Genomic DNA, 258161 nt, shown 5'->3' on the forward strand with positions numbered 1-258161 from the left:
AAGGTTAAGAAGGTACAAATCTGTACTTATAAAAACAGAATAACATAAGTAGCCTATACATATGTATACAATTATACATATGTATATGCACATGTACTGGTGTGACAACTAGAGACTGAGGGGCACATTTACTTACCCGGTCCATTTGCGATCCAGCGGCGGGTTCTCCGACGCTGATTCGTGTCTTCCGGCGATTCACTAAGGTAGTTCCGCCGATGTCCACCAGGTGTCGCTGCTGCGCTGAAGTCTGTCGGAGTTCACTGAAGTTCACCAAGCTAGGCTGGGTTCAGTTAAGTGCGTGTCAAGCGACACATTTTTTTTTAAAAATACGGCGGTTTCTCCGAATCCGACAGGTTTTCTGAAGCGTGCATGTCGGCACCGATGTACCACAATCCGATCGCGTGCGCCAAAATCCCGGGGCAATTCAGGGAAAATCGGCACAAAATGGTAAAATTCGGGTAACCCGACGTAAAAATCTGATTCAGCCCCTTAGTAAATAACCCCCCCTGAATGTCTGGTAAATCAAGGAGAATCTGCAAAAATAATGTAGTGATCACGTATATATAAATAAAAATGGAATAAACTATAAAACCTGAAAAAAACATAAAATAACATAAGTATGAAGTAAAACCAAATGAAATAACATAATAACATCAAATCACAAAGGTGATTTAATGCATAGATTAGAATACACTCTAAGCTCCCATATAATTCACTTATAGTGACCACGTATAGAGTCATAAAGGGTGACTGGGAAATGTGAATATTACTGTAAGTGGACAATTGTATTGGATGGAGGATTGGAACTCAAGGTAGAAACCTGATGGCAAAGGGTAATGATTGGGGTCATAATAAAGTTTCAACCATATCTTTCAAATCTGAGGTTGAGAGTGTGTCCAGTTTATAGATCCAGTACGACTCCCGTTGACGCAGTTTCTGGAGTCTATTGTTGATGGTAGATGGAGTAATCCAGATGCCACTGAAATCCTTGTCGTGTTTAAGGGCGAAATGGCTCGAAACACTGGGACACATTGGGGCAGATTTACTTACCCGGCCCATTCGCGATCCAGCGGCGCGTTCTCTGAACAGGATTCGGGTCCGGATGGGATTTATGAAGGTAGTTCCTCCGCCGTCCACCAGGTGGCGCTGCTGCGCTGAGAAACATCGGAACGCGCCGGAATACACCCCGCTGGACCAGGTGAAGGTAAGCGCTTCCCAAGCGACACATTTTCGGTTATTAAATGCGGCGGTTTTTCCGAATACGTCGGGTTTTCGTTTGGCCACGCCCCCGGATTTCCGTCGCGTGCATGCCAGCGCCGATGCGCCACAATCCGATCGCGTGCGCCAAAATCCAGGGGCAAATCAGGTACAATCGGCGCAAATCGGAAATATTCGGGTAACACGTCGGGAAAACACGAATCGGGCCCTTAGTAAATGACCCCCATTTACTTACCTGTCTGCAGGAGTTCACTGAAAGTGCATAGTCTGTGTATAATGCACTGTGCCCCATTCAATTTGACAGTTAAGTCCGGCGCTCAGTCCGAATCAGTTGGATCGTCCGACGGCACGTCCCCCAATTTGTGTTGCATGGAAGCCAGCACAGCTGCGCCAAAAAAAAAACAGATCACATGCAACATAATCCCTGTTAAAGGTGAAAAGTCTGACGAAAGTGATTAGCGCGACCCCTAGTAAATTAGCCCCACTATGTATGAGGAAGCCGTTGGTGGTATTGGATCTGTGGTTGTTTATTGGAATGTATAGTTCTTGGTGGTCCTACCTATATATGGTAGATTACATGGGCACTAGAGTAGATAATATAGGCAGAATAGCAGTTGAGAAAAGAGTGGATCTTAAAGGTTTCACCAGTGATGACTGAGCAGAAAGTTTTTCTCTTATGCTGGATGTTCAAGCAGCAAAGGCATCTTGAGGACCCACATTTGTAGACTCCTTTTAGAGTCAGAAAGGTGGTTGATTGGGTCTTTTTGTCCGATTTAAGTTTGCTAGATGCAAGAATATTATGGAGGGTCCCAGCTCTTCTAAGAGTGACCGTTGGTCGATTGATGGAACGTTTGAGATGTGGATCACTTAATAGAATGGGCATATGTTTAGTGAGAATGTGTTTAATGTTTTGATGACTGGTGTTGTATGTGGCTCACTAGCCAAGGTATACCACTCAACGAAGGTGGACCCGACCCCTCTTCTGGGGAAGTTTCCAGGAAGGCCTGCGTGTGACCTGTTTCCAGGATTCCTGGAACCCCAGACTTGAATGTTATTTTCTCCCCCTCCTGAACCTCTTCGTCAGTCCTCACGAATCCCCCTGATGACTCACCGTGAACGGTGATGAAACGCGTAGGGTAGGGAGGGACGGGGAGCACACTTTTATCGGCTATACCTTTTAGGGCATAATAGTACACCGGTCTAGGGACGACTTGGGTACTGTCCTTGTCAGGACGGGAGCAACTGGGGCCATAGGGACAACCGACTATATAGGGAGAGAAACTATTCCCCCTTTAGGTCTTTCTAGGATATCCATCCTGCAACCCAAGGCTCCACCTGGTAATAGTGCTCGTTTCTTTTATGTTTATTTACTGCATTAAGTGTTTTTAAAGTGATTAAGTAAAAGTTAAATTTTAAATGACCAAGTCCGTTGCTTATATATACATGATACTGTGGTCAGGACAGAACTAGTGCTTTGTGCCAGAGGGATTTGGCTCTTCTTGTGTTGTATGTGGTGATGAAATTAAGTGGAGGGGTTTGGAGGGTAGATGGAGACAGGGGGGAGGTCACAATCTATTTGGAGGGTAGATGGAGACACGAGGTGAGGGCACAATCTATATGGAGGGTAGATGGAGACACAAGGTGAGGACACAATCTATATGGACGGTAGATGGAGACACGAGGTGAGGACACAATCTATATGGAGGGGTAGATGGAGACACGAGGTGAGGACACAATCTATATGGAGGGTAGATGGAGACACGAGAGGAGGTCACAATCTATATGAAGGGTAGATGGAGACACGAGGTGAGGACACAATCTATATGAAGGGTAGATGGAGACACGAGGTGAGGGCACAATCTATATGGAGGGTAGATGGAGATGTGAGGTGAGGTCACAATCTATATGGAGGGTAGATGGAGACACGAGGTGAGGACACAATCTATATGGAGGGTAGATGGAGACACGAGGTGAGGACACAATCTATATGGAGGGTAGATGGAGACACGAGAGGAGGTCACAATCTATATGGAGGGTAGATGGAGACACGAGGTGAGGACACAATCTATATGGAGGGTAGATGGAGACACGAGGTGAGGACACAATCTATATGGAGGGTAGATGGAGACAATGGGTGAGGACAATCTATATGGGGTTAGATGAAGATGCAAGGTGAAGTAACAATCTATATGTAGGGTAGATGGAGACACAAGGTGAGGTCACACTCTATATGGGGGGTAGATGGAGACACGAGGTGAAGTAACAATCTATATGGAGGGTAGATGGAGACACGAGGTGAGGACACAATCTATATGGAGGGTAGATGGAGACACGAGGTGAGGTCCCTATCTATATGGAGGGTAGATGGAGACACAAGGTGAGGACACAATCTATATGGAGGGTAGATGGAGACACGAGGTGAGGACACAATCTATATGGAGGGTAGATGGAGACACGAGGTGAGGACACAATCTATACGGAGGGTGGATGGAGACACGAGGTGAGGACACAATCTATATGTAGGGTAGATGGAGACACGAGGTGAGGACACAATCTATATGGAGGGTAGATGGAGACACGAGGTGAGGTCACAATCTATATGGAGGATAGATGGAGACACGAGGTGAGGTCACAATCTATATGGAGGGTAGATGGAGACATGAGGTGAGGTCACAATCTATATGGAGGGTAGATGGAGACACGAGGTGAGGACACAATCTATATGGAGGGTAGATGGAGACACAAGGTGAGGTCACAATCTATATGGGGGGTAGATGGAGACACAAATTGAGGTCACAATCTATATGGAGGGTAGATGTAGACACGAGGTGAGGTCACAATCTATATGGAGGGTAGATGGAGACACAAGGTGAGGTCACAATCTATATGGAGGGTAGATGGAGACATGAGGTGCGGTCACACTCTATATGGAGGGTAGATGTAGACACGAGGTGAGGGCACAATCTATATGGGGGTAGATGGAGACACGAGGTGAGGACACAATCTATATGGAGGGTAGATGGAGACACAAGGTGAGGTCACAATCTATATGGGGGGTAGATGGAGACACAAATTGAGGTCACAATCTATATGGAGGGTAGATGTAGACACGAGGTGAGGTCACAATCTATATGGAGGGTAGATGGAGACACAAGGTGAGGTCACAATCTATATGGAGGGTAGATGGAGACACGAGGTGAGGGCACAATCTATATGGAGGGTAGATGGAGACACGAGGTGAGGACACAATCTATATGGAGGGTAGATGGAGATGTGAGGTGAGGTCACAATCTATATGGAGGGTAGATGGAGACACGAGGTGAGGACACAATCTATATGGAGGGTAGATGGAGACACGAGGTGAGGACACAATCTATATGGAGGGTAGATGGAGACACGAGAGGAGGTCACAATCTATATGGAGGGTAGATGGAGACACGAGGTGAGGACACAATCTATATGGAGGGTAGATGGAGACACGAGGTGAGGACACAATCTATATGGAGGGTAGATGGAGACAATGGGTGAGGACAATCTATATGGGGTTAGATGAAGATGCAAGGTGAAGTAACAATCTATATGTAGGGTAGATGGAGACACAAGGTGAGGTCACACTCTATATGGGGGGTAGATGGAGACACGAGGTGAAGTAACAATCTATATGGAGGGTAGATGGAGACACGAGGTGAGGACACAATCTATATGGAGGGTAGATGGAGACACGAGGTGAGGACACAATCTATATGGAGGGTAGATGGAGACACGAGGTGAGGTCCCTATCTATATGGAGGGTAGATGGAGACACAATGTGAGGTCCCTATCTATATGGGGGAGTAGATGGAGACACGAGGTGAGGACACAATCTATATGGAGGGTAGATGGAGACATGAGGTGAGGACACAATCTATATGGAGGATAGATGGAGACACGAGGTGAAGTCACAATCTATATGGAGGGTAGATAGAGACACGAGGTGAGGACGCAATCTATATGGAGGATAGATGGAGACACGAGGTGAGGTCACAATCCATATGGAGGGTAGATGGAGATACGAGGTGAGGACACAATGTATATGGAGGGTAGATGGAGACACGAGGTCAGGACACAATCTATATGGAGGGTAGATGGAGACACGAGGTCAGGACACAATCTATATGGAGGGTAGATGGAGACACGAGGTGAGGACACAATCTATATGTAGGGTAGATGGAGACACGAGGTGAGGACACAATCTATATGGAGGGTAGATGGAGACACGAGGTGAGGACACAATCTATATGGAGGGTAGATGGAGACACGAGGTGAGGTCACAATCCATATGGAGGGTAGATGGAGACACAAGGTGAGGACACAATCTATATGGAGGGTAGATGGAGACACGAGGTGAGGACACAATCTATATGGAGGGTAGATGGAGACACGAGGTGAGGACACAATCTATACGGAGGGTGGATGGAGACACGAGGTGAGGACACAATCTATATGTAGGGTAGATGGAGACACGAGGTGAGGACACAATCTATATGGAGGGTAGATGGAGACACGAGGTGAGGTCACAATCTATATGGAGGATAGATGGAGACACGAGGTGAGGTCACAATCTATATGGAGGGTAGATGGAGACATGAGGTGAGGTCACAATCTATATGGAGGGTAGATGGAGACACGAGGTGAGGACACAATCTATATGGAGGGTAGATGGAGACACAAGGTGAGGTCACAATCTATATGGGGGGTAGATGGAGACACAAATTGAGGTCACAATCTATATGGAGGGTAGATGTAGACACGAGGTGAGGTCACAATCTATATGGAGGGTAGATGGAGACACAAGGTGAGGTCACAATCTATATGGAGGGTAGATGGAGACATGAGGTGCGGTCACACTCTATATGGAGGGTAGATGTAGACACGAGGTGAGGGCACAATCTATATGGGGGTAGATGGAGACACGAGGTGAGGACACAATCTATATGGAGGGTAGATGGAGACACAAGGTGAGGTCACAATCTATATGGGGGGTAGATGGAGACACAAATTGAGGTCACAATCTATATGGAGGGTAGATGTAGACACGAGGTGAGGTCACAATCTATATGGAGGGTAGATGGAGACACAAGGTGAGGTCACAATCTATATGGAGGGTAGATGGAGACATGAGGTGCGGTCACACTCTATATGGAGGGTAGATGTAGACACGAGGTGAGGGCACAATCTATATGGAGGGTAGATGTAGACACGAGGTGAGGTCACAATCTATATGGAGGGTAGATGGAGACACAAGGTGAGGTCACAATCTATATGGGGGTAGATGGAGACACAAAGTGAGGTCACAATGTATATAGGGGCTAGATGGAAACATGAGGTGAAGTAGCAGAACAGCAGAACATTGTGTGATGTAGGTGATCCTGAACAGGTGGGGTTTCATGTTACATTTGAAGGTTTGGAAGTTTGGGGACAGTCTGACACATTTTGGTAGAGAGTTCCACAGTACGGGAACTCGCGATCCAGCGGCGCGTTCTCTGCGGTGGATTCAGGTTCGGCCGGGATTCATTAAGGTAGTTCCTCCGACGTCCACCAGGTGGCGCTCCTGCGCTGAAGAGGATCGGAACGCACTCAAGTTCACCGGCCTATTCCCAGTGAAGGTAAGTGCAAGCTCCGCGACACTTTTTTTGTTTTAAATGCGGCGGTTTTTCCGAATCCGTCGGGTTTTTGTTCTGCCGTGCCCCCCGATTTCCGTCGCATGCATGCCAGCGCTGATGCACCACAATCCGATCGCGTGCGCCAAAATCCCTGGGCAATTCAGAGGAAATCGCTGCAAATCGGAAATATTCGGGTAACACGTCGGGAAAACGCGAATCGGCCCTTAGTAAATGACCCCCATTGTCCCCATCACCAGACTTTGGGCCGGTATCCTCCCTCGAGGACTTTTCATCCTCCGAGGAGGGAGACTCGGCGCCCCCCACAGAACCTACCACCACTGACTCCGGATCCTTACCCTCAGGATCCTTAGAAAGAACAATCAAAGGGGAGTTGGTTTGGCCTTTCTTTGAAGCGGCTGAAGCTTTTACAGGTTTGCATTTTTACTTTTTGGCACCCTTCTTACAATTTCATCTAGCCACCTCTTATTGTCCTCATACATACTCTCATAAAGTGAAGAACCAGAGATGATGGCCTCTTCCTCTTTCTCCAGTCTCCTGACCTCTTCATCCAAGTCCTGTACCCCCAGGGCCTCAGCTGCAGCAGCACTTGTCTCCGGAACAGGGCTATGGCTCACCCAAACTGCAGTTGGCAGTTGGCTGCCCCTGGTAAAAGATTAGGATTCTGTCCCTCCCCAAGAAAGCTGAGGAGGGAATTTCCTCCTGAACACCTCAACTTAACCATGAATGTCCAGGCTCCTGACCAGATGGCAAACTCATTCAAGTTCTTTTTAGGAACTGCCACTACTTCACCATACCTGTTGACCTCATTCAGGCGGGACACCACTTGCACAGCGAAATCCCGCCAGTCGGGCTCATTGCGCCTTTGCTCATAATTCAACCAAAAGAGCTCAAGGCCCTCTGGCCGAACAAAGCTGATGTCAAAAATGGGGGTGACATAGGGATGTATCAAGGCAAAAATGTCAACTTCATTGAGGTTCATCATCAGAAGGAGCTCTTCTACCTTTGCCCTTGGAGGACACACATCACTGCCCCTCCAGTGAGCACTAATCACATTCCTACGAGCCCCCACTGGCCCGACTGTGGGGAGAGACCACACAGTCTCTTCCTCCCGGAAGGCTGACAGGCCAAGCCTGTCTATCCAAAAGGATAAATCAACCTCCTGGCCATCTACATTCAATGTTCTCTCTCCCCTTCTGAGGGCTTCCAGGAGCCGCCGTTGCAACATGCTGTCCCAAAAGTCTGGTGATGGGGAAGCGACACTTGCATAACTATGTGTCTGAGATGCCGCCACAGATGGACCAGTTCCTACTGACCCTACAGACCCATTACTTACAATAACAATAGTACTACCACCACCATTCACACAAGAAGCTACCTCAGCCTCCACACAAAGATTGGCTGAACCAGCTGCAGTCTTTACCACAGGGGATAGGACCATCTCCCCAGGACAGGCGGGAGGGGCACATACACCAGTCTTGCCTCCTCTCTGGCCGAGATCTTCTTAGCCTTGATCTTCATTTTCATCTCCAGTCCCAGATCATCACCAAACGACAAGTTCTGCATGTGAACCGGAGACTCAAGGAGGTGTATCTATCCCATCGGCCTCCCACCCTGGCCGCTATTGTCGTCTTCCCTCTCTGATGGTAAAGCCACCTGCTCTGCAGGGGGCCCGCTGTATGGAGTCTGCTGATGTTGTTGCAGATGGTCACAGCTGATGTTCCAGTGCAGTCTCTTCAATCATCTCCTCATCCATCTGTGACTGGAGCCCCTTCAGTCTCTTGGTTTTCTCCACCTCCATGGATCGGAACCCGTCATCATTCTCCATCTTCTCTCTAGGGGGTCGCTGTGGTGCAGGATGATGGTCTTCCTTCCAGAGAGTTGATGTCCATCTTGAGCCTTTTCACCAGCTCTGCAAGCTCCCCTTTGCTGGGCTTGGTAGCTGTAGCCATCTTTGCCCGGGTCTCTCACAGCGCCTCCTGGAGCCACCACAAGGTCTTACTCGCCTTCTCATACTCACAAAGGCTATTAACAGTATGGGTGCTGTAGCTGACATCAGGCTACCGGGCCATACACACCCACCAGTCCTGGTCACCCCTGTGAGTACTAAGCTGTGAGGCTGCCCCAGAAGGAGCACTGCTGGATCCTGCCACCTCACCTCCACATGGGGCCTTTCAGCGTCCACGGCTTTCTTGATGCGGGCTGCGTGGAGCTGCACTGCTGCAACTCTGCTCCGATCTCCACACCCGATCTACTGTGGAGGGGGATCTCTAGATATGAGGGGTCTCCGCTCCTGGGGATCCTCCTCTGGGTTAAGGTTCTGGAGATGTTTGGGCCATGTGATGCCTCTTTCTCCTTAGTTATTACCTATGGACAGGAGCTGCCACATTTCTAAACTCAGGGTGAAAATCTGTTCCTGCAGCTCCTCCTGGTGGCCACAGGAAGTATTGCAGCCAGGAAAACCATCATTCATTAAAGGGGTTTTCCCATGAAATAAAATTCTCAAATCTCAATCCCCTAGTGATGTTACACAATAAAGATTTGTAACTCCTTACATTACATTGTTATGTGGATGTCTGGGCACATGGCGGAAACCCCACATGCGGATGGAACCTGCTGTCTGTGCACATGGCGGACGCCCACATGTGGATGGAACCTGCTGTCAGGGCACATGGCGGGCACCCCACATGCGGATGGAACCTGCTGTCTGTGCACATGGCGGACACCCACATGTGGATGGAACCTGCTGTCAGGGCACATGGCGGGCACCCCACATGCGGATGGAACCTGCTGTCTGGGCACATGGCGGGCGCCAAATGTGGATGTAACCTGATGTCTGGGCACATGGTCTCCTCTTTCCCCAGCAAACCTGTCGGTCTAGCCCAATGACACTTAGTGACAGACATAGAAACCTGTATGGGTGGTCACTAAGGGGTTAATTCACCAGCACAAATAGAATGCTTCAAAGTTTGGAAACCCTGCAGGATTCTCTGTATTCTTGTAATGTATATAGATGAGGTCAAAACAATTTAAAATCAGAAAACAAGGTCTAGATCAGGGGTTAGGAACCTTTTTGGCTGATAGAGCCATGAACACCACATATTTTAAAATGTTATTCCATAAGAGCCGTACCAGTGTCAGTGGTGCTCCTGCAATCTACATCTCGGATCACAGGCACACCCGTGCCCCTCTCCACTTTCCGGCTCCTCTCCCGGCTGGCCAGCGCGCCTGCGCCGGCACTCACAGATTTAAAGGGCCAGTGCACCGCTGATTGGTGCTGCCCACTTCCCGGGTTCCTATAAAGACCACAAGACCACCAGGACCTGTTCCTGATTCTACTCCTTAGCTGCCAGCAATGACCTCTTGCTCTGTCCCCAACCTCTCATCATTGCTGCCTGTCTTGACCGTCTACCTGTTCCTGACCACAAGGCTGCCTAGTGATCCTGTACCTCGACCTTGGCTGCCACTGTGGACAAGTTGCGCCTGTGGAACGACCTGGTAGTACCACGCTGTAGCAAGACCATCCTGCTTTATGGCGGACTCTGGTGAAGACTAAGTACCACTTAGACTCCGGTCCCAGGTGTCTGCTTACACCATTGTCCACGGTGGTCCAGGGGGTTCACTACTCCAAATCCTGACACCCACCAGATGCCTCCCAGTAGATAGGTAGCCCCAGCACATGCCCTCAAGTAAATAGGTAGCCACAGCACATGCCCCAGTATATAGGTAGACACAGCACATGAACCCAGTGTATAGGTAGCCCCAGCACATACCCACAGTAGACATGCCTCCCAGTAGATAGGTAGCCACAGCGCATACTCCCATGCTTAAACAATAGTGGTCATGGCACCTGGGTCGTACAAAAGACTTAGGCAGCGGTAACAGCGCAGCCTGTGTCCAGTGATCAGACTAAGAGACACATAGGGGCAGATTTACTTACCCGGTCCATTCGCGATCCAGCGGCGCGTTCTCTGCGCTGGATTCGGGTCCGGCCGGGATTCATTAAGGTAGTTCCTCCGCCGTCCACCAGGTGGCGCTGCGCTGAAAAGCATCTGAACGTGCTGGAGTTCACCGAGCCGGGCTGAGTGAAGGTAAGTGCAAGCTCCGCGACAGATTTTTTGTTTTAAATGCGGCGTTTTTTCCGAATCCGTCGGGTTTTCGTTCGGCCACGCCCCCCGATTTCCATCGCGTGCATGCCAGCGGCGATGCGCCACAATATGTTCGCAAGCGCCAAAATCCCGGGACAATTCAAGGGAAATCGGAGCAAATCGGAAATATTCGGGTAACACGTCAGGAAAACGCGAATCGGGCCCTTAGTAAATGACCCCCATAGTAGCCATCACTATTTATTAAAGATCTGTCTGAGAGCCAGATGCAGCCAACAAAAGAGCTATATCTGGCTCCCGAGCCATAGGTTCCCTACCCCTGGTCTAGATAGAAGGAGCACAGAGTAATGTAGAAGGTGGAGGACAGTTCTAGAAGGAGGAATACAAAGGAATGTAGAGGGAAGAGGACAGGTCTAGAAGAAAGGGCATTGTAAAAGGAGAAAGGCAGGTGTAGAAGAAGGAGCACAGAGTATTGTAAAATGAGGGAGACAGGTGTAGAAAAAGTAGCACAGAGCATTGTAGAAGGAGGAGAACAGGTCTAGAAGAAGGTGCCCAGCGTAATATCGAAGGAGGAGCACAGACTAGAAGGAGAAAGATGAGAGGTCTAGAAGAAGGAACACAGAGTATTGTAGAAAAAGGGGAATAGGTCTATACGGTGGGACACAGAGCAATGTAGAACGAGTAGGGCAAATCTAGAAGAAGGAGCTCAGAGTATTGTAGAAGTAGAATGACCAGTCTAGAAGAAGGAGCACTGGAGTATTGTAGGAGGAGGAGAACATGTCTAGAAGGAGGAGCACAGAATAATATCGAAGGAAGAAGACAGGTGTTGAAGAAGGAGCACAGAGTATTGTAGAAGAAGGGGAATAGGTCTATAAGAAGGAGCACAGAGTAATGTAGAAGAAGGGGAATAGGTCTATAAGAAGGAGCACAGAGTAATGTAGAAAGAGGAAAACATGTCTAGAAGGAAGAGCACAGAGTAATGTAGAAGGAGGAGGACAGGTCTAGAAGAAGGAGCACAAAGTAATGTAAAAGGAGTAGGGTGGGTCTAAAAGCAGGAACACAGTAATGGAGAAAGAGGAGGAGGACAGGTCGAGAAAAAGGAGCACAGAGAATTATAGAAGAAGGGGGAAAGGTCTAGGCCAGGGGTCCCCAAACTTTATCATAAATTTTTTATTGGAGTTTTACAAAAACATAAATATACATTGAGTAGGGAACAGTACACCCAAGCATGGAATACTGCCCCAATCATTAGCGCCGGTTTACATAAGATGCAGATGGAATCACATTGTGAAATAATACATAACATCATATAAGTAACAAATAATGGACAAGTAAACAGGGATCAGGCTGTCTATGTGCTGTGTGGTAATATATAGGCTTGCGGATTGAGGCGTTTGACATTTTCCCTTTAATAACCTTAAATCTAATCTGAAGGGAGGTGGAGGAAGTGTGATCAATGTTCGGAGGTCTCAAAACCCTACCACAATCCGTGCTATGGTCCCCCTTGCTACCCCTGATAATCATCCCATTTCGCCCAAATTTTAGAAAAATTGGGCCTGGTTACCTAATCTATTACTAACGAGTCGTTCCATTTCCTGATTTAGTTGGACTTCCTTGATGATAGCTGGTAAAATGGGGATTTCCGTTGATTTCCGTCTCCTAGCAATGCTTAATCTTGCTACCGTTAGTATGTGAAATGCTACGAGGGGGTCCCCAAACGTTTTACATAGGGGGCCGTTCACTGTCCCTCTCGGACCGTTGGAGGGCAGGACTGAAGTTTAAAAATAAAAAAAATATAAGAAATTTCTTGAAAACACAGCACTAGCGGTACATGTGACTGCATCCGTAATACACTGGGCCCCCCACCATTAATTATTTCCTATGCTGCCCGTCACCATTAATTATTTCCTATTCTGCCCCTAATAATTAATTATTTCCTATGCTGCCCCTCATAATTATTTCATATACTGCCCCTTATAATTAATTATTTCCTATACTTCCCCCCACCATTAATTATTTCCTATGCTGCCCCTCATAATTAATTATTTCATATACTGCCCCTCATAGTGAATTATTTCCTGTGCTGCCCCTCATAATTAATTATTTCCTATACTGCCCCTCATCATTATTTCATATACTGCCCCTTATAATTAATTATTTCCTATACTTCCCCCCACCATTAATTATTTCCTATGCTGCCCCTCATAATTAATTATTTCATATACTGCCCCTCATCATTATTTCATATACTGCCCCTTATAATTAATGATTTCCTATACTTCCCCCCACCATTAATTATTTCCTATGCTGCCCCTCATAATTAATTATTTCCTATGCTGCCCCTCATAATTAATTATTTCATATACTGCCCCTCATAACTAATTATTTCCTATGCTGCCCCTCATAACTAATTATTTCCTATGCTGCCCCTCATAACTAATTATTTCCTATACTGCCCCTCATAATTAATTATTTCCTATTCTGCCCCTCATAACTAATTATTTCCTATGCTGCCCCTCATAACTAATTATTTCCTATTCTGCCCCTAATAACTAATTATTTCCTATGCTGCCCCTCATAATTATTTCATATACTGCCCCTTATAATTAATTATTTCATATACTGCCCCTCATAATTTATTATTTCTTATGCTGCCCCTCATAATTTATTATTTCTTATGCTGCTCCTCATAATTAATTATTTCCTATGCTGCCCCTCATAATTTATTATTTCTTATGCTGCCCCTAATAATTAATTACGGTATTTCTTATGCTTCCCCTCATAACTAATTATATCCTATACTGCCCCTCATAATTAATTATTTCCTATGCTGCTCCTCATAATTATTCGCTAAGCTGCCCCTCCATTATTATTTTCTATAATGGCCCCATAATTCATTATTTCATATATTAGGACCACCACAATCTTTCTACTGCTGTTTTTTTTTAAAAAAATTAAAAACCCTGTACTCACCCCTGGCTCCCGCGTCTTCTTTCTTCTGGCTGCTGCTGGACAGGAAGGGGTGTGCGGCCGCGTGATGACATAATCACGCGGCCGCGCATCCAAGTTCAAGAAGTGATGTGCAATGGGGTTGTCTTCCGGGCACATTGCTCCACCTGCAATAATAGTGTTCGAGCGGCCGTTTCCGGCCGCATCGAGCACTATTCAGTGACGGGCAGGAGCTTCCTGTCCGGACGGACGGAGGCCCCTGCCCGACTGCCGAAGGCCGCGGACTAATCATTGACTCTATTGGAGCGCCAGCCCGGAGGCACCCGCTGGCAGCAAGTGCTGGATGGGAAGGGGGCCAGTTAGAAACGGTCCGCTGGGGGATCCCTGGGGACCCCTGGTCTAGGCGATTGAGCACTTAGTTATGTAGAAGGAGGAGGACTGGTCTAGAAGGTGGAGCACACAGTAATGTAGAAGTAGGTGGAGGACAGGTCTAGAAGAAGGATCACTGAGTAATGTAAAAGGAGGAGAAGAATAAGTTCATTAGTAATTTAGGAGCATGAGGACAGGTCTAGAAGGAGGAGCACGGAGAAATGTAGAAGGGAGAGGACAGGTCTAGAAGGAGGAGCACAGTCTAATGAAGATGGAGAAAGATGTCAGGTCTAGAAGAAGAAGCATAGATTAAAGTAGAAGGAGGAGGACAGTTCTAGAAGAAAGAGGACATAGTAATGTAGAAGGAGGAGTAGGACAGGTCTAGAAGGGGAGAACAAAATAATTTAGGAGGACAGGTCTCAAAGGAGCACAGGATTGTGTAGAAGGAAGAGGACAGATGTAGAAGAAGGTGCACAGAGGAGAACAGGAGGACAGAGTATTGTAGAAGAAGGGGTATGTAGGTCTAGAAGAAGGAGCACAGAGTAATGTCAAAGAGGAGAAGGACAAATCTAGAAGACGGAGGACAGAGTATTGTAGAAGAACGGGGTTAGGTCTAGAAGAAAGATCACAGAACAATAAAGAAGGAGGAGCAGGACAGGTCTAGAACAAGCAGCACAGAGTATTGTAGAAGAAGGAAGAGGACAGGTCTAGAAGAAGGACACAAAATAATTTAGAAGGAGGAGGACAGGTCTCGAAGGAAGAGCACAGAGGATAGATCACAATAGTCTCAATATACACTTCTCTCAGGCAACAGGGCACCAAGATCGGGCAGGGAACAAAGGAAGAGAAAGGCTATATATCAGGGCAGCGAATGACCAGCGGCAATTAAAATTTCACAAAGCTGGCACATGCGCACTAGGGGGCGGAAACGCATGCGCCAGACACAGGAGCTTTTGCTGGAGCGTAGAGGGGTTAGTAACCCTACAGCTGCCGCAGTGAGGGACCTGGAGATACATTGGTGCATCTGTAACCCTAGACATGGGTCACAGGAGCACCAGTGACAGTACCCCACCCTTTGGCCTTCCACTGTTCTTGGGCTGAAGAAACCTTTGAAGAACACTGCGATCCAGAATGTTATCTTCAGGTTCCCAAGATGTCTCCTCTGGCCTGAACCCCTTCCAGTCGATAAGAAAGAATCTCTTCTCTGGACTTTATATCCAGGATCTCCTTTACTTTAAAGACATTGGTGGAATCAGTGTTAGGAGAAGAAGGAGGTACTTGGCGGGAATACCGATTTAGGATGACAGGTTTTACAAGGGAGATGTGGAAAGGTTCTGGATGGGAATGGTGGAGGAAGGCGAAGCTTGAATGCCACAGGGTTAATGTGCTTCAGCACCTCGAATACACTCTGGGGGTGTATTACTGTGTGAGATTACATGGGGGGGAGGGGTGTATTACATGTGTGATATTACATGTTGATATTGTCTCCAGTCCCGTATAGTATGATGTAGCCTCTGTGCCATCTCTTTGCCCCCCCTGATGATCCCATTGTGTTAGTAACAGTTTTTTGTTTCCATCACATTCCTATGGCCGATGTTTGATCTGGGCCATAAATCTCGGGCAGTGAAGAGCGTGTTATCCAAGTCAGTCCCTCGGTGGCGTCTGCTTAGCGTTACACGCCGTATATTTCTGAGCGTTGCTAATGAGGATTACCGCGGCCAAATAATCCCAGTGTCATCTCTTGAGGTGCCATTAAATCCTGTGGAGCATAAATCATTGGTGACATGGAGGACGCAGAACTCGGCCAATACATAAATCCCAGGTACTGGTCACATGACCACATGACTGCATATGGCATTTGAAATTTCAGAAGTGGTCGCCACAACACAAGGATGACCCCCAAATCTACAGGAATATAGAGCCTCAGGGAAGACCGGGGACCAATAGAGTGGCTCTACCAGTATTTGGATCCGAGATAGTAACGGGATAGGCCCATCCCGATAGAGCTGTCATATCCCAGAGATAGAGCGCTTTGCACCGCCATATCCTACAGATACAGCATTCCGCTCTGTGCCAGCATATCCTATAGATAGAGCGCTCCATTCCGCCATATCCCAGCTGCTTGCTACATCCATCCCGGAAACAGCGCTCCGTGACGCCCTCCACATACAGGATAGAGCGCTCTGCTTTACTCTGTCCGCCATATCCTGGATAGAGAACTCTGCGTCACCCGCCACGTCACGAATAGAGCACTCCACGCCGCCCACCACATTCCAGATATAACGCTTCATGCCACATCCCAGATAGAGCTCTCCACCTAGCACATCCCGGACAGAGCGCTCCTTGCCGCCCGCCGTATCCAGGATAGAGCGCCCTGCTCCACTCCCTCCGCCATATCCCCGATAGAGCACTTCATGCTACCCACCACATCCCAAATGCAGCGCTCCACTCCGTCCGCAATATCTCTGATAGAACGCTTCATGCCACCCACCGTATCTTGGGAAGAGCACTCCACAATGCCCTCTACATTCCAGATAGAGCACTCTGATCCGCCCGCCACATCCCAAATAGAGCGGTCCGCGCCACCCACCACATGCTGGATAAAGCACTCCATGCCACCCTCCACATCCCGGATGCTCAACTCCACCTGCCACATCCTAGATAGAGTGGTCCACAACACCCAGCCCCCACCCCACAACATCCCGGATAGAACGCTCCTTGCCGCCCACCACATCCAGGATACAGCATCTGCCATATCCCTAATACAGCGCTTCATGCCACCCGATACATCCCGGATGCAGTGCGCCATGGATATGTCCCGGATATTCCCTCCAGGTCCCGCACTGGCTGGGGTTGTCCCGGCTCTGTGTCCCGCCTAGTATACTTTCTTCCGGTACTACAGACAGGGGCGTAACTAGGATAGGCTGGGCCCCATAGCAGATTTCTGCATGGGGCCCCCCTTCCATATATATATATATATATACACATGGCGGGCACACATCTGGCGCACTGGAGAGGAGAAGAGGTGGTCGCGGCTCACCCCTCCCCTCTCCATAGAGAATAGAGCAGCATGACCGTTCTTACGGCCATAGATAGAGCACGCTCTATCTCTTTTGCTCGAAACAGTGAGTACTCGTTGTGGTCACTGTACCGAGCCCCGGCGTATAGAAGCCTATGGGGGAAGTATATCCGGCAGCAAATTTGCAGCCAGATATACGTCCCCCATACGTTCTTGTGAATGTTCCCTTATACAGACATGTTTATACAATTACACAGAGTATATACAAACTCATTCAGTATATACCCACATACAGTATACACATTATATACTTATACAATATACACACACACACATATATATATATATATATATATATATATATATATATATATATATATATACACACACACATACAGTATACACTGACCATATATACACATACATGCAGGATAAAAACACCATATACACACATGCTGCATATACATACAGAATATACACACATACATATATATATATTTAAATGTGCACAAATATAAGCTTATATAAATACAGTATCTGCTTCTATGCATTTATACACAGTATATACATATATATACATAAATATACCGTAGATGCATATATACACATATACATAGTATTAAAACATATACACAGTATATACATAAATACACACAGAATATGCATATATAAACAGTATATACATATATACACAGTATATATACAGTACATACATATATACACACAGATAAATACATCTGTATATACTTACCTTTCAAGAAGTTTGGGGGCTGTATTGGCGTCAGGTGGGTGTTCAGGTGTCATTCAGACGGCAGGGGGGGGGCGAGAGCGGGGGGGGGGTGGCAAAACGAGGGGGGGGCGAGAGCGGGGGGCGGAGTGTAAGCAGTGCTTCCCTGCAGGGAGATGAACGGGCGGGTCAGAGAGGTAGCGGGCGGGTCATTGAGATGAGCGGGAGGGTTATTAAGATGAGCGGGCGTTCCAGGGAGATGAGAGGCAGGAGATCCAGGAAAGAGTTGGGTAGACCAGGAAAGATGTGGGCGGTGGCCGGGATACAGTGGGAGGGGCCCGGGGGCACGATACGGCAGGCACCCGGCAGTGCAGCCCCCCCTGCCGTGGCAAAGCACTAGTCTGCAGGGAGTGGGACCGTGCATCCCCGGGCCCCTGAACCTCACGGGCCCCGTAGCCACCGCTACGGCTGCTAGGGTGGTAGTTACGCCACTGTCTACAGACATCGGGCAGGGAATCCTTTGTGTAGATGTTTCGTGTTAGCGGCAGAGCAGGAGCCACGTCATCAGGGAGAAATCACCACCTGTCCATATATGGTCACTACACCTCCCAGGGCTTCCCCAGACACAAGATCTCTATTTATTACAATTAAATAATTTTTTGCCTAGCCCAGGATTTAAATCCACAACCTCACCACTCCATCTGCAGTAGAGATAGAGAGCCTCTACCCTCTAGGCTATGGGCTCAGTGACTGTCTATGGGAGGATTTTGTGTAACACCTTGCAAATGTCTGGGGGCGGGGCTCAGCCTATTCACATATGCATTTCCATTAAAAAACACATGCGATCAGTAACGGTCACCAGTGATTGGCCAGGAGAAGCTTTAGTGCTTCATGACAGTGTAATATATGTGATGTACAGGTTGTCCTAGTAATTTTGATATAAAATACTATACTGAAGAGTATAATTTAGGGCTCACGTTGTTTTTGTTCCATGCATTATATTTCTTGCAGATGGCTAACGGACCCACTGTTTCCTATGGGTCTGTTCAAATGTCCATTCTTTTCACGGATGTGCAGGCAGTGAGAAAAAAATTGCAGCATGCGTCAGCGTGTCTCACATGAGGACCGCGTACATCCATAGAAGTCAACGGATCAGCAAAAAAGTGACGTCACATGCAGCACATCTGTATGCAGAGGGTTATTTCTTGGCAATCAACTGGGTGGGGCAAGAAGTAGAGGCGGAGCCCTCTATGCCAGCAGCGTGTCCTGGCCCCCAGGTTTGTTATATTACTGGAGCACAGACCAGCACCACCCCTAGGAGGCGGAGTCCTCTCTGCCCTGCTCTCCAGGTATGTTCTATTACTGGAGCACAGCCTGGCACCTCTCCTAGGAGGTGGAGTCCTCTCTGCCCTGCTCCTCCAAGTATGTTCTATTACTGGAACACAGCCTGGCACCTCCCCTAGGAGGTGGAGCCCTCTCTGCCCTGCTCCTCCAGGTATGTTCTATTACTGGAGCACAGCCTGGCACCTCCCCTAGGAGGTGGAACCCTCTCTGCCCTGCTCTTCCAGGTATGTTCTATTACAGGAGCACAGCCTAGCTCCTCCCCTAGGAGGCGGAGTCCTCTCTGTCCTGCTCCCCAGGTATGTTCTATTACTGGAACACAGCCTGGCACCTCCCCTAGGAGGCGGAGTCCTCTCTGCCCTGCTCCTCCAGGTATGTTCTATTACTGGAGCCCAGCCTGGCACCTCCCCTAGGAGGTGGAGCCCTCTCTGCCCTGCTCCTCCAAGTATGTTCTATTACTGGAACACAGCCTGGCACCTCCCCTAGGAGGCGGAGTCCTCTCTGCCCTGCTCCTCCAGGTATGTTCTATTACTGGAGCACAGCCTGGCACCTCCCCTAGGAGGTGGAGCCCTCTCTGCCCTGCTCCTCCAAGTATGTTCTATTACAGGAGCACAGCCTGGCACCTCCCCTAGGAGGCGGAGTCCTCTCTGCCCTGCTCACCAGGTATGTTCTATTACTGGAACACAGCCTGGCACCTCCCCTAGGAGGCGGAGTCCTCTCTGCCCTGCTCCCCAGGTATGTTCTATTACTGGAGCACAGACCAGCACCACCCCTAGGAGGTGGAGCCCTCTCTGCCCTGCTCCTCCAGGTATGTTCTATTACAGGAGCACAGCCTGGCACCTCCCCTAGGAGGCGGAGTCCTCTCTGCCCTGCTCCCCAGGTATGTTCTATTACTGGAGCACAGACCAGCACCACCCCTAGGAGGTGGAGCCCTCTCTGCCCTGCTCCTCCAGGTATGTTCTATTACAGGAGCACAGCCTGGCACCACCCCTAGGAGGCGGAGTCCTCTCTGCCCTGCTCCCCAGGTATTTTCTATTACAGGAGCACAGCCTAGCACCTCCACTAGGAGGTGGAGCCCTCTCTGCCCTGCTCCTCCAGGTATGTTCTATTACAGGAGCACAGCCTAGCTCCTCCCCTAGGAGGCGGAGTCCTCTCTGTCCTGCTCCCCAGGTATGTTCTGTTACTGGAGCACAGCCTGGCACCTCCCCTAGGAGGTGGAGCCCTCTCTGCCCTGCTCCTCCAGGTATGTTCTATTACAGGAGCACAGCCTAGCTCCTCCCCTAGGAGGTGGAGCCCTCTCTGCCCTGCCCCCCAGGTATGTTCTATTACAGGAGCTCTGGACAGGCACACATTCCAGCGCACCAGTGTTTCTCCACGTGGCTGGAGGTAAAATGAGTGTGATGCCCTCTGCATTGCCCCTACACAGCAGGCCTAGGAGGATCAGCCCCATCTGCTACCACATGAGTCTCCGAGCAGCAGCAGCAGGAGGAGGAGATGCAGCAGAGCCGAGAGTGTGCAGCTGCTGCAGTTTGATGTCAAGTATTTCTGTGACTGCTGTCTGTATAGGCAGGCAGCAGCTAAAGTGTTAAATGCTTCGCTTCCCATTGACCACCTGCCCCATCACCAAACACCTCAATGCCCGGATTATTTCGCCAGATGTGATTTAAGGACCTCGCCCTTTTTTGTTTTTTCATTTTCATTTTTCACTTCCCACAATCAAAAATGTATAACTTTTTTTTTTTTTTTAGACGTAAAGAGCTGTGTGACGGCTTGTTTTCTGTGTAACAAATTGCACTTCATAGAGATGGCATTGAATATTCCCTGCCGTGTACTGGGAAGCGGGAAAAAAATTCCAAATGCAGTGAAATTGGTGAAAAAACGCATTTACAGCATTTTCTTGTGGGCTTGGATTTTACAGCTTTCACTGTGCGCCCCAAATGACATTTCTACTTTATTCTTTGGGTCGGTGCGATTACTGGGATACCAAATTTGTATAGGTTTTATAATGTTTTCATACATTTACAAAAATTCTCGTGCAGAATTTTTATTTTTTTTGTTTGGCCATCTTCTGGCGCTTAAAACCTTTTTATACTTCGGAGCACGGAGCTGTGGGTGGTATATTTTTTGCGACTTTTGATGACGTTTTCAATGCTACCATTTTTAGGACTGTACAACCTTTTGATCACTATTTATAAAATTTTTTTATATTTTTAAAAATGGCAAAAAAGTGGCATTTTCGACTTTGGGCGCTATTTTCGGTTACGGGGTTAAACACAGTGAAAAAATGTTATTATATTTTGATAGATCGGGCATTTTCTAATGTGTTTGTGATTTTTACAATTTATTTATATTTATTTAAATTCTAGGAAAACGGGGGTGATTTGAATATTTAGGTTTTTTTATTATAATTATTTTTTTAACTTTTTTTTATTTTTACTTTTACTATTTTTCAGACTTCCTAGGGTACCCTAGGGGGGTGACCCTCTTTCTCTTCCGGAAATGTACGGTTAGAGCGCTCCACGCCAAGCACCACCTCCCGGATACAGCACTCAGCGCCACTGGCCACATCCTGGATAGAGTGCTCTGTTCCGCCTGCCACATCCCGGATAGAGTGCTCTGCGCCATCCTCCACATTCTGGATAGAGTGCTCCGCGCCACCCTCCACATCCTGGATAGAGTGCTCCGCGGCAACCGGCATATCCCAGATAGAGTGCTCCGTGCCACCCTCCACATCCCGGATAGAGTGCTCCATGCCACCCTCCACATCCCAGATAGAGTGCTCCGGACCACGCGCCACATCCCAGATAGAGTGCTCCATGCCACCCTCCACATCCCAGATAGAGTGCTCCGTGCCACCCTCCACATCCCGGATAGAGTGCTCCATGCCACCCTCCACATCCCGGATAGAGTGCTCCGGACCACGCGCCACATCCCAGATAGAGTGCTCCATGCCGCCCTCCACATCCCAGATAAAAGTGCTCCACGCCGCCTGCCACATCCCATATAGAGTGCTCCACGCCGCCCAACACATCCCAGATAGAGCACTCAGTGCATTTCCTGACAAGGAAAACATAAAAATCTCCCTGGGAAGAAATAGCGGCGCTCCATCTGGCTGCGTCTCTGGTGCCTTGTGACGATTCATTGGAGGAGCGCGGGTTGAATGATAATCAGAGAATCAGTTATTACGGCAGGAGCCGGCGAGAGGGGGGGTGACTTTTGTGTCACGCGTCTCTTCTGGGGGCAGATTTGCATTTTAATGGAGGCGCTCGTAGACTGTAGTGGCGCCACAAGTGGCATCATTACCGGAGGCTGCGGATTACTGCCGATGGGGGGGGCAGATAAGATCACATGCAGCTCCTCATCTCGGGGAGGATTAGTCGCCTGCCGCCCGCTGATAATTTGTAAACCAGAGATGTTGTACTTGAGCGCAGGAGATGGAATTTACAGGATTCGCTGTCGTCCCCGCGAGTCAATTACTCCGTCCTTTCAAGCTTTCAATTTCTTTTATAAATAAAATAAATAGGATATTGAGCCGCCTGCCGTCGCGCCACCCCCGCCCGCCGCGCTCCACGCTCCCGCCAAGAATGACACATTCTCAGCCAAAAGATAAGCTCACTGATTCGCCTCGTAAACAAAATCTAAACTGCGAGTCCATGGAAGCGAGGCCAGATCTGTGCTTTCCCCCACCACCGCGCTCCCAGGGCTCCAACCCGATGGAGGGAGGAGACATCTGCAGGAGAGATGTGTCTAGATAAAATGCCCCCAGATATTAAGAATTGGGGCAACCTTACTGCCACTGAGAAGGCCACCCCAGGCCCTACTGCAAGGACGCTCCATGTAGACCTCTGAGAGGGCACGTCTATGGCCTGGGCTGTATGTGGGCGTCCCCTTTCGGCAGCTCAGTGGCTGACGTCAGGGATCCCTGGGGTGCCACACGTTGTCAGGCCTTGGTGCCAGCCTCATAAATACTGAGACAATGCAAGCTCGGATCGCAGAGGGGAGGGGGGGCAGTTAATTACTTCTCATTACTTGGCTCCGAGCTCCTGTCTGTGATCCTCTGTGCCAGGTACAATAACACAGTGGAGGGGTGACCTTCCAGCGCTGCTCCATCCTCAGAGCGCCCGCATCCTCCACCATCCTGGACGTAGCGCAGTCATCTGCTCCTCCAACAATGAAGAGACAGCCATAATTTATGAGCCGACACCTCACAAAAGAAAAGCTGTCTCCCAGGCATAGAAGGCTGCGCAGTCACCTGCTCCATATCACCGTAGCTCATACGTACCCTGTGCTGCTACATGTCTGACCCCATATACATGAAATATACACATTATTCTAGGGAAACCCCCAAAACAAGGACAACATCCGGGGGCACCCATTAGAGTGGGTGCAGAGGGTGACCCAGACATTGAGTGGGTGGATTTGTGTGCAAAGACAGGTTATCAGACCAACTTCATTTATGGATGTGAAATTGCATTTAATATACAATGACCTCCTTGTACATTGACCTCTAAACTTGAAAAGGGTCAATACTCTACACTTCAGCCTCTAACCCTCACAAAGGGGCACAAACCATGATCTGGCGGCATCCTCTGCACTTTGGGCAGTAACTGTGAAAAAATTACATTCACTACAAATCCACAAGTAACTGACGTGTGCGTGTCCGCAACACCCCCCCCCCTCCGAGGCCCGATACTCACCTCTCCCCACTTCCAGGCCTGATACTCACCTCTACTCGCTCCCAGGCGCAATACTCGCCTCTCCCCACTCCCAGGCCCAATACTCACCTTTCCACACTCCCAGGCCCAATACTCACCTCTCCCCACTTCTAGGCCCGATACTCGCCTCTCCCCACTCCCAGGCCCGATACTTACCTCTCCCTGCTCCCTAAGGCAACATCTGCTGACGGTTATTTGATTAATGTGTAGCGGCTAAATTTCCTACCCTAGGCCTAGACTTGTAACCATGACAGGGGGTGTCCTCTACACCTAGACCTGTAACTATGACAAGGGGGCGTCCTCTACACCTTGACTGTTACCTTGACAAGGGGGAGTCTTCTACACCTTGACTGTTACCTTGACAAGGGGGAGTCTTCTACACCTAGACCTCTAAACATTTAGTGTATTAAACACAGTGTACAGTACATGGGCGTTCCATTATGTGTTTATGAATGTATGTATGTATGTCTTATATAAATACATACCCATCACTTGTTGGAGGAGCTGCTCATCTGTAGGAGTTATGGTTGGTGTATTTCCTGGTGGTAGGAGGAGCTGCTCATCTGTACATGTTATGTGGTTGGTGTTGCAACATCCCTGCCAATGTATAGGCAAGTTGGTAGTTAGGAATAGTGCCCTCTCCATGTCAGGATCTATCTGGTGAGCCTCCGTAACTCACCCAGACCACTCTCCATATCCACTCCAGTAACCAGAACACAATGTTAATTGTGTTTGGCAGTTGCCTGCTGGAGGTTCAGTAAAGAACTGTAAGTTGATTTGCACAATGTTGCCTCTGTCTGATCCCTGTATATGGCTGCTTACCACCACGGGCTTCCCCATTCATTACCAAGAGACTCATCCTACAGAGACTCAGGGGTTGCCCAAGGGAGAAACTGGTACATCCGCCTCTCCCTCCATATTTCTTACACATATCACCTGCTGGAGACCTGCCAGGCTGTGGGACAGCCCTCCGGTCCCCATACCAAACACCGGGACAACAACATGCCCAAGGCCGCAACCGCCAGTCACTCCAGTATTCTGGGCCCTGGCTACCTCCAGGCCCACAAGAAAAGGTTAAGCCCCAGTGGGGGATGTTGCAGTGTATTTCCTGGTGGTAGGAGGAGCTGCTCATCTGTAGGTGTTAGGACTGGTATATTTCCTGGTGGTAGGTGGAGCTGCTCATCTGTAAATGTTATTGGTGGTGTGTTTCCTGGTGGTAGGACGAGCTGCTCATCTGTAGGTGTTAGGACTGGTATATTTCCTGGTGGTAGGAGGAGCTGCTCATCTGTAAATGTTATTGGTGGTGTGTTTCCTGGTGGTAGGAGGAGCTGCTCATCTGTAAATGTTATTGGTGGTGTATTTCCTGGTGGTAGGAGGAGCTGCTCATCTGTAGTTGTTATTGGTGGTGTGTTTCCTGGTGGTAGGAGGAGCTGCTCATCTGTACATGTTATTGGTGGTGTGTTTCCTGGTGGTAGGAGGAGCTGCTCATCTGTAGGTGTTATGGCTGGTGTGTTTCCTGGTAGTAGGAGGAGCTGCTCATCTGTAAATGTTATTGGTGGTGTATTTCCTGGTGGTAGGAGCAGCTGCTCATCTGTAAATGTTATTGGTGGTGTGTTTCCTGGTGGTAGGAGGAGCTGCTCATCTGTACATGTTATTGGTGGTGTGTTTACTGGTGGTAGGAGGAGCTGCTCATCTGTAGGTGTTATGGCTGGTGTGTTTCCTGGTGGTAGGAGGAGCTGCTCATCTGTAGTTGTTATGGCTGGTGTGTTTCCTGGTGGTAGAAGGAGCTGCTCATCTGTAGGTGTTATGGCTTGTGTGTTTCCTGGTGGTAGGTGGAGCTGCTCATCTGTAAATGTTATTGGTGGTGTATTTCCTGGTGGTAAGAGGAGCTTCTCATCTGTAGGTGTTATGGTTGGTGTATTTCCTGGTGGTAGGAGGAGCTGCTCATCTATAGGTGTTATGGCTGGTGTGTTTCCTGGTGGTAGGTGGAGCTGCTCATCTGTAGGTGTTATTGGTGGTGTATTTCCTGGTGGTAGGAGGAGCTGCTCATCTGTAGGTGTTAGGACTGGTATATTTCCTGGTGGTAGGAGGAGCTGCTCATCTGTAAATGTTATTGGTGGTGTGTTTCCTGGTGGTAGGAGGAGCTGCTCATCTGTACATGTTATTGGTGGTGTGTTTCCTGGTGGTAGGAGGATCTGCTCATCTGTAGTTGTTATTGGTGGTGTGTTTCCTGGTGGTAGGAGGAGCTGCTCATCTGTACATGTTATTGGTGGTGTGTTTCCTGGTGGTAGGAGGAGCTGCTCATCTGTACGTGTTATGGCTAGTGTGTTTCCTGGTAGTAGGAGGAGCTGCTCATCTGTAAATGTTATTGGTGGTGTATTTCCTGGTGGTAGGAGGAGCTGCTCATCTGTAGGTGTTATGGCTGGTGTGTTTCCTGGTGATAGGAGCAGCTGCTCATCTGTAGGTGTTAGGGCTGGTGTGTTTCCTGGTGGTAGGAGGATCTGCTCATCTGTAGGTGTTATGGCTGGTGTGTTTCCTGGTGGTAGGAGGAGCTGCTCATCTGTTAATGTTATTGGTGGTGTGTTTCTTGGTGGTAGGAGGAGCTGCTCATCTGTAGGTGTTATGGTTGGTGTATTTCCTGGTGGTAGGAGGAGCTGCTCATCTGTAGTTGTTATGGCTGGTGTGTTTCCTGGTGGTAGAAGGAGCTGCTCATCTGTAGGTGTTATGGCTTGTGTGTTTCCTGGTGGTAGGTGGAGCTGCTCATCTGTAAATGTTATTGGTGGTGTATTTCCTGGTGGTAAGAGGAGCTTCTCATCTGTAGGTGTTATGGTTGGTGTGTTTCCTGGTGGTAGGTGGAGCTGCTCATCTGTAGGTGTTATGGCTGGTGTGTTTCCTGGTGGTAGGAGGAGCTTCTCATCTGTAGGTGTTATTGGTGGTGTATTTCCTGGTGGTAGGAGGAGCTGCTCATCTGTAGGTGTTATGGCTGGTGTGTTTCCTGGTGGTAGGTGGAGCTGCTCATCTGTAGGTGTTATGGCTGGTGTGTTTCCTGGTGGTAGGAGGAGCTTCTCATCTGTAGGTGTTATTGGTGGTGTATTTCCTGGTGGTAGGAGGAGCTGCTCATCTGTAGTTGTTATGGCTGGTGTGTTTCCTGGTGGTAGAAGGAGCTGCTCATCTGTAGGTGTTATGGCTGGTGTGTTTCCGGGTGGTAGGTGGAGCTGCTCATCTGTAAATGTTATTGGTGGTGTATTTCCTGGTGGTAAGAGGAGCTGCTCATCTGTAGGTGTTATGGCTGGTGTGTTTCCTGGTGGTAGGTGGAGCTGCTCATCTGTAGGTGTTATGGCTGGTGTGTTTCCTGGTGGTAGGAGGAGCTGCTCATCTGTAGGTGTTATTGGTGGTGTATTTCCTGGTGGTAGGAGCAGCTGCTCATCTGTAAATGTTATTGGTGGTGTATTTCCTGGTGGTAGGAGGAGCTGCTCATCTGTACTTGTTGTGGTTGGTTTATTTCTTGGTGGTAGGAGGAGCTACTCATCTGTACATGTTAGCAGCTACTTGCCCTTAAACCAACCCTTTTCGTCATGTCCTCTACTCACATCAGCACAATGGGTGCATATCTTCTAAAACGATCAAGAAAAAGGCAGGTTTTATCTAAACAGGTTGATTTGGATGTACCTGCATTTCTGTCAGTATGTGTTTTAATTGAATAAAGAAGCAACAATGTACGTTTGTCAGGATCAGGGACATTGGACTCACTGGACCACCGTCAGGCTATGAGGTAAGCTGACACCTGGGAGAGGAATCTAAGTGGCACCCGGTTTTCACCAGAGTTCACCACAGAGCGGGTTGGACTTACTGCGGCGTGATACCACCAGAGGCGCGACTTGCTAGCAATGGTGGCCAAGGCGAGGTGCAGAGTCGTGGTCGGGGACAGGCAGGAGGTCAAGACAGGCAGCACAGGATCAAATTCAAAAGCAGTGCGGGAGGTCAGGGCTGGGGGTGGAAAAGAGTAAAATGATAGTTATAGTCTACCTATATCCACCCACATATACCGTATTTTCCTTGGAAATCCAAAGTGCGCCTTATAGTCCGGTGCGCCCTATATGAGGGCAGCGGACCCTACTTACATAGGTCCCCGCTACCGGAGACAGCAGATCTCCAGCGGGAACTGCAGACCACGGTCTACAGTTCCCGCTGGAGATCTGCTGTCTCCGGTAGCGGGGACCTATGTAAGTATTCTATTCTTCACCTCCCCCTCACCTTCCCCGCTCACCTTCCCCGCGTTCCGCGTGTCTTCTCGGCGTCGCGTCCCGTCCCGTCTCCGCTCCGCCCCCGAACCTCCGCCACGCCCCCGACCCTGCGCCTTATAGTCTGATGCGCCTTATATATGGAATTATTACATATATAAGGCGCATCGGACTGTTGCGCCTTATATTCCGGTGCGCCTAATGGCCCGGAAAATACGGTACATATTATATACAGCCCCCAGTTATAGTCTACCTATATCCATCCACATAATAAATCTGTTACCTCGGCGCAGAAGCGACACCTGCTGGATATCGGATATCAGGTCTGAATCCCGGTAGACCTGAATCCTTGTCGGACAACGTGCCGCTGGATTTTGACTGGACCAGGTAAGTAAATCTGCCCCAATATGTATATGTGGCTTGATATAGGTGGACTATAACTGGGGGCTGTATATAATATGTATATGTGGGTTTATGTAGGTAGATTTTAACTGGGAGGCTGTATATTATATGTATATGTAGGTAGACTATAACTGGTGGCTGTATATAATATGTATATGTGGGTGGCTATAGGTAGACTATAACTGGGGGCTGTATATAATATACTGTATATGGATGCTTGTATGTTTTTATAATGTAACTGGGGATATATATAAGATAATTGTCAGGATCAGTGGACCCTCTGGACCACCTTGGGAGATGGAACTAGCCGACACCAGAGATGCATTATATGGAGTATTGTATATAATACAAAGTGGGACGGCCCATAAATAAACAATAAACAGCAATTAAATTTTCACCTCAGGCAGCAAAAAGGGGTCCTGGGTGTTGGGATCCCTGGGTGATCGTATGTGGGGCTTCCTTTGATCAAACGTATATAGGGATCACTTGGAGACAAGGGATGTCAATAGATAAACTTGGTTTGTGCAATCAACTTCTAGTGAAGCTAGATTTTTCCTCTGCGTACCATCCGCAGTTCAACGGACAAGTAGAGAGAGTTAATCAGACCCTGGGCTGTTATCTCCGTCATTTTGTCTCTGCCCGTCAGGAGGACTGGTCCACTCTGTTGCTGTGGGTGAGTTTTCCTACAACTCCTTGGACTCAGAATCTGCTGGCTTCGCTCCATTCTTCCTCGCCTATAGACAGCACCCGTGCCCTCCTCTTCCTCTTCCTGTGTCTTTGGACGTTCCTGCCATGGAAGAGTTGGTCCAGGATCTGAAGTCTAACTGGGAGCAGACTCGACTCTCCTTACTCCAGGCGTCTTTGATAGCCCGTAGGCGTATAGCCGTGGGGCTAGGGACTGCAGGCAGTCAGGGGTCAAGGAGAGGTGAATGGTAGTGCATCCCCTTTAAGGGTTAATTGTTTGGCGGGCTGTGGGCTACGTGACTGTGGGCTGGGCGATTATTAGCCACACCTGGGGGTTGGGTTTAGGTTTTAAAAGAGGGCTGGTGATCCCACTCACCCTCTTCCAGGAAATCTTCCCCTCCCACCCACCCTTTGTATGGTTTTTAAGTGCTAAATGTCACAGCTGGCGGTTTTCTAGAAGGGGGTGAGGACCTACATGCCCTCTAACGAGGCTGGCATTTCAGGTGCCCCGGTTATATGTTCTTGATATGTTCTTGATATTAAAGAGTTAACAAAGTTGCTACTCTAAGAGTAGAGTTTAAAGAGTTAAATTATTTTAATAAAGCTGTGGCCGACTCCCTGATGTCATACCATAAGTTTAAATATAATACTTGTGTCTGAGTTTTTATTTAAAGGGGATGTAGGGGTGGGTAAGGTTAGGGTACACGGTTATGCATGCAGTCGCTCGAACCAAGCCCCAGGCCCACAAAAGACGCAGGCCTACTCCCACATTTGCACCAGGTAACGAAGTGTGGCTGTCCTCCAGGTATTTCCTGACCCTTCCTGTGTCCCCTGCCGGATCTTTGTGTCTCTTGCCTCAGAGAAAGCTGTGTTCCGTATGCCTAGTGCTAGTGTTGAGAATTCCCGCTGTGCCCCGGTTCCGTTCCTGACTACGCTCCTTTGCTGGCTGCTGTGACCTCCTGCTCTGCCTTTGACGTTATTCCTGTGCTGTCTGTCACGACCTCCCACCTGTCCCCAACCACAATTCTGCCCCATGACTCTGTACCTCACCTTGGCGTCCACCACGGACAAAGTCGCGCCTGTGGAGCGACCTGGTGGTACCACGCCGCAACAAGTCCAACCCGCATTGCGTCTAGTGAAAACCAGGTGCCACTTAGACTCCGCTAACAGGTGTCGGCTTACAGCATCACCCGCGGTGGTACAGTGGCTCCATTACCCCTGATCCTGACAATAGGATTAAGAATTCTTCTATTCAATAGACCCTCTTGTAGACTCAGAGTCTTCCTCTGGAGCCACAGTTGGAATAGTTCACCATCAGCACCACTGGATTCAGAAGCTAGACCACTAGATAGTTCATTACTTCTACAATCGCTCGGAGACCAGAGGTCTTTTTCCACTATCAGTGCAAGCTATACTTGCTGTGGAGCTGAGGTCACTTCAGATGGAAGGAGTAGACTCTCTGAGAATCTTTCCGGACAAACCGGGCATAAAAGGTCGGTATCCTGATGTCTTCCCACTGTATATCAGTGGAGGGTCCAGGTCAGGAAGACTGGATAAGGCATACGCATTGTCGTTGGCTTTGCAGGACCAGTACTTGATGGTGAAGTTGAAATTGGACGGACAGGAGGCCCTCTGCTGCTGGAGTGCCCAAGCCGGGCAGTATTCAAGTGCGCCAAGGGATTGTTATCAGTAAAGACTGTGAAGAAGGAAGCTGTCAGATAACCTTTAAACTTCTTAGTCACCACCCAGGCTAGTACCAGGAACTCCAATTTGAATGAGCTGTAGTTTTGGTCATTCTCTTCAGGTTCCTGTAAGGAATGGCTGGCATAGGCTATGACTCACTCTGTCACATTTTGAAGATGGGATAACACAGCTCCTAGGCCTTATTTGCTGGCATTGGTGTAGAGGACGAAAGGCGGATTGTAATCTGGATATCCTAACACCGGCGGTTCTGTTAGCTTTTGCTTGTCACGGGTGTCCCCGCGACCTATGTCTCGGGTCACGGGTACAACCGTGCCTCGCTCCAGTACCTGGCACCTCCGCGGCCCCCATCATTCCCCCCGTACGGTCTTACCTCTCCACTCTCCTGATCAGGATTCAGCATAGGGGGAGCACGGCAGTGCTTGAAGATTTAAAGGGCCAGCACATCGCTTATTGGTGCTGGCCATTTCCTGCATTCCTTGCCGGATCTTTGTGCTTCATGCCTCTGAGAAAGCTCCCCTGCGATATTCCTGCAATCCTGTGGGTTACCGAGTTCCTGTAGACTATAGGATTAAGAATTCTTCTATTCAATAGACGCTCTTGTAGACTCAGAGTCTTCCTCTGGAGCCACAGTTGGAATAGTTCACCATCAGCACCACTGGATTCAGGAGCTAGACCACTGGAAAGATAGTCCCGTTCCTGTGTTCTCATTCCCATCTGCCTGGACCTCCCGTAGCTGAACCTTGCATCTCTGCCGTCTGCCCTGACTCTAGACCTGAAAACGAGACTGTCTCCTACTAAGGGACCTCAACCTCGGCTGCCACCGCGGGCTAGACACACCTGTGAAACAACCTGGTGGTACCCCGCCACAGCAATACCATCCTGCTTTGTGGGGGGCTCTGGTTAAGACCATGTGCCAATTACATTCCGGTCCCAGGTGTTGGCTAGTACCACCTCCCACGGTGGTCCAGAGGATCCACTGATATGATATTACCACAAGGTGTATACATAACACTCCCACTTTATGCCCACTGTACAACCCGGGATTAACAAAAGTCCCCCGCACAAGGTTGACCAGGCTCCCCGAGTTTAGCAGGGCTTCCACAGTGTAACCACCGATTGTGACCACACACACTTGGGGTTCTGCACGACTGACCGACTCGGCTGCCAGTTGCAGAGCAAACAGCCCTGGTCTGTTTGCAGTCCATTAGCTCCACTGACAGGGGACAGTTGGCCGGGATATGGCCCATTTCATGTCATCACCAGCACTGGATAAGGCCTTGACCTCTGTCCCAAGCCTCATTGGGTGTCCATGTCTTCTGTAGCCCGGTATCTCTCTACCTGGGACACAAGGTGGGACCGGCTTGTCCTAGCCATCGCTGAACCCGCAAGAGCGACTCTATTGACTATCTGCGCTGGGCTGCAGTCCTCTGGTTGTAGCCATTTCCGGACAAGATGGATCAAATTATGCATTTGGGAGTGTGGGGGCAGCTTTTCCCAAAACACCCACTGGTGGACTCGATTGGCACAAACTTGCACGGTGACCCAAGACGAGCCAGGATATCCGCCTTTAGCCGAGGGTACTCACGGGCCTCCATCTCACTCAAGTCGTAATAGGCCTTCTGCAATTCACCTGTCAGGAATGGTGCCAAGACATTTGCCCACTAGTCAGCCAGTAAGCCCTCTCATGCCGGTCATTCCAGGGGTTCTGGTATTCATCCCTCACCATGTCGGGTTCTTTTACCTTTTTTGAAGAAGTTGCAGGATTCCTGATGCTTCTTGTGTCATCGGGTTCTTCATTCATTTTTTGGGTTTCAGGTCACCTCCGTGCTGCTTGTTTTGAAGTTTTGCCACACTCTCACGATCTAGTGCCATTTGGCTACTAACCCATTGTAGGGCACTTGTGGGTTATAAGCTCCTCCCCCTGCGCACATGTCACCACAATGTATCATCACTCTCTGTCATTGCGGTGGTGGACAGTCATGGAGATTGTGCTGCGGTGTCTCCGGACACTTTCTGTTCGCTGCACAATTTCATTATATTTTTGGGAAGATACATTGTAGCAGGGTGAGGAATCGGGTGATGAATTGTCTCATTGTATCCACAAGCGCTGCTTTACACTCATTTACATAATTGTATCAGAGACAAACAAATTACCCGCACGCACATTACTGAGGAGCTCTGCACACACACATAATGCTCCGCCCATCATTTATCAGCACGACAGTGATGTGCCTGCCCTGAAACCACCAAGACATGGCACGTGCCGCACAGCGAGGAAGAGACTCTGCACACAACACAGAGAGCACACGGCTCTGCACACAACACAGCGCAGCGAGCACGAGGCTCTGCACACAACACAGCGCAGCGAGCACGAGGCTCTGCACACAACACAGCGCAGCGAGCACAAGGCTGTGCACACCACACAGCGCAGCGAGCACGAGGCTCTGCACACAACACAGTGCAGCGAGCACGAGGCTCTGCACACAACACAGCGCAACGGGCACGAGGCTCTGCACACAACACAGCGCAGGGAGCACAAGGCTCTGCACACAACACAGCGCAGGGAGCACAAGGCTCTGCACACAACACAGCGCAGCGAGCACGAGGCTCTGCACACAACACAGCGCAGCGAGCATGAGGCTCTGTACACAACACAGCGCAGCGAGCACGAGGCTCTGCACACAACACAGCGCAGCGAGAACAAGGCTCTGCACACAACACAGCGCAGCGAGAACAAGGCTCTGCACACAACACAGCGCAGCGAGAACAAGGCTCTGCACACAACACAGCGCAGAGAGAACAAGGCTCTGCACACAACACAGCGCAGCGAGAACAAGGCTCTGCACACAACACAGCGCAGCGAGCACAAGGCTGTGCACACCACACAGCACAGCGAGCACGAGGCTCTGCACACAACACAGTGCAGCGAGCACGAGGCTCTGCACACAACACAGCGCAACGGGCACGAGGCTCTGCACACAACACAGCGCAGGGAGCACAAGGCTCTGCACACAACACAGCGCAGGGAGCACAAGGCTCTGCACACAACACAGCGCAGCGAGCACGAGGCTCTGCACACAACACAGCGCAGCGAGCACGAGGCTCTGCACACAACACAGCGCAGCGAGCACGAGGCTCTGCACACAACACAGCGCAGCGAGCACGAGGCTCTGCACACAACACAGCGCAGCGAGCACGAGGCTCTGCACACAACACAGCGCAGCGAGCACGAGGCTCTGCACACAACACAGCGCAGCAAGCACAAGGCTCTGCACACCACACAGCGCAGCGAGCACGAGGCTCTGCACACAACACAGCGCAGGGAGGACGAGGCTCTGCACAGATAATCAGATAAAACAAGAGGCCCTAATCACAAGAGCATGAAGGATAAAGGGAGGAGACAAGAGCTTACAGTCTACAAGAATGGGGGGAGGACAGGAGAGCTTACATTCTATGAGGATGAAGGTGGTGACACAAGAGCTTACAGTCTATGAGGATGAGGGGTGACACAAGAGCTTACAGTCTGTGAGGATGAGGGAGTGACACAAGAGCTTACAGTCTATGAGGATGAGGGGGGCGACACAAGAGCTTACAGTCTATGAGGATGAGGGGGTGACAAAAGAGCTTACAGTCTATGAGGATGAGGGGGGAGGACAGGAGAGCTTACAGTCTATGAGGATGAAGGGAGGACACAAAAGCTTACATTCTATGAGGATGAAGGTGGTGACACGAGAGCTTACAGTCTATGAGGATGAGGGGGGTGACACAAGAGCTTACAGTCTATGAGGATGAGGGGGGTGACACAAGAGCTTACAGTCTATGAGAAGGAGGGGAGGACACAAAAGCTTACAGTTTATATGGATGAGGGGGCAGACACAAGAGCTAACAGTCTATGAGGATGAAAGGAGGACACAAGAGTTTACAGTCTATGAGGATGAAAGGAGGACACAAGAGTTTACATTCTATGAGGATAAGGGGATGACACAAGAGCTTACAGTCTATGAGGATGAGGGGGTGACACAAGAGCTTACAGTCTATGAGGATGAGGAGAAGACACAAGAGCTTACAGTCTATGAGGATGAGGGGGTGACAAGAGCTTACAGTCTATGAGGATGAGGGGGGGACACAAGAGCTTACAGTCTATGAGGATGAAGGGAGGACACAAGAGCTTACAGTCTATGAGGATGAGGGGGTGACAAGAGCTTACAGTCTATGAGGATGAGGGGGTGACACAAGAGCTTACAGTCTATGAGGATGAGGAGGTGACACAAGAGCTTACAGTCTATGAGGATGAGGGGGGTGACACAAGAGCTTACAGTCTATGAGGATGAGGGGGTGACACAAGAGCTTACAGTCTATGAGGATGAAGGGAGGACACAAGAGCTTACATTCTATGAGGATGAAGGGGGTGACACGAGAGCTTACAGTCTATGAGGATGAGGGGGATGACACGAGAGCTTACAGTCTATGAGGAGTAGGGGGTGACACAAGAGCTTACAGTCTATGAGAAGGAGGGGAGGACACAAAAGCTTACAGTTTATATGGATGAGGGGCAGATACAAGAGCTAACAGTCTATGAGGATGAAAGGAGGACACGAGTTTACAGTCTTTGAGGATGAAGATGGTGACACAAGAGCTTACAGTCTATGAGAAGGAGAGGGGGACACAAGAGCTTACAGTCTATGAGGATGGGGGGCACAAGAGCTTACAGTCTATGAGGATAAGGGGAGGACACAAGAGCTTACAATCTATGAGGATGAGGGGGGACAGGATATATCAAGATTTTCAGAGTGCATTTCATAGACTAGATGCAGCTCAGGAGAAGTCCTGGAGTCGTGAGTGGGAGGTTCAAATTAAGGAGGAAAGTAATCTTAAAGTGGTTGGTCACTTTTCACTAAGTCTAATCCATTAGACATGTCTCTGCATGTACATCTACCAGTGTCTTTCCCTGTTCTCACCATGCTGCACTCTACATACATACACAACTTCCTGTTTCTCTCTCCTTCAGTCCATCCTAATGGCAGCCTTCAATGTGTTTACCTCTCTGTGTCTGTCTCACTGATAGATACAGGGGGACAGTATGATTCATCATCTCCTGCTGCAGGTACCTCCTATTTATCAGATCTCAGACATATAAACAAAAACCCTACAGAGTTCATAGAGAGTCTGCACACAGCACTAAAGGAAGCATCAGGGATGATGAATAAATTGGTACACATTCAGGGATTATTAAGGCAGTAAAGAGTGGCCAGCATTATGCCGAGCGTTGAATTCATTTGAATTGAATAGATTATTCTGGCTTCTGCATTAAGAATAGATCACTGAAGAGAGAGTTAAGTAAGGCGTTATAGTAGTCGAGACGAGAGGGAATAATCCCAACAATTAGAATTCTAGAGGTTTCAATTGGGCGGATTCTATAAATGTTTTAGGGGTGCAAGCGACAGGAGAGTGCAAGTCATTGGGGGTCATTTACTAAGGGCCTGAATTGCTATTTTTCGTCTGGTTTCCCGAATATTACTTATTTGCGTTGTTTTTACCTGAATTGCCCCGGGTTTTTAGTGCACGCGATCGGATTGTGGCACATCAGCATTGCATGCAACGGAAATAGGGGGCGTGGCCGTCGGAAAACCTGACGGATTCGGAAAAACCGGGGTATTTAAAAAAAAATGTGTCGCTTGACACGCGCTTACCTGAACCCAGGATAGGATGGTGAACTAGGGTGAACTCGGCACAGCAGCGACACCTGGTGGACATCGGGTGCATGACCTTAGTGAATCGCCGGAAGACCCAAATCCTCGTTGGAGAATGCGCCGCTGGATCGCGACAGGATGTGCCCCACTGTATGCAAGGCTCAACCGAGAGATCAGAATCCAGCACAACCCCAAGACAGCGGCCTGCTGCCCAGATGGAAAGAGCAGGGTTGCCTCATTTAGTATCTGGTGGAAAGACAAGGGGGCTCATTTACTTACCCGGTCCTGTCGCGATCCAGTGGCGCGTTCTCCTACGAGGAATTGGGTCTTCCAGCGATTCACTAAGGTTGTGCGCCCGATGTCCACTAGGTGTCGCTGCTGCACCGAGGTCTGCCGGAGTTCACCATCCTATTCCAGGTGCATGTAAGTGTGTGTCAAGCAACGCTTTTTTTTTACATAGCCCAATTTTTCCAAATCTGTCGGGTTATCCGATGGCCACGCCTCCCCTTTTTTCGTCGCATACAAGCCGGCACAGATACAACACAATCCGATTGTGTGTGCCAAAAACCCGGGCAATTCGGCGCAAAACTGTAAAATTCGGAAAGCCCGGCGGAAAAACGCGATTCGGACCCTTAGCAAATGTGTCCCAAGAGGTTCAGTCTTAGAAAGATTAAGTTTCAAGAAGAGAGAGGACATGATGTTAGAGACAGTAGAGAGACAGTCACTAGTGTTCTGGAGTAAGGCAGGGGTGATGTTACATGCAGTAGTATATAGCTTGGTATCATCAGCATAGAGATTATACTGGAAACCAAATCTGCTGATGGTTTATCCAATTAGGGCAGTATAGAAGTAAAATAGAAGAGGTCCTAGAACCCTGACTGTAAAATTACCTGCACTCTTTTGTGTTCAGACCATGGAAAACAGGCCCTACAAATTGCTCACCTTGTAAAGGATGGAAGCACTTGCATTATATCAAAATATAATGCAAAGACTTTGCATCTGCTGGCCATACTGCAGCGCCGGCAATGTAAGGGCTAATATTTGTCTCCAAGCACCTGGGCCGGCGCTATGGGTAGGCAAAGGGGGCAATTGTGTTTCTAGGTGCCAGGGATCCAGAGATATTCAGGTTTAAAGTGAGAATATCAGGTGCCATTTTTATATATAAAAATCACTCCCAACGGTTAACAGTTAATATCTCTGTTTTTCTGACAGTAAGAAACAATATAAAAGAGGAGACTCTCTTCTTTAATAGGAAAAAAGAAGTGAGGTTCTATGTGTCACAGAGCCAGAGATACAGCCCCCTGAAGTGTCCCCCCCCCCTCCAGATTCTTAGCCATCAGTCTACAGGGAGAATTTGCTGCACACAGGAGCTGCTGCACCTCACAGATAATGGAAATATTCACGTTATATGTTACTACATTTTGAGAAGGAATAATATCAACTAATATTCATGTTTTTAACCCTTCTCTGTGCAGAACTATCTAAGAACACACTTTCTCTCTTATTGCCTTTTATTTTGTGATCGTTTTTTGGGGGGGGAAATTGACTGATACGATGAACATTCAATCCTCTTCGCCTAATGTGACTACACCGCGACCAGAACATGTCCATAAAGTTATATGTAACACCAAAAACACTCACATGTTCTGGAATAAAGTTTTTATTTCCCACCATCCTCCATTACTTACACCCATGTTATGACGTTCTCACTCTCATTCTTATGAAGCGCGGAGGGTTCTGTTATTGTGCGGATAATACAATGGCGACATCTAAATGTGACTTTTATTATCTCATTAGCTTGGGTTATGGATATATAGTTATTTATTTGGGTTACCATTGTGTAAGGAACAGACAATGATACATCTGTGTGAATTTTCTGCAGTTCCTTTGCTGCATATTTTGGTGAATATATTGGTGTGGGGTCTGTATCATCTCCTCATATCTTACTGTTTTAGGAAAGTAGATTTTCTTTATATAAGTTTCTGGATTTGTACATATTTTAGAGGAAATTTTGAATGTTAATTGCCAAATGCATCGCCTGGTCGTCTGCTTTCATTGGTTTTATGGCGCCTTTACTTTTTATTCTGTTTTATTGATATATTTTGCAGGTTGTGTCTTAAAATTTCTAGCTGAAAAGCAGATATCTAGTTATTACAGTTTTCGTGATATTATGTGGATTTATTTATGTGAACATATCAATGTGGGACATTTGTGAACTCTACACATGTCCATCTATTACACTTAGGAGATGTGAAGGTAAATATTTTCTGTTTGGAACAATTTTTTTGCCATCAAAGTCAAATTTTAAGTATTTTTTATAAAATGTTTCAGTTTGAATCAAAATTGCATGAAGGCGCCTCTGTCTGTAAACTGTTTGTTGCAATTTTGAAAATGGGGCAAGTGTCTGCTTTCAGAAAATATCGTCCCTGTCCCCAAAGGGGCTCACAGTCTAATCATCCTACCAGTCATTTTTTGGAGTGTGGGAGGAAACCCACGCAGAAACAGAGAGAACATACAAACTCTTTGCAGATGTTGACCAGCGCTGCAAGGCTGTAGTGCTAACCACTGAGCCATTGTGCTGCCCAACAATCTCCCTATGATCTATCTAGTTTAAAATTCTCCAAAATTACAGTTTGTTTTACCATACTAAAGGGAGCCTCTTGCTGACTGTGACTGGTCATAAAATAGTTTTATTTTGGGGCCCCACTTTTAGTTTTGCCCAGGGCCCCACTTTGTCTAGAACCGGCCCTGCCAAGCACTGAAGCCTCATCTCCTTCCTAAATGCCCTGAAAGGGGCAATTGCTGGTACTTAAGAAGTCGCTGCCTGTCTCACTGACCCTATGAAGAGCAGCAACTTCTCCCTAGCTCTGTCTCCTGTTTTTAATAGCATTTGGACAAGGGGCTGCAAGCTGGTTGATTGGCAGCAATCAACCAGTTTGGCGCTTGGCCACTTATTCGGCTTTGGGGACAATAGGTGGCGAATCCACAAAACTTGTTAATAGGGATGTTAAAGTCTCCCATGATGATGGTTGAATCTCACAGGATAGAAAGTGAGGGAGCCAAGGAAGGTGGTCACAGCCACATGAAGGGAGAATGTGCAGAAAAGCCTAAGGGTGTAGACCTCAAAAGATGGGAAAGTGAGAGAAGGTACAAGAGGTGATGTGGATAGTTGTTACTGGTGGGAAATGGATGGACATTAAGTAGGTAAAAAAAAAACATAGCCCATTTTTTGACAGATTTGTTAGTTTTTCTCAGCCAGCTTACCTTTCTCCTGCCCTGTGTAACTGCAGCAGCATACTTGTCAGAATACTATACTGCAATGTATAACTGCAGCAGCATACTTGTCAGAATACTATACTGCAATGTATAACTGCAGCAGCATACTTGTCAGAATATTATACTGCAATGTATAACTGCAGCAGCATACTTGTCAGAATATTATACTGCAATGTATAACTGCAGCAGCATACTTGTCAGAATATTGTACTGCAATGTATAACTGCAGCAGCATACTTGTCAGAATATTATACTACAATGTATAACTGCAGCAGCATACTTGTCAGAATATTATACGGCAATGTATAACTGCAGCAGCATACTTGTCAGAATATTATACTACAATGTATAACTGCAGCAGCATAATTGTCAGAATATTATACTGCAATGTATAACTGCAGCGGCATACTTGTCAGAATATTATACTGCAATGTATAACTGCAGCAGCATACTTGTCAGAATATTACACTGCAATGTATAACTGCAGCAGCATACTTGTCAGAATATTACACTGCAATGTATAACTGCAGCAGCATACTTGTCAGAATATTATACTGCAATGTATAACTGCAGCAGCATACTTGTCAGAATATTATACTGCAATGTATAACTGCAGCAGCATACTTGTCAGAATATTACACTGCAATGTATAACTGCAGCAGCATACTTGTCAGAATATTATACTGCAATGTATAACTGCAGCAGCATACTTGTCAGAATATTATACTGCAATGTATAACTGCAGCAGCATACTTGTCAGAATATTATACTGCAATGTATAACTGCAGCATACTTGTCAGAATATTATACTGCAATGTATAACTGCAGCAGCATACTTGTCAGAATATTATACTACAATGTATAACTGCAGCAGCATACTTGTCAGAATATTATACTACAATGTATAACTGCAGCAGCATACTTGTCAGAATACTATACTACAATGTATAACTGCAGCAGCATACTTGTCAGAATATTATACGGCAATGTATAACTGCAGCAGCATACTTGTCAGAATATTATACTACAATGTATAACTGCAGCAGCATACTTGTCAGAATATTATACTGCAATGTATAACTGCAGCATACTTGTCAGAATATTATACTGCAATGTATAACTGCAGCAGCATACTTGTCAGAATATTATACTACAATGTATAACTGCAGCAGCATACTTGTCAGAATATTATACTACAATGTATAACTGCAGCAGCATACTTGTCAGAATATTATACGGCAATGTATAACTGCAGCAGCATACTTGTCAGAATATTATACGGCAATGTATAACTGCAGCAGCATGCTTGTCAGAATATTATACTACAATGTATAACTGCAGCATACTTGTCAGAATATTATACTGCTATGTATAACTGCAGCAGCATACTTGTCAGAATATTATACTACAATGTATAACTGCAGCAGCATACTTGTCAGAATATTATACTGCAATGTATAACTGCAGCATACTTGTCAGAATATTATACTATGATGTATAACTGCAGCATACTTGTCAGAATATTATACTGCAATGTGTAAGTGCAGCATAGTTTTTCATATCATACTTCAGTAGAATAAAAAAAACATGAATGCAAGTCTCAAATAATGCTACACAAAGAGGACAAGAGAACAAAACAAAGAAGAACAACAAACTCTATTTGAAAGGCAAAGATAAGCGTTAAATTAGTTAGGACAGAGAAGGGTCAAATGTTAGAGAAAGAAACAAACACATGCAATACAAAGACAATTAACCGGTATTTATCATGGAACAGGCTACGAGTATAGAAATGAAAAAGCAATCTGCAATCAGAGATATATACCTGTAGAAAGGGAGCACAATGTACACAGCATGGGGCTCCTCACACTGCACAATGTCCACAGCGCTGGGCTCCGCGCACAGCACAATGTACACGGCACGGGGCTCAGCGCATAGCACAATGTACACGGCACGGGCTCAGCGCATAGCACAATGTACACGGTGAGGGGCTGCGCACACAGCCCAATGTCCACAGCGCCGGGCACCGCACACAACACAATGTCCACAGCGCAGGGCTCAGCGCACAGCACAATGTACACGGCACGGGGCTCCGCACACAACACAATATACACGGCACGGGGCTCAGCGCATAGCACAATGTACACGGCAGGGGGCTCAGCCCACAGTACAATATACACGGCACGGAGCTCCCAGCACAATGTACACGGCAGGGGGCTCAGCATATAGCACAATGTACACGGCAGGGGGCTCAGCATATAGCACAATGTACACGGCACGGGGCACAGCGCACAGCACAATGTACACAGCACGGGGCACAGCGCATAGCACAATGTACTCGGCAGGGGGCTCAGCCCACAGTGCAATATACACGGCACGGGGCTCCCAGCACAATGTACACGGCACGGGGCTCCCAGCACAATGTACACGGCACGGGGCTCCCAGCACAATGTACACGGCACGGGGCTCCCAGCACAATGTACACGGCAGGGGGCTCAGCATATAGCACAATGTACACGGCACGGGGCACAGCGCACAGCACAATGTACACGGCACGGGGCTCAGCGCACAGCACAATGTACACGGCACGGGGCTCAGCGCACAGCACAATGTACACGGCACGGGGCACAGCGCATAGCACAATGTACTCGGCAGGGGGCTCAGCCCACAGTACAATATACACGGCACGGGGCTCCCAGCACAATGTACACGGCAGGGGGCTCAGCATATAGCACAATGTACACGGCACGGGGCTCAGCGCACAGCACAATGTACACGGCACGGGGCTCAGCGCATAGCACAATGTACACGGCACGGGGCTCAGCGCATAGCACAATGTACACGGCACGGGGCTAAGCGCATAGCACAATGTACACGGCACGGGGCTCAGCGCACAGTACAATATACACGGCACGGGGCTCAGCGCATAGCACAATGTACACGGCACGGGGCTCAGCGCATAGCACAATGTACACGGCACGGGGCTCAGCGCATAGCACAATGTACACGGCACGGGGCTCAGCGCATAGCACAATGTACACGGCACGGGGCTCAGCGTATAGCACAATGTACACGGCACGGGGCTCAGCGTATAGCACAATGTACACGGCACGGGGCTCAGCGCATAGCACAATGTACACGGCACGGGGCTCAGCGCATAGCACAATGTACACAGCACGGGGCTCAGCGCATAGCACAATGTACACGGCACGGGGCTCAGCGCATAGCACAATGTACACAGCACGGGGCTCAGCGCATAGCACAATGTACACGGCACGGGGCTCAGCGCATAGCACAATGTACACAGCACGGGGCTCAGCGCATAGCACAATGTACACAGCACGGGGCTCAGCGCATAGCACAATGTACACGGCACGGGGCTCAGCGCATAGCACAATGTACACGGCATGGGGCTCAGCGCATAGCACAATGTACACGGCACGGGGCTCAGCGCATAGCACAATGTACACGGCACGGGGCTCAGCGTATACCACAATGTACACAGCACGGGGCTCAGCGTATAGCACAATGTACACGGCACGGGGCTCAGCGTATAGCACAATGTACACGGCACGGGGCTCAGCGCATAGCACAATGTACACGGCACGGGGCTCAGCGTATAGCACAATGTACACGGCACGGGGCACAGCGCACAGCACAATGTACACGGCACGGGGCTCAGCGCATAGCACAATGTACACAGCACAACATTTACCTCATGTCGCCCCACATACAGCACACTTAGAGGCGCCGCACACTCTACACAGTATCTGTGACGTATGTGCCCTCTGCATTACGTCCTATGAAGGGCCGGTTAACCTCTTGACTGCTGGGTAGCACATCAAGGACCCTGCAGAAGTGATGGTGTGGACAGGCCGCTCCGTCCCTGCACTGGCGTGATGGCGCCTTGTGGCAGCTGCAGTCTGGGGAGTGACTGGGAGATGACAGCCGCTCCCTGTTCCATATAATCTCCCTAATCCAGGACTTTTCACCATGTTCCCCTCCTCTACGTGATGTCACAGCTGGTATCATCACTGGGTGTGTGGGAACATTCCCGTACATCAACATACAGGATAATAACATGAGACTCTTTCATCCCCTACACACCTGAACTCACTCACCACAGGTTCCTCTGGTGTCTGCAGCCTCCATTACATTGTGAACCTAATGAAGCCCCCGCACCGGGTATCCTGCCATGATTCACATTTTGGGGAGATGAGGAGGTTGAGGTTCTGTATGTACAATTCCTACATTCTGTATTCCCCTCCTTTATTTGGGGCGTCTAAGCTTCATGCATTGCCCTTCATAAACTTCAAGTACTGAAGGTGCGAGGAGAAGCAAGGGTCTACTCCGTGGACTGTGTCCTCTAGCCGGACCTTCCTTCATGACCACAGACTCGCCCAAAGGCAAAAGATGTAACCTAATTTTTCGGATACAATTTCTTAATGGCCGGGCTGCGATGAGGCCTTAGACTTAAACTGTGCCCCCCCTACACAAAAAATTGTAGGAAAAACACGTCCGAATAATGACTGATCCTGAGGGGATAAAAGATTCATCTCCCCACATTAACGATCATAAGATAGAAATCTAAGTTACTGATGGCTACTAGATCCTCTGCAATAAGTATATAGCAAATACATACCTGCACCGAATATACCCCGGCCACATTTATCTATATACCTGCACTATATATAGCCCACATATATCTACATACCTGCACCGAATATACCCCATATATATATCTATATACCTGCACCAAATATACCTCACATATCAATATACCTGCATTGAATATACCCCACATATAGATATATACCTGCACCAAATACACCCCACATATATCTACATACCTGCACCGAATATACCCCATATATATATCTATATACCTGCACCAAATATACCCTACATACAGATATACACCTGCACCGAATACACCTCACATATCTATAAACCAGCACTGTATATACCCCCATATAGACATATACCTGCACCAAATATACCTCACATATATCTATACTGGTGGGGCCAGTATTGGCTGCTATATACTGTGGGGGCAGGCACTGGCTGCTATATACCGGGGGGGGGTGGGGGAGGGGGGGGCAGGCACTGGCTGCTATAAACCGGGAAGGCAGGCACTGGCTGCTATATACCAGGGGGGCAGGCACTGGCTACTATATATCTGGGAGGCTGTCACTGGCTGCTATATACCGGGGATGCAGGCACTGGCTGCTATATACCGGGGGTGCAGGCACTGGCTGCTATATACCGGGGGTGCAGGCACTGGCTGCTATATACCGGGGGTGCAGGCACTGGCTGCTATATACCGGGGGTGCAGGCACTGGCTGCTATATACCGGGGGTGCAGGCACTGGCTGCTATATACCGGGGGTGCAGGCACTGGCTGCTATATACCGGGGGTGCAGGCACTGGCTGCTATATACCGGGGGTGCAGGCACTGGCTGCTATATACCGGGGGTGCAGGCACTGGCTGCTATATACCGGGGGTGCAGGCACTGGCTGCTATATACCGGGGGTGCAGGCACTGGCTGCTATATACCTGGGGGGCAGGCACTGGCTGCTATATACCTTGGGGGGCAGGCACTAGCTACTATATACTGGGGGGCAGGCACTGGCTGCTAAATACCGGGGGCAGGCACTTGCTGTTTTATACTGGGGGGCAGGCACTGGCTTCTATACTGGGGGCATGGTTGGGATGACTATATACTGGCTGGAGGCTGTGACCAATGCATTTTCCACCCTAGGCTTATACTTGTGTCAATAGATTTCCCACATATATCTATATACCTGCACCGAATATACCCCACATATATCTATATGAATGCACCGTAAATACCTCACATATATCTATATACCTGCACCGAATATACCCCACATATATCTATATAAATGAACCGTAAATACCTCACATATATCTATATACCTGCACCGAATATACCCCACATATATCTATATACCTGCACCGAATATACCTCACATATATCTATATACCTGCACCGAATATACCCCACATATATCTATATACCTGCACCGAATATACACCACATATATCTATATACCTGCACCAAATATACCTCACATATATCTATATACCTGCACCGAATCTATCCCACATAGATCTATATACCTGCACTGTATATACCTCACATATCTGTATACCCGCACCGTATATACCCCACATATATCTATATACCTGCGCCGAATATACCCCAGATATACCTATATACCTGCACCGTATATACCTGCACAGAATAAACCTCACATATATATTTATATACCTGCACCGTATATACCTCACATATAACTATATACCTAAACTGTAGGCTGGTAGCAGAGGGGAGGCTAGTCCTGGCAGGAGAAGCAGGTAGCGGAGGGGAGGCTGGTACTGACATGGGAGGGGAGGCTGGTAGCAGCACAGGATGGGAGGCTGGTAGCAGCACAGGAGGGGAGGCTGGTAATGGCAACAATGGGGAGCCTGGCAGGGAAGGGAGGTCCTGGCAGGCGAGGGGAGGCTGGTATAGGCACAGGAGGGGAGGCTGGTAATGGGAGCGGTGGGGAGGCTGGTTGTGGAGGTCAGTAATGACATGGGAAGGGAGGCTGGTAATGGCAGCAGAGGGGAGGCTGGTCCTGGCAGTGGAGGGACAGCTGGTACTGGCAGCAGATGGCAGGCTGGGAGGGGAGGCTGGTAGCGGCACGGGAGGGGAGGCTGGTAGTGGCATAGGAGGGGAGGTTAGTAGCGGAGGGGAGGCTGGCATGGGATGGTGGTACCAACACGGGAGACTGGTAATGGCAGCAGAGGGCAGGCTGGTCCTGGCAGGGGAGGATAGTAGCGGAGGCTGGTCCTGGCAGGGGAGGAGAGGCTGGTTGTGGAGGGGAAGCTGGTACCAGCATGGGAGAGGAGGCTGGAAATGGCAGAGGATGGGAGGCCGGCACAGGAAGGGAGGTTGGTTCTGGCAGGGGAGGATGGTAGCGGAGGCTGGTACCGGCATGGGAGGGGTGTAATCTTTGCGAGGCTGAGCAGCAGCAGAGGCCGCTGGCAGTCAGGGGGAAGGTCTTCTATCTGTAGTTTTGTTTAATGGAATGACAAGATGAATCACAGCGTCTGGCGCGTCCATGATGTGTGAAGCGCGGGATATTGATTACTCGGGGACGACAAGTGTCGCCTTTAATGTTCGCTCCGTGCGGAGAAGCGGGAGGACAGATGGCGCCTGAACCCTCCGCTCATGGACTGTAATGGTGAAATATTGATTTCCCTCCAGCCAAGGCCCAACGCCCGGGCACAGGACACGCGCTCCCCGCCCGTCATCAATCACCGCGCGCCCTGGGGAACAGACACACACCTTGAAGCCCAGAGACAGAGACCAGAGAGAGACAGAAAGAGAGACGGATCAGAGAGAGAGAGAGAGACGGATCAGAGAGAGAGAGAGAGAGAGACCAGAGAGAGACAGAAAGAGAGACGGATCAGAGAAAGAGAGACCAGAGAGAGACAGAAAGAGAGACGGATCAGAGAGAGAGACCAGAGAGAGAGACGGATGAGCGAGAGACGGATGAGCGAGAGAGACGGATGAGAGAGAGATAGAGAGAGACCAGAGAGAGACGGATCAGAGAGAGAAAGAGAGACGGATCAGAGAGAGAGAGACCAGAGAGAAACAGAAAGAGAGACGGATCAGAGACAGAGACCAGAGAGAAATAGAAAGAGAGACGGATCAGAGACAGAGACCAGAGAGAGACCAAAGAGAGAGACCAGAGAGAGACAGAAAGAGAGACGGATCAGAGAGAGAGAGAGAGAGACCAGAGAGAGACGGACCAGAGAGAGAGACCAGAGAGAGAGACGGATGAGCGAGAGACGGGTGAGCGAGAGACGGGTGAGCGAGAGACGGATGAGCGAGAGACGGATGAGCGAGAGAGACAAATGAGAGAGAGATAGAGAGAGACCAGATAGAGACAGATCAGAGAGAGAGAGAGAGAGAGAGAGAGAGAGAGACGGATCAGAGAGAGAGAGAGAGAGACGGATCAGAGAGAGAGAGAGAGAGAGAGAGAGAGAGAGACGGATCAGAGAGAGAGAGAGAGAGAGACGGATCAGAGAGAGAGAGAGAGAGAGACGGATCAGAGAGAGAGAGAGAGAGAGACGGATCAGAGAGAGAGAGAGAGAGAGACGGATCAGAGAGAGAGAGAGAGAGAGAGACGGATCAGAGAGAGAGAGAGAGAGAGAGACGGATCAGAGAGACAGAGAGAGAGAGAGACGGATCAGAGAGAGAGAGAGAGAGAGGGAGACCAGAGAGAGACAGAAAGAGAGACGAATCAGAGAGAGAGACCAGAGAGAGACAGAAAGAGAGACGGATCAGAGAGAGAGAGACCAGAGAGAAACAGAAAGAGAGACGGATCAGAGAGAGAGAGACCAGAGAGAAACAGAAAGAGAGACGGATCAGAGACAGAGACCAGAGAGAGACAGAAAGAGAGACAGATCAGAGAGAGAGAGACCAGAGAGACAGAAAGAGAGACGGATCAGAGAGAGAGACCACAGAGAGAGACGAATGAGCGAGAGACGGATGAGTGAGAGAGATGGAAGAGAGGGAGATAGAGAGAGACCAGAGAGAGACAGAAAGAGAGACGGATCAGAGAGAGAGAGAGAGACCAGAGAGAGACAGAAAGAGAGACGGATCAGAGAGAGAGAGACCAGAGAGAGACAGAAAGAGAGACGGATCAGAGAGAGAGACCAGAGAGAGACAGAAAGAGAGACGGATCAGAGAGAGAGAGACCAGAGAGAGACAGAAAGAGAGACGGATCAGAGAGAGAGACCAGAGAAAGAGACGGATGAGCGAGAGACGGATGAGCGAGAGACGGATGAGCGAGAGACGGATGAGAGAGAGATAGAGAGAGACCAGAGAGAGACAGAAAGATAGACGGATCAGAGAGAGAAAGAGAGACGGATCAGAGAGAGAGAGACCAGAGAGAAACAGAAAGAAAGACAGAGACCAGAGAGAGACCAAAGAGAGAGACCAGAGAGAGACAGAAAGAGAGACGGATCAGAGAGAGAGAGAGAGAGACCAGAGAGAGACAGAAAGAGACGGATCAGAGAGAGAGACCAGAGAGAGAGACGGATGAGCGAGAGACGGATGAGCGAGAGACGGATGAGAGAGAGATAGAGAGAGACCAGAGAGAGACAGATCAGAGAGAGAGAGAGAGATGGATCAGATAGAGAGAGAGAGACCAGAGAGAGACAGAAAGAGAGACGAATCAGAGAGAGAGACCAGAGAGAGACAGAAAGAGAGACGGATCAGAGAGAGAGAGACCAGAGAGAAACAGAAAGAGAGACGGATCAGAGACAGAGACCAGAGAGAGACAGATCAGAGAGAGAGAGACCAGAGAGAGACAGAAAGAGAGACGGATCAGAGAGAGAGACCAGAGAGAGAGACGGATGAGCGAGAGAGACGGATGAGAGAGAGATAGAGAGAGACCAGAGAGAGACAGAAAGAGAGACGGATCAGAGAGAGAGAGACTAGAGAGAAACAGAAAGAGAGACGGATCAGAGAGAGAGACCAGAGCGAGAGACGGATGAGCGAGAGAGACGGATGAGAAAGAGATAGAGAGAGACCAGAGAGACAGAAAGAGAGACGGATCAGAGAGAGACAGAAAGAGAGACGGATCAGAGAGAGAGAGACAGAAAGAGAGACGGATCAGAGAGAGAGAGACCAGAGAGAGAGACTGATGAGAGAGAGCGAGAGACGGATGAGAGAGAGAGAGACGGATGAGAGAGAGAGAGAGCCGGATGAGAGAGAGACCAGAGAGAGACAGAAAGAGAGAGACCAGAGAGAGAGCGAGAGACGGATCAGAGAGAGAGAGAGAGCGAGAGACGGATCAGAGAGAGAGAGAGAGCGAGAGACGGATCAGAGAGAGAGAGAGCAAGAGACGGATGAGAGAGAGAGAGAGAGAGACGGATCAGGGAGAGAGAGAGACGGATCAGGGAGAGAGAGAGACGGATCAGGGAGAGAGAGAGACGGATCAGGGAGAGAGAGAGACGGATCAGGGAGAGAGAGACGGATCAGGGAGAGAGAGACGGATCAGGGAGAGAGAGACGGATCAGAGAGAGAGAGACGGATCAGAGAGAGAGAGAGACGGATCAGGGAGAGAGAGAGACGGATCAGGGAGAGAGAGAGACGGATCAGGGAGAGAGAGAGACGGATCAGGGAGAGAGAGACGGATCAGGGAGAGAGAGACGGATCAGAGAGAGAGAGAGACGGATCAGAGAGAGAGAGAGACGGATCAGAGAGAGAGAGAGACGGATCAGAGAGAGAGACGTGCATGTGTCGCTTCCCTGCTCATGTCTGCAGGAGTTCACCTCCTTCTTCCCGGTGCATGTAAGTGCTTGGCTTGCCACGGAAATCTAAATGTTAAATCCTGCGCTTAGTCCGAATCCGTCAGATCATCCAACAGGTCGCCCCCCGATTTGTGCCGCGTGAAAGCCGGGCCGATAGCGACACAATCCCTGGTGCGATCCCCGAAAAGTCGGGAAACCCAACGAAAAATGCGGCCGCAGGACCCTTAGTAAATTAGCCCCAATGAGTCTACATGCACATTTGGGATTTTCTGGCCGCATTACAATGTTTTTATGGCACCTTTGTTTGAAATTACTGTCTTCCATTTCATTAACCGTATTTCTGATTGAAGCGAAATCCGGCTGCTGGTGTTTCCATAGAGAGGGGAGGGGTGAGGGGCGCTGACTCCTCGCCTGTGCGTGTAACCTGACAGTGAGGAAGGAAAGGACTGGAGATTATTATCACTTTTTATAGTTTTACAGATTGTGGGTTTTAATATAAATGCACAAGGATTCAGCATTTCGAATACTTTTCTTATATGGGATCATCCTGTTCCCCCACGTCAGTCTTATATCAGCCATTGTTCTCTTTTATCAGCTGATGATGGGTGGAGTAGTTGATCTTCTGTGGATGTAGCAGAGCTGGGGCTCCAGCAGGTGGTGACATGTTAAATAGAGGGGACATCTCCGCACTCGCAGCACATCTCGCCGCACAGCGCCCCTCCATGGTGTGGGCAGGGGTGACATGCACATCGTCCAGGGGTCCCCATCCTTGTAATGTCCAGCAGCATCCTCAATACAAGGGGTGAACCCTGCAGAGCTGGCAATCACAGATTGCAGTAACTGACAGTCTCCTGGTGGTGGCGCTCACATATCCTCAGTCCCGGTGAGACTTCTCAATCAGCAACCTCCTCTCATACTAAAACAGCAAGTAACAAAGGGTAAGAGATAGACAAGACACAGGGACAACCATCCCCCATGTCACGGGACAGCACCTGTCCCCACATCCCCCATGCCACGGGACAGCACCTGTCCCCACATCCCCCATGTCACGGGACAGCGGCTGTCCCCACATCCCCCATGTCACAGGACAGCGCCTGTCCCCCCATCCCCCATGTCACAGGACAGCGCCTGTCCCCCCATCCCCCATGTCACAGGACAGCGCCTGTCCCCCCATCCCCCATGTCACAGGACAGCTCCTGTCCCCACTTCCCCCATGTCACGAGACAGCGCCTGTCCCCACATCCCCCATGTCACAGGACAGCGCCTGTCCCCACATCCCCCATGTCACGGGACAGCGCCTGTCCCCACTTCCCCCATCTCCCAGGACAACGCCTGTCCCCACTTCCCCCATCTCACAGGACAGCGCCTGTCCCCACATCCCCCATGTCACAGGACAGCGCCTGTCCCCACATCCCCCATGTCACGGGACAGCGCCTGTCCCCACTTCCCCCATCTCCCAGGACAACGCCTGTCCCCACTTCCCCCATCTCACAGGACAGCGCCTGTCCCCACATCCCCCATGTCACAGGACAGCGCCTGTCCCCACATCCCCCATGTCACAGGACAGCGCCTGTCCCCACATCCCCCATGTCACAGGACAGCGCCTGTCCCCACATCCCCCATGTCACAGGACAGCGCCTGTCCCCACATCCCCCATCTCACAGGACAGCGCCTGTCCCCACATCCCCCATCTCACAGGACAGCGCCTGTCCCCACATCCCCCATCTAACAGGACAGCGCCTGTCCCCACATCCCCCATCTCACAGGACAGTGCCTGTCCCCACAGCCCCCATCTCACAGGACAGCGCCTGTCCCCACATGCCCCATCTCACAGGACAGCGCCTGTCCCCACATCCCCCATCTCACAGGACAGACCCTGTCCCCACTTCCCCCATCTCACAGGACAGCGCCAGTCTTTAACCCCCCAGGACATTGCCTGTCCCTCGTTCCCCCAGGACAGCACCCGTCCCTATATCCCATCCCTTCATCCTACAATGCCTGTCCATTCTCTCCCAGTTCTGATTCACTCTTTAGGATAGCACCCACCATCTCCAGTTGACGTCCAATGTTCCCCATAGTGATCCCACCAGCAAAAAATATACATGGTAGCCAGGAGCGCACGTACAGGAAGTCTGGGGACGTATACCTGAAGAGACAAGATGGCAGCAGTAGTAGGACAACAGAGAAATGAAGGAATGAAGACAAGCAAAGACAGCACAAAGGTGCTGGCACTTACTGGTAGAGTACAAAACTGCTATTAGCCCTACCCCTGATGAAGCCAGCCTGCTGGCGAAACATGTCGGGGGGCTAAAGTGCAATCTTTTTAATCAGCAGCTAGGTTAGGCTCTGAGTTAGTTTCCACTGTATTAACCACGAATAGTGACCTATCAGGGACAGTGTTTTCTATAAAGACACCAAACCAGTATTGTCTCCCTACAGCACAGAGCTCAGGTCTGAACATATGACCAAACAATATCTACCCTTAGAGTACTAATAATCATTATAGTTATACTTTGCAATCTAACACCTCTCTAAGATACTCTGTTGGTACAAACATATAGTACTATAGTGTCTAGTAGCAGATACATACTTACTACTATACCTCAGTGGGAGCTCTTATAGAGATATAAATATACTGCCAATATAACAGGGACATCTGTCCCTTGAACACTGCAGCGCTGGTGCCCAGGTCACTGTTCGTGCTTTATCTGTCGTTCATGAGAGATTGATGCGCAACTCTTGAACGCCCTACTTATGACCCAATGAGCATACCCTACTGTGTTTTTAACACATCTTCCTTTTGAGCACTTGGTAGCAATGCTACTAAATAATATACTCTCTTAACTCTGAGACTAATAAACGTTAAGTTTTATCACGTGTCATTAATATATTTTCTTGTCCGGATATGGGTATCTTTGTCTGCTAATAGCAGTTTTGTACTCTTCTAAATTAAAAATCCCTGCCGTGACATTTGGTCCATCTCTTTATAATAAAATTTGGCACTTACTGGTACACGCCGTTATACACCAGCAGCTGAGAGACCAGAGTGGCAAAGAAGGCAATGGCTATACCTAGGCCAAGACCACTCCGAGACCGGTCAAATGTCCACCACAGACCAATTGACAAAGCAGCCAGGGTGAGGGATAGCTGCATGTTGTTGGCGAAGTCCACCTTCTGATAGAGGAGTCAAGGAGAAGTCACAAGAATTTGAAAAAATCTCTACCAAAAAGTGCAAGACTGTCCCACAACTTCTAAGCCTTCAAACATAACAAATATAACCTCACCTAGATAAAACCCACCCATATAGATTGTGTCTTCACCTCGTGTCTCCATCTACCCTACATATAGATTGTGTCCTCACCCCGTGTCTCCATCTACCCTCCATATAGATTGTGTCCTCACCTCGTGTCTCCATCTACCCTCCATATAGATTGTGTCCTCACCTCATGTCTCCATCTACCCTCCATATTGATTGCGTCCTCACCTCATGTCTCCATCTACCCTCCATATAGATTGTGTCCTCACCTCGTGTCTCCATCTACCCTCCATATAGATTGTGTCCTCACCTCGTGTCTCCATCTACCCTCCATATAGATTGTGTCCTCACCTCGTGTCTCCATCTACCCTCCATATAGATTGTGTCCTCACCTCGTGTCTCCATCTACCCTCCATATAGATTGTGACCTCACCTCGTGTCTCCATCTACCCTCCATATAGATTGTGACCTCACCTCGTGTCTCCATCTACCCTCCATATAGATTGTGTCCTCACCTCGTGTCTCCATCTACCCTCCATATAGATTGTGACCTCACCTCGTGTCTCCATCTACCCCCCATATAGATTGTGTCCTCACCTCGTGTCTCCATCTACCCCCCATATAGATTGTGCCCTCACCTCGTGTCTCCATCTACCCTCCATATAGATTGTGTCCTCACCTCGTGTCTCCACCTACCCTCCATATAGATTGTGCCCTCACCTCGTGTCTCCATCTACCCTCCATATAGATTGTGACCTCACCTCGTGTCTCCATCTACCCTCCATATAGATTGTGTCCTCACCTCATGTCTCCATCTACCCTCCATATAGATTGTGTCCTCACCTCGTGTCTCTATCTACCCTCCATATAGATTGTGTCCTTACCTCGTGTCTCCATCTACCCTCCATATAGATTGTGTCCTCACCTCGTGTCTCCATCTACCCTCCATATAGATTGTGGCCTCACCTCGTGTCTCCATCTACCCTCCATATAGATTGTGTCCTCACCTCGTGTCTCCATCTACCCTCCATATAGATTGTGTCCTCACCTCGTGTCTCTATCTACCCTCCATATAGATTGTGTCCTCACCTCGTGTCTCCATCTACCCTCCATATAGATTGTGTCCTCACCTCGTGTCTCCATCTACCCTCCATATAGATTGCGTCCTCACCTCGTGTCTCCATCTACCCTCCATAAAGATTGTGTCCTCACCTCGTGTCTCTATCTACCCTCCATATAGATTGTGACCTCACCTCATGTCTCCATCTACCCTCCATATAGATTGCGTCCTCACCCCGTGTCTCCATCTACCCTCCATATAGATTGTGACCTCACCCCGTGTCTCCATCTACCCTCCATATAGATTGTGACCTCCCCTCGTGTCTCCATCTACCCTCCATATAGATTGTGTCCTCACCTCGTGTCTCCATCTACCCTCCATATAGATTGTGTCCTCACCTCGTGTCTCCATCTACCCTCCATATAGATTGTGACCTCACCTCATGTCTCCATCTACCCTCCATATAGATTGTGTCCTCACCTCGTGTCTCCATCTACCCTCCATATAGAGTGTGTCCTGACCTCGTGTCTCCATCTACCCTCCATATAGATTGTGTCCTGACCTCGTGTCTCCATCTACCCTCCATATAGATTGTGACCTCACCTCATGTCTCCATCTACCCTCCATATAGATTGTGACCTCACCTCATGTCTCCATCTACCCTCCATATAGATTGTGCCCTCACCTCATGTCTCCATCTACCCTCCATATAGATTGTGTCCTCACCTCATGTCTCCATCTACCCTCCATATAGATTGTGACCTCACCTCGTGTCTCCATCTACCCTCCATATAGATTGCGTCCTCACCTCATGTCTCCATCTACCCTCCATATAGATTGCGTCCTCACCCCGTGTCTCCATCTACCCTCCATATAGATTGTGTCCTCACCTCGTGTCTCCATCTACCCTCCATATAGATTGTGACCTCACCTCATGTCTCCATCTACCCTCCATATAGATTGCGTCCTCACCCCGTGTCTCCATCTACCCTCCATATAGATTGTGACCTCACCCCGTGTCTCCATCTACCCTCCATATAGATTGTGACCTCCCCTCGTGTCTCCATCTACCCTCCATATAGATTGTGTCCTCACCTCGTGTCTCCATCTACCCTCCATATAGATTGTGTCCTCACCTCGTGTCTCCATCTACCCTCCATATAGATTGTGACCTCACCTCATGTCTCCATCTACCCTCCATATAGATTGTGTCCTCACCTCGTGTCTCCATCTACCCTCCATATAGAGTGTGTCCTGACCTCGTGTCTCCATCTACCCTCCATATAGATTGTGTCCTGACCTCGTGTCTCCATCTACCCTCCATATAGATTGTGTCCTCACCTCGTGTCTCCATCTACCCTCCATATAGATTGTGACCTCACCTCATGTCTCCATCTACCCTCCATATAGATTGTGACCTCACCTCATGTCTCCATCTACCCTCCATATAGATTGTGCCCTCACCTCATGTCTCCATCTACCCTCCATATAGATTGTGTCCTCACCTCATGTCTCCATCTACCCTCCATATAGATTGTGACCTCACCTCGTGTCTCCATCTACCCTCCATATAGATTGTGACCTCACCTCGTGTCTCCATCTACCCTCCATATAGATAGTGACCTCACCTCGTGTCTCCATCTACCCTCCATATAGATTGTGCCCTCACCTCGTGTCTCCATCTACCCTCCATGTAGATAGTGACCTCACCTCGTGTCTCCATCTACCCTCCATATAGATTGTGCCCTCACCTCGTGTCTCCATCTACCCTCCATATAGATTGTGCCCTCACCTCATGTCTCCATCTACCCTCCATATAGATTGTGTCCTCACCTCATGTCTCCATCTACCCTCCATATAGATTGTGACCTCACCTCGTGTCTCCATCTACCCTCCATATAGATTGTGACCTCACCTCGTGTCTCCATCTACCCTCCATATAGATAGTGACCTCACCTCGTGTCTCCATCTACCCTCCATATAGATTGTGCCCTCACCTCGTGTCTCCATCTACCCTCCATATAGATAGTGACCTCACCTCGTGTCTCCATCTACCCTCCATATAGATTGTGTCCTCACCTCGTGTCTCCATCTACCCTCCATATAGATAGTGACCTCACCTCGTGTCTCCATCTACCCTCCATATAGATTGTGACCTCACCTCGTGTCTCCATCTACCCTCCATATAGATTGTGCCCTCACCTCGTGTCTCCATCTACCCTCCATATAGATTGTGTCCTCACCTCGTGTCTCCATCTACCCCCCATATAGATTGTGTCCTCACCTCGTGTCTCCATCTACCCTCCATATAGATTGTTACCTCACCTCGTGTCTCCATCTACCCTCCATATAGATTGTGACCTCACCTCGTGTCTCCATCTACCCTCCATATAGATTGTGACCTCACCTCGTGTCTCCATCACCCCTCCATATAGATTGTGTCCTCACCCCGTGTCTCCATCTACCCCCCCATATAGATTGTGTCCTCACCTCGTGTCTCCATCAACCCTCCATATAGATTGTGGCCTCACCTTGTGTCTCCATCTACCCTCCATATAGATTGTGGCCTCACCTCGTGTCTCCATCTACCCTCCATATAGATTGTGTCCTCACCTCCTGTCTCCATCTACCCTCCATATAGATTGTGTCCTCACCTCCTGTCTCCATCTACCCTCCATATAGATTGTGTCCTCACCTCGTGTCTCCATCTACCCTCCATATAGATTGTGTCCTCACCTCGTGTCTCCATCTACCCTCCATATAGATTCATATAGATTGTGTCCTCACCTCGTGCCACCACCTACCCTCCATATAGATTGTGACCTCACCTCATGTCTCCATCTACCCTCCAAATAGATTGTGACCTCACCCCGTGTCTCCATCTACCCTCCATATAGATTGTGTCCTCACCTCGTGTCTCCATCTACCCTCCATATAGATTGTGGCCTCACCTCGTGCCTCCATCTACCCTCCATATAGATTGTGTCCTCACCTCGTGTCTCCATCTACCCTCCATATAGATTGTGTCCTCACCTCGTGTCTCCATCTACCCTCCATATAGATTGTGTCCTCACCTCATGTCTCCACCTACCCCCCATATAGATTGTGTCCTCACCTCGTGTCTCCATCTACCCTCCATATAGATTGTGTCCTCACCTCGTGTCTCCACCTACCCTCCATATAGATTGTGTCCTCACCTCGTGTCTCCATCTACCCTCCATATAGATTGTGACCTCACCTCATTTCTCCATCTACCCTCCATATAGATTGTGACCTCACCCCGTGTCTCCATCTACCCTCCATATAGATTGTGTCTTCACCTCGTGTCTCCATCTACCCTCCATATAGATTGTGACCTCACCTCATGTCTCCATCTACCCTCCATATAGATTGTGTCCTCACCTCGTGTCTCCATCTACCCTCCATATAGATTGTGTCCTCACCTCGTATCTCCATCTACCTCCATATAGATTGTGACCTCACCTCGTGCCTCCATCTACCCTCCATATAGAGTGTGACCTCACCTCATGTCTCCATCTACCCTCCATATAGATTGTGTCCTCACCTCGTGTCTCCATCTACCCTCCATATAGATTGTGACCTCACCTCGTGTCTCCATCTACCCTCCATATAGATTGTGACCTCACCTCGTGTCTCCATCTACCCTCCATATAGATTGTGTCCTCACCTCGTGTCTCCATCTACCCTCCATATAGATTGGGACCTCACCTCGTGTCTCCATCTACCCTCCATATAGATTGTGTCCTCACCTCGTATCTCCATCTACCCCCCATATAGAGTGTGTCCTCACCTCGTGCCTCCACCTACCCTCCATATAGATTGTGTCCTCACTTCATGTCTCCATCTACCCCCCCATATAGATTGTGACTTCACCTCATGTCTCCACCTAACCCCCATATAGATTGTGTCCTCACCTCATGTCTCCATCTACCCTCCATATAGATTGTGACCTCACCTCGTGTCTCCATCTACCCTCCATATAGATTGTGACCTCACCTCGTGTCTCCATCTACCCTCCATATAGATTGTGACCTCACCTCGTGTCTCCATCTACCCTCCATATAGATTGTGACCTCACCTCGTGTCTCCATCTACCCTCCATATAGATTGTGTCCTCACCTCGTATCTCCATCTACCCCCCATATAGAGTGTGTCCTCACCTCGTGCCTCCACCTACCCTCCATATAGATTGTGTCCTCACTTCATGTCTCCATCTACCCCCCCATATAGATTGTGTCCTCACCTCATGTCTCCATCTACCCTCCATATAGATTGTGACCTCACCTCGTGTCTCCATCTACCCTCCATATAGATTGTGACCTCACCTCGTGTCTCCATCTACCCTCCATATAGATTGTGACCTCACCTCGTGTCTCCATCTACCCTCCATATAGATTGTGTCCTCACCTCGTGCCTCCACCTACCCTCCATATAGATTGTGTCCTCACCTCTGTCTCCATCTACCCTCCATATAGATTGTGTCCTCACCTCGTGTCTCCATCTACCCTCCATATAGATTGTGCCCTCACCTCGTATCTCCATCTACCCCCCATATAGAGTGTGACCTCACCTCGTGCCTCCATCTACCCTCCATATAGATTGTGTCCTCACCTCGTGTCTCCATCTACCCTCCATATAGAGTGTGACCTCACCTCATGTCTCCATCTACCCTCCATATAGATTGTGTCCTCACCTCGTGTCTCCATCTACCCTCCATATAGATTGTGACCTCACCTCGTGTCTCCATCTACCCTCCATATAGATTGTGACCTCACCTCGTGTCTCCATCTACCCTCCATATAGATTGTGACCTCACCTCGTGTCTCCATCTACCCTCCATATAGATTGTGTCCTCACCTCGTATCTCCATCTACCCCCCATATAGAGTGTGTCCTCACCTCGTGCCTCCACCTACCCTCCATATAGATTGTGTCCTCACTTCATGTCTCCATCTACCCCCCCATATAGATTGTGTCCTCACCTCATGTCTCCATCTACCCTCCATATAGATTGTGTCTTCACCTCGTGTCTCCATCTACCCTCCATATAGATTGTGTCCTCACCTCGTGTCTCCATCTACCCTCCATATAGATTGTGGCCTCACCTCGTGTCTCCATCTACCCTCCATATAGATTGTGTCCTCACCTCGTGTCTCCATCTACCCTCCATATAGATTGTGTCCTCACCTCGTGTCTCCATCTACCCTCCATATAGATTGTGTCCTCACCTCATGTCTCCACCTACCCCCCATATAGATTGTGTCCTCACCTCGTGTCTCCACCTACCCTCCATATAGATTGTGTCCTCACCTCGTGTCTCCATCTACCCTCCATATAGATTGTGACCTCACCTCATTTCTCTATCTACCCTCCATATAGATTGTGACCTCACCCCGTGTCTCCATCTACCCTCCATAAAGATTGTGTCCTCACCTCCTGTCTCCATCTACCCTCCATATAGATTGTGTCCTCACCTTGTGTCTCCATCTACCCTCCATATAGATTGTGTCCTCACCTCATGTCTCCATCTATCCTCCATATAGATTGTGTCCTCACCTCGTGTCTCCATCTACCCTCCATATAGATTGTGTCCTCACCTCGTGTCTCCATCTCCCCTCCATATAGATTGTGTCCTCACCTCGTGTCTCCATCTACCCTCCATATAGATTGTGTCCTCACCTCCTGTCTCCATCTACCCTCCATATAGATTGTGTCCTCACCTCCTGTCTCCATCTACCCTCCATATAGATTGTGTCCTCACCTCCTGTCTCCATCTACCCTCCATATAGATTGTGTCCTCACCTCCTGTCTCCATCTACCCTCCATATAGATTGCGTCCTCACCTCGTGTCTCCATCTACCCTCCATATAGATTGTGACCTCACCTCGTGTCTCCATCTACCCTCCATATAGATTGTGCCCTCACCTCGTGTCTCCATCTACCCTCCATATAGATTGTGTCCTCACCTCATGTCTCCATCTACCCTCCATATAGATTGTGTCCTCACCTCATGTCTCCATCTACCCTCCATATAGATTGGGACCTCCCCTCGTGTCTCCATCTACCCTCCATATAGATTGTGGCCATTTAATACTATTGGAGTGCCAAAAATTGCCTAGCACAGCGCTTAGATCTCCATCACTCCCATTCTCTGCAAATAGATGCATGCTCAACCTGATGCTCCTCCAACTAGTAAGAACAAGACCACCCTTTTCAACCACAGTGGTCCACTCTAATCTTGCAGATAATATATTGGATCACAATCAAAGATGGTGCAATGCTTTAAGACCACAGACACCACCAAACTGAGAAGAAGCAGCGATCCTCCTGGTTTAAGAAAAGATTGCTGGAAGTGCAGTGAGGACTAACACCCTCACTAGCAGTGACGCTGGCTCCAGGAAGTTGTCAGCACAGGAAGGATACGGCACTGGCATGGTTGATCCCCACAAACACTGCCACACAGCGCATGACGCTCGACCACTCTCTCTTAAATTTGTGAGGTTCCCCGAGGTGATGGTCAATGCACGGGTACAGGAGGCCAATGGCAGCTGCAAAGGCAAAAGACAGAGATGATCACTCATGGTAGGAACCCCCACACTGCCGATCTATGGATGAGGACCTCCCCCCACACTGCCGATCTCCGGCTGAAAGTATATATGAAGGAAAAAGTAAAAGAAGTCCATCAACCGCCTCTCCTCTAGGTGTAGAGGATGCCCCCTGTCTATGGTGATGGTAGAACCTCCTCTCCTCTAGGTGTAGAGGATGTCCCCTGTCTATGGTGATGGTAGAACCTCCTCTCCTCTAGGTGTAGAGGATGCCCCCTGTCTATGGTGATGGCAGAGTCTCCTCTCCTCTAGGTGTAGAGGATGCCCCCTGTCTATGGTGATGGTAGAACCACCTCTCCACTAGGTGTAGAGGATCCCCCCTGTCTATGGTGATGGTAGAACCTCCTCTCCTCTAGGTGTAAAGGATGCTCCCTGTCTATGGTGATGGTAGAACCTCCTCTCCTCTAGGTGTAGAGTATGCCCCCTGTCTATGGTGATGGTAGAACCTCCTCTCCTCTAGGTGTAGAGGATGCCCCCTGTCTATGGTGATGGTAGAATCGCCTCTCCTCTAGGTGTAGAGGATGTCCCCTGTCTATGGTGATGGTAGAACCTCCTCTCCTCTAGGTGTGGAGGATGCCCCCTGTCTATGGTGATGGTAGAACTTCCTCTCCTCTAGGTGTAGAGGATGCCCCCTGTCTATGGTGATGGTAGAACCGCCTCTCTTCTAGGTGTAGAGGATGTCCCCTGTCTATGGTGATGGTAGAGCCTAATCTCCTCTAGGTGTAGAGGATGCCCCCTGTCTATGGTGATGGTAGACCCTCCTCTCTTCTAGGTGTATAGGTTGTCCCCTGTCTATGGTGATGGTAGAACCTCCTCTCCTCTAGGTGTAGAGGATGCCCCCTGTCTATGGTGATGGTAGAACCTCCTCTCTTCTAGGTGTAGAGGATGCCCCCTGTCTATGGTGATGGTAGAGCCTAATCTCCTCTAGGTGTAGAGGATGCCCCCTGTCTATGGTGATGGTAGAACCTCCTCTCCTCTAGGTGTAGAGGATGCCCCCTGTCTATGGTGATGGTAGAGCCTAATCTCCTCTAGGTGTAGAGGATGCCCCCTGTCTATGGTGATGGTAGAACCTCCTCTCCTCTAGGTGTAGAGGATGCCCCCTGTCTATGGTGATGATAGAACCACCTCTCCTCTAGGTGTAGAGGATGCCCCCTGTCTATGGTGATGGTAGAACCTCCTCTCCTCTAGGCGTAGAGGATGCCCCCTGTCTATGGTGATGGTAGAACTTCCTCTCCTCTAGGTGTAGAGGATGCCCCCTGTCTATGGAGATGATAGAACTGCCTCTCCTCTAGGTGTAGAGGATGCCCCCTGTCTATGGTGATCTTAGAGCCTCCTCTCCTCTAGGTGTAGAGGATGCCCCCTGTCTATGGTGATGGTAGAACCTCCTCTCCTCTAGGTGTAGAGGATGCCCCCTGTCTATGGTGATGGTAGAACCTCCTCTCCTCTAGGTGTAGAGGATGCCCCCTGTCTATGGTGATGGTAGAACCTCCTCTCCTCTAGGTGTAGAGGATGCCCCCTGTCTATGGTGATGGTAGAACCTCCTCTCCTCTAGGCGTAGAGGATGCCCCCTGTCTATGGTGATGGTAGAACCTCCTCTCCTCTAGGTGTAGAGGATGCCCCCTGTCTATGGTGAAGGTAGAACCACCTTTATTCTAGGTGTAGAGGATACCCCTGTCTATGGTGATGGTAGAACCTCCTCTCCTCTTGGTGTAGAGGATGCCCCCTGTCTATGGTGATGGTAGAACCACCTCTCCTCTAGGTGTAGAGGATGCCCCCTGTCTATGGTGATGGTAGAACCTCCTCTCCTCTAGGTGTAGAGGATGCCCCCTGTCTATGGTGATGGTAGAACCTCCTCTCCTCTAGGTGTAGAGGATGTCCCCTGTCTATGGTGATGGTAGAACCTCCTCTCCTCTAGGTGTAGAGGATGCCCCCTGTCTATGGTGATGGTAGAATCTCCTCTCCTCTAGGTGTAGAGGATGCCCCCTGTCTATGGTGATGGTAGAACCTCCTCTCCTCTAGGTGTAAAGGATGCCCCCTGTCTATGGTGATGGTAGAACCTCCTCTCCTCTAGGTGTAGAGGATGCCCCCTGTCTATGGTGATGGTAGAGCCTCCTCTCCTCTAGGTGTAGAGGATGCCCCCTGTCTATGGTGATGGTAGAGCCTCCTCTCCTCTAGGTGTAGAGGATGCCCCCTGTCTATGGTGATGGTAGAACCTCCTCTCCTCTAGGTGTAGAGGATGCCCCCTGTCTATGGTGATGGTAGAACCTCCTCTCCTCTAGATGTAGAGGATGCCCCCTGTCTATGGTGAAGGTAGAACCACCTTTATTCTAGGTGTAGGGGATGCTCCCTGTCTATGGTGATGGTAGAACCACCTCTCCTCTAGATGTAGAGGATGCCCCCTGTCTATGGTGATGGTAGAACCACCTCTCCTCTAGGTGTAGAGGATGCCCCCTGTCTATGGTGATGGTAGAACCTCCTCTCCTCTAGGTGTAGAGGATGCCCCCTGTCTATGGTGATGGTAGAACCTCCTCTCCTCTAGGTGTAGAGGATGCCCCTTGTCTATGGTGATGGTAGAACCACCTCTCCTCTAGATGTAGAGGATGCCCCCTGTCTATGGTGATGGTAGAACCACCTCTCCTCTAGGTGTAGAGGATGCCCCCTGTCTATGGTGATGGTAGAACCACCTCTCCTCTAGGTGTAGAGGATGCCCCCTGTCTATGGTGATGGTAGAACCTTCTCTCCTCTAGGTGTAGAGGATGCCCCCTGTCTATGGTGATGGTAGAACCTCCTGTCCTCTAGGTGTAGAGGATGCCCCCTGTCTATGGTGATGGTAGAACCTCCTCTCCTCTAGGTGTAGAGGATGCCCCCTGTCTATGGTGATGGTAGAACCACCTCTCCTCTAGGTGTAGAGGATGCCCCCTGTCTATGGTGATGGTAGAACCTTCTCTCCTCTAGGTGTAGAGGATGCCCCCTGTCTATGGTGATGGTAGAACCACCTCTCCTCTAGGTGTAGAGGATGCCCCCTGTCTATGGTGATGGTAGAACCACCTCTCCTCTAGGTGTAGAGGATGCCCCCTGTCTATGGTGATGGTAGAACCTCCTCTCCTCTAGGTGTAGAGGATGCCCCCTGTCTATGGTGATGGTAGAACCTCCTCTCCTCTAGGTGTAGAGGATGCCCCTGTCTATGGTGATGGTAGAACCTCCTCTCCTCTAGGTGTAGAGGATGCCCCCTGTCTATGGTGAAGGTAGAACCACCTTTATTCTAGGTGTAGGGGATGCTCCCTGTCTATGGTGATGGTAGAACCTCCTCTCCTCTAGGTGTAGAGGATGCCCCCTGTCTATAGTGATGGTAGAGCCTCCTCTCCTCTAGGTGTAGAGGATGCCTCCTGTCTATGGTGATGGTAGAACCTCCTCTCCTCTAGGTGTAGAGGATGCCTCCTGTCTACGGTGATGGTAGAACCACCTCTCCTCTAGGTGTAGATGATGCCCCATGTCTATGGTGATGGTAGAACCTCCCCTCCTCTAGGTGTAGAGGATGCCCCCTGTCTATGGTGATGGTAGAACCTCCCCTCCTCTAGGTGTAGAGGATGCCCCCTGTCTATGGTGATGGTAGAACCTCCTCTCCTCTAGGTGTAGAGGATGCCCCCTGTCTATGGTGATGGCAGAACCTCCTCTACTCTAGGTGTAGAGGATGCCCCCTGTCTATGGTGATGGTAGAACCTCCTCTCCTCTAGGTGTAGATGATGCCCCCTGTCTATGGTGATGGTAGAACCTCCTCTCCTCTAGGTGTAGAGGATGCCCCCTGTCTATGGTGATGGTAGAACCTCCTCTCCTCTAGGTGTAGAGGATGTCCCCTGTCTATGGTGATGGTAGAACCTACTCTCCTCTAGGTGTAGAGGATGCCCCCTGTCTATGGTGATGGTAGAACCTCCTCTCCTCTAGGTGTAGAGGATGCCCCCTGTCTATGGTGATGGTAGAACCACCTCTCCTCTAGGTGTAGAGGATGCCCCCTGTCTATGGTGATGGTAGAACCTCCTCTCCTCTAGGTGTAGAGGATGTCCCCTGTCTATGGTGATGGCAGAACCTCCTCTCCTCTAGGTGCAGAGGATGCTCCCTGTCTATGTTGATGGTAGAACCTCCTCTCCTCTAGGTGTAGAGGATGCCCCCTGTCTATGGTGATGGTAGAACCTCCTCTCCTCTAGGTGTAGAGGATGCCCCTGTCTATGGTGATGGTAGAACTTCCTCTCCTCTAGGTGTAGAGGATGCCCCTGTCTATGGTGATGGTAGAACCTCCTCTCCTCTAGGTGTAGAGGATGCCCCTGTCTATGGTGATGGTAGAACCTCCTCTCCTCTAGGTGTAGCGGATGCCCCGTCTATGGTGATGGTAGAACCTCCTCTCCTCTAGGTGTAGAGGATGTCCCCTGTCTATGGTGATGATGGAACCTCCTCTCCTCTAGGTGTAGAGGATGCCCCCTGTCTATGGTGATGGTAGAACCACCTCTCCTCTAGGTGTAGAGAATGCCCCCTGTCTATGGTGATGGTAGAATCTCCTCTCCTCTAGGCGTAGAGGATGCCCCCTGTCTATGGTGATGGTAGAATTGCCTCTCCTCTAGGTGTAGAGGATGCCCCTGTCTATGGTGATGGTAGAACTTCCTCTCCTCTAGGTGTAGAGGATGCCCCCTGTCTATGGTGATGGTAGAACCTCCTCTCCTCTAGGTGTAGAGGATGCCCCCTGTCTATGGTGATGGTAGAACCTCCTCTCCTCTAGGTGTAGAGGATGCCCCCTGTCTATGGTGATGGTAGAACCTCCTCTCCTCTAGGTGTAGAGGATGCCCCCTGTCTATGGTGATGGTAGAACCTCCTCTCCTCTAGGTGTAGAGGATGCCCCCAGTCTATGGTGATGATAGAACCTCCTCTCCTCTAGGTGTAGAGGATGACCCCTGTCTATGGTGATGGTAGAACCACCTCTCCTCTAGGTGTAGAGGATGCCCCCTGTCTATGGTGATGGTAGAACCTCCTCTCCTCTAGGTGTAGAGGATACCCCTGTCTATGGTGATGGTAGAACCTCCTCTCCTCTAGGTGTAGAGGATGCCCCCTGTCTATGGTGATGGTAGAATTGCCTCTCCTCTAGGTGTAGAGGATGCCCCTGTCTATGGTGATGGTAGAACTTCCTCTCCTCTAGGTGTAGAGGATGCCCCCTGTCTATGGTGATGGTAGAACCTCCTCTCCTCTAGGTGTAGAGGATGCCCCCTGTCTATGGTGATGGTAGAACCTCCTCTCCTCTAGGTGTAGAGGATGCCCCCTGTCTATGGTGATGGTAGAACCTCCTCTCCTCTAGGTGTAGAGGATGCCCCCTGTCTATGGTGATGGTAGAACCACCTCTCCTCTAGGTGTAGAGAATGCCCCCAGTCTATGGTGATGATAGAACCTCCTCTCCTCTAGGTGTAGAGGATGACCCCTGTCTATGGTGATGGTAGAACCACCTCTCCTCTAGGTGTAGAGGATGCCCCCTGTCTATGGTGATGGTAGAACCTCCTCTCCTCTAGGTGTAGAGGATACCCCTGTCTATGGTGATGGTAGAACCTCCTCTCCTCTAGGTGTAGAGGATGCCCCCTGTCTATGGTGATGGTAGAACCTCCTCTCCTCTAGGTGTAGAGGATGCCCCCTGTCTATGGTGATGGTAGAATCGCCTCTCCTCTAGGCGCAGAGGATGCCCCCTGTCTATAGTGATGGTAGTACCACCTCTCCTCTAGGTGTAGAGGATGCCCCCTGTCTATGGTTATGGTAGAACCTCCTCTCCTCTAGGTGTAGAGGATGCCCCCTGTCTATGGTGATGGTAGAACCTCCTCTCCTCTAGGTGTAGAGGATGCCCCTGTCTACGGTGATGGTAGAACCTTCTCAACTCTAGGTGTAGAGGATGGCCCCTGTCTACGGTGATGGTAGAACCTTCTCAACTCTAGGTGTAGAGGATACTTTCCGTCCCTTCCTCTACCGCTGATCTCACAATGTGGATCCCCCACCCTACTGAATTTCTAATGGGATAAGCCCCTAAAATCTGGTGACCACCACCTACCTGCGGCAGTCCCGCAGCAGAGCGGCACCCACCAGGCGGAGGAGAAGAGGCTGGACAGCACATCCGGGGGGAACAGCGTCACATTTCTCTGCACCTGCAGCAGATTCAGCACCAGCGCCAGAAAGACGCCAATGAGGAAGAGCAGGAAACCCCGAAGAATAAGGTTCATCCTGTAACCGGGACCCCGGACATCCTGACTGTCACCCATCACCTGCAGGGGTCCCGGGGAACGAGCTACCTGCACAAGGGAAAAGGAGGATGAGACATGGGACTTATACTATAAGGAGAGCGGTACATATACACAAGATATAGGGGAGGAGGGATATATAGAGGCAGTGCTGTTATACAGGGGGAGGAGGGATATATAGAGGCAGTGCTGTTATACAGGGGGAGGTGTAGGGATATATAGAGGCAGTGCTGTTATACAGGGGGAGGTGTAGGGATATATAGAGGCAGTGCTGTTATACAGGGGGAGGTGTAGGGATATATAGAGGCAGTGCTGTTATACAGGGGGAGGTGTAGGGATATATAGAGGCAGTGCTGTTATACAGGGGGAGGTGTAGGGATATATAGAGGCACTGCTGTTATACAGGGGGAGGAGGGATATATAGAGGCAGTGCTGTTATACAGGGGGAGGTGTAGGGATATATAGAGGCAGTGCTGTTATACAGGGGGAGGTGTAGGGATATATAGAGGCAGTGCTGTTATACAGCGGGAGGTGTAGGGATATATAGAGGCAGTGCTGTTATACAGGGGGAGGTGTAGGGATATATAGAGGCAGTGCTGTTATACAGGGGGAGGTGTAGGGATATATAGAGGCACTGCTGTTATACAGGGGGAGGAGGGATATATAGAGGCAGTGCTGTTATACAGGGGGAGGTGTAGGGATATATAGAGGCAGTGCTGTTATACAGGGGGAGGAGGGATATATAGAGGCAGTGCTGTTATACAGGGGGAGGTGTAGGGATATATAGAGGCAGTGCTATTATACAGGGGGAGGAGGGATATATAGAGGCAGTGCTGTTATACAGGGGGAGGTGTAGGGATATATAGAGGCAGTGCTGTTATACAGGGAGAGGAGGGATATGTAGAGGCACTGTTGTTATACAGGGGGAGGTGTAGGGATATATAGAGGCACTGCTGTTATACAGGGGGAGGTGTAGGGATATATAGAGGCACTGCTATTATACAGGGGGAGGTGTAGGGATATATAGAGGCAGTGCTGTTATACAGGGAGAGGAGGGATATGTAGAGGCAGTGCTGTTATACAGGGAGAGGAGGGATATATAGAGGCAGTGCTGTTATACAGAGGGAGGTGTAGGGATATATAGAGGCAGTGCTGTTATACAGGGGGAGGTGTAGGGATATATAGAGGCAGTGCTGTTATACAGGGGGAGGTGTAGGGATATATAGAGGCAGTGTTTTTATACAGGGGAGGTGCAGGGTTATGTAGAGGCAGTGCTGTTATACAGGGGGAGGTGTAGGGATATATAGAGGCAGTGCTGTTATACAGGGGGAGGTGCAGGGTTATGTAGAGGCAGTGCTGTTATACAGGGGAGGTGTAGGGTTATATAGAGGCAGTGCTGTTATACAGGGGGAGGTGCAGGGTTATGTAGAGGCAGTGCTGTTATACAGGGGGAGGTGCAGGGTTATGTAGAGGCAGTGCTGTTATACAGGGGGAGGTGCAGGGTTATGTAGAGGCAGTGCTGTTATACAGGGGGAGGTGCAGGGTTATGTAGAGGCAGTGCTGTTATACAAAGGTAATTACTGTCCGGGTCTCTCACCTCTCTCTGTGCTGCTATCAGTCACCCGGAAGCTCCTCGCTGTATTCCTGCGCTCCAGGCCTCACTCTCAGCTTAGCTCCGCCCATTCTGGGCGATTGTTTATGATTTTGTGATTTCTTGGTTTCTAATTTGTTCTCTTGGATCATGTGACCGATTGGTGTCGTGTAATTGGCTCTCATTTTTTCCCCGCGATGTTTTCTCCTTTGTCGCCATCTTGTGGCATTTATTCCAACTGCTGATTGGGAGGAGGAGGTGGAAGTTACTGATAAATTTGTTGGCAGTCCCTTCCTATATAACCTCCCCTCCACCTATATAACCTCCCCTCCACCTATATAACCTCCTCCTGTGTGACCCTATAACTTTTTCCTGTATAACCTCTTCCCCTATAAATCTATAGCTGTCTCCTATATCATCTTAGTATCATAGCTTAAAGGGTTGAGCACATGTCCATCAAGCTTTCTGCTGTCTCTGCCGTGCTATGCTCCTGAGCCCTCTGCTGTCCCTTCTCTGCTCTGCTCCTGAGCTCTCCGCTGTCTCTGCTGTGCTCTGCACCTGATCTCTCTGCTGTGCTATGCTCCTGAGCCCTCTGCTGTCCCTTCTCTGCTCTGATCCTGAGCTCTCTGCTGCCCCTGCTGTGCTCTGCACCTGACTCCTGAGCTTTCTGTTTTCCTTGCTGTGCTCTGCATCTGAGCTCTCTGCTGCCCCTGCTGTGCTCTGCACCTGACTCCTGAGCTCTCTGCTGTCCCTGCTGTGCTCTGCTCCTGAGCCCTCTGCTGTCCCCTGCTCCTGAGCCCTCTGCTTTCCCGGCTTTGCTCTGCTCCTGAGCCCTCTGCTGTCCCTGCTGTGCTCTGCTCCTGAGCCCTCTGCTTTCCCGGCTTTGCTCTGCTCCTGAGCCCTCTGCTGTCCCTGCTGTGCTCTGCTCCTGAGCTCTCTGCTGTCCCTGCTGTGCTCTGCTCCTGAGCTCTCTGCTATCCCTGCTGTGCTCTGCTCCTGAGCCCTCTGCTTTCCCGGCTTTGCTCTGCTCCTGAGCCCTCTGCTGTCCCTGCTGTGCTCTGCTCCTGAGCTCTCTGCTGTCCCTGCTGTGCTCTGCTCCTGAGCTCTCTGCTGTCCCTGCTGTGCTCTGCTCCTGAGCTCTCTGCTGTCCCTGCTGTGCTCTGCTCCTGAGCTCTCTGCTGTCCCTGCTGTGCTCTGCTCCTGAGCTCTCTGCTGTCCCTGCTGTGCTCTGCTCCTGAGCTCTCTGCTGTCCCTGCTGTGCTCTGCTCCTGAGCTCTCTGCTGTCCCTGCTGTGCTCTGCTCCTGAGCTCTCTGCTGTCCCTGCTGTGCTCTGCTCCTGAGCTCTCTGCTGTCCCTGCTGTGCTCTGCTCCTGAGCCCTCTGCTGTCCCTGCGGTGCTCTGCTCCTGAGCCCTCTGCTGTCCCTGCGGTGCTCTGCTCCTGAGCCCTCTGCTGTCCCTGCTGTGCTCTGCTCCTGAGCTCTCTGCTGTCCCTGCTGTGCTCTGCTCTCGAGATCTCTGCCGTCTTTGCTGTGCTCTGCTCCCGAACTCTCTGCTGACCCTGCTGTGCTCTGCTGACCCAACCTATCTGCCAGCTGTGACAACAGTATATCAACAAAAACCCCTCAATCAAAGGGAGGGCGGATGAGAAACGCAGTCCAAAAGAGGGTGAGTGGAGGCTGACGGCCTGTATTTACAGTCATATGAAAAAGTTTGGGCACCCCTATTAATCTTAATCATTTCTAGTTATCGAAATTTGGGTTTTTGCAACAGCTATTTCAGCTTGATATATCTAATAAGTGATGGACACAGTAATATTTCAGGATTGAAATGAGGTTTATTGTACTTATAGAAAATGTAATATGCATTAAACTGAATTTGACAGGTGCAAAAGTATTGGCACCTCAACAGAAAAGTGACATGAATATTTAGTAGTCGCTTCCTGTAGCTTTTAAGGAGTTCCTGGATCCTGGATGAAGGTATTTTTCACCATTCCTTTTTTATAAAACAATTCCAGTTCAGTTATGTTTGATGGTTGACGAGCATGGACGGCCCCCGCTTCACATCATCCCACAGATGTCCAATGGTATTCAGGTCTGGGGACTGGGATGGCCGTTCCAGAACACTGGGGCAGATTTACTTACCCGGTCCGTTCGCGATCCAGCGGCGCGTTCTCTGCAGTCCGGCCGGGATTCATCAAAGCAGTTCATCCGCCGTCCACCAGGTGGCGCTGCTGCGCTGAAGTCCGCTGGAATGCCTCGAAATACACCGGCCTATCCAGGATGAAGGTGAGTGAAATTTTCGCGACACAATTTTTTTTTTTTTAAATACGTTGGGGTTTCGTTCGGCCACGCCCCCCGATTTCCGTCGCGTGCATACCGGCGCCGATGCGCCAAATTCTGATCGCGTGCGCCAAAAACCCTGGGCAATTCAGGTACAATCGGCGCAAATCGGAAATATTCGGGTAACACGTCGGGAAAACGCGAATCGGGCCCTTAGTAAATGACCCCCATTGTCATTGTTCCTCTGCATGACGCCTGGGTCGATTTGGAGCAGTTTTTTGGATCATTGTCTTGCTGAAATATCCATTCCCGGTGTAACTTCAACTTCGCCACGGATTCTTGAACATTATTCTCATGATTCTGCTGATACTGAGAGGAATCCATGCCACCCTCAACTTTAACCAGATTCCCGGTGCCGGCATTGGCTACACAGCCCCAAAGCATGATGGAACCTTCACCAAATTTTACAGTGGGGAGCAAGTGTTTTTCTTGGAATGTTGTGTTTTTTTGGCCGCCATGCAGAACGCCTTTTTGTATGACCAAACAACTCAATCTTTGTTTCATCAGTCCACAGGACCTTCTTCCAAAATGAAACCCGGCTTGTCCTAATGTGCTTTTGCACACCTCAGGCGACTCTCTTTGTGGCTTCTTTTGCATCACTCTCCCATACAGCTTCTCCTTGTGCAAAGTGCGCTGTACAGGCGGTCCCCTACTTAAGGAGACCCGACTTACAGACAGACCCCTCTGACTTCTGGTGAAGCTCTCTGGATGTTACTATAGTCCCAGGCTGCAATAATCAGCTGTAAGGTGTCTGTAATGAAGCTTTATTGCTAATCCTTGGTCCAATTATAGCAAAAATGTTGAAACTCCAATTGTCACTGGGACAAAAGAAAAAAAATTGTCTAGAACTTCAATTATAAAATATACAGTTTCAACTTACATACAAATTCAACTTAAGAACAAACCTCCGGACCCTATCTTGCATGTAACCTGGGGACTGCTTGTATTGTTGACCGATGCACAGTGACACCATCTGCAGCAAGGTCTTTGGAGGTGTGTGTGGATTGTCCTTGACTGTTCTCACCATTCTTCTTCTCTGCCTTTCTGATATTTTTCTTGGCTGCCACTTCTACGCTTAACAAGAACTGTCCCTGTGGTCTTCCATTTCCTTACTATGTTCCTCACAGTGGAAACTGACAGGTTAAATCTCTGAGACAACTTTTTGTATCCTTACCCTGAACAACTATATTGAACAATCTTTGTTTTCGGATCATTTGATGTATTCATGAGGGGGCGGTCCAAGGCGCTGCCTCTTCCCCGGACCGCCTCGCTAGCTCCATAGGCCGGCAGTGACTGCTGCGTGCTAGGCGGCAGTCACCACCCCTAGCCATGCCCCAACCCCGCCCCCTCATGAATACGTCGGACAGCTGCGGCGTTTGATCGAGCACTAGGAGCTGCTTACTTTAGTAAGCAGCTCCTAGTGCCGATAAACTGGGTGACAGGTCCTCTTTAAATACCTTTTCTCATGATTGGATACACCTGGCTATGAAGTTCAAAGCTCAATGAGGTCACCAAACCAATTTAGTGCTTCAGTAATCAGTAAAAAGTAGTTAGGACTATTCAAATCAAGCATATGATAAGGGTACCCATACTTTTGCACTTGTCAAATTTTGTTTTAACCCCTTAAGGACGCAGCCATTTTGTAGCTTAAGGCTCAGCCCGATTTTTTTTTTTTTTTGGATTCTGACTTGCGTCACTTTATATGGTTATAACTTTTGAAGCGATTCTGAGATTTGTTTTTTCCTCACATGTTGTACTTCATTTTAGTGGTAAATTTCGGCTGATAAGTTTTGCGTTTTATTTTCCAAAAAAAGAAAAAATTATGAATTTTTTGAACAATTTTCACTTTTTTGAAATTCGAAATCATTACATTTTCATTTTCAGATAGATTTACCACCTAAATAAGTTGCTGAATAACATTTCCCATGTCTTCGAGGTGGCATAACATTATTACTTTTTTGGCTACGGAGCTGGTTGATGGACATGTTGTACTTTGCACCAGTATCACTCTGGAGTACATATGTTTTTTTTATTACTTTTATTGCATTTTTTGTAAGAATGATAATTTTTGGTGGGTTTTCAACAGTTTTCTTGAACAGCGTTCATCGTACGGGTTCAATAATGATTTACTTTTATTCTACGGGTTGTTACAGACGCGGTGATACTATATATGTGGGGTTTTTGTTATGATTTAGAATTTTTTTTGGGTTATATGTCTCTTGATATATTATGGGGCTTATGGGCATTTTTATTGATTTATTACTGTACTTTATTTTTTTATTGAATAACATTTTTTTTTTACTTTTTTACTTTTTCCACCATGGGATATGAATAGAGATGAGCGAACATACTCGTCCGAGCTTGATGCTCGGTCGAGCATTCGCGTACTCGAAACTGCTCGTTGCTCGGACGAATACTTCGCCCGCTCGAGAAAATGGCAGCTCCCGCCGTTTTGCTTTTTGGCGGCCAGAAACAGAGCCAATCACAAGCCAGGAGACTCTGCACTCCACCCAGCATGACGTGGTACCCTTACACGTCGATAGCAGTGGTTGGCTGGCCAGATCAGGTGACCCTGGGATAGACTAGCCGCTGGCCGCGCTGCTCGGATCATTCTGTCTCTGGATGCCGCTAGGGAGAGAGCTGCTGCTGGTCAGGGAAAGCGTTAGGGTGTTCTATTAGCTTACTGTTAGGCAGGAGTGATTCTCCAAGAACCCAACAGCCCTTCTTAGGGCTACAATAACGTTCTACTTTTTTTTTTTTTTATTTGCAGCTAGTACCATATTGTGAGGAATTAGCAGGGGGACTTGCTACCGTTGTGTTTAGCTCTTAGTGACACACATATCCACCTCAAACACCGAAGTGGGAAAATTTATTAGGGGTTGGATTTCAATTAGGCACAGTCTGCCATTTCCTTTTTTATTTTACGTTTATTTTTTTCATAACTCAGCGTCATCTCATCTGGCATAGTAGTGTGCTTTCATACTTGGCTAGAAAATAGCCATAGGAGAATCCAAACGGCTTACTTACGCCTACAGTAGCGTTATATATTTGATTTCTGGTTGATCTGCTGGTGGCTGTACTTGCTGCAGTGAACCTACTAGCCAATTGTGAGCAATTTGGAGTGAGACTTGCGACCGCTGTGTTTTGCGCTTAGTGACGCACATATCCATCGCAAAGACCGAAGTGGGAAAATTTATTAGGGGTTGGATTTCAATTAGGCACAGTCTGGCAGTTTCTTTTTTATTTTACGTTTATTTTTTTAATAACTCAGCGTCATCTCATCTGGCATAGTAGTGTGCTTTCATACTTGGCTAGAAAATAGCCATAGCAATAGGATAGCATCGTTTGGTTTTAAAAACTAAAAAACACAAAAAAAAACAAAAAACACAAAAAAAAGTAAAAAAAAAATTAAAGTTATAACTCTCATTTTCAAAATGTTTAACCCGAGGGCTAGGGGTAGAGGACGAGGGCGGGGACGTGGGCGTCCAACTACTGCAGGGGTCAGAGGCCGTGGTCCTGGGCGGGGTGAGACACCACCTGCTTATGAGGGAGCAGGGGAACGCCGCAGAGCTACACTCCCTAGGTTCATGTCTGAAGTTACTGGGCACTGTTGAGGCCAGAACAGTGCGAACAGGTGATGTCGTGGATTGCCGACAATGCTTCGAGCAATTTGTCCACCAGTCAGTCTTCCACGCAGTCTACCCATGTCACCGAAATCGGCACTCCTCCAGCTCCTGCACCTCAGCCTCCTCCCCCCCAGTCTGCCCCCTCCCAGGAAAATTTGGCATTTGAACCGGCATACTCTGAGGAACTGTTTTCTGGACCCTTCCCACAGTCACAAACCACTTGTCCGGTTGCTGCTGAGCAATTTTCCGATGCCCAGGTTTTCCACCAGTCGCAGTCTGTGGGTGATGATGACCTTCTTGACGTAGTGGAAGAAGTGTGTAAAGAGGTGTCCGACGATGAGGAGACACGGTTGTCAGACAGTGGGGAAGTTGTTGTCAGGGCAGGAAGTCCGAGGGGGGAGCAGACTGAGGGATCGGAGGATGATGAGGTGACAGACCCAAGCTGGGTTGAGAGGCCGGGTGAACACAGTGCTTCTGAGACGGAGGAGAGTCCTCGACCAGAACAGGTTGGAAGAGGCAGTGGTGGGGCCAGACGGAGAGGCAGGGCCAGACCTGGTGCATCAGCGCCAAATGTGTCAACTAGTGAAGCTCCCGTGGCGAGGGCTCCTGCGGCGAGGGCTAGATTTTCAGAAGTCTGGAGGTTCTTTAAGGAAACACCGGATGACCGACGGACTGTGGTGTGCAACATTTGCCAAACCAGGATCAGCAGGGGTTCCACCACTACTAGCTTAACTACCACCAGTATGCGCAGGCATATGAATGCTAAACACCCCACTCAGTGGCAACAAGCCCGTTCACCTCCGGCCGTGCACACCACTGCTCCTTCCCCTGTGTCAGCTGATAGTCAGCCCTCTGCCCAGGACCCTGCCACAAAAACCCCATCGTCGCCTCCACGATCCTCCACAGCATCCACCAGCGTTCAGCTCTCCATACCCCAGACGCTGGAGCGGAAACGCAAATATAGTGCAACCCACCCGCACGCCCAAGCCCTTAATGTGCACATCTCCAGATTGCTTAGCCTGGAGATGCTGCCCTATAGGCTAGTAGAGACCGAGGCCTTTCGCAACCTCATGGCGGCGGCCGCCCCTCGGTATTCGGTCCCCAGCCGCCACTACTTTTCCCGATGTGCCGTCCCAGCCCTGCACCAGCACGTGTCAGACAACATAATCCGTGCCCTGACCAACGCCGTTTCTGACAAGGTCCACCTGACCACGGACACGTGGACGAGTGCTGCCGGGCAGGGCCACTATATATCGCTGACGGCACATTGGGTTAACTTGGTGGAGGCTGGGACCAAGTCTGACCCTGCGGCTGGTCATATACTGCCGACGCCGAGGATTGCGGGGCCTACCTCGGTCCAGGTGTTTCAGGCCTACTATGCCTCCTCCTCCTCCCACCCCTCCTCCACCTCCTCCTCCGAACTACCATCCGTGGGCATGGCGCCATCAGTCGGTAGCTCTAGGCACAGCAGCAGTGCCGTCGCTAAGCGACAGCAGGCGGTGCTCAAACTGCTGAGCCTAGGCGATAAAAGGCACACCGCCCAAGAACTATTACAGGGCATCACGGCGCAGACTGATCTGTGGCTGGCACCGCTGAACCTGAAGCCAGGCATGGTTGTGTGTGACAACGGCCGTAACCTGGTGGCGGCTCTGCAACTCGGCAGACTGACACATGTGCCATGCCTGGCCCATGTGTTAAATCTGATAGTTCAGCGTTTCCTCAAGACATACCCCAATCTGTCTGATTTGCTCACGAAGGTGCGCCGCATCTGTGCGCATTTCAGGAAGTCCAGCACAGATGCTGCCACTCTCAGGGCAGCGCAGCGCAGCCTCCAACTGCCCGCTCACCGACTGTTGTGCGACGTGCCCACGAGGTGGAATTCAACACTGACCATGTTATCCAGAGTTTACCAGCAGCGCCGAGCGATTGTAGACTGCCAGATGTCAACTTCCACCAGAACTGGTAGTCAGGTCAGTCAGCTTCCTCAAGTCTACAATGAGGAGTGGACGTGGATGTCTGATATCTGTCAGGTGCTGAGTAACTTTGAGGAGTCAACACAGATGGTCAGTGGCGATGCCGCCATCATCAGCCTCACCATCCCGCTGCTTGGCCTGTTGAAAAACTCTCTGATCAGCATGAAGTCGGAAGCTTTGCGCTCGTCACAAGAGACGGGGGAAGAAGATTCCCTTGTTGATAGCCAAAGCACCCTTAGGTCTGTTTCTCAGCGCATATCGGAGGAGGTGGAGGTGGAGGAGGATGAGGAGGAAGAGGAGGAGAATGTTGGCGAGACACAAGAGGGGACCATTGTTGAGTCCTTTACTGTTCAGCATGTATGGGCAGAAGAAGAGGAGTTGGAGGAGGAGGAAATGGACAGTCAGGCCAGTGAGGGGAGTGAATTCTTACGCGTTGGTACTCTGGCGCATATGGCAGATTTCATGCTAGGCTGCCTATCCCGTGACCCTCGCGTTCAAAGAATTTATTCCAGCACCGATTACTGGGTGTTCACTCTCCTGGACCCACGGTACAAGCAAAATCTTTCCACTCTCATCCCTGGAGAGGAAAGGAGTGTGAGAATGCATGAATACCAGCAGGCCCTGGTGCACAAGCTGAAACAGTATTTCCCTTCTGACAGCGCTAGCGGCAGAGTGCGTAGTTCTGCGGGACAAGTAGCGAGGGAGAGTAGGCGAGCAGGCAGCTTGTCCAGCACTGGCAAGGGTACGCTTTACAAGGCTTTTGCCAGCTTTATGTCACCCCAGCAAGACACTGTCACCTGTCCCCAGTCTCGGCAGAGTAGGGCTGATCTTTACAGAAAGATGGTGAGGGAGTACGTAGCTGACCATACCATCGTCCTAAATGATCACACAGCTCCCTACAACTACTGCGTTTCAAAGCTGGACATGCGGCACGAACTGGCGCTGTACGCCTTGGAGGTTCTTGCCTGCCCTGCCGCTAGCGTCTTGTCCGAGCGGGTTTTCAGTGCAGCTGGTGGCATCATCACCGATAAGCGTACACGCCTGTCGACTGACAGCGCTGACAGGCTGACGCTTATTAAGATGAATAAAGCCTGGATTTCTCATAATTTCCAATCTCCACCAGGTGAAGGAAGCTCAACCTGAATAATTTATCCACTCCTCCTCCTCCTCATTTTCCTCCTTCTCCTCCTCTTTGTACACTAAAGCAGAGGAAACTGGCTATTTTTTGACAGGGCCCACTGGCTCTAGCTATAGTACTTTATGCATTTAATTTTTCTGGAGGGCCACTGACCCGGTCCTCTGTTTTAAACAATTTTTGGGAGTGCCACATACAGGCACTCAATCTATTAAATTTTTCTGGAGGGCCACCTACCTGCTCCTCTGGTTTGAAAACTTTTTTGGACTGCCACATACAGGCACTCAATCTATTTCATTTTTCTGGAGGGCCACCTACCTGCTCCTCTGGTTTGAAAACTTTTTTGGACTGCCACATACAGGCACTATCCAAATTAAATTGTCTCCATAGCAGCCTCCACACGTTGTCTCCATTGCTACCTCCAAAAGTCGTCCATATAGCTGCCTCCATACATCGTCCCTTTATCAAACTAGGTGTGTCAGGCAGAAATTTGGGTTGTTTTCATGGATTCCACATCAAAGTTGTTAACTTTGTCGCCACCCTGCTGTGTTATCCACAAAATATACTGGCAAACTTTTATCATTTACCAATATTATTTCAGCGCTTCTTGCGCTTCTGTTTACATTCCCCTCACCCGCCATATCCTAAACTTATAAGAACGCTACTACACTTGATCTTATACAAAAGGTTCTTAGAAGTGCTGTTTGGGGAGTAGCCTAGAGACAGGGGCTTGGATTGGCGAAAGCTCGCCTGGCAGCGGAGCGCCAGCTCCATCCCAAGATCCAACTAACATAGTTTTAACTGCAGCACCTTTAATCTACTACTAGTTCACTGCCTCCATAATAATAATAATAATAATCTTTATTTATATAGCGTCATCATATTCTGCAGCGCTTTACAAATCATAGGAAACAAATACAAATGTAATGTAACAGAGCACAACATTTGTATGGAACAACAGGAGTGAGGTCCCTGCTCGCCAGAGCTTACGGTTTATGAAGATGATGGGGTAACACGAGGTAAAAGAATATTTAATGGTCAAGCCATTCTTCTTAGGGAATAGAAAAAAATATAATAAATGGAATTGCTGTCGCTTGAACCACTCAGCCGTCATCTTATATACCAGGTCCAGGGTGAATGGGACTGTAGAGAAGTCTGGTGCCTGTTGGTTGCTGGATAACAGATGGGAGGACGACACAGGACGGGTTAGTAGAAGAGTTAAAACTTCATGCAGTTAATGAGTGTTATAGGCTTGCCTAAAGAAATGGGTTTTAAGAGCACGTTTGAAACTTTGGAGGTTAGGTATTAGTCTGATAGTCCGGGGCAGAGCATTCCATAGAATTGGTGCAGCTCTAGAGAAGTCTTGGAGACGCGAGTGGGAGGTCCGCACTAGGGTAGAGGTTAATCTAAGATCACTGGCGGATCTAAGAGCACGGGTTGGGCGATAGACTGAGATAAGAGAGGAGAGGTAGGGGGGTGCAGCATTATACAGAGCTTTATGGATGAGGGTTATTATTATTTTAAACTGTATTCGAAAGGAGACTGGCAGCCAGTGCAGCGACTGGCATGAACTGTAAGCATACATGGTCCCCTTATCAAACGAGCTGTGTCAGGCAGAATTTTGGGTTGTTTTCATGGCTTCCATGTTAACTTTGTCGCCACCCTGCTGTGTAATCCACAAAATATACTGGCAAACTTTTATCATGTAGCGATATTATTTGAGCGCTTCTTGCTCACCTCCTTTGGTTCCTCTCTGCCACCCATTGGTTTGAAGCCTGAGTCCAATTAGGGTATGTCGCCATGCCACTCTCTAGCCTGCTGCCGCTGCCTCTGCATGAAGTCCCCTATAGTGTCAGGGTCAATTATTGGATGTTTTAGATCCTATCTAGCTTCATTCTGTCACTCTGTCATGGCCATGCTGTTGCCCATAATTTTGGCATAATGGTGCGATTATGCAGCCTCAGAGGCATCCATGCATGCTGCCCCTGCTGTTTCCTGTCCATTTCCGTGGTGTTTCCATCCTTTTCTGAGGTTCCCAGGTGTTTGGCCAAGCTTCCCTGTGCAGAGCCTTGGTCCCCTTGAAAAATGCTCGAGTCTCCCATTGACTTCAATGGGGCTCGTTATTCGAGACGAGCACTCGAGCATCGGGAAAAGTTCGTCTCGAATAACGAGTACCCGAGCATTTTAGTGCTCGCTCATCTCTAGATATGAATCATCTGATTGCTTGTTCATGATAATAACCTGCAATACTCATGTATTGCAGGGTATTAGCAGTGTCAGCCTATAAACATGCATAGGCTGGCACTGTACCAGTAAGATGACTTCACAGACGCCATCCTATCGGACCCCAAAGATTCCATAGCAGCGTTCGGGGCCCTCCGAAAACGGTTCGGGAGGGGGGGGGGCATCATGGGAGAAAGACCCCCCCAGAGCCATGTTAGATGTTAGATATACCCACCACAGAGCGCTAAGGGGTTAATGCATATTTTCTGTAAGTACAATAAACCTCATTTCAATTCAGAAATATTACTGTGTCCATCACTTATTAGATATATCAAGCTGAAATAGCTGTTGCAAAAACCAAAATTTTGATAACTAAAAATGATTGAGATTAATAGGGGTGCCCAAACTTTTTCTTATAACTTTATATGGGTGTTCCCATCTGGGCATTTACATTTAATTTAATTAATTTGCCACATGTAAACATTTCTTCAATTGGATGTGTAAAGATAATTTCTCATAAATGTTGTCATGTTGTCCCTTAGAAACGCGATGGCTTCCTCGGATACAACCACCTCACGTTTTGGCAGAGGAGGCCAGACATGCCCTTTTGAGCCCTGCTGGACCCCCTGGTTCCAGTGTTCATTACCACAGGACGGGTGTGAGACATGCAGTAACTTTTGGACATTTCATATTCAGAAACCTTTTGTTTCCTTGTGCAATCACTCTGGCAGAGGTGGTCGTATCCAAGGAGTCTGTCTTGTTTCTAAGGGACCATATGACTACATTTATGAGAAATTATGCTCACACAGGTAATTTTTTTTAATAACATCCAATTGAAGAAATATTTATAAATGGCAGATGAAACTGAATGTGAATGCCCAGACGAGAATATCCCGTTAAGCTATGCTCATTTCCTGTACCACCTACAGCACTAGCCCAGTCCCCAATCATGTAGCCCACATCACCAGACCTTACACAGGAAATAGGGAGAGATAAACCTCCTCACGTTAAAGGGACCATGTTTTACACCTCCTCTTCCCCCGCATAACTTTATAACCTCCTCCTCCCCCTGTATAACCCTATAACCTCTTCCTCCCCCTATATAGCACTATAACCTCCCCTTGTGTAACCCCCTCTACTCCCTGTGTTAACCTATAACCTCCTCCTCTGTATAACCCTACAACCTCCCCCTGTGTAACCCTATCACCTCCCCCCCCACATATCTTTATAACATGCTCCTCCACTTGTATAACCCTATAACCCCCCCTCCCCGCATAACTTTATAACCTCCTCCTCCCCTTATATAACCCTATAACCTCCTCCTCCCCTGTATACCCTATATCCTCCTTTGTATAACCCTATAACCTCTTCCTCCCCCTGTATAACCCTATAACCCCCCATGCATAATTTTATAACATCTTCCTCCCCTTGTATAACCCTATAACCTCCTCCTCCCCTGTATACCCTATATCCTCCTTTGTATAACCCTATAACCTCTTCCTCCCCCTATGTAAACCTATAACCTCCTCCCCCTGTATAACCCTATAACCCCCCCTGCATAATTTTATAACATCTTCCTCCCCTTGTATAACCCTATAACCTCCCCCCCGCATAACTTTATAACCTCCTCCTCCTGTATAATCCTATAACACCCCCCCCACATAAACCTATAACCTCCTCCCCCTATATGATGCTATAACCTCCTTCTCCCTCTCTATAACCCTACAACCTCCTCCTCCCCCTGTATAACCCTATACCTCCCCTGTATTACTTCCTCCCCCTGTATAATCCTACAGCCTCCACCTCCCCCTGTATAAAGCTATAACCTATCCCTATATAACCGTATAACCTCCTCCTCATGTATAACCCTATACAGGCTCTCTAAATGTCTTTCTCTTTCTCACTCACACTCCCTGTCCGTCTCTGTGTCACTCACTCTCCCTGCCTGTCTCTGTGTCACTCACTCACTCTCCCTGCCTGTCTCTGTGTCACTCACTCTCCCTGCCTGTCTCTGTGTCACTCACTCACTCTTCCTGCCTGTCTCTGTCTTTCTGTCTCTATCCATCTTACCTCACACATAAACGTCTTATACTCCTTGCCTATAGTAACCAATAACAGCTCAGAGCTCATATTAAAGACCTGTGGCAGAACAGCAACCAATCACGGCTCAGCTTCTAACTGCCCCAGCAGCAGACAATGTATATGGTGGGTACTTTGGAAAGTGTGGGGTGAAAATTTCTACTCAAAACACACAAATACATAAATAACATGAAATAACATGTGCTGGAATCCAACCTTCTTCGTTTATCCTGTGAACTATCCAGTCACCAGACAAGACTCCTTAATTCCTTGGACGGGGGCTGCTAAAATATCAATTCAACGTTGGCTGTGAACAGAACCGTAAAATTTTTGCTTGCAATAACAAATCTATGGAGTTCATTTATCCACAGTATAATAGGGGGGCACTAGAAGACTGTACACAGTATAATAGTGGGGGCACTAGAGGACTATACACAGTATAATAGGGGGGCACTAGAGGACTATACACAGTATAATAGGGGGGCACTAGAGGAGTATGCACAGTATAATAGTGGGGCACTAGAGGAGTATGCACAGTATAATAGTGGGGCACTAGATGACTATACACAGTATAATAGTGGGGCAGCAGAGGACTATACACAGTATAATAGGGGGGCACCAGAGGACTATACACAGTATAATCGGGGGGCACCAGAGGACTATACACAGTATAATAGGGGGGCACTAGAGGACTGTACACAGTATAATAGGGGGGCACTAGAGGACTGTACACAGTATAATAGGGGGGGGGGGCACTAGAGGACTGTACACAGTATAATAGTGGGGGCACTAGAGGACTATACACAGTATAACAGGGGGGGACTAGAGGACTATACACAGTATAATAGGGGGAGACTAGAGGACTATACACAGTATAACAGGGGGCACTAGAGGACTATACACAGTATAATAGGGGGGGACTAGAGGACTATACACAGTATAATAGGGGGGGACTAGAGGACTATACACAGTATAATAGGGGGCACTAGAGGACTATACACAGTATAATAGGGGGGCACCAGAGGACTATACACAGTATAATAGGGGGGGACTAGAAGACTGTACACAGTATAATAGGGGGGCACTAGAGGACTATACACAGTATAATAGTGGGGGCACTAGAGGACTATACACAGTATAATAGGGGGGCACCAGAGGACTATACACAGTATAATAGGGGGGGACTAGAGGACTATACACAGTATAACAGGGGGCACTAGAGGACTATACACAGTATAATAGGGGGGGACTAGAGGACTATACACAGTATAATAGGGGGCACTAGAGGACTATACACAGTATAATAGGGGGGCACCAGAGGACTATACACAGTATAATAGGGGGGGACTAGAAGACTGTACACAGTATAATAGGGGGGCACTAGAGGACTATACACAGTATAATAGTGGGGGCACTAGAGGACTATACACAGTATAATAGGGGGGCACTAGAGGACTGTACACAGTATAATAGGGGGGCACTAGAGGACTGTACACAGTATAATAGGGGGGCACTAGAGGACTGTACACAGTATAATAGGGGGGCACTAGAGGACTATACACAGTATAATAGGGGGCACTAGAAGACTATACACAGTATAATAGGGGGGCACTAGAAGACTATACACAGTATAATAGGGGGGCACTAGATGACTATACACAGTATAATAGGGGGGCATTAGAGGACTATACACATTATAATAGTGGGGCACTGGAGGAGTATGCACAGTATAATAGTGGGGCACTAGATGACTATACACAGTATAATAGTGGGGCAGCAGAGGACTATACACAGTATAATAGGGGGGCACCAGAGGACTATACACAGTATAATAGGGGGGCACTAGAGGAGTATGCACAGTATAATAGGGGGGCACTAGAGGACTATACACAGTATAATAGTGGGGGCACTAGAGGGCTATACACAGTATAATAGGGGGGCACCAGAGGACTATACACAGTATAATAGGGGGCACCAGAGGACTATACACAGTATAATAGGGGGACACTAGAGGACTATACACAGTATAATAGTGGGGCACTAGAGGACTATACACAGTATAATAGGGGGGCACTAGATGACTATACACAGTATAATAGGGGGGCACTAGATGACTATACACAGTATAATAGGGGGGCATTAGAGGACTATACACATTATAATAGTGGGGCACTGGAGGAGTATGCACAGTATAATAGTGGGGCACTAGATGACTATACACAGTATAATAGTGGGGCAGCAGAGGACTATACACAGTATAATAGGGGGGCACCAGAGGACTATACACAGTATAATAGGGGGGCACAACAAGACTATACACAGTATAATAGGGGGGCACTAGAGGACTATACACAGTATAATAGTGGGGCACTAGAGGAGTATGCACAGTATAATAGGGGGGCACTAGAGGAGTATGCACAGTATAATAGGGGGGCACTAGAGGACTATACACAGTATAATAGTGGGGGCACTAGAGGGCTATACACAGTATAATAGGGGGGCACCAGAGGACTATACACAGTATAATAGGGGGCACCAGAGGACTATACACAGTATAATAGGGGGACACTAGAGGACTATACACAGTATAATAGTGGGGCACTAGAGGACTATACACAGTATAATAGGGGGGCACTAGATGACTATACACAGTATAATAGGGGGGCACTAGATGACTATACACAGTATAATAGGGGGGCACTAGAGGACTATACACAGTATAATAGGGGGCACTAGAGGAGTATGCACAGTATAATAGTGGGGCACCAGAGGACTATACACAGTATAATAGGGGGCACCAGAGGACTATACACAGTATAATAGGGGGGCACTAGAAGACTATACACAGTATAATAGGGGGGCACTAGAGGACTATACACAGTATAATAGGGGGGCACTAGAGGACTATACACAGTATAATAGTGGGGGCACTAGAGGACTATACACAGTATAATAGGGGGGCACTAGAGGACTGTACACAGTATAATAGGGGGGCACTAGAGGACTGTACACAGTATAATAGGGGGGCACTAGAAGATTATACACAGTATAATAGGGGGGCACTAGATGACTATACACTGTATAATAGGGGGGCACTAGAGGACTATACACATTATAATAGTGGGGCACTAGAGGACTATACACAGTATAATAGGGGGGCACTAGAAGACTATACACAGTATAATAGGGGGCACTAGAAGACTATACACAGTATAATAGGGGGGCACTAGATGACTACACACAGTATAATAGGGGGGCACTAGAGGACTATACACAGTATAATAGGGGGGCACTAGAGGACTATACACAGTATAATAGGGGGGCACTAGAGGAGTATGCACAGTATAATAGGGGGGCACTAGAGGACTATACACAGTATAATAGGGGGGCACTAGAGGAGTATGCACAGTATAATAGTGGGGCACCAGAGGACTATACACAGTATAATAGGGGGGCACTAGAGGACTATACACAGTATAATAGGGGGCACTAGAGGACTATACACAGTATAATAGGGGGGCACCAGAGGACTATACACAGTATAATAGGGGGGCACTAGAGGACTATATACAGTATAATAGGGAGGCACCAGAGGACTATACACAGTATAATAGGGGGGCACTAGAGGACTATACACAGTATAATAGGGGGCACTAGAGGACTGTACACAGTATAATAGGGGGGCACTAGAGGAGTATACACAGTATAATAGGGGGGCACTAGAGGACTATACACAGTATAATAGGGGGCACTAGAGGACTATACACAGTATAATAGGGGGACACTAGAGGACTGTACACAGTATAATAGGGGGGCACCAGAGGACTATACACAGTATAATAGGGGGCACTGGAGGACTATACACAGTATAATAGGGGGGCACTAGAAGACTATACACAGTATAATAGGGGGGCACTAGAAGACCATACACAGTATAATAGTGGGGCAGCAGAGGACTATACACAGTATAATAGGGGGGCACCAGAGGACTATACACAGTATAATAGGAGGGCACCAGAGGACTATACACAGTATAATAGGGGGGCACTAGAGGAGTATGCACAGTATAATAGGGGGGCACTAGAGGACTATACACATTATAATTGTGAGGCACCAGAGGAATATACACAGTATAATTGGGGGAGGGGGGCAGTAGTAGTACTGTGCTGTAGTAGTACTGTGCTGTGCCCATATATACAGGATAGGAGTAGTAGTACTGTGCTGTGCCCATATATACAGGATAGGAGTAGTAGTACTGTGATGTGCCCATATATACAGGATAGGAGGAGTAGTACTGTGCTGTGCCTCTATATACAGGATAGGAGTAGTAGTACTGTGCTGTGCCCATATATACAGGATAGGGGTAGTAGTACTGTGCTGTGCCTCTATATACAGGATAGGAGTAGTAGTACTGTGCTGTGCCCATATATACAGGATAGGAGGAGTAGTACTGTGCTGTGCCCATATATACAGGATAGGGGGGAGTAGTAGTACTGTGCTGTGCCAATATATACAGGATAGGAGGAGTAGTACTGTGCTGTGCCCATATATACAGGATAGGAGTAGTAGTACTGTGCTGTGCCCATATATACAGGATAGGAGGAGTAGTAGAAATGTGCTGTGCCCATATATACAGGATAGGAGTAGTAGTACTGTGCTGTGCCCATATATACAGGATAGGAGGAGTAGTACTGTGCTGTGCCCATATATACAGGTTAGGAGTAGTAGTACTGTGCTGTGTCCATATACACAGGATATGAGTAGTAGTACTGTGCTGTGTCCATATACACAGGATATGAGTAGTAGTACTGTGCTGTGCCCATATATACAGGATAGGAGTAGTAGTACTGTGCTGTAACCATATATACAGGTTAGGAGTAGTAGTACTGTGCTGTGCTCATATATACAGGATAGGAGGAGTAGTAGAAATGTGCTGTGCCCATATATACAGGATAGGAGTAGTAGTACTGTGCTGTGCTCATATATACAGGATAGGAGGAGTAGTAGAAATGTGCTGTGCCCATATATACAGGATAGGAGTAGTAGTACTGTGCTGTGCCCATATATACAGGATAGGAGTAGTAGTACTGTGCTGTAACCATATATACAGGTTAGGAGTAGTAGTACTGTGCTGTGTCCATATACACAGGATATGAGTAGTAGTACTGTGCTGTGCCTCTATATACAGGATAGGAGGAGTAGTACTGTGCTGTGCCCATATATACAGGTTAGGAGTAGTAGTACTGTGCTGTGTCCATATACACAGGATATGAGTAGTAGTACTGTGCTGTGCCCATATATATAAAGGATAGGGGTAGTAGTACTGTGCTGTAACCATATATACAGGTTAGGAGTAGTAGTACTGTGCTGTGTCCATATACACAGGATATGAGTAGTAGTACTGTGCTGTGCCCATATACATAAAGGATAGGAGTAGTAGTACTGTGCTGTAACCATATATACAGGTTAGGAGTAGTAGTACTGTGCTGTAACCATATATACAGGATAGGAGTAGTAGTACTGTGCTGTGTCCATATACACAGGATATGAGTAGTAGTACTGTGCTTTGCCCATATATACAGGATAGGAGTAGTAGTACTGTGCTGTAACCATATATACAGGATAGGAGTAGTAGTACTGTGCTGTGTCCATATACACAGGATATGAGTAGTAGTACTGTGCTTTGCCCATATATACAGGATAGGATGTGCTGTGCCCCTATATACCAAATAAGAATATAAAATTTGTTAGGACTTTAATAAAAAATATTTGATAAGAGGAGCAGTATATATAAGTAAAATAATGAAGGAGAGCATTATGTAAAACATAATTAATAAGTAGGAGCACTGTAAGGGTGTATAGATGAAATGATTAATTGGAAATAATGTATTATGGAATGATTACCAATTTAATTTATTAGGTTATCATATTATTTACTCAGGGTTGTGTATTGTAGTATACTAAGGAGTCGCAATGTAATATTTGATTTTTGGAGGGAGCACAGTATGGTTTTGTTATTGGGGTATATTTGATATTTGTGGGGGGCAGTTGTGTTGTGAGTGAGACATTGGGGCAGATTTACTTAGCCGGTCCATTCGCGATCCAGCGGCGTGTTCACTGTGGATGATTCGGGTCTTCCGGAAATTCACTAAGGTAGTTCCTCCGCCGTCCACCAGGTGTCGCTGCTGCGCTGAATTCCGTCTGAGTGCACTGAAGTTCACCGTCCTACGCTGGGTGCAGGTAAGCGCGTGTCAAGCGACACTTTTTTTTTTTTTTTAAATGCAGTGGTTTTTCCGAATCCATTGGGTTTTCTTACGTCCACGCCACCCGATTTCCGACGCGTGCATGCCGGCACCGATGCGCCAAAATCCCGTAACAATTCATGGAAAATCGTCGCAAATCGGAATTATACATTATACTGTAATGACTGTGATATTTTTAGTTGCACAGTGTGGAGATGTGCCACACAATGATGAAGATATCCGGTGGAAAATTCTACCAATACCAAGTTTTTGAGAGACTCTCTAGCTGCTATAGGGAACAAGGATTGCTATCTGTAACAATGGGGCTCACGAATGGATCGCGAATGGACCGGGTAAGTAAATGAGCCCCAATATGTAATGCTCAAGAAACTATATCCATTGGGGGTCATTTACTAAGGGCCCGAATCGCTCTTTTTAGTCGGGTTTCCCAAAAATTACCATTTTGCGACGAATTGCCCCAGGTTTTTGGCGCACACGATTGGATTGTGGCGCAGCGGCGCCGGCATGCATGTGACGGCTGTTGGAAAACCCGACGGATTCAGAAAAACCACTATATTTTTTTTAAAAAAATGTGTCGCTTGACACGTGCATATCTGCAGGATGAGTCCCTGGGTGATGGATGAGGAGGCCCATGGTGGGAAGTAGCTTTATCCAGGGATTAGACAGAGGCAACATTGTGCAGGCAATGGCCAAACGATTGACAGCAGCAAAAACAGCAAGCTGGAAGAACCATGGAGAGCCAGTCCACAGGAAGGTTACACACAGCCTGAAAGTGGATTCAGGATGGGCTGGTAGAAATGGGAGTCCTAGTGGTGGATCTCAGCTCTGGGATTAAGTCTCCGGACTTGCCCTGGGTACTAGGCAGGGGCCTGAGACACCTATAGTTCCTGGTATTTGGACGCTTGCTATGGCAGATAGACCCTAAGGTCTGGTTCTCTCTCTGCAGACTTCCACCCAGCAGGGGTTTATTTACTCCCCTCGTCAAAAATAAGGCTGCAAAGGAGGAGGACGCCACGTAAAGACGAGATGAAGTCTGTGGAGGAGGAAAACACCACTGAAAGACAAAATGAAGCTTGTGAAGTAAGGCCCCTTCCACACTTGGGTTTTTCACTGGCGTGTTCTGCACGTGCTTTTGACGCACAGAACTTGCATTGCACTCTGACCCATTGTAACCAATGGGTCTTTTCAGACTTGCATTTTTTTCACGCACACACGCGCGTTTTTTTTAACGAGCGTATAAACCTCGACACGCTCTACTTTTGCAAGTCACGCACGTGAAAAACGCACCATACAAGTCTATGGAGACGCATCAAAAACACATTGGACTCTGAGACACTTGCAAGTGCAATGCGTTTTTCACGCATCAATTGCCATAGAAAAGATAGAGCTCAGTCCTGAGTCCATTTCACTCTCATTACCTGCGCGTGAAAAACTGAGACACTGAACAAACTCTGACTGAAAACTGATTGAACTCTGATGCAAAATATCAGTTTTTCACTGACCAAACCCTGATCGCACCCTGATCAAACTCTGACGTGATCTGCAACGCAAGTGTGGGAGGGGCCCTTAGAAAACACCAAAGAGAGACAAATAGTAGACTGCAGGAAAACTCTGAAGAGGAGGAGGACACCTTGGAGAGGCAAGAAGAATGCTGAGGAGGAGGCGGAGGGCACCACCTTTAAAAGCATATATAGTTTTATAGTGCAGTTCACCACAGCAGTGTTCGTATCTTTTAGGTCATATAGTTGAAATTGGAAGTTTCTATACAGTACAATATATAACACACATATGGGGCACATTTAGTAAGGTCCTTGTGCAGTGGTGTAACTAGAAGCGGATGGGCCCCAGTGCAAAGTCTGTGCCAGGCCTCCGACTATACTGTATGGTCTATAGTAATAGTCTTCTCATATGGGAAAGTGACACCATAAGGGCCCCCTAAACCTCTTGGGCCCAGGTGCGACCGCAACCTCTGCACCCCCGAAAGTTGCGCCGCTGTCCTTGTGCCAGTTTTTTTTTAGTTAGCACATTGTTTGTAGTGCAAATTGCTTGTACATGTATTTAACCCCTTAAGGACGGAGGGTTTTTCGGCTCATTTCTCGCTCTCCAACTTCAAAAATCCATAACTTTTTCATTTTTCCGTGTACAGACCTGTGTGAGGGCTTATTTTGTGCGTAACAAATTTTACTTTCCCGTAATGTTATTTATTTTAACATGCCGTGTAGTGGGAAGCCGCAAAAAAAATTCCAAATGTGGAAAAATTGAAAAAAAAAAAACGCACGTGGGTTCTTGTGGGCTCAGTTTTTACGACTTTCACTCTTCGCTCCAAATAACACGCCTACTTTATTCTTTAGAAACAAAAAAAAATTAAAAATACTGTCCGCTCACCCAATCACGATTCTCCTCTTTATGATGACTATTCTGTGCGAGTGGTGCACGTCCTCAAGATCCTACAGCATGTGATCCAAGGTGAGAACAAAGCGAATTCAGGCGGCACTCTGGCCTCCACACAGATAGCACTGTTAAAAATCCTTCTTTATTGTATCATGCGATAAAAGTATAGATGGATACAGCAAGGACTTTATTCTTTGGTTCGGTGCGATCGCGGTGATACCAAATTTATACAGGTTTTATTGTGTTTTAATACATTTTAAAAAATTAAACGAATGTGTACAAAAAAGAAAAAAAAATTTTTGCCATCTTCTGACGCTAATAACTTTTTCATACTTTGGCGCACGGAAATGTGTGAGGGGTCGTTTTTTGCGAAATGAAGCGACGTTTTCATTGCTACTATTTTGAGGTCTGTGCGACATTTTGATCATTTTTTATTTCATTTTTTATGTTATGTAAAAAGGTGTAAAAGTCGCATTTCGGACATTTGGGCGCCATTTCCCGCCTCGGAGGTCACCGCCGCCTGTAACCGTTTTTATATTTTGATAGATCGGGCATTTTGGGACGCGGCGATACCGAATATGTTTGTGATTTTTACTGTTTATTATGTTTTATATCCGTTCTAGGGAAAGGGGGGTGATTTGAACTTTTAATATTTTATTAATTTTTTTTATTTTTTAAACTTTTTTTTTTCTTTTTTTTTCACTATCTTTTAGACCATCTAGAGTACATTAACCCTAGATGGTCAGATCGCTGCTACCATATACTGCAATACTTCTGTATTGCAATATATGGCATTTTTGCAGCACATTCATTACAATGAGCCACTGGCTCATTGTAACGAATCTGCAGCTGCCAGATAGCCTCGTGTCAAAAGAAGACACGAGGCTACCATGGCAACCGATCACCGCCCCCCGATGACGTTCGGGGGCGTGGCGATCGAAAAAAAGATGGCGCCGCCCGCACGCCGCCGTCTTTTAAATGCCGCCGGCGACATTGCCGGCGGCAACAGGGGGGTTAATAGCCGCGATCGGTGCTAGCACCGACCGCGGTTATTAGCAGTGGGGTTTTATGCATTTTGCAAAAACCCCCACCTTTGTATGAAGAGGACTCAGCCCGTGAGCCCTCTTCATACATCCCTTATACCTCTGCGCCGTAGAGCTACGGCGCAGAGCGTTAAGGGGTTAAGAAGTGTCCGTGCCACGGCTGCACTAGGCACCATGCAACGCAAATAAGGGCTCAGTCAGACCGTGTGCCAGATTTATCATGCAAAGTCCGACAATAATGGGGCTTATTTACTAAGGGTCCGCGGACTGCACTTTTGTAGGATATTCCGTCGTTTTCGGGTTTCACACGGCTGTGACAGGTATTAAGGGGATTTTGGCGCATGTGATCGGATTCTTGCTTTCATGCGCCAGAAATCGGGGGCCAGGCCATCGAACGATCCGACTGATTCAGACTGAGCGTGGGATTTAAAGGAAACCTAGCTGAGGAAGCTGGGGTCCTGAATACCGGAGTGGCTGGCTGTTGCGGCCTTGTGGACAGCGATGATCACGGGTCTTGATATCAGGAGCAGGCTGGCAGGTCTCTAGCAGGTGGAGTGTGCAAGAAAATGGAGGGAGAAGCTGACAACGTATGTTTAACCCTGGGGCAACCGGTTGTATAGATAGGGATCCCTGGGGATGAAGGTACAGGCGGATCCAGGGATCACTCAGAGGCACGTTGGTGAAGTATAACTTACAGTTCTTTATTGGAATAGGTAATGGCCTAAAAAGCAGCAGAACTTCGGCTGCAGGGAGGTAGGTGGCAAGAGAAGGTCCTCAGGAAGGTGAGCACGCAGCCTGTGCTGCTAGTGAGGGAACAGAGTCCTGATGTGGACCTCTTTTCTGGTCTGGTGTCAGGGCAGCTTGCCTCAGACACTTCTTCGTGGCAAGCACCTGTCCAACCAGCACACTCCTTCCTTACAGCAAATACAGAGCATATCATTGGGTAATACAATTACCACTTAGCCTCCCAGGCAGAGACTTACAGCTGCATTTACCAGGTTTCTCATGCTGGAGACCTCCTAGCCAGGTGCTCAGGCTGACCACATGCTCCTGACATGGAGAGGGAGAAGTTTGCACAACTTATGAACCCTTCGCATTGGCGCCCCCTGCACACTACACATGTAACTGCTCTGCTCTTATCATGGGGCACATTTACTATCTGACACAAAATCAGAATAAACCTTTCACATTAGGACACAAGCTCATTCATATTTGCCAAATGCCAGAATAATTAAATAAAGCTCATTTTTACGGCACATTATTACTTTGAAAAGTCAAAAGATTATATACATTTCATTATTACTTGTGGCCGTGTTTGTAGTCGCTGCTTCCGATGAATCTAACCCTTTTCATTCCTCAAGATGAATCTATTATGTGACAGTCCCTCATAGTTGAGATGATGTTCTTCGGCTTCTCCCCTTTCCTCAAAATCTTACCACAGTCATTATGGCCAAACCGTCCAATTTTAGTTTTGTCGAGCCCAAGGACGCGTCTCCACTAAGGTATCTAAATGGAGACATGAAGGTCCTTTTAGTGACTCTCCCATTTCTCTCACTATTATTCCGGCATTTGGCAAATAGAAATAATTATGGTTTCTTATTCACCTAAATGGTAAAGTTTTATTCTGATTTCATGTCAAATAGTGAGGAAAACATGAATATGTTTATATAGAGTAATGTAAATGTCTGGTTTCATCTACTTGTAGACGACCGGGTTCTCTACTGTTCCTCGGCCTTATTTTATGTTCTTCTCTCTGGAAATAGGCAGGACACTAAGGTGCGCGGCTTTCAGGCCTCTGACCTGGATTCACGGGCTCCACACTGCAGCCTCTTCTCCGGATCAGGTTTGTGCACAGTGCAGGGGCCGAGTACGTCAATCTCTGATGATCACATCACGTGGCACCAGTAGTGGCAGCCGCTGGCCTGGGTGAGATGTTTATGCACAAGTCAGTAGGATAATAAAAGGGAGGCCTATAATATGAGGTGTGAGTTATGTGCGCTGCTGCTGTAGGAGTCTACTGCCGGATCTGTATCACTTGTCACGGATTGCGCCTCTGCCGGAACAGCATGACAGCTCCGCATGGTTGTAAATGAACTTATTACTGAGGGAAGTGGAGTGTCGCCTCTGTTCATCACCGTCCCACACCATCCGTTTTACTGACGTTCTCTGCTCCAGCACCTCCTCGGAGAAGAATCATTTTGTTGCTCTGGAGGGTTAAGAAAATAGAAGGAACAGGTCAGGAGAGATGCCGCCTTGCAGATTTTTCATGAATATTTGTAGTTTTGGGAAGATTTTTCAAGACCCTGAAGGTGGCAAGCAGAAGGGAAGGAGGTGATGAGATGAGAGTGGATGAGCCTTCTCTATCTAGACTATAAGCTCTGCAGGCGGGGTCCACTGTGTGAACAGCAGATAGCAGAGATCGCCCCCCACAGGTCTAAGTAGCACTTTTTTAAGGGGGTTAATATTCTTTTTTGTTACTAAGAAGCATTGGAAACTTCTATCCTCTGCGGCAATCATCATCCTGATGGAGAAGACGAGGTGACTCACAGCTCAGAGCCAAGGCATTACGTTTACTGCTGCCATAATCGCTCATTAATCCAAAATGCAATTAACCTGCAGCTGGAGAGAGCAGAGAGTCTTTGGAGGATGACCCCAGAATTCCAGTTGGTAGCTGTTCTTTATTAGGAATAATATCCACAGGGATGATGAGATATTTTCCCAAGGCTCCGCAATTTTATTTTAGATTTTTTTTTGTTGTTGTTTTTTTGGGCTTGGTAGGAACATCTTTGATAAACGAACTTGTTCTTCTTTTTCTCTGACGCATTCTCTTTGTTGTCCAAACCTGATCCAAATAAAGGAATCACCTTCACATGGTATTCCTTATCACATTCTTGGAGCCTGTGTCACCCAACCATGTTCGCATTCAAGTGACAACATCTTGTTGAATTCACTGGAACTACCTCTGGGGGGAAAATTTGAACAAGTCTCTACATGCGGCAGCCATATAGATAGCTGCCTTGTTAAAGAGAGGAAGGGATGCCAGCATTTCTTCTCTTGACGTTCCGGACAAGTTGTCTTCTAACTTCTGTAACCAGAAGCTCATTGAGGTCACTGTACAAGTGGCTGCTATTGTGGTCTAAGCATGGCCATAGAAGTCTTCCATGACCTTCTGAGTAATGCTTAGACTTTTTATCCATCAGATAAAAGCCCACACCTTCAAATGAGAGTGGATATACCTGCAATTGGAGCGTCTACCAAGACTTTGACTTCTATCGGGTACTTCCTCTTGAAATTCGCAGTGATGTAAGGTCTTCTTTCTAGATCTAGTCATTCCTTATGGATAAGGCCGACTATGTTGGCATGTACTGGGAAAACTATTGTTTTTCTCTCCCCCAGCCCAGGAACATATGATCTTAGATAAACATGGGCTTTTCCACTCTTCCAGATTCATTGTTGTTTTTACTGCCCTGAGGATTTCATCACTGTCTTATAACTTGCACAAAGCTTAACCTGACACCTCCTATCATTGTTCAGGGGGTTAATACTAAGACCCACAGCTCTTATGTTGGAGCTGTAAGTGTCGGTGGAGCTGGTGCACTCATCTCTCCATCACCCTTGTGCAGCCACACATCATCGTCCAGCGACCTCCTGGATTTCTGCATTTAATCCCTAATTTGTTGGTTGCGTATTCTGCTGACATCCCTCAACATTACCTCCAAATTTTACAAATGATTACAAATGTAAGGGGTATGTATGTATTCTAGAGGCTGGATTGAAGACTTCTGTAGAGTTTGATCAGAGTGGAATAGGGCTAGGTGGAAGGCTCCTGTATGTTTTGGTCATGATGGAATAGCATAGGGTGGAGGCCTCCTTAGGTTTTGATGAGGCTAGAGTAGCACTGGATGAAAAGCTCCTGTAGAGTTTGGTCAGGCTGGGATTGCAATGCGTGGAAGGCTCCTAAAAGGTTTTGGTCAGAGTAACATTGGGTCGAAGGCTTCTGTAGGATTTTGTCAGGATGGAATAGCACAGTGTGGAGGGCTCCTGTAGGGTTTGATCAGGATGAAGTAGAACTGGGTGGAAAGCTCCTGTAGAATTTGATCAGGTTGGTTGGAGGGTTCCTGGAGGGTTTAGTCATGATGGAATAGCACTTGGTGGAAGGCTCAGGAAGGGTTTGGTCAAGATGGAGTAACACTGAGTGGATGGCTCCTGTAGAGTTTGGTCATGATGGAGTAGCAATGGATGGAAGACTTTTGTAGGGTGTGGTCAGGCTAGAGTAGCACTGGGTGGAGGGCTCCTGTAGGATTTGGTCAGGATAGAGCAGCGCTGGATGGATGGTTCCTGTAGGGTTTGTCCAGGCTGGAATAGAGATAGACAGAGAGCCTAAGGTCTGGTCAGGATCGAAAACTTCTGTAAGGTTTGGTCACAATGGAGACGCTCTGGTTGGAGGGTTAATGTAGGGTGTGGTAATAATGGAGTGGCTCTGGGAATAGGGATCCTGTAGGGTTTGGCCAGGCTGGAGTAGCACTGCGTGTAAGGCTCCAATGGTGTCTGATCAGGCTGGAACAGCACTGCTTAGAGGGCTCCTGTAGTGTTTTGTCAGGATGGTGTAGCAGGGGTTGCAGGGTGTGAAGGGATTGGTCATGATGGCGTAGCAAAGGTTGGAAGGCTCCTGTAGGGTTTGGGCAGGCTGGACTAGCACTTGGTGGAAGGCTTCTGTGGTGTTTGGTACAGATGGAGTAGCACTCGGTGAAAGGCTCCTTTAGGATTTGGTCAGGCTAGAGTAGTACTGGGTGGAGGGCTTCTTTAGGGTTTGGTCATGTTGGAACAGCACTGGGTGAAATGCTCTGGGAGTGGGGCCAGATGTGGTGGTAATCTAGATATAATAGTGTAATTAGGACCCACTAAGATTGTGCCCCATTATTGAACATGTCTCCTTCTCTTTGCCAGATATGAGCCCCGGGTGGAATGTGTGTCCTTCTTTCGTTGTAGGCCTTATTAATGCTCATGTACACAGTAGGGAAATGTCAGGGACATAATTAGATGCAGGCGGAGCACATTGGCAGGATGTTTCATCTTAATTACTGCAGGAAATTCTCACATTCATTTTATTTACTGCATGAGGAGACCCTGATGATACCACACCTGCCACCAAAGCACGAAACATCGGCACGAGACTGACAATAGCGGGTTATGATTTAATACATAATATTCCTACACCAATCACTATACTATCAGATGTATCCCTCCACCAGTCATATATTACACTGTACTATCAGATATATCTCCCCCGGTCATATATTACACTGTACTATCAGATATATCTCCCCCAGTCATATATTACACTGTACTATCAGATATATCCCTCCACCAGTCATATATTACACTGTACTATCAGATATACCTCCACCAGTCATATATTACACTGTACTATCCGATATATCCCTCCACCAGTCATATATTACACTGTACTATCAGATATATCTCCTCCAGTCATATATTACACTGTACTATCAGATATATCTCCCGGGTCATATATTACACTGTACTATCAGATATATCTCCCCCGGTCATATATTACACTGTACTATCAGATATATCTCCCCCGGTCATATATTACACTGTACTATCAGATATATCTCCCCCCGGTCATATATTACACTGTACTATCAGATATATCTCCCCCGGTCATATATTACACTGTACTATCAGATATATCTCCCCCCGGTCATATATTACACTGTACTATCAGATATATCTCCACCGGTCATATATTACACTGTACTATCAGATATATCTCCTCCAGTCATATATTACACTGTACTATCAGATATATCTCCCCCAGTCATATATTACACTGTACTATCAGATATATCCCTCCACCAGTCATATATTACACTGTACTATCAGATATATCTCCACCAGTCATATATTACACTGTACTATCAGATATATCTCCACCAGTCATATATTACACTGTACTATCAGATATATCTCTCCCGGTCATATATTACACTGTACTATCAGATATATCTCCACCAGTCATATATTACACTGTACTATCAGATATATCTCCCCCCGGGTCATATATTACACTGTACTATCAGATATATCTCCCCCGGTCATATATTACACTGTACTATCAGATATATCTCCCCCGGTCATATATTACACTGTACTATCAGATATATCTCCCCCCGGTCATATATTACACTGTACTATCAGATATATCTCCCCCGGTCATATATTACACTGTACTATCAGATATATCTCCCCCCGGTCATATATTACACTGTACTATCAGATATATCTCCACCGGTCATATATTACACTGTACTATCAGATATATCTCCACCAGTCATATATTACACTGTACTATCAGATATATCTCCACCAGTCATATATTACACTGTACTATCAGATATATCTCCACCAGTCATATATTACACTGTACTATCAGATATATCTCCACCAGTCATATATTACACTGTACTATCAGATATATCCCTCCACCAGTCATATATTACACTGTACTATCAGATATATCTCCCCCGGTCATATATTACACTGTACTATCAGATATATCTCCCCCAGTCATATATTACACTGTACTATCAGATATATCTCCACCAGTCATATATTACACTGTACTATCAGATATATCTCCCCCCGGTCATATATTACACTGTACTATCAGATATATCTCCTCCAGTCATATATTACACTGTACTATCAGATATATCTCCTCCAGTCATATATTACACTGTACTATCAGATATATCTCCTCCAGTCATATATTACACTGTACTATCAGATATATCTCCTCCAGTCATATATTACACTGTACTATCAGATATATCCCTCCACCAGTCATATATTACACTGTACTATCAGATATATCTCCCCCCGGTCATATATTACACTGTACTATCAGATATATCTCCACCAGTCATATATTACACTGTACTATCAGATATATCTCCCCCGGTCATATATTACACTGACTTTGTTCTTTTCACCACTATCTTTTGCAGATGAGCGGCGCCGCTCGTCTCGTGTCCTTTTATACTGCAGAGTTTACGACACATGAAATAATTGTGGAGATGAAGCGCTGAAGATCTGAGTGGAGACCATAAATCCCGGCTGACGCCCTCCTCCATCTCTGCGGATTGTTTGGATAATACAATGCGCTCAGTGGCCGTGTAATTATAAGCCCCATCCAGAGGCGACGGCAGAACTGCGCACTAATTACCGTGATTGATAGGTCGGGAGGATTTACATTGATGCTTCTTCACCACCTTATAATTAGATACAGGGGCTCAACGACGCCTTCTGACTGCTAAGAGACCACAAGGACTGCCGCCCAGACAGGGCGACCGCAAGGACTGCCGCCCAGACAGGGCGACCGCAAGGACTACCGCCCAGACAGGGCGACCGCAAGGACTACCGCCCAGACAGGGCGACAGCAAGGACTACCGCCCAGACAGGGCGACGGCAAGGACTACCGCCCAGACAGGGCGACGGCAAGGACTACCGCCCAGACAGGGCGACCGCAAGGACTACCGCCCAGACAGGGCGACCGCAAGGACTACCGCCCAGACAGGGCGACCGCAAGGACTACCGCCCAGACAGGGCGACCGCAAGGACTACCGCCCAGACAGGGCGACCGCAAGGACTGCCGCCCAGACAGGGCGACCGCAAGGACTGCCGCCCAGACAGGGCGACCGCAAGGACTACCGCCCAGACAGGGCGACCGCAAGGACTGCCGCCCAGACAGGGCGACCGCAAGGACTGCCGCCCAGACAGGGCGACCGCAAGGACTGCCGCCCAGACAGGGCGACCGCAAGGACTACCGCCGAGATATAGCGACCGCAAGGACTACCGCCCAGACCGCCCAGAATCAGAAAGATTGAACAGTCCCCAAAATAGTAGCAAAGAAACCGGCAGCTCGTCCAGCAAAAGATGACTCCACGCAAAACTCTGTGCACCAAATATGGAAACGTTATTGGTGTCAGAAGAAACAAAGGAGACATAAAGGAGACCTGCTGTGATAATATTGCACCATTTTACATTTGTTTGTGTTTCACTGGGGCAGATTTACTTACCCGGTCCTGTCGCGATCCAGCGACGGGTTTTCCGTCGAGGATTCAGGTCTTCTGGCGATTTACTAAGGTAGTTCCCCCGATGTACACCAGGCGTCGCTGCTGTGCTGAAGGGAAATATCTTAGCTGTACATAACTGGGGCATAAATCATAATTATCAGTTACACGGGACAGTTATAACATCCAGAAACATCCCTGGACCGAGTATCGGAAGCCTAGCTGCAGGAGAACCCAGCCAATTGCAGAACACCCCAAATATTAAGCTTAGACACCTGGAGTTTGGTATGGGGTAAATGGTAATAAGTTATCATTGGAAGCAATGACACGGTTCTAATCAAAAGTTATGAGGGTACCTCTCTGACGGGGGGGGGGGGGGGGGGGGGGGGTTGGGGATAGAAAAAACTCACCCTCACGGTGACATCACAGTCAGGGGTGGGGGTCAGAAACCTTGTGGCTTAAAATTAGTGGAGTGGCCACATGGCTTGGTTGAGAATTAGAAGACTGGATCGCTCTCCATGTCCTGTCCTTGGCCCAAGGAACTTCTACCTATTTCCAGAGAGTTTTTGTTTAAAGGGAACCTGTCACCAGGAGACCCATTTTAGCACTCCCCCAGTCCCCACAGAGCATAGTACATACACTGCCAAAGTGTTTTTGTATTAAAAATTGGCTTTACAGAAAGAAAGATGTTATATTGTACCTTTCATTAGCATCTGCTGTGTGACTAGGCAGTTGCCTATTGGGAGGAGCTGGAAAGGAGCAGTTCCCCCCCACCCTTGGGAAACAGCTTCTCCATGTGTCCTTTTCAAATATATGAAAAGGCATCACTTGGCCTAGCGACGCCCCCTGCTCCTCTACAGCCAATCCCGATTGTGGGGAGTTATTCATATATTTGAAAAGGTCACATGTTTCCCAAGGGTGGGGGGGAACTGCTCCTTTCCAGCCCCTCCCAAAAGGCAACTGCCTAGTCACACAGCAGATGCTAATGAAAGGTACAATATAACAGATCTTTTTTTTCTGTAAAACCTATTTTTTATACAAACTTGTATGTGTATTGTTTTTAACTTTTTTTTTAAATTTTTAGCTGACAATTTTGGTTTTGAGTGTACTGTATTTTTATGTATATTAAAGTCTTAGCCTCTGCTTGTAGCCTTAAAGGATCTAAGTTTACGAAGGGCTTACGTTACTAGGTCATTTTAATAAAGTATAAGTAGTAAATGTAGTGAGTGCATGTTGTGTGTAAATCATCAGAGTGCATTGTCTGTGTGGTTGAGGTGCCTACGGCCTTCTTCACATAAGTAACTCGTGGGTGGTAGCAGTGACAGGATCTGGGTGCCGAAATTGTGTGGAGCAAATTTAGCGTTAGGACGCCATTTTGTGGAAGTGGGTGGAGTTTAAATTCTGGAACTCCATAGAGTAGGTGCACCCTGGACACCAGTGTGTGGTGTTCTTGTGTCACCCCCTCATCCTCACAGACTATAAGCTCTTGTGTCACACCCCATCCTCATAGACTGTAAGCTCTTGTGTCACCCCCTCATCCTCACAGACTATAAGCTCTTGTGTCACACCCCATCCTCATAGACTGTAAGCTCTTGTGTCACCCCCTCATCCTCATAGACTGTAAGCTCCTGTGTCACCTCCTCATCCTCATAGACTGTAAGCTCTTGTGTCACCCCCTCATCCTCACAGACTGTAAGCTCTTGTGTCACCCCCTCATCCTCACAGACTGTAAACTCTTGTGTCACCCCCTCACCCTCACAGACTATAAGCTCTTGTGTCACACCCCATCCTCATAGACTGTAAGCTCTTGTGTCACCCTCTCATCCTCATAGACTGTAAGCTCTTGTGTCACCCTCTCATCCTCATAGACTGTAAGCTCTTGTGTCACCCCCTCATCCTCATAGACTGTAAGCTTTTGTGTCACCTCCTCATCCTCATAGACTGTAAGCTCTTGTGTTACCCCTCATCCTCATAGACTGTAAGCTCCTGTGTCACCTCCTCATCCTCATAGACTGTAAGCTCTTGTGTCCCCCCCTCATCCTCATAGACTGTAAGCTCTTGTGTCACCCCCTCATCCTCATAGACTGTAAGCTCTTGTGTCACCCCCTCATCCTCATAGACTGTAAGCTCTTGTGTCACCCCCTCATCCTCATAGACTGTAAGCTCTTGTGTCACCCCCTCATCCTCATAGACTGTAAGCTCTTGTGTCACCCCCTCATCCTCATGGACTGTAAGCTCTTGTGTCCCCCCTCATCCTCATAGACTGTTAGCTCTTGTGTCACCCCCTCATCCTCATAGACTGTAAGCTCATGTGTCACCCCCTCATAGATTGTAAGCTCTTGTGTCACCCCCTCATCCTCATAGACTGTAAGCTCTTGTGTCACCCCCTCATCCTCATGGACTGTAAGCTCTTGTGTCCCCCCTCATAGACTGTAAGCTCTTGTGTCACCCCCTCATCCTCATAGACTGTAAGCTCTTGTGTCACACCCCATCCTCATAGACTGTAAGCTCTTGTGTCACCCCCTCATCCTCATAGACTGTAAGCTTTTGTGTCACCTCCTCATCCTCATAGACTGTAAGCTCTTGTGTCCCCCCCTCATCCTCATAGACTGTAAGCTCGTGTCACCCCCTCATCCTCATAGACTGTAAGCTCTTGTGTCACCCCCTCATCCTCACAGACTGTAAGCTCTTGTGTCACCCCCTCATCCTCAAAGACTGTAAGCTCTTGTGTCCCCCCTCATCCTCATAGACTGTTAGCTCTTGTGTCACCTCCTCATAGACTGTAAGCTCTTGTGTCACCCCCTCATCCTCATAGACTGTAAGCTCTTGTGTCACCCCCTCATCCTCACAGACTGTAAGCTCTTGTGTCACCCCCTCATCCTCATAGACTGTAAGCTCTTGTGTCACCCCCTCATCCTCATGGACTGTAAGCTCTTGTGTCCCCCCTCATCCTCATAGACTGTTAGCTCTTGTGTCACCTCCTCATAGACTGTAAGCTCTTGTGTCACCACCTCATCCTCATAGACTGTAAGCTCTTGTGTCACCTCCTCATAGACTGTAAGCTCTTGTGTCCCCCCCTCATCCTCATAGACTGTAAGCTCTTGTGTCTCTCCTTCATCCTCATAGACTGTAAGCTCTTGTGTCACCCCCTCATCCTCATAGACTGTAAGCTCTTGTGTCACCCATTCATCCTCATAGACTGTAAGCTCTTGTGTCACCCTCTCATCCTCATAGACTGTAAGCTCTTGTGTCACCCCCTCATCCTCATAGACTGTAAGCTCTTGTGTCACACCCTCATCCTCATAGACTGTAAGCTCTTGTGTCACTCCCTCATCGACTGTAAGCTCTTGTGTCACCCCCTCATCCTCATAGACTCTAAGCTCTTGTGTCTCCCCTCATCCTCATAGACTGTAAGCTCCTGTGTCATCCCCTCATCCTCATAGACTGTAAGCTCTTGTGTCACCCCCTCATCCTCATAGACTGTAAGCTCCTGTGTCACCCCCTCATCGTCATAGACTGTAAGCTCTTGTGTCTGCCCCTCATCCTCATAGACTGTAAGCTCTTGTGTCACCCCCTCATCCTCATAGACTGTAAGCTCTTGTGTCATCCCCTCATCCTCATAGACTGTAAGCTCTTGTGTCACCACCTCATCCTCATAGACTGTAAGCGCTTGTGTCCCCCCTCATCCTCATAGACTGTAAGCTCTTGTGTCACCCCTCATCGACTGTTAGCTCTTGTGTCACCCGCTCATCCTCATAGACTGTAAGCTCTTGTGTCACCCCCTCATCATCATAGACTGTAAGCTCTTGTGTCACCCCCTCATCCTCATGGACTGTAAGCTCTTGTGTCCCCCCTCATAGACTGTAAGCTCTTGTGTTACCCCCTCATCCTCATAGACTGTAAGCTCTTGTGTCACACCCCATCCTCATAGACTGTAAGCTCTTGTGTCACCCCCTCATCCTCATAGACTGTAAGCTTTTGTGTCACCTCCTCATCCTCATAGACTGTAAGCTCTTGTGTCCCCCCCTCATCCTCATAGACTGTAAGCTCTTGTGTCACCCCCTCATCCTCATAGACTGTAAGCTCTTGTGTCACCCCCTCATCCTCATGGACTGTAAGCTCTTGTGTCCCCCCCTCATCCTCATAGACTGTAAGCTCTTGTGTCTCTCCTTCATCCTCATAGACTGTAAGCTCTTGTGTCACCCCCTCATCCTCATAGACTGTAAGCTCTTGTGTCACCCATTCATCCTCATAGACTGTAAGCTCTTGTGTCACCCTCTCATCCTCATAGACTGTAAGCTCTTGTGTCACCCCCTCATCCTCATAGACTGTAAGCTCTTGTGTCACACCCTCATCCTCATAGACTGTAAGCTCTTGTGTCACTCCCTCATCGACTGTAAGCTCTTGTGTCACCCCCTCATCCTCATAGACTCTAAGCTCTTGTGTCTCCCCTCATCCTCATAGACTGTAAGCTCCTGTGTCATCCCCTCATCCTCATAGACTGTAAGCTCTTGTGTCACCCCCTCATCCTCATAGACTGTAAGCTCCTGTGTCACCCCCTCATCGTCATAGACTGTAAGCTCTTGTGTCTGCCCCTCATCCTCATAGACTGTAAGCTCTTGTGTCACCCCCTCATCCTCATAGACTGTAAGCTCTTGTGTCATCCCCTCATCCTCATAGACTGTAAGCTCTTGTGTCACCACCTCATCCTCATAGACTGTAAGCGCTTGTGTCCCCCCTCATCCTCATAGACTGTAAGCTCTTGTGTCACCCCTCATCGACTGTTAGCTCTTGTGTCACCCGCTCATCCTCATAGACTGTAAGCTCTTGTGTCACCCCCTCATCATCATAGACTGTAAGCTCTTGTGTCACCCCCTCATCCTCATGGACTGTAAGCTCTTGTGTCCCCCCTCATAGACTGTAAGCTCTTGTGTCACCCCCTCATCCTCATAGACTGTAAGCTCTTGTGTCACACCCCATCCTCATAGACTGTAAGCTCTTGTGTCACCCCCTCATCCTCATAGACTGTAAGCTTTTGTGTCACCTCCTCATCCTCATAGACTGTAAGCTCTTGTGTCCCCCCCTCATCCTCATAGACTGTAAGCTCTTGTGTCACCCCCTCATCCTCATAGACTGTAAGCTCTTGTGTCACCCCCTCATCCTCATGGACTGTAAGCTCTTGTGTCCCCCCTCATCCTCATAGACTGTTAGCTCTTGTGTCACCTCCTCATAGACTGTAAGCTCTTGTGTCACCCCCTCATCCTCATAGACTGTAAGCTCTTGTGTCTCTCCTTCATCCTCATAGACTGTAAGCTCTTGTGTCACCACCTCATCCTCATAGACTGTAAGCTCTTGTGTCACCTCCTCATAGACTGTAAGCTCTTGTGTCCCCCCCTCATCCTCATAGACTGTAAGCTCTTGTGTCTCTCCTTCATCCTCATAGACTGTAAGCTCTTGTGTCATCCCCTCATCCTCATAGACTGTAAGCTCTTGTGTCACCCATTCATCCTCATAGACTGTAAGCTCTTGTGTCACCCTCTCATCCTCATAGACTGTAAGCTCTTGTGTCATCCCCTCATCCTCATAGACTGTAAGCTCGTGTCACCCCCTCATCCTCATAGACTGTAAGCTCTTGTGTCACCCCCTCATCCTCATAGACTGTAAGCTCTTGTGTCTGCCCCTCATCCTCATAGACTGTAAGCTCTTGTGTCACCCCCTCATCCTCATAGACTGTAAGCTCTTGTGTCATCCCCTCATCCTCATAGACTGTAAGCTCTTGTGTCACCCCTCATCCTCATAGACTGTAAGCTCTTGTGTCACCCCCTCATCCTCATAGACTGTAAGCTCTTGTGTCACCACCTCATCCTCATAGACTGTAAGCGCTTGTGTCCCCCCTCATCCTCATAGACTGTAAGCTCTTGTGTCACCCCTCATCCTCATAGACTGTAAGATCTTGTGTCACCCCCTCATCCTCATAGACTGTAAGCTCTTGTGTCCCCCCTCATCGTCATAGACTGTAAGATCTTGTGTCACCCCCTCATCCTCATAGACTGTAAGCTCTTGTGTCCCCCCTCATCCTCATAGACTGTAAGCTCTTGTGTCAACCCCTCATCCTCATAGACTGTAAGCTCTTGTGTCACCTCCTCATCCTCATAGACTGTAAGCGCTTGTGTCACCTCCTCATAGACTGTAAGCTCTTGTGTCCCCCCTCATCCTCATAGACTGTAAGCTCTTGTCCCCCTCATCCTCATAGACTGTAAGCTCTTGTGTCCCCCTCATCCTCATAGACTGTAAGCTCTTGTGTCCCCCCCCCCCATAGACTGTAAGCTCTTGTGCCTCCCCCCCCTCATCCTCATAGACTGTAAGCTCTTGTGCCTCCCCCCCCTCATCCTCATAGACTGTAAGCTCTCTTGTCACCCCCTCATCCTCATAGACTGTAAGCTCTTGTGTCACCCCCTCATCCTCATAGACTGTAAGCTCTTGTGTCCCCCCCCCTCATCCTCATAGACTGTAAGCTCTTGTGCCTCCCCCCCCTCATCCTCATAGACTGTAAGCTCTCTTGTCACCCCCTCATCCTCATAGACTGTAAGCTCTTGTGTCCCCCCTCATAGACTGTAAGCTCTTGTGTCACCCGCTCTTCCTCATAGATTGTAAGCTCTTGTGTCACCCCCTCATCCTCAGACTGTAAGCTCTTGTGTCCCCCCTCATCCTCATAGACTGTAAGCTCTTGTGTCACCCCCTCATCCTAATAGACTGTAAGCTCTTGTGTCACCCCCTCATCCTAATAGACTGTAAGCTCTTGTGTCACCCGCTCTTCCTCATAGATTGTAAGCTCTTGTGTCCCCCCTCATAGACTGTAAGCTCTTGTGTCACCCCCTCATCCTCATAGACTGTAAGCTCTTGTGTCCCCCCTCATAGACTGTAAGCTCCTGTGTCCCCCCTCATAGACTGTAAGCTCTTGTGTCCCCCCTCATAGACGTTAAGCTCTTGTGTCACCCCCTCATCCTCATAGACTGTAAGCTCTTGTGTCCCCCCTCATAGACTGTAAGCTCCTGTGTCACCTCCTCATCCTCATAGACTGTAAGCTCTTGTGTCACCCCCTCATCCTCATAGACTGTAAGCTCTTGTGTCCCCCCTCATAGACTGTAAGCTCTTGTGTCACCCCCTCATCCTCATAGACTGTAAGCTCTTGTGTCACCCCCTCATCCTCATAGACTGTAAGCTCTTGTGTCCCCCCTCATAGACTGTAAGCTCTTGTGTCACCCCCTCATCCTCATAGACTGTAAGCTCTTGTGTCCCCCCTCATAGACTGTAAGCTCCTGTGTCACCCCCTCATCCTCATAGACTGTAAGCTTTTGTCACCTCCTCATCCTCATAGACTGTAAGCTCCTGTGTCACCTCCTCATCCTCATAGACTGTAAGCTCTTGTGTCCCCCCTCGTAGACTGTAAGCTCCTGTGTCACCCCCTCATCCTCATAGACTGTAAGCTCTTGTGTCACCCCTCATCCTCATAGACTGTAAGCTCCTGTGTCACCCCCTCATCCTCATAGACTGTAAGCTTTTGTCACCTCCTCATCCTCATAGACTGTAAGCTCTTGTGTCACCCCCTTCATCCTCATAGCCTGTAAGCTCCTGTGTCACCTCCTCATCCTCATAGACCTCAATCACCAACAGCCCAACGTTCTTATACAGACGTCATTGACCCAAGAAGCTATTGGGGGTGTATTGTCGGATGGAGCCTTCCCTGGGTCACCTCTCACAGATTGCCCCACACTCTCTGCTTGACTCCCTCTCACACTCACAACTTCAAGGAACTAATCCTCAGGGGGACATTTTTCGAGACATGACGTCACCTACCACTAAACTGACGTCCATAATCTACAGATCCTCAGTAAAGGATGGTCACGTGACTGAATGATAAACGTCCGGACCGCTCTGATGTTCATCGTTTACCACAACCTACGAACGCACCGCCCACATATAACTCCACCTACACACCGCTCCTCCCACCACAGCAGCGACTCCTGATTGAGGTATAAGGCTGATCACGTGATCGTGACAACCGCCAGTGTTGATGACGTCACATGACGAAGTTTGAGAAGTCATATGACTGGTCACATGACCCTCCTTCCATCATACTCGGGTCCTGCGTGACGGAAAGATGAGCGCCAGCAGCGGGGAGAGAGAACCTGAGGTAACGGAGCGGTACCGCACTGCCCTGTGTGTACCTTCTCCCTCACCCCCAGTGTATATATGTACCCCCTGTATAATATACTGTATATACACATCCCCCCAGTATATATATATATGTACCCCCTGTATAATATACTGTATATACACATCACCCCCAGTATATATATGTACCCCCTGTATAATATACTGTATATACACATCACCCCCAGTATATATATGTACCCCCTGTATAATATACTGTATATACACATCACCCCCAGTATATATATGTACCCCCTGTATAATATACTGTATATACACATCACCCCCAGTATATATATGTAACCCCTGTATAATATACTGTATATACACATCACCCCCAGTATATATATGTACCCCCTGTATAATATACTGTATATACACATCACCCCCAGTATATATGTACCCCCTGTATAATATACTGTATATACACATCACCCCCAGTGTATATATGTACCCCCTGTATAATATACTGTATATGCACATCACCCCCAGTATATATATGTACCCCCTGTATAACATACTGTATATACACATCACCCCCAGTATATATATGTACCCCCTGTATAATATACTGTATATACACATCACCCCCAGTATATATATGTGCCCCCTGTATAACATACTGTATATACACATCACCCCCAGTATATATATGTAACCCCTGTATAATATACTGTATATACACATCACCCCCAGAGTATATATGTACCCCCTGTATAATATACTGTATATACACATCACCCCCAGTATATATATGTACCCCCTGTATAATATACTGTATATACACATCACCCCCAGTATATATATGTACCCCCTGTATAATATACTGTATATACACATCACCCCCAGTATATATGTATCCCCTGTATAATATACTGTATATACACATCACCCCCAGTGTATATATGTACCCCCTGTATAATATACTGTATATGCACATCACCCCCAGTGTATATATGTACCCCCTGTATAATATACTGTATATACACATCACCCCCAGTATATATGTACCCCCTGTATAATATACTGTATATACACATCACCCCCAGTGTATATATGTACCCCCTGTATAATATACTGTATATGCACATCACCCCCAGTATATAAATGCACCCCCTGTATAATATACTGTATATACACATCACCCCCAGTATATATATGTACCCCCTGTATAATATACTGTATATACACATCACCCCCAGTATATATATGTACCCCCTGTATAATATACTGTATATACACATCACCCCCAGTATATATATGTACCCCCTGTATAATATACTGTATATACACATCACCCCCAGTATATATATGTACCCCCTGTATAATATACTGTATATACACATCACCCCCAGTATATATATGTACCCCCTGTATAATATACTGTATATACACATCACCCCCAGTATATATATGTACCCCCTGTATAATATACTGTATATACACATCACCCCCAGTATATAAATGCACCCCCTGTATAATATACTGTATATACACATCACCCCCAGTATATATGTACCCCCTGTATAATATACTGTATATACACATCACCCCCAGTATATATATGTACCCCCTGTATAATATACTGTATATACACATCACCCCCAGTATATATATGTACCCCCTGTATAATATACTGTATATACACATCACCCCCAGTATATATATGTACCCCCTGTATAATATACTGTATATACACATCACCCCCAGTATATATATGTACCCCCTGTATAATATACTGTATATACACATCACCCCCAGTATATATATGTACCCCCTGTATAATATACTGTATATACACATCACCCCCAGTATATATGTACCCCCTGTATAATATACTGTATATACACATCACCCCCAGTATATATATGTACCCCCTGTATAATATACTGTATATACACATCACCCCCAGTATATATATGTACCCCCTGTATAATATACTGTATATACACATCACCCCCAGTATATATATGTACCCCCTGTATAATATACTGTATATACACATCACCCCCAGTATATATATGTACCCCCTGTATAATATACTGTATATACACATCACCCCCAGTATATATATGTACCCCCTGTATAATATACTGTATATACACATCACCCCCAGTATATATATGTACCCCCTGTATAATATACTGTATATACACATCACCCCCAGTATATTTATGTACCCCCTGTATAATATACTGTATATACACATCACCCCCAGTATATATATGTACCCCCTGTATAATATACTGTATATACACATCACCCCCAGTATATATGTACCCCCTGTATAATATACTGTATATACACATCACCCCCAGTGTATATATACCCCCTGTATAATATACTGTATATGCACATCACCCCCAGTATATAAATGCACCCCCTGTATAATATACTGTATATACACATCACCCCCAGTGTATATATGTACCCCCTGTATAATATACTGTATATGCACATCACCCCCAGTATATAAATGCACCCCCTGTATAATATACTGTATATACACATCACCCCCAGTATATATATGTACCCCCTGTATAATATACTGTATATACACATCACCCCCAGTATATATATGTACCCCCTGTATAATATACTGTATATACACATCACCCCCAGTATATATATGTACCCCCTGTATAATATACTGTATATACACATCACCCCCAGTATATATATGTACCCCCTGTATAATATACTGTATATACACATCACCCCCAGTATATATGTACCCCCTGTATAATATACTGTATATACACATCACCCCCAGTATATATATGTACCCCCTGTATAATATACTGTATATACACATCACCCCCAGTGTATATATGTACCCCCTGTATAATATACTGTATATACACATCACCCCCAGTATATATATGTACCCCCTGTATAATATACTGTATATACACATCACCCCCAGTATATATGTGTACCCCCTGTATAATATACTGTATATACACATCACCCCCAGTATATATATGTACCCCCTGTATAACATACTGTATACACACATCCCCCCAGTATATATATATGTACCCCCTGTATAATATACTGTATATACACATCACCCCCAGTATATATATATACCCCCTGTATAATATACTGTATATACACATCACCCCCAGTATATATGTGTACCCCCTGTATAATATACTGTATATACACATCACCCCCAGTATATATATGTACCCCCTGTATAACATACTGTATATACACATCCCCCCAGTATATATATATGTACCCCCTGTATAATATACTGTATATACACATCACCCCCAGTGTATATATATACCCCCTGTATAATATACTGTATATACACATCACCCCCAGTATATATGTGTACCCCCTGTATAATATACTGTATATACACATCACCCCCAGTGTATATATATACCCCCTGTATAATATACTGTATATACACATCACCCCCAGTATATATATATGTACCCCCTGTAGAATATACTGTATATACACATCACCCCCAGTATATAAATGCACCCCCTGTATAATATAATGTATATACACAACACCCCCAGTATATATATATGTACCCCCTGTATAATATACTGTATATACACATCACCCCCAGTATATATATATGTACCCCCTGTATAATATACTGTATATACACATAACCCCCAGTATATATATGTACCCCCTGTATAACATACTGTATATACACATCCCCCAGTATATATATATGTACCCCCTGTATAATATACTGTATATACACATCCCCCAGTATATATATGTGCCCCCTGTATAATATACTGTATATACACATCACCCCCAGTATATATATGTACCCCCTGTATAATATAATGTATATACACAACACCCCCAGTATATATATATGTACCCCCTGTATAATATACTGTATATACACATCACCCCCAGTATATATATGTACCCCCTGTATAATATACTGTATATACACATCACCCCCAGTGTATATATGTACCCCCTGTATAATATACTGTATATACACATCACCCCCAGTATATATATGTACCCCCTGTATAATATACTGTATATACACATCACCCCCAGTATATATGTGTACCCCCTGTATAATATACTGTATATACACATCACCCCCAGTATATATATGTACCCCCTGTATAACATACTGTATATACACATCCCCCCAGTATATATATATGTACCCCCTGTATAATATACTGTATATACACATCACCCCCAGTGTATATATATACCCCCTGTATAATATACTGTATATACACATCACCCCCAGTATATATGTGTACCCCCTGTATAATATACTGTATATACACATCACCCCCAGTATATATATGTACCCCCTGTATAACATACTGTATATACACATCCCCCCAGTATATATATATGTACCCCCTGTATAATATACTGTATATACACATCACCCCCAGTGTATATATATACCCCCTGTATAATATACTGTATATACACATCACCCCCAGTATATATGTGTACCCCCTGTATAATATACTGTATATACACATCACCCCCAGTATATATATGTACCCCCTGTATAACATACTGTATATACACAACACCCCCAGTATATATATATGTACCCCCTGTAGAATATACTGTATATACACATCACCCCCAGTATATAAATGCACCCCCTGTATAACATACTGTATATACACAACACCCCCAGTATATATATATGTACCCCCTGTATAATATACTGTATATACACATCACCCCCAGTATATATATGTACCCCCTGTATAATATAATGTATATACACATCACCCCCAGTATATATATATACCCCCTGTATAATATACTGTATATACACATCACCCCCAGTATATATATATACCCCCTGTATAATATACTGTATATACACATCACCCCCAGTATATATATATACCCCCTGTATAATATACTGTATATACACATCACCCCCAGTATATATATGTACCCCCTGTATAATATACTGTATATACACATCACTCCAGTATATATATGTACCCCCTGTATAACATACTGTATATACACATCACCCCCAGTATATATATGTACCCCCTGTATAATATACTGTATATACACATCACCCCCAGTATATATATATATACCCCCTGTATAATATACTGTGTATACACATCACCCCCAGTATATATATACCCCCTGTATAATATACTGTGTATACACATCACCCCCAGTATATATATGTACCCCCTGTATAATATATTGTATATACACATCACCCCCAGTATATATATATGTACCCCCTGTATAATATACTGTATATACACCACCCCAGTATATATGTATCCCCTGTATAATATACTGTATATACACATCACTCCAGTATATATATGTACCCCCTGTATAATATACTGTATATACACATCACTCCAGTATATATATGTACCCCCTGTATAATATACTGTATATACACATCACCCCCAGTATATATATATACCCCCTGTATAATATACTGTATATACACATCACTCCAGTATATACATGTACCCCCTGTATAATATACTGTATATACACATCATCCCCAGTATATATATGTACCCCCTGTATAATATACTGTATATACACATCACCCCCAGTATATATATATATATATTCATATATGTGCCCCTGTATAATATACTGTATATACACATCACCCCCAGTATATATATGTACCCCCTGTATAATATACTGTATATACACATCACCCCCAGTATATAAATGCACCCCCTGTAGAATATACTGTATATACACATCACCCCCAGTATATATATATACCCCCTGTAGAATATACTGTATATACACATCACCCCCAGTATATATATGTACCCCCTGTATAATATACTGTATATACACATCACCCCCAGTATATATATATACCCCCTGTATAATATACTGTATATACACATCACCCCCAGTATATATATATACCCCCTGTATAATATACTGTATATACACATCACCCCCAGTATATATATGTACCCCCTGTATAATATACTGTACATACACATCACCCCCAGTATATATATGTACCCCCTGTATAATATACTGTATATACACATCACCCCCAGTATATATATGTACCCCCTGTATAACATACTGTATATACACATCACCCCCAGTATATATATGTACCCCCTGTATAATATACTGTATATACACATCACCCCCAGTATATATGTGTACCCCCTGTATAATATACTGTATATACACATCACCCCCAGTATATATATGTACCCCCTGTATAATATACTGTATATACACATCACCCCCAGTATATATATATATACCCCCTGTATAATATACTGTGTATACACATCACCCCCAGTATATATATGTACCCCCTGTATAATATACTGTATATACACATCACCCCCAGTATATATATATGTACCCCCTGTATAATATACTGTATATACACATCACCCCCAGTATATATGTATCCCCTGTATAATATACTGTATATACACATCACTCCAGTATATATATGTACCCCCTGTATAATATACTGTATATACACATCACTCCAGTATATATATGTACCCCCTGTATAATATACTGTATATACACATCACCCCCAGTATATATATATACCCCCTGTATAATATACTGTATATACACATCACTCCAGTATATACATGTACCCCCTGTATAATATACTGTATATACACATCATCCCCAGTATATATATGTACCCCCTGTATAATATACTGTATATACACATCACCCCCAGTATATATGTGTACCCCCTGTATAATATACTGTATATACACATCACCCCCAGTATATATATGTACCCCCTGTATAATATACTGTATATACACATCACCCCCAGTATATATATGTACCCTCTGTATAATATACTGTATATACACATCACCCCCAGTATATATATGTACCCCCTGTATAATATACTGTACATACACATCACCCCCAGTATATATATGTACCCCCTGTATAATATACTGTTTATACACATCACCCCTAGTATATATATATATATATATATATATATATATATATGTGCCCCCTGTATAATATACTGTATATATATATCTTTCAGGTGGAGTCCCGGGAGGATGAGGAGCAGCAGGTGAAGCTGCTGGAGATCCTGGAGCTGCTTGTTGCCGCTGGTTATTTCAGGGCCAGAATTAAAGGCCTCTCCCCATTTGACAAGGTGAGGACAGGGATGAGCCGCGCTGCGGACACTCAGGTTGTGTTCTCTTCTGCTCTCTGACCTCCTGCGCTTCTATGTGTCTCCCCCTACAGGTGGTTGGTGGCATGACCTGGTGCATCACTACCTGCAACTTTGATATTGATGTGGATCTACTATTCCAGGAGAATTCTACCATCGGACAGAAGATGTGAGTACAGCGGGAAACACCGGCAGGAGGAGCCGGCTCATACACACCACAGGATAGTCTGAGTGTAGTGATACCACCATGAGACCCCCAGCACCAGCCTGACATCTCCTCCTCCACAACATTACAGAGACCCCCAGCACCTCCCTAACATCTCCTCCTCCACAACATTACAGAGACCCCCAGCACCAGCCTGACATCTCCTCCTCCAATACATTACAGAGACCCCCAGCACCGGTCTGACATCTCCTCCTCCAATACATTACAGAGACCCCCAGCACCAGCCTGACATCTCCTCCTCCAATACATTACAGAGACCCCCAGCACCTCCCTAACATCTCCTACTCCAATACATTATAAAGACCCCAGCACCAGCCTGACATCTCCTCCTCCAATACATTACAGAGACCCCCAGCACCTCCCTAACATCTCCTCCTCCAATACATTATAGAGACCCCCAGCATCAGCCTGACTACTCCTCCTCCACAACATTACAGAGACCCCCAGCACCAGCCTGACATCTCCTCCTCCAATACATTACAGAGACCCCCAGCACCGGCCTGACATCTCCTCCTCCAATACATTACAGAGACCCCCAGCACCAGCCTGACATCTCCTCCTCCAATACATTACAGAGACCCCCAGCACCAGCCTGACATCTCCTCCTCCAATACATTACAGAGACCCCCAGCACCAGCCTGACATCTCCTCCTCCAATACATTACAGAGACCCCCAGCACCAGCCTGACATCTCCTCCTCCAATACATTACAGAGACCCCCAGCACCAGCCTGACATCTCCTCCTCCAATACATTACAGAGACCCCCAGCACCAGCCTGACATCTCCTCCTCCAATACATTACAGAGACCCCCAGCACCAGCCTGACATCTCCTCCTCCAATACATTACAGAGACCCCCAGCACCAGCCTGACATCTCCTCCTCCAATACATTACAGAGACCCCCAGCACCAGCCTGACATCTCCTCCTCCAATACATTACAGAGACCCCCCAGCACCTCCCTAACATCTCCTCCTCCAATACATTACAGAGACCCCCAGCACCAGCCTGACATCTCCTCCTCCAATACATTACAGAGACCCCCCAGCACCTCCCTAACATCTCCTCCTCCAATACATTACAGAGACCCCCCAGCACCAGCCTGACATCTCCTCCTCCAATACATTACAGAGACCCCCAGCACCAGCCTGACATCTCCTCCTCCAATACATTACAGAGACCCCCAGCACCAGCCTGACATCTCCTCCTCCAATACATTACAGAGACCCCCAGCACCAGCCTGACATCTCCTCCTCCAATACATTACAGAGACCCCCAGCACCAGCCTGACATCTCCTCCTCCAATACATTACTGAGACCCCCCAGCACCAGCCTGACATCTCCTCCTCCACAACATTACAGAGACCCCCAGCACCAGCCTGACATCTCCTCCTCCAATACATTACAGAGACCCCCAGCACCAGCCTGACATCTCCTCCTCCAATACATTACAGAGACCCCCAGCACCAGCCTGACATCTCCTCCTCCAATACATTACAGAGACCCCCAGCACCAGCCTGACATCTCCTCCTTCAATACATTACAGAGACCCCCAGCACCAGCCTGACATCTCCTCCTCCAATACATTACAGAGACCCCCAGCACCAGCCTAACATCCCCTCCTCCAATACATTACAGAGACCCCCAGCACCAGCCTGACATCTCCTCCTCCAATACATTACAGAGACCCCCAGCACCAGCCTGACATCTCCTCCTCCAATACATTACAGAGACCCCCAGCACCAGCCTGACATCTCCTTCTCCAATACATTACAGAGACCCCCCAGCACCAGCCTAACATCTCCTCCTCCAATACATTATAAAGACCCCCAGCACCAGCCTGACATCTCCTCCTCCAATACATTACAGAGACCCCCAGCACCAGCCTGACATCTCCTCCTCCAATACATTACAGAGACCCCCAGCACCAGCCTGACATCTCCTCCTCCAATACATTACAGAGACCCCCCAGCACCTCCCTAACATCTCCTCCTCCAATACATTACAGAGACCCCCAGCACCAGCCTGACATCTCCTCCTCCAATACATTACAGAGACCCCCAGCACCAGCCTGACATCTCCTCCTCCAATACATTATAGAGACCCCCAGCATCAGCCTGACATCTCCTCCTCCACAACATTACAGAGACCCCCAGCACCAGCCTGACATCTCCTCCTCCAATACATTACAGAGACCCCCAGCACCGGCCTGACATCTCCTCCTCCAATACATTACAGAGACCCCCAGCACCGGCCTGACATCTCCTCCTCCAATACATTACAGAGACCCCCAGCACCAGCCTGACATCTCCTCCTCCACAACATTACAGAGGCCCCCCGCACCAGCCTGACATCTCCTCCTCCAATACATTACAGAGACCCCCAGCACCAGCCTGACATCTCCTCCTCCAATACATTACAGAGACCCCCCAGCACCAGCCTGACATCTCCTCCTCCAATACATTACAGAGACCCCCCAGCACCAGCCTGACATCTCCTCCTCCAATACATTACAGAGACCCCCAGCACCAGCCTGACATCTCCTCCTCCAATACATTACAGAGACCCCCAGCACCAGCCTGACATCTCCTCCTCCAATACATTACAGAGACCCCCAGCACCAGCCTGACATCTCCTCCTCCAATACATTACAGAGACCCCCAGCACCAGCCTGACATCTCCTCCTCCAATACATTACAGAGACCCCCAGCACCAGCCTGACATCTCCTCCTCCAATACATTACAGAGACCCCCAGCACCAGCCTGACATCTCCTCCTCCAATACATTACAGAGACCCCCAGCACCAGCCTGACATCTCCTCCTCCAATACATTACAGAGACCCCCAGCACCAGCCTGACATCTCCTCCTCCAATACATTACAGAGACCCCCAGCACCAGCCTGACATCTCCTCCTCCAATACATTACAGAGACCCCCAGCACCAGCCTGACATCTCCTCCTCCTCCTCCCCCAGTATATAACAGAAATCCCCAGGTCCTAGGTAGGTTACTAGGTAGGTTGGGGAGTAGGTTCCTGGGTAGGTGGTGGACAGGGTCCCAGGGTAGGGTTCCCAGGGTAGGGTTCCCAGGGTAGGGTTCCCAGGGTAGGGTTCCCAGGGTAGGGTTCCCAGGGTAGGTGGTGGGTAGGGTTCCTGGGTAGGTGGTGGGTAGGGTTCCTGGGTAGGGTTCCTGGGTAGGGTTCCTGGGTAGGGTTCCTGGGTAGGTGGTGGGTAGGGTTCCTGGGTAGGGTTCCTGGGTAGGGTTACTGGGTAGGTGGTGTGTAGGGTTCCTGGGTAGGGTTCCTGGGTAGGTGGTGGGTAGGGTTACTAGGTAGGTTCCTGGGTAGGGCTCCTGGGTAGGGTTACTAGGTAGGTTCCTGGGTAGGGCTCCTGGGTAGGGTTCCTGGGTAGGTGGTGGGTAGGGTTACTAGGTAGGTTCCTGGGTAGGGCTCCTGGGTAGGGCTCCTGGGTAGGGCTCCTGGGTAGGGCTCCTGGGTAGGGCTCCTGGGTAGGGCTCCTGGGTAGGGCTCCTGGGTAGGGTTCCTGGGTAGGTGGTGGGTAGGGTTCCTGGGTAGGGTTCCTGGGTAGGGCTCCTGGGTAGGTGGTGGGTAGGGTTCCTGGGTAGGGTTCCTGGGTAGGGTTACTGGGTAGGTGGTGGGTAGGGTTCCTGGGTAGGGTTCCTGGGTAGGTGGTGGGTAGGGTTACTAGGTAGGTTCCTGGGTAGGGCTCCTGGGTAGGGTTACTAGGTAGGTTCCTGGGTAGGGCTCCTGGGTAGGGTTCCTGGGTAGGTGGTGGGTAGGGTTACTAGGTAGGTTCCTGGGTAGGGCTCCTGGGTAGGGCTCCTGGGAAGGGTTACTAGGTAGGTTCCTGGGTAGGGTTCCTGGGTAGGGTTCCTGGGTAGGGCTCCTGGGTAGGGTTCCTGGGTAGGGCTCCTGGGTAGGGCTCCTGGGTAGGGCTCCTGGGTAGGGCTCCTGGGTAGGGCTCCTGGGTAGGGCTCCTGGGTAGGGCTCCTGGGTAGGGCTCCTGGGTAGGGCTCCTGGGTAGGGCTCCTGGGTAGGGCTCCTGGGTAGGGCTCCTGGGTAGGGCTCCTGGGTAGGGTTCCTAGGTAGGTGGTGGGTAGGGTTACTAGGTAGGTGGTGGGTAGGGTTACTAGGTAGGTGGTGGGTAGGGTTACTAGGTAGGTGGTGGGTAGGGTTACTAGGTAGGTGGTGGGTAGGGTTACTAGGTAGGTGGTGGGTAGGGTTACTAGGTAGGTGGTGGGTAGGGTTACTAGGTAGGTGGTGGGTAGGGTTACTAGGTAGGTGGTGGGTAGGGTTACTAGGTAGGTGGTGGGTAGGGTTACTAGGTAGGTGGTGGGTAGGGTTACTAGGTAGGTGGTGGGTAGGGTTACTAGGTAGGTGGTGGGTAGGGTTACTAGGTAGGTGGTGGGTAGGGTTACTAGGTAGGTGGTGGGTAGGGTTACTAGGTAGGTGGTGGGTAGGGTTACTAGGTAGGTGGTAGGTAGGGTTACTAGGTAGGTGGTGGGTAGGGTTACTAGGTAGGTGGTGGGTAGGGTTACTAGGTAGGTGGTAGGTAGGGTTCCTGGGTAGGGTTACTAGGTAGGGTTCCTGGGTAGGTGGTGGGTAGGGTTACTAGGTAGGTGGTGGGTAGGGTTACTAGGTAGGTGGTGGGTAGGGTTACTAGGTAGGTGGTGGGTAGGGTTACTAGGTAGGTGGTGGGTAGGGTTACTAGGTAGGTGGTGGGTAGGGTTACTAGGTAGGTGGTGGGTAGGGTTACTAGGTAGGTGGTAGGTAGGGTTACTAGGTAGGTGGTGGGTAGGGTTACTAGGTAGGTGGTGGGTAGGGTTACTAGGTAGGTGGTAGGTAGGGTTACTAGGTAGGTGGTGGGTAGGGTTACTAGGTAGGTGGTGGGTAGGGTTACTAGGTAGGTGGTGGGTAGGGTTACTAGGTAGGTGGTGGGTAGGGTTACTAGGTAGGTGGTGGGTAGGGTTACTAGGTAGGTGGTGGGTAGGGTTACTAGGTAGGTGGTAGGTAGGGTTACTAGGTAGGTGGTGGGTAGGGTTACTAGGTAGGTGGTGGGTAGGGTTACTAGGTAGGTGGTAGGTAGGGTTCCTGGGTAGGGTTACTAGGTAGGGTTCCTGGGTAGGTGGTGGGTAGGGTTACTAGGTAGGTGGTGGGTAGGGTTACTAGGTAGGTGGTGGTGTGGGGCTGTGTACATGTTGGAGTTGGGATTGGAGCTTTTTCCTGTTGGGAGGTTTTGTCTTGTCTTTCAGGCTTCACTTCTGGTGACAGTTTTTGCTGCTGCTTTGGTAGGGACTGGAGGAGGGAGCAGCAGCTGTGATGAGCTTGTGGTGCTGCAGGACTGCAGGGAGGACATCACAATCTCCTCTTGTCTTTTCAGAGCAGTAACTGAGAAGATTGTGTCCGTTTTACCGAAAATGAAATGTCCGCACCGTCTGGAGCCGCATCAGATCCAAGGCCTGGACTTCATCCACATCTTCCCTGTCATCCAGGTACTCCGGGGCCTCGCCACCTCTGGGTGCAGGTTGGGTGTGTGTGTTTTGTTATGCGGAGGTCCTCTCGGTGCAAGGGGCATGGGGGGGGGGGGGTCATGTGGGTTTACAGTGGGGGTCGTGTGTGTTGTGGTGGGGGTCATGTAGGTGCACGGGGGCAGGGGTGTGTACAGGGGGGTTCTGTCCGTGAAGGGGGGCTATGTGCGGTGAAGTGGTAGGGTCCCTCTGGGTGTAGGGGGTCATGTGGGTGCAGGGTGGGTGGGTCCCTTGTCCTGACTCTTCCTCCTTCTGGCAGTGGTTGGTGAAGCGCGCCATAGAGACGCGACAGGAAATGGGGGATTACATCCGCTCTTATTCTGTGTCTCAGTTCCAGAAGGATCACAGTCTCCCTGAGGTAAGTGCACCCTGTGCGGGGAGGGGAGGGGGGCAGCATCCAGAGCATTTACTGTACGGTTTTTTTGTTCTTTTTTCAGGATGCTGAATTCTCCAGCCGGAGAGAGAAGGCAATGAAGACCCTAAATGAGACCTGTGTAAGTATATAGATAATACCCTGTGTATATAGGGTCAGTATAGGGTGTAGTATATAGATAATACCCTGTGTATATAGGGTCAGTATAGGGTGTAGTATATAGATAATACCCTGTGTATGTAGGGTCAGTATAGGGTGTAGTATATAGATAATACCCTGTGTATGTAGGGTCAGTATAGGGTGTAGTATATAGATGATACCCTGTGTATGTAGGGTCAGTATAGGGTGTAGTATATAGATAATACCCTGTGTATGTAGGGTCAGTATAGGGTGTAGTATATAGATAATACCCTGTGTATATAGGGTCAGTATAGGGTGTAGTATATAGATAATACCCTGTGTATATAGGGTCAGTATAGGGTGTAGTATATAGATAATACCCTGTGTATATAGGGTCAGTATAGGGTGTAGTATATAGATAATACCCTGTGTAAGTATATAGATGATACCCTGTGTATATAGGGTCAGTATAGGATGTAGTATATAATCTCCTGTGTATATAGGGTCAGTATAGGATGTAGTATATAATCTCCTGTGTATATAGGGTCAGTATAGGATGTAGTATATAATCTCCTGTGTATATAGGGTCAGTATAGGATGTAGTATATAATCTCCTGTGTATATAGGGTCAGTATAGGATGTAGTATATAGATAGTATCCTGTGTGTATAGGATGTAGCATATAGATAATCTCCTGTGTCTGTGGAGGGGGCTTTCTCTGTCCTATAGGGGGCATCTCCTGATTTCCCACAATGCTCTTGTGTGCGTTGAGTTATGTGATTCCCGGTTGGATTGGAGTCTCCTCTGTCTCTGCAGGAGATTTACAAACCTCGTAGACGGTACAAGCGTCAGGAGGACGCGGCGGAGCTAACGGATGAGGAGTCGCGGGTTCACTCCACTCTCCTGGAGTACGGCAGGTACCGGCACCGTATAGATGGGAACGTTTCTGCAGAAGCCTCTTCCATGGGTTACTTGCTTTCTTGGGCCCTGGCAGGGTCCGGACACGGGGGCAGTGGTGGGGCCTGGGGGTGGGCTGGCACTGGGACAGACGGTGGGGGTGGCAAAGGAGGGGTTAATGTAGGGTCCTGGGGGTAAGGGGCCTCGCAGGGTCAGTAGGGGGTCAAGGCGGAAGTAGTAAGTAGGGCAGTAATGGAGTATGACCTGTGACCTGTCTTCCATTGTAATGGATTTTACTATGAAGGAAACGGTTTTCAGTATTTTCAGCAGATTTCTACATTTTCTTTGTTTTTGCAGGAGATATGGAACCAGAAAACTTGGAAAGATGGAGAAGGTATAATATCTCTGCTGTCTGTCCCCTCCTCCTGTGTAATATCTCTGCTGTCTGTCCCCTCCTCCTGTGTAATATCTCTGCTGTCTGTCCCCTCCTCCTGTATAATATCTCTGCTGTCTGTCCCCTTCTCCTGTATAATATCTCTGCTGTATGGCCCCTCCTCCTGTGTAATATCTCTGCTGTCTGCCCCCCTCCTCCTGTATACCATCTCTGCTGTCTGTCCCCTCCTCCTGTATAATATCTCTGCTGTCTGTCTCCTCCTCCTGTATAATATCTCTGCTGTCTGTTCCCGTCCACTTGCAGGGGGAGGAACAGAAGCTGTCAGTCTCTTCCGGATTAGTCAAGAGTGACTTAGAGGAGGAGGAGCTTCAAGCACAGGAAGAAGTAAGGGGGAGGGGTTCCTCATGTTGGAGGTGGAGCTTATGGTGGTGTTTTGGGGTTTTTTTTTTACCTTTTTGTTCTTTTTCATTTTAGATTCGCATCAAGTCGTTAATGACGGGGATGGCGGCCATGGACACGGAGCAGGTGAGCGCCGGCTTATGGGCTGTAGTAGGTGTGTGCGCTGCCTCTTACCCATTGACCCTGTGACCTTTCAGGGTCGTCTGACGGCCAGCACGGTGGGGCAGATTGTGGGCTTGCAGTCTCACGAGATAAAGCAGATGGTGTCCGAATACGCAGAGAAGGTAAGTGCGGCCCCTCAGGGGTGTGTCCACCGTTACCTCATGGCGACGCTGACTCCGCCTTTATGTCACCTCCAGCAATCAGAGCTGAGCGCAGAGGAGCGGGCGGAGCAGATGGGGCCGGCGCAGCAGCAGCGCAGGAAGGTGACCGCGCTCAACAAGCAGCTCACCCAGAAGAGCAAGATCCTGGAGCAGGTACAGCACGGCGCCCCCCACTGGCTGCACCCTGCATCCCCAAATCACTGAAATATTTCTAATTTCAGCTGAAAGTAAAATCATCGGAACTGCAAGCGGAACGTGACGAGGCAAAGAGGAAGCTGTCAGAGGTGAGAGCACAGGAGCGCCCGCCCCTCCACAGCCACGGCCACGCCCCAACCCCTTTGGCCCCCTCCCTACTTTTCTTTGCCCTACCCCTGCCTCGGCCCCTGCCGAACCCCTCTGCCCCCCCCCCCACCCCCCTTCGGCTTACCATTTTTGGTGGTTACTTTCTGCAGGTTACACGTTACAGTGACCAGTTGGATGAGGAGACGTCGGCATTGGATAAGTTGGAATCCACTGCAGATCCCGGGTGAGCGACGGCTTCCCTGTTGTTTAACTCTTTGTTACCTACCCTGTTTCCCCGAAAATAAGACAGTGTCTTATATTAATTTTTTGCTCCTAAAGAGGCGCTAGGTCTTATTTTCAGGGGATTCTTGTTTTTCCATGAACAAGAATTTACATTTATCGTTGAACAAAAAATCTACTTCTCTAACCTCCTTATGACTCTCCAAACTCTGAATTTCATGCTGTATTTTTTGTGACTCCATTTCTATTAGATTCTTTGGCCTCAATCTCTCATGTTTAGTAAAAGCACTTCCCATAGATGACCCTTCTTATCCTGGTGGCTGCTGGGATCACATTTGCATCACAACAGTCAGTGATTTATTCCATGAATTCTTCCCCGTGTGACAACTTCTGCAGCATCTAAAAGATCTACTAATACTAATGTATGGCGCGGGGGGAGCTGCTGCTGACACTAGGTCTTATTTTCAGGGGAGGCCTTATATTTCTAAGCCTGAACAAACTTGTACTAGGTCTTATTTTAGGGGAAACGGGGTAGCACATATACCATATCTATCTGGGGAGCCCCGGTGAGGAACCCCTCCCCCTTACTTCTTGCTGTGCTTGAAGCTCCTCCTCCTTTAAGTCACTCTTGACCAATCCGGAAGCGACTGACAACTTCTGTTCCTCCCCCTGCAAGAGGAGGGGGACAGACAGCAGAGATATTACACAGGAGGAGGGGACAGACAGCAGGGATATTACAAAGGAGGAGGGGAAAGACAGCAGGGATATTACACAGGAGGAGGGGACAGACAGCAGAGATATTATACAGGAGGAGGAGACAGACAGCAGAGATATTACACAGGAGGAGGAGACAGACAGCAGAGATATTATACAGGAGGAGGGGACAGACAGCAGAGAGATTACACAGGAGGAGGGGACAGACAGCAGGGATATTACAAAGGAGGAGGGGAAAGACAGCAGGGATATTACACAGGAGGAGGGGACAGACAGCAGAGATATTATACAGGAGGAGGAGACAGACAGCAGAGATATTACACAGGAGGAGGAGACAGACAGCAGAGATATTATACAGGAGGAGGGGACAGACAGCAGAGAGATTACACAGGAGGAGGGGACAGACAGCAGAGAGATTACACAGGAGGAGGGGACAGACAGCAGAGAGATTACACAGGAGGAGGGGACAGACAGCAGAGAGATTACACAGGAGGAGGGGACAGACAGCAGAGAGATTACACAGGAGGAGGGGACAGACAGCAGAGAGATTACACAGGAGGAGGGGACAGACAGCAGAGAGATTACACAGGAGGAGGGGACAGACAGCAGAGAGATTACACAGGAGGAGGGGACAGACAGCAGAGATATTACACAGGAGGAGGGGACAGACAGCAGGGATATTACACAGGAGGAGGGGACAGACAGGAGGGATATTACACAGGAGGAGGGGACAGACAGCAGGGATATTACACAGGAGGAGGGGACAGACAGCAGGGATATTACACAGGAGGAGGGGACAGACAGCAGGGATATTACACAGGAGGAGGGGACAGACAGCAGGGATATTACACAGGAGGAGGGGACAGACAGCAGGGATATTACACAGGAGGAGGGGACAGACAGCAGGGATATTACACAGGAGGAGGGGACAGACAGCAGGGATATTACACAGGAGGAGGGGACAGACAGCAGGGATATTACACAGGAGGAGGGGACAGACAGCAGGGATATTACACAGGAGGAGGGGACAGACAGCAGGGATATTACACAGGAGGAGGGGACAGACAGCAGGGATATTACACAGGAGGAGGGGACAGACAGCAGGGATATTACACAGGAGGAGGGGACAGACAGCAGGGATATTACACAGGAGGAGGGGACAGACAGCAGAGATATTATACAGGAGGAGGGGACAGACAGCAGAGATATTATACAGGAGGAGGGGACAGACAGCAGAGATATTATACAGGAGGAGGGGACAGACAGCAGAGATATTACACAGGAGGAGGGGACAGACAGTAGAGATATTACACAGGAGGAAGAGACAGACAGCAGAGATATTATACAGGAGGAGGGGACAGACAGCAGAGATATTATACAGGAGGAGGGGACAGACAGCAGAGATATTATACAGGAGGAGGGGACAGACAGCAGAGATATTACACAGGAGGAGGGGACAGACAGCAGAGATATTACACAGGAGGAGGGGACAGACAGCAGAGAGATTACACAGGAGGAGGGGACAGACAGCAGAGAGATTACACAGGAGGAGGGGACAGACAGCAGAGAGATTACACAGGAGGAGGGGACAGACAGCAGAGAGATTACACAGGAGGAGGGGACAGACAGCAGAGAGATTATACAGGAGGAGGGGACAGACAGCAGAGATATTACACAGGAGGAGGGGACAGACAGCAGGGATATTACACAGGAGGAGGGGACAGACAGCAGGGATATTACACAGGAGGAGGGGAAAGACAGCAGGGATATTACACAGGAGGAGGGGACAGACAGCAGAGATATTACACAGGAGGAGGGGACAGACAGCAGAGAGATTACACAGGAGGAGGGGACAGACAGCAGAGAGATTACACAGGAGGAGGGGACAGACAGCAGAGAGATTACACAGGAGGAGGGGACAGACAGCAGAGAGATTACACAGGAGGAGGGGACAGACAGCAGAGAGATTACACAGGAGGAGGGGACAGACAGCAGAGAGATTACACAGGAGGAGGGGACAGACAGCAGAGAGATTACACAGGAGGAGGGGACAGACAGCAGAGAGATTACACAGGAGGAGGGGACAGACAGCAGAGAGATTACACAGGAGGAGGGGACAGACAGCAGAGAGATTACACAGGAGGAGGGGACAGACAGCAGAGAGATTACACAGGAGGAGGGGACAGACAGCAGAGAGATTACACAGGAGGAGGGGACAGACAGCAGAGAGATTACACAGGAGGAGGGGACAGACAGCAGAGATATTATACAGGAGGAGGGGACAGACAGCAGAGATATTATACAGGAGGAGGGGACAGACAGCAGAGATATTACACAGGAGGAGGGGCCAGTCTGGGGAGCCCCGGTCAGGGCTGTGGATGTCATTGGGTCTGTGTTCTGTGTCGTTAGCGTTTTGCAGAAGCTGCGGTCGCTGGTGGCGATGAACGAGAGTCTGAAGACTCAGGAGCAGCAGTTCCGGGCACATTGTCGGGTGAGTTTATACCCCAGAGGGGGCAGTCTTTGGCTGTACCGCCCCGTCCTGACCTCTGAACTATTACACAGGACGAGATGAGCCGCCTGCAGCAGAACATAGAGACACTGAAGGCAGAGGTGGCAGAGAGTGGGGAAGACAAGGTAACAAACAAGTGGGGGGTGGGGGGGTGCCCCATGGTCTTGTGGGGATGGGGGGGCGCGCCATGGTCCCGTGGGGGTTCGGGGGGGGGGGGGGGCTCATGGTCTCAGGGGGTCATGCTGTGCCTTGTGTTTTCAGGAGAGATCTTCATTGTTTGAGCAGCAGTACAGGGCGGAGCGGGAGAAACTGCAGAAGATCCGCCTCCTGCTGGTGAGCGGTCGTCAGGTTTGGGGTGGTGGGCAGGACCTCCGTGTTTCTCTTTTGGGTGCCTTCTCAGCAGTTCTATGCTGTTATCTCCAGTGTCCTGTTATATCCACGTTTTGCCTCCATTATTATATATAGTCTTCCTTTTCCTGACTCCTCTCCCTCCTCCCAGGCTCGAAGGAATCGGGAAATTGCCATTTTACAGCGCAAAATTGATGAGGTCCCAAGTCGAGCAGAACTGACGCAGTATCAGAAGAGGTTTATAGAGCTATATGGACAAGGTAATGCCTACTGAGCCAGCCCCCCGATATCCAGGCAGCTCTACCTACTGAGCCAGCCCCCCCGACATCCAGGCAGCTCTACCTACTGAGCCAGCCCCCCCGATATCCAGGCAGCTCTACCTACTGAGCCAGCCCCCCGATATCCAGGCAGCTCTACCTACTGAGCCAGCCCCCCCGACATCCAGGCAGCTCTACCTACTGAGCCAGCCCCCCCGATATCCAGGCAGCTCTACCTACTGAGCCATCCCCTTCACTGCAGCATACGGGCAGACGGGGGGAGCAGTCTGCGGGAAGATGTCACTTTCTTTTGTCTTACAGTTTCAGCCACTCACAAGGAGACCAAACAGTTTTTCACTTTGTACAACACCTTGGACGACAAGAAGCTTTACCTAGAGAAGGAGGTGAGGGTCCGGGGATATGGGGGGGAGGAGGAGCAGAGGGTCCGGGGATATGGGGGGGAGGAGGAGCAGAGGGTCCGGGGATATGGGGGGGGAGGAGGAGCAGAGGGTCCGGGGATATGGGGGGGAGGAGGAGCTGAGGGTCCGGGGATATGGGGGGGAGGAGCTGAGGGTCTGGGGATATGAGGGGGGAGGAGCTGAGGGTCTGGGGATATGGGGGGGGAGGAGGAGCCTACAGCTGCTGTAAATGGGATAATACTAATGGAGAAATGTCTGTGTCGGATAAGGAATCCACAGAACACGGCACAGTGGCCAATCACAAACCTCAATCACTGGGGGCTGAGGTGGTCTGCAGGAGGTAGCCAAAGTGGTGATTGTCCTCAGGAGAAGGGAGGGGAGGGATGGAAGGAGGGACGATGCCAGGTAGGATAACGGAGCTGATGGATTTTCTTTATGCATTTCAGGTGAATCTGCTGAATTCCATCCATGACAACTTCCAGCAGTGAGTATGAGCGCACACTTGGGCTCTCGGCCTGCGCTCTTGTGTATTAACCCCAAACTTTTCCTTTTAGAGCAATGGCGTCATCCGGCACCCGGGAGCAGTTCCTCAGGCAAATGGAGCAGATTGTGGATGGGATCAGACAGAACAGGAATAAGGTAGAGCCCGGGCCGGTGCTGGGTGGGGGGGGGGACGCCGCTGCCATTATAGTTGGGGGGACAGGTATTTGGGCGGGGGGCGGGGTTGGAGACAACAGTTTGGAAGCTGCCACTAGAGGGGAGGGGATGACACAGGTATCGGTGGGGGGGTCCTCCCTTTGCTGCGGCACTAAGAGGGTCTTGTATTTTCCAGATGGAGAAGAAGAAGCAGGAGAATAAGATGAGGCGCGACCAGCTGAACGACGAGTACCTGGAGATGCTGGAGAAGCAGCGCCTCTACTTCAAGACTGTGAAGGAGTTCAAAGAGGTGAGAGGCGAGGCCTGGGGCGCAGACCCCCCTAATGTCATCTCCTATTTCATGGCGTCTTCTCCCCTTGTTTCTAGGAATGTCGCAGGAACGAGATGCTGCTGAGTAAACTGAAGGATCGCGACCCCTGACCTCTATAACCAGGGCAACTAACAAGGCCTTGTCATGTGACCTGGTAATAAACAGCAGATGACCCCCCCCCCACGCTGCCTCCATGTTGTTGATGTAGACCTCCATGACACAATGGGGATCATCCCCACAGCAGCCAATCACAGTGCAGCTCTCAGGTTCCCAGGGAAGAATAGGAAATGAAAGCAGAGTTCTTATTGGTTGCTTTGCGACTGATCTAATTATAACCACCTCCCCATCTTTCATCTGTGATCCCATCATCCACAAATTTTTATTTTTATGTTCTTTCGTTCGGGTGGAGATTGAGGTCTATGATAGAAAGTGACCGAGCCGCGTCCTCACATCGTGACTGTAATCAGTGGACTGTTCCTTCTATCTGCTCTATCCAGGAATTAAAATGCTCCTCAATGTCCAGATACACAGAACATCTGACTACAAGACAATATCATTAGTCCATCATTAGTCCTGGACTACACCTTGATCATACATATATATCCCACAGACGCCCATGACTCCGCCCCCTACTCCGGTATCTTCCGGCCTTCATGATGACTCGTCTCAGATCAGCTCCCGGTAATAGTGTATAGGACTCCATGGTGTCGTTGTCTAATCCTTCCTCAGGATGGCGCTCTCATACTCAGTACTCAGTGTCCATAGTTTACGTCCAATATCCGATCTCTGTTTTGACTTTAATATTTCATAACAGTGACCAACAGAATTGGCTCCTCCTCTTAAAGGGCATTTACCATCCCTGATGTGTCCTAATAACCTGATTATGTGTCCTAATGCCCAGGACAATCGCAGAATCTGGAGTTATAAAAGTTGTGCTAATTATGTCACTTGAGCGCCTCAGGGAGCCTTGGATTTTAATCTCTGCCCTCCCCCCATAGCGCTAGCGGTCTTGATGTCACCTAACGCTATTGGGGTCCCCCCTGAGCAGTTTGCATAACCTTTACAACTCTCTAAAGGCGGGGACTCACATTACACCAGCCCCCCCCCCCCCCGATGTGGGAGAGGTGGGGACTCGCATTACACTAGCCCCCCCCCCCCCCCCCCCCCCCCGATGTGGGAGAGGCGGGGACTCGCATTACACCGCCGCCACCCCCCCCCCCCACCCCGATGTGGGAGAGCCGGGGACTCGCATTACACTGGCCCCCCCCCATGTGGGAGAGGCGGGGACTCGCATTACACCAGCCCCCAAGAACCAGACTTTGTACTGGGAGCAAGATGGGATGTCTCTCAATTTATAAACCACTCCAGGGTTTCCAGCGTATGGATGGGATGAGATGTCCGTGTTGGACAAGTTAATAATGTGCCCATTATTAGATTGTCCAGTTAAGGTACCACAGACACATTTTGGTTTCTAAGGAACCTGGATAAAGGTCTCAAGCCGCCCCTCCATGTCGTGCCACCAATAACCCCTCCTGGAGGAGTGGAGAGAAAACTGTATCTTACCTGTGTAGGGACAAGAAGACACTGAAGTGTGGATGCTGGGGAGCAAGGCCGCATCTGCCCTGAGGCGACAGATGAACGAGCCATGAGGGAGCGACTGTGGTGTTTTATGGGCAAAGTGTGGAAATGTGCTGCACAGAGTTGAAGACTTCTGACAATGAATGTAACAGTGAAAAAGCCGCAACAAACGGTACTGAAATCATCGTCCTGATGGAGATGTTTGACACCCGGAAGATTATTTTCTTCCATATTCTTTGGTTGATTATAAAACCGGAGCAGGAAAGTGAGAATTAGACTCACCGGTAATTCGTTTTCCATCTAGTCCACCATGACGGCCCACCTGGAGGATTACCCCTTGACCTCTGCAGGGACAGGAAGAAGAGAGGTTAAATGTCCCTCCCCCTGCATCCCTCGCCAGTGTTCTACCAAATAATTACACCAAGAAAGGATGCAAAGAGGTTTATTAGTATGTTGCTCCATATACAGCAAAAAAAGGAAAATGCATAGTAACATTTGTAAGGGTGGGAAAAAATTCCAGGCCGTCATGGTGGACTAGATGGAAAACGAACTACCGGTGAGTCTAATTCTCGCTTTCCATGACGTCCCCCATGACGGCCCACCTGGAGATGTACCAGATAACAAAAAGGAATTTTTTTTAGGGAGGGACTACTGTTTGTAGAACTTTTCAACCAAATGATAAGTCCTTGGCAGAATGTAAGTCCAGTCTGTAGTGTTTCGCAAAGGTTGTGGAACTGGACCAGGTTGCGGCTTTACAGATTTGGTCCAGGGAAGCTCCTGCTCGCTCTGCCCAGGAAGTGGCTACTGCCCTGGTAGAATGGGCCTTGAGGATCGTAGGAGCTTCTAAGTTCTGGATAGTATAACAGTCCCTGATAGTCTGTCTAATCCAGCGGGCGATGGTGATCTTTGACGCTTTTCTCCCTCTGTTCTTGCCCTGGAACTGAAGAAACAAGTTTGAGTCTTTCCGCCAGTTATTAGTTATTTCGAGATAGTGTAGCACTATTCTTCTCACATATTAAGTATGCCCTTTAGCTTCTCCCGAAGTTTTTGGCAAAAGGAGGGGAGAATAATTTCCTGGTTACGATGAAGATCTGTTGTTACTTTGGGCAGGAAATTTGGATCAAGCATCAAGGATATTCTATCATCCGTAATTTTTAGGTAAGGTTCATTAACGGAGAGTGCTTGAATTTCTCCTAACCTTCTAGCTGTTGTTATGGCAACAAGAAAGGCAGTTTTTAAGGTGATATTTTTTACGCTTGCGTCCTCTAGAGGCTCGAAGGGGCCCTGTATAAGGCCATTCAGGACTATTGATAAGTCCCAGGGAGGGGTCCTGATAGGACATTTAGGACTTAGTCTAGTGGATGCTCTAAGAAACCGTCTTACCCATCTATGGTCAGCCAGAGAGACGTCGAAGAAGACGCTGAGGGCTGAGACTTGAACCTTTAGTGTGCTGGTCTTTAGGCCTTTGGTCAACCCAGCTTGAGGAAACTCCAATATCTGCTGTATGTTAGGAGAAGACAGATTAGGGATTTCAGGATGGCAAAAGGATACAAATCTTTTCCAGATTTTGTGCTAGATCGCTGAAGTAACTGGCTTCCTACTTGCCTGTAATGTTGCAATGACTTCTTCTGAGAGACCCTTAGCCTTCAGCATCTGTTTCTCAGGATCCAGGCTGATAGATGGAGTGATTCTGGATTGGGATGATGAACAGACCCCTGATATAGGAGATCCTTCCTTTGAGGGAGAATAACTGGTTCTTCCAATGCCAGATTCTTCAGTGCTGGGAACCAGCTTCTGTTTGGCCAGAAGGGGACTATCAAGATAATCTTGAGGTCTTCTTGTCTTATTTTTTGCACCGTCCTTGAGATCAGAGGAAGTGGAGGGAAGGCATAGGCTAGTCTTGAGTGCCAACTGTGGCAGAAGGCATCTAGAAGGTAGTCTGGGGTATTCTTCTGCAGGAAGAAGTAATGGTCTGCTTTCTTGTTTTCTCTGGTGGCAAATAGATCTATTTGCGGTATTCCCCATTTCTGGGTTAAATGGGAGAAAACTTCCTTGTTTAGGCACCACTCGTGGGGATCCAGAGTGTATCGGCTCAGGAAATCTGCCTCTTTGTTTTCTGACCCCTTCAGATGGACTGCCGTCAGAGAAAGGACATTTTCTTCTGCCCAGAGAAAGATCTTTTTTGATATTTTTTGGAGACATGTGGACTGTGTGCCCCCCTGGCGTTTGAGATAGGCGACTGTGGTCGTGTTGTCTGATAATATTTTGAGGTTTTGGCCCTGTACTTGATCTGAGCAGGCCTTCAGGGTTTCCCAGACCGCCTTCAATTCTTTGTAATTTGATGACCTGTTTATTTCTGACTGGGACCATTGACCTTGGACCAGTTTTCCTGGAAGTTTTGCTCCCCAACCTGTCTTGCTTGCATCTGTCAAGATGGATGTTACTGGCCAACTGCTCCATTTTAGGCCCCTGGTGAGGTTTTCCACTGTCTTCCACCAATTGGTTTAGATTCTTGTCCCAAGATGAAAGAATCCAATACTGAAGATCTCTCGTATGATTTTGAGCCCAGGGAACACCGGCTATACAGGACGTGAGAAGGCCCAGGAGTTTCATAGCCTCTCTGATTGAGCACTTCTGTCTGCTTTGGAACAGTGATACCTGTAAGGTAAGATTCTTGATCTTCTCTTCTGGAAGGAGAGAGTGTTGATGTACTGAGTCCAGCAAAATTCCCAGAAATTTTTGCTTGGTGCTTGGTTGGAGATTTTTCGAAATTTTTAATCCAACCTAGGTTTTTTAGGATTGCTATTGTCGTGTCTCTCTGGGATAACAGAATTTCTTCTGAGCTGGAGACTAGAAGGAGATCGTCTAAGTAAGGGATCAGTAGTATGTTCTTTTGTCTTAGGACCGCTACCACCTCTGCCATAATTTTTGTAAACAGTCTGGGAGCTGAGGAGATCCCGAATGGTAGAGCTCTGAATTGGAAGTGTCTTACCTGGTTTTCTGGGGACCGGATGGCAAATCTTAGGAATTTTTGAGAGATGGGATGGATTGGGACGTGGTAATACGCGTCTTTTAAGTCTATAGTGCATAGAGCTGCCCCTTTGGGGATTAATGGTGTTGTGGATTTTAGGGACTCCATCTTGAATCTCCTGTATTTGATATGGGTATTTAGATTCTTTAAGTTTATGATCATCCTGTAGGCTCCGTTCGGTTTCTGAACTAAGAAGAGGGGAGAGTAGAACCCTTTCCTTTGATGGTGGGGAGGTACAGGAGAGATTACATTTTTGAGTAGTAGAGATTGAACCTCTTCCCACATGAGCAGAAGCATTTGCTGAGAGGATGTTTTTGTTGTCACAAATGTTTGAGGGGGCGGGGTATTCAACTCGTTCTTGTAGACGTCGCGTATGACTTGTAGAATCCAGGCATTCTTTATACTTTGCTCCCACTGAGAGGGGAAAAGAGCTAGTCTTCCCCCCACCCTGGCGTCATTGTTTTCGGGCAGGGTTGGGTACTCTGGAAGGAATTGTAACCTCTGCCTCTACCCCCTTTTGTGTAGCTCCATCTGCCTTGTTTACCTTTTCCACGATAGGATGGAATTTTGTCACGGGAATCGCGAAATGAATGCCTTATCTGTCTAGGTTCTGGAAAGCCTTTTTTCCTATCTGCAGCTTTCTCCAAGATCGTGTCCAGTTCTGGACCAAATAGGAACTCACCGGTAAAAGGTATGCCACATAAGTTGGATTTAGATCGGAAGTCTCCTGACCACTGCTTTGAGCCAGAGGGCTCTGCGGGCGACGTTAGAGAGTGCTCCTTCTTTGGCAGAGAATCTGACGCATTCCCCTGATGCGTCTGCAATGAAAGTGGTTGCTAATTTTAGAAGCGGGAGAGATTCCAGAAGCTTCTCTCTCGAGGTTCCGCTAATAATCTGGTTCTCTAACCCGTTTAGCCAGCAGGTCATTGTTCTGGCGATAGATGTGGATGCGACATTTGCCTTCAGATTTAGCATTGCCGATTCCCAGGTTTTCTTTAAGACACTGTCAGATTTGCGATCCATGGGGTCTTTAAGTTGGGTCGCATCCTCAAAGGGGAGGTCGGTCTTTTTAACCATCTTTGTAACCTGGATGTCCACTTTTGGAATTGAATTCCAGTTTTTTGATTTCTCCTCGTCGAACACGAGCCTATTCCTGAAATCCCTAGCTACTGATAGCCGTTTTTCTGGATCTTTCCACTCTTCCCGGATAAGGTCCTCCAGCACATTGACTGGAAATACCCTCTTCTTTTTTGCTCTTAAGCAACCGAAGAGTTCGTCCTGTACGGACTCTTCAATGTTTAGCGTTTCTCGGACCGCCCTTAGTAAGGTGTCCAGGTTATCCATAGGAAAAAGGAATCTAGTGTCATTTTTTTGTTCCTGGCTGTCCAGCTGTTCTTCCTCACTGCCTTGGTAGGAACAGGAAGCCCTGTCAGGGTCTGAATCCATCTCCTCCGGATTAGGTTCAGAGGGTTTGAACCTTTTAGGAGGAATTCCTTCGGAAAAGAGGGATGCAACTGTGCTCTTTACTTCAGATTTAAACATGGATCTCATCTCGTCCATGAAGGATGCTTTTTCCTCCCGCATTATGCTGTCAAGGCAGTCTCTGCATAGCGGTTTTTTATAGGATTCTGGAAGTTTGTTAAAACACATGTTTCATCTACGAGATGGAAGGGTCTTAGTCTTTGACTTGTCTTCCTTCTTTTCCTCTTTCTTCTCTTTATCTTTTCTCTCCTGGATGTGAGAAGAAAAAAACACGAGGAAGCATAGGGGATGTATATATATATATATACAGGGTCCCCCTCCGACGTTCCACCCTCAAAACCCCCTTAATTACAGATATCTGAGGAAGGGGGACTGGGTCCATACTGCCTGTGGACAAGGGAGGAGGTAGAGGTGTGAGTGGAGCGGTGATAAGGATAAGCAATCTGCCACCATGCGTTTCACTAACCTGCGCCTGTGACACACTTAGGTCTGCAAAACCACCTGCGGTCGTCTCAGAAGCAAGAGAAGTCTCTAGCAGACTCTCTGCTTTTTAAACTCACCGCTCCACGCTCCTGACTCCCGAACGCCAATGACGTGAAGGTTCGCGTCACTTCCGGTGCGACGCCCGGACCGGAAGTCGTCATCTGGCCTAGTGGAACGCAAAACCGGAAGTCGTCATCGGGACCAGTGGAACGCAAAACCGGAAGTCGTCATCGGGACCAGTGGAACGCATAACCGGAAGTCGTCATCAGGGTTGGTGGAACGCGGCTGCGTTTCACCATCGGGAGCCGGAACATGTGGTGCTGCCGTAGATCGTCGCAGGACCGCAGGGATTGCACCAAATACCTCTCCACGATGTCAGCCAGGAAGGAGATCGATCAAGGCCAGGAGAGGAGAGGATCTTAGTACCAGGTACCGCGCCTCTTTAAGGCGTCCCCCTCCACTCCCACCCCCCTAAGGAGATGAGAAAAAGAGGGACCCTCTCTTCCCCCTGCCTGTGCAGGGACAGGAAGAACACTGGAGAGGGATGCAAGGGGAGGGACATTTAACCTCTCTTCTTCCTGTCCCTGCATAGGTCAAGGGGTAATCCTCCAGGTGGGCCGTCATGGGGGACGTCATGGAAAAAGACATTTCACACTAATTTGTATAAACACGGTCCCTTTAATAGATATACATCACATGACATGGAAGAAACACCCCTATTACCCCACAAGTATACTTCTGTGTCACATGACTCTTAGCTCCACCTCACGCAGGATGGGCAAGTCCGGAGAACAAGTGAGATGAGCTGGACCCTGACCCGACAATCCCCCCGTCCCCTCCAAGTAAGAGGTGACAGAGGCAGGGCACTGACCTAGCTACCCCCCGGCGAGAGGTGACGGGTGGCAGGACAGTGACCCAGGCTCCCCCCCTCACCAGGCGAGAGGTGGCAGGTCCCTGACCCAGGACAACACCCCCTTCAGACCAGAGAGTTGACAAGTGGCAGGACCCTGACCCAGCACCGCCCCAGGGAAGAGGTGACGGATGGCAGGACCTGCAGCGCAGAAATTTTCGTGATGAACCCAATTATCGTGAGAACTGCCTCCCGTCGCTGCGGCCCGCCCTATTGACATGTTTGAAGATCTTGGCTTTGTGCTGAGCCTTAGGGTTCTGATATCCATATCCACCACCGCTCCCTGCACGCTTTTGGAATTTTTTCCCACCGCCGTGGTTCACATCTGAGGATAAAGGGTTAAGGAAGAAAAGTGTGCCACAACAAAATAATCGGACTTATGTACATCATTATCCAAAGCCCCACCCATGTGACAACGCTGAGGGAGGAGCTACATGTACATCACTATCCAAAGCCCCGCCCCATAACACTATATGGGAGGAGCCCATGTACATGATAGTATGAAGCTCCTCCCCTCTTGACAGTGAGCAGCAACTGGTGAAGGATACTGATGTCAACAAATGGAGGAATCGTGAAGCCAAACGACAGGCAGACCTTCTGCAAATTCAAGGTGTTGACATCAAAGATCTGCTTGTGGGAGTGCGAGTCATATGCCCGGATGTACGCCTTGTACGCCTCCTGCGCCGACTTGTGCAGGTAATAATTCTTCTCTATCAACTTCTCCAACTGGAAAGAAACGACAGTGTGACACATGCAAGAACCCACCAGTTGTCCCCCCACTGCCCACAGGGTGCAGCCGCAGAAAAGAAGGCGTCACCCATAGAGGAGCGGCCACTTAGGAGAGGCCCCAACCCACCACCCGCCGGGGAGCACACGTCACCCATAAAGAAAGCACCGCCTGCCAAGGAGCACACGTCACCCATAGAGAAGAAAGCACCATCCGCCGATGAGCACACGTCACCCATAAAGAAGAAAGCCGCACCCGCCGATGAGCACGCGTCACCCATAGAGAAGAAAGCGCCATCCGCCGAGGAGCACACATCCCCCATAAAGAAGAAAGCACCACCCGCCAAGGAGCACACATCCCCCATAAAGAAGAAAGCCGCACCTGCCGAGGAGCACACGTCACCCATAGAGAAGAAAGCGGCACCTGCCGAGGAGCACACGTCACCCATAGAGGAGCAGCAGCGGAGCCCTAACCCACCTCCCCCGCCCAGGAGAACACACCACCCACAGAAGAGCGGCCACCGAGGACAAGTCATAAACCGCCGAGAAGAATGCAACCCCCGCCGAGGAGAAAGCGTTACCGATAGAGGAGCGACCACTGAAGAAAAGCCCTAACCCACCGCGGAGAACACATCACCCATAGAGAAGAACGGGCCGCCCGCCGAGGAGAAAGCGTCACCCATGAAGGAGTATTAGCCATCACTTGACACCCACAGAAAAGCCGCCACCCCGAAAGGAGCAGCAGTCACCACCCATCAACCATAGAGGAGAGGTTGTTACCTGAGACTGGATGTCTGAGATCTTGCTCCAGGAAAACTCAAATTCACTGAGTGGCACCTAAAACAGAAAGACACACAATGGGGATGAGCGCGAGGGACGTCTGCGGGGGCGCAGCTGCCATGTTCCCAGAGGCCCCACACTCACCTTGGCTTGTTTTAGGTATCGCAGGAATCCCAGCTCCTCCGGCCGCAGGATGAGTAAGGCGTGACCCCGGCCATCAATCCCCCGCGCTGTGCGGCCCACTCTGTGGATGTATTCCTGTAACGGACCAGCAGTCATCACTCCTCATAGTCATCCCCTCATGACCACACACAATGCAGGGGGCACTTACCTTGGGGTCATCGGGGGGATCGTACTGCACAATCCAGTCCACCTCTGGGATATCCAGCCCTCGGGCCGCCACATCCGTGCACAGGAGGATCCCCGAGTCTGCGTTACAGAACTGGAAGAAGGTGGTCGTGCGCTTTGTCTGCTTCTGCTTCCCCTGTACCAGAAACGGGAGGTGAATGGACGCTCAAAGAAAAAGTGTGGGGGAAACACAGGGGGGGGGGGGGGGGCGCAGGGTACGCACATGAATGGCCATGACGGGCAGGTCGATGTAGTTAAGCAGCTCGTAGTGGAACTTCACCGACTTGCAGGACGAGAAGAAAACCATCATCTTCTTCTTACGATTCTTCTTCAGGAAGGTGAAGAGTAACAGAAAGCGCTTCTCCGAGGGACAGACCACATACCCCTAAAAGAGACGATACTGAGGCTCCACCCCTAAGAGAAGCCACCCCAATTCCAACCACAGGGGATCCTCCCTCCACAGCAAGGCCTGGGAGAATCCCTCCCCCCCCCCACTGCAACACCCCCAGGGGAATCCCTTCCCCCCCACACTGCAACACCCCCAGGAGAATCCCCCCCCCCCCACTTCAACACCCCCAGGAGAATCCCCCCCCCCCACTTCAACACCCCCAGGAGAATCCCCCCCCCCCCACTTCAACACCCCCAGGGGAAACCCTTCCCCCCCCCCCCCCACACTGCAACACCCCCAGGGGAAACCCTTCCCCCCCCCCCACACTGCAACACCCAGGGGAAACCCTTCCCCCCCCCACACACTGCAACACCCCCAGGAGAATCCTCCCCCCCACTTCAACACCCCCAGGGGAAACCCTTCCCCCCCCCCCACACTGCAACACCCCCAGGAGAATCCCTTCCCCCTCCCACACACACTGCAACCCCCGGGGGAATCCTGGCCTTACCTGCTCCAGACCCTCCACAGTGGCCGTATCCTTGTTGTCATCCACACCCACATAGAGCGGCTCCTTCTTCAGGGAGACGCGGGCCAGGTCCTCCACCTTGCGGGTCTGGGTGGCAGAGAACAGCATGGTCTGGCGGCGTTCTGCAGAGAAGAGACATGATGGATGCTCTACATTCTGCCATAGACTAATCTCCCCCAGCACCGGCGCCCCCAGCAGGTCACTCACTTGGTAACAGGTTAATGATCTGCTTCATTTCCTGTTCAAATCCGACTTCCAGGATGCGGTCAGCCTCGTCAATGACCAGACACTGCAGGTTCTTGTACATGAATCCAGGCGTGTTCTGCAGGAGGAAACAGATATCAACATGGCGGCACAGTGTCTCCCCTCCAATGTCAGGTCACACGGCTAGGATCCCACCCCCCCCGGGGGGTCACCTGGACAGAGGCTCACCTGCATGTGGTCCAGCAGCCTCCCGGGCGTGGCTACCACTATGTTGATCCCATTGGCCAGCTTCTGCGCTTCTGCTGAGCGGTTGCTGCCGCCCATGATCAGTCCATAGGTGTGAACGTGATGCGCCATTAACTCCTTCACAACCCCATACGTCTGCATTGCCAACTCCCGGGTGGGGGACAAGATGAGGACCCCAGTACCTACAGCCACAAAACAACTAGTTATTGTCATGAGCGACATCCAGGGCGCTCGCTGCCCACCCAAAACACCACCCAACTCACCATTTCGGGGCATGAACTTCAGCTTGTAGACCAGTTCTATGGCCGGGATCAGGAAGGCGAGAGTCTTACCGCTACCGGTGCGAGCGGCCGCCAGGACGTCCCTGCAACATCAGCGGTAACTGTATGATGTGTACACAAGGTATATAGCCGCCCTGCCACATATACTCACACCACGTCACGTACACCCCGCCATATATACTAGCACTCCGCCTCGTACACCACCGCCACGTACACCCCCGCCACATATACTAGCACTCCGCCTCGTACACCACCGCCACATATACTAGCACTCCGCCTCGTACACCACGTCACGTACACCCCCGCCATATATACTAGCACTCCGCCTCGTACACCACCGCCACGTTCACCCCCTGCCACATATACTCACACCCTGTCATGTATACTTACACCATGACATGTACACCCCCTCCCCCACTGCAGCAAGGACGTGTACACTAGGTATATACTGACCCCCCCCCCCCCCCCCCCGGTCCACATGCACACACCATGTATATATAATGGGCATGGAAAGTATTCAGCCCTTGTATCGTGACTGATATGTAACTCACATGCTGTGCATTTCCTTCTGATCCTCCTTGAGATGGTTCAACTCCATAATCAAAAGTCCTCACACCTGTCTATATAAGACCTCATAGCTCACAGTCCATGTTAGAGCACATGAGAATCATGAGATCTAAGGAACTGCCCAAGGAGCTCAGAGACAGGATTGTGGCAAGGCACAGATGTGGCCAAGGTTACAAAAGATTTTCGGCAGAGCTCAAGTTTCCTAAGAGCACAGTGGCCTCCATAATGATTAAATGGAAGACGTTTGGGACGACCACAACTCTTCTGCTCCCTGGCTGTCCAGCCAAACTAATTAATCCTGGGAGAAGAACCTTTATGAGAAGTAAATAAGACCCCGGGATCCCTGTGTCTGAGCCCCAGAGATGCAGGAGGGAGATGGGAGTCTCCTATCCCTGCAGCCTCCAGCAGTCGGGGCTTTATGGCAGAGTCTGGAAGCTTCTCCTCAGTGTAAGACATATGAAAGCCGCATACAGTGTGCAAAAACACAAGAAGTATCCGGACTATGAGGAATAAGATTCTCTGCTCTGATGAGATGAAGATTGAACTTTCTGGTGTAAATTCTAAGCGCTGGAGAAAACCCGGCGCCACTCATCACCTGCCAAATACAATCCCAGCAGTGACACATGGGGGGGCAGCATCAGGCTATGGGGGGGGGACAGTTCCCAATACTGGGGGGAGCAGCATCAGGCTATGGGGGGAGCAGCATCAGGCTATGGGCGGGACACGACCACTGGGTGTAATGGAGGGAAAGATGAATGCGGCCAAGTACAGAGATATCCTGGATCAGAACCTCTTCCAGAGGCTCCGGACCTCAGACTGGGCCGAACCTTCTGACAATGGGGGACATGTATCACTCCTATTACTTTTTTTTTTTTTTTTGAGACTTTTTAGGCACAGAATCGAGCAGCGCTCCCATGGTAGCTGCCTCCAGGGTATAATGAAGTGATCGGATTTATCTATGTAGCCCAGATGTTTGTTCAGTGAAACTTTTTGGGTTACAAAAATGTCCCATTCTTACACCTAAGAAGTCCCAAAACAGAGCGCGCCAGACCCAAACTTACTTTTAGGAGCTACAATTTGGGACTAAAAAGTCTCACACCACAAAAGGTCACAAAAGTGACACTAAACAGGCAACTCATCACAAAGGGGAAAGTCTTAAGATAGGACCTACTTAAATAGGTCAACTTTAGGAAACTTGAAACAGTGGCAGCCAAATACCAATACAGTACAGGCCCACTACTGGGCATAAAATAACTTTATTGATCTTACGAATTGCCTGCAATTAAACAAAGTGTGAACATTGTAAAAGGGGTCTGAATAATTTCCAGCCCCCCAGTATATATGCGCGCCCAAGCCCACTCCCCAGAGGACACATGCGCGCCCAGCCCACTCCCCAGAGGACACATGTGCGCCCAGCCCACTCCCCAGAGGACACATGTGCGCCCAGCCCACTCCCCAGAGGACACATGTGCGCCCAGCCCACTCCCCAGAGGACACATGTGCGCCCAGCCCACTCCCCAGAGGACACATGTGCGCCCAGCCCACTCCCCAGAGGACACATGTGCGCCCAAGCCCACTCCCCAGAGGACACATGCGCGCCCAAGCCCACTCCCCAGAGGACACATGCGCGCCCAAGCCCACTCCCCAGAGGACACATGCGCGCCCAAGCCCACTCCCCAGAGGACACATGCGCGCCCAAGCCCACTCCCCAGAGGACACATGCGCGCCCAAGCCCACTCCCCAGAGGACACATGCGCGCCCAAGCCCACTCCCCAGAGGACACATGCGCGCCCAAGCCCACTCCCCAGAGGACACATGCGCGCCCAAGCCCACTCCCCAGAGGACACATGCGCGCCCAAGCCCACTCCCCAGAGGACACATGCGCGCCCAAGCCCACTCCCCAGAGGACACATGCGCGCCCAAGCCCACTCCCCAGAGGACACATGCGCGCCCAAGCCCACTCCCCAGAGGACACATGCGCGCCCAAGCCCACTCCCCAGAGGACACATGCGCGCCCAAGCCCACTCCCCAGAGGACACATGCGCGCCCAAGCCCACTCCCCAGAGGACACATGCGCGCCCAAGCCCACTCCCCAGAGGACACATGCGCGCCCAAGCCCACTCCCCAGAGGACACATGCGCGCCCAAGCCCACTCCCCAGAGGACACATGCGCGCCCAAGCCCACTCCCCAGAGGACACATGCGCGCCCAAGCCCACTCCCCAGAGGACACATGCGCGCCCAAGCCCACTCCCCAGAGGACACATGCGCGCCCAAGCCCACTCCCCAGAGGACACATGCGCGCCCAAGCCCACTCCCCAGAGGACACATGCGCGCCCAAGCCCACTCCCCAGAGGACACATGCGCGCCCAAGCCCACTCCCCAGAGGACACATGCGCGCCCAAGCCCACTCCCCAGAGGACACATGCGCGCCCAAGCCCACTCCCCAGAGGACACATGCGCGCCCAAGCCCACTCCCCAGAGGACACATGCGCGCCCAAGCCCACTCCCCAGAGGACACATGCGCGCCCAAGCCCACTCCCCAGAGGACACATGCGCGCCCAAGCCCACTCCCCAGAGGACACATGCGCGCCCAAGCCCACTCCCCAGAGGACACATGCGCGCCCAAGCCCACTCCCCAGAGGACACATGCGCGCCCAAGCCCACTCCCCAGAGGACACATGCGCGCCCAAGCCCACTCCCCAGAGGACACATGCGCGCCCAAGCCCACTCCCCAGAGGACACATGCGCGCCCAAGCCCCACTCCCAGAGGACACAGCCAAGCCCACTCCCAGAGGACACATGCGCGCCCAAGCCCCACTCCCCAGAGGACACATGCGCGCCCAAGCCCCACTCCCCAGAGGACACATGCGCGCCCAAGCCCACTCCCCAGAGGACACATGCGCGCCCAAGCCCACTCCCCAGAGGACACATGCGCGCCCAAGCCCACTCCCCAGAGGACACATGCGCGCCCAAGCCCACTCCCCAGAGGACACATGCGCGCCCAAGCCCACTCCCCAGAGGACACATGCGCGCCCAAGCCCACTCCCCAGAGGACACATGCGCGCCCAAGCCCACTCCCCAGAGGACACATGCGCGCCCAAGCCCACTCCCCAGAGGACACATGCGCGCCAAGCCCACTCCCCAGAGGACACATGCGCGCCCAAGCCCCACTCCCCAGAGGACACATGCGCGCCCAAGCCCACTCCCCAGAGGACACATGCGCGCCCAAGCCCACTCCCCAGAGGACACATGCGCGCCCAAGCCCACTCCCCAGAGGACACATGCGCGCCCAAGCCCACTCCCCAGAGGACACATGCGCGCCCAAGCCCACTCCCCAGAGGACACTGCGCGCCCAAGCCCACTCCCCAGAGGACACATGCGCGCCCAAGCCCACTCCCCAGAGGACACATGCGCGCCCAAGCCCACTCCCCAGAGGACACATGCGCGCCCAAGCCCCACTCCCCCAGAGGACACATGCGCGCCCAAGCCCACTCCCCAGAGGACACATGCGCGCCCAGCCCCACTCCCCAGAGGACACATGTGCATCCAGCACACTCCCCAGAGGACACATGTGCATCCAGCACACTCCCCAGAGACACATGTGCATCCAGCACACTCCCCAGAGGACACATGTGCATCCAGCACACTCCCCAGAGGACACATGTGCATCCAGCACACTCCCCAGAGGACACATGTGCATCCAGCACACTCCCCAGAGGACACATGTGCATCCAGCACACTCCCCAGAGGACACATGTGCATCCAGCACACTCCCCAGAGTATATATACGTATCCAGCACACTCCCCAGAGTATATATACGTATCCAGCACACTCCCCAGAGTGTATATATACGTGTCCAGCACACTCCCAGAGTGTATATATACGTGTCCAGCACACTCCCCAGAGTGTATATATACGTGTCCAGCACACTCCCCAGAGTATATATACGTGTCCAGCACACTCCCCAGAGTATATATACGTGTCCAGCACACTGCCCCCTGTATATACATATCCAACACACTGCCCCCCCCCCCCAGTATATCTGAAACCAGAACACTCTCCCCAGTATATCTGTATCCAGCACATTCCCCTCCCCCCCAGTATATACCACTCCTTGCCACTTCCATCATGCCTGTGCAGGGGGCGCTGTACATACCCAGACACCAGGATGAAGTCCTGAGGCCGATCCACTTTCTGTTGCAGTCGTGATTCACATACACAGAATCAGGTGCTCTCCCCATGTACCCCACATACTACACATATACAGACCCCCATACTGTATGTTCTACCCCTCACCTGCCCTCTAGGAGAGGTCGGATGGTTTTATGCTGGATTTCCGTCATGTGAGTGAACCCCATCTCTGTGATGGCTTCAGTGTGTTCTCATTCACCAGGTCGGCCAGGGAGGAGAAGGCCGTGTCCTCAAACGCCCCTAAGTATAGAGCAAAGGTCATTAACCCCGAGGCCAGACAACCCCAGCACCACAGGAGGTAATAGCTGGGGCACTTACCTGTCAGTCCCATGGGTAGTCCTGGCCTCTCCTCTTCCTCACCATCTCCTGCCTCCGGCTTCTCCTCTTCCTCACCATCTCCTGCCTCCGGCTCCTCCTCTTCCTCACCATCTCCTGCCTCCGGCTCCTCCTCTTCCTCACCATCTCCTGCCTCCGGCTCCTCCTCGTCATTCTTAGGTCGCTTTACATCTACAGTGAAGAAGCAACATCACATGATTGATATCTCGCAGTCACATGCGTAGTCGTTACAGTTTATAACAAGTCGTGTTCCAGGATAATTATATTACAGATTAGGGCAGAGGAATCTACCATCATATCTACATCTCATGGTAGATTCCCGCTCCTCCTTACCAGACTCCTCGCTCTCCGGCTGCTTCTTTCTCTTCTTCTTCTTACCGGGGGTCTCTCCCACTGCGGCACCTGCAAAAAAAGAGACAGTTAGGGATCAGATGCACTCTGTGACCTGCCCCCGAGATGCCGCCTCCCTCCCTCCCGCCTCCTCCTCCCGGCACTCTCACACTGCCCCCGAGGTACCTCCTCCCGGCACTCTCACACTGCCCCCGAGGTACCTCCTCCCGGCACTCTCACACTGCCCCCGAGGTACCTCCTCCCGGCACTCTCACACTGCCCCCGAGGTACCTCCTCCCGGCACTCTCACACTGCCCCCCGAGGTACCTCCTCCCGGCACTCTCACACTGCCCCCGAGGTACCTCCTCCCGGCACTCTCACACTGCCCCCGAGGTACCTCCTCCCGGCACTCTCACACTGCCCCCGAGGTACCTCCTCCCGGCACTCTCACACTGCGCCCGAGGTACCTCCTCCCGGCACTCTCACACTGCGCCCGAGATGCCTCCTCCCGGCACTCTCACACTACGCCCGAGATGCCTCCTCCCAGCACACTCTCACACTGCTCCCGAGATGCCTCCTCCCGGCACTCTCACACTGCGCCCGAGATGCCTCCTCCCAGCACACTCTCACACTGCTCCCGAGATGCCTCCTCCCGGCACACTCTCACACTGCTCCCGAGATGCCTCCTCCCGGCACACTCTCACACTGCTCCCGAGATGCCTCCTCCCGGCACACTCTCACACTGCTCCCGAGATGCCTCCTCCCGGCACACTCTCACACTGCTCCCGAGATGCCTCCTCCCGGCACACTCTCACACTGCTCCCGAGATGCCTCCTCCCGGCACTCTCACACTGCTCCCGAGATGCCTCCTCCCGGCACTCTCACACTGCTCCCGAGATGCCTCCTCCCGGCACTCTCACACTGCTCCCGAGATGCCTCCTCCCGGCACACTCTCACACTGCTCCCGAGATGCCTCCTCCCGGCACTCTCACACTGCGCCCGAGGTGCCTCCTCCCGGCCACGCCCCAGGAGCCTCTTCAGGTAATTTACATATTAGTAAAATAAAGTCTTCATGTTGCGTTCAGGATGAATACATTAAAGATAAGGGCAGAGGAATCTACCACCACATCTACATCTCATGCTGGACTCCCGCCCGTCCTCACCAGACTCCTCGCTCCCCGGCTGCTTCTTTCTCTTCTTCTTCTTCTTCTTACAATCTCCGGGGTCTCGTGCTCCTCCCCCACTGCGGCACCTGCAAAAGAGAGATGGTTAGGAATCAGACGCTCTCCTGACCTGTGCCTCAGAGCCTCCTCCGCTCCTCACCAGACCCCGCAGGCTCCGGCTGCTTCCTTCTGCTGTCTCCGGGTGTCACAGGAATCTCTCCATTACACTCATCCGAGCGCGTCTCCTCCACCGCATCCTCCCCGACTGCGAGACCTGGAACACGGAGACACCGGATAAACCCAGCTCCAAGGGTCTCTGGCACACAATCATCCCCTCGCTCCTCCCTCTCTTCCCCCCTCGCTCCCTCCCTCTCCCCCCCTCTCCCCCTCGCTCCCCCCTCGCTCTCTCTCTCTCCCCCCCTCTCCCCCCTCGCTCTCTCTCTCCCCCCCCTCCCCCCTCGCTCTCTCTCTCTCCCCCCCCTCTCCCCCCTCGCTCTCTCTCTCCCCCCCCTCTCCCCCTCGCTCTCTCTCTCCCCCCCCCTCTCCCCCCCCCTCTCCCCCCTCGCTCTCTCTCTCTCCCCCCCCTCTCCCCCCTCGCTCTCTCTCTCTCCCCCCCCCTCTCCCCCTCGCTCTCTCTCTCCCCCCCCCCTCTCCCCCCTCGCTCTCTCTCTCCCCCCCCTCTCCCCCTCGCTCTCTCTCTCCCCCCCCCCTCTCTCTCTCCCCCCCCCCCCTCTCCCCCCCCCCCCCTCTCCCCCTCGCTCTCTCTCTCCCCCCCCTCCCCCCCCTCGCTCTCTCTATCCCCCCCTCTCCCCCTCGCTCTCTCTATCCCCCCCTCTCCCCCCCTCTCCCCCCTCGCTCTCTCTCTCCCCCCCCTCTCCCCCTCGCTCTCTCTCTCCCCCCCCCTCTCCCCCCTCGCTCTCTCTCTCCCCCCCCCTCTCCCCCCTCCCTCGCTCTCTCTCTCCCCCCCCCTCGCTCTCTCTCTCCCCCCCCCCTCTCCCCCCTCCGCTCTCTCTCTCCCCCCCTCTCCCCCCTCGCTCTCTCTCTCCCCCCCCTCTCCCCCCTCGCTCTCTCTCTCCCCCCCCTCGCTCTCTCTCTCCCCCCCCCCTCTCCCCCTCGCTCTCTCTCTCCCCCCCCCCTCTCCCCCCTCGCTCTCTCTCTCCCCCCCCCTCTCCCCCCTCGCTCTCTCTCTCCCCCCCCCTCTCCCCCCTCGCTGTCTCTCTCCCCCCCCCCTCTCCCCCCCGCTCTCTCTCTCCCCCCCCTCTCCCCCCGCTCTCTCTCCCCCCCCTCTCCCCCCTCGCTCTCTCTCTCCCCCCCCCCTCTCTCTCTCCCCCCCTCTCCCCCTCGCTCTCTCTCTCCCCCCCCCTCTCTCTCCCCCCCCTCTCCCCCTCGCTCTCTCTCTCCCCCCCCTCTCCCCCTCGCTCTCTCTATCCCCCCCTCTCCCCCCTCGCTCTCTCTCTCCCCCCCCCCTCTCCCCCCTCGCTCTCTCTCTCCCCCCCCCCTCTCCCCCCTCGCTCTCTCTCTCCCCCCCCTCTCCCCCTCGCTCTCTCTCTCCCCCCCCCCTCTCCCCCCTCGCTCTCTCTCTCCCCCCCCCTCTCCCCCCTCGCTCTCTCTCTCCCCCCCCCTCTCCCCCCCGCTCTCTCTCTCCCCCCCCCTCTCCCCCTCGCTCTCTCTCTCCCCCCCCCCCTCTCCCCCCTCGCTCTCTCTCTCCCCCCCTCTCCCCCCTCGCTCTCTCTCTCCCCCCCCCCTCTCCCCCCTCGCTCTCTCTCTCCCCCCCCTCTCCCCCTCGCTCTCTCTCTCCCCCCCCCCCCTCTCCCCCTCGCTCTCTCTCTCCCCCCCCTCGCTCTCTCTCTCCCCCCCCCCTCTCCCCCTCGCTCTCTCTCTCCCCCCCCCCTCTCCCCCCTCGCTGTCTCTCTCCCCCCCCCTCTCCCCCTCGCTCTCTCTCTCCCCCCCCCCTCTCCCCCTCGCTCTCTCTCTCCCCCCCCCTCTCCCCCCTCGCTCTCTCTCTCCCCCCCCGCTCTCTCTCCCCCCCCCCTCTCCCCCCTCGCTCTCTCTCCCCCCCCCCTCTCCCCCCTCGCTCTCTCTCTCCCCCCCCCTCTCCCCCCTCGCTCTCTCTCTCCCCCCCCTCTCCCCCCTCGCTGTCTCTCTCCCCCCCCCCTCTCCCCCCTCGCTGTCTCTCTCCCCCCCCCTCTCCCCCTCCCCTCGCTGTCTCTCTCCCCCCCCCCCTCTCCCCCCTCGCTCTCTCTCTCCCCCCCCCTCTCCCCCCTCGCTCTCTCTCTCCCCCCCTCTCCCCCCTCGCTCTCTCTCTCCCCCCCGCTCTCTCTCCCCCCCCCCTCTCCCCCCGCTCTCTCTCCCCCCCCCTCTCCCCCCTCGCTCTCTCTCTCCCCCCCCCTCTCCCCCTCGCTCTCTCTCTCCCCCCCCTCTCCCCCCTCGCTCTCTCTCTCCCCCCCCTCTCCCCCCTCGCTCTCTCTCTCCCCCCCTCTCCCCCCCCCTCTCTCTCTCCCCCCCCCTCTCCCCCTCGCTCTCTCTCTCCCCCCCCCCTCTCCCCCCTCGCTCTCTCTCTCCCCCCCCCCTCTCCCCCCTCGCTCTCTCTCTCCCCCCCCCCTCTCCCCCCTCGCTCTCTCTCTCCCCCCCCCCTCTCCCCCCTCGCTCTCTCTCTCCCCCCCCCTCTCCCCCCTCGCTCTCTCTCTCCCCCCCCTCTCCCCCCTCGCTCTCTCTCTCCCCCCCCCTCTCCCCCCTCGCTCTCTCTCTCCCCCCCCCTCTCCCCCCTCGCTCTCTCTCTCCCCCCCCCTCTCCCCCCTCGCTCTCTCTCTCCCCCCCCCTCTCCCCCCTCGCTCTCTCTCTCCCCCCCCCTCTCCCCCTCGCTCTCTCTCCCCCCCCCTCTCCCCCCTCGCTCTCTCTCTCCCCCCCTCTCCCCCTCGCTCTCTCTCTCCCCCCCCTCTCCCCCCTCGCTCTCTCTCTCCCCCCCCTCTCCCCCCTCGCTCTCTCTCTCCCCCCCTCTCCCCCCTCGCTCTCTCTCTCCCCCTCGCTCTCTCTCTCCCCCCCCTCTCCCCCTCGCTCTCTCTCTCCCCCTCGCTCTCTCTCTCCCCCCCCCCTCTCCCCCCTCGCTCTCTCCCCCCCCCGCTCTCTCTCTCCCCCCCCTCTCCCCCCTCGCTCTCTCTCTCCCCCCCCTCTCCCCCCTCGCTCTCTCTCTCCCCCCCCTCTCCCCCCTCGCTCTCTCTCTCCCCCCCTCTCCCCCCTCGCTCTCTCTCTCCCCCCCTCTCTCCCCTCGCTCTCTCTCTCCCCCTCTCTCCCTCGCTGTCTCTCCCCCTCTCTCCCCTCGCTGTCTCTCCCCCTCTCTCCCCTCGCTGTCTCTCCCCCTCTCTCCCCCTCGCTGTCTCTCCCCCTCTCTCCCCTCGCTGTCTCTCCCCCTCTCTCCCCTCGCTGTCTCTCCCCCTCTCTCCCCTCGCTGTCTCTCCCCCTCTCTCCCCTCGCTGTCTCTCCCTCTCTCCTCCCCTCGCTGTCTCTCTCCCTCTCTCTCCCCTCGCTGTCTCTCTCCCTCTCTCTCCCCTCGCTGTCTCTCTCCCTCTCTCTCCCCTCGCTGTCTCTCTCCCTCTCTCTCCCCTCGCTGTCTCTCCCTCTCTCTCCCCTCGCTGTCTCTCCCTCTCTCTCCCTCGCTGTCTCTCCCTCTCTCTCCCCTCGCTGTCTCTCCCTCGGCTGTCTCTCCCTCTCTCTCCCCTGGCTGTCTCTCTCTCTCTCTCCCCTCGCTGTCTCTCTCTCTCTCTCTCTCTCTCCCCTCGCTGTCACTCTCTCTCTCTCCCCGCTGTCTCTCACGTTGCTGCAGCCGGTGTTTCTTGCGGTTTCTCTCTCGGATCTTGTCGTTCCTTTTCTCGATCTTCTTCCGCAGCAGCTTCATCTGTAGATCCGCCATGGTGTCCACACGTGAGACCGACCGGAAGTGACGTTAGAGCACGCGCGGGCGCCGGGGTCCTGATATGTGCTGGGCTGTCCTCAGTGCTGCCTGCACGACGGAGAGGCCCCCTCGGGGTGCCCCCAATCTATTTGGTAGGAAGAGAGGGGCTTCACCGGCCCAGGGCCACTGCCCCGAGCATCACCCCCCCCCCCTCAGCTCACCCCACCAGGAGGCAATAAAGGGCAGCCTCCCCGGGGCCTTAGGGTGAGGGGACCCGGCTCCCCCGCACACCCCTGCAGGTCTCCTCCATAGAGTCGGTGCCCTCCCTTGTTGCCCCTGATCTCAGCATCAGGTGCACCCCCCCCCCCACATGCTGGAGCCTTTCCGTGCTTTCCAGGCCCTTCCTCACTGCCCATCTTTCCAGTGATGTCTCAGGGGCAGGAATCCACTTCACAAGTCCCCCGGGCGGCCCAGGAGAAGCTGCAGGAACCCCCTGTGCATCCAGGATGGAGAAAATGGCACAGGAATGCTTAGATGAAGTACAGTATGTACCCAACAGCGGGGCTGGAGAATCAGAAACCGATAACGGCCGCCGCCTCGCGAACTGATCGAACAGCGGGTGACCTCTCAACAAAATATAATACGCTCCCCGGTCATGAAAAACACGATGACCTGGTGACTCTCATCCTTAACCCCTTAACGACTTGGCCTTTTTTAGTTTTTTCACTTCCATTTTTCACTCCCCATCTTCAAAAATCTATAACTTTTTTTATTTTTCCACATAAAGAGCTGTGTGACGGCTTATTTTCTGCGTAACAAATTGCACTTCGTAGTGACGGTATTTAATATTCCATGGCGTGTAATGGGAAGCGGGAATAAAATTCCAAATGCAGTGAAAATGGTGAAGAAACACATTTGCGATAGTTTTCTTGTGGGCTTGGATTTTACAGCTTTCACTGTGCGCCCCAAATGACATGTCTACTTTATTCTTTGGGTCGGTACGATCACGTGGATACCAAATTTGTATAGGTTTTATAATATTTTCATACATTAAAAAAAAATTAAAACCTCCTGTACAAAATGTTTTTTTCGGATTTTGCCATCTTCTGGCGCCAATAACTTTTTCATACTTTGGTGTACGGAGATGTGGGTAGTGTCATTATTTGCGAATTGTGATGGCGTTTTCATTGCTATAATTTTTGGGACTGTGAGACCTTTTGATCACTTTTTATTAATTTTTTTTTATATTTTTCAAAATGGAAAAAAATGGCATTTTCGAATTTGGACGCTATTTTCCGTTACGGGGTTAAACGCAGTGAAAAACCGTTATTATATTTTGATAGAACGGACATTTTCAGACGCGGCAATACCTAATGTGTTTATGATTTTTACTGTTTATTTATATTTATATCAGTTCTAGGGAAAGGGGGGTGATTTGAATTTTTAGGGTTTTTTATTATAATTTTTATTAAACTTTTTTTTACTTTTACTATTTTTCAGACTCTCTAGGCCAGTGACGGCGAACCTTTTGGAGCCTGAGTGCCCAAGCTTCAACTAAAAGCCACTTATTTATTGCAAAGTGCCAGCGCAGCAATTTAATCAGTAATTTATTTCTCCTTTTTCTTTGACAACTTTCAATCGTTCAGCCTCCTAAAGACACCAATGCAGTTGAATGGAGGAGGGCAAATTCCTCTATCATTGTAGGAAGATTCTCCAGGAAGATTCTTTGAGTCCTGTCTGCTCAACTTCATGCTGGGGTGATGTCCTGGGTGCCCACAGAGAGGGCTCAGAGCGCCGCCTCTGGCACTTGTGCCATAGGTTCACCACCACTGCACTAGGGTACTCTAACCCTAGGTTGTCTGATCGATCCTACCACATACTGCCATATTACAGTATGGCAGCATATGTGGATTTTACTCCTCATTCATTACAATGTGCAATTAGCACATTGTAATGAATGGGTTAAAACGAAGTAGCCTCGGCGATCGAGGTGAAACCGCCTTTGCTGCAGTAACGGTAAGCCTTTTACTAGTACGGCGCGCGTCGGGAATGGGTTAACGAGGCTCGGAGATCCACCTGACCCCCCTATAGTATTGGGCCCTCTGACTGAAATCCGCTGATCCCACTTCTCCTTGAGATGTGTTACGCAGAATTCATCATTACCTCACCAAGTCTGGGACAAAGGGACTATAAGATATGAAGGAACACCAGTACCCACCACCACCACCAGGGGTGCCAGGAAGAGCCGGGTACAATCCAGCACCTGTCAGTCTATAGGTGATCAGATACTGGGACGGCTTCAGGCTGGTATTATTGGGCTGTGATAGTGAGCACCCACATGTGAATAATGTCAGGGTGCTGCTGCTGCATTGTTGTATTGTATCTGGCTGGTATAGATAGGGGTCCTACACCCTTTTTAAAAAAAAAATAAAGTAGGGTCCCTTCTAATTTCCATAACCAGCTAGATACAATACATCAGTGGCCTATTAGGTGTCCCGTGGGCCCTGGGCTGTTTACACAACTAGGGAACCCCGAAGGCCTTATCTCCCCCACCCGACGACACCACCACAGCCCGTAATGGGCCACCTTTAATGAAATGTCCACAGCAGAGCAGAAGGTGAATATAGAGGGTTTTTTAACCTAGCGATCTTCACATATGGCCCGGGTATGGGCGTGGGTCCCTTGAAAGCCAAAGGCCGTGGACGCCCCACCTATACCACTTATATATAAAGAACCGCCATTGAGCAGCAGCACCCTGACAGCCCAATAATACCGGCCTGAAGCCGTCCCAGTATCTGATCATCTAAGTCAGGAACGGGATTGTACCCGGCTCTTCCTGGCACCCCCTGGTGGTGGTGGGTACCCGGGTTAAGGTAAGGGGGTTAAAGGGGTTATCCGGGTTTAAAAAATTTCTTATGGCCGGGCTGGGGAGGGCTAGTTAAACATAATAAACCTGTACTTACCTCCTCCGGCGCTGACGACATCCCGCGCCGCAGTCAGGGAGCCGCGCACAGGGAGCTTCCGGACCGCGATGTGGACGGCTCCTCCCATCTGTCCCCATCTCTCAGCGTTGTAAGCGCTGGGAGGTGGTGCGCATGGGAGCATCCGGCCAGCCGGAAGCTCCCTGTGCGCCCTTGTACTGAAACCGGCGCACGGAGAAGACGGGCCGCAGCGCGGGACATCGGCAGCACCGGAGGAGGTAAGTACATTGTGTTTAAATAGCCCTCCCCAGCCCGGACATAAGAAATTTTTTAAACCCGGATACCCCTTTAATGTTAGTGTCTTTTCTAGTGACTTACACAAAGCCTCAGCATTAATAAGTAAGTAAGGCAAGTTTTGAATTAAAAAAAAATATTTTATTAAAATATAAAAACTCCCTGACACACCCTTGTCAAGCATTTTATTAAAAAAAATAATCCAGGCCAGCGACATAGTCGACCGAATCAGGCGAAGTCTACAGCATTCACCTGAAAACTATAAATGAAAGAAAAGGAGTCCAAAATATATATATATATTCATACATACGCAACTATGCACCCACATACTGTATATATATATATATGTGTATATGCACACATTTCCATATATATACTATATACACTCACACACATATATATATAATGACTTACCTGGTGAAGTGGAGATCGCTTCTTCTTCGGCACTCCTCCCCAACATGCAGCGTCGGCAGCAGGCTTCCCCAGGCTCTTCTCATTGCCACAACGTCCGGGCACATCAGGGATGTTACATGACCAGGAGATGGAGTGGGCGGACTCGGCAGGCGGAGGAGGTGGGTGACTTTCTCGGCAGCACAGGGAAATCATTCTCACCACCAATACCGAAAAAGCATTCGACCGGGTGGGATAGCTGTTTCTAAGGGTGCGTTTACACGTTCCCACTAGCGTTGCATTCATAACGCGACGCTAGCGCACAGGGGGAAGGGCTCAGACCGGTCGCATATAGTGTAGCGACTATCAGTCTCAATTATATGAGAGCCCAATCACTGGGCACAGTCCTTGATTAAGGAAAAAGTGAAAGCATAGGATCTCCTCTTGCTAGGAGGGACACAGTCCTTTGTAGAGAAGTAGTTACTCCGCATTCAGCAGAGAGGGGCGCTTTCAAAGCACAACTGGGGAGAAGTCCAGGAAAGTTTCAGGCTTATAAATAAATCAATAAGAGTCCAGGATTGTCTCTGGATCTATGCAGGGATTATTTGGGCTCAGCAGAACTGGGAGAAAACAAATCAAATGTCATATATACAGAACAGAAGTACCTGATTATGGGCTACAGACCCTCAGGGAATTATTCTTGTTGTTCTGGAACAATTGCAGAATAAAAAGCTGCAGGAGGCATAGAGGCAGGAACTGCAGCATGGACATCATCAGCCTGGGTGAAGGCAGAAGTGGCTGGATCTGTTGTCTAGAGACATCTGGTGGTGGAAACTGAAACTGCAGAGGTAGATGCAGAAGCAGCAGAGATGTCATCTAGCAGCTGTGGCTGTAACAGGACTGCAGGTCCCAGGATCATGTGCTATAGCAGGAACAGATGATACTGGAACACGTTCCAGTGCAGCTGGAGAGTCAACCTTTAAAATAGAAGATGTCACTGTCTGGAGATCGTCCGCTGGCAGGATCATCTCAGCAGGAACATCACGGACACTGTTGGGCTCTGGAACTGCTGACATGGGACACCCAGGAGCTGTAGCTGGAACAGCAGGAAGGTAACCTGCAACAGTAGGTATCTCAGCAAAGAAAGGAGGCAGGCACTTCTTTGACCGACCTTCAGTAGCTGGGGGCGCTGTAGAGCACATGATGATGGCCGCAGGAGCTTTAGTTTCTTCTCCATGGCTGACAGCTGGAAGAGTGTTATTCCCGGGCTGACCTGAAGCTGTTGGGGGCGCTGTTGAGCTGGCAGTGGCAACCTCTGTAGCTGGCAGGGCTTTCTCCCCGGACAGCGTGGGCCTCTTGGCAGGTGGTCCTGGGTACTCTTGACAGGCACTTACCTGCACCCAGGAATAGGATGGCGGACCCGGCGCAGCAGCGACACCTGGTGGACATCGGGTGCATGACCTTAATGAATCGCCGGAAGACCCAAATCCTTGACGGAGAACGCGCCGCTGGATCGCGACAGGACCGGGTAAGTAAATCTTCCCCCGATGAGGATTTAACCCTCATACCATGCATCTGGACTAAATTGACCCCTCCCCCTATTTTATTTCATAATTATTTATTATGTATTATTTTTATATATATATGTATATCTGACATTTATTATTTTATCTGTAACGCTACGATTGTCTATTGGATTTTATATCTTTCCTATAATAAAAAATGTGTTGATTATGAATCACATTGGTCATTGATCAGGACACCTCACTATAAGGGTGATGGCACACATGGCGTTCTGAACGCGCTTTTGGGCCGTTTTTAAGCAGTCCGTCAAAAAAACGCCTGCGCTAAAAAACACATGCGTTTTTGAAAAAGCATCCATTTTTGGCAGGTTTGAACAATTATCTTAATTAAAACGTGTCAAAAACAGATGCGTTTTCAAAAACAAGTGGTTTTTGACAGACTGCCTAAAAACGGCCCCAAAACGCGTTTTAAAACGCCATGTGTGCCATCATAGGTTACAAGCGCACCCGTTAAGCCCCACCTTTTCCTTCTCTCACACACTTCTACACATGGTTCCTTTGGCTACCGGTTATTGGAGAGCTTGGGCACTGCTGAAGTAACCAGCAAGAAAGCTACCCACTGGTTACAAGGGATCTGTCGCCCTAGTGGATTCATTTTGTCGCCTACATACAAGTGGCTACCAGGTGAGCACCTTTCAAATTTACCCGCAAACTCACATACTTCCGTAAACGTATCTCCTCTACCCTGATGCCGGGGAGGGACGGCTGCAGGTTGGGGACACTGGATTGCAGAATAATTGCCCCTGCAAGTGGAGCATTCATGCCACCTCAAAGGAGGCCCTGGAGCAGATGAGGGGGAGGAGGCACCCATTGAAAGTGTTTAGGCGTCATCATGAGCCGGAGCCACACCTCGGTTGCCTTAGTATCCCAACCTACGTCAGGATGTTGGGCTTGCCTCCTCCTAAACATCTCGTCATACCTCCACCAAGCAGACCCAATGTGAGAATGAAGGGCACTAAAAATGGTATCTAAATAAAAGGACAACTGTGGGGATTTGTCTGGGTACTTCGGAGAGATCACACAACCCGGCAAAGGCCGGAAGCCAAATCCGTAGAAACCAGGGACCAAATGTCAACATAATCATTCCTAAGTATCTTGTCCCTGGTCTCCTTTGACAGTTGATTGCTGAGAGGAGAAATGCCACAAAAATATAAATGCCTAAAACTGGGAGGGAGTAAAAGTCGAAGTCAACGCCTCCTCCACTGATTTCCCTGCTGGAGGCAGCGACACCCCGGCCAAAGCCAAGGGAGATGCACCCAGGAGAGAGCAGAAAGAAGCTAACAGAGCAGAGTTGGACACAATTGCACCCCAGGCATGGAAACAGGCCGACTCACCCGGCAAAAACTGAACCACGGAAGTAGAAGAGAGTCCAGTAGATGCCACAACCGTTGAAGCCCATGAAGAAGCAGGAGAGCTGAGGACAGCATGGGACCTACCAGTGGGCCCGGAACTACCAGCTGGCTGGAGGACAGCAGTGCTAGCTCCCCCCACAGAGGAGTCTCACCGGACCCGCTATAATCATCGGAGGGGGTTGAGAGAGGCAGGGAGCAGTCGTTGGCAGTCGGCACCGCCACTAGCCATAAGAGCAGGAGGCTGGAGGCTAGAACTCGCAGCAGCCGGACCCCTGTGCAGAGGCACTGTGTGTGGCGGAGGGGCGTGACAAGCTGGGACAGGAGGCTGGGGGTCAGATGCAACTGCAGCCACACTCCAGCTCAGCGCTAACCCTACATGCTGGGTGGAGGAGCCGGAGAACAGAGCCCCTGCTCCATGTGCTTGCGGGTGGTGAAGAGCAGCAGCGTGCAGCTGCCGGGAACTGCCTGTGGAAACTTGTGGGAAGGGGGACGGGTAACAGCGGCGTGTGCAGCCAGTATTTAAAGGGCACCTACCACCACGAATCTACCTATAAAGGTAGATCGGGTGGTAGGTGGATGTATGGGACGTGAGGATAGCCCTTTTTAGAGCTAATCCTCACGTCCCCGCTAGCGTACCATAAACTTTATTGCCCTAATATGTTAATTTAATTAAGCGGCTACCGGGGCGTGGAGTAGCCGGACACGAGGCTACACGGCGCGGCTACTCCACGCCCCAGTAGCTGCTTTCCCCCGCCTACCCTGTGATCTTCGGCGCGCAGCTCTTGGCAGCTGCGCGCCCTCGTCCGAGAAGCCGGAGTTCTGCGCATGCGCAGTAACTCCGGCCAAGATGCGCGATCTCGGGAACGAGGCCGGAGTTACTGCGCATGCGCAGAACTCCGGCTTCTCGAACGAGGGTGCGCAGCTGCCAGGAGCTGCGCGCCGAAGATCACAGCTACTGGGGCGTGGAGTAGCCGCGCCGTGTAGCCTCGTGTCCGGCTACTCCACGCCCCGGTAGCCGCTTAATTAAATTAACATATTAGGGCAATAAAGTTTATGGTACGCTAGCGGGGACGTGAGGATTAGCTCTAAAAAGGGCTATCCTCACGTCCCATACATCCACCTACCACCCGATCTACCTTCATAGGTAGATTCGTGGTGGTAGGTTCCCTTTAAGCTGTGCTCACTTCCTGTACCACCAACTAGCCCAGCCGCTAGTCATCGCCAACATCACTCCTCCACAGACAGGAAATAGGGAAGGTGAAAAAGCCACAACATGTTAAAGGGGCCATGCCACACCACTAACTCCTATCAGCTAATAACCCCTTTAGCGCAGTCAATAGCCCAACGGCTAAGCGCCTCGAGCTTTAAAGCCTGAGGCCACTGAAGCAGAATAAACTGAGAGGGTCCTGGAGGTCGGCACACAGCAGCTCATACTTTTCTACAAAACCATAATTTAATATTGATGTTTTCATATATACAAGTGAGAAATTTACATTGAAAAGTAAATCAGATATGAAACATAATCAGACAAAAAAAATCACTTGTCTTCACTACAAATCCTCGAGGAGTCATGGGGATTCTTGACCAACGGAGCTTGAAAAATAGAAGTGGCCCTCCGAGAGGAAGAATCTCTGTTCTGGTGGAGACTTAGAAAGGGACAATGCAAAAATCCTCTACCAAAAAACTTTGCCCATGTGGACTGAAAAAGAAGGGTCAGGATCCAGCAAAACTGGTGGGACCTGTTCTGTCCAAGGAAGAAAGGAGAAAAAACCTGAAAAGATCTCCCTTGTTTAATGATGGATGATAAAATCTGGTGAATTCCGAGACATCTCATGGAATTAAAAAGCAAAAGGACAAAGTCCGGTGAAGGAAATGAAGAAAACATGCACTACACTAATTGTATCCAAAACAAGGTTCATGTGGAAAGGACCTTCCCCTGTACAACCCCAGCCTGTAGAAACTCCTCAGCAGAACGCCTCACGCGTGCGGGGCAACAGTTCCAGTTTCTGCCAGGACGCCAGTGAGTAAGAAGAACAAGTCCTGAGCTCAATCATTCAATTATTCATCCTCCTCCAACTCCTGCGGTAACACAACAGCCTCTCCCTGCGAGCAGTCACTGAAGAAGTGCAGCAGCGTGCTGTACAGATGGAAGCGATTCTTCTCAGACAAGATGTTGTGGCCCTCATCAGGATAAATCTACAAAAGAGAAGGTGGAAAAAGTAGAGTGAGACACAAGGGTGGAGAAGGTAGAGCGAGACACGAGGGTGGGGAAGGTAGAGCGAGACACGAGGGTGGAGAAGGTAAAGCGAGACACGAGGGTGGAGAAGGTAGAGCGAGACACGAGGGTGGAGAAGGTAGAGCGAGACACGAGGGTGGAGAAGGTAGAGCGAGACACGAGGGTGGAGAAGGTAGAGCGAGACACGAGGGTGGAGAAGGTAGAGCGAGACACGAGGGTGGAGAAGGTAGAGCGAGACACGAGGGTGGAGAAGGTAGAGCGAGACACGAGGGTGGAGAAGGTAGAGCGAGACACGAGGGTGGAGAAGGTAGAGCGAGACACGAGGGTGGGGAAGGTAGAGCGGGACACGAGGGTGGAGAAGGTAAAGCGAGACACGAGGGTGGAGAAGGTAGAGCGAGACACGAGGGTGGAGAAGGTAGAGCGAGACACGAGGGTGGAGAAGGTAGAGCGAGACACGAGGGTGGAGAAGGTAGAGCGAGACACGAGGGTGGAGAAGGTAGAGCGAGACACGAGGGTGGAGAAGGTAGAGCGAGACACGAGGGTGGAGAAGGTAGAGCGAGACACGAGGGTGGAGAAGGTAGAGCGAGACACGAGGGTGGGGAAGGTAGAGCGAGACACGAGGGTGGGGAAGGTAGAGCGAGACACGAGGGTGGGGAAGGTAGAGCGAGACACGAGGGTGGAGAAGGTAGAGCGAGACACGAGGGTGGAGAAGGTAGAGCGAGACACGAGGGTGGAGAAGGTAGAGCGAGACACGAGGGTGGAGAAGGTAGAGCGAGACACGAGGGTGGAGAAGGTAGAGCGAGACACGAGGGTGGAGAAGGTAGAGCGAGACACGAGGGTGGAGAAGGTACAACGAGACACGAGGGTGGGGAAGGTAGAGCGAGACACGAGGGTGGAGAAGGTAGAGCGAGACACGAGGGTGGAGAAGGTAGAGCGAGACACGAGGGTGGAGAAGGTAGAGCGAGACACGAGGGTGGAGAAGGTAGAACGAGACACGAGGGTGGGGAAGGTAGAGCGAGACACGAGGGTGGAGAAGGTAGAGCGAGACACGAGGGTGGAGAAGGTAGAGCGAGACACGAGGGTGGAGAAGGTAGAGCGAGACACGAGGGTGGAGAAGGTAGAGCGAGACACGAGGGTGGAGAAGGTAGAACGAGACACGAGGGTGGGGAAGGTAGAGCGAGACACGAGGGTGGGGAAGGTAGAGCGAGACACGAGGGTGGAGAAGGTAGAGCGAGACACGAGGGTGGAGAAGGTAGAGCGAGACACGAGGGTGGAGAAGGTAGAGCGAGACACGAGGGTGGAGAAGGTAGAGCGAGACACGAGGGTGGAGAAGGTAGAGCGAGACATAGGGGCACATTTACTTACCCGGTCCATTCGCGTTCCAGCGGTGGCTTTCCCGACGAGCATTCGGGTCTTCCGGCGATTCATGATGGTCCTGTGCCCGATGTCCACCAGGTGTCGCTGCTGTGCCGAGGTGCGTCGGAGTTCACTGATCTCTTCCTGGTGCATGTAAGTATGGCGCGTGCGACCAAATATTTTTTTAAATAAATGATTGGGGATGGAGGTGGCTTTTGGACTCTGGGGTAGGAGGTTAGTAAGATGATTATAGGTTACATTTGATGTTCTCAATCTGATATGAAGTGATTAAAGGGGTTCTCCAGGACTTTCATTTTTGATCAACTATCTTTGTGAGGAAGGGAGGGGGAAGCCTGATACCAAGTGTGAAGCAGCCATGGTTCCCATGTGATTAGAATCTTACTATCCCGCCCCCCACCATCATCATCACCACCATACTGACCTGGAGCGTGTGGTTCACCCCAACCTTGATCAGCTGTTTGATCAGTTCTGCTGAATGCTGGAAATGGACTTTTGCTAAAAAGAGAAAAACACGAGTCAGAGGCAGGGATGATGATGTAACACCTCCGCTGTGATGTCATCATCTCCTCTGTATACAGCTGTAAAACACTGTACAGCCCTCTGCAACACTGAATATGATCTCATCTGTCATAAGATCATTAAAATATAGTGATACCGCCATAAATAAAGGCCCACATCTCAGAACTCACCATCTGCCATGCCGTGGACCAGCAACAGGTTCTTCACTCTGAAGCCATGAATGTTGTGCAGGACACTGGAGGCCTAAAGCAGACGAGAAGACATTACAGACATGCGAGGTATAAGCCACTACTACTATTAGAGATGGAGGCCTAGGGGAGAGGAGAAGCCGTATACTACAGACATGTGAGGTATAACCCACTAGTACTAGTAAATCTGGGGGTCTCTAACCTCGCCCCACCCCTTGTGCTCAGTCCGGATTCTTCTACCTGATACATGTTGTCTTCTGCAGATGGCATCCCCAGGTATCGCTCCGAGAAGGCTGAAGCTGAGGGTAAAGAAGAGCTGCAATCAGTCCTTAGCGGCCCCGGGCCACGCACGCAGACCCCGGCAGCCGCATGCAATCATGTATGGAGTCGTGTGCTTAAAGGGAACCTACCACCCCGATTCTACCTATAAAGGTAGAAGGGGTGGTAGGTGGATGGATGGGACGCGAGGATAGCCCTTTTTTGGGCTAATCCTCACGTCCCTGGTGTCTTTTAGAAAACTTTATTGCAGGAATATGTAAATTTTTTTATGCGGCTACTGGGGCGTGGAGTAGCCAGACATGATGCTACTAGTCACGGTTACTCCACGCCCCAGTAGCCACGTTACTCTGCCTACCATTTAATCTTCGGCGCGCAGCTCCTCGTAGCTGCACGCCCTCGTCCGAGTCCCCCGGCATCTGCGGCCTTCTGTGCATGCGCAGTAGCTCCGGCGCCACCGAAGGCCTGCATCCGAAGATTAAATGGTAGGTGGAGTAACATGGCTACTGGGGCGTGGAGTAGCCGTAACTAGTAGCCTCATGTCCGGCTACTCCACGCCCCAGTAGCCGCATAAAAAAATTTACATATTCCTGCAATAAAGTTTTCTAAAACAACCCGGGACGTGAGGATTAGCCCAAAAAAGAGCTATCCTCACGTCCCATCCATCCACCTACCACCCCTTCTACCTTTATAGGTAGAATCGGGGTGGTAGGTTCCCTTTAAGGTCATGACAGACAAGAGTTCCACAAGCTTGGCTTCATGTGAGACCCCTGTTTGCAGAGACCCCCATAGAACATTTACTCACCATATAACCTCATGTCAGTGATCGGGGCGATTAGGGCTCCACACTTGAAGGGTCTTTCGCTGGCTTTGAGGATCATGGATGCAATGTAGCCCCCATAACCCTGTGGGGGACACAGAGAGGTACTGTATGAGGTAGGACTCCAGCCGTCACCCACGGAAACCACTCACAGGGTTTAGGATGTTCAATCCCTCACCTTTTGCTACATTTTGTGGCTAAAGTATTATAAACCACACCCACTAAACAATGGCCCGCCCCTTCTGATTATCCCCTCCCAAGGGACTAAGGAAATCAGAACCTCTGGCATAGGAGGTCAGTCTGTAGGGAAGACAATCTAAATATAAAATCTTCACAGACCATAGTCCAAGGATCCACAGACACCGATCCCCAACACAGGCCACAGGATCCACAGAAACCAAACCCCTAAACAGGCCACAGGATCCACAGAAACCAAACCCCTAAACAGGCCACAGGATCCACAGAAACCGAACACCAACACAGGCCACAGGATCCACCGAAACCGGACCCCAACACAGGCCACAGGATCCACAGAAACAAAACCCCAACACAGGCCACAGAATCCACAGAAACCGAACCCCTAAACAGGCCACAGGATCCACAGAAACCGAACCCCTAAACAGGCCACAGGATCCACAGAAACCGAACACCAACACAGGCCACAGGATCCACAGAAACAAAACCCCAACACAGGCCACAGGATCCACAGAAACCGAACCCCAACACAGGCCACAGGATCCACACAAACAAAACACCAACACAGGTCACAGGATCCACAGAAAACAAACCCCAACACAGGCCACAGGACCCACAGACACCGATCCCCAACACAGGCCACAGGATCCACAGAAACCAAACCCCTAAACAGGCCACAGGATCCACAGAAACCGAACACCAACACAGGCCACAGGATCCACAGAAACCGAACACCAACACAGGCCACAGGATCCACACAAACAAAACACCAACACAGGTCACAGGATCCACAGAAAACAAACCCCAACACAGGCCACAGGACCCACAGACACCGATCCCCAACACAGGCCACAGGATCCACAGAAACCAAACCCCTAAACAGGCCACAGGATCCACAGAAACCGAACACCAACACAGGCCACAGGATCCACAGAAACCGAACCCCAACACAGGCCACAGGATCCACACAAACAAAACACCAACACAGGTCACAGGATCCACAGAAAACAAACCCCAACACAGGCCACAGGACCCACAGACACCGATCCCCAACACAGGCCACAGGATCCACAGAAACCAAACCCCTAAACAGGCCACAGGATCCACAGAAACCGAACACCAACACAGGCCACAGGATCCACAGAAACCGAACACCAACACAGGCCACAGGATCCACCGAAACCGAACCCCAACACAGGCCACAGGATCCACAGAAACAAAACCCCAACACAGGCCACAGGATCCACAGAAACCGAACCCCAACACAGGCCACAGGATCCACAGAAACCGAACCCCAACACAGGCCACAGGATCCACAGAAACAAAACCTCAACACAGGCCACAGGAACCACAGAAGCCGACCGCTAACACAGGCCACAGGATCCCCAGAAGCCAAACCCCCAACAGAGGTCACAGGATCCACAGAAAACAAACCCCAACACAGGCCACAGGACCCACAGAAACCGAACCCCAACACAGGCCAAAGGATCCCCAAAAACTGAACCCCAACACAGGCCAGAGGATCCACAGAAACCAACACCAACAAAGGCCACAGGATCCACAGAAACCGAACCCCAACACAGGCCACAGGATCAACAGAAAACAAACCACAACATGGACCACAGAATTTACAGAAGCCAAACACCAACACAGGTCACAGGATCCACAGAAAACAAACCCCAACACAGGCCACAGGACCCACAGACACCGATCCCCAACACAGGCCACAGGATCCACAGAAACCAAACCCCTAAACAGGCCACAGGATCCACAGAAACCGAACACCAACACAGGCCACAGGATCCACAGAAACCGAACACCAACACAGGCCACAGGATCCACCGAAACCGAACCCCAACACAGGCCACAGGATCCACAGAAACAAAACCCCAACACAGGCCACAGGATCCACAGAAACCGAACCCCAACACAGGCCACAGGATCCACAGAAACCGAACCCCAACACAGGCCACAGGATCCACAGAAACAAAACCTCAACACAGGCCACAGGAACCACAGAAGCCGACCGCTAACACAGGCCACAGGATCCCCAGAAGCCAAACCCCCAACAGAGGTCACAGGATCCACAGAAAACAAACCCCAACACAGGCCACAGGACCCACAGAAACCGAACCCCAACACAGGCCAAAGGATCCCCAAAAACTGAACCCCAACACAGGCCAGAGGATCCACAGAAACCAACACCAACAAAGGCCACAGGATCCACAGAAACCGAACCCCAACACAGGCCACAGGATCAACAGAAAACAAACCACAACATGGACCACAGAATTTACAGAAGCCAAACACTAACACAGTCCACAGGATCCACAGAAAACGAACCCCAACACAGGCCACAGAATCTACAGAAACAGAACCACAACACAGGCCACAGGATCCACAGCAATAAACCCATACACAGAACCTCCAGAGCCCAGCATTACACAGAATGTGTACAGTATCTCTGTTCCACCATCCCCTGAGCCACGACCCTTACCTTACATTACATTATTTACCTTCCCAAATATACAGAGTCTGCTGGCATCGATGTAAGGTCTTCTGAGTAACTGCCTGCAAGGAAAAAGACAAAAATAACAAACTGCCGTATAGATAGAGGGAGGACACATTACAGCGTGACACCGGTGTATGGATAGAGGGAGGACACATTACAGTGTGACACCGGTGTATGGATAGAGGGAGGACACATTACAGTGTGACACTGGTGTATGGATAGAGGGAGGACACATTACAGCGTGACACCGGTGTATGGATAGAGGGAGGACACATTACAGTGTGACAGCGGTGTATGGATAGAGAGAGGACACATTACAGTGTGACACCGGTGTATGGATAGGGGGAGGACACATTACAGCGTGACACCGGTGTATGGATAGAGGGAGGACACATTACAGCGTGACTCCGGTGTATGGATAGAGAGAGGACACATTACAGTGTGACACCGGTGTATGGATAGAGGACACATTACAGTGTGACACCGGTGTATGGATAGGGGGAGGACACATTACAGCGTGACACCGGTGTATGGATAGAGGGAGGACACATTACAGTGTGACACTGGTGTATGGATAGAGGGAGGACACATTACAGTGTGACACCGGTGTATGGATAGAGGGAGGACACATTACAGTGTGACACGTTAGAGGGAGGACACATTACAGTGTGACACCGGTGTATGGATAGAGGGAGGACACATTACAGCGTGACACCGGTGTATGGATAGAGGGAGGACACATTACAGCGTGACACCGGTGTATGGATAGAGGGAGGACACATTACAGCGTGACACCGGTGTATGGATAGAGGGAGGACACATTACAGTGTGACACGTTAGAGGGAGGACACATTACAGTGTGACACCGGTGTATGGATAGAGGGAGGACACATTACAGTGTGACACCGGTGTATGGATAGAGGGAGGACACATTACAGTGTGACACTGGTGTATGGATAGAGGGAGGACACATTACAGTGTGACACCGGTGTATGGATAGAGGGAGGACACATTACAGCGTGACACCGGTGTATGGATAGAGGGAGGAGAGGACACATTACAGCGTGACACCGGTGTATGGATAGAGGGAGGACACATTACAGCGTGACACCGGTGTATGGATAGAGGGAGGACACATTACAGTGTGACACCGGTGTATGGATAGAGGGAGGACACATTACAGCGTGACACCGGTGTATGGATAGAGGGAGGACACATTACAGTGTGACACCGGTGTATGGATAGGGGGAGGACACATTACAGCGTGACACCGGTGTATGGATAGAGGGAGGACACATTACAGCGTGACACCGGTGTATGGATAGAGGGAGGATACATTACAGTGTGACACCGGTGTATGGATAGAGGGAGGACACATTACAGTGTGACACCGGTGTATGGATAGAGGGAGGACACGTTACAGTGTGACACATTAGAGGGAGGACACATTACAGTGTGACACCGGTGTATGGATAGAGGGAGGATACATTACAGTGTGACACCGGTGTATGGATAGAGGGAGGACACGTTACAGTGTGACACCGGTGTATGGATAGAGGGAGGACACATTACAGTGTGACACCGGTGTATGGATAGAGGGAGGACACATTACAGCGTGACACCGGTGTATGAATAGAGGGAGGACACGTTACAGTGTGACACCAGTGTATGGATAGAGGGAGGACACATTACAGCGTGACGCCGGTGTATGGATAGAGGGAGGACACATTACAGTGTGACACTGGTGTATGGATAGAGGGAGGACACGTTACAGTGTGACACCGGTGTATGGATAGAGGGAGGACACGTTACAGTGTGACACCGGTGTATGGATAGAGGGAGGACACATTACAGCGTGACACCGGTGTATGGATAGAGGGAGGACACATTACAGTGTGACACCGGTGTATGGATAGAGGGAGGACACATTACAGCGTGACACCGGTGTATGGATAGAGGGAGGACACATTACAGTGTGACACCGGTGTATGGATAGAGGGAGGACACGTTACAGTGTGACACCGGTGTATGGATAGAGGGAGGACACATTACAGTGTGACACCGGTGTATGAATAGAGGGAGGACACATTACAGTGTGACACCGGTGTATGGATAGAGGGAGGACACGTTACAGTGTGACACCGGTGTATGAATAGAGGGAGGACACGTTACAGTGTGACACCGGTGTATGGATAGAGGGAGGACACATTACAGTGTGACACCGGTGTATGGATAGAGAGAGGACACATTACAGTGTGACACCAGTGTATGGATAGAGGGAGGACACGTTACAGTGTGACACCAGTGTATGGATAGAGAGAGGACACGTTACAGTGTGACACCGGTGTATGGATAGAGGGAGGACACATTACAGTGTGACACCGGTGTATGGATAGAGGGAGGACACATTACAGTGTGACACCGGTGTATGGATAGAGAGAGGACACATTACAGTGTGACACCGGTGTATGGATAGGGGGAGGACACATTACAGTGTGACACCGGTGTATGGATAGAGGGAGGACACATTACAGTGTGACACGTTAGAGGGAGGACACATTAAAGTGTGACACGTTAGAGGGAGGACACATTACAGTGTGACACCGGTGTATGGATAGAGGGAGGATACATTACAGTGTGACACCGGTGTATGGATAGAGGGAGGACACATTACAGTGTGACACCGGTGTATGGATAGAGGGAGGACACATTACAGTGTGACACGTTAGAGGGAGGACACATTACAGTGTGACACCGGTGTATGGATAGAGGGAGGATACATTACAGTGTGACACCAGTGTATGGATAGAGGGAGGACACGTTACAGTGTGACACCGGTGTATGGATAGAGGGAGGATACATTACAGTGTGACACCGGTGTATGGATAGAGGGAGGACACATTACAGTGTGACACCGGTGTATGGATAGAGGGAGGACACATTACAGTGTGACACGTTAGAGGGAGGACACATTACAGTGTGACACCGGTGTATGGATAGAGGGAGGACACATTACAGTGTGACACGTTAGAGGGAGGACACATTACAGTGTGACACCGGTGTATGGATAGAGGGAGGATACATTACAGTGTGACACCGGTGTATGGATAGAGGGAGGATACGTTACAGTGTGACACGTTAGGGGGAGGATACATTACAGTGTGACACGTTAGAGGGAGGACACATTACAGTGTGACACGTTAGAGGGAGGACACATTACAGTGTGACACGTTAGGGGGAGGATACATTACAGTGTGACACGTTAGAGGGAGGACACATTACAGTGTGACACGTTAGAGGGAGGATACATTACAGTGTGACACCGGTGTATGGATAGAGGGAGGACACATTACAGTGTGACACCGGTGTATGGATATAGGGAGGACACATTACAGCGTGGCACCGGTGTATGGATAGAGGGAGGACACATTACAGTGTGACAGCGGTGTATGGATAGAGGGAGGACACATTACAGCGTGACTCCGGTGTATGGATAGAGGGAGGACACATTACAGCGTGGCACCGGTGTATGGATAGAGGGAGGACACATTACAGTGTGACAGCGGTGTATGGATAGAGAGAGGACACATTACAGCGTGACACCGGTGTATGGATAGAGGACACATTACAGCGTGACACTGGTGTATGGATAGAGGGAGGAGAGGACACATTACAGCGTGACACCGGTGTATGGATAGAGGGAGGACACATTACAGTGTGACACGTTAGAGGGAGGACACATTACAGCGTGACACCGGTGTATGGATAGAGGGAGGAGAGGACACATTACAGCGTGACACCGGTGTATGGATAGAGGGAGGACACATTACAGTGTGACAGCGGTGTATGGATAGAGGGAGGACACATTACAGCGTGACTCCGGTGTATGGATAGAGGGAGGACACGTTACAGTGTGACACCGGTGTATGGATAGAGGGAGGACACATTACAGCGTGACTCCGGTGTATGGATAGAGGGAGGACACATTACAGTGTGACACGTTAGAGGGAGGACACGTTACAGTGTGACACATTAGAGGGAGGACACGTTACTGACATTTGGATAGAAATATTGAAAATTCTCACTCTACGGCGGCTATTTGGTCTTTTACTTCCACAGACCCGAGTCCTCTGTGAACCTGTTGCAGAATCCTCAGTCCCTGGAAGCCGCTGCCACGACCGTCAAACCGCGCCACAATAACGCTGTCCGTGTTGATGAGCACCGAGTCCCAGTCCATGTGGAACCTGTCCGTAACAAGCTGACTGCCCGGAGCCTCGTCCCTGGAAAGAGAAGATGAGGAGGATCCAGCCTGGAGACATTTAATCCTACCAAATCCCAAAATAACGATACCCCCCCCCCCATCCTACTATATCCAGAGGAAATCCCCAATCCTACAACATCCTGACCCTACATGACACCCCATGGATTATATCACAGGACAAGGGCACCACTTACACAATGAGGAGGAGAGCGTAGCGGTTCTTGTCGGAAAAATCCGGAGGATATGACAGTCGTAGAGGAAGCTCTAAGAGAGGAGAAAATGAGTGAGAGGCCGGAGGAGAAAGGGTCTGAGCTCCTCCCACGCTCATCAGACCACACCCCCCATTACCATACTCCTCGATGGCAACCTTCTTTACTTCATTCCTGAAGATTTCCTTCCGAGAGATGACGTCCTGTAGCACAGAATTGTTTTCTATCAAGTGAAATTCTGGGGGGGGAAGGAGAAGATTTCAGAGATCAAGCCCCGTAATCTATTATATGTATAGCTGGAACTGTATAATATCGCCCCGAAACCCCCCAAACACCATCGCTGTGTAATATCCTCTCAACCTCCCCATTGCTGTGTAATATCCAATGACCCCCCATTGCTGTGTAATATCCAATGACCCCCCATCGCTGTGTAATATCCAATGACTCCCCATCGTTGTGTAATATCCAATGACCCCAATCGTTGTGTAATATCCAATGACCCCCCATTGCTGTGTAATATCCAATGACCCCCCATCGATGTATATTATCCAATGACCCCCCATCGTTGTGTAATATCTCCTGACCCCCCCCCCATCGCTGTGTAACATCCCCCCAACCCTTGTGTTATATCCCAACCGCCCCCCATCACTTTGTAATATCCCCCCGTCCCACGATCACTGTTTAATATCCCTAAGCCCCCCTCATTGCTGTATATTATACACTGACTGGAAAATTTCAGCTCCTGCAGTGACACTTACCTGAGTGGTCACTCGTGTTGTGGACAGTAAACATCGGGACCCCAGGACCTTCACAGAGAAAACAATCAAATTAACATTATTTACAAAATATAGAACAAAAATATTCACAAACATAGGATGTGGAGGCTGGGGGTATGTAGTGGTGCAGGACGTGGAGGCTGGGGGTATGTAGTGGTGCAGGACGTGGAGGCTGGGGGTATGTAGTGGTGCAGGACGTGGAGGCTGGGGGTATGTAGTAGTGCAGGACGTGGAGGCTGGGAGTATGTACTAGTGGAGGACACGGATGCTGGGGGTATGTAATGGTGGAGGCTGGGGGTATGTAGTGGTGGAGGACGTGGAGGCTGGGGGTATGTAGTAGTGGAGGACATGAAGGCTGGGGGTATGTAGTAGTGGAGGACATGGAGGCTGGGGGTATGTAGTGGTGCAGGACGTGGAGGCTGGGGGTATGTAGTAGTGGAGGACATGGAGGCTGGGGGTATGTAGTGGTGCAGGACGTGGAGGCTGGGGGTATGTAGTGGTGCAGGACGTGGAGGCTGGGGGTATGTAGTGGTGCAGGACGTGGAGGCTGGGGGTATGTAGTGGTGCAGGACGTGGAGGCTGGGGGTATGTACTAGTGGAGGACACGGATGCTGGGGGTATGTAATGGTGGAGGCTGGGGGTATGTAGTGGTGGAGGACGTGGAGGCTGGGGGTATGTAGTAGTGGAGGACATGGAGGCTGGGGGTATGTAGTGGTGCAGGACGTGGAGGCTGGGGGTATGTAGTGGTGCAGGACGTGGAGGCTGGGAGTATGTAGTGGTGCAGGACGTGGAGGCTGGGAGTATGTAGTGGTGCAGGACGTGGAGGCTGGGGGTATGTAATGGTGCAGGACGTGGAGGCTGGGGGTATGTAGTGGTGGAGGACGTGGAGGCTGGGGGTATGTAGTGGTGGAGGACGTGGAGGCTGGGGGTATGTAGTGGAGGACGTGGAGGCTGGGGGTATGTAGTGGTGCAGGACGTGGAGGCTGGGGGTATGTAGTGGTGCAGGACGTGGAGGCTGGGGGTATGTAGTGGTGGAGGACGTGGAGGCTGGGGGTATGTAGTGGTGGAGGACGTGGAGGCTGGGGGTATGTAGTGGTGGAGGACGTGGAGGCTGGGGGTATGTAGTGGTGGAGGACGTGGAGGCTGGGGGTATGTACTAGTGCAGGACGTGGAGGCTGGGGGTATGTAGTAGTGCAGGACGTGGAGGCTGGGGGTATGTAGTAGCGCAGGATGTGGAGGCTGGGGGTATGTAGTGGTGGAGGACGTGGAAGCTGGGGGTATGTAGTGGTGGAGGACGTGGAGGCTGGGGGTATGTAGTGGTGGAGGACATGGAGACTGGGGGTATGTAGTGGTGCAGGATGTGAAGGCTGGGGTATGTAGTGGTGGAGGATGTGGAGGCTGGGGTATGTAGTGGTGGAGGATGTGGAGGCTGGGGGTATGTAGTGGTGGAGGATGTGGAGGCTGGGGGTATGTAGTGGTGGAGGATGTGGAGGCTGGGGTATGTAGTGGTGGAGGATGTGGAGGCTGGGGTATGTAGTGGTGGAGGATGTGGAGGCTGGGGGTATGCAGTGGTGGAGGATGTGGAGGCTGGGGGTATGTAATGGTGGAGGCTGGGGGTAAGTAGTGGTGGAGGCTGGGGGTATGTAGTGGTGGAGGACGTGGAGGCTGGGGGTATGTAGTGGTGGAGGCTTGGTGTATGTAGTGGTGGAGGACGTGGAGGCTGGGGGTATGTAGTGGTGGAGGCTGGGGGTATGTAATGGTGGAGGACGTGGAGGCTGGAGGTATGTAATGGTGGAGGATGTGGAGGCTGGGGTATGTAGTGGTGCAGGATGTGGAGGCTGGGGTATGTAGTGGTGGAGGATGCGGAGGCTGGGGTATGTAGTGGTGGAGGATGTGAAGGCTGGGGGTATGTAGTGGTGGAAGATGTGGAGGCTGGGGGTATGTAGTGGTGGAGGATGCGGAGGCTGGGGTATGTAGTGGTGGAGGATGTGGAGGCTGGGGGTATGTAGTGGTGGAGGATGTGGAGGCTGGGGGTATGTAATGGTGGAGGCTGGGGGTATGTAGTGGTGGAGGCTGGGGGTATGTAGTGGTGGAGGATGTGGAGGCTGGGGGTATGTAGTGGTGGAGGATGTGGAGGCTGGGGGTATGTAGTGGTGGAGGATGTGGAGGCTGGGGGTATGTAGTGGTGGAGGATGTGGAGGCTGGGGGTATGTAGTGGTGGAGGATGTGGAGGCTGGGGGTATGTAGTGGTGGAGGCTGGGGGTATGTAGTGGTGGAGGCTGGGGGTATGTAGTGGTGGAGGCTGGGGGTATGTAATGGTGGAGGATGTGGAGGCTGGGGTATGTAGTGGTGCAGGATGTGGAGGCTGGGGTATGTAGTGGTGGAGGATGTGGAGGCTGGGGTATGTAGTGGTGGAGGATGCGGAGGCTGGGGTATGTAGTGGTGGAGGATGCGGAGGCTGGGGTATGTAGTGGTGGAGGATGCGGAGGCTGGGGTATGTAGTGGTGGAGGATGCGGAGGCTGGGGGTATGTAATGGTGGAGGCTGGGGGTATAGTATAGTATAGTATAGTATATAAGGCTGGAAGGAGACGCAAGTCCATCAAGTCCAACCTTCAAGAATTAAATAAATGTTTTATCCCCATAACCCGTGATATTTTTTCTCTCCAGAAAGTCATCCAGGCCTCTCTTGAACATGTACATAGAGTCCGCCATAACAACCTCCTGCAGGACGGTGCAGGACGTGCAGGACATGGAGGCTGGGGGTATGTAGTGGTGGAGGATGTGGAGGCTGGGGGTATGTAGTGATGGAGGATGTGGAGGCTGGGGGTATGTAGTGGTGGAGGATGCGGAGGCTGGGGTATGTAGTGGTGGAGGATGTGGAGGCTGGGGGTATGTACTAGTGCAGGACGTGGAGGCTGGGGGTATGTAGTAGTGCAGGACGTGGAGGCTGGGGGTATGTAGTGGTGCAGGACGTGGAGGCTGGGGGTATGTAGTGGTGGAGGACGTGGAAGCTGGGGGTATGTAGTGGTGGAGGACGTGGAGGCTGGGGGTATGTAGTGGTGGAGGATGTGGAGGCTGGGGGTATGTAGTGGTGGAGGATGCGGAGGCTGGGGTATGTAGTGGTGGAGGCTGGGGTATGTAATGGTGGAGGCTGGGGGTATGTAATGGTGGAGAATGTAGAGGCTGGGGGTATGTAGTGGTGGAGGCTGGGAGTATGTAGTGGTGCAGGATGTGGAGGCTGGGGGTATGTAATGGTGGAGGCTGGGGGTATGTAGTGGTGGAGGACGTGGAGGCTGGGGGTATGTAATGGTGGAGGCTGGGGGTATGTAGTGGTGGAGGATGCGGAGGCTGGGGGTATGTAGTGGTGGAGGACGTGGAGGCTGAGGGTATGTAGTGGTGGAGGACGTGGAGGCTTGGGGTATGTAGTGGTGGAGGCTGGGGTATGTAGTGGTGGAGGATGTGGAGGCTGGGGGTATGTAGTGGTGCAGGACGTGGAGGCTGGGGCTATGTAGTGGTGCAGGATGTGGAGGCTGGGGGTATGTAGTGGTGCAGGATGTGGAGGCTGGGGGTATGTAGTGGTGGAGGCTGGGGGTATGAAATGGTGGAGGACATGGAGGCTGGGGGTATGTAGTGGTGGAGGATGTGGAGGCTGGGGATATGTAGTGGTGGAGGATGTGGAGGCTGTACGTGGCTGTTGTGGGGCTTCTGTACGTTGTGGGTTCTGACCTTTACAATGCAGCAGGAAGTGCTGGTTCTGAGGACTGAACTTTGCACCGTAGAAAGAACATTTGTCACTGGCAACTTCACACGAGAGGCAGCGGCGGTTCAGCAGCCCCGAGACGAAGACGCTGGAAGCACCAATAGGGAAAAGAAGGTCAGAAAATATAAAAAACCAAGGGGACCCCCAGACACAGTGACCCACCCACCCTGCCAAAGGTTACAGGACCCCCAGACACAGTGACCCCCCTGCCAAAGGCTACAGGACCTTCGGACACAGTGACCCCCTGTCAGAGGCTACAGGACCCCCGGGCAGAGTGACCCCCTGCCAGAGGCTACAGGACCCCCGGGCAGAGTGACCTCCCCTGCCAGAGGCTACAGGACCCTCGGACACAGTGACACCCTGCCAGAGGCTACAGGACCTTCGGACACAGTGACCCCCTGCCAGAGGTTACAGGACCCCCGGGCAGAGTGACCTCCCCTGCCAGAGGCTACAGGACCCTCGGACACAGTGACACCCTGCCAGAGGCTACAGGACCCTCGGACACAGTGACACCCTGCCAAAGGCTACAGGACCCCCAGACACAGTGACCCCCCTGCCAAAGGCTACAGGACCTTCGGACACAGTGACCCCCTGCCAGAGGTTACAGGACCCCCGGGCAGAGTGACCCCCCCTGCCAGAGGCTACAGGACCCCCGGGCAGAGTGACCCCCCCTGCCAGAGGCTACAGGACCCCCGGGCAGAGTGACCTCCCCTGCCAGAGGCTACAGGACCCTCGGACACAGTGACACCCTGCCAAAGGCTACAGGACCCACAGACATAGTAACCTTCCTGCCGGAGGTAGCACTGATCCCACGTGGGGTCACCAGCTCCAGGTGTGGGGAGTAATACAACATTACCCTTCGGGGTATTACCTGTACAGCTGACGTCCCCGGGTGGAGTTTTCGGTGCTGAGGAAATACCTGTGAAGAAGAGAAGTGACGTGATCGAGAATTATCGACCTGGGTTCAAGTCCCAGGGTCAACACTGCAAAGAGTTTGTATGTTCTCTCCGTGTTTGCGTGGGTTTCCTCCCACACTCCAAAACATACTGGTAGGTTGATATACAAGTTTATATACAAGTGGATGGTGGGTCATGGAGAGGACCTCCACGAGTGGATGGTGGGTCATGTAGACCCCTCTACGAGTGGATGATGGGTCATGTAAACGACCTTTACGAGTGAAGGGTGGGTCATAGAGAGGACCTCCACGAGTGGATGGTGGGTCATGTAAACGACCTTTACGAGTGGATGGTGGGTCATGGAGAGGACCTCCACGAGTGGATGGTGGGTCATGGAGAGGACCTCTACGAATGGATGATGGGTCATGTAAACGACCTTTACGAGTGGATGGTGGGTCATGTAGACCCCTCTACGAGTGGATGTTGCGTCATGAACACTACCTCTACGAGTGGATGGTGGGTCATGTAGACCCCTCTACGAGTGGATGTTGCGTCATGGAGATGACTTCTAAGTGGATAGTGGGTCATGAAAATGACCTCTACCTGTGGCTTTGCTGTATCATGGAGATGATCTCAGTTATAGGAGATGGATTATAAAGATGACCTCTACATGGAAGGAGATACTCACAGCTTCTCAAATGGTTCATCATAAGCCAGGATCCTGATGACTTCCCAGCTTCCTGAGGTCAGATGTCGGATGTTGACGCGCTCGGTTTTTGGCTGTAAGTATGAGCACACACGGTCAGAGAAAGTATTTGGGGACAGTACTGGCCAGCAGTCTCTGGCATGCGATTCATTGGTCGCACGTGTAACATCCCTGGTCACGGGACCCCTAAGAAGGCGGATGTAAAGCAATCTATGGTGAGGAGACAATCTTCCCCAGCAGCTCATGGTGTGTGAGCTCCAGAACAGTCACACAGCAGAACCAGATCCATGAATGCAAGAATGGACCATTAATCATGGTTACCGCCGTACCATGATCACAGACCCTGCCCGTCTGAGCCAGGACCCTCTGTAGCAGTGTTATAGAGAGGCGGCTATTCTCATCTGTGCTTGTCCTGTGTGACGGGTTTACACAGTTCACAATGTCTGGGACTCAAAACAAGATACATCAAAAACACAATCCATGGCGCAGGTCACCCCCGTCCTCACCTGGACGCTGAACATGGCAATGTGATGGAACTCCCCACGGCCGCCTTGTTTTGCAGGAACGGTCATGAAAAAGCGACTGCCATCTTTAGAAAATATGGGTTCCTCATTCTGTGAAAATAAGATCAGAGACCGTCACCCTTCTCTGACAACATCTACTGCGTCATACATGAAGTAAGTAGTTGTCAGGGACCAGGACTAGTTTTTTAGCGCTATTTTTACCCTGGTAACAGGGATCTCACCAGCATCACATGTATCCAGGAGATCAAAAATAGAGAACAATGTACGAAGACTGGATTCTCCCAGAAATCATGTCATCTCCATTGATGAACATGTGATGGATGTGTATGGGGTCTCCGGGTCACTAGAACAGGGTTTAACTTAATTACCAAAGAATACAAAAAAGATGGTGCCATGTGAGGCGGTTGCCTGTACATCTCCCTCCCTCGTTTCCTTCCCTGTTTCCCCTCTCTTTCCCTATCCCTCCACACGTTTTCACTAATATTTTTTGCTGCCCCGTACTCCTCCCATCTCTCCCAGGAGAAGGAAGTTCCAGGAGCTGAAAGTCCGCGTCAGCAGCGCCCACTGAACACGAGACCACTGCCGCTCCCTGCGCTCACGTCCGGGGAGTCCTAGGCTAGGACCTGGGGCTGCTCCTGCTTCCTTCCTACTCCACACTGCTGACTGCTGCCTAGGTCGATGCTGCATGCTGACCACCCTATATGTGGCACCACTCCAACATGTACACCTGATGAGATCATCTCAACCACCAGCCCACAATTAAGTCCCCCAGCCCATGGTGAATTCCCAGCACGATGCTGCCCCGGCTTCGGAAGAGGTATCCATGATGAGACCAGCACCTAAGCCAACACCACCGGATTACATAGGATGTCAGGTGTGATAGAGAGACACTACCTGGCTACACACTGCAACCAGCCGCTGAGATATAAGGTCCCCCCTCATTCTCACCCTCATACCCCAATCCTTGGACCCCTTCCCCATGTAACTAGAGACTACTAATGTTATGGGGCACATTTACTAAGGGTCTGTCGGACGCTTTTCCACTTGGTCTCCCGAATTTTTTCAGTTTTGCACTGAATTGCCCAGGTTTTTGTCACATCGGCACCGGCTTTCATGCGACACAAATTGGGGGACGTGGCCGTCAGACAATCCGACTGATTCTGACAAACCCCGGAATTTAAAAATGAAATTGTGTCACAAGATCAGCACTCACATGTACTGGGAAGAAGAAGGTAAACTGCGGCGGACCTCAGCGGGGGAAGCCACACATGCAGGAAATTGGACGCACAATGTTAGTGTATTGCGGCAGCTCAGAATCCTCACCGGACATTCCGGATCAGCGGCGTCAACGGGACGGGTAAGTAAATGTGCCCCTATGTGTCTAGCCAGCAGTGTATTAGTGCTGGAACTAGAACATGGTACCCAGGTGGTTGTCTCATATGGCTGCAATGATCAGTGGGCATGTATGTAAAAACTGAGAAAAAACAGTGTCCATCCCACTTGTCCTAAATACTGGTCCTAAGCTGGAAACTAATATCATGTGCCTTATATAATAAAGGAGGTGGATGTTGCACACGCCGAGCTCCTTATAGGTGGAGAGTGTTGTCCATACACGTACATCTACCAATACTTTGTATGGGTTGGGTGTTGAATTTAACCCTTTAGTACATTGAGCACAGTAATATTCTGCCTGAGTAGAACACTTTAAAATTTATAGTCTTTATTTGGAAACTTTAAAAATGGGGCCACTCTTCAGCCACTATACAAACACAAAATTCAGGCTTTCAGCATGTATTAGAGGGCGGTTGGATCACAATTTAGGATCCCGTTCGTTTTATTGTCTCCCCCTACTGCTGACTAGGATGCTGCTTATTGTACTAGCAGCCGTGTGGGTACAAGCACTATGCCGATTAGCGGAACCAGAGTCACAACTGATGTAGAGTAATAACCAGCTATGAATTCCGTCTATACACCCACTGCCTGACGCGTTTCTGCAATGCCCTGTTCTGGGCATTGCGTCATCAGAGGCATTTAGATGTTAACTAGGTGTGTTTAATTGCGGCTGCACACAGCATATTTTACATAAGTGCAGCCGCCGGCGTCTATCTGGCACTGTTGCGGCCGCGCGCGCGAAAGTACGCGCGGTATATAAAGGAATCGTTCCACCCCCTCTCCTGTACTGGGCGGGCCCATTCAATGGTCCACCAATTAGAGGGCAGTGGGCTTTCCCTTCATAAGAGGGCTCATCCGTGGCAGCCAATCACGCTGTCTCGGGCTGGATCTGGGCAGCCAATCACATGGGCCCAAAATCGGCGACAGGCTGAGAGTACTTCAGCATGTCGACGAGAATAACCATGAAACAGGACAGTGTCATCTCCCACATAAGGTACATATCAAGCATCCAATCAAGTGGTCCGTGACATTGTATTAACTCTCCCGTTAGTTATTCAGAAATAAAATATATATGCGGGGGATCGTATTGCGGCATTAACCATCTGGTATGGACACAGACATAGTTAGATTTAGCCCAGAGGCCAGAAAGGAAGGAAATTACATACTTTAAATGCAGTCAAGTATTATTCAATGTACAATATAAAATGTAAGTATTATTCAATGTACAATATAAGGTGTAATATAGGATCAGAAAAGATATAGAACGATGCTCATCTAGATGTGATACAGAGGCATACACAATTAGTGCAGAATATTACTCAAGAACATAAATCTTCTACTAACCTTTCTAATTTTGAATTTTACATTGAGCACAGTAACCTGTATACAGCGGGAGACACATCACCAGTGGGCCTGATATATGGCCTGCCTCCCACAGTATGCCGTGCCCTCCCTCCAATGAGGAGCAGAGGGCCAGCCTGACAAGTCATGGGACTTGTCATCAGTCGGTGCAATGAAAACTGCGCCCATGTCATCACTTGACAAGTCTCCTCGAAACCTGGGGTAATGGTGCCAAACTAGCAGAACGCTGAACCATTATCATGCACCCTACAGGGAGCACTACTCCATTTCACATTCAATGGTGCCCGATACGACTGAAGTGTACACCCGACTGTATAAGAAGGGTGCACACAGACTATAGGGGCCATGTTTATCAGGACCTATGCCCCACGTCAGATAATGAAATAATTGCAAATGCTAGCTTATTGCTAGCACTTGCGATTATTTGCCCCAATCCGCCACCTTCACGCCAGTGGAGTGTGAAGGGGAGGCGAGGCCGGCCGGGAGTGGGCTGGCGTAGGGCATCACTTTCTGGCTGCGCTTATTTCTACACCAGGCCCTCCCTGGTGTGGAATAAACGCTGTGCGGCAGCCTGCCCCATTGGAGGATGTTAATGTGGCAGCTCAACTGGAGTAACCTCCCCCTCAGCAGCTGCCCACTCTCAGTGGCTCCGCCAGAGCTTGTTTTGGATACTGCCCTCGGGAACCACGTTATTGGTCCAGCAGATCCCGCTCTAGTTCGCCTGCCCGAGATGCTTGCAAGCGGCAACAGGCGCAACTCTGCAGAGCATTATTTTTCTGATTGCAGCAGATACTCTAGATTATCCCACAGGGAGAGGTGGCCCAGATCCTCCAGATGGTGCTCATTGTCTTCCTGGAGGTGCTTCTGGACCCAGTGAGTTCCAAATTGCTAGGGCTTGGACAGAAAAGGGTAGTCAAGCCGGGGTGGGGACGGAGATATTGCAGTCTTTAAAAACCCTGCTGGACAGGCTCCCTCCCACTAATGCCCTTCCTGCCACCTCCTCTGCTTCTACACCTCAACTGGTTGGAGTCCATAAGGATTCGGTCTTTTGTACAGTTAGCCTTCCGGGTTCGCATCTGGAACCTGAGATTAGAAAAAAAGATTTGGGCTAATTATTATTTGGACCTATGGTCCTTAGTTACGGTTGACCACCATACGATTGATAAGGAGAGGAGGGTTTGGTCGGGACAAACTCCATAAATAATTGGCTCCAAGCGTTTGTGGTGCTGGGGCAGAACCACCTGAAACACTGTTTCGAGCTCTTCACATATATGGATGTGATTAATTCATCTTACAAGGCTCATGGGGTGTCTGGGTGGTGGCGGTATGACGAAGATTTTCGTCGGCGCCTATCATTGAATCCAGAAATTGGTTGGGGGATTAAAGCAGCGCATGTGTAGCTGTGCCTCACGGTTTCGCAGAAGCCTCTCTTTTCAGCCCACAGCCACTTCCCCTTCCTCCGGTGCAGCCCACGGTAAGTCGTGTAAGTGCAAACATGAATGCTCCTCCTGTGGCAGTGCTCACGCCGCATCCTGTTAACCAAGACCTCCCATTAAGCCCAGCAGGTCTTCAACCCACGTGCATGGGGCCGTGGCTTGACGCGTACCCCAATAAACCGGACGGAGCCACGTTGCGTGGGTATCTTTATTCCTTTCTCTTTGGATAGTGCTGATTTCTTCACAGACAACCAGAAGTCTGCCTGTGAATTTCTTGAAATCCTTAGAGACAAGGGGCCACATTTACTTACGCGGTCCTGTGGAATTCACAAAACTGCATTGTCTGACAATCATGCCCTGTGCCGCGATTCTCTATTATCGTGCGGCCGATGTAGTACATGTAGAAGCATGTGTCGCTTCCCTGCTCAGGTCCGCCGGAGCTCACCTTTTTCTTCCCGGTGCATGTAAGTGCTTGATCTTGCAACACAATTTGAAAGTTAAATCCCGCGTTCAGTCCAAATAAGTCGGATCGTCCAACGCCCCCCCACCCCCAATTTCTGTTGCATGTCGCGTGCGACACAATCTCTAGTTAAATACATGTCCCAGCAGTGTGAATCCCAAAAGCGTCAGGAAAAACAATGAAAGTGCGGCCGCGGAACCTTAGTAAATAAGCCCCAAGGTCTTTCCAAATTTCTGAATGTCCCCGCTGGGTGTGGTTCCCAAAAAAGAAAAGACAGAGGGTCCCAGGATGGTGATCACTTTCTTGGGAATCTAGCTCAATTCCATTGCCATGGTTTTTTCCGCCTCTAATTACAGATTAACTTATATTTTACTGACTCATTTGTATATTAATTATGATCATCTCCATTCACCTCACGACCCTTGTTATTCCTCATCTGTCTCCATCATGGCCCCCAGGTTATTCATCATCTCCTTCCACCATCACCCCATGTTATACCTCATCTCCCTTCACTTTGACACTGAGGAATAACAAGGGTCGTGAGGAAGGTGAGGAATAACCTTGGGCTCATGGTAGAGAGAGAAAATGCCACTTTCATTTTTCATTTTTGTGTTTCCAAATGGCCAGCCAGCACCAATTATCGGAGCGCTGGCCCTTTAAACCTTAGAGAGCCGGCACCGTGCACCCTACGCAAAGGGAACTTGAAACGAGGAGACCGGTGCTGGAGCCGGGAGAAGTGAGTCAGGGTCCGGGGGAACAGTAAGGCACACGGATGCTAAACCTCTGAGATGCAGACACTCCGGCTATATCACTGAAACCATCTGATTATGAATGCTGCATAGTATAAAGCAGGGCGTGCATATAAAGACATTTTCTGAAGTTAATGAAGAAGTCTTTGGATCATGTCAATGTACTTTGTCCCGTGTCTTTGGATCATGTCAATGTACTTTGTCCCGTGTCTTTGGGTCATTTCCATGTCCTCTGTCCCGTGTCTTTGGGTCATGTCCAGGACCTTTGTCCCGTGTCTTTGGGTCATGTCCAGGACCTTTGTCCCATGTCTTTGGGTCATTTCCATGTCCTCTGTCCCGTGTCTTTGGATCATGTCCAGGACCTTTGTCCCGTGTCTTTGGGTCATGTCCAGGACCTTTGTCCCATGTCTTTGGGTCATTTCCATGTCCTCTGTCCCGTGTCTTTGGGTCATGTCCAGGACCTTTGTCCCGTGTCTTTGGGTCATGTCCAGGACCTTTGTCCCATGTCTTTGGGTCATTTCCATGTCCTCTGTCCCGTGTCTTTGGATCATGTCCAGGACCTTTGTCCCGTGTCTTTGGGTCATGTCCAGGACCTTTGTCCCATGTCTTTGGGTCATTTCCATGTCCTCTGTCCCGTGTCTTTGGGTCATGTCCAGGACCCTTGTCCCGTGTCTTTGGGTCATGTCCATGTCCTCTGTCCCGTGTCTTTGGGTCATGTCCAGGACCTTTGTCCCGTGTCTTTGGGTCATTTCCATGTCCTCTGTTCCGTGTCTTTGGGTCATGTACATGTCCTCTGTTCCGTGTCTTTGGGAATTGTCATATCCAGGACCTTTGTTCCGTGTCTTTGGGTCATGTCCAGGACCTTTGTCCCCTGTCTTTGGGCCATGTCCAGGACCTTTGTTCCGTGTTTTTGGGCCATGTCCATGTCCTTTGTCCAATGTATTTGGGTCCTCTGTCCCATGTGTTTGGGTCATGTCCATGTCCTCTGTCCCATGTCTTTGGGTCATGCACGTGTCCTCTGTCCCGTGTCTTTGGGTCATGTACATGTTCTCTGTCCCATGTATTTGGGTCATGTCCATGTCCTCTGTCCCATGTCTTTGGGTCATGCACGTGTCCTCTGTCCCGTGTCTTTGGGTCATGTACATGTTCTCTGTCCCATGTATTTGGGTCATGTCCATGTCCTCTGTCCCATGTATTTGGGTCATGTCCATGTCCTCTGTCCCATGTATTGGGGTCATGTACATGTTCTCTGTCCCATGTATTTGGGTCATGTCCATGTCCTCTGTCCCATGTCTTTGGGTCATGTACATGTTCTCTGTCCCATGTCTTTGGGTCATGTACATGTTCTCTGTCCCATGTATTTGGGTCATGTCCATGTCCTCTGTCCCATGTATTTGGGTCACGTACATGTTCTCTGTCCCATGTATTTGGGTCATGTCCATGTCCTCTGTCCCATGTATTTGGGTCATGTCCATGTCCTCTGTCCCATGTATTTGGGTCATGTCCATGTCCTCTGTCCCATGTATTTAGGTCATGCACATGTCCTCTGTCCCGTGTCTTTGGGTCATGTACATGTTCTCTGTCCCGTGTCTTTGGGTCATGTACATCTTCTCTGTCCCATGTATTTGGGTCATGTCCATGTCCTCCGTCCCATGTCTTTGGGTCATGTCCATGTCCTCTGTCCCATGTCTTTGGGTCATGTCCATGTCCTCTGTCCCGTGTCTTTGGGTCATGTACATCTTCTCTGTCCCATGTATTTGGGTCATGTCCATGTCCTCCGTCCCATGTCTTTGGGTCATGTCCATGTCCTCTGTCCCATGTATTTGGGTCATGTACATGTTCTCTGTCCCGTGTCTTTGGGTCATGTACATCTTCTCTGTCCCATGTATTTGGGTCATGCACATGTCCTCTGTCCCATGTGTTTGGGTCATGTACATCTTCTCTGTCCCATGTATTTGGGTCATGCACATGTCCTCCGTCCCATGTCTTTGGGTCATGTCCATGTCCTCTGTCCCATGTCTTTGGGTCATGTCCATGTCCTCTGTCTCGCTTCTTTGGGTCATGGCCACGGTTTCCCTTCTTTGGTTCATTACCTGCTTTTCCAGCCAGACTTCGGAGGCAATTTCATATTTCTGCAAAATATAAAATGATTATGAAACGTGAAAGGAAACATTGAGGAACATCCTGAATACCAGCGCACCCAAGAGGCCCAGGGCTCCAGCTGCACTTGAGATAAAGGGATGTGACTTACCTTGCTACAGGCTCCGGTGGTCGTGTCACACACGGTGAGGATGGAAATGTTCTGCAGCCGGTTCATCCATCGCACAACAGCACGTGTGTTACTGATCCACTTCACCATGGTGATGTAATAATCCCTAAGGACCAAGGGAAAAAGTATATAAAATATGCATCTACCATCTCATATTATACATTTCTGCCTCCAACCCAGATCTATACATCTAGCAGGACAATATAAGTGTCATCACATCACCAAGAACTTGTGTTCTTCTATGACAGTATGGACAGAGGTGTCCAATCGGTAACCAAGGTCCAGGATACTCTGAGGTCCATCAGGTAATCGCTACGCTGCAATCCCGGTCCTGGACTCTCCCTCAGGCCTAGTCCTGACTCCTGATAAACTCTTTAGAGGATATGACCAGTAGATAAACGGTGGCTCCGCATTGATGGTTACACTTCTGCCCCCACTTGTCCATCTCAACTATTACACCACATGACATGGAAACTTCAACCAATCCAAGTGCAACTACAGCAGAAAAACTAAGCTCAACTGGACTCACCCTTGCCTTCTCATCCAATAGCATAAAACTTTGCTACTGGTAGATGCCCGGTACATACCCCATCTGACATAGTTCTCTCCCAGATTATGGGTGACATCTGTGGGGGTGGTGCTGGATGTATATACCTGTGGTGCTGGATGTATATATCTTCGGGGGTGGTGCTGGACGTATATACCTGTGGTAGTGGTGCTGGATGTATATACTTGTGGTAGTGGTGCTGGACGTATATACCTGTGGGGGTGGTGCTGGACGTATATACCTGTGGGGGTGGTGCTGGATGTATATACCTGTGGGGGTGGTGCTGGATGTATATACCTGTGGGGGTGGTGCTGGATGTATATACCTGTGGGGTGGTGCTGGAGAGTGAGTGACATAAGAGACAGACGGGGAGAGTGAGTGACATAGTGACAGACGGGGAGAGTGAGTGACATAGTGACAGACGGGGAGAGTGAGTGACGTAGAGACAGACGGGGAGAATGAGTGACAGTGACAGACGGGGAGAATGAGTGACAGTGACAGGCGGGGAAAGTGAGTGACATAGTGACAGACGGGGAGAGTGAAAGACATAGAGACAGATGGGTAGAGTGAGTGACATAGAGACAGACAGGGAGAGTGAGTGACAGAGAGACAGACTGGGAGAGTGAGCGACAGGCAGGAAGAGATAGATACATAGATTATAATTTTTTTTAACCAATTCTATTTTATTACAGCTAAAAGGAGTTCTTTACTATCACGGGCAACGCCGGGATCTACAGCTAGTCTAACATATAAAGCGAAGTGTGTGTTTTGCAAAGCCGCTCTCTGTGACTCAGGGAACGTCATGGAATAGGTTTTGACCCGAAATGGTCACCCCGCTCTTTACAAAATCCACTTATTACCCACCATATACAGGAGCCACTGTCTGCGCTGCTGTGGCAGTGAGAAGCTGTGCCGTGATTGGTTGCTGCTCTGCCACAGGTCATTTATATGAGCTCTGAGCTGTTACTATAGGTACGAGCATAAGACACTTATGTGCAAGGTAAGATGGATAAAGATAAAGAGATAAGGGGAGATTTATCAGAAGTGTTTGAGCTAAAACTGTTCCAGTTGCTCATGGAAACCAATCAGAGATCAGCTGTAATTTTATAAACAGCTGTGCAAAAATGAAAACCAAGATCGGTAGGTACAGGAATGAGAGTGCCCGCGACCGTCAGTCACTGGAATGAGAGTGCCTGAGACCGTCAGTCACTGGAATGAAAGTGGATGAGACCATCAGTCACTGGAATGAGAGTGCGTGAGAACGTCAGTCACTGGAATGAGAGTGCGTGAGAACGTCAGTCACTGGAATGAGAGTGCGTGAGAACATCAGTCACTGGAATGAGAGTGCATGAGAACGTCAGTCACTGGAATGAGAGTGCGTGAGAACGTCAGTCACTGGAATGAGAGTGCCCGAGACTGTCAGTCACTGAAATGAGAGTGCCCGAGACCGACAGTCACTGGAATGAGAGTGCCCGAGACCGTCAGTCACTGAAATGAGAGTGCCCGAGACCGACAGTCACTGGAATGAGAGTGCCCGAGACCGTCAGTCACTGGAATGAGAGTGCCTGAGAACGTCAGTCACTGAAATGAGAGTGCCCGAGACCGACAGTCACTGGAATGAGAGTGCCCGAGACCGACAGTCACTGGAATGAGAGTGCCCGAGACCGTCAGTCACTGGAATGAGAGTGCCCGAGACCGTCAGTCACTGAAATGAGAGTGCTCGAGACCGACAGTCACTGGAATGAGAGTACCCGAGACCGACAGTCACTGGAAAAATGGTGAGCACCAAGCAAATCCAAGAAATGATATTTACTCCGGGGAGATGTAAAGTCAGGCAGGTATGTGAGATCAGGAAACTGTAAATGATACATCATAAATGAGCTAAAACAGATGTTACCTAGCGAGAGTTGGGTAAGTCATTGCAACTGCAAAAAAAAACAAGAAAAGTAAAAATCTAGATAATAAAAAACGGAAAATAAAGATAGAGATGGGGAAAGGGAAGCAGTTTAGACGGTGAAATTGGTGTGGTCCTGCCCAGGCCGTTAAGTGAAGGTTGTGTAGGCAGGGGAGCAAGGATTTCAGTAAACCAATCGGGGACTGAGGGTGTGTGTGGCCTTCTACAGCCTCCGAATTATGGTTCTAGCTGCGATAAGGAAAAAACCCATTAGTGAGTGTTCTGCCTTTGGGATAGATTCCAGCAGTACGGAGAGCAGGCAGGGTCATTATCAGTGTGGTAACCTGCGAGATCTTGCAGCAGTGGGCACCTCCAACATTCACAGGGGAAAGTAGGATAGATTTAGTATCCTGCCCCATCTGGATTATATTTTTGAGTTTGTCTCCTGGGCTTTGTTTGAGATGTAAAGTTTGTGATTAAGCTCGTAGGCTATGGACCAATCATCTGGAGTGAAAGACCTGTTCAATTGCAGTTTCTATGCTACGACAAAGGTTGGGACAGGTTTAGCCCAGCTGTCCAAGTATAAGCCATACGGCACCAAGCTTGAGTGGGTTATCCTTGAAGTGGATGTGCACAGACATTCTAATGGGTGAGGTCCCTCTGAAGATCCAAATGGATCTTATTAGTATTATAAACGTGAGCAAATTGAGTATTCTCCCATAGGGTCCTCGGGGGACATGAAACAAAAGATTTAGATACCTTGAATGATTTGAGCGTGTCTAATACATCGGGGGCTGGTGTAATGTGAGTCCCGTCCTCTCACACATCGGGGGCTGGTGTAATGCGAGTCCCCGCCTCTCACACATCGGGGGCTGGTGTAATGTGAGTCCTGTCCTCTCACACATCGGGGGCTGGTGTAATGTGAGTCCTGTCCTCTCACACATCGGGGGCTGGTGTAATGTGAGTCCCGTCCTCTCACACATCGGGGGCTGGTGTAATGTGAGTCCCTGCCTCTCACACATCGGGGGCTGGTGTAATGTGAGTCCCCGCCTCTCACACATCGGGGGCTGGTGTAATGCGAGTCCCCGCCTCTCACACATCAGAGGCTGGTGTAATGTGAGTCCCTGCCTCTCACACATCGGGGGCTGGTGTAATGCGAGTCCCCGCCTCTCACACATCAGAGGCTGGTGTAATGTGAGTCCCTGCCTCTCACACATCGGGGGCTGGTGTAATGTGGGTCCCCGCCTCTCACACATCGGGGGCTGGTGTAATGTGTGTCCCCGCCTCTCACACATCGGGGGCTGGTGTAATGTGAGTCCCTGCCTCTCACACATCGGGGGCTGGTGTAATGTGAGTCTCCGCCTCTCACACATCGGGGGCTGGTGTAACGTGAGTCCCCATCTCTCACACATTGGGGGCTGGTGTAATGCGAGTCCCTGCCTCTCACACATCGGGGGCTGGTGTAATGCGAGTCTCCGCCTCTCACACATCGGGGGCTGGTGTAATGTGAGTCCCCGCCTCTCACACATCAGGAGCTGGTGTAATGTGAGTCCCCACCTCTCACACATCGGGGGCTGGTGTAATGTGAGTCCCCGCCTCTCACACATCAGGGGCTGGTGTAATGTGAGTCCTCACCTCTCACACATCGGGGGCTGGTGTAATGTGATTCCCCACCTCTCACACATCGGGGGCTGGTGTAATGTGAGTCCCTGCCTCTCACACATCTGGGGCTGGTGTAATTCGAGCCCCGGCCTCTCACACATCGAGGGCCGGTGTAATGTGAGACCCCGCCTCTCACACATTGGGGGCTGGTGTAATGTGAGTCCCCGCCTCTCACACATCGGGGGCTGGTGTAATGTGAGTCCCCTCCTCTCACACATCGGGGGCGGGTGTAATGTGAGTCTCTGCCTCTCACACATCGGGGGCTGGTGTAATGTGAGTCCCTGCCTCTCACACATCGGGGGCTGGTGTAATGCGAGTCCCCGCCTCTCACACATCGGGGGCTGGTGTAATGTGAGTCCCCGCCTCTCACACATCGGGGGCTGGTATAATGAGAGTCCCCGCCTCTCAAACATCAGAGGCTGGTGTAATGTGAGTCCCCGCCTCTCACACATCGGGGGCTGGTGTAATGCGAGTCCCCGCCTCTCACACATCAGAGGCTGGTGTAATGTGAGTCCCTGCCTCTCACACATCGGGGGCTGGTGTAATGCGAGTCCCCGCCTCTCACACATCAGAGGCTGGTGTAATGTGAGTCCCTGCCTCTCACACATCGGGGGCTGGTGTAATGTGAGTCTCCGCCTCTCACACATCGGGGGCTGGTGTAACGTGAGTCCCCATCTCTCACACATTGGGGGCTGGTGTAATGCGAGTCCCTGCCTCTCACACATCGGGGGCTGGTGTAATGTGATTCCCCACCTCTCACACATCGGGGGCTGGTGTAATGTGAGTCCCTGCCTCTCACACATCTGGGGCTGGTGTAATTCGAGCCCCGGCCTCTCACACATTGGGGGCTGGTGTAATGTGAGTCCCCGCCTCTCACAAGTCAGGGGCTGGTGTAATTTGAGTCCCCGCCTCTCACACATCGGGGGCTGGTGTAATGTGAGTCCCCACCTCTCACACATCGGGGGCTGGTGTAATGTGAGTCCCCACCTCTCACACATCGGGGGCTGGTGTAATGTGAGTCCCTGCCTCTCACACATCGGGGGCTGGTGTAATGTGAGTCACCGCCTCTCACACATCACGGGCTGGTGTAATGTGATTCCCCGCCTCTCACACATCGGGGGCTGGTGTAAGGTGAGTCCCCGCCTCTCACACATCGGGGGCTGGTGTAATGCGAGTCCCCGCCTCTCACACATTGGGGGCTGGTGTAATGTGAGTCCCCGCCTCTCACAAGTCAGGGGCTGGTGTAATTTGAGTCCCCGCCTCTCACACATCGGGGGCTGGTGTAATGTGAGTCCCCACCTCTCACACATCGGGGGCTGGTGTAACGTGAGTCCCCACCTCTCACACATCGGGGGCTGGTGTAATGTGAGTCCCTGCCTCTCACACATCGGGGGCTGGTGTAATGTGAGTCACCGCCTCTCACACATCACGGGCTGGTGTAATGTGATTCCCCGCCTCTCACACATCGGGGGCTGGTGTAAGGTGAGTCCCCGCCTCTCACACATCGGGGATCTGGTGTAATGTGAGTCCCCGCCTCTCACACATCGGGGGCTGTCCCGCACCCCCATTCCCACCCCTTTGCGCTGAGTTGTGCTTGGTGTCTGCAAGGCCAGGAAGCTTTGTACAAGGCCCCACGCTGCGTCGTGACACACAGTTGTGTGTGAATATTATGAATAAAGCTCTTTTCAATTAAAAAAAAAACCTGTGTGCTGTAACTGCTCAGTGTGAACCTTTATTCCCTGGCCCTATAGCTCCTCACATACCTCCCCAACCCTAAAGCTCCTCGCATACCTCATCCCTGACCCTATAGCTCCTCACATACCTCCCCCACCCTATAGCTCCTCACATACCTCATCCCTGACCCTATAGCTCCTCACATACCTCCCCAACCCTATAGCTCCTCGCATACCTCATCCCTGACCATATAGCTCCTCACATACCTCCCCCACCCTATAGCTCCTCACATACCCCTGACCCTATAGCTTGCAGGTACCTGGAGAACAGACTGTCAGGAGGCAGCAGCTCTAAGGTGTGCGTTGGTCCATATAGATTTGCCACAAATAGTTTCACTGTGGGGTTAGTTTGTCCGGCCTGAGGAACACAGGAGAACAGATGATGAGACACCACAAAATACTCCACCAGCATCTCCATCATATCACATATACTGCTCCTCCCATAATGCAGTGTGTTATACCCCCCCGATATACTGTAATATACACCCCCTCCATCATATCACATATACTGCACCTCCCATAATGCAGTGGGTTATACCCCCCGATATACTGTAATATACACCCACCCTCCATCATATCACATATACTGCACCTCCCATAATGCAGTGTGTTATACCTCCCGATATACTGTAATATACACCCCCCTCCATCATATCATATATATATATATACTGCACCTCCCATAATGCAGTGTGTTATACGCCACCCACCACCGATATACAGTAATATACACCCCCCTCCATCATATATATATATACTGCACCTCCCATAATGTAGTATTTATACCCCCCAAGATACTGTAATATACACCCCCACCAGCATATCATATATATGTACTGCACCTTCCATGATGCAGTTTGTTATCCCCCCCGATATACTGTAATATACACCCCCCCCCATATCACATATACTGCACCTCCCATAATGCAGTGTGTTATACCCCCCCCAAGATACTGTAATATACACCCCCACCATCATATCATATATATGTACTGCACCTTCCATGATGCAGTTTGTTATCCCCCCCCCCGATATACTGTAATATACCCCCCCCCACATCACATATACTGCACCTCCCATAATGCAGTGTGCTATCCACCCCCCCCCCCCCGAGGTACTGTAATATACACCCCCCACCATCATATCAAATATATACTGCATCTCCAATAATACAGTGTATTATACCCCCTTATAAACTGCACCTCCCATAATGCAGTGTGTTATACCCCCTTATATACTGCACCTCCCATACAATAACCTCCGCATCCCAAATGCTTGGATAAATAGACAGACAGACGGGGATCCCCACCTTGGGATATGGGAAGAGCTTCCCCAGGGGGTACAGGCTGCCGGTGTACTGGGGGATGATCATGTTGGGGACGGCGCTGTCGTTGATGGTGAGGAAGGCTAGCCTCTCTCCGTCCGGAGACCACCAGTGCGCAATGTGGCTGTGCAGGATCTCCTCTAGAACATAAGACACGGGATCAGCTTACCCCCCCTCAGGACTGACCGCCCCTCAGGGCCACACCCCCGTCTGAGGGTATAACACGGTCCAATAGAGGTACTCAGTGGGGCTCATTTACTAAGTGTCCGAACGCCGCACTTTTGTCGGGTTTCCCGAATATTTCCGATTTGCACCGAATTGCCCCTGGATTTTGGCGCACGCGATCGGATTGTGACACATCGGCGCCGGCTTTCACGCGACAGAAATCAGGGGGCGTGGTCGTCGGACTACTCGACGGATTTGGAAAAAACATGGAATTTAAAAAAGAATTTTGTAACAAGATCAGCACTTACATGCACCGGGAAGAAGAAGGTGAACCCCGGCGGACCTCGGCACACTAGCAACACCTGCTGGATATCGGGTGCAGGGACCTTAGTAAATCCCGGCAGCCCGAATCCTCACCGGACAACGCGCCGCGGGATCACGACAGGACCGGGTAAGTAAATGTGCCCCAGTGTGTTGGTTACAGCGCTTCTGCTGGTGGGGGCACATAATGTCACAAAAATGTGCATAAAGAACTGTTGATATAGTGGCAGCGTACTTACCCTCATACAGCCAATCGCAGAGGCCGTTGTAGATGATCCCCTCCTTCCCGGATGACGTGAGTCTTAACGAGCTGCTCCTCACATCCGCACGATAATAAATATTATTCTCAAAGATGAAAACCTGCATAAAGGAGAGAAAGGGTTGAAGAAGCAGCAGGTAGTAGGTCCACCCTAGCAGTTAAGTGGCCCTCTCTATGGCGCTGATTTAGTGCTCCTCAATGGGACCACTGTGTGACACTCCTATAGGATGATGGGCTCATAAAGTTGTGAACCGCACCACAGTATTATTATGGGGCTCAATTCAGCTGTTTGTTTAAAGAACAGCCCCTCCCCACTTATGGCGTCTTCAGGGAAAGCCTGGGCTGTATACAGTAATGGCAGGGGTCTGTCACCCTCCCCGCCTGCAGCAGGGAGTCCGCCACCCGCCACATCTGCAGTAGGGAGTCCGTCTCCTGCCCCGCCTGCAACAGGGAGTCCCCCATCTGCCCCGCCTGCAGCAGGGAGTCCGCCACCCGCCACGCCTGCAACAGGGAGTCCCCCATCCGCCCCGCCTGCAGCAGGGAGTCCCCCATCCGCCCCGCCTGCAGCAGGGAGTCCCCCATCCGCCCTGTCTGCAGCAGGGAGTCTGCCACCCGCCACTACTGAAGCGACCTGTTAAGTGCTCTGTTGGTGTTACTAGTGGATGTTTCCACCACATGCTAGTATACACATAGGGACTAAAGTGCACACTGCACTTTCATCGGACTTTGCACCGCTTTCGGGGATTGCACGGCTTTGACAGGTATTTAACATGGGTCTGCGCTGGGATTGTGTCGCATATGATCGGTTTGTGTCGCAGCTGCGCTGCTTTGATGCAACAGAAATCGGGGAAGCGACACATGCAGGATATCGGGCGCACGATCTTAGTAAATTGTGGCAGAGAGCATTATCGTCGGAAACAATGCACTTTCTGTGTACGCAGAGGACCAGGTAAGTAAATGTGCCCTGTAGACAATTCTGCATGGTCTTACCAGCTGCTGTCCTTGGACCCCCCATGCAGCGTGCTGTAACACTGAGTCTTCAACTTCCGGAGGGTTCAACTCCCAAACTTCCCTAAAACACAGACACTGCAGGTGAGTCTACGTACCATGTGCTCTGTGAGGGATGCCCCAAGACATGGGCTTACCTGGTGTGGATGCTGTAGATGACGTACGACGCCATGAATGAGAAGTGGAAGACCTGTAATGAGAAAAACGTCAGGTATAACCGGGGGTGTGACCACAATGGTAGGTGCCACATGCTTACGACGAAGGACATATATAGGGATACATCACAGATATGAGAGGTGGGTGCCCCTCCCCTCGGAAATTCCTCTGCTGGCCTGGGGCCAGGTCAGGATGCTTGGCCCATAAAAACTAGTATACCCAAGCACCAGATCCTATCATAATATGAATGGCAGATATCTGACGTCACATTTATAAACAACATGCTGCAACACAAATCATAGAAATATGTGGAATAATTCATTTTTCATCCACATACTTTTCCATATTAACTCCATCTAGGTCTCTGCTGTTACTGTATCGAAGGTCATTGCATGACACCACAGCAACAGGGTGCAATAATTTCCAAAATAGTAATAGTTATCATAATAATGGTTCTGTGTGAGGGACAGAACGGAAAAGATGGATGTAAGTTTATAGGATGCCCGCATGGCAAGATATGGGGCATACAGCTGTCATAAAACCAATTTGCATATTCCAAGTCTTCCTTATGGCTTCTTTGGAGATCCCTAGTGGATACATTGATTGTGTATTTCTTCTTTACCCAGGCACCAAACATCATTTAATGTTATAAGTTCTGTATTTTATCCCTTTTATTTTTTTATAATTTTTTTTATTTTTGCATTGTACGTCATTTTATTTTGTTATCTTTATGCACTGTCCCATTTGATATTAAACTTCAATTTTCCTGTTTGTGTTCTAATGATTCCTAAAAGGGGTTTGCCCATGAAAGAAAATTCTTAAATCTTAATCCCCTAGTAGTGTTTACACAATAAAGATTATTTTTAACCCCTTACTTTAAAATTTTACTCAGGGTTATTACAGTGATGGTCAGTTTAGGATCCCAGAGTGTGAGAGGGCAGTCTGAGAAGAGACTTCATGATTCCTCTGTGCTGTGAGATGCTATGTGCTGACAATGTGCTTAGATTATCAGGGTCCAGGGTTATATACACTTTCATTTACCTTCTGAGCATTGTACTATTTGACACAGAGAAAGAGAGAGGAGACAGAACAGAGATGAGAGATGATGAGATCCATGAGATGGATATAACACATGACTCTACTATAACAGCCAAAACATACACAGCTCTGCTATATTTTACCTAAAACACACACAGTCAAATCTGCTGTCCCTCCCTCTCCCCTGGATAAAGATCTTATCTGTCTGTTGCTTTGCTCTCCTCACATGACGCTGGCAGGAAGTCAGTGTGTGAGCTTGTCCTGGAATGCACAGGGGGGGGGGGGTTGTCTGGAGGCAGAGAGCAGCTCAATGCAGTGTCAGACAGAAGAGCAAAATGTCTGCCGACCCCAAGCTCAGAAGATACAGTGTCGGGACCAGAATGCAACCAAAATTGTGCACATCAGGACTGATAGAGACAGATTGGACATGTATCTGTGAAATGCTGGATTTTTGTTAATAACAGTGAATTAGAGAATGTGTGATCTTGTTATTGTCATGGAAAAACTTATAACTATTGGACAATTGGCATCTTTTGTAGTGTCCCAGCAGCTTTTTATGACATCCTGTTTTTACAGCCTGATTAACTGACCTGAAGACTGGTCTGTACAGACCTCAGAAGACACTTGGTCATCTCCCCCCCCCTCCTCCTACATCAGGACTTGAAAACAAAGAAACTATTTTCTTTCATTTGTAAGTTTCTGTTATTTTCTACATCTTTATTTTTGCCGTGTTGTGTGTCATTTTATTTTGTAATTCTTTTGTTTTAACATCTTTTGGAAGAACTGAACAACCTTTTTTCTATTGAAGCTTTCACTTTAATGTGCGTGTGCCGCTGACCAATGAGACCACAGACCGTGCATCAAAGACACACCCACACGGGCGAATGTGGAGCTTCTAACTAAGAGGCTAAATAATTTACATATGTGAAAATCTGAAGTTTTATTCAATGACAAGAAAAGTTAGAGAATTATAACTAGAGAAGAATGACCACCAAGACAAGTAATAGGCGGCACAGACACAATGAGGGTTTTCCAAAGTTTTCGGGGATCGCAACGGGAATTGCATCGCAATCGCGCCGGCTTTCACATGACACAAACCGGGGGTGGGGGGGCGGTCCGTTGGACGATCCAACAGATTCTGACTGAGCACGGGATTTAACATTTCAAATTGTGTCGCAAAACATGCACTCACAAGCTTCGGGAAGAAGAAGGTGAACCCCGGTGGACCTGAGTGGGGAAGCGACACATGAAGGATCTCGGGTGCACGATCTTAGTTAATCACGGCAGACTTCATCCTCGTCAGACAACGCACCTCAAGGATCGCGCAGGGACCGGGTAGTTAAATGTGTCTCAATGTACCCAATTAAATCAAATAACACCACAAAAAATGTAGAAAGCATAAAATAACTAAATATACAGGATATATAGATGACAGTGACAGTGACCCTGAGGACTGGACCTTCTATACCTCTATACAGGTCACTGTCATCTATTTATCAGGTATATTTAGTTATTTGACCATCGAGGGACTTTCTCTGTGGATGTTCTGTGTCTTTTTAAATGGGTTTGCTTTAATTGATCTAATAGAGTTATTTTATGCTTTCTACATTTTGGCTTTTGATTCCTTTTTTTTGGTGTAAACCAAATATCTCTCCCCTCCATCACACCGTCTATCTGCTCATTCATCTATTTCAGTGTTCCCCAACCTTTTTGTATGTGGGACCGGCTGCACTCAATTTTTTCACCAGGTACCAGGCCGGGTAACCCTCTTACCATGGTCCCTGGAACATAAAATTGTGTGCCCCGTATAAGTCCATATCTAAACACAACCCATATAACGCCCCTTCCCTCCAGATGCCCTTAGCCTCCTTCTAATGTCTTGATACGATGACGGCTACAGAAAGGGGGACATTATTATATCCCTTTTTCTATAGCAACCCCCACATGTCTATAATGTCCCCTTGTCTTTGGGATTTTTACTGTGAGGAAAAAAAATATACATATATGTACGTAAAAGCCGATGACCCAATTTACCTTGAGTAAATTCTGCTGCAACTAAATAATGTCCCAGCAGTGGCCTCCACTCACTCATAACTTGTCACAGCAGCAGCCTCCCCTCAGTAATAATATGTCCCAGCAGCGGCTTCCTCTCACTCATAACGTCCCAGGAGCGGCCTCCCCTCAGTAATAACATGTCCAACAGCAGCCTCCCTTCACCAATACCATGTCCAGCAGTGGCTACATACTACACGGGGCTGACTGGCAGGCTACATACTACACGGGGCTGACTGGCAGGCTATATACTACACGGGGCTGACTGGCAGGCTATATACTACACGGGGCTGACTGGCAGGCTATATACTACACGGGGCTGGCTGGAAGGCTATATACTACACGGGGCTGGCTGGCAGGCTATATACTACACGAGGCTGGCTGGCAGGCTATATACTACACTGGGCTGGCTGGCAGGCTATATACTACACTGGGCTGGCTGGCAGGCTATATACTACACAGGGCTGGCTGGCAGGCTATATACTACACGGGGCTGGCTGGCAGGCTATATACTACACGGGGCTGGCTGGCAGGCTATATACTACACGGGGCTGACTGGCAGGCTATATACTACACGGGGCTGACTGGCAGGCTATATACTACACGGGGCTGGCTGGCAGGCTATATACTACACGGGGCTGGCTGGCAGGCTATATACTGCACGGGGCTGACTGGCAGGCTATATACTACACGGGGCTGGCTGGCAGGCTATATACTACACGGGGCTGGCTGGCAGGCTATATACTACACGGGGCTGACTGGCAGGCTATATAATACACGGGGCTGGCTGGCAGGCTATATACTACACGGGGCTGGCTGGCAGGCTATATACTACACGGGGCTGGCTGGCAGGCTATATACTACACGGGGCTGGCTGGCAGGCTATATACTACACGGGGCTGGCTGGCAGGCTATATACTACACGGGGCTGGCTGGCAGGCTATATACTACACAGGGCTGGCTGGCAGGCTATATACTACACAGGAATGGCTGGCAGGCTATACACTACACAGGGCTGGCTGGCAGGCTATACACTACACATGGCTGGCTGGCAGGCTATATACTACACAGGGCTGGCTGGCAGGCTATATACTACACAGGGCTGGCTGGCAGGCTATACACTACACATGGCTGGCTGGCAGGCTGTATACTACACGGGGCTGGCTGGCAGGCTATATACTACACGGGGCTGGCTGGCAGGATATATACTTCATGAGGCTGGCTGGCAGGATATATACTAGAGGGGAGAGGAAAGTTATATACTACATGGGGCTGGTAGGCTATGTAACACACCGGGCTGGATGGTGCCCCCAGGTACCAGACTTATAACATCATATTATGTATTAAAGGCATATTCCCACAAAGACAAGTTTCTTAAATACACTCAGGATAACAAAATAGCACATTCTATAATTCACTGTTATTTACAAAAATCCAGCATTACACAGATATAATTCCAACCTGTCTCTATCAGTCCTGGTATTCACAATTTTGGTGGCCCCTGGACCCGACCCTTGATCTTCTGAGCTTAGGGTCGGGGAAGCCATCTTGCTCTTCTGTCTGACGCTGCACTGAGCTCCGCTCTGCCTCCAGCCCCCACCCTGCATTCCAGGACGAGCTCACACACACAGAGACTTCCTGCTGGCAAACAACATCATGAGGAGGTTAAAGCTACAAGCAGATAAGGCCTTTATCCAGAAGAGAGGGAGGGAGGCATATAGAAGAGCTATGTGTATGTTTTGGCCATTATAGCAGAGCTGAGAGTGTCATTGTGTGTTATATCCATCTTATGGATCTCATCTCATCTCTGATCCATCTCATCTCTTTCTAAGTGTCAGATACTAGTGAGATATAGCAGAGCTGTGTATTTTATGGCTGTGATAGTAGAGTCATGTGTTATATCCATCTCATGGATCTCTGACCTGTCTCCTCTCTCTTTCTCTGTGTCATATACTAGTACAACATTCATAAGGTGAATGAAAGTGTATACAACCCTGTACCCCGATATTCTAAGCATACTGCTAGCACAAGACATCTCACAGCACAGAGGGACCAGGAAGTGTCTGCTCAGAGAGTCCCCACTCACACACTGAAATCTTACAATGACCATCACTGAGTGATTGAAGCTAAAACAGCAATAACACTGAGTAACATTGTAATCTAAGGGGTTAAAAATAATCTTTATTATGTAAACATCATTAAGGGGTTGAAATTAAAAATTTTTCTTTCGTGGGAAAACCCCTATAAGTTCTGTTTTTTTATCCCTTTTTTATTTTTGCATTGTATGTACATCTGTTTATTTTCTTGTTTAACCCCTTTGTTGTAAGCAATGTCCCTTTTGATATTAAACTTCAATATAATAAGATCCTTCATATGTTCTAACGATTCCATAACTCAGAAAAGACATTACCTGAATTGATTGATTTAACTACACCAGCCCAATGTCACTGATTGGAAGTCAGTAATATCCTGAGGTAAAGGGATAAATGAGGGGGCACGAGCAGCCACTACATGGAGAACTCATTGAAGACGTTATATAAAGACATCGGACAGGTTGAAGACGTAATCTACAGTAGAGGACGTTATCTACAGACAATCGGGCAGGTTGAAGACGTTATCTACAGACATCGGGCAGGTTGAAGACGTTATCTGCAGACACCGGGCAGGTTGAAGACGTTATCTACAGACATCGGGCAGGTTGAAGGCGTAATCTACAGACATCGGGCCGGTTGAAGACGTTATCTGCAGACATCGGGCAGGTTGAAGACGTTATCTACAGACACCGGGCAGGTTGAAGACGTTATCTACAGACACCGGGCAGGTTGAAGACGTTATCTGCAGACATCGGGCAAGTTGAAGACGTTATCTACAGACACCGGGCAGGTTGAAGACGTTATCTGCAGACACCGGGCAGGTTGAAGACGTTATCTACAGACACCGAGCAGGTTGAAGACGTTATCTACAGACACCGAGTAGGTTGAAGACGTTATCTACAGACACCGGGCAGGTTGAAGACGTTATCTACAGACACCGGGCAGGTTGAAGACGTTATCTACAGACACCGGGCAGGTGTAAGACGTTATCTACAGACATTGGGAAGGTCGATGACATTATCTGCAGACATCGGGCTTATTTACTAAGAGTCCCGCGGCCCCGTTTATGTGGGGTTTTGCGACGTTTTTGGGGATCACGCCACTGGGACAGGTATTTAACAGGCGATTGTGTCGCAAACGTGCTGGCTTTGATATGACACAAATCGGGGGGCAGGCCGTCAGACGATCGGATGGATCAGGACAAACCGTGGGATTTAACTTAAAATTTGTGTCTCAAGACATGCATTTACATACACCGGGAGGAAGATGGTGAACTCCAGCAGACCTGAGCGGGGAAACAACACATTCAGGAAATCAGGCGCACGATCTAAGTTCATTATCATCGGACATTCCGAATCGGGGATCGCGCAAGGGACGGGTGCCCCATTATCTGCAGACATCGGGCAGGTTGAAGAAGTTATCTACAGACAATGGGGCAGATTTATCAAGTGTTTGAAAGTCAGAATATTTCTAGTTGCCCATGGCAACCAATCACAGCTCCCCTTTAAAATAATCACGAGCGTTGGTAGAATGAAAGCTGAGCTGTGATTGGTTGCCATGGGCAACTAGAAATATTCTGACTTTCAGACACTTGATAAATCTGCCCCATTGTTCAAGTTGAAGACGTTATCAACAGATATTGGGCAGGTTATGTGACATCTTCAGATCAAATGTATGTAAAAATTAAAGGGGTTATCCGGTTATAAAAAGTTACTTATGGCCTGGCAGGGACGGGCTATTTAAAAATTAAAAACGAGTACTTGCCTCCTCTGGCGCCGCCAATGTCCCGTGCCGCGGTTCCTTTGATCCGTGCACCTGTTTGTTTACAGGGGCACAGAAGCCGCGCACAGGGAGCTCCTCCCATCCGTCCCTATCCCTCAGTGTTGTAAGCGCTGGGAGATGGTGTCGGATGGGAGCTTCTGGCCGGTAGGAAGCTCCCTGTGCACCCTTGTAAACACACCGGCGCACAGATGAGATGGACTGCGGCACGGGACATCAGCAGCTCCAGACGAGGTAAGTTCATGTTTGTTATTTTTAAATAGCCCACCCCAGCACTGCCCTGAGTAAATTTTTATACCCGTATAACCTCTTTAATACACTTTTCCCTTCCTGGGATGCTCTACTCTGGTGTTTAGTGTCAGTAACTGGGACTTTAGAGCTGAGGAGATTATGAATTATTCAGGAGCTTCTCACATAACTATGAGACATGCAGATAACACTGCTCGGCTAAAAACCAGAGGCAAGGATGTAACTTGTTATTAGCACCACAGGGGCAGGAGATGGACTGCAATAAGCACCAGAGGGGCAGATCGTGGCCTGCAATAAACACCATGCAACAGTGGAACCTCTATCGTGGAAGCTTAGATACGGCCACCCAGCTCTATGTATAAATAGAAAATATAAAAATATAAAATAAAATATAAAACTATATGAATATATTTGCATACAATGAGAAGCTTAGATCCAGCGGCTCAGCTCACCTCTACACTGCCGCTCAAAAGTTTAGGACCAATGTTGTATTTTTCATGAAAACTCATACTTTTATTTTTCCAATGAGTTGCAAAATAAAATGAAACTATAGTCCAGACATTGACGAGGTTTGAAATTGGCTCCAATCAGGGGTTGTCACAGGGTGTGGCCCGGCGCCAAGGAGCGATAGCCTTCCTTATTCCAATACCATTTGACCTTGTACAAATCTCCCCCTTAACCCCCAGGCCATCACATGACCTCCACCTTGTGACAGATGGCATCTTCCAACATCTTTTCACTGGTTCTGAGTCTCACAAATGTTCTTCTGTGTGATCCAAACCTCAAACTTAGATTTGCCTCTCCGTAACACTTTTTTGCAATCGCCTTCTGTCCAATGTCTGTTTTGCCCATATTAATCTTTTTGATTAGCCAGTCTCAGACATGGCTTTTTATTTGCCCCTCTGCCCTGAAAAGCGCGTTGTGGAGTCCCCTCCTCAACAAAGAGGGTGACACTGGTGTTTGGCGGGTGCTAGTAAATGAAGCTGCCAGGTGAGGACCTCTGAGGAGTTGGTTTCTTACACTAGAGACTATAATGTACTTGTCATGTTGCTTAGTTGTGCAGCGGGGCCTCCCACTTCTCTTTTTACTCAGGTTAGAGCCTGCTTGTACTACTAAATGGAGGAAATCGTAGGAAATCTTCAAATTTTTGGAAATTTATCACATAAAATGGCCTTCATTTCTAAGAACAAGAATAGACTGAAGAGTTTCACATAAAAATAAAAATTTTTTCTGGCCATTGTGAAAGTTCCAGGGTGCACTCACACTTTCTGTTTTTCAGATGCAGTTTTAAAAGCCAAAAGAGGTGCTACTACTACTCCTACTTTTTTCACTCCACTCCTGGTTTGGATGTTGAAAGCTGCATCTGAAAAACAAATGTGATGCTCCAGATTCTCAACCAGCTCAAGGGAGGGTCAGTTTTATAGCTTCTCATAACAGCCAAACTGTTTTCAGCCGTGCTAGCATACTGGAACAAGGGTTTTCTAAACATCCATTAGCCATCTTACACAGTTAGCAAAGACAATGTACCATTAAACCACTCGAGTGGTAGTTGTTGGAATGGGCTTACATAGATGTAGATATGTAGATATTGCATTAAAAATTAAATGTTTGCTGGTAGAACAGTAACTTACCACATTAACAATGTATAGAGTGTACAGTACCTTGAACTTTTCTACCATTAATTTTTTTGGTGAGGAATCAATAAGTGGGACACAATTGTGAAGTGTAACAAAATTTATTTGATATGTTAAACTTTTGTAAAAAATAATTAACTGAAAAGTGGGGCGTGAAATATTATTCCGCCCTTTAAGTTAATACTTTGTAGCGCCCCCTTTTTCTGTGATTTCAGCTGCAGTTGTTTGGGGAAGCAGGTGTCTTATCAGTTTTGCACATGGAGAGATGAAATTCTTGACCTTCTTCCTTGGAGAACATCTGGAGCTCAGGGAGGTTGGATGAAGAGTTTGTGAGCAGCAGTTTTCAGCTCCTTCCACAGATTCTCCATTGGATTCCACTGGACTGTGGATACCTGGATACGATTATTTGTGAACCTTCCATTGTACACTCACCAGCCACTTTATTAGGTACACCTGTCCAACTGCTCGTTAACACTTCATTTCTAATCAGCCAATCACATGGCGGCAACTCAGTGCATTTAAGTATGTAGACATGGTCAAGACAATCTCCTGCAGTCCAAACCGAGCATCAGTATGGGGAAGAAAGGTGATTTGGGGCCTTTGAACGTGGCATGGTTGTTGGTGCCAGAAGGGCTGGTCTGAGTATTTCAGAAACTGCTGATCTACTGGGATTTTCACGCACAACCATCTCTAGGGTTTACAGAGAATGGTCCGAAAAAGAAAAGACATCCAGTGAGCGGCAGTTCTGTGGGCGGAAATGCCTTGTTGATGCCAGAGGTCAGAGGAGAATGGGCAGACTGATTCAAGCTGATAGAAAGGCAACAGTGACTCAAATCGCCACCCGTTACAACCAAGGTAGGCAGAAGAGCATCTCTGAACGCACAGTACGTCGAACTTTGAGGCAGATGGGCTACAGCAGCAAAAGACCGCACCGGGTGCCACTCCTTTTAGCTAAGAACAGGAAACTGAGGCTACAATTTGCACAAGCTCATCGAAATTGGACAGTAGAAGATTGGAAAAACGCTGCCTGGTCTGATGAGTCTCGATTTCTGCTGCAACATTCGGATGGTAGGGTCAGAATTTGGCGTCAACAACATGAAAGCGCGGATCCATCCTGCCTTGTATCAACGGTTCAGGCTGGTGGTGGTGGTGTCATGGTGTGGGGAATATTTTCTTGGCACTCTTTGGGCCCCTTGGTACCAATTGAGCATCGTTGCAACGCCGCAGCCTACCTGAGTATTGTTGCTGACCGTGTCCATCCCTTTATGACCACAATGTACCCTGTAACATCTGATGGCTACTTTCAGCAGGATAATGCGCCATGTCATAAAGCTGGAATCTTCTCAGACTGGTTTCTTGAACATGACAATGAGGTCACTGGACACAAATGGCCTCCACAGTCACCAGATCTCAATCCAATAGAGCATCTTTGGGATGTGGTGGAACGGGAGATTCGCATCATGGATGTGCAGCCGACAAATCTGCGGCAACTGTGTGATGCCATCATGTCAATATGGACCAAAATCTCTGAGGAGCTTCCAGCACCTTGTTGTATCTATGCCACGAAGAATTGAGGCAGTTCTGAAGGCAAAAGGGGGTCCAACCCGTTACTAGCATGGTGTACCTAATAAAGTGACCGGTGAGTGCAGATTTTAATTTATGTTTGGGATCATTGTCTTATTGGAAGATAAATCTCTGTCCCAGTCTCAAGTCTTTTGCAGAATCCAACAAGTTTTCTTCCAGAATGGTCGTGGATTTGGCTCCATCCATCATCCCATCAATTTTACCCTGTCCCTGCAGAAGAAAAGCCCAATCTATTATGCTGCCCCCACCATGTGTGACAGTGAGAATGGTGACAGCTGGGGATGGGGTGCTCAGGGGATGAGCGGTGTTGCTTTTACGCGAAACGTATCATTAGGCATTGTGGCCAAAAAGTTCCTCTGAGCAGAGCACCTTCTTCCACATGTTTGGTGTCTCCCAGGTGGCTTCTTCTTGCCTCTTACATAAAGGGCAGATTTGTGCAGTGACTGATTGCCCCCCTCCAGTCATATGGACCCTGTAATACGTGCATCCAATGCAACCTCTATAACTACACCACTAGCATCAGTCACACCATCAGCCATGATATAAGTAATGGAGGGGAGGTCTGATTCACCTCTGCTTTTCCAGCTTGAAGGCCCTCCATGTCACCACCACAGCACATAGTAATACAACTACTCCCCACTAAGGAATTGCACAATGAAGGTGACGGTGGATGCAGGAAAGACGAGGCCTCATGTATCTGACCCACGTTCAGCGCTTTTATTCGTCATTTATCTCTTCTTTGGTTTCCATCTGCGGTTAATTAAACGATAACACTCAAGCGGGAGGAGAGTCACGGGCTCGACAAATATATCTTCACGCCTCTCCTCTTACAAGACGTCACCAGGGGAAATCAAAGGGAGGATTTTATGGTTTCTAATAAACACACAGAACATTTCTCTCTTTGATTTCTGGTCTGTGGAAATGGATTTTGCCCGAGGTCTGAGCCGAGCAGTCTGAGGCTTCCGTCTCTGGAATGGTCTGCGCTCTCCATGGATAATCAACCAGAATGTCTCATACGACGCGGATTAGATTCAGAAACATGAACTAGAACTGCCATAGACCAAACGGAAACAGGAGACGACCCCAGACAACAGGGTGTTGGTGCCATTTGTAGGCCTCGCCTCCCCCATGGAGGTGGAGACCTCCATAACTTGAGGCTCAATGCTACACTCGCTGTCATGGGCAGCACGGTGGCTTAGTGGTTAGCATTACAGTCTTGCAGCGCTGGGGACCTGGGTTCAAGTACCAGGGTCAACATCTGCAAAGAGTTTGATTGATTAGATTGATTAGATTGTGAGCCCCATTGGGGGCCGGTCCCCCGGGGATCTCACCTGGCGCAGGTCCCCCAGGCATCTCACCTGGCGCAGGTCCCCCAGGCATCTCATCTGGCGCAGGTCCCCCAAGGATCTCACCTGGCGAAGGTCCCCCAGGGATCTCACCTGGCGCCGGTCCCCCAGGGATCTCACCTGGCGCCGGTCCCCCAGGGATCTCACCTGGCGAAGGTCCCCCAGGGATCTCACCTGGCGCCGGTCCCCCAGGGATCTCACCTGGCGCCGGTCCCCCAGGGATCTCACCTGGCGCAGGTCCCCCAGGGATCTCACCTGGCGCAGGTCCCCCAGGGATCTCACCTGGCGCAGGTCCCCCAGGGATCTCACCTGGCGCAGGTCCCCCAGGGATCTCACCTGGCGCAGGTCCCCCAGGGATCTCACCTGGCGCAGGTCCCCCAGGGATCTCACCTGGCGCAGGTCCCCCAGGGATCTCACCTGGCGCAGGTCCCCCAGGGATCTCACCTGGCGCAGGTCCCCCAGGGATCTCACCTGGCGCAGGTCCCCCAGGGATCTCACCTGGCGCAGGTCCCCCAGGGATCTCACCTGGCGCAGATCCCCCAGGGATCTCACCTGGCGCAGATCCCCCAGGGATCTCACCTGGCGCAGGTCCCCCAGGGATCTCGCCTGGTGCAGGTCTCACCTATCAGCGTGCTTTGGCATGGTCAGATAACTAGATGAAAGGAAATTTTCTGTAAATAGTCAAAGGTCCTGAACTAATCCATAAAATTATTGTAACATAATTGCTTCTGTTAAATTGCAAGATCAATTAGCCTGAAAATACAGTGGTGGTTTCCTGTAATAATTGAAAATGTAACCACATTTTCACAGTCCGAGACAAATAATTACTTCACTGGCTCTGCACTGCCAGTCAAGGGTTTGTCCAGACCGTCCAGAACCGGGTGGGATACTCCAGGGGAGAAGATGTAGGGCCATATGGACAACTCATGTGGTGGACATGTTGTGAAGATCCTTTGCCTTTCACTTTCCATAAGATACCAAAGAGAGGCAATGGAACGGCGCAAAGGTTGAGGGTGATGGATACACAGAGGCCGGGGTGGACCATTACATTTCAACATCTGTCCAGTATTAATTACACTGCCCTCATTGAGGTCATAAGATAATCAGGAGTCACAAATATCATGAGGGCAGAGTGATTGGCATATACAATGGAGGCACAAGACTCACCTGCTTCACGTCATAGGCCAGGAGCACGTAGCGCTGGTCCGGAGACAGGGAATATCCTGAGGCTTTAAATGTCACCTATAACGAAAACCACCAAGAGTGACAATCCATGAAACTGCCCCAAATACCAACAGAAGAGGAGAAATATATTCATTGTGATTTATTACAGAAGGATCATAAACTATAATATTTCTGAGATCGGTATAAACTGGACATCAAATTAGAGAACACACAATATCCTACATGTCATTGTGTGTCCTATTTGATTATGTCCTGTTCACAGTGGTAAAATGTTATGTGTTGGAATGACATGAAGTGGGGGTTCCTTTGTACGAGGCCATTAGCACAATGTATAATTTAGTACATACTGATCCAAGTTTAAAAACATAATAATACAACAGCACAATAGACATAACCCACAAAAACTGTTAAACACACTACTCGGATCAGAGAAAGTAACGTGGACCACAGGGTTTGGTTCCTCTACAGCCGTGTGCGTGCAGTGTAATAAATGGATTAACACATCTTTGACACTTTTTATGTTCATGAATTAAAGGGGGTCCATGAATGGTGCATCCAGAGCTAAAAGATATCTCAATACCCATCATTCTAACAAAAGATCTTCTCAAATAACAATTGAGTCAAGGCAATTGGACGGTAATCATGAAAACAAGTCAGATCATATTTCTTGACTATTGGCACAAGGGGTTAATGCTGTATATAGGCAGTCCCCGGGTTACGTACAAGATAGGGTCCATATGTTTGTTCTTAAGTTGAATTTGTATGTAAGTCGAAACTGTATATTTTATAATTGTAGTTGTAGACAATTTTTTTTGTCCCAGTGATAATTGGAGTTTCAAATTATTTTGCTGTAATTGGACCAAGGATTATCAATAAAGCTTCATTACAGACACCGTACAGCCAATCATTACAGTCTGGGACTATAGTAACATCCAGAGAGGTCATCAGAGGTCACAGTGGGCAGAGGGTTCCGTCTGTAACTAGGAGTCCTCTGTAAGTCAGGTGTCTTTAAGTAGGGGGATCACCTACTAGGTGGTCATAATCCATGGCTTGGGACACCCTGGGGAAGGGGAGTCTGTTCCCTACAGTCTTCTCTTTCTGGATGGCACTGATGAGGGTCTCTGTGAACCTTAAAGGGAACCTGTCAGCAGAAATTGACCAAATAAACCACTACCAGTATGTTGTTAAGAAGCTAAACACTTTCCTGATCAGGTTTCTTTTATGACGCAGTGCAGTGGTATCATCCAGAAAATCAACTTTGAAGTGAGATCTTAGTAGGTTGTATGAAGTCAAAAAAGCTGAGATTTTAACACTGAAGTCAAGCTCTCCCTGCCTCAGAAAGCCTTCTTCACTATAATGTATGGTCCTGCACCTGGAGACATCACTAAATGGATCTGTCCGATGCACGATGTCAATCACAGAGGAGGAGGTGTTCAGAGCCGCCTACCTTGACTTCAGTGTTAAACTCTCCGCCTCCTTGGCTTTATACAACCAATTTACATCTCACTTCAAAGTTGAATTTCTGGATGATGCCACCAACAAAGTCCATGAAAGAAACAAAAACTCTAAGGTGTCAACGTGCCTGACAATATACTGGTAGTGGTTTATTAGGCCAATTGCTGATGACAGGTTCCCTTTAAAGCCCAGAATCCCTGTGCACACTACAAAAAAAGAATCATCATAATTGTCTCCCTGTGTCCTGAGCTGGTCCTGGTTCTGGTGGTTCTCTATACTTACGAAGGTGGAGTTTTCCAGTAGCATGGTGGTCTCGTTTGTCTCTGCGTTATACTTGAAGACATACCCGTCCCTGTTCTTATAAACAATCTCATGTTCTGTAAGGAAAGAGAGAAGGAATGAGAGTAGACAAGTGACAGAGACCCCCGGACCCCACCAACAAGGACCCTCAGACTCACAACCCTCATTCTCCACCATCTCGGAGTCCAGTATAATATAGCAGATATTGTTATAGGATTCTACCACCATACAACAGCCATAGAGGGTTAATGAGGCAGAGACCCGGGCACTGCCCTTACAATATCCTGGGGATAATAAAACCGAGACAGGAGTCCCTAAAGACAATGGGGCTCATTTACTAAGGGTCCGAATGCGGCACTTTCACCGGGTTTCACAAATATTTCCGTTTTGCACCAAATTGCCCCGGGATTTTGGCGCATGTGATCAGATTGTGTTGCATCGGCGCCGGCTTTCACGCGACAGAAATGGGGAGGGGTGAACTCCGACGGACCTCGGCGCAGCGGCGACACCTGCTGGATATCGGGTGCACGGACCTTAGTGAATCCCGGGAGACCCGAATCAGCGTCGGAGAATGAACCGAGGAATCGCGACTGGACCGGGTAAGTAAATGTGCCCCAATGAGTCCACACAAAAGTCGTAGATCAATCAATGATTCCACATAGCAATGATCCACGGGAAGCTCGTGCCCTCGTAATAGCAGAGCGGATGTGACCTTCCTCCTAAACGGAGGGCCCAATGTGTAGAGCAGTCAGTGCAGGGGCTCCTCATGGGCGACCTACAAATGGGTCCGATAGATGGACAACTTACCATTGTATAAGTGAAACACAACATCGAGTGATAAAGTCAGACTGCAGGGTCCAGACAATTAACACAAACCAACCAGAGCCCCAGAAACCAAGAACACACAGAAATAACTCCATGAAGGCCGGACGCCTGCGCTCCAGACATGTGTAATCAATTCTTATAGGCAGAAGGACCCTTATGCAACCCAAGTAATCGAGTGTCCACCATATTGTGCTCTGGGTGGTCAGAAGCGCGCGCATCACATTGTCTGATCCATCTGTGGAGCACACAGCGCCTACACGACCCCTGCGTCAGGGTGTGATGGATGTAGCCCGAGAGATGTGGGTTACCAATCTACACTATGGGGGAGGGGACCTGTATCTTGTAATAATGACGTTGATTGGTTAGATGAGTCTTTTCATGTTCACTTGAGCTGTGATATTTCTATGCCATGAGTAAGGCTCTGCTGAGCTGAAACGCGTAGGTTTTTCTGCCGTACCTATGACATTTCTAAATAAAGGATTTTTTTATCTTTCAACTGGGATGTGCTCCAGCATTAATTATATACCTTTTGGATAATTACATGTAAGATGCTAAACTGCCCTCCTATGGATTCCATCACATCATACTACTCGGAGAAGGTGACTGCGCTCCCTCGTGTTACTCGGAGAAGGTGACTGCGCTCCTTCGTGTTACTAGGAGAAGATGACTGCGCTCCCTCCTGTTACTAGGAGAAGATGACTGCGCTCCCTCCTGTTACTAGGAGAAGATGACTGCGCTCCCTCGTGTTACTAGGAGAAGATGACTGCGCTCCCTCGTGTTACTAGGAGAAGATGACTGCGCTCCCTCGTGTTACTAGGAGAAGATGACTGCGCTCCCTCGTGTTACTAGGAGAAGATGACTGCGCTCCCTCGTGTTACTAGGAGAAGATGACTGCGCTCCCTCGTGTTACTAGGAGAAGATGACTGCGCTCCCTCGTGTTACTAGGAGAAGATGACTGCGCTCCCTCGTGTTACTAGGAGAAGATGACTGCGCTCCCTCGTGTTACTAGGAGAAGATGACTACGCTCCCTCGTGTTACTAGGAGAAGATGACTGCGCTCCCTCGTGTTACTAGGAGAAGATGACTGCGCTCCCTCGTGTTACTAGGAGAAGATGACTGCGCTCCCTCGTGTTACTAGGAGAAGATGACTGCGCTCCCTCGTGTTACTAGGAGAAGATGACTGCGCTCCCTCGTGTTACTAGGAGAAGATGACTGCGCTCCCTCGTGTTACTAGGAGAAGATGACTGCGCTCCCTCGTGTTACTAGGAGAAGATGACTGCGCTCCCTCGTGTTACTAGGAGAAGATGACTGCGCTCCCTCCTGTTACTAGGAGAAGATGACTGCGCTCCCTCCTGTTACTAGAAGATAACTGCGCTCCCTCGTGTTACTAGAAGAAGATGACTGCGCTCCCTCGTGTTACTAGGAGAAGATGACTGCGCTCCCTCCTGTTACTAGAAGAAGATGACTGCGCTCCCTCGTGTTACTAGGAGAAGATGACTGTGCTCCCTCCTGTTACTAGAAGAAGATGACTGCGCTCCCTCCTGTTACTAGAAGATAACTGCGCTCCCTCCTGTTACTAGAAGATAACTGCGCTCCCTCGTGTTACTAGGAGAAGATGACTGCGCTCCCTCCTGTTACTAGGAGAAGATGACTGCGCTCCCTCCTGTTACTAGGAGAAGATGACTGTGCTCCCTCCTGTTACTAGGAGAAGATGACTGCGCTCCCTCGTGTTACTAGGAGAAGATGACTGCGCTACCCTCGTGTTACTAGGAGAAGATGACTGCGCTCCCTCGTGTTACTAGGAGAAGATGACTGCGCTCCCTCGTGTTACTAGGAAAAGATGACTGCGCTCCCTCGTGTTACTAGGAGAAGATGACTGCGCTCCCTCGTGCTACTATGAGAAGATGACTGCGCTCCCTCGTGCTACTAGGAGAAGATGACTACGCTCCCTCGTGCTACTAGAAGAAGATGACTGCGCTCCCTCCTGTTACTAGAAGATAACTGCGCTCCCTCCTGTTACTAGAAGATAACTGCGCTCCCTCGTGTTACTAGGAGAAGATGACTGCGCTCCCTCCTGTTACTAGGAGAAGATGACTGCGCTCCCTCCTGTTACTAGGAGAAGATGACTGTGCTCCCTCCTGTTACTAGGAGAAGATGACTGCGCTCCCTCGTGTTACTAGGAAAAGATGACTGCGCTCCCTCGTGTTACTAGGAGAAGATGACTGCGCTCCCTCGTGCTACTATGAGAAGATGACTGCGCTCCCTCGTGCTACTAGGAGAAGATGACTACGCTCCCTCCTGTTACTAGAAGAAGATGACTGCGCTCCCTCCTGTTACTAGAAGATAACTGCGCTCCCTCCTGTTACTAGAAGATAACTGCGCTCCCTCGTGTTACTAGGAGAAGATGACTGCGCTCCCTCCTGTTACTAGGAGAAGATGACTGCGCTCCCTCCTGTTACTAGGAGAAGATGACTGTGCTCCCTCCTGTTACTAGGAGAAGATGACTGTGCTCCCTCGTGTTACTAGGAGAAGATGACTGCGCTACCCTCGTGTTACTAGGAGAAGATGACTGCGCTCCCTCGTGTTACTAGGAGAAGATGACTGCGCTCCCTCGTGTTACTAGGAGAAGATGACTGCGCTCCCTCGTGTTACTAGGAAAAGATGACTGCGCTCCCTCGTGTTACTAGGAGAAGATGACTGCGCTCCCTCGTGCTACTATGAGAAGATGACTGCGCTCCCTCGTGCTACTAGGAGAAGATGACTACGCTCCCTCGTGCTACTAGAAGAAGATGACTGCGCTCCCTCGTGTTACTAGGAGAAGATGACTGCGCTCCCTCGTGTTACTAGGAGAAGATGACTGCGCTCCCTCCTGTTACTAGGAGAAGATGACTGCGCTCCCTCGTGTTACTAGGAGAAGATGACTGAGCTCCCTCCTGTTACTAGGAGAAGATGACTGCGCTCCCTCATGTTACTAGGAGAAGATGACTGCGCTCCCTCATGTTACTAGGAGAAGATGACTGCGCTCCCTCCTGTTACTAGGAGAAGATGACTGAGCTCCCTCGTGTTACTAGGAGAAGATGACTGCGCTCCCTCGTGTTACTAGGAGAAGATGACTGCGCTCCCTCGTGTTACTAGGAGAAGATGACTGCGCTCCCTCGTGTTACTAGGAGAAGATGACTGCGCTCCCTCGTGTTACTAGGAGAAGATGACTGCGCTCCCTCGTGTTACTAGGAGAAGATGACTGCGCTACCTCGTGTTACTAGGAGAAGATGACTGAGCTCCCTCGTGTTACTAGGAGAAGATGACTGCGCTCCCTCATGTTACTAGGAGAAGATGACTGCGCTCCCTCATGTTACTAGGAGAAGATGACTGCGCTCCCTCATGTTACTAGGAGAAGATGACTGTACTTCTTCCATTGACTAGGACAAGAGGACTGTGCTCTTTCCACTGACTAGGATAAGATGACTGCGCTCCCTCATATTACTAGGAGAAGATGACTGATGATGAAGTGGAGATGTCACTTTGGAGCCGATGGATGTTGGGGCAGGACAGCACCGCTGGGGATGATGCAGGTCAGGTCCCTAGCGGCTCCATGCACTGAGGGACAGGGCACGATCGTATATGAGTGGAATGTATGCTGTGGCCCTGGTGCTGCTAACTCTGGGGGTAATGCCAGCATTGATTTGACCAAGGAACTGGACTGAGATATCTGTGCCCCGCGTTGTCCCCACCCCCATATACTGGACATGGCGCCACATTCACCAAAAACAAGTCCTGAAAATACTCAAAGGGCTAATAACTGCAGGCTGTGGGGTCCCCCCCACTACAGGCCATGTGATGTCTACACACACATCCTGGTGTCATTTATACAATAACACTCATATACAGTAATATAAAGGCAGGGGGGGCCAAACCCATTTTCACAGGGGGCCAAGTCAGCCTTGTGATTGCCGTAAAGGGGCCGACTGTCATTTTATTACTGTATAAATGTATATATTTGAGCTGTTCAGTAGTTGCCTTTAAACAGTGTTATTAATACAATCAGATCTTTGATGGTTAAATAACCATAACCTGAGACGCCGACATGGCTTGTATGTGCCCCACAACAACAAGTAATCACAGTGCCCCCCAAGGCAACAATCACAGTGCCCCCCAAGGCAACAATCACAGTGCCCCCCAAGGCAACAATCACAGTGCCCCCCAAGGCAACAATCACAGTGCCCCCCAAGGCAACAATCACAGTGCCCCCCAGGTCAGCAATCACAGTGCCCCCCAAGGCAACATCCACAGTGCCCCCAACAGCCACAGTGCTCCCACAGTACCTCCAGCACCTACAGTGCTCCCCCAGTGCCCCCAGCAGCCACAATGTTCCCACAGTGCCCCAGCAGCCACAATGTTCCCACAGTGCCCCCAGCAGCCACAATGTTCCCGCAGTGCCCCCAGCAGCCACAGTGCCTCCACAGTGCCCCCAGCAGCCACAGTGCTTCCACAGTGCCCCCAGCAGCCACACTGCTCCCATAGTGCCCCCAGCAGCCACAATGTTCCCACAGTGCTCCCCCAGTGTCCCAGCAGACGGCGTGTACAGCAGGAGCACACTGGAGCAAAGAAGAAGACGGCTGCAGCTTAGGTGGAGCGAGGAAAGATAAGTATTGGAGTTGGCCCGTGCTTGTGCTGCGCTCCCAACGAATGCGGCATAGGGACTGGGAAAGGGATACAGTTTGGCTTCCATGGTTCCTATTGATTAGGAGCTTTGGGTCAAGCTGCCCAGTGCCCTGTCACTCCATGGATTACCCCCTGCCCAATGTACACGGCTATCACTTACCACTGATCCACCTAGGCTCAGGATTGTGGATACTGAAGTCTCGACTGAAAAGGTCATCCAGGGTCAGGATCTTCTCTGGAGAATTTGTCATTTCATCTGCAAAAGAACAAAAATATTCATATTTATTATTATATTAGAACCGACTAGGTCAGAACCTCAGCTGGACAGAACCAAATAGGTCAGAACCTGCCCGGGACACAAGCGACAAGGTCAGAACATTGCAGCCAATCAAGGTGCTTACAGCTACCAACCACAGGCACGTCCTCTGAAGGCATGGCTGTGATTGATCGGGCTGGACATGTGACTCTGCAACATCATGGGGCTTATTTACTAAGGGTCCCACGGCCGCATTTCCGTCGGGATCACGCCACTGGGACAGGTATTTAGCAGGCGATTGGGTCGCACGTGATCGGATTTGGCGCAATTGCGACGGTTTTCATGCGACACAAATTGGGGGCGGATGGTCGGATGATCCGACGGATTTGGACAAACCGCGGGAGTTAAATTAAAAATTGTGATGCAAGAACTCCGACAGACCTGAGCGGGAAAGCGACACATGCAGGAAATCGGGCGCACGATCTTATTGAATCGCGGCACAAAGCGTTATACAAGGACAATGCACTTTCGGTAACTCCTCCGGACCGGATAAGTAAATGTGCCCCCATATGTCCAGACACACAGGAGACAGAGTGTGTACTGGTAGGCCCCAACAGGCATTGGTCAATTACATGGCAGACAGTGAATCAACTTCCATGGGATTATCTTTGTCGCACTCATCCTCAGTTGTGCAGAGTCCTCCTCACCAGCTATCAAAGTAGCAAAACCATTTCAGCCACAAATCGAGGAGCAGTGCATGCTGTATGAAGACTCTCCTAGCTGGGAATCCATGGCCCATGGCTCAACCACATGCCCTTGCCCCAGGAGCAGAGATAGAATTCCAAGATTTCCTCTTCGTCGGACCACCACGCTCGCTCCATAGGCCAGCGGTGACTGCCGCGCATCATGCGGCAGTAACTGCCCCTAAACCCGCCCACAAACACGTCTTCTCATGAATACACTGGACAGCTTTGAGAGTGGTCCGGCGTTTACATTGTACTCCGCCGAGGTTTCCGGTAACGCTATCACTCTAACACTGCGGCGTTTGCTTTAGCACTAGGAGCTGTTTACTTTGGTAACATCTCCTATCGCCAAATTTTTTGGCGATAGGAGATGAGCTCCTCATGTATGACCAGGCACCTGCAGAGTAAACATGAACTCCAGTGGCCGAAACACAAAAAAAAAAGCATAAGCTTCAAAAACTGGCCTTTGAAAGGCTCCCATTCTGGCTGGTGGAGACTGACAGCTCTAAATATCCCGGCCGCCACTACTTTTCTGTTTTTGACAATCTGCATTACCAGAATTTTAGCTGCAGAGAGAGGAAGGGTTTGTGGTTTTACAAATGCCACTTAAATCATCCTTAGAAGTAATTGGATCTGAAAACCAAGAGCGCCTTCTAACCCTAACCCTGCATTTCAACCAACTAGCTCATCTCTAATCACTATCCTCTCGCTGAACACCAGATACCACGACGTCACTATCCTCGCGCTGAACACCAGATACCACGACGTCACTATCCTCGCGCTGAACACCAGATACCACGACGTCACTATCCTTGCGCTGAACACCAGATACCACGACGTCACTATCCTCCCGCTGGACACCAGATACCATGACGTCACTATCCTCCCGCTGGACAACAGATACGATGACGTCACTATCCTCGCACTGGACACCAGATACAACGACGTCACTATCCTCGCGCTGAACACCAGATACCACGACGTCACTATCCTCACGCTGAACACCAGATACCATGACGTCACTATCCTCGCGCTGGACACCAGATACGACGACGTCACTATCCTCGCGCTGGACACCAGATAAGACGACGTCACTATCCTCGCGCTGGACACCAGATACCACGACGTTACTATCCTCGCGCTGGACACCAGATACCACGACGTCACTATCCTCGCGCTGGACACCAGATACGACGACGTCACTATCCTCGCGCTGGACACCAGATACGACGACGTCACTATCCTCGCGCTGAACACCAGATACGACGACGTCACTATCCTCGCGCTGAACACCAGATACGACGACGTCACTATCCTCGCGCTGAACACCAGATACGACGACGTCACTATCCTCGCGCTGAACACCAGATACGACGACGTCACTATCCTCGCGCTGAACACCAGATACGACGACGTCACTATCCTCGCGCTGAACACCAGATACCACGACGTGATTATCCACGTGCTGGACACCAGATACCACGACATGATTATCCACGTGCTGGACACCAGATCTGACAGAATCACTGAAACATCTTTTGTTTCTCTTATTTCTCCTCCTGCTTGCTGCAGAGGACATCTCTCCTAACCCAGGCCCACCTTCTGCTTATTTTAATACTTCACACAGATTCAGTGTATCCCCCCTCTTCTCCTCCCTCCATAACCCCTTTTAAACGTCCCAGCTCTGTGTGCAATAAACTAGAATCTGTTCATGACCTCCTTCTTTCCTTTGCTTTGATAACTGAAACATGGATCCAGCAGGATGACTCTGCCTCCCTCACTGCTTTGTCTTATGGCGGCTTTCACTTTTCACACTGCTCCAGATCCAAGAATAGGCAGGAGGAGGGGTAGGCATACTACTAACGCCACGTTGGACCTTTCAGGTCATTCTTTCTGTACCCTCTTTCACTTTCCGATCTTCACATTGCTCAGACTTTTCTGCCCATTCTCTCTCCGTATGGCTGTAGTATACCGTCCTACCGGCTCTACCTGACCACTTTGCCTCTTGACTCTATCACTTTCTATCCTGTGACATTCCAACCATCATCATGGGCGACTTCAACATCCCTGTTAACACTCCCCTTTCCCCTCCTGCCTCTCCGCTCTTACCACTAACTACTTCTCTCGGTCTTTCAGAATTTTCTGATTCCCCCACTGATAGTGAGGGAAACATCATAGACTTGGTCTTCTCCCGACTTTCTTCAATATCTAATTTTATCAATTCTTCCTTTCCGCTTTCAGACCATAACCGCCTTTCTTTTACTTTCAATAATCCTTCACCTTCTCAGAATCCTTCTGCTCTTCGCTCAAACCCACGGGTCACTGATACTCACCAACTCACAGAAACCTTACAGTCTGCACTGTCCCCCATGTCCTCAATCACCTGTCCAAACCTGGTTACTAACCACTATAATCATATGTTTAGAAGTGCCCTAGATGAGATGCCACCATTTTCTATTAAAAATTTTCAACACAGACGCAGGCAAACTTGACACACAAAGCTTATTTCCTTCGGCAGTGCTCCAGGAGTGCCGAACATCTGTGGAAAAAATGGCGCACATCTACAGACTTTCTGCACTTCAAATTTATACTCAAAACCTGTAACTCTGCCCTTCACTTACTAAACAGGTCTATTAATCTAATATCCTCTCTCTATAACAACCCCAAAAGGGTTTTTGATGCTCTTCACTCCTTACTAACACCAAAGGTGCAGCCACCTGTACACAGATCATGAGGCTGAAGATCTGGCCGCCTACTTTAAAGAAAAAATTGATTGTATTCGCCAGGAAATAATTGCTCAATCCACTCAGTCCATTGATCCACCGGTATCTTTTCGCACTCTTCCGATGAGCCAGTTACAACGGAAAAAGTGTCCAGGCTCCTTTCCTCTGCTCGCCCCACTACCTGCATCAGTGACCCCATCCCCTCACATCTGGTACAGTCTCTCCCCAGCAGTCACTTCTCGCCTCACTAAAGTCTTCAACCTCTTCTTTTAAGCATGCAGTTGTTACCCCATAGCTAAACAAACCTTCCCTGGACCCATCCAATGCTACTAACTGCAGACCAGATTCTAACCTCCCTTTCATCTCCAAACTCCAGGAACGCCTGGTCTATTCGAGACTAACCCGCTATCTCTCAGCTAACTCCCTCCTCGACCCCCTACAATCTGGTTTCCGCTCTATGCTCTGCACTGAAACTGCTCTTTCTAAAGTCTCCAATGATCTCCTCACGGCTAAATCCAAAGGGGACTATTCTCTCCTGGTTCTTCTGGATCTCTTGGCAGCATTTGCTAGTGTGGACCACCAGCTCCTCCTCAGGAGGCTTCGCTCCATTGGCCTGAAGGGCCCTGCACTCTCTTGGTTTTCTTCCTCATCTCTCTGACCGCACTTCCAGTGTCTCCTTTTCTGGATCTTTCTCTTCTCATCTTCCTCTCAGTGTCGGGGTTCCTCAGGGCTCAGTCCTGGGTCCTCTTCTCTTCAGCAGATTTGGTTTCCAGCATTATCTGTATGCTGATGATACTCAGCTATATACCTCTGGACGTAACATCAGCCCGGCCTTACTCCAGAACACTAGTGACTGTCTCTCTGCTGTCTCTAACATCATGTGCTCTCTCTTCTTGAAACCCAATGTTTCCAAAACTGAACTTCTTATCTTTCAACCATCTACTAACTTACCCAACCCTGACCTCTCCATCTCGGTCTGTGGGATCTCTATAGCACCGGGACACAAGCCGCTGTCTTGGGGTTGTGCTGGACCCTGACCTCTCCTTTATACTGTATATTCAATCTCTTGCTTGGTCTTGTCGTCTGCATCTCAAAAACCTCTCCTGAACCTGCCCATTTATTACAATTGAAAGTTCTAAAATGCTAATTGATGGCCATATATAAATAAAGATTATTAATTATTATTATAATTGTCGTTCTGTCACTCTCCACTAGACTCCTGCAACTCCTTAATAATCATCTTCCAATCACTAAACTCTCTCCTCTACAAGCTATTCTTAATGCAGCCAGTCATTGCCTTCAGCCCAAAAGCGACGCAGATGCTTCCACTTTGTGCCAGTCACAGCTATGTTTGCCCATCCCCTTCAAATACATTTTAAAATAATAACCCTCATTGACAAATATCTCCACAAAGCTGCACCTTCCTACCTCTTCTCTCATCTCAGTCTATACCCCCAACACGTGCTCTTCCATCTGCCAGTGATATAAGATTAATCTCTACCTTAACCTCTCATGCACGTCTCCAGGACTTCTCCTGAGCTGCACCAATTCTCTGGAATGCCCTTCCTCAGACTGATACGCAAACTTTTAATGTCTCAAACATGCTTTTAAAACCCATCTCTTTAGGCAGATTTATCACACACGGTAACTGAATGAAATGTCATCTCTCTCTCTAGTAATCCATCCTGCGTCCTCCTCCCATCTGTTATCCGGCAAACACCAGATACCAAGCTCCAGGCTTCTCTGTAGTCACTTTCACCTTGAACTCTGTATATAATATGCAGCTAATGGCTGGTTCTAGCAGCAGAGTTTTTACTTATCAAAGGATTTTATACTGTTCCCTCATAAGGAATGACTGGGTCATTATACAAGCTCTTATACCTCTTGTGTCACCCCCTCATCCTCATAGACTGTAAGCTCTTGTGTCACCCCCTCATCCTCATAGACTGTAAGCTCAAGTGTCATCTCCTCATCCTCATAGACTGTAAGCTCTTGTGTCACCCCCTCATCCTCATAGACTGTAAGCTCTTGTGTCACCCCCTCATCCTCATAGACTGTAAGATCTTGTGTCACCCCCTCATCCTCATAGACTGTAAGCTCTTGTGTCACCCCCTCATCCACATAGACTGTAAGCTCTTGTGTCACCCCCTCATCCTCATAAACTGTAAGCTCTTGTGTCACCACCTCATCCTCATAGACTGTAAGCTCTTGGGTACAGGGCCCTCGCTGCTATGTGCAGAGATTAATCCATGAATGATTTATAACTTTATTTCTACAGCCTTGCAATAGAGCATATGGACATTATCTGACCAGTGCCCCCCAAACCCTGGAGGAGCCTGCGGCCACTATCTGGCACAGGATCATTAGGCTTGGGGTCTTTCCCAGGAATACCAGGCTGCTTATACAATGCAGAGGCCTACGCTATTGGGGGAATCTCTGTTTATCTCTGCACAAAACTGACTTGTGGGTTTATTTTTCAGAGCAAAAAAAATTATTGGGAAAAATTATTCAGAAATATATTTTAACAATCCTACAAATATTCAAGTGACTGCAGCCTGAATCATCGTAAAAACTCCAGCACCAAAACCAACACCATGGACTCAGGGTCATCGAGGCATAAAGCAGGGTAATAACCCCCACACTGGTAGGTAATGGGGGCAGGGTAGTTACCCCCTACATCAGTGGGTAATGGGGAGGAGGGGGGTAATAGCCCCCAAGCCCCCACACTGCTCTGTAATGGGGGAGGGAAATAACCCTCCTTACTGGTAATGGGAGCAGGGTAATAAACCCAGTATCATACAAGTCACCCTCCTGTACCAAGAAACTCACATGTAATTGTGGGAGGGGGGTATCACCTATAAAGGGGTGGAGGATTCCATATATTCCTGCCCCCGAATGGATGACAATCCCACAATCCCCCTCCTGTGACCAGGTTATATTCCCCAACACCAAATAATATTCCCCTCGACCATCAGCGAACCAGGACAGGAGGAGGGGGCTGAGCCGCAAGGCAGAAGATGGCCGAGTCCTTCACAAGTGCCTCTGCTCGGGGCCTCTTGTGGGTCGTGTTCTACCACTGACAATATTGTCACGTATATGGTCACAACAGAGTGCGGCACGTACCTGGAGTCAGGAGGATGACGGACATGGTGATCAGGGAGCAGACCACCAGGATGACCAGCAGAGCGATAGCGATGCCCTTCCAGTTCCTCTGCGGGGGGCTGCTATTTCCTATTTCCTAAACAGAAAGCAGATATGGAAGTGTTACTGGACCCCAGAGCAGAATCAGGAAGATAGGGGGGAGTCCGCGAGAGTAAAGAAGACACGAGGTTATATGGAGGGTAGATGGAGACACGAGGTGAGGACACAATCTATATGGAGGGTAGATGGAGACACAAGGTGAGGACACAATCTATATGGAGGGTAGATGGAGACAGGGGGGAGGTCACAATCTATATGGAGGGTAGATGGAGACACGGGGTGAGGACACAATCTATATGGAGGGTAGATGGAGACAGGGGGGAGGTCACAATCTATATGGAGGGTAGATGGAGACACGAGGTGAGGACACAATCTATATGGAGGGTAGATGGAGACAGGGGGGAGGTCACAATCTATATGGAGGGTAGATGGAGACACGAGGTGAGGACACAATCTATATGGAGGGTAGATGGAGACACGAGGTGAGGACACAATCTATATGGAGGGTAGATGGAGACACGAGGTGAGGACACAATCTATATGGAGGGTAGATGGAAACACGAGGTGAGGACACAATCTATATGGAGGGTAGATGGAGACACGAGGTGAGGACACAATCCATATGGAGGGTAGATGGAGACACGAGGTGAGGACACAATCTATATGGAGGGTAGATGGAGACACGAGGTGAGGACACAATCTATATGGAGAGTAGATGGAGACACGAGGTGAGGACACAATCCATATGGAGGGTAGATGGAGACACGAGGTGAGGACACAATCTATATGGAGGGTAGATGGAGACACGAGGTGAGGACACAATCTATATGGAGGGTAGATGGAGACATGAGGTGAGGACACAATCTATATGGAGGGTAGATGGAGACACGAGGTGAGGACACAATCTATATGGAGGGAAGATGGAGACACAAGGTGAGGACACAATCTATATGGAGGGTAGATGGAGACACGAGGTGAGGACACAATCTATATGGAGGGTAGATGGAGACATGAGGTGAGGACACAATCTATATGGAGGGTTGATGGAGACACAATGTGAGGTCCCTGTCTATATGGAGAGTAGATGGAGACACGAGGTGAGGACACAATCTATATGGAGGGTAGATGGAGACACGAGGTGAGGACACAATCTATATGGAGGGTAGATGGAGACATGAGGTGAGGTCACAATCTATATGGAGGGTAGATGGAGACACGAGGTGAGGACACAATCTATATGGGGGGTAGATGGAGACACGAGGTGAGGACACAATCTATATGGAGGGTAGATGGAGACACGAGGTGAGGACACAATCTATATGGAGGGTAGATGGAGACACGAGGTGAGGCCACAATCTATATGGAGGGTAGATGGAGACACGGGGTGAGGACACAATCTATATGGAGGGTAGATGGAGACATGAGGTGAGGTCACAATCTATATGGAGGGTAGATGGAGACACGAGGTGAGGACACAATCTATATGGAGGGTAGATGGAGACACGAGGTGAGGACACAATCTATATGGGGGATGGGGTTTGATGAAGACACGGGGAGGTCGCAATCTATAAAACAGCCTTTGAAGCTACAGCACTGCATCATTTTGCATAATTATAAAAGTTGATTTTAGAAAGAAGGAGGCCATGGGTAACAAATATAAGAAGATTCCCACAGTGTCTATAACATGATATATCAGGATGGATTCTGATTTTCTTTAAAAAAGTCGGTTTAGTACATTAAAAGGACACCTGTCATCAGGTCTGTGTCACTAGTCCTGTCCTGTTACCTGTCGGAGAAGCTCACAAGGATCCATCCCAGCCTTTATCTAATCCATACATTAATCTTTTCTTTATTATGTAAATGAAGCTGGGGATAGGGAGTGATGTCACCTGTGTCACCCCTCCCCCTGCTCATGTCTGGGTGTAATATATAAAGGCGATACCTTTCTGATGGTGAGTATATTTGATGGCGGAGCTTTGGAGAATACTAGTTCTCTTCGTCAGACATGATGTTATGCATGAAACAGAAAATTCACAGCATTTTATACACCCACGAGTGATCATTAAAGGATATTAAAAAAAAAAAAACTTTACCACAGCAGATTGATAAATACAGGGACATCTTATTTATGAGAGGACGTCACTAAACAGACTAAAAACCTGTGAGGCGGGAGAAGAGAGCCCTGGCTCTTATCTGCTAGTGGCCTCCAGGTCAGAGGTCGGGGGTCATGAAGCTGCATGAATGTTAAGGCCACTTTGTAAGGTGTGGAGTCTCTCCATTAATTTATACTCGGATTCTTTCCTTTCCCTCTGTGTCTTAAAATGTCCCATTAAAATCTTAATCTGCAAATCTTCCATAGTGTGGTCCTCTCTGGAGAAAGGTGCAGCCACTGGGAGATCTTTCCTTTCATATTTAATATCAGATTGGTGCGAGTTCATACGCTGATGGAGTCTCTGGATGTTTCCCCAACATAACGGCCTGTGGTTGGACACTGTGCACACATAATAAGGTAGACCACATGTAATGTATAGTAAAGCATTGCTAGTGCGAGAGACACAGACATCAGCTAGTGTATAGGAGTATCTCATACACACACAGGCTGCAGGGGGCACCAGCACCAGGAGTGTCACATCATTATACAGGCTGTCAGTCATGTGTATAGGAGTATATCATACACACACAGGCTTCAGGGGGCACCAGCACTAGGAGTGTCACATCATTATACAGGCTGTCAGTTATGTGTATAGGAGTATCTCATACACACACAGGCTGCAGGGGGCGCCAGCACTAGGAGTGTCACATCATTGTACAGGCTGTCAGTCATGTGTATAGGAGTATATCATACACACACAGGCTTCAGGGGGCGCCAGCACTAGAAGTGTCCTATCATTATACAGGCTGTCAGTCATGTGTATAGGAGTATATCATACACACACAGGCTGCAGGGGGCACCGCCACCAGGGGCGTCACATCATTATACAGGCTGTCAGTCATGTGTATAGGAGTATCTCATATATACAGGCTGCACGGGGCACCGGCACCATGGGCGTCACATCATTATACAGGCTGTCAGTTATGTGTATTGGAGTATCTCATACACACACAGGCTACAGGGGGCGCCAGCACTAGGAGTGTCACATCATTATACAGGCTGCCAGTCATGTGTATAGGAGTATCTCATACACACACAGGCTACAGGGGGCCCAAGCACTACAGTCATGGTCTAAAGTTTTGAGAATGATACAAATGTTAAGTCTACTGCATCAGGTTTTATAATGGTAATTTGCATATACTCCAGAATGTTATACAGAGTGATCAGCTTAACAGCAATGAATTGCAAAGTCAATATTTGCCTAGAAAATGAACTTTTTCCCCCAAAACACATTTCAAATTCATTGCAGGCGCCTTAAAGGAGCCACTAACATGGTTTCAGTGATTGCTCCAGTAACACAGGTGCGGGTGCTGATGGGGACAGGGCTGGAGATCAATCCAGTGGCGTAACAACCCCCATAGCAGCCGTAGCGGTTGCTACGGGGCCCGTGAGGTTAAGGGCCCGGGGATGCACGGACTCCGTGTGTCCCCGTACTGTCGGTGCCTGTCGGATCGTGCCCCCGGGCCCCTACCTCTGTGTCCACTCCTAAATCCGCACCTTCCGTGAGCTGCCCGCCCCCTCCGTGAGCCGCCCGCCCCTGCACAGGAAAATGCTCACGCTCCCACCGCCCCCCACCCCTCCCCCCGATCCGGCACAGGTGAACACTCGCCCATCCCCCTGCATGCTGGCGAGCGCCCGACTAAGCAACATCCCCCCCCCGCCCCGGCGGCCGAACAAGGACCCGCCCAAACAACACCCCGCGCTGCCGAACAAGCAGCTGCCCGACTCCCCCAATACTCTGCGGCTTCCCCCCCTCCCCCACTACGCGGCCGAACAAGCAAAGGCCCTGCCGCCCCCTTGGGCGAACTACACTCCGCGCTGCTGAACAAGAAGCTGCCCAACTCCCCCAATACTCCGCGCAACAAGAGCTAACCCCCCCCCCCTCCTCCCCCGCGGCCGAAAATGCCAAAGCCCCCCGGGCAGCAGAACAGACACCCGCCCGACTCCCCCAGAGTGTGACGCCTCACAACCCCCCCTCCCCTCTCCTCCCCCCCCCCGCGGCTAAAAATGCAAAGGCCCCACGGGGAGCAGAACAGGCACTCCCCCAGAATGTACGGACCCCCCACAGGCACCCATCCGATCACCCACCTACCCGCCAGAACACCCACCTGCAGCCACGGCCGGGTGGTTATCCAAACAGCCGCAAAACACCCAAAAAGGTAAGTATATACATGTATTTATCTGTGTGTATATTGTGTATTATTGTATAAATGCATCTCCTGTGTATATATGTATATATTGTGTATATATTGTGTATTATTGTATATATGTATAAACTGTGTATATGTGTATATACTGTGTATATACTGTGTATATGTGTATATACTGTGTATATGTGTGTATATACTGTGTATGTGTATATACTGTGTGTATATGTATATACTGTGTATAATCACAAAAATAGGCAGCACTCCAAGACGTCCAGCATTGGTGAAAAAAATGTTCTTCTTTATTCCATGTTTAAAAAGTACAACAAAGTACGGCCACATTTCGCCTCGCTAGGAGCCTTTTTCAAACATGGAATAAAGAAGAACATTTTTTTCACCAATGCTGGACGTCTTGGAGTGCTGCCTGTATTCGAGATTATATATTGTGTGTGCTGTTTGTATTTTCCTTGAGTATATACTTTGTATATCTGGATATACTGTGTATATGTGTACATATGCATCTACTGTATTTATACACGCACATATTTATATTTAAATATATGCACATATATGATGTATGTGTGTTTTTGCATATGCTGTGTATATGGTATGTATGTATATGCTCTGTATATATGTATAAGCTGAATGTGTGTGTGTATTTCCCATATGTGTGTATATATGCTGTATATACTGAATGTGTGTGTATTTGCTGTATGTGTGTATATTCTGTATGTATATGCAGCATGTGTGTACATGGCGTTTTTATACTGCATGTATGTGTATATATGGTCAGTGTATACTGTATGTGAGTTTAATATATATATATATATATATATATATATATATATATATATATATATAATGTGTAAGCAGTATGTGTGATGTTTATATACAGTATGTGCATATATACTTTATGAGTTTGTATATACAGTGTAACAGAGTGCATAAATGTGTGTGTATAAGTGTATACTTGTATGTATATAGGTGCGAGTATATGAGTGTAGAAATTTATGTGTGTGTATATAAGTATATAAATGTATGTATATAAGAGTGTAGAAATGTGTCTAATTGTATAAACATGTCTGTATAAGAGTACATTCACAATAACGTGTGAGGGATGTATATCTGTCTGCAAATTTGCTGCTGGATATACTTCCCCCATATGTGTCTATAGCGCCTGGGCTCGGTACAGTGAGCACAACGAGTACTCACTGTCTCGAGCCGTGGCCGCAAAAGAGATAGAGCCTGAACTATGTATGGCCGTAAGAACGACCATGCGGCTCCATTCTCTATGGAGAGGGGAGGGGTGAGCCGCTATCACCTCTCCTCCTCTCCAGCACACCCGACATGTGCCTGCCACGCTATAGCCGGGCGGGTACACGTTTATGTGAATGCAGCCTAAATATGTATATATTTTTTTGGGGGGGAGGGGGGCCCCTGTAGAAATCTGCTATGGGGCTCAGCCTCTCCAAGTTACGCCACTGGATCAATCTGTCATGTGTAAGTAAGAATCACACCACTGGACACTTTAAAAGGAGGCTGGAGCTTGGCATCATTGTTTCTCTTCTGTTAACCATGGTTATCTCTAAAGAAACACGTGCAGTCATCATTGCACAGCACAAAACTGGCCTAACAGGGAAGAGTATCACAGCTAGAAAGATTGCACCTCAGTCACCAATCTATCGCATCATCAAGGAATTCAAGGAGAGAGGTTCCATTGTTTCCAAAAAGGCTCCAGGGGCCCAAGAAGGACCAGCAAACGCCAGGACCGTCTCTTACAAGTGTCTCAGCTTGGGGATGGGGCTCCCAGCAGCGCAGAGCTTGCTCAGGAATGGCAGCAGCAGGTGTGAGGCATCTGCTCGCACTGTGACACTGCGGAGACTCCTGGAGCAAGGCCTGGTGTCCAGGAGGGCAGCAAAGAAGCCACTTCTCTCCAAAAAGAACATCAGGGACAGACTGATATTCTGCAGAAGGTACAGGGAGTGACTGCTGAGGACTGGGGGGAAGTCATTCTCTGATGAATCCCCTTTCCGCTTGTAGGGAGAAGACAAGGAGAGCGATACCACCAGTCTTGTCTCATGCCACCTGTAAAGCCTCCTGCAACCATTCATGTGTGGGGCGGCTTCTCAGCCAAGGGAATCGGCTCTCTCACAGCCTAAAAACACATCCATGAATAAAGAATGGGACCAGAATGTCCTCCAAGAGCAACTTCTCCCAACCCTCCAGGAGCAGTTTGGTGATCAGCAATGCCTTCTCCAGCATGACGGAGCACCTTGCCATAAAGGGAACAAACATAGAGATTTTGGGTCCATGGCCTGGAAACTCCCCAGATCTTACTCCCATTGAGAACTTGTGGTCAATCATCAAGAGACGGGAGGACAAACAGAAACCAACAAATTGTGACACAATGCAGCAGTGATTGTGCAGGAATGGACGGCGATCAGTCAGGATTTGGTCCAGGAGGTGCGTGAGAGCTGCCTGAAGGAGAAGGGACAACACTGCAAATACTGACTCGCTGCAGTAACTCCTCCTACCTGACAATAAAAGCTTTTGTTCCCCATAATATGATTGCACTTGTATTTCTGTATGTGATAAACACACCCGACAAACCAGAGGGCAACACATCATGTGACAATATAATATTTGTGTCATTCTCAAAACTTATGGCCATGACTGTGGAGTGTCACACCATTATACAGGTTGCCAGTCATGTGTATAGGAGTATCTCATACACACACAGGCTGCAGGGGGCACCAGCACTAGGGGTGTTACATCATTATACCGGCTGTCAGTCATGTGTATAGGAGTATCTCATACACACACAGGCTGCAGGGGGCACCAGCACTAGGAGTGTCACATCATTATACAGGCTGTCAGTCATGTGTATAGGAGTATCTCATACACACACAGGCTGCAGGGGGCACCAGCCCTAGGGGTGTTACATCAATATACCGGCTGTCAGTCATGTGTATAGGAGTATATCATACACATATGCTGCAGGGGCACCAGCAGTGTCACATCAATGTACAGGTTTTCAGTCATGTGTATAAAAGTATCTCATAGATACAGGCTGCAGGGTGTGCCAGCACTAGAAGTGTCCTATCATTATACAGGCTGTCATTCATGTGAAAAGGAGTATCTCATACACACACAGGCGGCAGAGGGCACCAGCACCAGAAGTGTCACATCATTATACAGACTGTCAGTCATGTGAATAGGAGTAGCTCATACACACACAGGTTGCAGGGGGTGCCAGAACCAGGAGTGTCAGACCATTATACAGGCTGCCAGTCAAGAACTAGGGGTGTGTCTGTGCCTCTCTCTAATGAATAGGCTGGGCAGCTGAATATGATAATGACTCGTTGGACCCATCCCAGGTCGTTTGCATACAGCTTTAGGACCCAATAATTTCCAGGCCTGTAGAGGGACAATGTCAGGGCAATACATTCTAATGGCAGTTTACGAAAATATATTTAGATTTAAGGTTTATGTCCCTGTTCCCTTTAAATAAATCTCTGCTATTATCAATAGCGGGGGTGTCACTGGGGGATACATGAGCCTCAAGACTTCTGTCAAAGGGATGAATGTGATTTTAGTACAGTGTAATGTATTTACAGCTTAATAATTATTACACGATATTATCAGTACAATTAACCCTTTCAGAGCAACCAGAAAGCCGAACAATGACATGAGGTAGCACAAGGGCCCCACACCCCTCCTACAGTAGCCAACAGTCACATCGCCCCCTCCCCCCTCACCCCCACACTAGCCAAAAGCCTCAACTGCAGCTCCCCCATGGGCCAGAGTCAGAATCTAAACAGAAAATCCAGAAAATTAAATTATATGATTTTTAAATAATAAATTACCATTTTAGTGCACAAAATAAATATTTGATATCATAGAAAAACAGAAGGTAATATTTGGTACGAAAACAAATTACTGAGGTCACACACTTCTGGTATTTCTTGTAGTTTGCACTGCATTGATTTTGGCCCAGTCCTCTATACAGATCTCCTCCAGATCAAAGTTTCAAGACTGTCACCGGGCAGCATTGGCCCAGATTCATCAAAATTAGTGCGGGGGGTGGGGCCCGTTCTGTGCTGCGCAGGTGGTTGGGGGCGCGTGCTGTGCTGCGCGGGTGGGTGGGGCGCCTGCTGTGCTGCGCGGGTGGGGCGCCTGCTGTGCTGCACGGGGTGGGGCGCCTGCTGTGCTGCACGGGTGGGTGGGGCGCCTGCTGTGCTGCACGGGTGGGTGGGGCGCCTGCTGTGCTGCGCGGGTGGAGCTCCTGCTGTGCTGCGCGGGTGTGTGGGCGCCTGCTGTGCCGTGCGGGTGGGTGGGGCGCCTGCTGTGCCGCACAGGTGGGTGGGGCGCCTGCTGTGCTGCACGGGTGGGTGGGGCGCCTGCTGTGCTGCACGGATGGGTGGGGCGCCTGCTGTGCTGTACGGGTGGGTGGGGCGCCTGCTGTGCTGCTCAGAAAGTGTCACCTTTTTTTTTTGGAGCACTGCTGCGGAATTGAGCACAGTCAGTAATAAATTTGGCGCACGGTCAGACTGAGCAGTAACAGCCGCTTTAGGTCTTGTCGAACACAGAGCAGCCGCGACACAAAACTGGTGCAGACCCTTAAATAAATGTGGGACGTAGAGTTTATCTCCCTGATAAGGTTTCTGATGGAGTTCAGGTCTGGAGACTGGCTCGACCACTTCAGGACATTAAAGGGAACCAGTCATCAGCAATTGGCCTAATAAACCACTACCAGAATCAACTTTGAAGCAAGAAGTAAATTGGTTGTATAAAGTCAAGGAGGCGGGGAGTTTAACATTGATGTCAACTCTGCACGCCTCCGCCACGGTGACTGACATCATGCATCATGACTTCAGGAGATCTGGTTAGTGATGTCTGGATGCAGGACCATCAATTAAGGTGAAGGGGCCTTCTGAGGAAGAGAGAGCTTGACTTGTGTTAAAATCTCCGCCTCCATGACTTTATACAACCAGGTTACATCTCACTTCAAAGTTGATTTTCTGGATGATGCCACCGCACTGGACCATGAAAGGTGCTCAGCTGTTTCACAACTTCCTGGTAGTGATAGAAGTTAAATCCAAAAAATGACTGGTCCGATTTCTGCCAGGTGTACCACCTATTGCAGTGATGGCGAACCTATGGCACGGGTGCCAGAGGTGGCACTCGGAGCCCTCTCTATGGGCACCCTTGCCATCATCCCAGGGCAGAGTTTGCCAGACAGGACTCAAGGCCTCTTGCAGTCCCAGGCAACCCAGGACCCTAAAAGGAAGCTACAATGATAATCCAAACTTCTTCTCCTTCTTTCTACTGTATTGGTGTCCTCAGGTGCCTATACAATTTAATCCTGTGAAAGAGCAGGTAGTAATAAGTTACTGCTTAAATTGTTGGATTGGCACTTTGCGGAACATATGTGGGTTTTGGTTGTAGTTTGGGCACTCGGTGTCTAAAAGGTTTGCCATCACTGACCTATTGTAAGGGGAAAGGGCTTGTAGATAAAGGGTAAAATCTAACTTTTATTCTTAAATTATCTATTCTCTTTATTTATTATACGAACACACAGGAACGATTAAATAAAACAATTACTAAACTTGGAGGCATTCTCCTCCGGCATGGAAATACTGCCCCCTGTCTCTTTTATTCTGGTATTCCCTTCTAGGAGGGAGGAATATAGGAAAGTGGCATATAATGGTCACAATTATGTCCAAGCTGGGATCTTCATAATATGTGGGCTACACCTGACTGATTAAGGAAGGTACCCCTAAACTGGGAGCTGATGTTATTAGATGCAAAAGGGTTAAAAGTTTGGGTACTATTGCACTTTAATAGGCTGTGGCTTTAAAATGTGTTCTCACCCCTCCCCTGTTAGCTCACGATGTCCTCCCCTCCAACAGGACGTAGGGGTTTATATAGCTGATCACTCAATGTTGTCTCCCTCTTTGAAGCGACACTCAAGCTGTTCCCTCCCTCCCTATGTTGTTATTGAGATGTTATGTTTTTTGTAATGTTTTACCTTTGTATTTTATAGGTAATTCGAGTCACAGCAGGAGGAATGATGGAAGACGTGAGATGGTGGTTGCTCGGTTGGCCGACTTACCAGCTGGGAGTCCAGCTGAACATACAGCTTCCAATGCTCAAAAATGTGTCATTCTATCCCAAGTGCCTGATTTTTAGATATTACTGGTTAATATATATTAAAAAAAATAAAGCGGTGACCAAATTTTCCACCCAGCAAGAAGTGTCGTTCATGTTTTGGAAGTTACTTACACGGATAAAGTTTACTGATATTTGTGTTAAAGGTAATTTCTTAAAGTGCCCTTACAGGTGGTTACATAAGGTGTTCTGTTGCCCTCCAGTCTTGTTGCGTCTGGCTCACTTGACTTAAATTCCCTTTAGTGTACATTCACACAGCAGTATGTTTGTCGGGCTGGGCACTATAGAGGAGAAGGGGTGACCCCTACCCTCTCCATAGAGAACAGCGCCACAAGGCCCTCACACACAGGGAAAGACAAAGCATGCTGTATCCTTTCCCCTTTTACGGCGCGGAATGGTGCCACACGTACCGCCCGTACCGGGCCGCCATTTCCATCTATGCCCAAAATTCAATGTTTCCAACCCCCATGCTTCAAGTTTTGGATGGTGTTATCAGGGTTGTACTCATCCTCCAGTGACCGGGTCCTCCTGTGTAGTTCTGGGCTGCAGGTCAGTGACCGGGTCCTCCTGTGTAGTTCTGGGCTGCAGGTCAGTGACCGGGTCCTCCTGTGTAGTTCTGGGCTGCAGGTCAGTGACCGGGTCCTCCTGTGTAGTTCTGGGCTGCAGGTCAGTGACCGGGTCCTCCTGTGTAGTTCTGGGCTGCAGGTCAGTGACCGGGTCCTCCTGTGTAGTTCTGGGCTATAGGTCAGTGACCGGGTCCTCCTGTGTAGTTCTGGGCTGCAGGTCAGTGACCGGGTCCTCCTGTGTAGTTCTGGGCTGCAGGTCAGTGACCGGGTCCTCCTGTGTAGTTCTGGGCTGCAGGTCAGTGACCGGGTCCTCCTGTGTAGTTCTGGGCTACAGGTCAGTGACCAGGTCCTCCTGTGTAGTTCTGGGCTGCAGGTCAGTGACCGGGTCCTCCTGTGTAGTTCTGGGCTGCAGGTCAGTGACCGGGTCCTCCTGTGTAGTTCTGGGCTACAGGTCAGTGACCGGGTCCTCCTGTGTAGTTCTGGGCTACAGGTCAGTGACCGGGTCCTCCTGTGTAGTTCTGGGCTACAGGTCAGTGACCGGGTCCTCCTGTGTAGTTCTGGGCTACAGGTCAGTGACCGTGTCCTCCTGTGTAGTTCTGGGCTGCAGGTCAGTGACCGTGTCCTCCTGTGTAGTTCTGGGCTGCAGGTCAGTGACCGTGTCCTCCTGTGTAGTTCTGGGCTGCAGGTCAGTGACCGTGTCCTCCTGTGTAGTTCTGGGCTGCAGGTCAGTGAACGGGTCCTCCTGTGTAGTTCTGGGCTACAGGTCAGTGACCGGGTCCTCCTGTGTAGTTCTGGGCTACAGGTCAGTGACCGGGTGCTCCTGTGTAGTTCTGGGCTGCAGGTCAGTGACCGGGTCCTCCTGGGTAGTTCTGGGCTACAGGTCAGTGACCGGGTCCTCCTGTGTAGTTCTGGGCTACAGGTCAGTGACCGGGTCCTCCTGGGTAGTTCTGGGCTACAGGTCAGTGACCGGGTCCTCCTGGGTAGTTCTGGGCTACAGGTCAGTGACCGGGTCCTCCTGTATAGTTCTGGGCTGCAGGTCAGTGACCGGGTCCTCCTGTGTAGTTCTGGGCTACAGGTCAGTGACCGGGTCCTCCTGGGTAGTTCTGGGCTACAGGTCAGTGACCGGGTCCTCCTGTGTAGTTCTGGGCTACAGGTCAGTGACCGAATCCTCCTGTGTAGTTCTGGGCTGCAGGTCAGTGACCGGGTCCTCCTGTGTAGTTCTGGGCTATAGGTCAGTGACCGGGTCCTCCTGTGTAGTTCTGGGCTGCAGGTCAGTGACCGGGTCCTCCTGTGTAGTTCTGGGCTACAGGTCAGTGACCGGGTCCTCCTGTGTAGTTCTGGGCTACAGGTCAGTGACCGGGTCCTCCTGTGTAGTTCTGGGCTACAGGTCAGTGACCGGGTCCTCCTGTGTAGTTCTGGGCTGCAGGTCAGTGACCGGGTCCTCCTGTGTAGTTCTGGGCTACAGGTCAGTGACCGGGTCCTCCTGTGTAGTTCTGGGCTACAGGTCAGTGACCGGGTCCTCCTGTGTAGTTCTGGGCTACAGGTCAGTGACCGGGTCCTCCTGTGTAGTTCTGGGCTGCAGGTCAGTGACCGGGTCCTCCTGTGTAGTTCTGGGCTGCAGGTCAGTGACCGGGTCCTCCTGTGTAGTTCTGGGCTGCAGATCAGTGACCGGGTCCTCCTGTATAGTTCTGGGCTGCAGGTCAGTGACCAGGTCCTCCTGTGTAGTTCTGGGTGTCAGGTCAGTGACCGGGTCCTCCTGTATAGTTCTGGGCTATAGGTCAGTGACCGGGTCCTCCTGTGTAGTTCTGGGTGTCAGGTCAGTGACCGGGTCCTCCTGTGTAGTTCTGGGCTGCAGGTCAGTGACCGGGTCCTCCTGTGTAGTTCTGGGCTGCAGGTCAGTGACCGGGTCCTCCTGTGTAGTTCTGGGCTGCAGGTCAGTGACCGGGTCCTCCTGTGTAGTTCTGGGCTGCAGGTCAGTGACCGGGTCCTCCTGTGTAGTTCTGGGCTGCAGGTCAGTGACCGGGTCCTCCTGTGTAGTTCTGGGCTACAGGTCAGTGACCGGGTCCTCCCGTGTAGTTCTGGGCTGCAGGTCAGTGACCGGGTCCTCCTGTGTAGTTCTGGGCTGCAGGTCAGTGACCGGGTCCTCCTGTGTAGTTCTGGGCTGCAGGTCAGTGACCGGGTCCTCCTGTGTAGTTCTGGGCTGCAGGTCAGTGACCGGGTCCTCCTGTGTAGTTCTGGGCTACAGGTCAGTGACCGGGTCCTCCCGTGTAGTTCTGGGCTGCAGGTCAGTGACCGGGTCCTCCTGTGTAGTTCTGGGCTGCAGGTCAGTGACCGGGTCCTCCTGTGTAGTTCTGGGCTGCAGGTCAGTGACCGGGTCCTCCTGTGTAGTTCTGGGCTGCAGGTCAGTGACCGGGTCCTCCTGTGTAGTTCTGGGCTGCAGGTCAGTGACCGGGTCCTCCTGTGTAGTTCTGGGCTACAGGTCAGTGACCGGGTCCTCCCGTGTAGTTCTGGGCTGCAGGTCAGTGACCGGGTCCTCCTGTGTAGTTCTGGGTGTCAGGTCAGTGACCGAGTCCTCCTGTGTAGTTCTGGGCTGCAGGTCAGTGACCGGGTCCTCCCGTGTAGTTCTGGGCTGCAGGTCAGTGACCGGGTCCTCCCGTGTAGTTCTGGGCTGCAGGTCAGTGACCGGGTCCTCCCGTGTAGTTCTGGGCTTCAGGTCAGTGACCGGGTCCTCCTGTGTAGTTCTGGGCTACAGGTCAGTGACCGGGTCCTCCTGTGTAGTTCTGGGCTGCAGGTCAGTGACCGGGTCCTCCTGTGTAGTTCTGGGCTACAGGTCAGTGACCGGGTCCTCCTGTGTAGTTCTGGGCTACAGGTCAGTGACCGGGTCCTCCTGTGTAGTTCTGGGCTGCAGGTCAGTGACCGGGTCCTCCTGTGTAGTTCTGGGCTTCAGTGAACTTCTAAAATCAACTCAATAAAACCTTCTCCCTTAAAAAAATGTATGGAGTAACTTATCCGACCTACAGCCCCTCAACCATCTGCAAAGCTGAAACACCCCCCAGGGTCCAGGGTAATGTCATTTTATTCTTCTCCAAAATGAAAAGTGATTAGATATCCCTGAAAGATGGTGGACAGGACACAATGTAGAGCAGCCGCAACACAGAGTCTGCTCCAACATGGATTAGAAGTTCTGCACCGTAGGCCCCACACTAACTGCCGTTCCCTACTTCCCATGTCTCACCCATTATCCCTGCCGTATATCGATCCATTCCTTACGTTGCCACAAGACATCGCGTCACACCCCCAGCTATTATAACCGGGTCATAGTCCATAGTGCAGCCACCTACAGACCAGGAAAAGCCCATGAGTCCATCATCCATCAAAGGTCTCTTATGGAGGCAACAAATAATGGGGGAACAACTCAATGACATGAGGAACCCCCCGCCTTCTCCTATAGAGGGGTTCTAAGACATCCAGAGTGCCGCCACTACACAACAATTGGACCAAAATGTAATTTGTAGAGTATTCGCAGAGAACAGGTAGTTCCGTTCTATTGTCTGGTCTAGGTGTATGGGCAAGGGTGTGACCCGCTCCAGCCCCATCACCACTAGGTCAGAAATCCCACTCAGCTGTAAGGGGGCATCAAGCACCATGGCCGGAGAGGCCACCAGACGCTACAAATGGAGGCCCAAAAACCGGCACAAAGGAGCCTCTATACCCTTAGGAGAAGCATGGGGGGCATGAAGACCACATCAGGACCACAACAGCACAAGGTACCTGACTCTATACAGAGGTGCTGGAACCGGCCCACACCAAAGTCCTTGAGACAGAACACAGAACCCTCTGGCATAATGGCCAGTCTCATCCTCCTCTTATCCACCTTGGTGACCACCGTGGAATACGACCACCAGAATCTCTGGGCAAGAAATTAATGTGGGGTACCACAAGCCAAGGGGTGCATGGAGGCAAGATATAGGAACAGTGATGACCCGATGCGCACGGCTGAGAGCTCCAGTACTGACCCGCATCTGTACATCACATATAGATGGACCTTCCTTTCTGCTACCTACAGGTCACAGTATGGACAAGTCTGCAGAGCACCAAACAAGTGCAGAGGGTAGAAGTCCAGAGAGCAGCACGGGTAAGAGGGGCAGTACTGGTGCAGGACCCGGAGGACTGTCAAGGACCACAGCCATCAGCAGCCACAGGAAGTGTCCACCTGCAGGCAGGAGGGTCAGGGGCTGTCCCATGGCCTGATACCAGAGGAGTAATAGGAAGGGGGTCTCCAGATGGAGATACTGGGGGGGTAGGGGGTCTCTAAATGGAGATACCGGGGGGGGGGGGGGTGTCTCTGAATGGAAATACGGGGGGGGCATTCGGATGCAGATAATAGGGGGGTGGAGTGTCTCTGGATGGAGATGCTGGGGGGGGATGGAGATACTGTTGGGGGGGTCTCTAGATGGAGATACGGGGGGGGTCTCTGGATGGAGATACTGGGGGGGGGGTCTCCGGATGAAGATACTGGGGGGGGGGGGTCTGGATGCAGATAATAGGGGGAGGGCACTGGATGGAGATAGCGGGGAAGGGGGGGTCTCTATATGGAGATAGCAGGGGGGGGTCCTCTGGATGGAGATGCTGGGGGGGTCTCCGGATGTAGATAATTGGGAGGGGTCTCTGGATGGAGATGCTGGGGGGGGTCTCCCAATGTAGATAATTGGGAGGGTTCTCTGGATGGAGATGCTGGGGGGGTCTCCGAATGTAGATAATTGGGAGGGGTCTCTGGATGGAGATGCCGGGGGGGGTCTCAGGATGTAGATAATTGGGGGGGGGTCTCTGGATGGAGATGCTGGGGGGGGTCTCTTGATGGAGATAATGGGGGGGGGGGTCCTCTGGATGGAGATGCTGGGGGGGTCTCCGGATGTAGATAATTGGGAGGGGTCTCTGGATGGAGATGCTGGGGGGGGGGTCTCAGGATGTAGATAACTGGGGGGGGTCTCTGGATGGAGATGCCGGGGGGGGTCTCAGGATGTAGATAATTGGGGGGGGTCTCTGGATGGAGATGCCGGGGGGGGGTCCCAGGATGTAGATAACTGGGGGGGGTCTCTGGATGGAGATGCTGGGGGGGGTCTCCAGATGTAGATAATGGGGGGGGGGGTCTCTGGATGGAGATACTGGGGGGGGGTCTCTAGATGGAGATACTGGGGGGGGTCTCTAGATGGAGATACTGGGGGGGTCTCTAGATGGAGATACTGGGGGGGGTCTCTAGATGGAGATACTGGGGGGGGTCTCTAGATGGAGATACGGGGGGGTCTCTAGATGGAGATACTGGGGGGGGGGTCTCTAGATGGAGATACTGGGGGGGGTCTCTAGATGGAGATACTGGGGGGGTCTCTAGATGGAGATACTGGGGGGGGTCTCTAGATGGAGATACTGGGGGGGTCTCAAGATGGAGATACGGGGGGGGGGGTCTCTAGATGGAGATACGGGGGGGGGGGTCTCTAGATGGAGATACTGTGGGGGGGGTCTCTGGATGGAGGTTCTCCGGATGTAGATAATGGGGGGGTCTCTGGATGGAGATGCTGGCTGGTCCTCTCCGGATGTAGATAATGGGGGGGTCTCTGAATGGAGATGCTGGGTGGTCCTCTCCGGATGTAGATAATGGGGGGGTCTCTGGATGGAGATGCTGGGTGGTCCTCTCCGGATGGAGATAAATGGGGAGGGGGGTCTCCGGATGGAGATAATGGAGGGTCTCTTGATGGAGATAATGGGGAGGGGGTCCTCCGGATGGAGATTATGGGGAAGGGGTCCCCGGATGGAGCCGGTCATACATGCAGTCCATGTACCGCGGCTGAGGAGGTAGTGGGGGCAGGTACCTGCTCCGGGGGGTTGCTGGCCCGGCTCATGCTCGGCTGCTCCTTCATGGCGGTCATTGTGCGGGTGAGGAGAAGCTTCGGGTGTATGCGGGTGTCAGTGTCACATGCCCGGGGGCTCCGGGGGTCTGCAGTCAGGGGTCAATGTGCGGAGCCCGGGGGATAATCTGCAGCATTCTGCAGCACGTCACATCCAAAGATGAGCACCGCCCCTCCCCCAGCCCAGACAGACCCCGCCCCCAGCGTGACGCTGCTCCGCACAGCACAGTATACAGCGGCTACCCCCCTATATACAGCATCTACCCCCCTATATACAGCATCTACCCCCTATATACAGCGGCTACCCCCCTATATACAGCATCTACCCCCTATGTACAGCGGCTACCCCCCTATATACAGCATCTACCCCCCTATATACAGCGGCTACCCCCCTATATACAGCATCTACCCCCTATATACAGCGGCTACCCCCCTATATACAGCATCTACCCCCTATATACAGCGGCTACCCCCCTATATACAGCATCTACCCCCTATATACAGCATCTACCCCCCTATATACAGCATCTACCCCCTATATACAGCATCTACCCCACTATATACAGCAACTACCCCACTATATACAGCATCTACCCCCTATATACAGCAGCTCTCACCCCCTATATACAGCAGGTACTCCCTATACTCAGCAGCTCCCATCCCTTATATACAGCATTTACCCCTATATACAGCAGCTCCCATCCTTTATATACAGCAGCTACCCCCCTTATATACAGCAGCTACCATCCCTTATATACAACTACCCTCCTATATACAGCAGCTACCATCCCTTATATACAGCAGCTACCCTCCTATATACAGCAGCTGCCCCCAAATACTGCAAATACCCCCCTATGTACAGCAGCTACTCCCTGTATACAGCAGCTACCGCCTATATGCAGCATCTTCCCCTATATACAGCAGCTACTCCACTATATCCAGCAACTACCGCGATATACAGCAGCTATCCCCTATATACACCGCAATAACCCCCTATATATACAGCAGCTACCACTAAATACAGCATCTACCCCTTTTATATACAGTAACTACTACTTTTTACAGCAACTACCACTTTATATAGCGTCTACCGCCTATACACAGCAGCTTCTCCCTATATATACACTCACCGGCCACTTTATTAGGTACACCATGCTAGTAACGGGTTGGACCCCCTTTTGCCTTCAGAACTGCCTCAATTCTCCGTGGCATAGATTCAACAAGGTGCTGGAATCTCCTCAGAGATTTTGGTCCATATTGACATGATGGCATCACACAGTTGCCGCAGATTTGTCGGCTGCACATCCATGATGCGAATCTCCCGTTCCACCACATCCCAAAGATGCTCTAATGGATTGAGATCTGGTGACTGTGGAGGCCATTTGTGTCCAGTGACCTCATTGTCATGTTCAAGAAACCAGTCTGAGATGCTTCCAGCTTTATGACATGGAGCATTATCCTGCTGAAAGTAGCCATCAGATGTTACAGGGTACATTGTGATCATAAAGGGATGGACATGGGCAGCAACAATACTCAGGTAGGCTGTGGCGTTGTACCAAGGGGCCCAAAGAGTGCCAAGAAAATATTCCCCACACCATGACGCCACCACCACCAGCCTGAACCGTTGATACAAGGCAGGATGGATCCATGCTTTCATGTTGTTGATGCCAAATTCTGACCCTACCATCCGAATGTCGCAGCAGAAATCGAGACTCATCAGACCAGGCAACGTTTTTCCAATCTTCTACTGTCCAATTTCGATGAGCTTGTGCAAATTGTAGCCTCAGTTTCCTGTTCTTAGCTGAAAGGAGTGGCACCCGGTGTGGTCTTCTGCTGCTGTAGCCCATCTGCCTCAAAGTTCGACGTACTGTGCGTTCAGAGATGCTCTTCTGCCTACCTTGGTTGTAACGGGTGGCGATTTGAGTCACTGTTGCCTTTCTATCAGCTCAAACCAGTCTTCCCATTCTCCACTGATCTCTGGCATCAACAAGGCATTTCCGCCCACAGAACTGCCGCTCACTGGATGTTTTTTCTTTTTCGGACCATTCTCTGTAAACCCTAGAGATGGTTGTGCGTGAAAATCCCAGTAGATCAGCAGTTTCTGAAATACTCAGACCAGCCCTTCTGGCACCAACAACCATGCCACGTTCAAAGGCCTCAAATCACCTTTCTTCCCCATACTGATGCTCGGTTTGAACTGCAGGAGATTGTCCTGACCATGTCTACATGCCTAAATGCACTGAGTTGCCGCCATGTGATTGGCCGATTAGAAATTAAGTGTTAACGAGCAGTTGGACAGGTGTACCTAATAAAGTGGCCAGTGAGTGTATATATATATATAGCATCTACCCCTATATATACACAGAACACCCCCTATGTACAGCACATACCCCTAGACACTGTATCCCCTAATTATTAGTGTGTGTAGGACTGTGAATGTATTTTTTAGTGTATGTAATAGTGTTTCAGTGAGTTGGAGTGTGAGAGTATCAGTGAGTGTGAGTAGGACTTGACATTTATCAGTGTGTGTGAGGAGTTAGGAGCTACCACTATATACAGCAGCTACCCCCTATATACAGCATCTACCTCCTACATATACACAACAGCTACCCCTATATACAACATATATATACAGCAGAGGTCAGGAACCTTTTTTGGCTGAGAGAGCCATGAACACCACATATTTTAAAATGTAATTCTGTGAGAGCCATACAATATGCACATGCCCCCCAGTAGATAGGTAGCCACAGCACATTGCCCCTAGTAAATAGGTTGCCATAGCACATGCCCCCCAGTAAATAGTAAGCCACAGCACATGCCACCAGTAGATAGGTAGCCACAGCACATGTCTCCCAGTAAATAGGTAGCCCCAGCACATACCCCCAAATAGACAGTTAGCTCCAGCACATGCCCCCACCCCAGTAGATAGGTAGCACCATCACATGCCTTCTAGTAAACAGGTAGCCACAGCACATGCCCCTCATTAGATAGGTAGTTATAGCACATCCCCCCAGTAGATAGGTAGTCACAGTACATGACCTTCCAGTAGATAGGTAGCCACAGCACATGACCTTCCAGTAGATGGGTAGTCACAGCACATTCCCCCAGTAGATAGGTAGCGCCAGCACAAGCCCCCAGTAGATAGGTAGCACCAGCACATGACTGCCAGTAGACAGATAGCCCCATCACATGCCCCAGTAGATTAGCATCTAAGCAGCGGTGTAGTGATTGCACCTTGTTCGCAGAAAGGGCGCAGGCAGCGGTAACATACCTGCCTGCACCCAGTGATCAGCGCTGGGGGTGTCTTAGATGTACACACTGCCCATCGCTATGAATCAATGATTTGTCTGAGATCCAGATGCAGCCATCAAAAGAGCCACATCTGGATCCCGAGCCATAGGTTCCCTACGCCTCATATACAGCATATGCCCACTATATACAGTATCTACCCCACTGTATACAGCATCTACCCCCTATATACAGCAGATCCCCACCTTTATATACAGCATATACCCCTGTACACACCGCATCCCCTAATTAGTGTGTGTAGGACTGTGAATGTATTATTTAGTGATAGTGATTCAGTGAGCCGGAGTGTGAGAGTATCAGTGAGTGTGAGGAGTGTGATTTTGTCAGTCTATATATACAGTAGTTCCTCTATATACAGCAACTACCCCTTTACATATAGCATCCACCCCTTTACATACAGAATCTACTCCCTATACAGCATCTTCTATATCAGGGATGGCGAATCTTCTAGAGACCGAGTGCCCAAACTACAACCAAAATCCACTCATTTACCGTGAAGTGTCAGCATGGTATTTTAAGCAGTAACTTACTGCTACCTGTTCTTCCACATCTTTCAATCATATCGGCCCCTGAGGCTACCAATACAGTTGAAAGAAGGAGGGCAAATTCAGACTCATAGCTTCTCTCCAGGGTCTCTATGTAGAAGAATAGTGGGTCCAGAATGAGGACCTCCAAAGACATTGCAGTTCTTTCAAGAACTTCTTGCTTTTCCCACAGTTCCAAACAGCCAATCTCTAAAGTTGTCTGGGGGTTCAGGTGGATTTGGTCCTATTTGGTGAACTCTGTCCTGGGGTGATGGTCAACGGTGCCATAGGTTCGCCACCACTGTTCTATATAAAGCATCTACCCCTATATACAGAATATGCCAATATAGACAGCATCTACCACCTTTATACAGCAGCTACCCCTATATACAGCACATGCCCCCTATATATAGCATCTACCCCTATTTATACAGCATCTACTACTATATACAGTATCTATATACAGTATAGAATATACCCTCTATATACAGCAGATACCCCCTATATTCAACATCTACTATATACAGCATATGCCCCCTATATAGAGCATCTACCCCTATTTATACAGCATCTACTATATACAGTGCAGAATATACCCTTTATATATAGGGCATATGCCCCCTATATACAACATCTACTATATACAGCATCTACCCCTGTGTATACAGTAGCTACCCCCTATATACAGAATCTACTATATACAGCATCTACTCCCTTATATACAGCAGCTTCCACCTATATACAGCAGCTACCCCCAATATACAGCAGCTACCCCCAATATACAGCAGCTAGCACCAATATATACAGCATCTTGCCCCTATATACACAGCAGCTACCCCTATACATACAGTCTACCTCCTATATAAAGCATATGCCACCTAAATACAGCATCTTCCACTATATACATTTACCCCTAATATATATATATATTTACTACTATATACAGCATATGCCACCTACATACAGCCGTTACCACTATATACAAGCATCCTCTATATACAGCATCTACTCCCCTATATACACAGCATGCCCTATTTATTAGTGTGTGTAGGACTGTGAGTGTATTATTTAGTGTATGAAGAGTGTTTCAGTGAGTAGGAGTGTGAGAGTATCAGTGAGTGTGAGTAGGAGTGTGCATCAGTGCGTGTGAGGAGTTTGATTTTGTCAGTCTGCCTGAGTAGTAGTGTGAGTTTATCCTTGAGTAGGAGTTTAAATATCAGTAAGTGTGTGTATTAGTGTGTAAGAGTGTGAGTGTATGAGAGTGTGTGAGTAGGAGCGTGTGAGTACAAGTGTTTGTGTATCAGTGAGAGTGTTTGAGTTTAACAGTGAGTGTGAGTACTTGTGTTCTTGTATCAGTGAGTGTGAGTACTTGTGTTCTTGTATCAGTGAGTACTAGTGTTCTTGTATCAGTGAGTGTGAGTACTAGTGTTCTTGTATCAGTGAGTGTGAGTACTAGTGTTCGAGTCTGGGTGAGTGTGTGTGGGATTGGATGAGATCCAGCAGTATTCTCAGTATTATTTTAGGAGGGTTGGGACCTGTTCAGTTGTGTCCCCTAATCTTATACGATAGTACAGGAGTCCCAGGTCCCTTCACACACTCACCCAGTTGGTGACCAGAGATGTGGTGTGCATCTTCACCCCGGCCTCTCCTCCAAGTGTCACCTACAGGGTTATGTAACAGGCGGCCCCGGGGCGGTGGATGTATAGCGGCGACACCTGATAGCAGCGTATGGACAGCCGATACCTGCCATGAAAAGGTAATAGCTGCTCCTATTCATCAGCAGCACAGTCTAGACACCTGCACGTGGGGCGACAGGTGTCCGTCCATAATGGAGAGGTCTCTCTTCCCGATCCCGGGCTCTCTTCCCCATCCTCTCTACATCCCGGACCCTCCTCCTTACATCCTGGTCCCTCAGCCTCCTTATACATCTGGGACCCCCACCACCCTCCTTTACTCATCCTGGGCATTCATCCATCTCCTCTATACATCCCGGACCTCCTCGGCCTCCTGAAAACATCCCCGATCTACCTCCATACATGCCAAGCCCTCCTCCACCTCCTTCATACATCCCGGTCCCTCAACCTCCTCATACATCGGAGACCCGCCACCATCCTCCTTTAATTATCCTCCATCTCCTACATATATCCTAGACCCTCTTCCACCTCCTCCACACATTCCCAACACTCCACCACACATTCCAGACACTCCTCCATACATGCCGGCCCTCCTCCGCCTCCTCCACACAACCCCCAACACTCCTCCATACATGCCGGCCCTCCTCCATACATGCCAGGCCTTCCTCCGCACATCCCCAACCCTCCTCCATACAGGCCGGGCCCTCCTCCGCTTCCTTCATACATCCCCCATCCTCCTCCATACAAGCCGGGCCCTCCTTCACCTCCTCCTCCATACATCCTGGTGCCTCAGCCTCCACATACATCTGGGACCCAACTCCAACCTCCCTTTAGTCATGCTGGGCATTCCTCCATCTCCTACATACATCCCAGACCAATACATCCCAATATTATAATTGTATATTTCCCTATGATTTGTAAAGCGCTACGGAATTTGATGGCGCTATATAAAGATTATTATTATTAATTACACTTACCAGTAATTTGGTTTCCCCTTAAGCTTCCACAGCGGCACATTAAGAGTGCTCCCCTGCCCTCCTGGGACAGGAAACAAACACCAGGAACCACAAAACGGTGACCAGCGGGAGACAGACTACAGGCCCCTTTAAAGAAAGAGCACCGGTCACCCTAAAAAAAAAAATCACTAGGAGCTTCTCCCCAGATGTAGCAGTGTTAAACTGATAGATTTATCAGAACCCCCCTCTAAAGCTAGCAAATACTGCACTGCCATAACCCCAAAACACCAGACCAAGCTCACAGCGGTCCAGAGTATTCATGAGGGGGCGGTCCAAGGGGGCGGTGACTGGAACATTAAAAAATAGAATCGAAACCCGTTCTATCCAAACACTTTATAACAGTTTTGTACATTACAGTCATTGAAAGAGACTGGCGAGGAGGCGATTACATCGCTAAAAGGTCCAGAGCAGAATTGGGATGTATCTTTGAATTTAAGAATCTGATACTAAAAGGTTTTTGGTTTTCTTTGAATGGATGAGGTATACAATAATCAGGCTGTATACCAGTAATTGTGGCTGACTCCTGGTCTACCCATCACTTATTTCATTAGTTTTTTAGTCTCATTTATTTGTATTTGCTTTTATTCAGGATATCAACAATAAGTAGACTATTAGATCATAAATGTAGACGCTGGTCTAGAGTTTATCATTCCTGTACTCTCTTTATTCCAATATGTAAATGTTTTACCCTTTAACACATATATAAATGTATATATAGTAAGGTAATTTAGTAATGACTGGAACGATTGATCCGGGACCGGTCTTTTAAATATCTTATAAAGAGATCTTGATAACCAAGGAGGCAATATCAGCTGCCGAGGAAGAAGCAGTACACTTCAAACCGTGTTTAGCAATAGCAAAGGAAGGATACAAACAACGACATATCGGAGATCTACTAGTTATCTACCATCCCATACCGGACCCGATTTGATCACTTGTTGGAACAAAGATTATTAAAGTATTCATCTTTTCTGGGAAACACTCACCAAATACTGAAGAAATTCAGAGACACATGCTATTTATTATAATGTGTGGAACATATATTCTACAGTAAGTTGGATCTCTCAACCTATTACGATCCATAATCCAACATCTATCTAACATGCAGGCATGGTTCCCCGACATACAGACTTACCAAAGCAGAGGTACTTAGAAAGAAATAAGATCCTGGCGTAGAGTTGGAGACAGATCAGAGTGGACGGTGAATCCACGTGCTCTGGACACAGCGACCGGCCTGAACCACAAAGTCTCCAGTCTATCTGCAAGTCTAAGGAACCGTGAGTTTTCCCCACAAAGCTGAAACATACACTTACCGGCCACTTTATTAGGTACACCTGTCCAACTGCTCATTAACACTTAATTTCTAATCAGCCAATCACATGGCGGCAACTCAGTGCATTTAGGCATGTAGACATGGTCAAGACAATCTCCTGCAGTTCAAACCGAGCATCAGTATGGGGAAGAAAGGTGATTTGAGGCCTTTGAATGTGGCATGGTTGTTGGTGCCAGAAGGGCTGGTCTGAGTATTTCAGAAACTGCTGATCTACTGGGATTTTCACGCACAACCATCTCTAGGGTTTACAGAGTATGAGCGGCAGTTCTGTGGGCGGAAATGCCTTGTTGATGCCAGAGGTCAGAGGAGAATGGGCAGACTGGTTGGAGCTGATAGAAAGGCAACAATGACTCAAATCGCCACCCGTTACAACCATGGTAGGCAGAAGAGCATCTGTGAACGCACAGTACGTCGAACTTTGAGGCAGATGGGCTACAGCAACAGAAGACCACACCGGGTGCCACTCCTTTCAGCTAAGAACAGGAAACTGAGGCTACAATTTGCACAAGCTCATCGAAATTGGACAGTAGAAGATTGGAAAAACGTTGCCTGCTCTGATGAGCCTCGATTTCTGCTGCGACATTCGGATGGTAGGGTCAGAATTTGGCGTCAACAACATGAAAGCATGGATCCATCCTGCCTTGTATCAGCGGTTCAGGCTGGTGGTGGTGGTGTCATGGTGTGGGGAATATTTTCTTGGCACTCTTTGGGCCCCTTGGTACAACGCCACAGCCTACCTGAGTATTGTTGCTGACCATGTCCATCCCTTTATGAGCACAATGTACCCTGTAACATCTGATGGCTACTTTCAGCAGGATAATGCGCCATGTCATAAAGCTGGAATCATCTCAGACTGGTTTCTTGAACATGACAATGAGGTCACTGGACTCAAATGGCCTCCACAGTCACCAGATCTCAATCCAATAGAGCATCTTTGGGATGTGGTGGAACGGGAGATTCGCATCATGGATGTGCAGCCGACAAATCTGCGGCAACTGCGTGATGCCATCATGTCAATATGGAGCAAAATCTCTGAGGAGCTTCCAGCACCTTGTTGAATCTATGCCACGAAGAATTGAGGCAGTTCTGAAGGCAAAAGGGGGTCCAACCCGTTACTAGCATGGTGTACCTAATAAAGTGGCCGGTGAGTGTATGTCCAACAACCGGGGCAAAAACATTGATAATTACCAGATATAATGTTCACATATTAATTGACATGTACTTAACAGGCAGAGAACTGTTCAGGTATCAATTCCATTAGCAGTATCACACAGGATCCCCCGCAGGGGTAAGGAAAAGGAATGGCATACTGGGAAAGTTCTGGGAGGGGGTATGGGCAGTGGAAAGAAGAAAGGAAAATGAAAAAAAACGTAGAGGTTGTTCTTGTAGGCAGCAGAGTACTATCCAGGGGGTCCACACCTCACAAATTTGTCATGGTTATCCTGTAGGGAGGCGGTGAGATCCTCCATTTGGAATATCTCTTCCACCTTTCTGAACCAGTGGATCAGGCTCAGTGGGTTCAAGGATTTCTAGAGAGCTGGTAGTGTGCAGCATTTACCAAAAGTCTGTAGTAGTGGTGTAGGGTACTTGACCCCCATTATCAACATTATGGTGTTCTGCACTCCCTCCCAAAACTCCTTCAAATCTTGGCACCCCCAGAAAATGTGGAGGAGTGTACCTGCCGTGACCCTACATCACAGGGTGGGTACCCAGGGTGGGTAAATTCGAAAAAGTCCATTCCTACCCTGCACATCCCCAGGTCTGTTTCCCATTTGTTCAAGAAGGGAGGAACAAAGTAGTCAGATGGAGAAATGAGAAGAGCGTAGCATGCAGATAATGGATGGCGCAAGGCATCTGTACCTGTGCATGCCTGTTCAAAGGGTGCGAGATGTCTGTCAAAGCGCTCCCCATCAGGTATAGTCGGGAGAAAGTGGAACAGTTGCATAGTATGTCATGGGCCCAGTCTCACGTGACATTACTGGCAACGGAAGACTGTATGTCAGCCAATTCCCCATCTGAAATGCGTTGCCGGTGGCAGCCAGACTCCAACCACCTTCAAAAGGTTTCCCAATGACTCCCTTCCAGTATACTCAATGGTATTGTCAAGAGGATCTCAGTGGCAGATTGGGAGGACTTAAGATCTAGTGGGGCAGGTGGGGATTCTGGAGGGGTGGTTAGGATCAACACACAGGCACAGGGGTGGGAAGGGGAGGAAATGTCCTTGTTCTTTTCAGTTTTTGAATAGTTCTATATGGTAATAACATACTAAAATGTACCAATACTACTTATGCCTTACGAGTATATATTGCTCAGATGATGGGTCATGTAAGGAAGCAGAGAAACGACCTTACATAAGTGAAAATGATATTGAAAACCTATACTGTTTTAAAATGGCAAAGCTATTTGTATGTATTTATATATTGTACTAAATGAAAAGAAATAAAAAATTTTCAGTTAAAAAAAAAAAAGTTTCCCAAGTATGGGATGGAGAGGTGATGGGGGATGGAGACATACCCCTTTTGCCACTAGGCTAGGGAATGGCGTCTGAATCCATGAAGCTGCTGCTAATGGGATCTGTGAAAAGGTTTGTGCAAACCCAACCCATTGCTTAAATTGCCCATGCCTACACCAATCCAGTGTATACCAATCCACTATTCTTAGCAGTGAAGAGATATCTTAGTACCGCTTCATATCCGGAAGGCCCACTCTCCATTCTATATAGAGCCCACTCTTTTTACATCCATTTCTTTCTTCTTCTCTTTTCTTCTCCAGTTTTTGGAGCCAAAAGCAGGGGTGGATCATAATGATTGAGAACATATTAATGAGAGAAGTTGCTCCTCCTTTCCCTCCATTCCTGGTGGACATCCTGGACATCAAAAACTGCATCGGAAAGCGCAAATGTGGAAACACACCCTCAGGGTGCAGTGACACGTTGCGGCTAAAACTGCATCACAATCAGCTTTGAGGTGCAGTTTTATTTTAACAGGTAAAAGGCATTTGTGGAACAGGTTTCCCCTTCAATATTCACCCATGCAGTTCATGTCTTTTACTTGTTAAATTAAAAAAACTGCACCTAAAGCCACCTAAAAACTGATTGTGATGCAGTTGTAACTGCAATGTGTGACCGCACCCTCAGAGTCCTGAAGGTAGGAGGTTGAGCAGCTTAAAAAGGGGGCATGAGCTGGACAACAGCTGTGGAGGCTACATTTCTAATTAGCATTTTGAAATAAGACATGAAAAATATTTATGAGACTAAACCAGAGTCCACCATGATGGCTCCTGGAGGTTGCACCTTGACCTTTGGTAGGGACAGGAAGTAGAGAAGAATGATAAAGGCTCCTCCCATAGGCTCTCATGCGAGTGTCTTCTAAATAACTACCGGAGGACCGGGGTAGATGGACTAAAAAAAAACTATAATCAAAGATTAATATAACAGGGTAGGGAAAATTATGCCCGTTATGGTGGACGACACAGAATTACCGCTTAATTGAATTCATATTTTCCATAATGTCCCCCATGATGGTACCTGGAGATTTACCAGATGAAATCATTCGGGAGCGATCACCGGCTGGAGAACTTTTCTCCCAAAGCTCATATCAAGGCAAAAGTAGGCGAGTAGGTAGCGGATGTGCATATTTGGGAGATAGAGGCTCCTCTTTTTCAGCCATAGCTCGGGTGTAGGGAGCTCCGATGTTCTCAAGAGAATCCAACCCATTGGATTCAAGATATTGGTGATGGTGGATCTAATCCATCTAGCGATAATAGATTTGGAAGCTTTTTGCCCTTTGTTCTTCCCACCAAAGTGGATGAATAGATTTTTACTTTTGCAAAAAGCTTTAGTTCTATCACGACATTCAATCACTAACCTTTTAGAGGAAGGAAGTTTCCATCATTAATGTGAACTTGTCCTCCAGGCTAGAGAGGCAAGGTTCTTTGGATGAAAGATTCTGGATTTCTCCTATTCACCTGGCCGAGGTTACCACAACTAGGAAGCTTTAGGGGTTAAATTTTGGTTGTCACATAGGTTGGTAGGGATTCTTAGTTAAAAGAATTTAGGACTAATGTTAAGTTTCATCAAAAAGATCATATTGGATAGTCAGGGGGAGTCTTACTATGGCTCACATATCTACAGATCCATTTATGTTCCGCAAGTAGAAAGTGAAAACAAGCCCCAAGCACTCAAATTTGTACTTTTGAGGTACTAGGTCTTTGAGAACCCTTGCTGGATTTTGGATATATTAGGGTTCCCGAGTCTGGCAGGGAATCCACACACCCAGACACAAACTTCTTCCAAATTGGAATGTAAATTTTGGTAGTAATGGGTTTGCATGAGGCAGATAGAGCTTGAATGACCACTTCAGAAGTACCTTGGATTAAGAGGAGGTCCCTCTCAGGAGCCAAGCACAGAGCTTCTTATGTGCTGGAGAACAGTGAAATAGTGGGCCTTGTTGAAGAAGATCCTACCCTGGTGGCAGGTGGATAGGCCCTGCTTTGTGAAGTAGGGGGAACCACAAACTTTTAGGTCAGTAGGGAGTGATCAGAATGACTTGTGTCCTGCTTGACTGAATTTTGTTTTTAGGACCTTGGTTATCAATAGAAGAGGTGGGAACGCATAAGCTGGTTCCATATTACAGAGTTGGCTCAGAACATCGGGGAGGGGAGGAGAGAGACCTGGGTATTGGAATTTTTTTCTGGACGCAAATAGGTCTATAGATGGAATATTTGTTTGCTTAGTAAATCCACCAACTGGTTTTCTGGTCCCTTGAGGAAGCATGCAGTCAAGGAATCTAGATGAAGTTCTGCCCAATTGAAAATTTTCCAAGATACTTCCATTAGTTTTGGGGATCGAGTGACTCTTTGACGCCGGAGTTATGAGACAGTCGTGAGATTGTCTGATAGAATCTTCACATTCCTGATAATGGGTTGTAGCAGAATTTTTTTCAGGGTATTCCAGATAGCTGAAAATTGGCTTCTCATTTCAGGAGACCAAGTACCCCGCAGGTAGGTGTCTAGAAAGAAAGCCCTCCAACCTCTGCTGCTTCTATCTGTCTTGATGGATATTCAGCAATATGCAGCAAAGACTTACCGGCTATGGAGAGGGCTCAGCCCGTGAGCCCTCTCCATGCACCGGGACCCGACCGCCGCCGTGAATACACGGCGGGCGGTCGGGATTACCGGCGTATAAGACGACCCCAGACTAGACAGAAGATTTTTCTGTCTTCAAAAGTCGTCTTATACGCCGGAATATACAGTAGTTACATTTTGATCAAATTGTATAAGCCACCAACCACTTCAAGGTGACCTCTTTTTGGTGGGTCCCTACGCTATTGTGTGCGGCATCACATGGCGTCCACCACCGCCGCAGCACAGCGCCGGCAGGGACCAAGACCTGGTTGCCCCCCAGCACCCGTACTGGCAGGCATAGCCCCCATGGCTCCAGGCCCAGGTCCCCACCAGCACCGCACCACAGAAGCGGCGGATGCCATGCAATACCACACCATGTGAACAAGAAAAAGGCTCATCATGTGTTAACAGGTGTTGAAGACTCACTGTTCCATGTGGTCTCAGGCACTAGCTGAGAAAAAGTAGGCGGCCCCTATATGCAGTCTCCTGCTAATTTAAAAGCACCTGGGTCGAATGGGGCGGAGTGCTGGTACCAGGCAAAACAAAATAAATGAAGGGATAGAATGTACTAAACCAACATGGGGAGAGAAAAAGAACTGGACCGCACATCCACACATCACACAATGATCTCCTGCCGCTCGGCTACATTATATAACAAACTCGAGGTTCTTAGTTACATTTTGATCAAATTGTATAAGCCCACCAACCAAATTTATTTTATTGGCAATTTGGACATACAAGGGCTTATTTGTGATATTATATATGCTTTACAAATACTTTATTTTGGTGTCTCAATTATTGATGAGATTTTATTAACTGAATGTATGGAGGAAAAGAAAAACGTAAATTTTGGTTTCCTTTTTGTATTTTTTGGAGCAGTTCACTATTATAGAGAAAATCTCATTTATTTTCGTATCGCCATCTTTCCGGAGACATAACATTAATATTTCCTGGTTGACAGAACTGGTTTAGGGCTTATTTTTTACATATTGTGTTGTTCTTTTTGGTGGTAGCACTTTGGTGCACAAGACTTCTTGGAACATTTTTGTAAAGGGATTTTATGAAAATGTAAATTTTTGGCAAGTTTTTCGGGTTTTGTTTTTACGCCGTTCACTGAGCGGGTCCAATAATTCCCCCCCCTCCCCCGGAAACGCAGCAGGGGGTTCAGATCTTCAGCAAAAAGCCCCTTACATGCAGCACTCATGCGTGTAAGGGGTTAACACCCATGATTGCGGGTGTTAAAGGCAGGCGTCACCTGTAATATACAGCCGGTGCCAGGAGCGGGACGTAGTAGTACATCACCATGCAGAAGGGATGTCCGTGACGTACTTCTACGTCCAATGTCGGTAAGAGGTTAACTGTAGAGCAAGGTGTACTGAATTAGACAGTGCACCTTCTTTGGCTGAGAATCTAATATTCTCTGCCCGACCTGAAGCAAATTTAAGAAAGGGAATGGTCTGTAAGAGCAAATTTTTGTCTGCTTTGAGATGTTCCTCAAGTTCTTCCAGCCAGTAAAAAAGGGGCCTGGCTACGGAGCTTGCAGCAATATTAGATTTTATATTAAGCATGGAAGATTCCGATATGTTTCTTAGGAAATTCTCGTAACTTTCAATGGAAGGTATTTAATGGAAGATATTTAAACTCTACCTTAGATGTTCTGTCCCATATCTAAGTCCTGTTGAGGTCAAAGAGAAGTCTATTTGTAAAATTCCTTAGAAACATTATCTCTATTTTATAGGTTATTCCATTCTGCCTGGATAATATCCTTGAGTGTCCGGTTTATTGGAAAAAACCCTTTTCTTTCCAGTTGTAAGACCCCCAAATAATTCCTCTTGGATTGATTTAAGTTCTACGATAGAAATACGTTAGATGTAGAGTATACAAAAGTTCTTCAGAAGGTTTAAATCTCTTGAACAGGATCTTGATATTGAATAAAGGACTTAAACTCTTCTCTCAAAGCCATTTGTAATTCATTAAGCACGGACGATTTTCCCTCCCTCACTTTAGGTAAGACACTCATGACACAATGCTTTAGGATAGGAGTCGGGTAATTTCCTGTTTAATACATTGTTTGGATTTAGACGAAACTTTCTCCTTAGGCTTAAGATTCTCACCCCTAAGGTAGAGAGAGAAAAACTAGCGACTATGTTACTACGAGGTTATCCAACTTCAAAAATATTGCAGGGAAAATATTACTCAAGGGTAAAGGGGGAGCAACCAGTGTCGTCTGTCGTGAATGGGAAAGATATACGCAGCGTGCAGGGAAACCAGGCTGTTCGGAAGGAAGAAGCCTTCATCTGTGATACGGCAGGAGCAGAGTCCCTACTGACTTTAAGCTTAGTGCCCGGCTGGAGATTGTGCAGGACCGCCCCAGACGTCGGACCGCAGTTTTGGCTCCAGCATTTAGGGCGCGTGTGCGAGACCGGTGGCACTATGCCACCGTCACAATGTTGAGCGCGGACATCAGCCAGCATTCCCAGGAGAGAAGCCGCTGGGGGCAGCTCCCGGAGGCTGCCAACCAGGTATTTTTATTGTTTTTTTTAAAAGAAAAAGAGAAACAGAGGATAATATCTCAGGGAGAGGGGTTTGGAGATATATAAAACTTGTTAAGAACCTTGCAGAGGTCAACATGTAAAATAAGAAATACATAACCATTTGTCAACCAAATCAATGCTATAGGTTAATCACCGATCCATGGAGTGACGTCACCATCCCTTTATAACATTGAAACTCTTAAGTTGGTGGGGGGTGGGTTGAGGTGGGGGCCCTCTAGCTTGTCCTGTCAAGCTGGGGTGTGCGTCTGCCACCTTCTTGCTATTAGGTCCTTGTGCTTGTAGACCAACATGTAACCCATGGCGCCCTTACAAGCTATAAAGTGTCCATTTTGCTATTCGAGGGAGCCGTCAGGTGTTCCATAGTGCAGGTTTCCGGTTTTCCTTTACTCTGGCGTAAAAGTCCCCGCCTGTGAAGGGGGTGCCGCTTGTTTCCATCTGGCAGAGATTAAGCATTGTGCCGGCGTCAGTAGATGCAGCAAAAATTTGGAACTGTGTTCCCCCAAAGCAGTTGGGAAACTGTTTAACAAATAGCTGCCAAGTTCCATGATAATGGATGCCCCCCCCCCCCCTCCGATCCACCATTCCAGCAAATATCTGGTGCCTTGGAGAATATCTGGTGAAACAGAGCAGGACTATGGTTTAGTACATCTATAAGGTCCACTGTACGTCTAGTGCCGTCTCCTCCCTGCCTGGTCTTTGGTAATTAGGAGGGGGAGCCATTGAATTAATCTGTTGGCCAATATTTTGGTGAACAATTTGTAGTCAGTGTTGAGTAGCACAATAGGCCCATAATTTGAGCAATCTTTTGGTAATTAGGGAGTTAGACAAGTTTGTTATACAGGGCCGTTAGGAATGGTATTAGCAAGGATTGATAGGTCTGATAGGTCTTGCTTGAGCTGGGGCCTCTTATATACAGTAGTGAGCGTGGTACTCTAGGGGGACAGCCCACCTAGTGTTGGCCAGAATATTTTCTTTCAATTCATAGTCCACCAGGCGGAAAATTATAGCTCTGGGTCTGTTTGTGGACCCCTTTAAACCATGGGCTCTGTGAGGTTGGTCGAATTTAATTTTATGGGTATCTGGTTCTCCAAAAAAAAAAACTGTTGAATATCTGTTCCAGGAGCACCTTAAAATCTTCCCGGTCTTTGTGTTTTGGGACACCCCAAACTCTAATGTTGTTCCTTCTGCCACGGTTGTCCAAATCTTCAATATGGCAGTTCATGTCTCTCATCAGGTGGGCCTGGGCTGTAACATAGTTGGGTTATAAAGGTTCTGATGTTATCATGAGCCATCGCTTATCCTTCCAGCCTGTCCATCAGAGAGCAGTCTTCTCTGACCGTGTCTAGGATTTTGAAATCTGACTTGGTAGAAAGGCTTTGAAGTATATGTTATAGGTCTGGCCATGTTATAGCAGGCTTGCTGGCGCTCAGAAGGTCTGTGGAAGGTGCACTAGCTTCTCCCCTCCCCCGGCGAGGAGGGTGACGCAGTCCCTAGGTAGGACGACACTGGCATGAGAGCTTATGGGAGGGCCTTTATCCTTTCTGGTTTTTATACACAATTGCACACCTCCATGTTGAGGATTTTTGAACATAAACATGTAAGAGAATCATGGGATATACCACAAAACTGCAGCGGGGTCTGGGATCTCTCAGGATCCACAGCAGTATCTACAGGGGCAGACATGAGGGTCTATAGTAGTTTAGTATAACTGTGGCTTAAGACTCTCATCAAGCACCTTTAATTTTAAATGGGCAGGAAACTACCATTACATATAAAGCATCCTGTGCTGGACTGATAGCCAGGTCTGTTGTAGGATCAATCCCCAGCATGCACCAATCATCAGTGAGAATCTTTTTGTATGTCGAGTATTCCCCACAAAATGCAGTCATCAGTAATTGGATTCCTCCCCCGCCGCATCAGTCTGATTTGTATCAGTGCATTCCGGAATGTATGATCCTCGTCTAAGGTCCCTCACCTGTGATCACTGGAGCAGTTTCTACGTTATTGACCCCTCATAAGTACAGGATGTACAGGTACCTGCTCTCCCACTGCGTGCAGGAGTGGGCTTTCTGGTTACTCTTACATATGAATACATTAAGGAAAAGTAGTTCAGATTATTCTATTACAAAAGTGAAACAAAGGGCTAAGTTATTTTGATTCAAATGGGCCACAAGGTCTCCAAACATTGTTTTTGTGCCTCTCCAGGTGACATATCAGCAACAGACCTCAGTCACATCACAGATCCCTCCGTACTGGGGGGGGAGCTGGAATCTCCAAAACACATCTTCTCCCACCAGCCCAAACACAGGGTGGTGTACATGGGGTCACAGAACTGACCCACTGCGTCAAGGAGAACCGCATTGGTCTCGGGAGTACATCACAATGGGCAGATAGAGCTCCTCTAGGATGAGGAAAGTTGTGCCCTCTTTATAGTAGTAGTATGACCACCACCTGCTGACAAACTGATGAGTGAGATGCGGACATGTGTGACCCCTCCCTCATACAGTGCAGCTACAGTGGCCCCGTCCGCATTCAGTACATTGACAGACCTTGTAGAAAAGACAGGCTGGCCTTTATTGGAATGATCACATGTCACCATTTCATGGAAAATCAGAAGCAGCAAACAACGGCGCAGATACAATCCGGCTCTGTGCAAGCAAAGATAAGAGGTGGCAGGGGGCACAAGCTGCTGCCATCCCCCCCACCCCAGTACAAAGATACAAAACGCCAGCAAGCGACTACCATGACTGGTCACAGGGAGCTGCGGGGTCCATACATAATACCAGGACTGGATCCCAGAGCATGTGTTTTATTGAACCGTAATGTGGAGGCCAGGGCCACCCATCCTCCTGGAGATGTATAAACCCGAGGCCACAGAAACTTTCAGCAACCGAGCACCTAGGACATGACCCCAAACACTGGATTGTGGCGGCAAATGCTCGGCCCGATCTCCTCATAGTCCTTCTTTGTGTGACAGACCTGATAGAACTCCGGCTAGAAAACAAAACAAAGTCCATCAGTGAAGAACCTAATTCTACCCCGTCTGGGGGCACGACCTCTGCTGCCTCCCTCACCCATCAACCGTGCCATGGCCTTACCGTGGATGCCAACATGGAGCCCCCGAACCAGACAGCATAGCGTTGCATGTGGTGTGTGATCACCTGCACATCAATGGGCTTTGGCTGAAAAGGAAAGAGGAGACAATGGCACCACATCAGTACACTACCCGTGTACAACAGTGTGTGGGGGCATCAGGAACACCATAAAAGGACCCAACATACTACCCCAGACTAGCCACAAGTAAATCCTGAATGACTACGACTCCTCCTGGACCCCCCTAAGGGAATCCCCCCCACGAGACACTATAGCTTTTATCTATAGGTTTCTACCCCCCGACCCCCCTGTACTGATTCCAGGTCATTCCTTCCTGCTCAGCCCATGTACTTGCCTTCAGGCGGCCTCCACTCAGCTCCTCGCTCAGCTTCAGTCTTGCATCCACTGTCCTCTTCAGGTCTCTCTGCAGACGGCGGCCAAAGTCCCTGAACATGGTGGAGCCTCCAGAGAGGACGATGTTCTGTGCACAGAGCAGGTGTCAGGATAAATTAGGACAACAGTGACCTACAGACCACGAGGTTCCTCACTCACCTTATAGAGAGGGCGACGCACATCAATGGGGCAGTTCTGAATCACTTCATCCACAACCTCAGAGATGGGCTGGGTGAAGTCTGGATTAGCAAACTGCAAAGTGGCAAGAGAAGATTAAAAGTGGCACACGCCGTGATCACACGGTGCATGCAGTGGGGACGGTGACTAACCTCAGGGTGGAAGAAGATCTCAGGGCCCAGGAACCTCTCATACCCCACGTCAATGCTGAACTCCTTCTTAGAGATGGCGTTGATGCCGCTGTACTGCTTTATCCACTTGGCGCTATCTGTATCATATTTGCTGAATTCCTTCACCAGGTCAGGGCAGACGTAGCTGAAACGTTCCTATAAAGAGACAAAGGAGACGATGTCGAGGTCGGGTACAGCACGGACCCTAAACTACCATTATATTTTAGGTGTAAAGGCTCAGCGATGATGTGGGGGATGTAATATCTGTTGACCCGCAGTTCCCCTGATGGGTATATAAGGAGTAGGGTGAGTAGGTGATTGCCCATCAGACTGCACTTGGTTTTTGGTGTATCCTCCAGTACTACAGTAACAGATGCCATATCCCCCCACGCTGCCACACATGCTATGTGGGTGTATCTGGCATTCACATTACTAGACTAGTCAAGAACGCCCACTATTCTCAGTAATTAAGTGATTCAGGGCGGCCATGGGTGGGGGGCGGCTTACGGTGATTCCAGTCAAGGGCACAGCCAGTTTTATACTGTACAGGTGCCCGGGCCGTGGAGTCACTGTATCTCCCCCTACCCCATCATCTAGATCACTCGATAGGACCAGGTTACTAAAGATGAAAGATGCTGCTAGAAGAGGGAGGGAACAGGCGATTACTGCTCCCTTATTAACCCCCTTGGTACCTTCTTACGGCTGTGTTCACATGACAGGACCATGTCTCTCTACAGGCAGACCATAGAGGGAGGGGGAATAATGGTCCAGCCATGAAGACGTCTCCCGATTCCATGTGAGGCCTAATACAGCTCAAACAGTGGCTCCGTGGAGTTGATAAATGCAAGTGTGAATACAGTGTGTACGTGTGTTTGTGTATTCAGCCCCCTTGAACTTTTCTACTTTTTACCACATTTTAGGCTAATATTTTTGGTGAAGAGTCAACGACAAGTGAGACACAAATGTAATGTGT

At 49.4% G+C, this 258161-nt stretch overlaps 5 protein-coding genes across 5 annotated transcripts in view; 1 reads left to right on the forward strand and 4 right to left on the reverse strand.

Annotated features, from left to right (window-relative positions):
• Window positions 1-50884: 50884 nt before the first annotated feature.
• INSIG2 (insulin induced gene 2) lies at window positions 50885-69340 on the reverse strand. Its single transcript, XM_072120246.1, has 6 exons — window positions 69232-69340; window positions 67448-67685; window positions 61193-61317; window positions 53441-53607; window positions 52480-52579; window positions 50885-51349 (listed from the first exon to the last, which is right to left on the reverse strand). Exons 2-6 carry the CDS (start codon window positions 67653-67655, stop codon window positions 51308-51310), a joined length of 642 nt encoding a protein of 213 aa, XP_071976347.1. The 5' UTR covers window positions 67656-67685; window positions 69232-69340; the 3' UTR covers window positions 50885-51307.
• A 39107-nt stretch (window positions 69341-108447) lies between these two features.
• On the forward strand, window positions 108448-129986 carry LOC140075827 (coiled-coil domain-containing protein 93-like). The gene is made up of 23 exons (XM_072122179.1): window positions 108448-108587; window positions 115659-115772; window positions 115865-115959; window positions 121415-121526; window positions 121822-121920; window positions 122000-122056; window positions 122871-122971; window positions 123309-123345; window positions 123649-123729; window positions 123820-123870; window positions 123942-124028; window positions 124104-124220; window positions 124289-124351; window positions 124520-124593; window positions 127713-127794; window positions 127866-127937; window positions 128074-128145; window positions 128312-128420; window positions 128739-128821; window positions 129283-129320; window positions 129391-129475; window positions 129669-129782; window positions 129860-129986. The coding sequence occupies exons 1-23, from the start codon at window positions 108555-108557 to the stop codon at window positions 129911-129913; spliced, it is 1830 nt and encodes a 609-aa protein (XP_071978280.1). The 5' UTR covers window positions 108448-108554; the 3' UTR covers window positions 129914-129986.
• Window positions 129987-137051: 7065 nt separating this feature from the next.
• Window positions 137052-147589, reverse strand: LOC140075828 (ATP-dependent RNA helicase DDX18-like). Its single transcript, XM_072122180.1, is given in 16 exon segments — window positions 137052-137612; window positions 137836-138013; window positions 138794-138850; window positions 138938-139051; window positions 139125-139277; window positions 139365-139526; window positions 140038-140177; window positions 140263-140377; window positions 140488-140687; window positions 140769-140869; window positions 145652-145724; window positions 145727-145786; window positions 145865-146053; window positions 146216-146284; window positions 147376-147464; window positions 147536-147589. Coding segments are annotated over 13 exon segments (1518 nt in total). The 5' UTR covers window positions 145878-146053; window positions 146216-146284; window positions 147376-147464; window positions 147536-147589; the 3' UTR covers window positions 137052-137460.
• Window positions 147590-159235: 11646 nt separating this feature from the next.
• Window positions 159236-238036, reverse strand: LOC140075829 (inactive dipeptidyl peptidase 10-like). The gene is made up of 26 exons (XM_072122181.1): window positions 237825-238036; window positions 220844-220958; window positions 214159-214254; window positions 208495-208589; window positions 206740-206814; window positions 193779-193831; window positions 193624-193705; window positions 192614-192734; window positions 191874-192028; window positions 190825-190922; window positions 184711-184834; window positions 184553-184591; window positions 177043-177150; window positions 176519-176610; window positions 175806-175853; window positions 174901-175022; window positions 171156-171203; window positions 170537-170635; window positions 170383-170452; window positions 170013-170207; window positions 165932-165986; window positions 163206-163305; window positions 162365-162423; window positions 162107-162179; window positions 161839-161912; window positions 159236-160000 (listed from the first exon to the last, which is right to left on the reverse strand). The coding sequence occupies exons 1-26, from the start codon at window positions 237879-237881 to the stop codon at window positions 159863-159865; spliced, it is 2391 nt and encodes a 796-aa protein (XP_071978282.1). The 5' UTR covers window positions 237882-238036; the 3' UTR covers window positions 159236-159862.
• Window positions 238037-255905: 17869 nt separating this feature from the next.
• The window catches only part of LOC140075830 (actin-related protein 3-B), a 14897-nt gene continuing 12641 nt past the window's right edge, over window positions 255906-258161 (reverse strand). The window contains exons 8-12 of the mRNA XM_072122182.1: window positions 257171-257344; window positions 257001-257093; window positions 256804-256929; window positions 256454-256537; window positions 255906-256349 (exon numbers count right to left, since the gene is read on the reverse strand). Of these exons, the coding sequence (XP_071978283.1) occupies window positions 256254-256349; window positions 256454-256537; window positions 256804-256929; window positions 257001-257093; window positions 257171-257344 (573 nt within the window). The 3' untranslated portion in view covers window positions 255906-256253. The remainder of the gene's footprint in view (window positions 256350-256453; window positions 256538-256803; window positions 256930-257000; window positions 257094-257170; window positions 257345-258161) is intronic.

This window comes from Engystomops pustulosus, chromosome 8, assembly GCF_040894005.1.
Source record: "Engystomops pustulosus chromosome 8, aEngPut4.maternal, whole genome shotgun sequence".
NCBI lineage: Eukaryota > Metazoa > Chordata > Amphibia > Anura > Leptodactylidae > Engystomops > Engystomops pustulosus.

Coding starts and splice junctions, on each gene's coding strand:
- LOC140075829 (XM_072122181.1), bottom strand. CDS start 237,881: ATGACCGCCATGAAGGAGCAGCCGAGCATGAGCCGGGCCAGCAACCCC. Junction 193,832..206,739: donor TGGCCTATGACGTGAAGCAG/GTGAGTCTTGTG, acceptor TTCTCATTACAG/GTCTTCCACTTCTCATTCAT. Junction 165,987..170,012: donor GACCAAATAGCCGCCGTAGA/GTGAGAATTTTC, acceptor TTTTCCTTGCAG/GCAGTTACTCAGAAGACCTT.
- INSIG2 (XM_072120246.1), bottom strand. CDS start 67,655: ATGGGTGACAGTCAGGATGTCCGGGGTCCCGGTTACAGGATGAACCTT. Junction 61,318..67,447: donor CTGCTGCGGGACTGCCGCAG/GTAGGTGGTGGT, acceptor TTGCCTTTGCAG/CTGCCATTGGCCTCCTGTAC. Junction 52,580..53,440: donor GTGTATAACGGCGTGTACCA/GTAAGTGCCAAA, acceptor TTGTCTCTTCAG/GTATACGTCCCCAGACTTCC.
- LOC140075827 (XM_072122179.1), top strand. CDS start 108,555: ATGAGCGCCAGCAGCGGGGAGAGAGAACCTGAG. Junction 127,795..127,865: donor AGTTCCGGGCACATTGTCGG/GTGAGTTTATAC, acceptor ACTATTACACAG/GACGAGATGAGCCGCCTGCA. Junction 129,476..129,668: donor TCAGACAGAACAGGAATAAG/GTAGAGCCCGGG, acceptor TGTATTTTCCAG/ATGGAGAAGAAGAAGCAGGA.